The following is a 254,800-nucleotide window of genomic DNA, read 5'->3' on the forward strand; positions in this document are numbered from 1 at the left end:
ACAGCAATTGTAATGCGGGTCAAATTCAATATCACCAATGGCTATCACAGAGATGTTTTCAGTTCCATCAGAAAATATTGCTAGAGTAACTAAATTACATTAGCAATGGTCATACAGGTCAACTTGCAGCATGTGTAACTTAGTCCATGATATACGTGAAGAAGAAATGACGAATCATTTTTACTAAGGTAACATTAGGCTACTGTCTCAATTACGTTTGAAATTGCCATAATGGGCGTGCCAATGTTGTTTTCCTCAGCTTCTCAGCATAATGACAGAAAAACGGGCTCCTGTAATGCATTGCTTAGCATACGTCCATGTGAGCTAACGTTATTTTACTTTGCACAAACATGCCTAACTTTGTTTTCAGCCGTCTCCATCGTTCAAAAGCATCTCCAATACAAATTCTGGTTTTATTTCGGACTTTGTCACGACGAATTTTGGAATTATAACGAGGTCTTTTTGATTTAGTAACAGACATTTTTATCCGACTGGAGTTAGAGTAAGTTACAGCAAAGCTGGCAACACGGATCCCGAAACACTACTGACTTCGTGATTGGTAGATAGGAGGAGGGAGGCGCGTCAGGCCAAAACACAAAATGACAACAACAACATCAGTTGAGGGCTGCAAGTCCACTTTTTAAATGACAATATCCTGGCCGGACTACTGTTGTCAGTGATATACGTATTTGAAATGAACATGATTTCTTAATGTCTAGTGACACATCAGGGCCATTTTATGATTAATTAAAATAGATTTCTTACATACAGCTCCTTTAACTGGATCCAGCTGACAATCTCCACACCATGAAGTGAAAAGCTTTCACTTCAGGGAGTATAGTTTCCCTGTGGAGGGAGCTCTGGAGTGGAAAATGGTCTCAAAAACCTTTGTTGAGAGACCAGAAGCTCTGAGTTGTGCCCCCTCAGAGGCCATACCCACAGTTTCCACAACTCCAGGCGAGGATGAACAATCATGTCGCTTACCTCTCAGAAGGTACCTCTTGATTGGAATCTGGGATTCATGGAGACCCATTAAGGAAGGACACAAGGTCTGAGAACCAAACTAGGGCTGGCCAGAATGGGGTTACTAGCAGTATACTGTTCCCATCCTGGCAGACTATTTTCAGAACCCCTGGGAGCAGAGCAATAGGGGGTAATGCATACAGACACTGCCTCAGCGACATCTGTACAATGGCATCCAGTCCCAAATTAGCTGGATGTGTGATGGAGTACCAGAGAGGACAGTGGGTGGTCTCCTGAGTCAGTTCTACTTGAACCTGACCAAAAATGCTCCAAATCTGCCCCACAACTCCAGGAATCAGCCTCTGCCTTGACAGGATGTCTGCTCCCAATTGAGGTACCTAAACATATTAACTGCCCTTACAGAGAGGAGATTCCCCTGGGTACACAGGAGGATCTGGTGTGACAGTTTGCAAAGTGGGCACGACCACAGATCCCCCTTTTAGTTGATGTATGAAACCACCGATGTGTTGTCTGATCGGACAAGCACATGATGGCCTGTGAAGCCTGGGAGGAAATGTTTCAAAGCTAGATATACTGCCAACATCTCCAAACAGTTTATGTGCGAATAGATATCATGGTCTCTACACAGACTTCAGGCTGAGTGAACACTCATGATCCCTACCCAGCCCATGAAGGATACATTCTTCATTATGCCTAGTTCACACTGCATGGTTTTAAAAGTCTTCGGATCACCGTTTTCACACTGCCAACTATCTGGGGTAGCATTCAGTTGCTGCTGTGTTCAAAATTTACGATGGATTTGTGATGATCGGTGACGACAGGAGGTTACACACTGCATGACTTTACAATAAGAAGAATCGCCAATAGCTCTGTCTGGTCCACAAACTACGTTTCATATAACTCCTCCCCGAGCTTCCCGCTGCCCTGAATCTTGCACTCTCATTGTAGAGAGGTCATCGCCAATGTACTTTTCAGTCAGATCCCATTTCACACAGCAGGATTTTGAATTGCAGACAAGTCCAGATATTTAGCATGGCAAATATATCAGGGGGCGTCGGTGAAACATCTGCGATTCTCTCAGATCAAGTCTTTGATAATTCTCACTCCTTGTCACTCGGGTGAATAAGCACCAATTTGTCTTTGATTTTGGCCATTTGTCTGTGATTTCACCAAACCCGTTGGTGAGTGAAAATCAGGGTAAATTGTGCAGTGAAGTGTTAATTTTGAGAGACATTTTGTCTTAGTCTATATCTTAGTCTTTCAAAGTTTTAGTCTAGTTTTATTTGATGAAAAGTCATTGCATTTTGGTCAACTTTGTCATTACTTTTAATGACAAACTGCACTAAAAAGTAAGTAGGGTCATTTTTGACTTCATGATGACTAATTTTCAATGCCATTGGCAAAACTAACAAATACAGTATACTGCCATTTACAGTAGATATTTTAATATTTTAAAAAATTATTTGTCCATCCATTGTTTCAAGGCAATCATTGTTTCAAGCTTATTACATCAAGCTTTAAAATTGATTTAATCCAAGTCTTCTAAAAAGACACATTTGTTTATATAATGAATAGATTTTAATATAGGCTTTTAATTACATAAATATAAATATTGATCAATTACCATTACAGTTATCTCAATCTTAAACATTTGCTCATTCTGTGTATATGTGTCTTTAAAAAAGGGTAACATAGTTGCAGTGGTGTAATTTAACAAAGTAAAAATACTTTGTTACAGTACTTAAGTATTTTTTGGGAGTTTCTGTACTTTACTTTTCTATATTTCAGCCAAGTTTTACTTCTACTCTGATACATTTGCCCTAAGTATATTTGTTACTTACTACAAAATAGTCAAAAGATCACAGGAAATCAGGTTTGACGAATCAGTGGTCTGGCGTTTGCAAGCCAGTCTGCTAAAAAACACCTTTGCTCATGTGCAAACAAGTGTGCGCTGTGCACAAACCGCGGATGATTTCAGTTCCCACTCAGTTCGACAGCATCGTCTGCGATAATATGATAGGTGTAGCTGTGTCTGATGTTATTAAGTGTGCTACAAATTAACAAACAAATTAATTTATTAGTCTATTAAAACTCAATATTCCAGGCACTCTAAATTGTAGACAGCAAAAATGCTTCTGTATGCTTTTAATATTTATATAATTTAATGTAGGCCTAGTTAACTTAATTTACATCACACAAAGATTACCGTTTTTCTGCAGGTGCATGAACATTTTAAATAATACTTTTATACAAGTTCAGTAAAGCAATAAATTACTTACATTTTAGAAATAATATTGCTTGTTTTTGCTCAATTTAGCTAGAAATAGTTCAACACAGATCACAGCACTGTTTTGCATCTCTGAGCAATGGACAGTGTTTACTTACTGAATAAATCAGCATTTGAACAAATCGGTTGAATAAATGGTTCAGTGATTCACTCATTAACACAGTCAAATGCTTTGTTTCTGAATGAATCAGTCATTTTTATGAATCGGTTGAATCTCAATGACTCACTCATTAACATTCACTTGCTGTCACCAACTGCCGATTTTAAAGGGCTCACGTGATGGGATTTCAGTTTTTCCTTTCTCTTTGGAGTGTTACAAGCTCTTGGTGCATGAAGAAGATCTGTAAAGTTGCGGAGACTAAAATCTCAATCCAAAAGAGATCATCTTTATTAAAGTTAAGACTCTGCCATACCCCCCTAAAATGGCTAATTCAAACAAGCCCCCACATCTCTATGTCACTATGTGGACATATTTTTGTAATGTCTCCCAAATGTTCACACAAAGAAAGAAGGCCTGTTTCAGTTACCACAGTTAGTGTTGAAGCAGCCATGTCAGGGAGATGCTGTGTGTATCTAGGAGAAAGCAAAAGCACTTTATTTGGCCTTCCGAAAGTAAATGCATTTAGGATTGTTTAAGATTACTTACAAATTACAACAGAACAGCAACACATTTTGTGGATGAGCGTTTCGTGAACCTAGGAGAGGAGGTAATTCTGATTTTGCTACAGCAATCTGGTGCTTCTGAATCAGATGCACCTACAGAATATTGAAAGCAAGCCATTTAGATAATCTGTTTCATTATTATTTGATTTAAAACACAAAACAGTGTAACTGTAATTACATTTAAAGTGTTTTTCAGTTAATTAACAATTTTAGATGAGGAATATAATAAAGACAACATGACATTATTGTTTATTAATTTATTTTTTATTTACATTAAACTTTTCATCAATAAATGTAACTTTATAGTATCACATTTTTTTATATCTCATTTCCCGGTGAGTTATAAAATGTGAAATAAGCATAAATGTTACACATTGACATAACTTTTTTGTCTCAGTTGTTGAACTTTTTATGGTTACAGAAATATTAAAACCTATTAAGAAATCATTTTTTTTCTGAGTTTATTAGGACTTCATGTGTCACATTCATGAACAATATATGAACAATATAGAATAGTTCTTGCTTATTTGGCTCAAGAGCATAATCTATTTATCTTATTTATCTATCATATTATCATACTACAAGTCTACATGTCATGAAACTGTGCTTCAAACCACAGGATGAGAGCTAGAGCTAATCACACCTTTGCAAGTTTGACCACTATGGTTTTAGAAAACGTCAAATAGAAACCCAGTGCTTTTTTTTTTTTTATTATTATTTTTTTTTTTTGAGGGAGCGTTGGAGGAGGGTGTTACATTCATGGGCTTTCTGTTTTCCTATTTTGGTCATGTCCCGTTTCTTGTTTGGTTAATTGGTTAATCCCCACCTGTTCTCCATTCCCCAGATTACCTCCCTTGTGTTTAAAACCCTGTCTGTTTAGTTCCTCCTTGTCCGCGATTGTCAATGTTACCTCTGTTGATGTTATTGATGTTTTGCGTCTCTCAACAATGGACAGTGTTTTAAATTAATTTTGATTCAATTTTGATTCATGATTCATTGGTTGAATAAATGATTCAGTGATTCACTCATTAACAAAGTCAAATGCTTTGTTTCTAAATTAATCATCCATTTTTATGAATCAGTTGAATCTCAATGACTCACTCATTAACATTCACTTGCTGTCACCTACTGGCAGTTTTAAAGGGATCATATGATGCGATTAAATTTTTTCCTTTCTCTTTGGGATGCAGAAGACTCTAAGTCTAAAATCCAAAGAGATATTCTTTATCAAACTTAAGACTCTGCCATGCCCCCCTAAAATGGCCCCACATGTCTACGTCGCTATGTGGAAATATTAGCATAATGCCGCCCAAATGTTCACACAAAGAAAGAAGGCCTGTTTTCAGTAACCGCAGTTAGTGTTGAAGCAGCCAGGTCAAGGAGATGCTGTGTGTTTAAGTAATTCTGACTTTGCTACGACAATCTGGTGCTTCTGAATCAGCTACTGTGTAAGTATGTTTTGTTATTAGTTTAAGTATTTGCTATTGACTGTATGTAGATTTTTGCGTGTCAATCACAAAGCACTGGGTCAGTTGGCCAATCAGAGTATACTGCGCTTGTCGGAAGGAGGGACTTTGTAGAAAACTATGCGTTTGAGAGAAGTGGCGCATAGAGGACCTACAATAATGTACAGTATTTGAAAAATAGTGTGTTTTTTCAACATTGAAGCATGTCAACATATTCTGTTACACCAAATACACAAAATAATGATCTTTAAAAGAAAAGCATCATATGACCCCTTTAATTTCACATTTTTACAATTTTTTTTTATGTTTTTAATTATTTCAAACATCAGAATTCAACGTTTTATGTTAAATACAAAACATTAGGCCTATTTATACATCTGTATCTGCAGTTCAGATGAATCATGTCCCCTCTGAGATACATAAACTGTGTAAATACATGCTATTTCAGATGCAGATTCCAGAAATCTTCTCTTAAGTTTGAATGAAAGACACTAAGAACCGGAAAAAGTGCTTCTTATTATTATTACCCAAAAATACAAAAATGGAAGAAATTGTTCAAAAGCTGAAAACAAACTAGCTACTCAAGCTGTGTATGATCATTTATTTATTTATTCATTTATTTGCTTGCTTCTCTTCCGTTTTGCATTTACTTGTACTTTTACTTTAAATACTTAAGTACATTTAAGATTTAAAAAATACTTTTTGTACTTAAGTACAGTAAACATCACATACTTTAAGACTTTTACTCAAATAATATTCTAAATTGTGACTTCAACTTCTACCAAAATCATTTTCTGGTAAGATATCTGTACTTTTGCTTGAGTATGGCTTCCAAGTACTTTATACACAAAATCTGCAGTGCTGGGGGAGGTTTAAAAAAAACTGAACTAGCCATTGCCACTTTAGTTTCATGGTTGATGGGGTGCATTTCCCGAAAGCATTAGCTCACTATGGTCACTAGTTTCATTTTTACTCAAATACCATAGCTTTGGTGAGAACTTACACCTTTGCAAAGTTGTGATTACAGCTCTCATCCTGTGTTTAGAAGAATAGTTTTTTGTTAACATGACACGTGGACTTATGATAGATGAACAGGTTATGTTCTTGAGCAAAGTATTCATCTATACTTAAGCAGTTATTAATCTGTATTGTTCATTTTGAATTCGCCAGACATGCCGTAGTATCAAGCTCTTTGCTATATACCATACCTGTACGTCTTCTCCTTGATCGAGCTGCGTCAAGTGTTTGATTAGTAGCAGTGGCTTTGTATAGACATGTTTTGCAATAATACCGTATGACTAATATGAATTGCCATTTCCTGTAATTAAGGTGTTTTAATGCATTTCTGACAGTGAATTTGTATCAGAAGTAAATTCAATCTGATTGCTTTCTTTGTGTGCGTGCTGATTTTTCTTTATTTCCCATGGTTGTAGTTCAGTAACAATTGTGTGTGTCATTAGAAAAAGTGTGATGTGTCGAATGCAGTAGCATAGGGTAAAATCCTCTTTCATAGAAGGTAAGGGATTTTATAATGATTGATTTTCCCGGGTGGTTACGGATTTTGTTTATTAATATGTAATATGTTGTACTCCAGGTGTGGCCTGACAGAGCTAGATGTTCTTTCCTGTTGTTTTATATTGTCGCCCCACACGGTTTTCTAAGACCATCTTGCTTGACTGTCTTTACTGGCCCAGATCCTGAGAGTGTTGTTATGTATTGTGAAATAACAGACTTTATTGTTTAGTAGACTATCTGCTGAGGCTGCAGTCTATGTCTCAGAATGTTGATCAGAGTGGGCTTCTTTAGTTTCTGTTCAGCATGATTTCTGGGGTATGGACTTTGTGCACATGCATAGCAACAAACTTCCACTGTTGCCAAAAGTCAGGATGATAGATGGACGTGGAGGTGATGGGACTTTAGGCTGATGAGCAGCTGGCAAATAGAGAGCAGGGGAAGTGATAGGCAATAGAAGGCATAGGCTAAAAGGACTAGAAGGTGGTGGTGGGATAGGGAGGATGGGTCGGAGTCTCAGGGATTTAGGAGGTTCAGAGCTGGAGAGAAACATAGAGGGTAAAGAAGGTTTAGGGCCATATCAAACCAGCAGAGACACAGATGCTTCAGGGCTGGACAGAACCAGAAAAGAGACCAGAGATTCAGTGCTGGACAGAACCAGCTAGGAAACAGATGATTCGGGGGTTGGAGGGAAACAGTGTAGACAGAAGGCAAGGGCTGGACAAAGTCAGAAAAGAGGACAGACAGACAGGACTAGAAGGAAGAGAACATAGAGGAAAGAGGGGATCAAATGGTTCCAGCAAATCTCCAGATGACAGCAGCAGCTCACCCTCAGATGTGGGAATTTGGGCAGTGCTCTCCTCCATGCCCTCGTACTCCACTAATATTCCCACAGGCACAATCAATGTTGCTGGTTTGCACACCTTGTCAGACTTTGTGTCGGGCATAGGCTCTGTTGCGTTGAATAGCTCAGTCTCCTTATCTGGCTCTTTAAACACAATCATCTCCAGCTCCGAGTCTGCGGTGAGCTCAGGCTTTCGATCTTTGTTGCGTGAGGATGATGACTGGCTGGGCTCTGGGTCAAGCTGCGAGAAGTTTGCATGGTGGGACTTGATGTTGATGTTGTCCTCGTTGTCATTGTTGACCAACAGTGTTGGGGGTAATGCAATACAAGTAATGAGAGTTGTGTAATCAGATTACTTTTTTTCAAGTTACTAGTAAAGTAAGGCATTACAAGACTATTGGGAGAAATCGGAAGTACTGAGGCATTGTGTGCTCTGTGTGAACATGATGTAGTTCTAGACTAAATGTGAATGTGCTTAAATGACTTAAAACAGTGAAATGCAAACTCATAATATGGCACAAACCTTCAATAATAAATGTTAAATAACAAAATGTATCTAATCCCATTTTATTAACTACTGTCTTTGTTGCTGACCTTTTATGATCCAGTTCAACCATACTAAAAATGACTTAAGATAAACTAACAATTGTGCTTCATTGTTTTTTTGTTGTTTGTTTGTTTTTGTTTTTTGTTTTTTTATTGCTGAAGAGTGTTGAACCACCTTCTCCTGTGTTCTACAGACGTGAATTTACTTGTCCTTCAGCCTGAGGTTTATTCATTACTAGTGGTGGGCATAGATAGATTTTTTTAATCTAGATTAATCTCACTGTAATCTTGGAATAATCTAGATTAATCTAGATTAAAAATGGCTCATTTGAATTCTGCCGAAGGCATTCAGAATATGTGTGTTACCCAAATAAAATAATGACTAAAAGTAACGTTAAGTGTTTGAGAATGGGTTTCTCAAGCCAGGTGGTGCATTAGACCAGGGGCTCATCTCCTGTTTTCAAAATGCATCACAAACTGCTTGAGAAAGCTGTAAACGAATTCCACATTGCACAAGGTGCAAACAACCTTATGCCTGTTTCACACATAATCCGTCTGTAGTGCGTATGCGTTTCTTACCCACCCATGTTAATATTCCAGCGTTCAGTGCGTTCCAGGAGCGTCTGCAGCAGTACGGCGATCATTTACGTACTGAGTACGTAAGTTTTAAGTGCAGGCATACTCTCTGAGCGAGCCCAGAGAAAATTCTTACAAGAGCAACGTGTATCTGAGAGCGAGCGGCCAGTTCCCGTGCGCGAGCAGAGAGATTCGCACTCGCGCATTATATTAATGTACTTTCGCGCTACAATAATGCGCTCTCAAAATTTGACAGGGAAATAATGCCATACATCCGCGCTAAAATATCAAGGTGAAAGTCATCATAGCTTGTGTAGTATACCCAGCTCCAAACCCAACTTTGAGAATAGATTATAACTGCGATATTTTTTTTTATCACCCGATAAGAGTCTCACGTTAACGCCGATAACGGCCAACCACTATTCATTACACTTTCTGGTGTTCTACATTTGCTATAAATAGAACTTACTATTTTAAAAACAATCAAGCCTGGATTAAATTTAAAAAGTAATGCTTTTTTCCATAAAAAATAACTAGGTAATGTAATTAGTTACTTTTTTAGGGAGTAACGCAATATTGTAATTCATTACTTTTAAAAGTAACTTTCCCCAACACTGTTGATCATGAACGTGGATACTTTCATCCATAGGGCAAAGCTGATGTAGCTTTTTAAAATCCATCAAAGATCTCAACACAAATGTCATTGACCAGCCCATAACGAAATCCTTCCATTAAGCAGACCTCATCGTAGCTGGCAAGATGATAGGTGTCCAAGAACTCATCAACATAGTCTTCCAAACATCAGCCACCCTGAAAGATGAATGTGGATGCCCTAGCATCTTCTGTCTTTCATTTTTGTTGAGTTTCAGTCTTCTGTGAGTGTGTGTGGGGAAAGAGGACACAACAAGGAGTGATAACAACCTCAAAACACTTTCATGAAGTGTAGACCAAAGACCAAATGCAAACTAGAGACAAAGAGAGCTTGAAATTCAACTATGATCATTCATGTTTAATGTAATTCTCAAATCTAATGAAAACAGTTATAATAATTACAGCAAATTAAGTGTTTTTAGCACATAAAAATCTGTCCCATTCCACACCCTGTTGCGTTGGGTCCCACAGTACTCCCACGGGAGTGCAGGTCTCTTGTCTGTGGTGATAATGTTAAATCCATTAATTGTTGGATCCCAAACAAAAAGTTTTACGAAAAATACTCAAAGTTTTTAATTTATTTATCATCATTATTGTGTATGTAACATCCAATATTGAATATTTAATTATGATTTCCCTTATTTTTACATTTACATTAACTTCACCATCATCTAAACATTTAATGTAAACCGGAAACTGATATCCTGACTTTTGGTGATGGCGGAAGTTTGTTGCTACGCTTGTGCTCTGAATTCATTGAAGTGTTTTTATTTACTAAAATGAAAAGAAATGTTGTTGTGTAGTGTAAGCACGAAAGCAATTCAGGAAGACTTCCAGTCCTATGGTCTAAGCTTGCCCTTAATTTCAGCCAAAGTACATGCTCCCTTTTTTGCTGTTGTTGCTAACAGTGCTATAATTGTTACAAAAAATGTGGATATTTAATTGACACCAAAACCTTTTCCTTTCCTTTTTCCTTCCTCTATAGCTTTCTTTTGTCCATGTAAATCACATACAATACTCTGACATTAATCTGATATCAAACTGATTTTTAGCAGAGGTTATTACCCCACTACCTGCACAATGACACTAATGACAATTCTATTTTTCAGGCGATTGGTACATTCTCAAGCAAGGCAGAGGTCAGACAGATTTGGCCACAATATCAAAAAGATACTATGTCTACTTTTGAAACAATTGATAGCAAAATTTTGGAAGAAATAGCGCAGCATCTAAAATCGTCAACCTGCTATCTTGACACACTTCCCACATCTTCTTTCAAAAGTGTGCTTAACTGTTTAGAAGCAGATCTCTTAGAAGTGGCGAACGCCTCACTTCTTTCTGGGACATTTCCAAACTCCCTGAAAACTGCAGTTGTTAAGCCCCTCCTGAAAAAGAGCAATCTTGATAACACCATTTTGAGCAATTATATACCAATATCTAATCTTCCTTTTATAGGAAAAATGATAGAAAAAGTAGTTTTGAATCATCTGAACAAATACTTAAACTCAAATGGATAATTTTCAATCTGGTTTCCGATCACATCACAGCACAGAGACAGCACTCATTGAGATAATAAATGATATTAGCTTAAATTCTGACTCTGGCAAAATATCATTGCTGGTATTGCTAGATCTTAGTGCTGCGTTTGACACTGTCGATCAGAACATACTACTAGAGAGACTGGAAAACTGGGTCTGGCTTTCTGGGATGCTACTCAAATGGTTCAGGTCCTACTTAGAAGGGAGAGGCTATTATGTGAGTCTAGGAGAGCATAAGTCTAAGTGGACGTACATGACATGCAGAGTCCCACAAGGGTCAATTCTTGCACCGCTCTTGTTCAGCCTGTATATGCTTCCACTAAGTCAAATAATGAGCAAGAACCAAATTGCCTATCAAAGCTATGCTGATGATAACCAGATTTACCTAGCCTTATCACCAAATAATTACAGCCCCATTGACTCCCTCTGCCAATGTATTGGTGAAATTAATAGTTGGATGTGCCAGAACTTTCTTCAGTTAAACAAGGAAAAAACTGAATTTATTGCATTTGGAAACAAACCTTGACTCTAGGGGTCAAACAACTAAAAATCAAGTCAGGAATCTTGGTGTGATTCTGGAGACAGACCTTAGTTTCAGTAGTCATGTCAAAGCAGTAACTAAATCAGCATACTATCAACAGCTGCAGCTCATCCAGAACGCTGCTGCCAGGATTCTGAATTGAACCAGAAAATCTGAGCATATCACACCAGTACTCAGGTCCTTACACCGGCTTCCAGTTACATTTAGGATTGATTTTAAAGTACTTTTACTCATTTATAAATCACTCAATGACCTAGGACCAAAATATTTTGCAGATATGTTCACTGAATATAAACCTAACAGACCACTCAGATCATTAGGATTGAGTCAGTTAGAAATACCAAGGGTTCACACAAAACAAGGGGAGTCCGCCTTTAGTTACTATGCCGCCTGCAGTTGGAATCAGCTTCCAGAAGAGATCAGATGTGCTAAAACACTAGTCACATTTAAATCTAGACTCAAAACTCATTGTTTAGCTGAATGAGCACTGTGCAATGTCCGAACCGATTGCACTGTATTTTACGTATTCACTGTATTTTATGTAAAATCATTTTCTATTTTTAACTGTTTTAAATTCATTTTAAATAAATCCATTTTTAAATAATTTCCAAAGTTTTAAAATTGCTTGTTTTTATTTTTATTATTATTTTTCTTCATGATTATTTTACTTTCTTTTATGTTAAGCACTTTGAATTACCATTGTTTACGAAATGTGCTATATAAATAAACTTGCCTTGCCTTGCCTTTCCTATATTGTTGATCAGACATAATCCAAACAACAGATGTGTGATGAAGTAACTACAGTTTTTGGAAAAGAAAATATTTTGTATTAATTGTATTTTGACAACTGTTGAGATAGTCCCAGACTAAAATGCATATTTGAGCTGTCTCAACTGAAAATATCTGGCTCTGACATATCTTGCCAGTTTCATATGCCAGTTTCATTGTTCTGTGTCAAGATGCACACTTGTAATTTTTTCTTAAGCATTTTTGTAAAAGTTGCTTTAATATCTTAATTAAATTGTTTAATAGTCCTGGCTTAAGCTAAGCCCCATTTTTGAAACCGGGCCTAGGCCAAATATAATGTTGCCCATATAAGTCTAGAAGCAAAAGAGTTTTGCTAGGTTCATGAAATTTCTGAACCCAGTCTGTCCCCAGAAAGTCTGTCCCCATGTGGCCATGGGAGACAATGCTGTCAATTTGGGTGTCTAAGAGCAGGGGAGTGGCTACACAACAGTGGTTGTGGGTGGGATCTTTTGTTGAACTACAAGGCACAATAACGGATGCATTCATTCATTTCACCATTCAACATTAGATCTTTTGACTTGACGAAATTGATCTCATTTTTGAACAGGGTAAGGCAATTGCATTTAGGATCGTTTGATCAATAGGAATTAAAATATTCTATGGATGGTAGTCATACATATTCTGCTATATACTTACTTTACAGACATTTTGAAGTATCACGTTAATTGCACAAGTGACTCTATGATATATGTTAACAATATATTTACAATAATTCACTTAATTATAACAACAACAACAACAAAAGTGTAGATTAATATATGCTTCAAATAGTAAATTAATCTAAATTAATTGATTATATACAGTAACAGCACAATACATTTCAACACAATTTAAAAACTTTTTGAAATTAAAATAAAAACAGTGCTAATTTGAACTATTTTTAAACTGTGGTGATAGGTTTATTGTACTCTTTAGGAGTCTACGTGTGGTCATTAGGAGTCAAAATGAGGTGAGCAATTAAATTGCAGTGTTTATATTATCAGGTTTGTGGAAATACTGAAAGTAGTTATAGCTAAATCCTTCCAATACTGATGCTTTTGAAAGGATTACAATTGACTGAAACATTAGGAGTTAAAATAAATAGCTGAATACATTTAAAATATGTGCTGGTTGTGTGAATGCTGAGTATGTTTCAACATGTTTAAAAACTATAAATTCTCTGGTAATAGATCACCAACAGTATATAAGATATTCACTGAATTTATGTGATTATGATTTTCTGTACTAGTCCTCTGGTGCTCTTTGTTTATGGGTCATAGTCAAAATCCAGCCTGATCTCATGACAATTCATACATATTTTACGAGGTGGTTAATTTGTATGAATTTGTATGACCTCATTCTTACACATTCATATGATTTGTGCTAAATCGTACTTATTTTTTTATGATGCACAATTCATATGAATTTGTATGAATGACCTACACCTAACCCTAATACTACCCGTCACTTGGATCTAGACAAATAGTACAAAATCGTATGCGTGAATGGATGAAGTAAATATGCATGCAAATTAAATATAGCTCTAATCTTTGGTTCTGTATAACAAAAAAATAAAATAATACTGCTTATCTTGTTTATATTGTATTTTATATTATTTAAATATATATTTACATTTAAATTTTTTTACTGAAGGTCAGTCCTAAAGCAAAAATTTTCTATAAATAACAATTTATTTAATGACATTGAATGCTGCACTTAAATTAGGTTAAATTATGATTAGAAAATAAAATCTATGACAACAAAAGTTAAATTATTATTACTTTTATTGTTGTGTCATAACTCATTGTCAAAAAAAGCTTACTGATAGTCCATTTTGTGTTTGTGTGTAACAGGAAAAATGACCCAATTCCACAGGAATGAGTAAGTTTTCCATGAGTATTTCTATGTGTGGTATATACCATGTAAATGTGGATTAATGCCTTTAAAGGAACAGTTCACCCCAAAATTGACATTTCCTAATTTATTCACTAGCCCCCAGTGTATATATATATGTCATTTTCTTTCTTCAGCTGAAGAGAAATTAGGGTTTCCATCCAATGCAAGTGAACAGGGCTCAACACAGATATTTGATGGTCCTAAATACATATTTTGGCAGTCTTAGGCAGTTAGGAAATAAATCACAAGGTCCCACTTAGGTGACCTTAACTATTATGCGCTTACATAAAAAAAAAAAAAAAATGAATACAATTTACTTATTGAGTACATATTGCAAAACACTTCTATTGAGGTGGGATACAGGTAAGGTTAGGGACAGGTTTGGTGGTATGGGTAGGTATAAGGGTGGGTTAACCCCCAAAGACAGAGACAGCCGCCCGCGACTAAAAAATAAGTGTTGTTCTTAAATGTTTAATAACCGCTAATCTTATCTGAATGCTTTAATAAAGTGCTGTAAAGCTGAGATTCTCTGCGTTTCGGCAATATCCTATTTCTCTTATTTGGATATTCAGAGACTCTGTAGTGTATGTGATTTCATCATCACATTTTGACAACATTGATTCGTCCGGTTAAAGGGCTGTGTCAATGTAATTACAGCTGTAATAACATGCAGGTATTTGTTTAAATCTAAGTATAATGTAAAAAAACATGTACAGTGTGTACACAATAAGGGCATTATATCAAATGTTTAATTGAAATAGAAGTACATAGTAGTTAAGGCCACCTAATATAAAGTGAGACCATTCACATATTATTAGTATTTTCTAGCAAATCAGTCATTTTTATAAAAATAAAAATAAATAAATAAAATAATTTATATAAAAGTTATATACATCTTGGATGGCGTTGGGCTTAGAAAATAAACAGGATTTATTTTTTTTATTTTTTTTTATTTTTGACTCATATCACTTATTGAGCATTGTATGATTTCATGAATAATTGTTACCAAATTTATAATACTTTATAATGCTTATCTATTCATTGTTGCACCTTTAGAAAGTATTATGCGTTAAAGCTCAAGACAAACAAACCTTCACATATTCTAATGTGTTTTAACTTTGGTTAAGTATTTATAAAAATATATAATGCATTATGTCATACATTATGATTACCTTTATAATGCATTATAAAGGCTTTGAAGCTATTTTTACATGTTGGGTAAACTATTCCTTTAATATCTTTGCCTCCCCTTACCTTAGTACCTGTGGTGTGAAGGATATGCAGTCTATGGAGGCAGTTTTTAGGCCTTTAAATGAAGGAATTGTCTCTATCTGTAACATCTGTGAGTCCCTCAAGAAAGCACATATTAGTCCCAACACTGACACATGCTCCAACCAAATTAGGAAGCATATTGAGGATGCTGAGCAGTGCCTGAAAACATCAGAGACAATGATTAAAGAAAAACTGGGATATTTAGATGAAAGCATGGAGCAGCTTATTAGAGAGAAACTAAATGTTGAGCAGCAGAAAAAAGAGAAAAGTCTGGCCATGGATAAGTTGCGCATAAAGATGAAGTCCACTGAGGAATCATTAGAGCATTCCAAAGCAGCTTTTGAGCAGGCTAAAAGAAGTGTGGAATCAGCAAATTATGCCATAAGCGCATATCAAGACAGAATGAACACATCTAATGATCTAGCAACTGCTGGTACAGTACTGCTTGCAATACCAATTTTTGGATGGATTGCTGGTGAGTATTACACCACTTTTACCATCATTCTGAATTAAACATTTTTTGAAGTTATGCATTTTTTTTTCTTTGGCTGATGTGTATTCAATAAATTTCTGTTCTCTAGGTCCTATAATGATGAGTGAGGGACAGCGAGGATTTGAAGAAGCTTCAAATGCCTTGAGAGAAGCTGAATGGGAGAAACAAAACTGTGAGTCTCAAGTGAGGAACTGGACTGCAAAAGTGTTTCATTATGAGGGAGTAATCTCTAAGACACAGACTGAACTTGAGCAAACCAATGAAGCACTGAAGAGGACTGAGAGGAAGATTGAAGAGGTTCAAAAGCATCTGACGAGCACAGCTGAAATTCAGGAAGTGGTCAGGAGAACTGTGAACCTTCTGAGTGTTCTTAGTGGAAGAGTCACTGTACTGGAGAGACAAACACAGCGTTTCATCCTCTGGCAGCCTGTAGTAAAGGTCATGGAAGAAGTGATGAAGGCAGTAGTAAATATCGCTGAGAATCGGTTTCTCTATAGTGATGGTGCACCAGGCCTTATAAATACTTTGAGGGAGAATGTTGGAGGATTACTGGCTTTATGCAACACACCCAGTAATTCTGAAAATGACAGCTATTACTGATCATTTCAATGCAACTCACATAGCCAAGGCTTATAGAGAAAAGGGGTTAGTGGTGTTTTTAGAAACCACTCTGGAAATTGTTTATGAAGTTATCTGTAAAATGATGTAGTGTTTAATGGCTGTTTAACCATGTCTGACAAAAAATCGAACATGATTTCTGTTTTACAAAACCATAAATTTACAAATTCTGATTTTAATCACAATGCAAATGAGTTCATATCTTATCCACTGCACAGCTTTTGTTACGAAATAGCTCATCAATTAATGAATTAACAGCCTGTTTGCCAATCTTCAGCATGTTTTATACCCATACAATATTTTCATTGTATAGTATAAAACATAAAATATGTAGATTTTACCTTGAAAAAAAAAATATTAAGGCAGAGTAGAGAATGTCAGGACTGGAAGGACTGTAGCCTTACTATTTAATAATAGATGTTAATATATCAGTTACTTTCTTTTTTCTCTTTGGTTTTTAGGTTTTTGCTGAAATTAGACTTAAATTGTAATAACTGCCATGTTTCTTATGTACAATGTATTTTTTATGAATAAAGGACATGAGTCATTTAAAATAGTGTATTATATTTCATGATGTTAACTGAAGATAAATAAACATGAAAAAAAAATGTTTTTTCTATGGCTTCCAAGTTTAAATAAATGGACTTGTGACTTATGGTGATGATATAACACTTTTTAGTGAATAAAGGGGAATCATATTAAATAAATAAATAAACAAATATAAAGGAATTATTTTTATGGCTTCCTGTTTACAACAAATAAATTAACCATTTTAGTGGTGTACATTTTTAGGAGTGTATGCCCAATTATTATTAAAAATATATTTTAATTATGCTAAATTAACCTCAACATATTATGACTCTATTATCATTTTATTATGTAATATCATAATATTATGATTTTTTAATCTTGTAATCTTAGATTTCTTTTCTTACTTTACATGGCACTAATACACTAGAAATGAGCTTTCATACTATTCACTTATATGAAATAAAAAATTAAATTTTCCCAGATATTTTGAAATTTGCGGAGTCATTATACTATATGAACATTCTGTACGTTTCAAAATTCAAAATTTCCTTGTAAGTATTGACAAAAATATTTATATTTTTCATAAATATCCTTTAACCTTAAGTTTCTAGCATCTTTGGAGAGCTACAGTGCATGATGGTTCATATAAAATGTCATCTATGCAATTACAGAATGGATAAACATGCTCATTACAAGATACCTATGAACTGAAAAAAAAATTATGATGTAAAGGATACATAATAATAATAATACTACATAATAGGATGTAAATATTACATAATTAAATCTGTGATATTAACAATAACATTTTCTGTCCTTACATCTAGTTTAGAATTAATCTGCATTAAACTAAGACAATGTGCTTTTTTCTTTACAAAATGTATCTAAGTAACCCCAATCAATCTTCTTAGGTTAACACACACAAAAAAACAATAACCTTGTTTCATTTATTCAATATAAAATAATTACCCTACTGTCCTTCATGTTTCGTTGTTCTGGTCTGGAAACCCTGCTCAAAAGAAGAGGAACACACTGACTGAACTAGGTAAGAATAAAGTTAACTTAAAAATAAACTAATTTGGGAAAACAAAGTAGATCTCACTTGAAATTTGGAACATGGAAATAAAAAATTCAATTAAAAATACACATTTAGAACTCTTAAAGTTATGTAAATCACACACACACACACACAAATTACAAAAGAAATACTAAAATGAAGTTTACTTTGTGTAAACATTCTTTCAACAGACAGAAAAATTAAGTAGTTTTTAAAAAGACTAGTCTTATTTGATCTACATAATAAATGTATGCAAAAAAAATGTATCATATGTTTTAATTAAATCAAGCAGAAAATATTTATCAGTGTAGTGGCTAGAGCTTTCAAATTGGGGATTGTGATAAACTTGATCAAAAAAGATGTCAAAATCTTACATATTTTCACTTAAGAAATGTTATTTAAGGTCATATTTTATTATTATATTTTTATATTTTATAATATTTGTATAAGATTATAATCATATGAGGATCATCACATTGGGTTCTTTGCATAAAAAACTTTGAAACATCTTGACTAGAGTATGACATTCCACAATAATCAAAAATGCAATATTATGAATGATGTTTATAATAATAATAATAATAATTATTATTATTATTATTATTTATGTATGTATTTTTTTATTTGGCATTTCTAGCATCTCTACAATCCACTGCACCAGTTGCTTTTAAAACCCTCAGTAAAAACTGAGTTAGGATTGTGTATTGACACTTTCATAGAAATCTGATTATTACTCTTAGACAATGCAGGTTCTCATGGAGGACATATGGGAATGTAAATCAGCAGCCAAATGGACCACCTCGCTATTCATTTGCATATTGCCATTGCCCCCTTAGTTGTTCTTTTGGCTGATTCCCCTTGACCCCCAAGGACAAACCCCACAAATATGTCAGACCTGACCTTAGCACGGCTGACCTCACCTTCACTCCTCCCTGAAAGAACGCAACCTGGGCCTGCATTTGTACTTCAGACCACAGTTATATCAGCCTGGAACTGCACAATCAATCCTGCCTAAATTATAATTAAATTATAATAGCTGTGCATTTTGCACAGTAAAAAATAGGCTATCATTTCTGTTTTAAATATTTTTTATAAGTTTTGTTTTTACACATTTTAAACCCTAAAATCCAAATCGGTTTTCAGGTAATATAATTGATTCCTTTTTTAATTTAAGTTTTTTCTGTAACAAGCCTGTTTTGTTAAATATTATATATTGAATTGTTATGTATATAGATAGATAGATAGATAGATAGATAGATAGATAGATAGATAGATAGATAGATAGTCTGTTCAAATGACTACTTGTAACAACGACATATGAGAGTCCACTATAAAGAAAAATATTAAAAAAATCGAATTATGTCTAATCAATCTAAACAGATATCAAGTCCTCAGAAATGTATTTGTATTCATGTTCATTTATAATTTCATGAGCTGCCATCAAGCATGAATTAATAACATTTTCGTTGACAAAGATATAAACTTAAAACAAAATCTTTACTGTATTTGGTAAGGCGCTATTATAGTGGCCAAGGCAGTTGGATCAGTGACGTGATGCTATTTTTATATATAATATACCATGTTTTATATTTAAGTAGAAGTACAATAAAAGTGAAATTCACACAGATTGTCTTAAATACACCTATATAGATAGATATAAGATTTTTGTCACTGCTTTCAAGAAGCAATCCTGGGACATTCTGCATGCCCTGGATCTCACATAATCTTGGTACATAATATCAATAAGAGTTGGAAACAGATGTCACAAAATCACTCATGTTAATAGGCATGGACCGTTACACATTAGCGGGTTTTCTGCAGATCTGGGCATGTCAGCTAAAGACCACTCCATGGATTTCGCACAAACCCTCATCAATATCCTTTATTATTGCGCAGTTCAATGTTAATGTCTTGTTGAAGCCCCTGTGTCAGCAGCTGCAGACCCAACGCCCCCTGCTCCTTTCTCACCCTCCTCTCCTCTTGTGTGTTGTCCAGCTGCTGGTGATCCCTGACCTCCTGACCCTCACTCCTGACCTCAGAGAGTCTTTCCCACGCCACACCCTTTTGTGTGAAGTTTGCCATGGCAACACAGTGGTCAGTGGTAATATATGTGCTATCCTGCTAAAGGATTTCATAAAGGAAGTGATTTGACTTAGAGTCACTAACCCCAAAGAGTCAACACACTAGAGGTGCTTGGGAATATAGTTAAGAAATCAACAATTCAAGTGAAGAAAATAACATTTAAAGTAGATTTTCACATAACATTCTTCCAGTGTTTGATAAGGTATAACTGTGGTGTTCAGATAAGGCATCACTAGGTGATTGTTTAGCAGCCCAAATGTCTCCATATCTCTGATATTATGGACACTAGATATGGCTTGTGTCCTTTCTTCAATGTATGTCAATGTGTTTTTCTGCTCGTTCTATTATATGCCAGACTCAAATTTTATTCCTAAAAGTTTAGAGAACTGAAATGACGTTTTCTTAAAAAGCTACATGATATAAGGCATCACTTAAAAGTCACTGTGCACCAAAGTTTAATACTTAAAATTTAAGGTCTACTTGTGACAACGACATATAAGAGTGTCCACTATAAAGAAAAATATAAAAAATCTAATTAATCAATCTAAACTGCTACCGAGTTCTCAGAAATGTATTTGTATTAATGTTTATTAAAAATGTCATGTTCTGCCATCAAGCATGAATTAATAAAATTTTCCTTGACAAGGAAATAACCAAATTTTTACTGTATTTGGTAAGGTGCTAATATAGTAGCCAAGGCAGTTGGATCAGTGATGTGATGCTAATTGTTATACATATTTTATATATACTATAACATGTTTTATATTTAAGTAGATTTACATTAAAAGTGAAATTCACACAGATTGTCTTAAATACACCTACATACTACATATTTTTGTAGTATACAAACATTTTACAAAACTTAAATTTTTCTCATTTGCTTGATTCTTGAAATCTGAGGTGTTCTTTTGAGTTTCTGTAATATGCCAGAGATCAACTCTGATTTGATTTTAAAAGCAAATTTTATTAACAACTTCAATATAATGTCTTGGAAAAAGTTTCTCATCATTAAGCCATATTTTATAAGTCTGACTCAAGGACTTGAGACACTCTCTCCAACCGATTGACTATTTGCAGCATAGCCACACAAACCAATGTAGTTATTCTTGCATCCATCCACCTATCACTACTTCTCCCTCTCTCTTTCTCCCTCTCTCTCGACCCCCCACCCCCCAATCCTGTGTCACTTACTCCATGTATTGTAGTACAAGAGATGTTCTCTTTTCAGGCCTGGTCTCTTAGGCAACCCCACTGCTGCATGTAATGAGATGCATAGAAGGATAGGGAGAGAAAGATGTGGACACACACAGATACCAACAGAGACAGAACAGGACGCTGACCAAGACGGTCACTGACCACAGAACTCCTGTATGGATTAATCAACAACATTTGAAGTTCATGAGTGATGAAAATGGACAATAGAACTAAAGGTAAGGTGGGAAAGAATCACAGTATCATGGGATTTCCAGTAAATTAAACAATATAGTAATTTAACTGGATTTACTTCATTTGATTGGTTTAGCATCACTGCATCACTGGTTAAAACCGAGTCATGATTACAATGACTGGGAATTTTGCATAGAAACTCTTCATTCTTTTTTAAGAATTAATGTATTCTTATATGATATTATTTTTATAATATCATATGTATGATTTACTTTGTGTTTCAGAAAGCTTTTGGTGTCATCCTGTTATCTTTGTAGCAGCTGGACTGTGTTGGATTTCTGAGGCCTTCTCCAGGTTTTTCCTGTCCTCTACAACCTGGCAGTCAGAGACTGATTGTCCAAACGCAATTCTTGTGTCTTCTTGATCATTGTGCAGGAGTTGTGGATGGACATCATGCCTCTGGCTAGCCGCTCTCATCGGTCTGGAATACGGCTCTTAAGGGATAGTTCACCCAAAAATGAAAACATTCATCATTTAGTCCACTTAATGTCATTTCAAACCTGTATGAGCTTCTTTCTTCTGTTGAGTACAAAAGTTATTTTGAAGGTTATGGGTAATCAAACAGTTGACAGTAACCATTGACTTCCATAGTATGGGGAAAAATACTATGTTAGTCAATGGCTATCCACATTCTTCAAAGAAAAAGAAAGAAACTCATACAGGTTTGGAATTGACTTGAGGGTGACTAAATGATGATTTTTTACTATCCCTTTAAAAGGAAAAAAATACAAGATATGATGTAGGGTATTGTTGTAACATCCCATAGGAATGTGTAAAAGTGCATATTTGGGAACCAATCCTAAAATATTCTATTGGGATCAAATTATATCCTTCTGGAAACACAGAAGTGTTCTTGACTTTTAGCATTCGATTGGATATTGTGTCAATTTTAATAGAACCCTCCTTCTATTAGAGTCGTGTTTCTCCATAAGGAATCCCAATGATAGATTATGAGAGAAATTTCAATAAGAATCACATTCCTTTTTGGAATTGTTTTTCATTTTTACTGCAAACAGAAATTGTATGAAAGATCTGTTATTTAACAATGAGAAACAGTTCGGTTAATTACGTGGGGTGAGTTTCTCTAGAAAGGGGTAAGGACAGCTTGTGTAGAAGATTTAAAATAGAAGATCAAGAGAATAGTATTATTGAAAAAATGCAAATGACCAGGTCAAAGCACAACAGACCCACTGACCAGGCTAATCTCTGTTAGGCACACACACACACACACAAGGGAGGGGGGACTAGGATCCAAATTTTGCATAGAAACTGAAGACTAAAATAGTGTATAATAATACATTATTTTTACAGTGTGCTTAGTTATATTTCTGTATGTTTCTAGTAAACTGAAATTTTGTAACAAAAGTGTAGAACATAATTTTTTCCACGTTTTATGTCCTCTTTACAGGAAATCAGGACTCAGATATTAAAAAAATGAAGGACAGACTAATTAATGCCAAGTTCTTATAATAAAACAGAAAACAATGTCTTTTGTAATAATACTGAAAAATGTTAGATGATATAATAAGACAAAAGATATAGCCTAAGATATTTAAGAAACAATATTTATGTTTTTTGTTTGTACACTTTGTGACTTCGTCAACTTTTTTGTGCCACATATTTGTACAAGACCTGATGATGATGTTATCCAGCATGAATTGAAATAATGCCAAAGAGCATCCTGTGTTTCAAAAGAGCAAGAACATCTGACCTTTTGTTCAAAGAAGTTGTGAAATGAACGTGATGCTTAGGTCAACATTTCTCAGTTTTAAGTTTTTATTTTGTTTCCTAAAAATAAAAACAAAAACCTTTTTATTTGAAAACAAACCATATTTAATTTCTTGTAAATCACATGTTCTATTAAAGAATGTTTCAACTACATCCAAGGAAAGACCATGGTCCTAGATAATACTGGCTGACTTTGTACTAAATTTTCAAAATGTACCACTAATCCAAACAGAATTGAGCCAAAGCACACCAAAGCATTGATTTATGTCATATTTGTTTACATTTCTTTTAAATCACATGACTTTGGAGAAGGCATTTTACATCTGTAGCCAATGAGAGCGCATAGACCCTGGTTGTGCAATGACAGAACTCTGATAGCCTCCATTAATCTTAATAATAACATTCACTCAGTTGCTCTTGTGCAACATTAGCAGAGTTAAGATACCAAAATCTTCTTGGAATCCTCACACTGCTCACACAGGAATAACACACTCACAATGGAGGTGCACATGCGTCCTCTTCTCTATCTGCTGCTGTGTATGTGTTCTGCTGTTCAGGGAGAGAACAGAAAGAGGCAAGTATTATATATTATTATTATTAACTAGCATTGATAGTTATAGTTTATTTTAGGTTGTCCTTGTTACTGTCTAATTATACATTTAAGTACTGAGAAATATTTATCAACTACATGCACTCACTATATGGTTAGGGTTAGGATTAGGGTTTTGGTCAGGGTTACTTGCATGTAATTACGCAAAATTCATTGTTATTACAATAGTAAGTACATGTAACATGTAAAAAGGAAAATTTAAAAATACCATATTAACTTGTAGTGGTTACAGTAGTTATGACACCTACAGTAGGGTATGCACCTTAATAATAATAATAACAATAATGTTAACCAATACCAATGCAGGTATTTAGATATTGTTTTAGGCTACTGATGTACATAATTTTTGCTTTATAATACATTGCTGATAATTAATGCAATTTAATGGTGGTTAACTTTAATGTAATATAAGTTGCAGCCATAATAACAGTTTTTGAAGAGGCTTTACCACACTGTACATCAAGTTACATGTATTTACATACTATAGTATAACAATAAATTATGCACGATTACAAGCCACTAAGCTTAAACAACTTGTAGTTAGCCCTAACCTTAGCCCTATAGTAAGCACTTAATTCATTATTTTTACTTAGTACAAATCTTGTGTAATTGTTAACACTTTACAATTAGGTCTAATTAGTTAATATTAGTAAATTCATTATCTAACAAAGAGCAATACATTTGTTACACTAAAAGTATTTGTTAATGTTAATTAAAGAAATTAATTGTAGTTTAGGTCCATTAAATAATATTAACAGATACAACCTTTGAGTTCAATAATGTACTGTATTAGTAAGGTACATGTTGAAATAAACATACATTTATCTCCCAGATACCCACATGTCAAGGCTTCGAGTGTCCCGTTCTGTAGAAACTAATATAGTCTTGTGTCTTGTGTCATTTACATTTCACCAGGTTAAAATAATATCAAAGTTTTATGCTTGATTTATTAGTAACTCATTAAAATCAAAATCTTTTTAGCTTTCTCTTTCTGCAAATTTTATGGTGTAGCAATTTAACAGCACCCAAAATACTATCAAACACTTCAATGCAGCTCTATTCTTCATGAAAAATGGATCAAAAGGCACTCAGGAAACACAAACCTCAAAACAATCTGCTAAATGCTGGCCAAATAACCGAGATGTTGATTCGCACAGGACTAATATTATCATTTGCGGGGGGATTTTTACTTCACAAATTACAGACATGGATGATTCACATGGGATTTAGATCACAGACAACCTCCACAATTATTACAAATGACTGGATATCACCAGGTAATACTAACCCAGTGTGAATAGGGCTTAAGATTTAATAATTGCATTTTTCATTGTTAGTTCATGTTAATGTAGTTACCTTATATTAATAAACCATATTTTAAAGGGTTAGTTCACCAGAAAATGAAAATTAAGATGTGTTTACTTGCCTCAGAGGCATCCTAGGTGTATATGACTTCCTTCTTTCAGATGAATCCAGTCGGAGTTATATTAAAAATGGTCTTTGATCTTTCATTCATTGATGTTTCATGATCAGCGGGTGTTGCATGCATCATTCCAAATCAAATTAAATAAAAAGCGCCCATCAATAAAAATAAAGTGTCTTTCACAGCTCCGGGGGTTAAACAAAGGCCTTTTGTGGAGAATCAATGCGTTTTTGTAAGAGAAATATCCTTATTCAAAACGTAATAATCACTTTAATATAATTTGCGCACAGAACGCAGCTCCAGGCTGATGACATATGGGTCAGCATTGCGCATGCGCTGATGAGTCTCGTGAAAACCAAGGTTTGTTTTTTGTTTTTTTACAGAATCAAAGGAAGCAAAGTTTCCTTAATTTAGGAAACTCTTACTTTAGAGTCTCTTCTTGGCTTATACATTCTTCTTTACAAATCCTCGTTTTTTTACTTGTAATTAGTGACCGTTGTTTTGCTCTGATCTCTCCACTGCATTTCCACATTCGTCACTTCTGAGCGGCGCATGCGTAAAGCCAATCTCATATGTCGTCCGCCCGGAACTGCTTTTCCATTTACAACAGTGAGTGCATACTAGATTAAAGTGATTATTACGTTTTGAACATGGATATTTTTCTTACAAAAATGCATTGATTGACCACAGGAGGCCTTTGTTCACCTCTCAGAGCTGTGTGGGACACTTTTTTTATGGATGGGCGCTTTTTATTTAACTTCTTTTGGACTGATGGATGCAACGCCTGCTGAGTGGCATTAAACAGCATGAAAGACCAAAGACCATTTTTTTATATAACTCCGACTGGATTCATCTGAAAAAAAGAAAGTCATATACACCTTGGCTGACATGGGGGTGAGTAAATCACAGCCTTATTTTCATTTTTGGGTAAACTAACCCTTTAAGTGTTCCTGTGTAATTACACTGTAACAATGTCACCTTAAAGAAAAACCAAACCTGCATTCAGGCTTCATTTACACCATGAAAAGAAAACTGTTCATGATTTACATATTTTCTCTTTCATTCATATTTTCATTCATATTTCATATTTTCTCTGTCGTTCCCATGTTTATGAATCATTTGTTTAAAGAAACTGAACTGAGTTTAATGAAATGGTCTTGGTTTCTCTCTCTCTCTGTGTGTGTGTGTGTGTGTGTGTGTGTGTGTGCGTGTGTGAGTGTGTGTGTGTGTGTGTGTGTGTGTGTGTGTGTGTGTGTGTGTGTGTGTGTTTGTGTGTGTTTTAGATTCTTAATCACTGCTCCGAGTGTTTTTCATGTTGGTGTGAAAGAACCTGTATGGATTCAGGTAGGCGAGGCACTGCTTGGCAAACCCGTGTCCTGTCAGTTAGAAACAGAGATGCGTATTCCCATGTCTACACGGGAGACCAAAACAATCACCAAAAAGGGGCAGTTTGAAGCAGTGAATCTTGAGGTAAAGAACATAAATGTCTAAATTAATAAAAACATTTTTATGAGGTTTATTTTCTGTGTATTTCTTCTTCAAGATATCTGAAAGTAAAAGTTCAGAACTGAAATCAATCAATGGAGAGCCTCCCTATCTCAACCTGGCATGTGAAGTTGATGGTCAGAAACGGCAGACCCGTGTCCTGGTCTCCAAACACAGTGGCTACATCTTTATTCAGACAAACCAACCTATATACAACCCCAAACAGAAAGGTATTTAACATGTGAAAAAAATATATCAGTGGCAATTAGTATCCACCTTATAATAGCACAAGATCAGTTTATTTTTTGTTTTTTGCATTAATGTTTAAGTGAGTACCTCAAGTCATTTAACTGCTCTCTAAGACTGTCTCTAAACAACTGATCCAAAAATCTTATCTTATCTCCTTTTCTAATTCAAATAGCCCTATGGTGTGAACATTTCTATTTAGCCTCTCAAATAAAATTAGTTTAACGTGTCATTGTTCCATTGTGTGCATTTTACTGTGGTATATTTAATATAGTTTCTGTGTGTGTGTTTCCCAGTTTCATTTAGGATCTTCACTTTCGACCACTCCATGCGACCAAAATCGGAGATTATTTATGTATATATATACGTAAGTAAGAAAGTATGAATACACTTTATGTTACACTGTGATTATTACAGTCTAATTTTATATTTAAGGTCTAAATAAAATTAATTAACAACATGTAGTTACTAAGATTAGGGTTATGCTTTGGTTTAGGAATAGTTGCCCGTAATTATGCCTCATTTACTGCTATTAAATGCATGTGTAACAAGAACAGTGTAAAGTGTTTTCAGCTTAAATTCTTGCCATCATTTATTGAGCAAATCAAGAAACTGGAGTGTCTTCTCTAACCAGCCTGACCTTTATCTGTATCCCCAGAATGCTGAGGGGAACAAGATCAAGAAATCAGCATACAAAGTTTTCAGTGGCGTTCTGTCCAAGGACTACCACATCCCTGATATCTCTAAGTACAGTCAATCTCAATCTCAATATCAAGTTAATATCAAAACCCTGTAGCATAACCCAGTGATGTTCATGGAAATAAATATTAACATGCTCTTCACTCTATAATGACACCATTGTGAATCTGCAGTATTTATTTCAGTCCATATCAGACTTTTAAATCAATCTTTCTAGACCTGGTGTATGGAAGATTACAGCACACTACAAAGGTGATGAGATAAATGCTGCAGTACGTGAATTCAAGGTCCAGAAGTTTGGTAAGTCAAATGAAACAATTAAATATGAACTCTCAGATAATACTATAAATATCTATAAAAATAATTATTCTCTACAGATTTTGTACTGCATCTAACTAAAATACTTTTTTGTCAGTTCTTCCTAGCTTTGAGGTTTCTATTCATTCAGAGAAAACCTTTCTGCTTGTGAATGCTGAGACATATACATTCACCATTAGAGCCTCGTAAGTTCATATTCAGATCAAATAATGGTCTTAAAGGGATAGTTCACCCCAAAAGATGAATTTTGACATTATTTACCCATCCTTATGCTATTCCAAACCTGTATTACAACCCCAATTCCAGAGAAGTTGGGACATTTTGTTAAACGCAATATAATCAAGAATCTGTGATTTAAAGAGAATTAATAAATCACAGATTCTTGATTATATTGCATTTAACAAAATGTCCCAACTTCTCTGGAATTGGGGTTGTAATACAGGTTTGGAATAGCATAAGGATGGGTAAATAATGTCACAATTCATCTTTTGGGGTGAACTATCCCTTTAAGACCATTATTTACCATTATTACAAAGAAAATTTCCAAAGGTTTTACTGACCTGAAAGTTTCACTGATTTAAATTTATTTTGTAAATATGAATGGTTTTTGATGGCTTTTATTTTATTTTATTTTATTTTATTTTGAAAGATACACATATGGCAAGACCATTGATGGTGGTTTCCATTGTCGGTTTGGGATAAAAAAGGATGTGTCAGAGAGTAATGCTGGAGAAATCGAATTCATCAGGGGACTGGAAAAAACTGGATCTGTGAGTAGAAATCATAATTTCTTGAGTCTCCAAGAAATCTCCTAAGTATTGATCACACTTTATGTTGTGTCTTTCCCTTCTTTAGGTGAAAGAAGGCCATGCCAATATGACAGTTAAAATCTCAGACCTCAGTCAAAAACTGAATTCAGCATTAGAAGAATTAGCAGCAACTCAGGCCCAATTCTACATTGCTGTCACAGTCACAGATATTTTAAGTAATCATATTTTAAGATTACGTTTTATTGAGGTCAAAAATGCAACCAAGATTACCTAGTTAAAATGCAAACATTTCTTAGTTGACAAGATAGTTCTTAAACTAAAATGACTGTGCACCTTTCATAAGGTGGTGAGGTACAGGAATCAGAAGCTTTCCTTCCCATTGTTTTGAGCCCGTACAATGTGGATCTGTCTCGGACAACATCGTTCTACACACCTACATTCCCCCTTCAAGCAGTGGTAAAGAAAACACCATTTGATAAAGTCAAATCTTTATTCTTAGGACAATGCATCATAATGATACCATTCAGTCATAAAGAATTATGCTTGCAGTAATTCATAATGGTAGCTTTAATTAACATATTTTTGATTAATTTTTTTTTGCTATGATAACAGTGGTTTCTGTTTTTGGCTAGGTTACAGTCCGTCAGCCAAATGGTTCCCCAGCTGAAGGTGTTCAAGTGAACTTGCATGTCTCAAGCACCAAAGAAACGTTTGTTGTTAAAACTAATAAAGAGGGAGTTGCATTTCAGAATTTCAACTTGGAAGGAACACCGCCTTCAGTTTTAGTACAGGTTAATACATCCCAAAAATAAACTTTTTTCAATACCTACCAGGCCTACAGGCCTACCTAATACCATATTTTTAAGTCCCAATAAGTCCCATATTGTGTAAGCTGTATATTTCTGACATATTAATTTCAACAGGCAACAGTGGATGGTTTCAAGTCAACAAAAGAAGTGCGCCCAATGAAATCCTCAACAAACAGCTTCTTGCATATTAGTGTGACTGATAAAGTAATGTCAGCAGAAGAGGATTTGGATGTTACATTTTATGTCAATGGTAAACCAGAAGATGGGCATATATATTATATGGTAAGTAATGTATTGCAATTATGAAGTGAATTTCCATTACATCTTATAAAACATTTTTGCTTTGTATTCCAGTATTTCTATTTAATGTATTTATTTATTTTGCATAGACTTCACAATTTGTTAAAGTTATGCTTAAAAATAACAAAGTATATTCTCTGAAAACAGTAATGTTACACACACCTGCTTCACTAGCACGTTTATATGATTTAAGCATGTTAAAATACACAATGAACAAAATTATAAACGCAACACTTCTGTTTTTGCACCCATTTTTCATGAGCTGAACTCAAAGGTGTCACGTGGGGGGTTGGGATGAACTCAAGAGCAGGCAGGATACACAACACACAGGGTTTATTGAAGACAAAAAGGGAAAACAAAACCCACGAGGGGGAAAACAGCGACTAGGGCAAAGACAAAATGATTTAACAGGACTAGGAACTAACAGTTAACAAAAGACTCTTCACACAAGAACACTAACTACAGAGAGACTATAACAAGACTCACAACGTATCTTCAATGTGTAACAATAAGTAGCAATGTAACAATGAACCGCACAAGACAGTGAACACAAGGGGATATAAATAGGAAGACTAATGAAGACACAACAGGTGGCACAGGTAAGGCAATAATGACAAAACTAGGATAACAAGGGGGCGGGGCAAGGGAAACGAGACAACACAAACACATGGCCCAAAGAAAAGGCCATGTGCTTGTACACAAAACACGGGCCTGTCATGATCCTGCCTCAAGACTAGAGGAAAATCAGGACACGAAGGCAGAATCATGACAGAACCCCTCCCTTAAGGAGCGGCTTCCAGACGCTCCTCAAGGGGACATCAAACACGGGACATGACTGACATAACTGACTGAGACACAGACACAAACCAACAAAACATTACAAATAACAATAAAGGCAAACATGAAAACACTTTGACAGGGTTAGGGTGGCAAATCAGAAAAAACAAACAAGGAAGGGGAGGAGGCGGGACAACAAAGTTCATGGGGGGAAGTCCAGGGTGGTTGGGTGGGGCAGGAGTCTTAGGTGGACGGGACGAAGGCTGACGACGAGGGGTCCGGGCAGGTCTGGGTGGTGTAGGGTGGGGTGTGGTCTCTGGACACTTGACAACATCTGTGGACATGATAGGAGGGGTCTCTGGACACTTGACAACATCTGTAGACATGACAGGCGTGACCTCTGGACAAACAACAACATCTTCAGGACACATGACAACATCTGTGGACACTGCATCGGCGTGGACAGAAACTGGCTCTAGAACCGCGCTCACTGCGGCTGGCTCGGGATCAGCGCTCACTGCGGCTGGCTCGGGATCAGCGCTCACTGCGGCTGGCTCGGGATCAGCGCTCACTGCGCCTGGCTCGGGATCAGCGCTCACTGCGCCTGGCTCGGGATCAGCGCTCACTGCGGCTGGCTCGGGATCAGTGCTCACTGCGCCTGGCTCGGGATCAGCGCTCACTGCGGCTGGCTCGGGATCAGCGCTCACTGTGGCTGGCTCGGGATCAGCGCTCACTGCGGCTGGCTCGGGATCTCTAGGAACGGGGTCTGGGGACAAGACAGGACTGGCAGGGACTTCTAGGATCTGGACTAGACGTGACAAATATTCTGACAGGGTCTTGGCAGCAATGACAACTGGCATCTCTTGACGAGCCGAAACAGACTGCAATACCGCTTCAGCAGCAGAGTCGGCCGCGGCTCTCTCCTCAGCGCTCACGACTGCTGACTCAGACACCATTCTCTCTGTTGCTGGTACAGAAACCTCTTTTGCTGAGGTAATCTCAGGAACAGTCTTCTCCAATGCAGTCTTCTGAACAGCCTCCTCTGCAGCAACCTCTGGAGCCGCGCTTAAAGCATTCAAAATGCTATCATTAAAATGCATCTTTGTTCGTTGTCCATAACATACACCTGCCATACCATAACCCCACCGCCACCATGGACCACTCAATCCACAACGTTGACATCAGCAAACCACACACCCATAAACACTGTCTGCCATCTGCCATGTACAGTGAAAACTGGGATTCGCCCAGGAAGAGAACACCTGTCCAAAGTGCCAGACTCCATCGAATGTGATCATTTGCCCACTCAAGTTGGTTATGACAACGATGAGACCCTGATGAGGACGACAAGCATGCACATGAGCTTCCCTTAGATGGTTTCTGACAGTTTTTGCAGAAATTCTTTGGTTATGCAAACCGACTGTAGCAGCAGCTGTCCGGGTGGCTGGTCTCAGACGATCTTGGAGGTGAAGATCCTGGATGTGGAGGTCCTTGGCTGGTGTGGTTACACGTAGTCTGGGGTTGTGAGGCCTGTTGGATGTTCTGCCAAATTCTCGGAAACACCTTTGGAGATGGCTTATGGTAGAGAAATGAACATCAAATTCACGGGCAAAAGCAGTCAGCAGACATTCCTGCAGTCAGCATGCCAATTGCATGCTCCCTCAAAATTTGTGACATTTGTGATATTGTGCTGTGTGATAAAACTGCACATTTTAAAGTGGCCTTTTATTGTGGCCAGCCTAAGGCACACCTGTGCAATAATAATGCTGTCTAATCATCATCTTGATATGTCACACCTGTGAGGTGGATGGATTATCTCAGCAAAGAAGAAGTGCTTACTAACACAGATTTAGACAGATTTGTGAACAATATTTGAGAGAAATAGGCCTTTTGTGTACACAGAAAAAGTCGTAGATCTTTGAGTTCAGCTAATGAAAAATAGGAGCAAAAACAAAAGTGTTGCGTTTATAATTTTGTTCAGTGTATTTTTACCGGACAAAAATATCATTAAGTAACTGATTAAATTTTTGTAGTAATGTTTTATAAACATGACAACTATTTTGAAATGTGGTTGTCTCTTCAGATTCTCAGTAGAGGCATGCTGAGATCAGCAAGCTCTGTTGCATCAGGTTCTGTAGTAAAAATACCCATCCGTATCAGTCCAGAGATGATCCCATCCTTCAGAGTGATCGCCTATTACTATGACACAAATGGTGACGCCATTGCAAACTCAGTATGGGTAGATGTACAAGACAAGTGTGAGGGAAAGGTACATATTTCAAATTTTTAACAGTTTTTGTAAGTTTATAATATTCAGTATAGTAAAAAAAGACTGATGAAAAAAAGAATGTTTACAGTTCTGCTGTCCCCTCTCCTATTTAGCTTGAGGTAAAACTGCATGACAATCATAATTATCAACCAGATGATATCGCTGAGCTTGACATTGACGTAGGAACGCAGAAGAATGCAAAAGTGGCCTTACTAGTTGTGGACAAAGCCATTTATGCCCTGGGTGCTCAAAACAAACTCACTCCAAAACAGGTGTGTTTTTCAGTCAAAAGCTTAGACCAAATACACATGTATTAAAAAAATGGATATTGAATCTTTTGATCTGCTCTTGAGTTCTTTTACTGTATCCCATTTTCCTGTGTGAAGGTGTTCACCTCCATGCAGTCTTATGATCTGGGGTGCTCATATGGTGGTGGAGAGAACGCAGCTGCTGTTTTTAATGATGCTGGTCTGGCCTTCATCTCCCACTCAACCTCATTTCGTTCAATGATGAGAAAAGGTACCAAATAATGCTCAAGAAACAACCAGACTCGTTTTACTGGGCTCAGCATCTGTACATGAAAGAGCTGTTAAAATATCCATTTATAATTTTCAAATTCATTGTGCATCTAGGGTTCAGCTGCAAGGCTGGTTTTAGACGCAACAAACGTTCTATAGATGTTCAAGCAGAAATGGCTAAAAAAGGTATAGTATTGTCAGTATTAATATTTTTTTACCTTTTGCATTAATTCTCGTAGCTTGTGTTTTGGTAATTTAAAGGTGCACTCAGTATTTATATATTTCATTTGTCAATATGGAGGCATTTTGGATCTTTTTTAGCCATGTATTATAATCAGATTGAGAACTTACACCAGCTTTGACCTGGTTTTGCTCTCGAAGATGTCCAGTTACTGTCAGTTTCTCCTGCTCATCACTTTTGTTGTGTAGAAGCTGCATTTAAGAAAGCAGAACTGCAGAAATGCTGTCGCCATGGCTTCACCCTGATTCCTATGAAGTTTACTTGTGAGGAACGAGCGAAAAGAGTGGGCAAGACGGAAAGCAAAGAATGTGTGAAAGTCTTCCAAGAGTGCTGTGAGTTTGCAACCAAGTTAAGAGACAAAAAGAGGAGAGAGGACCAAAGAACAGGGCATGGCAGAAGTAAGTATAACATCTTAATAAAAAGCTATCATGCACGAGTCAGTAATCAGTGCATTGAATCCATCTGATTTTTCTTCCCACTAATGATTCTCCATTATTACATCCCCACAGCTGTTAATTCTAATGAAGTCGAGGATTTCACCGACTTTGGGATAGAAACAATTCGGCGATATTTCCCTCCAAGCTTTGAGTTTAAGCAGATTGATGTGAAAGAAAAAGTTAGGTGAGTAGGTTCTCTGCCTGTAATTATAAAGTAGGCATATATAATTGTTTATCTGCATAAAATATTAAAGTCTAAAGACTAATAATTGTGTTAATACAATTGGAAAAAAAAAAAAATATATATATATATATAGGACCCACTTTATATTAAGTGGCCTTAACTACTACTGTATGTACTTACATTTTAATTAATAATTTAGTACAATGTACTTATTGTGTACATACATGTTTTTACAGTGTACTTATATATTTTTTAAAAACTACATGTAATTACATCTGTATTTAATTTCTATAGTTACATGTATAATTACACTGTTGACCTATACTTTACACCTTAACCCACCCTTAAACTTACCCATACCTTCAACCCTCTCCCTAACCTTACCCCTATCCCACCTCAATAGCAGCAAAAGTGTTTTACAATACAATATGAACACATTAAGTACATTGTACTTATTTTTTATGTAAGTACATAGAAGTTAAGGTTTTTTTTTTTTTTTTTTTTTTTTTTACAGTGAAATACACATAAAATTATAAAAAATGTTAAATTATCCGTTGGATTTCCATTAAAAGATTTTCAAAGTTCTTGAATAAGGGTTTTAATTGCACAAAGTCTTTCTTCCAGGCACAAAATCCATTTACCACACTCTCTTACAACATGGGAGATCCAGTCTCTCAGTTTTTCTCCATCCCATGGTAATTTTCCTTCTCGCTGCTATCACATTTAATTTAAATCCACCAAATTACTAAACTTTTTCTTTTATTGTTTGCAGGTTTTTGTGTGGCGGAGCCAATTGATCTTACTGTATTTAAGTCATTGTTTATTTCCCTGAGGCTTCCCTATTCGGTTAAACGCTTTGAGCAACTGTCTATAGTTGCAGTGATCTTTAATTATGGCAATATGGAAAGGGAGGTTTGTTCAAATTAAATTATTTCAGTATTTTTTTTTTTTTTTTTTTAAATACCACTTTAGTAATAATTACTGCTGTATGCATTTACAGTAATGCATTAAAAAATGTACTTATTATAAATTTATATTTATAATAATTTAAATGTAGCTTTCAACCTGTAAAAGGTTGTTACCTGAAGTAATATATTTCTGCCTGTCCATTAAATATTACTTCATTGGTGTAGTCAGGTTGGTTCAGTCATATTATGTCGTATTGTTAATTAAATGACCAGTTAATTTAAAGTAATCATAACATTATTTGTTATATTATACACTGTTATACAGTAGATTCATGATTACTGAGATTAATATATGTTCTTCATCACTTTCCTGGTCAGCTCGTTGTGCAAATGCAACAAGTGGAAGGTCTTTGTTCCCCGGGATCAGCATCCTCCTCTTCTGCTGTCCGAATCAGTCTGCAGCCACAGTCCTCTCAAACTGTGACTTTCCCTGCTGTTCCCATGAAAATAGGTGAAATCCCTATCATTATTGAACTTTATGAAGATGAAGAAGAAGAAAAATTTAGAGTGGATGCCATTCAAAAGACGCTCCTGGTCATGGTAAGGGATCTCGGAAATCTATCTCATATATTTTAAGTGATTATTATATCTATCTTTTGTCTTTTTTTCTCATGTCTCAGAATGAAGGAGTGGAAATGAGAGAAGAGCTGACGTATTTTATTAATCTGGATGGTGAGATTGTTTGCTGTCATTCAATTGCCCATTTAATTTACTAAATATTCATATCTGACAAAGTCTGCGACATAGTAACCTCACAATGTATAAAAACCTGAATTCTGCTCATCAGGTAGAAGTGACCGGCGCTTCTTTATCAATGGATTTTTCCCGAATAACACAGTCCCTGAAACAGATGTCAACCTGTTTGTCAAACTAGAAGGTCAGAAAGCAACATGTTTAAAAAAGGTTTTGTGAATGCTTTCAAATTCTCCATTACTGATAATCCTTATGTAACTTAATTTATTGGTCATGGTCATGGTCATGCCTAATAATATTTATTATGATGTTCTCTTAGAATTAACAGAATTTTTTTATTTATTTTGTATTTTTTTTCGAATGCAGACGAGGCATTTGCCAAGTCCACTGCTGTCCCATTACTCTCATCGTCCAAAGTGGAAAAACTGATCCGGGCTCCTAAAGGCTGTGGAGAGCAGACGATGATCTTTATGTCTCCTACTGCCTTATCAATCCGCTACCTGGACAAAAGCCAACGTTGGATGGAAATGGAAGCAGGATCCAGAGACAAAGCACTGGATTTCATTGAGCAAGGTTTATTAAATCTGCATGCCACATAAGAAATTAAAATGTAAAAAAAGTATAAAATAATACTTGTAATACAATAGACCATGATCAGAGTAGATGTCATTTTAATTCAAATCAAAGTGAGCCTGTGAGTTGGCATTAATATTAATTCATATTTTGTCTTTCCTGACCAAGGCCTATGATTTAACACAATTTTAATGTGTCAGGTGATACCCTGCTCTGACTCACATTTTATTCTGGCAGCATATGAACGGATTTTAACATTCAAAAAGCCTGATGGATCCTATGGAGCTTGGCTAAACTATCCAACAAGTACCTGGTAAAAATGCAAACAAAATGCAGTCATACAATGGGACTTGTTTTGTGCTGCACTTGCCTCATCCAATAACTATTTTATCCAATACAATGTTTAGATTTAGAATCCCAAATTTTTTAAAGTATTAGATGGCTTCTCATTTCCCTTAGGTTGACTGCACTGGTGGTGAAAGTGTTGTCCCTTGTGGCTGAGCGACAGATAGAAACTCTTGAACAGCAAGGGACAACAGAGAAGATGATTTCTCAGATGGACATCCGTGACGCAGTCACATATCTGATTAAAACACAGAGCTCTGATGGGTCCTTCACTGATACAAATCCAGTCTATCACAGGGAAATGCAGGTCTAAATGCTTTCCATTATTTGTCAGTGCCAAATGGTTTTGCAAAAAGCTTTATCTTGTCAAACACTTGATATCAAACATTGCAAAATAGTATAAACAGGAATTGCATTCCTAAAATAAATGTGCTGATATTAAGTGTTTCTGTTGTAGGGAGGTATTGGAGGAGTTGATCAAGATGCCTCTTTAACAGCTTTTATCACGATAGCTCTTTATCGTTCCCTCCCTTACTTGGAAGAAGAAGTAACTGATGTGGTAAGAACCAGAAGCATCATTTACACTGGCATCAAAAATATTTGGCCACTTAAGCCACAATTTACAGAGCAACTAAAGGGACATGGTGATAGAAAAAATGTCTTCACTTGTAAAACTTATATCTGCATTCACTCACAAAAGCATTAAAAATGCATTATTTCCATCATTCTCTCATAAAATGCTAAGCTGGCAGAAAAGGAAGATTTGAATGCAGGAGTATTCGTAAATGAAACAAACAGAAAACAAGAACCAGGGAACACAAGTATCTACATCAAAAAATGACAAAGGAATAAAAGAAACATGTCCAATTAGGGGCTCTGTAAACTTCTGTGAAGATTCTGTTAGATTTCAAAATATGAAAAAAGATTGTCAAAGTGTAGACAAAGTCATGGACACTTTATAGTTGTCAAACTGTAGATGTAATGAGCTACACTGCTGGTAGGGCACCTGTGTGAACTTGAAATTACATCACGGTTAAAAAATCACCTAATTATAATAAGCATAATTTATTTGCAGATGCCACATGGTTTGCTATTTTGTATGTAGTGCACTTAAAATGTGACTTAAGTGTCCAAAGTGTCCACTTTGCGGGTCCACTGTACTGTATGTCTAATATTCATAGAAAGCCTGTTATAGGCACTACTCAAAGAATGTTTTTTGACCTCCATAATGCATCCAGCCTTTTTTGACACAGAAGAAATATGTGTGTTTCGAAATGTTTTGTGTTATGTATAAAGTACCATAAGGTGCCAAAAATACTTTATTCTAAATGTATCTGTGACGTTATATTAGTGTCAAACAATTCAGATTTTTTTAATGCATTATGAGGGTTAATAAAAAAAAAAAAAAAACTAACATGTTTTTTTTTATGCTCACTAGAATAAAAGCATCTCTCTTGCCACCAACTTCCTCCTTAAACGGGTGGGTGATCTTAAAAGACCTTATGCATTGGCCATTACGGCGTACTGTTTGTCTGTCTGCCTCACTGATCGAACTCAGTCACTGTCAGCCTGGAGGAAACTCAGAAGTCTTGCAAAACCAGGTATCTTACCACATATTGACAACTTTATGGAAGTGTTGGAAACTTTAAATATATTAGTCATATAATAAATATATTGTTTTTTTCTGTAAATTCTTTACTCTCTCCTGCTCAATTGAACTGAATAGTGGAAGAGTGTCTTGTTTGGGAAGATGATGAAAGTATGCGGCTGGTAAATGAGGCAAAAAATAACCGTGTGCCTCCTGTAGTGGCATTAACAGTAGAGACCACCGCATACGCTCTCCTGACTGCACTTGCACAGAATGACTTATTAACAGCAAATGCTGCCGCATGCTTCTTGTCTTCACAAGAAAACTATGAAGGAGGTTTTAAATCAACACAGGTGGGTACTGAATGGTACCTACTATAAGTCTTTTACTCTAATTCCAAACAATATTATACAAATGGTAACACTACACTATTCAAACACACTTTAGGACACTATCATGGCTCTGGAAGCTCTATCAGAGTACGCACTGAGTATCCCTGAAGCCCCCTTCGGTACAATCAATGCATTGTTCACCATTCAAGGGAGGTCTGAGATGGAAAAGCTGACTTTGGACAAAAATGAAAAAGTGGAAACGGAATTAAAGGTAAACAGAATGTACTGCAATTATAGGCTATATTTTATTAGCTATATAACTCCTTTATATTTTGGGGAAATCATGTGTGGAAAAACGATGAGGTTTTTAATTATTATTCTATTTAAATTCAAATAAATGTAAGTTCAAAAAGGTGGTTTAATGACTGGGACAGTGACACAAAACACTGACAGAAATCTAACAAAATTGCTTAAGAGAACGAGGATTGATGTGGAAGTCCTGTCCTAAATATAAACTACTGTGACACACACACACACACACACACACACACACACACACACACACAAATAGAGTGGTCCATGTACATTGAGATGAGGACACTGAGCAGCTACTGTAATATGGCATGTTGTCCTCCAGGTGACACTGTAAGTTCACAGTTCTTATCAACAGTGTTTCATTATGACTTAGATATTTAGTTTATCTGTTTATCATGGTATGACTTTTGTCTTTTCAGAGACTAGTGGGAATGGGAATAGATGTAAACCTTTCCGGTAAAGGAAAAATTAAAATGAAAGTAAGCAGTTTAACAAATATTTCCACAGTGTGCATACATGAGGTCAAAAATTTCCACAGCATTATTATTATTATTATTCTATTCTTATTCTGCTTTGTTACTGTAGGTGGCAAAGGCTTATTATGCTCATAAGGAAGACTCCAACTGCGCTGACTTGTCTATAAGTGTGACTGTAGAGGGAAAAGTGGAATACACAAGTGAGTTGAGTTCTAATTTAACACATTTAATCGTATCCATATAATTCATACCTTATTTCTATAAATATGCAGAATTACATGCAATTCTTCTTACAAATATATTTTTGAGGTTATGTACAACAAACTTACAATTACTATGAGGACTATGAACAAGATGAAGAGAGGAATGAGGAGGAAGATCTCCCCCGGTCAGCAATCGAGTGGTTTGATGCTCGCAGCAGACAAAAAAGAGACACTACGCAAAACACGCAAGATGAAGTGGTCTATACAGTGTGTGTCAGGTGAGAGAATGTACTTCTAACAAACATTTGTCATCTTAATTGTAATCTGCTGCTTTGGAGGTGATCAGGATCATGTCTTCTCTCACAGTCACACACAGGGAAGGAACCTCTCTGGAATGGCCATTGCTGACATCACTCTACTTAGCGGCTTTGATGCAATCAGTACTGATCTAGAAAAGGTCTGCCATAAACTTTATAAGTATATATATATATATATGAATTAGGAATTATATTTACAATATTTATTATTATTATTATATAAAATGTGTAATCCATGTCTTTATCCTCTGTTTTAAAGGGATAGTTCACCCAAAAATGAACCAAAAACCAAAAATAAACCAAAAATTCTGTCATTGATTATTCACCGTCATGTCGTTCCAAACACGTAAAACCTTTATTCATCTTCTGAAAACAAATTCAGTTATTTTTGATGAAATCCAAGAGCTTTCTGACCATACACAGACAGCAACACAACTATCCAGAAAAGCAGTAGGGACATCATTAAAAGAGTCCGTGTTGTTCAAATGTAATTTTACAAAGCTACAAGAATACTTTTTGTTCACAAATAATAAAAAAAAGTAAAAACAAAATCAAACTATTCTTCTTTTCCATGTCATTCCCTGCAGAAACTGGCATTCTGACATAGAACCTGGATGTGCTGTGCCTTGTTTTCAAGTAATGCACATGCATGTGTCATGATACTTTAGTGAATGGTAGTGAAGAATGACATGGAAGAGAAGAAATTGTTGCATAAACTTGTTATTTTTACTTTCATGGTTGGCACACAAAAAGTATTCTCATAGCTTAATAATATTAGGATTGAACCACTGATGTCACAATTTGTCCTTACTATATTTCCGTGCCTTGACCGTGGTAATACCCTTGCTGTCTTTTGAGGGTCAGAAAGCTCTCAAATTTCATCAAAAATATCTTAATTAGTGTTCCGAAGATGAACGAAGGTCTTATGGGTGTGAAATTACATGAGGATGAACTCTCCATTTAATAGTTATCTATCTGTATCTTATGATGGGTCTTTCATCATTTTGCTTTTCTCCATTGTTTCTGTTGTTTCTCTAATATTCTCTCCAACAGCTAAAAGATCTGATGGACAGGTATATTTCTCACTATGAGCTCACACGAGGAAGAGTGCTATTGTACTTCAATGAGGTGAAATGAGTACAAACACACAGTCATAATTAACCAAAACTCCCTTACATACAAAGTAGTTGAAGTTGTCTCTCTGTCACCCCTCAGATAGAAGAAGGTGAGGCATGTATAGCATTCGGAGCCAAGCAAAGTGTGGCTATTGGTTTAGTTCAACCAGCTCCTGCTACCTTTTATGATTACTATGAGCCAGGCAAGTTATTCTTTAATTTCTTTTTGTATGAGAAAATGTATTTCACAGGACCATAACAACTGAACTTGTTAATTACATATCACGTTTGATATATATGTACAGTATATATATATATATATATATATATATACAGTAAATAAAGGGACTTAATATAAAAAAGCCAAGATGATAAAACTGTCCTGATATAATAATGAAGAAAAACATGTATTTTTCTTTCACATATGATGGTGTGTGTGTGGACGTGTGTTTAAAAAGTTATTTCTTTATCATGAACGACAATGACAACAATGAGTTGTCATTGATACCCAATACCCATCATTTCCACAGACAGGAGATGTTCAGTGCTGTACAGCGCTCCCAAAAGGAGCAAGGCGGTTTCTGTCCTGTGCTCAGATGATGTGTGTCAATGTGCAGAAAGTAGGTTCTCAGTAAATCATTTCTCATTCAAACAAACCCATATAAAAACCAGTGACCATATCTACACTAACCAATGATAATTTATTGTAGAATTGTAGAATGAGTTTTACACATCATGAAATATAATAATGTCTGTTTCATCAGGAGGCTGTTTCACAGAGAAGAAAACAATTGAGATGGAAATCACCAAAAAGAAGAGATTTGAATATGCTTGTTATCACACCAACATTGAATATGGTTTGTGATTCCATATTTATACAAACACTAACAAAACCTAAGAGGCAGATCTTACCTTTTATTAATCTTTTCTTTTTTTCTGACAGCATTTGAAGTCATTGTGGATTCAGTTACTGAAGAAAGCAATTTTATGTTATATTCAGCAACTGTGACCGTGGTCCTCCGATTCTGTAAGTGATACTTTTTTTTTGGAGCTTTATCTATAGTGTCACATGCACTGTAGTGACGATCAGTGAACATGAGCATTTTAGATAAAGAGGACACTGCTGAGTTTATTAATCTAAAAGATATTCTCATATAAATTAAGAGTTTAACCTCTGACCCTCAGCGGGAGATTTGAGCGTAAGCGCAGGCAGTACACGAGTGTTTGCCAAGAGAAAGCACTGCAAGGGTGAGCTAAAAGAGGGCAAGACGTACCTCATCATGGGCAATGATGGCCCCACCAAAGACTTAAATGGAAAGTAAGTACATTTACATGTATTCGTTTAACAGTCAATTAATGTCCAAATGAAATGGGGTGTTTGAATGATTTTTTTGTTTTGTTTTTAATATAGGCTGAATTCCTGTCAGAAATTATGATTTATAGAATAATATTTGATAGTATCATTGTTTTACTGAGCCTTCTATAAAGAAGAAAATCATGATTAATCAATTATTTTATTGCATTGACAGTCCTACATTTTACAAAAAGTCAACATACAAAGAATAACAATAACTACGACAATAATAATAATAATAATAATGTCACATTTTTTGTAGAAAAAAAAAATTATCCTTGCCAATGTATTTCTTTTATGCTATTGGGGATTTGTGGGCTCTATTTTCTGTGTAAAAGTGTGTAAAAGATCAGAAAAGATGCATCCAATTGATCAAAAATTGCAGTAAAGACATTTATAGTGTTAAAAAAGATAAATATAAGATAAATAAATGTGACCTTCGCTGGGAAAATTAGTTAGTTTGCACGGCCTAATTTTGAGCTACAGACAAACAAAAATATCAGGTTTTGAGAAAAAATGTGTTCCTTGAGCCTTCGTCTAGCACCACCATTAATTAAACATCTAAAATTATGTTTATTTGCATGTATTCTAAGAGGAGTACCTTTTTCTCTGCTTCCTTCTTGTGCTGCCGCTAACTGACATGAATCGCACACATAAAGGCGCTCACGATCCCAATACATACTGTATACACTGAATTGCTGTTATGTCTAAAGTGAATGTCTGAACTGTTTCTCTCTCAGCATGCAGTACCTGTTGGATTCAAAAACATGGGTTGAGGAGAAGCTGTCGACCTCGACATGCAGAGCATCAGTCAACAAGGGTTTCTGCAAGGAACTGAAAGATTTTGTGAAAGAGTACCAAGTTAATGGATGCACCATGTAGTCTGAACTGAAATTTGGGGGAATTTAATTACGCAACGTCTCACTGCAGCAGAAAATGAATCTACATTTATCCTGAATTGTAAACTTGATTTTCTTTTTATGCTTATGATTATATGCTTGAGTCCGTCTTAAAATATATGTGCTCATAAAACATTATAAGACAATAACAACCATCATTTTCAAAGCTAAATCTTTTTCGTCTTTTTTGTATTGATACTCTGTGTGTTCAAGAGACCGCTCAGCAGATCAGCAGTGACCACACAGATAAATCAACACACATCGATTAAAAAAATACTTTTGAGGCCTCTTTCAAATCCTCTCGCTGAGTTTCATGTGACTCCAGTCTTTAAGACTTGGTTCCTTATAGTGGAGTGATTCAGCTTCCCAGCATAGGTGTATTTATTTTTTATTTTACTTGGCAGTTGAGAGTGTGAGAGGGGCTTCTGTGCTCACAGTAAACTCGGCAACATCTGCAGGCGAGTGGCAGGCGGGGGTGAATACGTGTACAACAGCCACACTCCTCTGAAGATGAGGCTGAAAGGGCAGCGCGTCACAGAATCCATATAGAGTTAAGCGTGGGTAGTATCGCCCACTCAGTGCAAAAAAAATCAGACACTTCACTCAGAAGGCACCAAAATAAGCAGATAACACTGTGCCAAGTTAGCTAGGGATGAAGAAATGAGGAATGTGATAGACTGACTGAGATAAGATGAAAATTTAACCCAAAAGGGTAGCACAACCAGTACTTTTTCACGTACTGCCAGACAGGTTTGGACAGCTTTTTTCCCATAATAAATTACATAACATCAAAACTGCATTTTGTATTTAATCAGGTTATCTTTGTGTAATATAAAAATTGTTTTGATCTGATTCTTTTAGGTGTGACAAATATGCAAAGAGAGAAAAAAAACAGGAAGGGGGCAAAACCTTTTTCACACCACTGTATGTTTATTAATGCTTGTCATGCTAAAACTTAGTTTATTATGCTTCTTCGAATCTTTTGGAAGAGGGAGGACATAAAGTGGTGCGAGGGTTGAAAGTAGAGGTGGAGAGGAACAGACCCAGGCTTTATGCTCTCATATTATTCTAATCTTGGCGAGTTGGTCCAACATAAGCAACATGGTGGGATTGGCCATCACTTCAATCGGGCTCAGGTCAATGCTCACCTTGTTTGTGCTGTCACCATTAAACTTCTCGTTACGTCTGAATCAGTAAAGCCTGAACAAATATGCAGACTCAGAAATGCACATATTTTCATTTGGAAAAAGGTCAAATGCTGTATTTAAGTAAATGCTTCTGCATCACTTAACATCACTTTTATATGCATATCTTACATTTTTTTAATGTTTCCAGCAGGACCTTGCCAGCTTTCATATTGATGCAGCCCAAAATATATTAAAGAACTCAAATCAAGTCAGTCAACGAGGTCTTGATTTTCAAGTCCATGCTGGAAATCCAACTTAAGATGGTGGGTTTCTAGCTGTAATTTAGCTTTTGCACGACCATTTTTGACTAGTAACAAACCAGCAACAACCTGATCATGCCATATTAAAGGCTAATTCACACTGCAGTGACAAATGCCGACCAGTGCTATCCACATTTATGTACATAGAATGGCACTTTTCAAACATTCCATGACATAACTACTCACAGGAAAAGTAGGTAAAGCTGGTTTTTAGAACATGTTAACTAGCTAGATTCTAGTTGGTCTAAGAGGCCAACACATGTAGAACAGAGGCAAACCAGCTACCAGCTGGTCATGACATTTTTAGGTGATCAAGCTGTTTTTTTTTTTTTTTTTTTTTTGGAACAGAGTGCTAGTTTCTAGCTGGTTTAAGCTGGTAGATCATCATAGACCAAATAAACAACAACAAAAAAGGTGATCAACCTGATTGTTGGGACATTGCAGCTGGTTTCTAGCTGTTCATTAGCAGGGACACCAACATTGGTTCAAAATAATAAAAAATAAAGGTAAAGGTGGTCATGCTGGTATTTGGAACATAATACCTGGTTTCTAGCCGATCATTAGCAGGTGGACCATCATTGGGTCAAAAAACAAACAAAAAAAGTAGGTGGTCACGTTGGTTTTTGGGACATGGTAGCTGGTTTCTATTTGGTGAAAGCTGGTCATCAGCTGGTAGACCATCTTGGACAAGTAACAAATCAACAACAACCTGGTAAACCAGATCAAGATGCTCAAACTGTTTTGGGAACAATGTAGATGGACAAACAGCCATGGAACTGCTTGAACCGTGGAGCATGTTCCAAAATGACTAATTACTCACTTAAGAGTAAATATTTACACTGTTAATGGCATCAAACCATCTGTGTTATTTGTGTACAATACTGAGATTTTCTTAAATAATGTGTGTGCGTTTAAATGGATTAATCAACACAGGTATTTAGTTCTGTTAAGAAGCCTTTTCTCATAAACAGCAAACATAGTCTATAAATTACAAGCAAATGCAAATATAACTCTATTAAAGTGTTTTGTTTAGATACTGGTAGTGGTAGTGATAGAAAGTTTTCCACAGAAAAAAAGATGAACAATACTCTATACTGTATAATGTGATTTTTGGCTCATGAATTCCCAGAAATGCTTGTCAGTAGATGGTTGTTTTCGTTAGGCATGTACACAGCTCAAGGCTTGGCACTGCTTTGACTAAGAGGGTAAGGTCAGGTCAGTAACAGAACGGTGGTCTTTGATGTGGGCCTGCTTTAGCGTGATTTAAATATCAAACAAGCGGGGGCACTAGTGAGCAGTGGCCACCCATCATTTCCCATCAGCTGACAAGACAAACAATCTCTGTGCTCCACTAGAGGATTTAAACACTCAAACTCTCATCAGGTGCTAGAAAGGAAAAGTACAAGCCAGATTTTTGTGGAAAGGTCAAAGGAATTGTGTATGGAGTTATTTTAGATAAATCTGTCCAACATGTTTTATAAATACAAGAAATTTACAAAAACAAGTGACACAAAATTATTATAAAATGTTAGTAATGGTTCTTAAAGATATGTTTATATTTCTGATTTTCTTACATTGCATATATTTTTCATCTATATGAAGTAGTAAATTATGGTGTGAGGGCAGGTGAAGTATAATCTAATGTCATAATTTTGATCAAATAAAGAAAAAATCTGATTAAATGGTACATTTGTGTTAAAAGTGAAAATCCTGTTATTTAAAACATTATAGTTTGATGCTACAGTTATTACAAACCTGAAACCTGATTACAGCAGGATGTTTGGTTAAACTGTGCCTTTAATCAGCATGGTGGTTGTAACATAAAAAACAGATGCCATATTATAAAAAAATTTATGTTTGACATTTGCCATTATATTGGTAAAAGCAGGTATAATTCAGCTAAACAGAAAGTTGGGAGACTGCTAATCGCAGATAGATTAATAAACTCTGTAAGTCTGTTAAATAATTAAGGAATTTCTTACCAGGAGAAAACACCCATAAAGCCATCGAGGAGCAGGAAATATGCTCAATGTAAATTGGCAAGGAGGCGGAGTATGGAAAAACTTTAAGTAGGAGATTTGATTGCCCCAGGTCCTTTGGCTAGAGGAGCTCCTGTTCACTGTGTCTCTTTCTCCATAAACCTCAATCAGTCACAGGAGGTTCTCAAAGCTGATGGAAGGAGCTTCATACAACACTGAGCAGGACAGAAGCAGCTCCGAACACAGGTAAGACACATTCTATTACATATCATTAGAATCATTGTGTTCATTGGCACAATCAATAATTGGCAGCAAGAAATGCATTTATTTTAAGTGGCCTGTGATTTGTATTGAATAATAATGGTAATTTTTAAGATTTGTGGATATTAAGAACTGTAGATGTCAGATAAGAATAAAATAATAAAAATATATATTTTAAGGATCAATGTGTATATTTATTCATATTTATGCATGCTATTAATAATTTATATATGTGTGTGTGTGTGTGTGTGTGTATAGTTTATCAGTTTTCAATCAAAAAATAAATAAAGAAATAAACTATGATTTTTAGGCCAGTCTAAACAGAAGCTTTGTGTAAGTTTTACTTCATCTCTAATTAATGAAGAATTTTTTGGATGCTTCTGTGGTGAGCGCTTGAATATACTGGGGTACTTTTTAAACTGGAAACTGGCCCTGGCCCTGGCAGTTTTCAGTTGGCCTAAGTAAAGATTATATAAGAGCTGAGTCAAAGACATACAGTCCCAGTGAGAGGAGGACAGTATGGCTCTGTTGCTGCGGGACAGTCCCTCCGCTGATAGAAGTTTAAGAGCTTTTTCCAAAAATGCAGTCTTGAGCTCAGCCAGCCCAGCTCATTTTAGCCTGACATACATTTGAGAGGCTTGTATTTTATTTACACAAATTTGAGCAATGAATGAATGAAGGTGTGAATAAAACTGCATGCAAAGGCAAACTAACTCCGCTATTCTCTTTTTCAGGAAACACATCCATTATATCACAAATACCTGTAAGATAGTTGAGGGAGAAAAAAATTGCATTTTAGGATTTATATTATAAATTCAAACCATTTATTTGTATAAAAATTTTGACACCTTAATCCAGCATAAAAATGTTAATCTCAATAGTTTTTCTCCTCATTCTAAATCCTGTGCTTTCTCTTCAAGGCACACTTAGCGAGAATAAAAATGTCACTACCAAATCTAAGGAACACACTATTAGCCAAAATATTCCCAAACTAGTAACCACAACAATTACCACCGAAGTGAAAATCCAGACCCATGCTGCTTCTTCAAAAAGCACCAATCAGACTCTTCCTTCCATACCGAAGCCCGTTGTGGATAGTGTCCAGAAACCTGTGCCTACTCTTCAAGACACACTTAGTAAGAAGAAAAATTCTACTACTAAATTAAAAGGAGATGCTATTAATCTAAATGTTCAGAAACCAGTAACCACATCATCAAACGGCAAAATGAAAAACTCAAGTCAATCTACTTCCTCAAAAATTACCAGCACTAGTCAGACTCTTTCATCTACTGCAAAGCCTACTGTAGATGCTGTCCAGAATCCTGGGCCTGCTCTTTCAGGCAATCTTAATGAAAAGAAAAATTCTACTGCCAAAACAACTGCCAATACCGGTAGTCTTAATCTTCCAAAGTTAGGAACTACAGCATTAAATACCAAGCTAAAAGACCAGACTCATCCCACTTCCTCAAAAATGAGCAGCGTCAATCAGACTCTTCCATCCACTACAAAGTTGGTTGCTGATGAAATCATACTTAGCGAGAAAAAAAATTCTACTGTTAAGTTAATGGTTCAATCTATTAATGTTAATGTGTCAAAGAAAGTTTCTACATTATTAAACACCAAAACGAAAAACCAGACTCAATCTACTTCCTCAAAAATTAGCAATGTCAATCAGCGTCAAGACATCGTCCAAAAACTTGTGCCTTCTCTTCAGGACCCACTTAGTGAGAAGAAAAATTCCACTGTTAAGTCAACATCCCAAACTACTAAAGTTGTGACTACATTATTAAAGACCAAAATGAAAGACCAAATTTCCTCAAAAACCAGTAGAGTGAATCAGACTCTCTCATCATCTACAAAGCCTGATGTGGACACCATCCAGAAACCCATGCAAAGTGTACAAAACAAAGTTAGTGAGAAGAAAAATTCTACTACTAAGTCAACAGTCAATAGTGTTAATGTTAAAGCTGAGAAACCAGTAAATACATTATTAAAGACCAAAATGAAAGACCAAATTCAATCTACTTCCTCAACAACTAGTAGAGTGAATCAGACTCTTCCATCATCTACAAAGCCTAATGTGGACACCATCCAGAAACCTGTGCAAAGTGAACAAATCACAGTTAGTGATAAGAAAAATTCTACTACTAAGTCAACAGTAAATAGTGTTAATGTTAATACTGAGAAACCAGTAACTACTTTATTAAAGACCAAAATGAAGGACCAAATTTCCTCAAAAACTAGTAGAGTGAATCAGACTCTCTCATCATCTACAAGGCCTGATGTGGACACCATCCAGAAACCTGTGCAAAGTGAACAAATCACAGTTAGTGATAAGAAAAATTCTACTACTAAGTCAACAGTAAATAGTGTTAATGTTAATACTGAGAAACCAGTAACTACATTATTAAAGACCAAAATGAAGGACCAAATTTCCTCAAAAACTAGTAGAGTGAATCAGACTCTTTCATCATCTACAAAGCCTGACGTGGACACCATCCAGAAGCCTGTGCAAAGTGAACAAATCACAGTTAGTGAGAAGACAAATTCTACTACTAAGTCAACAGTCAGTAGTGTTAATGTTAATGCTAAGAAACCAGTAACTACTTTATTAAAGACCAAAATAAAAGACAAAATTTTCTCAAAAACTAGTAGAGTGAATCAGACTCTTTCATCATCTACAAAGCCTGATGTGGACACCATCCAGAAACCTGTGCAAAGTGTACAAAACACAGTTAGTGATAAGAAAAATTCTACTACTAAGTCAACAGTAAATAGTGTTAATGTTAATAATGAGAAACCAGTAACTACATTATTAAAGACCAAAATGAAAGACCAAATTTCCTCAAAAACCAGTAGAGTGAATCAGACTCTCTCGTCATCTACAAAGCCTGACGTGGACACCATCCAGAAACCTGTGCAAAGTGTACAAAACACAGTTAGTGAGAAGAAAAATTCTACTACTAAGTCAACAGTCAATAGTGTTAATGTTAATACTGAGAAACCATTAACTACATTATTAAAGACCAAAATGAAAGACCAAACTCAACTTACTTCCTCAACAACTAGTAGAGTGAATCAGACTCTTCTATCCTCCTTGAAGCCTACTGTAGATGTTGTCCAGAAACCTGTGTCTTCTCTTCCAGCAACAACTGGCGCAAAGAAAAAAACTAGTACAGAGTCAGTAGGTCAATTTATTCATGTTAATGCTTCAAAGTCAGTAAACACCAAAATGATAAACCAAACTGTTTCGTCAAAACCTAGTAATGTTGGTCAGACTCTCTTATCTACACCAAAGCCTGTTGTAGATGTCCAGAAACCTGGCCCTACTCTTCAAGGCACAATTAGCAAGAAGAAAAACTCTACTTCCAAGTTAACGACTCAAACTATTAGTCATAATATTCCCAAGCTAACTACATTAGTGAATACCAAAATGAAAAACCAGACTCATCTGACTTCCTCAGAAGCTAGTAGTATCAATCAGACTCTCCCATCTACCTTAAAGCTTGATGTGGATGAAAGCACACTAAGCAAGAAGAAAAATTCTACTGTAAAATCAATATCCAAAAATATTAATGTTAATCCGCTGAAGACATTAACTACATCATTAAACACCAAAACAATAAACCAAACTCAGTCTACTTTTTCAAAAATTATCAGTGTCAATCACACTCTAACATCCACCACAAAGCCAGATGTTGAAATCACACTTAGCGGGATGAAAAATTCTACTGTCAAGTCAACACCCCAAACTATTAATGTTAATGGATCAAAACCAGTAAATACATCATTAAACACCAAACCTAAAACTAAAACTCAATCTACTTCCTCAGAAATTAGCAATGTCAATCAGACTGTTGCATCTACCACAAAGCCTTTGGTCAACAGAGTCCAGAATCCATCTAAAGACAAACCTGCAGAGAGTTTACCAGTTAAGGTAGTCATCACTGAGGGTTGTGTTCCTCAGGAATCTCAGACAGACTTAGGTAACGGAACCAAAATACGAGAAACAGAGCTCAGTTTGAATCCCGGATCTCCTCTGGTAATGACTCATCACATCAACCTGGTTCAAGGAGCCTGCACAGGAAGCTGTGACACTGAGATGGTCAAACTGAGAGACAGAGTTGAGTTTCTTGAGAAGGAGATGGCAGCGATTAAAAAAATGTGTAAGTAAAGTTATACTGTACACTAATAAAGATCTTATTCATTTTTAGTTAACCATAATAATGGCATTGATAAATGGTAAAACAAACATTAGCAATCTGAAATGTGTGTAAAATTGTTTAACAGAATATAATTCACACACTATATCATCTATCTTCAGGTGTTCAGTGTTCAGGAGAGCAATGCCCTAAAAACTGTAGTAGCCAGGGCAAGTGTGAAGATGGGAAGTGTGTATGTTTCCAGGGCTTTAGTGGCCCAGACTGCAGTGGCAAAACTTGCCCCTCTAACTGCAACAAAAAAGGGAAGTGTGTGAAGGGAAAATGTGTGTGTCAGACTGGTTATACGGGCCTAGACTGTAGTAACGGTAAGTAAGGCATTTGAGAGTACAACATTGTTAAACTTTAATGTCAATTGGAATGGTTCACTACAAAATGAAAATCTGATAATAATAATGTACTCATGGAAATGTTGTTCCAATAGGATTGTCTTTCATAGAGCATAAGAGAATTTTATCAGAATGTCCATGCTGCTGTTTTCCATACAATCAAAGTGAATTGTGAAGAGGGGCTGTCAAATTCCAAAGATTAAAAAAGCATGATGAAAGTATCATAAAAGTAGTTCATAAAGACCTGTACACTATTAATAGTCTTTTTAAGCCTTATTTTGAGAAACAGATGGAATTTGAATGTAAGATGATCTACTTGAATGGTGCTTTTTATAATTTTAGAGCTAAAAAGTAAATGGTGAGCAGCAGACTGCGTGAGCAGGGTGGCAATTTCCCCTCCATGCTCCAAGCATTCAATAATCACTCCGCTCCAGGTTCACAATTTCCCGCTCCTCACTCCACTAATCAGAAACACCACTCCGCCTTAGCTCTGTAACTTAATTATTTCACTATGCTTTGGCTTACTTGACTGTGCAATGTTTCTCTCTACTATGCTGAAGCTGAGGGTAGTTACTTCAGACAAAGAAAAAATATGCTGTAGCATTTCTGTTTTTCTTCATTCCTGAGTACATGCACGTGATCTGTACATTATGTGCGAGCTTGTGTGCTCTGTCCGTTTGCAGCAATGTAGCAGCACATTAGTTTGGAGAAGAGATTAACAAACTGTACAATTTACAACATGCTTTAACCTGCCGCACTCGTCCATCGCCATTTTAACATAGCTAACTAATTATGTTAAATGCACGAGTTGGCATAATTTGTTCTGGTGACGGAGTTGTTGTGGAGCATTCTCGGAGCAAGTGAAAACCTCAACGCTCCTCGCTCCAGGCAAAAATCATGCCTCTCCACTTCTCGCTCCGCTCCCACTAAAATTCAAATAAACAATTTTGTGAATATTTGCTAGCAGTCTGTTCTGTGTATGTGCTGAAAAATAAATTGTGTCCTGGCTGTAAATAGGGGGAAAACTAAGTTGATTTTACTGATCAGACTGAGCACCACAGAACTCTGCTCAGAGAAATAGACCTGAAAAAAGGGGGGTTATAATAATTAATATTGGGAAATATTTCCAGCACTGAAGAAACCTGAGCGTGAAGTTAGTCAAACACCTGAGTAACTTTGGTTTTGTGATGTTTCACAGAACCAAGAAAAGCATTTGTAATATTAGTTATAGTAATAAGACTGATTAATCCATACTTGTGCAAGCTTTCTGTTAACAGCTGTTAGTTGTTGCCTGTGTTGGACAGAATGTTTGTGAATTTGGGGACAGAGCAATAAAGGCAAGGGTGTGTTGGATGTGTCAGTTTCAAATATCAACATTTTTTTCTCAGAAATCACTTTATCAGAACATGGTCCCAAACCATTTTCATTGTGAGAAAAAAAGAGCAGCAGGAACATTTTGCTAAAAAGTTTGTGCTGCATTTCATTTTGGGCTGAACTATTCAATTAGGAATGTATTTAAGTCTCTCTCTCTCAATTATTTCCCCAGCTGTTGACAAGAAGATCACAGTTACTGTTGAAACAGTGGCTATGAAGATCCCCACTGCCAAACCCAATACAAAACATGCGAAGACAAAGCCAGACAAGACCATATTCGTGAAAAAGACAGAAACCACAGCCAAGCCAACAGTGAAGCCAAGTCCAACCGTGTCTCCAGGTAAAGCCCAGTCCAATACCACAAAGGGAGACAAGGTTGTTAAGACTTCTGGACAAGATCTGCTAAACCATCAAGGTAGAACACGTCAAGAGGAAGCAAAAGAAGGCAAAACAACAACCATAAAACTAGAATTCGACAAACAATCACAAACTGATCTCACTGACACATCCAAGAAAAATAATCTTAAAGATGAGCCTGTCTATCAAGATGAGACTCAGAGATCTGGAAAGAAAGTTAATGGAACCTCTAAAGTTTCAGAGAATGTGTTTAAAGGCACCAAAGAATTATCTAATCCAACTGTGCCCAAGACAAAGGTCACTATTAGAACTGTAGGTGATCAAGCAAAAGAAAGCAAGACTATTAATGTTACATCTATTGGAAAAGAAAAGAATCTATTGCACAGTAATGTAACAATTCTCCAAGCAGAGAAGTCATCTGATAAGCATGTAAATGGGACAAGTTTTGAATCCAAAATTTATAGAAAGCATTTTAACAAAACTATCAGCAGATTATCAGTCATTGGATCAGTTGAGGTTCATAATATCACTTCTACTGGTTTCATCGTGTCTTGGGAAGCTCATCGAGACATGTTTAAGAACTTCACTATATCAAGAAGGCAAATCAGAGGAGGAAATGATGATTCTGAGAAAATTCTGGATGGAGCAGAGGCTGTAAATGTAACAGATGTCCAAAGGCCCAGTTTAAACAGAACATCAACTAAAGTCCAAAGTAGCAAACCTGAAGATAAAACTGTGAAAAAGTTCTCCCAAGTTCTTGCTGGTATAGCACGGTCGTATCATTTCAAAGGCCTTCAACCTCAAACACGGTACTCGGTTTCCTTGTTTGGCTCTGGTCTTGGTGTACGATCCAAAATTCACCACCTTACATTATCCACAGGTAGGTTTCCCATATTTCCTGCTTTGGTTCACTGCAATAAACACCAACGAAGAGCATTTACCCTCCTGCGGTGTGCTGGCAGCACTTAAGTATGCTTAAATCTCTAATGAATGCATGTAATACAGTACCTTGTGCATTTTAAATATTAATGTTGGCAAGACCCACTTACCCTATTTTAGTCATAAATACAAGGCATGAGTTCAGTGACATCAGGAGCACAAACCAGCCTTAGATTTTCGTTGGCTGTCAACTTAACATAGAATTTCCACTGTTAAAATTAATGATGTGTACTGTATTGGTGGTGAATGGGGATATTCAAAATTCACCATTAAATCATTTTAAGAGTGAATGCACCAATTGATTACTTGAATGATATGGCATATTTACGCAGGAATATAAATGTCTCAGAACTCTTAAACCTACATTTGTGGTGATATTTTTTAATGTCACTGACTTCAGTTTAAACTGCACCAAATTTGAGATTTTCTTTGACTGTGCTTTATGAATTTTTGACATTTTTTCCCCAGGCCCTGAACCACCCACTGACTTGATGTTCAGCAATATAACAGAGACTTCCTTCTCAGTATCATGGACAAAACCTAAAAGCATAGTAGCGGAATTTAAAGTCACTTACACCAACATTGTAACTGGTACTGTACATGTATTTTGAGTTATCCTACTTTTCTGCTATGACTATTAAATGCAACTGTGTGCACCCTCACATGATGATTTTGATGATTTTACTACCTTTTTGTACTGCAGGTGAAAGTGGCTCCATGTCTGTTGACTCCCAGCTGTCCCATGTTCTCCTATCTAAGCTCTCTGCTGGCTCCACCTATGATATTACTGTGAGCTCAGTTCAGGAGACACTCGAAAGTGAGCCAGTCACAGCCTCTGTCACAACAGGTGTGAAGAATGCTTATTGTTTTTTCTTTCTTTTTACTTGATGTTATGGTTGATGCAGATGTTTTGGGGTCACTGATGTCTCTTTCACATTTCTATAAATCCTAGTGCCAGATTCTCCTACTGAACTAAAGGTGGTGAACATCACAGACACTAAAGCTCTGCTGGTATGGAAACCTTCACAAGCTAAAGTGGACAGCTACATACTCACTTATGGAACTACAAAATGTAAGTGCAGTCAGGCTTATAGATTGCTGGTTTTACACTAAACTATCATTGCTTATTCATGTTTTTTATTATTATTAATGTTTTTGTTTTTTTTTGCTTTCTAGCTCCTAATGTGACTATCACAGTGACATTATCTGGCAGTACTGTGGAGCATCAACTCAGAGGACTCCACAGATCTTCTTTATACATGGTGAAAATCAAAAGTCAAGTAAACCGGCTCCAGAGTAGCCCAGTCTCCACAACCTTCACAACAGGAAGTGGTGTGTGAATGGTCACAATTCTGTTTATTTACCTCAAGTTGACTAAATGACACAAAACCACTATAGAAGTAACATAAAAGTCATTTTAAAAGATTATAATGTTGAGACTGATAATAACTAAAAGGTCAATATTAAAAGTCGGTATCAGCCAATATAGGCCTAATAACATACAAAAATATGTAGAATCGGCCATATCTTGTTTTTATCCTCTTTTTCATGCCTGTATGTTTTCCAGGAGTGAAACTTCAGGTTGTGACTCCCGATGAGGTGACATTTCACTCAGCTGTGATTTCATGGAGGGCACCCCGTGTGGCTTTCAAAAGTTATAGGCTCACATACCAACTGAGCGAGGAAGTCAAGGTGATTATATCCATAACTCAATAGCACCCGAGACAAATTTAACAACCTTCCCACAATTTCCACTGACCCTCTGCTTTGAATTAACAGGAGGTGATTCTAAATCCATCTGTGACACGTTATGAGCTGAGTGGACTGGCAGCCTTTTCAAACTATACTGTGAAAATAGATGGAGAAAGAGATGGACAGTACATCAGTTTTGTCTTTGCTGAATTTACCACTGGTGCGTAATGTTCGGTTTCATAACTAACTCAGTTTCACCCCTGGTTGTGTTCTATCTTTCATAGATTTGATTTTCTTTATTCTTGCTCTGTAGCCCAGCTCCCACACCCATACCCCACAGACTGCTCAGAGGTACAGCTCAACGGGATGAAGGAGTCAGGGGAGGCTGAGATTTACCCTGAAGGGAAGGATGAAGAGCCAGTCTGGGTCTACTGTGACATGGAGACTGATGGAGGAGGCTGGACAGTAAGAAACAAAAGCCTGGTTTGATACCTATAGTACACCCACAGCTTTCCCCATGAAACTGTTGTTGAAGCATGACATATTTAATGTTTGGATCATAATTTTTTATTTTGTGTCAGGATAGTATGTCACAAAACACTGTAATTAAAAAGAATATATTTTAAAAAGTATATGGTTTTTGAATTTGAGTAAGATTTTGCTATTTTACAATTGCAGGTATTCCAGAGGAGAATGGATGGATCTACTGATTTCTTCAGGACCTGGAGAGACTACAGTAAAGGCTTTGGTTCCCTAAGTGGAGAATTCTGGCTGGGTGAGATTTTTCAAAGTCATTGTATTATTTTTTTTTTAGCAACCCAAACATATATACATTGAATATATTTTCAATTTCCCAGGTTCCCACCTAGGGAATATCAGTTTAACGGTTTCAGGGACTTTGAATTACATTTTTGCACCCTCTCTCAACAGGAAATGACATCCTTCACACTCTCACCAGTCGTACACCAATGAGCCTGAGGATTGACCTGCGTTCAGGAAATGACACAGCCTTTGCTCATTATGCCAACTTCAGCATTAGCTCAGAGACTAACCACTATGAAATTGAGCTGTCTGGATACTTTGGCACCGCTGGTAAGAGAAAATATAATACTTTGTAAGAAAAAAAAGCTGTTTTTGTATTAAGAAAGACAACCTGACACTAGCTATATTTTGTCTGTTTGCAGGTGATTCCATGAAATATCACAACCGCCGTCCATTTTCCACCAAAGACAGAGATCCAAACACTCTTAGCATCCACTGTGCTAAGGCCTACTTGGGAGGCTGGTGGTATAAAAATTGCTACAAGGCTAACCTCAATGGCCTCTATGCCTCCTACTCAGACAATAAGGTATTGCATCAGTAAACATCAGCGTTTCTGTAGCTCAAATAAAATACAATGTTAAGAGCATCAAACTATAGCCATTATAGAAGCACCAGTAGGGCTTAAACCATCACCCGATTTCTGAGTATTTTGTTCTTGTCTCTTAGGGTGTGGTGTGGATAGACTGGAAGGGCAAAGACGCATCCCTCCCATTTACTGAGATGAAGCTTCGACCCTCCTATAGCAGTCAATTGATCCCGACAACCCCAACAACCCAAGGTTAAATCTACAGAGTGAATAGTGCACAATGGTGCAAATACACTGTACAAACTTCTACACACTGCTACTTCAATATTGTATATAGGTTAACATAAAATACAAAACAAGCTTTACAAAGTAAATATGCAAACAACCTCCAACCAATCACAACAACTTTTGTACGCAAGTTTTTTTATATATATTTTTGTTATGTTCTGTAGACTTTACGCATGTTTCGATGTACTTGTGTTAATGGAGGTCCATCATAGATATTAACATTTCCTCTACTGGAATAATATGCACTGTCTTGATCTATTGTTACTATTTTTTTTTTTTTTATCTTTTAACAAATTTGGTTTCCTCTCTATGAAATTGATTTATTTTGATGTTGTAACCATGTAGACAAAACCAATAAAACAAAGTACTAACCAGTCCTTGACTCAGAAGTGAGATTTTATGTATTATTTTTAATACTTCTTTACATATTTATAACATTTTCATTATATTTACTAAATTTGTTTGCTGTTATGTGTCAATAGGCTACATGTAAATAATATAATATTATTTATAAATCTTTAAACGTAGAATTAAAACCAAATAACTTTAAGAATGTATTTGCTTGTGACAGTAGACAAATTTATGTTAACATAATGAATCGAATGATTCTATTGGTGAATTATTACAGCGTGACTTTGTTTTACAGGCAAATCCTTTTACAAATATCTAGGTTCGGCTAAAACAGCAGTTGAAGACTGGTTTAACAGTTGCTCCATTCCTGTGCAGAGCTGTAGGCTTAGATTGTGGTTTGGCTACAGACAGGATTCCGCCATACCTGACACTACACTTCTTTGATTGGTTTTTCAGGGTGGCAACTGTATTTCACTATATTCCTGAGCTTATGCTGAATCACTGCTTTATTTACAATGAATGGGGCCTTTCCATCCAACACTTGTGGCATTATATCATCATGGAGCTCGGCAGTAAAGGTTGTACAATAGCATGCACAGTAACTTAGTGTTAGAGTCCACTTCCTTTTTTCGACTAAATACAAACCTTGTTGGTTATAAAACCAATGGGGATTTGGTATCCTGTTATATCATTTATTAAATCATAATGTTAGTGGTTCATTCTTCTTGCTGTGAGAGCAGGGCGGACTGGCCATCTGGATGTTCTGGAGAAGTCCATCCAACGGCCACCGGCCTGCGGACTCATAAAGTTACGTTGACAGCTGACAAAAGGGGGCGCTAATCCAATCTATTTTCCTTATAAGAAACCGAAACTGCTGTATATGGCTTAACTCTCTCTGCTCTGTTCAGTGAGCGATATATGATGTTGCTTCTCTAATTTTACATGCAAATATAGCCAAAAACATGTCACATGAATTGTTTTTGCTTAAGTCATGTGTTATTTGATATCATCAGATGACAGCTCGATTTAAAATCAGGGTTTCTGTGCAGATTAACATCTTGGGAGAGCTGGTTGAGGTCTCAAAGGGACACATTTCGGTCACTATTTCATATTTATCTCATTGACTGACAACAGAAACAGTAAATTACATAAATGAAACAGTTTTATTGAATATTTGGCTAAATTAAAATCCAGTATGTGAGCACAGAGAGGCAAACAAATGTTTGACGACAAGGCATGTATATGCTTATTAGTGCATGACTTCATCTACCGACGTTTAGTGACTTTTCAGACTGGTTTTAGCTACTTTCCATTGAAAGAAGTTAGCAACACTTACACCAGAGTTGCACAAATTTGTCAACAAAAGCTTTTTGCCAAATGCATGAAAGAAACGTTTGCACTGAGCTGTGTTCTTAGGGTTTCCATGGGTCTTTAAAATGTCTTCAGTTCAATCTTTTAAATTTAAGGCCATGTAAACTCTTAAATGATACAGAAAATCTTAATTATAAGAGTTCTTAAATTTGGGGATGTTTTGAGAATGTTCTGTAGGTCACTAATAAAACAAAATTGGACCTCAGTACATTTGTTTGTTGCAGATTTACAGACAATGCAATTGAGATGTTTATTTGTTGGGGCGATATAGCTGTGAACTGACAAAAAAGTTTCCCTTCTGAAATACTATATCAAAATCCCTGGACACCCCCCAAGTCCAAACGTTCACTGCTATTTATTACTCCACATTGTCTGACACAAATATTCCATTCATTTATAAAGAGAGAGACAGCAGTGATTCTACAATGGGTTACATTTGAGAGATAGGCCTATTGAGTTAGAAAACAGGGTAAATGAAATCACCTATAAGGTGATAAGTCTGATTAAATGACACACAGATGTGAATACTCAAATTCTGAATTCTGAATACTCAAATTCTGTTGTTTCAGGTTTCTAGATTTTAGGTTTATGTTTATCACTGTCAAATTATACATTTTGCATTCTGCTCTCTTTATATAGATTTAAAGTATTTTAGTTAATACAGTAATACATTTATTTCAATCCCTAACTTAAAAAAAAAAAAAAAAAACATCACATAATTTGTTATGGTTTTATTGGTATTAATGAAAATTGTATTGGTTTTAATGGAAACTGGACGCCTTCTGTTGGTGGCTTTTGTTAAAACCAAAAAATCATAATGTAATGTGTCCCAAAATACACTACAGGATACCATTATTTAATGGATAAAAGTTAATGGTATTTGTAGTGGAAATCTTTAGAATGTCTGTGTTGGTTTCTATTGTTTTTGTCAGCAGGGTCACCATGCATTTTGTGATGTTATTTGCCATAAATGTGACAAGATTGCTGTAAAATTGTGAGATAGACGTGACTGTTTTAGTTGTGGTGGGCCTATTTGGGAGAAAATCCAAGGCCATTTTTCACTCCCATTCTGTCCCTGTTTGAGAGTAACATTGAGATCAAGGCCAGGATAATATTTCCCTATCCTTGATGAGAGGATAAATCAAGAAACAGCACTCAATCATGTGGACTGGAGCAGGGTTGGAGAAGGAAGATAATAAAAGGGGGGCAGAGTAAAGGAAAAGCATTCAGAAATTTTTCAGTAAAGAATCAACAGCATGTGTATCTCAGCGGTGAGTGTGGTGCTGTTACTTTTCATTTTGTGGATGCTTGTGGTCAAGCTCTGCAGACAGGCTGACAGCCAAAGTGATGGAGATGCCAAAGAAAGCAAGCAACCAGAAGGTAGGAGGTTTGAGCAATTTAAAAATATGTCCAGTGATAACCTGAATACTAGAAAAGTGAAGAAAGTGATTGTGATCTTCGAGAGCTCTGGTCTGGTTTAACATGCATGTTTCTTTTGACTAACTTAGCGGCTGTACCCAAACTCCTGCATTCCCTCTCTAAGCGCTTTTTTGGCAGTCTTTCTCCCTCTCTTTCTGGTCCTCCCTCTCTCCCTTTGCTGGGCAACATGCTGGATCTTGCCCAAGAACATCTACCCATCCACCTGACTTCACTGGCACTTCGATATGGAAATATCTATCGGCTCAACTGTGGCAGCACAAGTAATTATTATTTTGATTCCATTTCCATGATAGCAAAACTCATTGCAACTGGTGATATGAGGTCATATTATGTAAAATTAAGCAGAATTACATAAACTTCACTAAATAGAGGAGATCAGGACAAGCTGTCACAAGGCTTATATGTTAATAATAACTATATGGTTTTGAATCAATATTTTTTCTATAGCTGCTGGGTTTAAAAAAAATCAACACAAAACCGCACAGGAAGAATTTTGTGGTTCATAAATGTCTTGCTCTTTAAATTGACCTAAATTTAGCATATATCAGGCCGATTAAAGACAAGGAACAGTGCATAAAGCAGCAATAAAATACATTTATATTTTTTTAGATGATACAAATATGACTTTACTTTCAGATATTTTTGTAGTCTGAGTCTCCATTAGATCATTAAAATCTGTTCATGTCTTTTATTGTTTTCTGCAGCCATGGTGATTTTAAATAATAGTGAGATCATCCGCGAGGCTCTGATTAAAAAATGGTCAGACTTTGCTGGGAGGCCTCATTCTTATACCGGTAATTTAGTTCTATCACCTAGCTCATCATGTTTATCTTTTCATAAGACAGTCTGTATATGATATCTTATATGTGTTCCTACTTGAACCTCAATCTTAGGTGATATAGTATCAAGCGGAGGGCGATCCATTTCTCTGGGTGATTTCAGTGAGGGATGGAAGGCTCACAGGCGTGTGGCCCATAGTGCTCTGCACCGCTGCACAATGGATTCCCTTCACTCTGTCATAGAAAAGCAAGCACACCATCTCTGCCAGGTATAGGACAGACACATACACTGATACATCCAATGATATCATGATGGACACTGATTGTCACAGGCTCAAGGTCAGAGGAGCGAGAAAATGTGAATGCACAGTTTAGGAAATGACAAGCACCCTCTGACACACACACACACACACACAAACACACCAATATTTACTTAGCTATCTAAATCAGTAAAAATAATGATTATGTTTTAGAAAATAATGAAGGGGTTGTGGGGGGCCAAAGGCTTTTTTGTGTGTGTGTGTGCGTGCGTGTGTGTGTGTGTGGGGGTGAAGAATGTATGGTTTCGTTGGGATGAACTTTGATCCCTTGTGCTTTGGAAACAGGTGTTGCGGGACTACAATGGAAAAGCAGTGGATTTATCCGAAGATTTCACTGTGGCTGCGAGTAATGTCATCACAACACTAACCCTTGGCAAAAGTGTAAATTATGTTTAAACATTATTCTCCACAATATACTTGCATGTATTCTTAATCTTACAGACTCACTTGTTAAACTATGTAAAATGTACCTTGTGACAGTATGATAAGAGTTCAGAAGATCTGCAGAAGCTGCAGGACTGTCTGAATGAGATTGTGTCTCTCTGGGGTTCACCCTGGATCTCAGCGCTGGACTCCTTCCCTCTGCTCAGGGTAACACATTTGATTTAAGCCCCAAAGTAGCTGGGTTTTAGAATTCATTTGACCCAGCAACCCTTTCATTTGCAGCCTTTTTAAAGATTTTTTTCCTCATAGAAATTACCCAACCCTCCATTCTCTCGCCTCATGAAGGAGGTAGCCAGACGCGATGAGCTGATAGGGAAACACATTGAGGATTTCAAGGTAAGAATGAATGGTCAAATGATGCAAGTAATGAACAAACATAGATAACTAAATTTGCAGAAATACATCTAATCAAGTATCTTTGTGATGCAGAAAAATGACCATAAAAAAGGTGGCACAGTGACTTCCTCACTTCTGCAGAGCTTGGAGCAACCACAAGGGGGAGCCAGTCAGATGGTGAGGAGCAATGAAACATATCTATTTGAACAACGCAAGGGTTGCCAATCCTGCCACTAAAGAGCCTTGCATGGACATTTCAGACTAGGGTTACTCTAACTAAAAAAAAAATTAAATAATAAAATTAATTGTCCCTTCATAATGTTTTTCTAGAAACTCAGTACGTATCATCATAAATGATACAATGTCATTAACCTATAAATAAAAGCAAATATTTTTGTCTCCTCTACATAGACTCTGACAGAAACTCATGTGCACATGACCACAGTGGATCTGCTGATTGGAGGGACAGAAACTACTGCTGCCTTGCTCAACTGGACTGTGGCCTTCCTTTTACACAGACCTGAGGTACATTTTTCTGTAATAAGTGTCTTCCTTCAAGTAGGGGTGCTCAATCCTAGTCATGAGAGGCTTCCGCACAGGAAGTACCTTTTCATAATTACTTCATAATTACTAGAACTATTGGCAGAAGTACCTGCTTTTTAGCATCTTCACACTGGAGGAACTAGGAATCATTTTAGTTCTAGGTACTCCATTTTGGGGTAGGCAGCTAATCCAGCTTCATTGTACAGGCCCAAGGTTCAGGGGTTTCACAACACTGACTATAAACCAGTGTTCCTCAACTACAGTCCTTGAGGCCACTGCACAGCAGGAATTTAGCTCAAACCCTGATCAAACTCCCTTACCTGTGGTTTTCTAGGGATCTTGAAGACCTTGATGAGCTTGCACGGGTATGTTTGATTAGGGATGGAGCTAAACTCTTCAGGGAATTTGCCCTCTAGTGCAACAGTTTGTAAGTGTTTTGTAAGCACGTGCTCAAGTTGCGTTTGTTCTCGTGTATTGCATACCTTTGCAGTTTTGGTTTAAAAAGTAGTAAGGCGCTGCCAAAGCCATGTATAATACTTATTTACCTTGTGTCCAAGTACTTGTTAGAAGAAGCAGTCAAGCAGCAGAAGTGGACAGCAGTTTGTAAGTATTTTGTATCTTTTCTCATTAGATTTTAGTGCAGTTGTCATTGCTAGGACGTTTTGCTTACTGTGTTTACTGTGGTAAATGTGTGCTCAAGTCGCATTTGTTCTCGTGCCTTTCGCATGTCTTTGCGGTTTCCGTTTAGTAAATAGTAAGGTGGGGCCTGATGAATTCAATTACATGGAATCTGGGGAGTATATATTTGCTCAGTACACCGTTGCAGCTCTCATGTGAAGACCGACGAGTGTAAAGACCATCGACTCTACCTTGAACGACTCTACTGAGCAAGGACACCAACAAGGCACTTGAGTATTGCCTTTTTCCCTTTCTTTACCTTCTGTATAACTCATAACTTGTTCTCATCTACTTGTTCTAGTCAGTGGTACTCAATATGCTTTTAAATCTCTACTATTGCTACCATCACTCGTAAATCACACACTGTACGTTGGAGGCAACATATTCCTAATAATCTTCATACTGTCCCTATGTCATCTACTACTTCCTCTACTAACTCTTTATTCCAATTGGGTCTCTGGAACTGCCAGGCTGCTGTAAATAAAGCAGACTTTCTTTCATCTATTGGTACTCATTCAAGTCTCATTCATGCCCCTAACTGAGACTTGAATCAAACCTTAGGCCCTTTCCACTATTTCACTTTTTTTCACACCTCCCGCCCGGTTGGGACGGGAGGTGTGCTACAGGTTGTTGACAAACGCATGTCTACTACAGCTACTCACAAATCAGGTAACCATTTGGACCTTCTCTACACACGATATTGCTCAACAGACAACTCCTTTGTTACACCGTTGCACACCTCAGACCACTTCCTCACCACTTCTAACCTCACACTAACTCCGGACACAACACACACACTCCTTCTTTCGGCAATTGCTACACTCTTCAACTCATACTGCTGATTACTTTACAGTATTCTTCATAAATAAAACAAGAACCATCAGCGACCAATTCTCCACACCACAAAACTTCATAAACACAAATACTCACTCTCCCTCCTCTTTATCTCCATTCTCTGATGCAGATGTTTCCAAACTTATACTTTCCAATCATCCAACTACCTGTCCACTTGATCCTATCCCCACTCACCTCCTTCAGGCAATTTCTTCTTCAGTTATACCTACGCACACTCACATTATCAATACCTCTCTTCACTCTGATACATTTCCCACAATGTCGGGTAACCCCTCTGCTTAAGAAACCCTCTCTAAATCCAGCGCTTTTATAAAACTACAGACCGGTCAGTATCCCTTCTTCCATTCATTGCAACTTGAGCAAGTTGTTCAACCAACTATGTTTCTTGCTCAGAACAACCTCCTGGACAGCAACCAGTCTGGCTACAAAAGCAGCCACTCAACTGAGATTCTACTGCTCTCGGTTACTGAAGCACTGAGACAAGCAAGAGCAGCTTCCGAATGATAGTATACATCTTGCTGGATCTGTCTGCTGCTTTTGACACGGTTAACCACCAGATCCTCCTGTCCACCCTCATGAAGATGGGCATCTCAGGAACTGCACTCCAGTGGTTCAAGTTAGAGGTCTCAAGCCAGTCGGGTCCCAACGAGTCCATTCGGGCCCGACTCAGGCCATTTTACATACAGCACACACAGGCTACTGTATGAAGTACAGTTATAATGATTATATTATAAATATTATACATCGCATACGCAACGTATATATGCACACATTTGCATACAGGTGACAGTTGACAATGCAGAGCATCAAGGAGAAGTTGAAGCATGGGTAGTTATCAAAAGTTCCCAATGGTTTGTGAAAAGCTACAGTTTGGAAGAGCTTTGAATTGATTACCACTACAAACAACAGGCCAGTTGGTCATGTGGATGCTATGGATTATTTTTCTTCACAATGTGCACAAATAAACAGTGAATGATGACCACCGTACATGCCTACAGTTCAACAGATTTATAATTTTATAATATATTTTTATTTAATGTTAGCCAGCTGGTGAAAAGTTCTTTGAAACATTGTTCTTCAGTTACTTAACATCAAAGAAAGGTAGGCCATAAATCTTTATTTACTTATTTGCTGCTGGATTACTTAGCTTGGCTATATTATCTACTGCATGGATATGCTTCTCTGTAATGGACAGTCTGTATTGATATTTGTGTGCATGATTGTCGGTGGTGGTAGTTATGTTTGAGGCCTATAATAAAAATTTACCTCTTAGCAGCCATGTGTGTTTGCGTATAGCATAGATGGCGCGCATCAGAGCGCACGTCAGAGAGATATTGATGTTTGTCTCAGGTCGGCATGAATGTGTCAGGGAGAAATAGTAAGGGGATATTTGACATGTGTCACAAGGATAAAGTTGCCAATCCCTACTTGCCATCTCCTCATTAGACGCGCCTTTAAGAAGTACATCTTTACGGATTATAATTATAATGAAAGCATTTTTGTTTTCTATACATTTTATTTCGTTAAGTACTAATTTTAAGCTTTCTATAGATATATTTTTCATGTCTGTGAGGCATGTATTCAAAGCGCATCATGTTTGTTGTCTTTATTATATAAAAGCACAATGTTTTGTTGATATTGCGAGTGAACAAAAATAAAAGTTGACCCTTTTACAGTTACAAATAAATTACTCTTACTCTTAAATTACGGCATATTCCCGGAAAAGATGCAAGTGATCACACCGGTGCCTTCTCCATGTCCTGCAAAGTGCGCTTTAGCTTCTACCTACACAAACTATTGGATATAGCGCACATTTATCTATGTTTAACGTTTAAACATTGTTATATGCTTGAACTGTTTTAGTATATCTAAAACAGTTACATAAATTGATCAAACATATATGATCAGCTACTGTCTGCTGCTGGCCGCTTGGTGATTACTTTAAAAAACAAAAACATATTTAACAAACAAAAAATGCTTCAAACGTTTTTTGAAGTTAACTTAATTAAAAAAATATATTTTTAATAGCTGAAACAGTAGTATAAGCTGTGTAAGAAGACTGGGAAAAAGGGCGGGCTCGGGCGGGGCTCTGGCTGGTAATCCTGATAAACTGTCGTGCTCAGGCCGTGCTCTGGCCTGAGCATCTCGGGCCAGGGCCGGGGTCGGGCCTAGATTTGAGGTCCGTGCAGGGCTCTAGTTCAAGTCTTACCTCTCAGGTAGGTCCTTCAGGGTGGCTTGGAGGGGTGAGTTTTCTAAATCACAATTTCTTGCTACTGGGGTTCCTCAAGGCACAGTGCTTAGGCCACTTCTCTTCTTGTGCAGTGAAGTGAAATAAGTGCAGTCAAGACGTACAGTTCTGACCTCTCAAATTGGAACAGAAACCTTCTGTTGCTTTATATGAAAATAGATATGAAAATAAAAACTCTTGCCGTTGCAAGAGTTTTTTGGCACACGTCTGCATGACATCAGAGCAAGTCAGATGTAACTCGGACCTTTTTCTAACCGGCATGCATCTCACTGTGATCACCAGTGATCCCGCAAAAAACTGTTTGCTCAAACTAAACTTATGTTTACTTGGGTAGCCACTGAAACTGGCTTCTTGAAGTAGGCCACAGATCAACAAGTGTATAAAGAAACATTCAGTAAAAGCAAACCATGTTTCCATTCTCGTTCCAGGTTCAGAATAAAGTGTATGAGGAGCTGTGTGGTGTGCTGGATGTGCGATACCCTCAGTACAGTGACCGACACAGATTGCCGTATCTGTGCGCTCTAATCAACGAGATGTTAAGACTTCGACCTGTAGCTCCTCTCGCCGTACCTCACAGAGCCATTCGAAACAGCAGGTGAGCATCAGTGAAATCACAGTGCTGTGATTCTTCATGATTAATTTCAACTGCATGCATTACAGAAGATTTTTCTGAGATCTGACTGAACTGTTCTTGACAGATCACTGTGTGGTTGACTAAAGAAATTGACTGAGGCTTTGTTTGGTAAAAATTCATGCATTTTAGACCTATCAAACTGCACACTCAAAATCAAATCCTATGAAACAAATTCTTTCATTTATTTTGCATTGTCACGTTTTTTTTTTTTTTGGTGTAAAATTGAGCATTGTGGCATAAGAGACCCAAATGTGTGAAAGTTTAAGTTTTCTTACATTTGAGCTGAACTTTGTGCATTCTGAGATTGCTTTTGGTACAAACATGCAATGATACCTTAAAATTTTGCCAAAAAAAAGTCATTTATGACGGCATAATCAAGACGCCTACTTTTTGGAAGAGCCTCTTCTTTGAAGGCATCATATCCTAATGCTGGAAATATGTCCCTACACTGAAATGAAGTTGCCAGCAACTTCTGGACCACGCAGACTTTAACAAAGATTTAAACAACTGTCCTGCATTAATTTGTAAATTAGATTCCTGTAAGAAATTCATACAGTCCTCTGTTTAGCATTGCAGGCCATTTCATCCCCAAGAATACAATAATCATTCCTAATCTGTATGGTGCCCACCATGATCCAGAGGTCTGGGATGATCCATACAGCTTCAAACCAGGTACAAAACCACACATTTTCCATCTTTTTATAATTAGCATATTTGCATAGTACATAATGTAGTGCTCTTTAACTGTGACAGTGAATCTTATTTATTGCAGAACGCTTTTTGGAAGGTGGGGGTGGTTCCCTTCGTGCCCTGATTCCTTTTGGAGGAGGGGCCCGACTGTGTCTGGGGGAGGCAATAGCCAGAATGGAGATGTTTCTTTTCACAGCCTATCTGCTGCGAGACTTTAAGTTCCTACCTGCCAGTAAAGAGGAGCCTCTGCCTGACCTGCGAGGTGTTGCCAGTGTGGTTCTTAAAGTCAAACCGTACACTGTTATAACACACCCAAGAGAAAAGTAATTGAGTCCTAAAACTCCTAAAATAATTTTTAATTATCCCCAAGGTAATTTTTTTATTTTAATAGGTTTTTGGTTAAATTCCTGAAATAAGGTCTGTGGTTAACACAAGCTCAAGATATTTTCACATTTTATTCTACAACACAAAGTGCATTAGTAATACCCTACTCATGATTTTTTCTTTTTTAGCTTTTATGTGTCTTGCAAAAAGTAGTTGCTAACAAATGGCGAAATGGGACTACAGAGGTTGTCAGGGACATTAAATAGCATCACGCCGAACTAGAAATCTCATCAAATATCCAGTCCCCTTTTATACTCCAACTTTTCAGCTTGAAGATATTAAATAAAGACTGCAAGAGCTGTCGGAAACTTAAAGGGATACTCCACCCCAAAATGAAAATTTTGTAATTAATCACTTACCCCCATGTCGTTCCAAATCCATAAAAGCTTTGTTCATCTTCGGAACACAATTGAATATATTTTGGATGAAAAATCGGGAGGCTTGTGACTGTCCCGTTCACTGCCAAGTAAAATGCCAAACACTGACAAAGTCCCGAAAAGTATGAAAGATGTCTTCAGAATAGTCCATCTGCCATCAGTGGTTCAAACGTAATGTTATGAAGTGACAAGAATACTTTTTGTAAACAAATAAAATAAAAATAATGACTTTATTAATTTAAATGTAACATTTACTCATTTAGCAGACGCTTTTATCCAAAGCGACCTACAAATGAGAACAAGAGAAGCAATCAGACCAACGAGAGAACAACAACAGTATACAAGTGCCATGACAAGTCTCAGTTAGTCTAGCGCAGTACACATAGCTATGTGTTGTGTTTGTTTGTTTGTTTGTTTTTTCAAGAATAGAATAGAAAAGAAGAGTTGTTGTTCAACAATTCACCTCCTCTGTGTCTCTCCGTATCACCATAATGCCATTTTGGAGAATGAGCTGAATGGAAGTGTTCTGTACTGTATTATGCTGTTTTCATTTAAATCAAAGCATAAATACACATAGAAAACATATCATATGGCTGGCACGGTATAGCGTACGCAGTTTGAGTTCAGCTCATATTCTCCGAAATGCCGCTGCGATGATACGGAGAGACACAGAGGAGAAAAATGTTTGAATAAAGTTAGTATTTTTGTTTTCTTCATGTACAAAAAGTATTCTCGTGGCTTCATAATGTTACAGTTGAACCACTGATGCATAACAAACTAACTGAGACATGGACACATCTATACATAAAAATTATATGTAAATAAAAACAAAACAGACATCTAAGACTAGCGAAGCATGCAGGTAGTGGCCGGGGACGGCTGGTATTTTGAGGGATGGTGGGGAGTACTACAGCATCTCTCCCAGGCAATCCCACTATGGCATGAGATGGGCATGGGATTAAGCTATGGTATGTTGTAGCCACTAAGGAATCAGGGACAACCTTAATTATCTATTTAATATTTATTCATTTATAATTGATTACCATAATTATTCATATCAATATTATTACTTGCGTCCTTCACTTTCCTCCACCCTTTCCCAATTACAGTAAAATCCTTATTATTATTATTATTATTATTATTATTATTATTGTTATATCAGTTATGAATCTATTAGATAGTCGATTATTTGTATGCTACCTCCCACACACCTATACAATGACGGACATACACACACACACACATACTAACAAGAATACATATACAGGAGTTATCAGAATTATCTTTAAATGTTAGCTATCAGTTTATATTTTAATTTTTCCAAGTGTTTTTGTACATGGCACTTGTAATCATTGTCACATTCTTTACTTGCATAATAAAAAAAATAAAAATTAAAAAAGGAAAATTCCTGCTGGCTTGTTGTCGTGGGAAGCAACGTGATGCTATTTTCCAGGTTATTGGTCTGTAAAAAAATGTCATCCCTCCATTACTCTTTATAAATTGTTTTATAATTTAAGTTATAAAAACCTTTTATTTTTCGTATGTATTTTAGGTCAAACATCAAACATTTTTACAATATTGTTTAACATAGGAAGTCCTATTGTTGACTACACTACAGTTCATTGTTTTTTTTAAGATCTTGTTATTATTATTATTGTTGACCGTAAACATGATGATGAGTTAGGCCTACATAGTTTTTACACTAATAAAATGCATATACTTTCAAGAATTTAAAACATAAATGAGAAAAAATTTGGAGTGATTAATAAAGATGATACCTTGGGATGTTTGTGTTGATCGGTGCCGAGAGCCTGGTGGGCAGCACACCAACATGTAATGCCATTGTACACGAGTCCTGTTCCTCCTCTCTCTCCCGGTTCACTTTCTTTCCACTTACTGTCCCTTCCAAAATAAAGGCATAAAAATGCAAATAAATAAATAAAATTTTACATTATTGGTATTCTTGATTCCCAAAGATCCACTCAGTATTTCCCACATGATAAATAATATATAGGGTACAATGGAGCTAAAGGCACACCATAAGAATTTGTTTTGCTTTTAACTACAAAGTTTATGATTGCAGAAAAAATATACATTTCCATTAAACATTTATGGAGCAACAGATTTTGTGTGAATATATATATATATATATATATATATATATATATATATATATATATATATATATATATATATATATATATATATAATGTCTAAGATAATACTTGTTCAAAAGAGTCACTTCAGCAAAGTTTTTACTATGTTCTGCATATTTTTATAAAATCAAATAATTTTTGTTTAATAAATATGCTGTGATTAAAATGTTCATACAAATTTGAATATAAAACTATTTTAAAATACGGAAACAAAATCATTTTAAAAAGTAAAGATTCTGAAAAGATTGAAAGAGATCCTTTACCCTAATAATTGAATAAAGAGGCTAGTAAAAACAATTGATATTTTATTATATGATATGACTTATGTTATTCTAAACATGATGATTATGGACACCCAACATATATGATATTTAATCTACCATCTGAATCTAAGCACACTGTAAAACACAGCAGCCCAATTAAGTTATATAAATGTACTTTTTCTCTTTAACCCCATTTGTCATTTTAAGTTTTGAATATAGAACTAAAGTTTATTCGTTCCTGAAGATTAAACGTAAAGTAATTGTCTTGACTAATTCTGAGTTGATTGCATGAACATTTTAATGGTCCTGAGTCTTCCACATAAAACATATGTTTGTATTTGTACATTTTGATTGACCACCTTAAATGTTAACTGAAAATAAGAGACACTCTAATGAGGAAAATGACAGCGTGCTGCACCACAGGAGACAGTTACAGGACTGATGCTGTTCCTCTCTCTTCCGCTAGAGGGTACAACACACTCTCTGCCCGCTAAACGCAGAACAGCACACACTTCCTGTGCTCGCTCGAGTCGTTGATAAACAGCGAGCACATGCTGAGCACAATTTTTGTCGTTTTGTCTCATAACAAAATGACAATAACTTTGATTTAAATACTAATTTAGTAGCTTGATATTTTGCAGTTGTCATGCCTCTGCTATTATTACACGCTGCACAATGAAAGACTTCACTACTCCGGTATGTACTGTATGGTGAGGCAATCCTATTCGCCACAGTTAGAGTAGAGCTCAGAATGCAGACATTAGTAACTATTAGTTAGTAGCTTAATTTGTAGTCGCATTACTGGGTTTATATACGTGGTGCTTTTTCGTTTTCATTATAGCTGTTTTACCTGCAAGTTTGTTGCATTATCCAGTGAGAGTTTGTATCTGCCAGTGCAAAACTGTTTCATGTTTTCATTGCGATTTCAATCATTTGTTTTGCAATAATGTTATACTTAAAGGTCATGTTTGTAGTGCAGTGCACACTTCTAAGAGCACTGATTTACGCGGCTGTTTTATTTGTTCATAGGGCATTGATGGATTTTGTAACAGAGTTTGCCACAGCCATGTCATGTGTGATTTTGTCTGTGTCATCATTGCATGCTGCTTATCGGCTATTCAAGGTAAACATCCATTCAGTGTCTTGAATGCAGCAACTGTTAGTAAGATGCATATTATGCACTGTTATGACTTTTCTTTCTCTGTTTGCAGGACCACAGAGCCTCATCAGTGGGCTTCCTCCTGATTGGCCTTTCCTCTGTCCTTTCAGTCTTTTCTCCCAGTAACCAAACTATCAAATCACTCACGAACGATCTAGAATGGGCAGGTGAATCACTTGGTCCTGTTCTTGTTACTTTTGACTTCTTGTGGCTAAGTGAGGACCACATCACTGCTAGTATCCTCCTGATTGGCTCTACTTTTTTCATAATGCTCTCTGATTGGTTATCATCAGATGGGTTGGTCGTTATGTCACGCTGCCTGGCATTTTCCACCCTCTCCTGTTCGCTGACAGTGTGTGCGTTTGCTGAAAATGCAGCAGGGGCAGTAGGGAGTGTTGCTCTCAGTCTGCCTTTATTAGTTTCCCCAAGGACCAGATCTGGGTCTTTGGGTTCCCTAGTGATGCCTACAGAAGGACTTCTCAGCTGGATCCTTAAAGTCATCATGGCAGTAGGATGCTGGACCACTGGGAAGGCCCTTAATAAATACCTGTTTGATTTAAAAGGCTGGGACTGACTAAAGCAATGGTTTCTAAAGACAACGGAGAACCACAAAATGCTACTTTCGTACTCTAATTATTATCAGTATAGTGTTACTGTTGCATATAAAGGCCTTTTCTGTCTTGATAAGCTAACAGCATATTATAATGTACTACAGAAACAGTTTATATATATATATATATATATATATATATATATATATATATATATATATATATATATATATATATATATTTGTAATAAAATAAGGGAGTTTGCTTATACCATTAAATCCATTACACTGACTTTGAGGTCTAGTAAAACCCGTGAGCAATGAATAAATTGTTTTAGCATCTGCAACAATGAAGTCTTTGTAAGGAAAGAATGGGACTCTGTTTAAACCAGTGTTGCCATGTCCTGTCATTATGAGCAACTTTGGTAAATGTGCATGATAAATTAACTCATTAATTGACATGTCCAGTTATATATATATGTGAATTTTTCTAAAATAAAGTAAATATTAAGTTTTTTTAAGTAAAAATGCAACTTAAAGAGATAATTAGCCTAAAAATGACAATTCATTTACTCACCCACACCTCTATGAATTTACATTACATTTAAATTTATTCCTTTAGCAGATGCTTTTATCCAAAGTGACTTACAAATGAGGAGTAGAACAAGCAATTCATCATAATCTCTTTCTCCTGCTGAACACAAAAGGAGTGATTTTGTTTAGTCACTGCAGGTTCATGTATGGTAGTTTGTTTTACTTGCGAGATCTCATCTCTGACAACACTGGTTTAAAGATGCTTAGTGTTATATGTTTGAGCAGAGGACAGGTTGATTCAAACAATGATGCACAGAAAAGAAACATCAGTGTATGCTGTTGCAATAAATCTTTATTTATTTTTTTAACCTGAATTGGCAGGTTTGTTGAACAAGTCACAAACTTGTATTATTCAAAATTAGGATTTGGCATGGACTTGATTATATGAAACGTTGAATAAAATATTAAAACCAAACATTATTTCTTGCTCACTGGATGTGATGTTATTTTAAATATCATGCTGATGCATCTTGTAAATGAGGTGTTCGATAATCACGAAGGACACGTGGGAATCGCAAGCCTAGATTTAGTGCTTGTAGTGCACTAATGTAAAATCCTTTTAGGAAGTCTCCATTGAGATATGATTTTAAATTAGCCATTAGACTTTTATTTCTTCAATATTATGACACTTGTAATAGGGAAGGGGTACGTGATGAGGATGGTCCATTACAGTCAGCATTTAGTATCCTGGAGGCCTGAGCATAAAGCAAGGCATTTTAATCATTCTGATTGATGATTATCCCTGGCACTTTGCGAACGATTGTATCATTAGAGAGAGCATGGTATCAATAAAGTGTTCCATCAGTTTTAAATTTATTATAGTAGCTGTAACCCTCTAACATCTGCCTCAGTTTAGTGGTGCTAGCTAAGGGAGGCACCTTTTGGTTTTGCTTATGCAATTGACTGTGGAATTGCTTTTGCTTGTACTTTTTTGAAAACTCCTGAACCTCAGTATTAAACTTAGAAGCAAATCATACCCTCTATGCCTTATTTTTTGCTTAGTAGAGAATTAAACGGACAAAAAATGTCCTAGTATCTAAGAACTGGAATGGATCACTGAACCTTGCAAGTGGGCTTATTTGTTACTTGTAAACAGCTAGCAACCACCTAGACCCAAACAGTCATCCAGATCACCCTACCAAACAAGCAGCAACCACTCTAACAACAACCTAGCAAATGCCTATAATCAACCAGAACACCGTAGCAAACACCCAGCAACCATGTAGGATACTATAGCAAACACCTAGACCCAAACAACCATCCAGAACATTATAGGAAAAAAATGATTACTAGACTATAGCAAACACTTAGCAACCATTAAAAACACCCTAGCAACAACATAGCATACTCTAGCAAACAACTAACCCTAGCGACCATACAGATCAATCTAACGAGTATTTAGTAACCATCTACAACACCTTATCACACACTTAACAACTAACTATTTTAACTATATCTATATTTGAACTATTTATTGGTTCATTTTGCATACACAGCCAATAAGCTTGCTGCTTTGCATTTAAATGGCTGGTTTGCATCCACTATAGCATTTTGCAGTGCTTTTAAAGTAACTCTGAAACCCTCCACCTTCCCCTTCCCCAGCTCCATGTGTATAAATCTGCTACAAGTTATTTTCTATGATATTAGTGCAGCAGAAGTATGTCTTATATACTCACCCTCACGGCATATTTATTGGCAGTAGAAAGTTCCTGTACTTGCTTTTCAGCAGCAGCAGTAATCTACAAAAACAACAGCAGATCTATTCCGCCAAGACCAAATACATTTACATTGTAATTAGGGCTGCACGATTTATGAGAGAAATATAAACATGGTTTCCCCCTCTCCCTCTCTATTGAAATTGTGTTCCAGGGAGATCGCTTAAACCCACGAACTAAGAAATATTCTGCAACAAAGTGTATAAGTAGTTCAATTTCACATTCATTAAGATTCGCTCCAGTGTCCTCACTCCTCTACCCACCCTGCATCATGCCACAATATTATATGTATTTTTATCATGACAACTCTCTGAGGATTTAGCATGGTAATGTATATGACAGTGTTAATGTTTTTGTTCTTGGTGGAATAGACCTGCTACACTGCTACTGCTGTGACAGAGACTTGCTTCTTCCAATACATCCACGAGATGCTGCTGTGAGCATGTAAGAAATACTGCTGCTATATACATATAACATAAATAACACCTATATAGAATACTTGAATCCAATGGTTCTATAGCAGATCTATGTTGCACCTGCTACAGCAAGCATTAGCCAAGTATATGAATTTTGAGGCGCGAGCTCATTGGCTGCTGATACAAAAAAAAAAAAAAAAAACCTTGATAATGATGTCATTATGTGAGATTGAGTTTGAACTATCATACTGCGCCATGTTCTGCTGTGTTGTGACCGAACTTTGGATATATGAATCATGTCAATATAAAAGAAACTTTTTGAGAAACAAAAAAGGGTCACTCCTAAAAAAGTTTAAAACCACTGCCCTAGCAACAATCTATGTTACCCTACCAAACACCAAGCAACCACACAGAACACCCCAGCAACCACTTGGCACATAGCGATCATGAATACACCAGAAATTATACAAACCCGATTCCAAAAGAGTTGGGACACTGTACAAATTGTGAATAAAAACAGAATTCAATGATGTGGAAGATTCATATTTCAATATTTTATTCAGAATACAACATAGATGACAAATCAAATGTTTAAACTGAGAAAATATATAATTTTAAGGGAAAAATAAATTGATTTTAAATTTCATGACATCAACACATCTCAAAAAAAGTTGGGACAAGGCCATGTTTACCACTGTGTGTCATCCCCTCTTCTTTTTATAACAGTCTGCAAACATCTGGTGACTGAGGAGACAAGTTGCTCAAGTTTAGGAATAGGAATGTTGTCCCATTCTTGTCTAATACAGGCTTCTAGGCTTCTTTGTCGCATCTTCCTCTTTATGATGCACCAAATGTTTTCTATGGCTGAAAGATCTGGACTGCAGGCTGACCATTTCCGTACCCGGATCCTTCTTCTACACAGCCATGATGTTGTAATTGATGCAGTATGTGGTCTGGCATTGTCATGTTGGAAAATGCAAGGTCTTCCCTGAAAGAGATGATGTCTGGATGAGAGCATATGTTGTTCTAGAACTTGGATATACCTTTCAGCATTGATGGTGCCTTTCCAGATGTGTAAGCTGCCCATGCCACATGCACTCATGCAACCCCATACCATTAGAGATGCAGGCTTCTGAACTGAGCCCTGATAACAACTTGGGTTGTCCTTGTCCTCTTTAGTCCGGATGACATGGTGTCCCAATTTTCCAAAAATAACTTAAAATTTTGATTCGCCTGACCTCAGAACAGTTTTCCACTTTGCCACAGTCCATTTTTATGAGCCTTGGCCCAGAGAAAACGCCTGCGCTTCTGGATCATGTTTAGATATGGCTTTTTTGACCTATAGAGTTTTAGCCGGCAACGATGAATGGCTCAGTGGATTGTGTTCACTAACAATGTTTTCTGGAAGTACTCCTGAGGCCATGTTGTGTTTTCCATTACAGTATCATTCCTGTATGTAATGCAGTGTCGTCTAAGGGCCCGAAGATCACAGGCATCCACTATGGTTTTCCGCCCTTAACCCTTACGCACAGAGATTGTTCCAGATTCTCTGAATCTTTGGATGATATTATGCACTGTAGATGATGATAACTTCAAACTCTTTGCAATTTTTCTCGGAGAAACTCCTTTCTGATATTGCTCCACTATTTTTCGCCACAGCATTGAGGAAAATGGTGATCCTCTACCCATTTTGACTTCTGAGAGACACTGCCACTCTGAGAGGCTCTTTTTTTATACCCAATCATGTTGCCAATTGACCTAATAAGTTGCAAATTGGTCCTCCAGCTGTTCCTTATATGTACATTTTTACTTTTCCGGCCTCTTATTTCTACCTGTTCCAACTTTTTGGGAATGTGTAGCTCTCAGCAAATCCAAAATGATCCAATATTTGGCATGACATTTCAAAATGTCTCACTTTCAACATTTGATATGTTATCTATATTCTATTGTGTATAAAATATAAGTTTATGAGATTTGTAAATTATTCCATTCCTTTTTTACTCACAATTTGAACAGTGTTCCAACTTTTTTGGAATTGGGTTTGTATAACAACATGCTAAAACCACTCAGAACACTTTAGCAACCATGTAATAACACTCTGGCAACCATCCAGGATACCCTACCAAATACCAAGCAACCACACAGAACACCCTAACAACGACTTGGCACATAGCAGCCATCTTGAATACAGCAGAAATCATATAACATGCTAAAACCACTCAGAACACTTTAGCAACCATGTAATAACAATCTGGCAACCTACCACAACTAGTTGCCAAGTTTTGCACAGCAAAACACCACTCACATTTTCTTTGGAAAAAGTAAAAATCTTGTCTACAGGCAAAAAATATCATCATCAGACTTTAAGCTCTATGTGTCTGTGTTAATTCACAATCTTGTTGCGTTAGAAACTAAGGAAAGAAACACTTTTGGTTCTCATAATTCACCACCATAGAATCCTTTTCTATGGTTGTCACTCGCTCTCATCAATCTCCATTAGTTTCGCCCCACCACTGCAGTGCACAGCACCTCTGCGCTGATTGTACTCAAACACTGGTGAGGAGAGAGAGGAAGGGGGAGGAGAGATATGGATACTGAGAGAGGAGGAGAAGAAGGAGGGGGAAAAGGAAGCCAGGAATAGCAGGTTGGACAGATGTGCCGAGTCAAGAGCTGGTGTTGCCATCCAAATCCCGGAGAACAGGCACAGAATCATCATGTAGAGCTTCAAAACTGAAGAACTAGAATGATTGCAGTTGTTAAGGATCAACCTCAAACAGATAGTAAGTCTCTGTGAAACATTGGGAATAGCATCCAGCATTCTCTGGAGCTTGACGACAATGGAAATGTCATCCAGACTGGATTTGCTGTGGTGGATTTGCTTCTGGTGCAGCGGTTTAGTAACACTTTTCTGATTGCATTGCAGTGTGAGAAGAGCAGAGGGATGCTGTGAAGACAAAGCATCTATTTCCAGCCGCTGTCATTGTAACATCCACATCGCAGGAAACATGTATGCCTTCTATTCTCTGCTGGTGTACATCTTCTACACCGTTTTCAAAAAGGAGGAGGAGGCAGAGCTCGAGGGGGCGTGCGGAGAATCCCCAGAGGTATGTGTGGCCACAGTGGACAGACGCCGATAGACATGCTATTATAATTATGCATTCTCTATTGTCTGCATAAAATATGTGCAAACAAGTCTAGGAAGAAAAATCTAAAGATTCGATTTTTTAAATTATATTTAAGTAAAAAATAATAAAATATAAATATATTTATAAAATAAATTGAAACATACAATAAAATAAAAGGATTTTATTAAATATTTTACAGTCAATATAAAATATAATATTATAGCCAATAATAGAAACTAGAGGCAATTTCACAGAGGTGATAATTCGATAATGCATGCATGCAGTCACGTATCCTATGTTCTCAGCGGTGGCTTTAACACCTTCCAATAATCACATTAATCTTCCTCTGTAACTGACAGGAGCCTGGCCATGTTTCCATGGAAACAGAGAGCAAGGGGAAGGGTAGCCACACCCCCAGGTTGGGCAAAAGAGGGTGTGCAAGTCTGAGCGATTCAAGTAAGAATGTTTCTATAATGTTTCGTTAAATGATGTTCTTGATACAATGAAGTGCTGCTCCATGCATGCAGCATACCACCAAAATTGCCTTTTGATTTGCAGGCAGCAGTAGTGATAGCGATGGGATGTCCCTTAGTGATGAAGATGATGAGTTTGATGAAGGTCATGGATTACCTGCCAAAACACCATTAACAGCTTTCCTGTCTTTCAAGCAAGAGGCAGAAAGGCGAAGAGCCACTAATTCTCCAGCAGAACCAAATGAAAAGGTGAAACCTACATTGACATGTGCCACGTTTCATAGTGGTGGTGCTTTGGTGAAGTTGTAGTTTGCAAGTTTTTAATAGGCTACCAATTGTATGTATTTAATTTTGACACATCTTAAAATGCAAAGTTCTGTGATTATGAATAATTCCTCATTCCTCATGCTATTGTGTTTCAAAATAACTACATGTGATAAAATGACAGAAAAGACTTGCAAGCACTGGTCACATTTTCTGAAAGAATGTGTTGAAATCTAGTTAAAGCAGTTAGCAGCTTTGTTAAACAGTTTTTATTGAATTATTCAGTAAAATACTGAATGTGCATTTTCCAGGTGACAGAGTCTCCATTGCTGTCTGTGATGTCACACCTCCTAAGTTTTCTGGAGCAGTATTCCCATCTGCAACAGCTGCAGCAGCAGGCGGATCAGTACCGTCTGCAGCTGCGCAGACACCGCGTCCAGCACCGGCGGAAAATGAAGGCCCTGCGTGCCTCCTACCGCCAGCGCCTCAAAGACAAGAACAGTGTGATTAACAGCCTGGAGGAAGTGATTGCTCAGCAGCAGAGCCCATCATATGAAAATGAGGGTAAGACCTTTTGAACCTAAAGAAATAACAGAATGTGTTAATAACAATTAGTTTTATATTAGATGCCGTTTGATATTACCTCAATAATGATTGGTTGGGAGATGCTGAATATGTTACTAGCCCTGTTGTTTGGTCTGTCTGAAGGTATCAGACTATGTCTAGTTCACTATTATGTTCTTTAACCAAGACCCAAAACATTTTGGACCAGATTCATGAATTTTTCAGGATTCTTATAGTTTAATGTCAGTCGCGAACAAGATGGGGACACATTCACATCATGTGGACTGTTTAAGAATTGTATTTTAATTAAATTAGAACAATGACGATAAAAATGCCAAAAATAGCAGACTGATGGGTTTAGAAATCACGTCTGGCAGTGACCTCAGAGCTACAGAGGGCATCTGGACAGTCCCTGGTGGTCTGTTTGTCCTCAGACGTCACCAGATGTTCCTCTGTCAGCTGTTACAACAGTTTTCCTATCAGCCAGACTCACTATTAAACATTGCATGTGTTTAAAGTGCACGTCTCTTGCGCAAACGTCAGATGTACTTGTCTTTGTAGTTCAGTGGATGCACGTGATCCTTAATGCCATCAGGATTTACTGAGCTATATTAAGCCCAGAGGTGTTTTAAAGGAGGTTCAAGATACTGGCAAAATCAGCCAACAAACAAACTCTTGGAAATGCACAAGTATTTTATGTTTTGGTGAACTGGTGGCTAACGACCGGTTTACACCAAGAACGATAATTATAAAGATGAATATAACACCCACACCAACACACAATAACAATGTTTGCATCAAATGCTTTTAATTCAGTTGCTGATTCTGATTGGCTGTCAATGTTTTGTCAAATCAGCAGGGCTAACTGGGCTAAGCTAAAAACCAGACAACCTTGCCAATTTTTTTATGATACCTACATGTCTGCAGACATTTAAATGTATTTATTAGTCACCTGACAGACAGATATGATTCATGTTAATCAGATGGCTAAATGTCATATGGAAATGCATGTGTTTGTTGCTCCTAAGACCTCAATATTTTTTATTAGCCATGTAGTAAAAATACCCATCTGCTATGCTGGCACATGTCTACAGCACTTGGCTTTTTTCTCTGAAGCTCACAGAGATGAATAAAACATTGTGAGGCTGCTTCTCTTACAAATGTAAGTGCACTTACAAACACTAGCAGAGCTGAACTTCACGTGCACCACTGCTAGATACTATATATATATATAAAAATCTGCTGTACAGTGGAAAGGAAATTCACCTTTAAACAATAAAGGTACACTTTTAAAAATGAAGGTACTTTATCGGAATCCATGAAGAACCTTTAAAGGGAAAGTTCACCCAAAACTGAAAATTCTGTCACCAGTCTCTCCAGTTGTTCCAGACCTTTATGAGTTTCTTGCTTCTTTTTAGCACAAAGAAGATATTTTGAAGAATACTGGTAACCAGACAGTTGATGGTAGCCATTGACTTCCACAATATGGAAAAAAGTAAATGGCCAACACCAACTATTTTTGGTTACCAACATTCTTCAAAAATATCTTTTTTGTGTTCAACAGAAGAAACTGTTGAGTAAATAAGTAGATGATGACAGAATAATGTTCATTGCACAAAAATATTTGACAATACAAATCAGTCAGAATCAAAGAGAAAGTTGTGTAATACTCAATGTGCTTTTTGTCTAAGCCTGTTCCTCCATCACGTTTGTCCCACATCACGTTTGCAGTGGTGTCCTTCCCACCAATCCACTCGCTCCCCCCGAGACACTGACAGCACAGATCTGACACCGCCTGCTTCAGTAATTAGTATACCGCTCAGGAAGAGACAGAATCTCTGACTCGGCATATCAATAATTAACAGCAGGAATCTAAATAAAATGTTGCAGAGCAGTTAGGCCGCCAGGCACGATGCACGGGACTTTGAGTTCAAAACACGGGTTGTTGAGGTTCTCTTGAGTCATTAATAGAGCTCTAACATTTCCTATATAAAATAACAACTAGATAGAATACATTTGGAAATCGAATGAAAATGAATGTGATTAACAAAGGAGTCAGATGAGAAAATTTTGAATTTAGATAAAATACTTGGGCTTTGATTTGATATCTTGGCAAACCTGAGAACAGCTTGGACCTCTCTGGAGGAGAAACATGATGTTCTTGGGCAGTTTTTCACAAAGGTTTACAAATGTCCGATCTCAAAAGGTTTTGAGGTGTCCTCCATTTACTGCAGGAAAAACAGTTGTCTTTTGATGTTGTTATAAATAAGGACATTGGTGATATACATAAAACACATTTATCAAAAATAAAACATGGATATTTGTTCTTGTCTTTAAGCCCTTTTGGTTGTGGAGGCCTGTTTGAGTAAATAAAACTTGGAAAATCTATCAACTCAGAAATCAATATCACTTAAGCAGTCGTTGTTCATGTAAATAAAAAGATTATAAAAAATAATCAGTACAAAACGTTATAATAACTAGAAAAACAATATTTATTTTATAAGTGTTAAAGAAAAAATATTTATCTATGCAATTATGAATATGCTTCATAATTGCATTTTTAATGTGTCTTTTTTTATTGCCAATTTAATGATTGAATCACTTGGTTGATTTTAAGTCAATAGAAATTAAATATGTTATGATTTCTTTCTTTTGAGGTTTTGATTAATTTCTTATTTATCCTTGTTTTATTTAATATCAAATACCATTATATTGAATATCTTATTATTATTTAATTTCAAAATTATTTAGATTGTAACTATACTTGTCATTGTTCATTTCTTTTATCTATGTTTGTCATTGTTCATTTTTTTTACAAATTCTGTCAATTTGTTTATTATATCTCATTGATTACTGAGAAGCACAATATTTATGCACTTTCATTTTACATTTAGCAGACTCTTTTATCCAGAGCAACTTACAAAGAAGGACCATTTTTATACATTTTAGGGCAGGATACGGTAATACTGTAATTTCTTACCTTTTTTATTTATTTTTAAATGAAACAAATAATCCCTTGTTGCAATTGAGTGACTTATAAAGCCTTTTTAATATTCTTTTGGAATGCTTTTGAAGTCAGATGAATGATTTGACTTCAGTGATGATGTGGAGTACATTCAACAAGAAAATATGATTTTAGTCTACTTCAAAATTGTATGTTTAATTCAGTGTTATTTGCAGATTCTTTGTCACTTTGTCAATTTACTAGCAATTTTGAAGTGAAAATTGTTTTATATTTGTTCAGTGTACTTTTGAAATTCCACTCTAAACATCTATTACGTGTGTATTTGTGTAGGTGACTGCATGCTTCCTGCAGCGTCTCCGGTTGGGCTGCATAATTTGGTTCAGTCTCTTTGCGGTCTGCAAGTAGAAAAGAGTCAGCTAAGAGGAGAGCTGCGATTGCTTCATTCCCAGCTTGAGCAGAGAGAACGAGATCGCCATACTAACGTACAGGTCTTCCAACAGCAGGTGCTCAGCATTATACTTCCCATCTATTCATTCAGTCACCAATTCTATTCTTTCATCCACTCATTCAACCCAGCAAATGTAGTCATACAATTAGCCATCCTTTGACAATCAGTGTTTTTAAAGGCACGTCTCTACATATTCCTCTCTGTCTACCACACCAATGATTGTTAAAGTAAATTGGGTTTCCAAAATCAAGTATTAAACTAGAATATGGCGAATGCGATTTTCATGCACATCTCGTCAGTAAAGGCGCTCCTGTAATTACGTGCATTCAGATCAGGGTTGCCAGGTTTTCACAACAAAGCCTGCCCAGTTGCTTCTCAAAACTAGCACAATCGCGTTTCCAGAGGGTTCCCCGATAAAATTTCGTCCCGGCGTTAAAATATATGTTTTTTGGCGGGGTTGCCTTGGTAAAATTAGCATTTTAGGGGCTAAATATCACCTTATTGGGATTGGGGTTTCTTCGACCAGCGGACATGAAAAACAACCACGGACATGGCAAAAATGTATTTTATCGCCTGGAACAAAACGCGATTGGTCTAGTTATGATAAGCAATTGGGCAGGTTTTATTTTGAAAACCTGGCAATCCTGACCTGAACTCACGTGCTGGAGATATACCAATAATTACAGGAGCACCTTTACTGACTAGATGCGCATGAAAATCGCCTTCGGTTTTTTTGCACAGCCCTATATTAAACTCTGTTGGCTACATTTTATCCATTTATCTGTTAATTCAGTTTTGCCCCCTTCACCCATTTTTCTTTCCAGACTTGCTAAGCTGACAGCATTGATTTTCTCCCTGTAGATAGAGGAGCTGAAGAGCTGTATTGAAGAAAGAGAAGAGGAGCTGTCCAAACTCAGAGTTGCATCGGTAAGAGCTTTTGGAAGAGTCTGTTCCAGTCCTCTGTGTTTGAAACTGAGCACATTAAGAACCAGGCCAGACAGTCTCAAAACGATTCATGGCCAACAGTTTATCTGGGTTGTCTCATCAGCTACTTTTTCCAGGCCAGCTGTAACTTTTTTGGTGTGTTTTTCTTTCTTTCTTTTTTCGTCAGGGAGTAACAGACTCAGAAAAACGAGTGCTTTGCTTATCAGCAGAGAACGAGAGTTTGAAACATAGCCTCACAGTGACACAGGGTCTTCTGCAGCAGCTGTCGGTCATCCCATCCCAGTCCAGCTCTGTGCTCATCAAGGTAAGACTGGCTTGAAATCTATCTATCTATCTATCTATCTATCTATCTATCTGTTTGTCTATTTTTATCTATCTATCTGCATTTATGTGACAATCAACAATCAAGTAGAAAAAAACAGCAGCAATAATGACAAAACAACACATATTAAAAAAAAAAGTCAGCAAACAGCAAACCAATAATCTTATTGTAGTATAATCCAATAGTAACCTCATAAATTATTCATGCCACAATGCATGACAAGAACTCCCAAATCCTTAACATTTTTCAGTATTGAAACTGAGTAGTTGGGACTCCATATTTGGGGGTATTCTATTATTAATTCTGTTTAATTATATCTTAATAGGATTTTATGTAGTTTCAAGTAATATTTTTTTTTTTGACAAACCTGTAAACTTGAAAATATGTAGTTGCTTTTTTCAGTGTAATGAATGGAATAACAAAGTGGCTCTACAGAAGTACACTTCTTTTTTTTCTATTTTAAATAAAACACAAAATGCAGCCTGTGATGTGACATTGTACTGCAAGCCCATATATGGACATGGGACATGTTTTATACAAACTACAAGGTGCCCACACTCCCTCATTTAGAATAAACAGAATTTTAAACCTTCTAATCCTCTGCACACATAAATGAGGAAATGATTAGTATACTCTCTGACCCTGTAGGAAAACGAGAACCTGCGCAGTCGCGTTCTGCAGCTGGAGAGTTCACTGCAGCAGCGAGCTGAGCAGCTGTCACATCTGGAGCACCAGAGGGAGCAAAGCGACTGGAGAAAAGCAGAAGAGCTCAGGAGACGAGAGGAGAGCGTGAGAGAGCTGCGGCTCGAATTGGACAAAGAACGTAACAAGGAGCCTGTAGTTAAAGTAAGAAAAAAATCCAAGAATTTTAACTTAAAAGCCTAAAACAACACCCAAAAACTTAACAAAAAAAATTTACTTTTATTCCCATAGTATGTTACCCAAACTGTGGAGGTAGAGTCACCTTCAACTCTTCGCCAACTGTCCGAAGCCAGAAAACAGAATGAACAGCTTTCTGAGAAGCTAAGCAATCAGAGAGAACGATGCCGACAATTGGAGGAGAACATCCGGCATTCAGATGAAGTCAGCTGCAATTTGCAACACAAGGTTTTTCAGCTTTATCCATTTGTGTTTACGATTGTCCATACAGTATAACTGCAGCTAAAGAACTCGACAACCTCTGTTGCTGGTTTCTCAAATACAAAACTCATGAATTATACAGTGCTTGTCAGAACACTGTAGAAAACCTCAGCTCTTCTAAAAAAGTAGTGTTTCCACAGATTGCTGCATATGAGAGGGAGATTGGGACATTAAGAGAGGAGCTGCTAAAGGAGATCGGGCATCTTGAGGAAAAGAAAGAAGCGGCTGTCAAAGCAGCAGCTAACTGCTCTCAGGAGCATCTCCAGAGCCTGCAGGATCAGTTCACAAGTGAGTTTACTGTATTTATAGTACAAATCTTATAATTCATGCCTGTTTCTTAAAGGAACACACAATACAAAAATAAAATCATCTTAAATGCAGGAGATTTATGTGAAATGTGTGTAATTTCCAGCCCTCCAGAAGCGCCTGAGTGCTCTGCCTCCCACATTACGCACCATGAAGACCGATTATGCCAGCCTTCGCACCCAGGTCCGCAACTTTTCTGACTTCTATGGATCGGCTATCAAAGAAGCCAAGAAACAGGTATTGCAAGCTCCACGAACTTGTACTAAATGTAGAACTGAGTTGATATAGTCACATTTTAATTGTTCTTTTCATTTACAAATCATATTTTAATATTGCAACAGATAACGGCAGCTATAAATGAGATGTCAGAGGCCAACAAAGACCTTTTGGAAAAATATAGAAAGGAGGTAGCTCTCCGCAGGAAGTACCACGAGCAGCTGGTTGAGCTTAAAGGCAGGCAGTATTCACCATTCTTTCACCATATTTTTGTCTAAAATGCAAAATCAAAAACAAGTTTGTTTTTTTTCTCACCAGGTAATATCCGTGTGCTGTGCCGTGTAAAGCCAGTACTGAAGGAGGATCAACATGAAGAAGGCCAAGCAGTAGTTGTGACAACAGACCCCAATAATGAATCTGCACTCACAGTTTTAAGCAAAGGAAAGGCTAAAAACTTCGAGCTGGATAAAGTTTTCCACCCTCAGGCCACTCAAGAAGAGGTAAGCATGGTAAAAGTCATATTCACATTCCTCACTTTCCCTAAACTGGTCATTTTTAATGGCCAACATTAAAATTCTATACCATCTAAAGAACTCTTTTTGATGTGTATTTTTGACTATTCTTGGTTTTTATCTCTCAGGTGTTCCAGGAAATTGAGCCACTCATCACATCCTGTATAGATGGATATCACGTTTGCATCTTTGCTTATGGCCAGACAGGATCTGGCAAGACCTATACTATGGAGGTAACGTATAGGGTTCTGTAACGATATACCTGTCATAACACACCGTTCCAATTTCATACTTTTGACCCAGATGATCTGTTTCCATTAATTATTCAATAAGACTGTCAGGTCTCATTAACCATCCGTGTCTGCTCAGGGAACTGTCGAGAGCCCGGGCATCAACCAACGAGCCCTGAAACACCTCTTCAATGAGATTGAGGAAAGGAAAGACATGTGGACATACACCGTTAGTGTCAGCTCGGTGGAAATTTACAACGAGGTCCTGAGGTATTGCATTTTACCTCTTCATCATGCCAAAGTCTATGGTGGTTGCCATTTGAATGTAAAATAAATTGTTGCCAATAATGTTAGAAGCATCTTAGTAAAGTGAGCTTTTAGATCATTAAATAACCTGACGTTCAATTGATGTTTATGAGGAATATTAAGGATTAGCTCACCTGAAAATGAAAATTCTATCATTAACTTCTCACATTCATGTTGTCCCAAACTCATAAGATTTCCTTTCAACTTTATAACTCTAATAAAGATATTTTTATGGCATGTAAAATATTTCTGTTTCTATTTCAAAACTTTGATTCTTAAATATGAATCGAGTGGTTAAATTGAAGTCATTTATTCACATTTAAACATTGATCAACACATACATAGAGCACATCAAACATGGTAAGTGAAAGCCCAAGTGTACTTGCTTGACATGCAAGAAAAAAACCTCATTGGAAAAACCCTGGAGCTTTCTTTTACAGTCTCTTTGTGTACTTTTTGATGCATCAAACTTTTGGTTTAATGGACTTTCAATGGAGGAACAGAAACATCTAGTTTCATTTTTGGGTGCACTAACCCTGTATTACAATTAAACCATTAACATTTTTTTGCACTGTTAACGTCAGAGATCTGCTCACTAAGGATGGAGAGAAACTTGACATCAAGATCAACCCTGATGGGACGGGTCAGCTTCATGTGCCAGGACTCAGGGTCATGGAGGTCAAAAGCTTCCAGCATATCAAGAAAGTGAGTTCATATGTCAAGATAATGTTGACTATACAAAGACCACTCTCTCGAATGACCTGTTGTTACTTTTTGCAGATTTTGGCCATAGCTCGGAAGAACAGGATTACATTTGGAACACAGATGAACCAGCATAGCTCTCGATCTCATGCCTTGCTTACTGTGACTGTGCTGGGCACAGACCTTGCCAGTGGAGCCAAAACCACAGGTCAGTCCCAACGATTATGGAACAATTTAGATCACTTGATTTGTGCGAGAATTCTCAAAGTCACGAGTTCCCCCTCTAAAAGCAGTCGCAATGCCTGAATCACCATAATCTGTGACCTCTCCTTTACAGGCAAGCTGAATCTCGTGGATTTGGCTGGTTCTGAGAGGGTGTGGAAGTCTGGGGCAGAGGGGGAGAGACTGAAGGAAGCCCAGAATATCAACCGCTCACTGCTGGCTCTAGGAGATGTGATCCAGGCCTTGAAGGCCCACCAGACTCACATACCCTTCAGGAACTCACGACTCACCTACCTGCTGCAGGACTCACTGGGAAAAGGCAACAAAACCGCCATGGTTGTTCAGGTACAATGATTTACCACGACTCACTAGCTAACCCTGTTAGCTTAGCTGTGCCAAGCCCCTTTCAAAACGGGTTAAAAGTGGGGTTTAAAAAGGCAATAACCAAGAATTGGTAGGATCAGTGTTAAAGCACTTCCTATATTGTAATGTAAATTTTTAAATAAAGCCAATGAATAACAAAGCACATGTAAAAATATTTTGTTTTCTTTAGGTTTCTTCTCTTGAGAGCAATGTAGGAGAGACCTTGTGCTCGCTAAAATTCGCCCAGCGAGTGTGTAAGGTGGAACTAGGCCCTGCTGCAAGAAAAATTGAGACGGGGGGACATAACGAAAGCAAAAATTAATGCATACCATCAGCCCTCACAAGTTAACACCAGAAATGGTATCAACTCGAGCCATGCACTTTTCCAATACTCAAGGGCTACAGTTCTGGAACCATCTCTAATGCCGCATAAGTTCCAGTTTCTTCCTGCTACCTAACAATGGCTTTTCTGCACCAGCTGATCTGCATGTCAAAGTCTCACCAACACCGCCAATATCTAGACAAGCTCTCTGTCCACCATAAGTTCAAAATATCACAGAAAATTCTCCACAGGGAAGACTGGTGATGATATTTCAGTAAATCTTGCATATATATAAAACCTTTGTGGATACACTACACAAGAGGCCACAGTATCTTAAGTGTGTAATGCTTTAAGTTTCTACTGATATTTACTCAAAAACCTTTAAAATGTTTGGTATAATATAGTCTAGGAAATAATGGCCAAATTATGTTTTTGTGTGTGTATGGTTGGTGTGATCTTCTATGATTGTTATGTGTTGAACCAGCCAATCTGTCTTTTATTAGGTTCAGAGGATGTGAGTTCAGCCAAATTGTACAAGATCAGCATTTGCTGATTTTATTTCTGACAGAGGTGGTAGCTTAGCATTTCAAGATCCAAGCTAATAAGGTCTCATTTTCAACCACTAGGGCCTCATTTATAAAGTGTTCGCATGCACAGATTTGATCTTAGTGTGTGTGTGTGGACTGAATCCACGCCAAGATTAGTTGCGATTTATAGCCAATGCTGCATTTACACTTGGCATTAACAAGGGATCACTGTGATCCGATCAAAAACTTCCGATCATCAATAAATCAGAACATGGGGCGTTTAAAATGGAACACATCATCTGACTTTTCTGGATAACTGATTGGATCAGTTTTTCCCACGCAATATTTAAATAAGTCTGTAGAGAATGGACCGGTACAACATCAACCTGAAGTGGTGGTAGGTTTTCTTTTGAAAAGCGTTTTCAGTCGCGGACACACAATGCGTCCTCAACTAGCTATGTCGCAGGACACGCTGATCAGATAACATTCCGATCCAAGGTGTATGTGGACAACATCCGGATACAGGTCGCATGTCAACGCCAAGTGTAAACGCAGTCATATATTTCACATCTGAAAGAGAGGCGTACGTTCATTTTACGAATCACATGCACGCGTATTAGAGAGATGATCGTAGATCAATTTTAGGATGGTTTCTACGCAACATTGTAAGGCCCCTAAAACGGTGATTCATGAAATGGCTGATTTTTTAGTTATTTGATAACACCACTCTGTCACTGAAGGAAGTAATAAAGTCAGGATTTGGAAAAGGAAACCATTTACGAAAGACGAGAACGAATGTATCTAAACTTCACATGATATTGTGTGCAATAGCACCTCTTAGTGGTGAGCATCTCATTTTTTGGTTTTGGCCCAATTGAGAGTGACCACACAGAACAAAATGTTACTCTTAAACATTAATATATTTTCATTATTAATTCGTAATAAACCTACCATTATACAACATATCAATATATTTAAATGATATATGATTATTATCCTTCTACAATGTTTAGGACAATTTTACGTTTAATGTGAATATTTGTCTTGTAGTTTTAGTCATGTTACAGAGGGAGGTGAGGAATGCACTTTATTGTCAAAGACTTGTGCTGTCCATACAACTTGTCTTTTAAACAAAAATATACAGTAGGTCAATCAGTTTGTTTATTTTAAATCATGGCAGAATTCTAGAAGAAGAAAAAAAGATCTGACACTGATTTAATTAACTCTTCTTCAAGCAAAAATGTACTTGATTTTATTAAGTACTTGAAGAGACTGGTTTATGTACACACTCTAATTTATTCAAACTTATTCTAAACATCTTGGAGCCAGAATAATGTATTGCAGTTGTATCTGTACTGTTCTCCTCTATGATATTGTATTCTTCTCTGTAATGTGTCTGATTTTAGAACTCTCTCATATTAATGACAAAGGAGACAAATACAACATGGAAATATGAATTTAGCCCTTCTTTATCAGCATTTAGGTTCTGTTTTAAAAGAAGTGTACTGGCATTGGATAATGTTTTTATCTTAAGACCCAGAAAGGAAAAAGACAGAGTCCATTTAGAAAAGAAAGAACTGTTTACTTATACAAAACAACAAAATAAAAAAAGTAGAAAGTCGTCTTTGTGTACTCCACACAAAAACACAAAAACACCTGTATTCCACTCATTCTTCCTTTCTGTATCTCACTCTCTCTCACACAGACACTCACACTTCTAAACACCTGATTTGGATGTGTGTGAACTCAAAAAAAATGTAATGAGGATTTGTGCCGGAAACCTCTAGAAAATCTGTTGTGCATGAACGTTGTTCTCAACAGATTTAATCCGAGTCTCCCTCTTGCACGCCGACCGCTCCGACCGCTCCAGCCAGCTCTTCCTCACTTCCCTTGAGCCGGTCACCTGTGGAATGGCACAAAAATGCCCAAAGACACAAACAAGCTATGAGCATCAAATATGTGCTTCACCAAAAAACTATTTTGTGCTCCCATGTCTGATTTGGTGATCCATAAAATGAATAGAATAGCATTTTCATTTAAATTGTGTATTTAAAAGACAAAACTAGTAATGTTAGGTCTAGTCTGTGCCAGAAGAGCGTACACAGACAGGAAGTCCATAAATGATGTCATTAAGGGATCTTTAGTGATTTAGATTTTTCTCAGCAATTAGCCTCACATCAAGCCCTGGCAGAGCTCAAAAAGGCTCTACAACTAGAGTTTCAATATATTACTGATAAAAGAAATCATGCATAGATGGATTAATGCTTAAGTTATAGATTGTACATTATATTAGTGTCCACGCCAAAGGGACATTCTAACATTCTTCTTGTCATCGGTCACTTGAAATGCTCAAGCTCTTTCAAGTTAATGTTTTTATCATTCATCATCAGCTTTGAAAAAAATGGCATCATTGTGTAGATTTGCAATTAGAAGTGTCATTACGGTTATCATTATAGATATCATCCTTGGTGCAGTCATGTCATACTCACGTATAAGTTCAGCAATGGCTTTCTGTGTTCGCCTCTCTAATTTCTCAAGCTTCTTGGCAACGTCCCTCTTTAGATCCCTATTACAAACACAACAGTGGAGGGATGAAAATGTCAACTAAAATGGATCTCAGTGAATATGATGCATGATTGCATTTTAAGAGTAAAAAATAAAGCTTTGTACCAGTCTGGTTTTCTGGGGGCAAGATTGGCCAGATCCTGAGAACACAAGTCAAGTGTAAAAAAAAAAAAAGAGAATACGATTAGATTAAATTCAGGCAAGAGCTGCCCAGTGATTCTTGCACTGTTTGAGATGACACTTTTCCACTACAAAAGAAAATTAAACATAATAAGAAATAATGACATGTAAATAAGTCTACAAAGACAGAGCACACATACAGTGTAATTTGATTAATGAGCAACAACTGTTTTGAGCTGGTTCTTTTAATTAATTATTTAAAACAAGATTCACAAATTATAGGTTTGCAGTTCCTACTTCAAAATGTATTTATTTTTTTGGAAAATTAATAATTTTATTTAGAAATAAACAAATCAGAAGTGAAAGCAAAAAATATTTATATTTTACAAAAATTATTATTTTTTTAAATAAAGGCTGTTTTTTTTACTTGTCAGTAATCAAAGAATCCAGAATTAAGGTTTCCAACCTTGATAAAAAGAACTATTTTTAATAATTGAGCACCAAATGCAAATATGAAAATAACTTCTGAAGGATCACGTGACACTGAGGACTGGAGTAATGGTTACTGAAAATGTAACTTGCACCACAGAAATAAATTACATTTTAAAATATATTAATTATGAAAAGGCATTTTACATTGTAATACATTTTCACAATATTACTGTATTTTTTTATCTAATAAATGCGGCACTGGTGACTTTTCAAAGAGACTTCTTACAAAAACAATAAAAATCTGAATTATTCCAAAATGTGGACAAAATATCTCACTGGTGCTCTCCATATGGCATCATGTTTGAAAACTGAGACTTTGTATCAAGGGACAAATCCACTCACCACTTCCTCAATCACAGGCTCTGGGTTTGCAGCTTCCAGCTGGTCCTTGACCTTGTCCTCCACTGCAGTAACATGAAACAAGACCAGTCAGACAACCTGTAACCCAACACCTGATCACCTGCTCTAACATTATCACCCAGCATCACGATCACTAAACAGTCTGTTTGATTTGCTGGTTTAAGACATTTGAAAATCTAATTTAAAGGTACAGTCAGTAATATGTCTTGCAGGTAAACCAGAAGAGTTCTCACCTGATGCAGGTTTTGCTTTGGGCACCTGTCGCTCCTTCAGCTCCTCGTCCTCCGGCGTGTAATTCCTCAGCTTCAGCTCTCTGCAAACATAATTCTAGGATTATGCAATGTACTCGGTTATAAACAAGGGTTTTGTCACTGCCCCATTATAACCTATTCAAGGAGATATTTCAAAGGCGATCACACAAGCAATCACAGGAAACCCCAGAAACCAGCAGGTGGCAGTGCAGATTAAAAAAAAATGTTTGGACCGTCAGCAGCTGGTGCTGTTAGATCACTGAACTCTGAAGCCTGTGACAGCATCCAGAGTATATTTGCTCACCATGTGTACAAAGCATCCCTTCATCTTTGTAGCACGAGCTAATTAGCATGTAGCACCTGACAGTGTCTAGGGACTGCAGTCTCACAGCTGAGACAGGCCCAATTATGCCATTGCTCAACCAGCAGGTCTGTTAAAATCTTTGGAAGTTACAACAAAATTGGCTGCTGTACCTCCAGGGAAGCATACAGGGTTCTTCACAGCTTGATCAACAGAAGATGCATGTGAAGGTTCGTACAGGAGACTGAGAATTCGTTTTCATCGAATTGCTCACCGATTTGTCTCCAGAGATGTGTACCCATTTTGTCTTCAATGACATAGCAGAAGCTTTTCTTTAAAATGGTATAACATTTTCTAAACCAAAGTCATGTTGGTGCGACCAGCATTGATTAAATGATATCAAGGACAATAAATCAATTTTGCGACTTCTGTGACTTTTTCGTGACAAAGCAAGGTTAGTGCAACTTCTAAAATGTCATGTGGTGCGACTCTCCAAAAACTAAAGGTTAAATCAAAATGATCTTTTCCTTGAAGAATATTCTTACATGTTTTGAAACAATTATTAAGATCAGGAAAGCATATAATAACCTTATGCTTTATGGTTACACCACCTGACATTTTTGAAACCAATAACAAGTTCTAGTGTAGAACTTAAATATTAGCATCATTTTATCTTATTGTAAGTGTATAAGCATTAAATTTATGCTTAAAATTAGAAACCAACAGGAAAAGATCAAATACACCTCCTTTTAAACTAGTCTTCTAAGAGATTATTTATTTTCCTTATCATGGACACCCTTAAATGTCACTGACCCGACTATAACAAGCCCACATTTATCACAGACAGATCTATATGAGTGCAAGTACAGTCAAGCCATGTAATTAAATGGGCTGGGACCAAAGAGATTGTTATTGTCAGCTGTGTCATCATTCCTTTTCAATGCTCTTGGGTGTATGTATGGTTATCAAGCTAAAGCATAATGAAATGGAAAAACATGTCATCAAAAGCAAAGCATTGTGACCACTACCTTAATAATACTCAATTTCACAGCCAAACCCTATCAAGGCCTGGAAAAGCTGCATTAAATATTATGACCCCCAAACGAGAGCATTGAAGGGTTTTGGCAAAACACTCAAAAAAACAGACTGAAACAAAGAGCTGGGAACTCCTCCCTGTCCTCAGCTTTCCTGAAAAGACTTCCTGACCACCTGCTGGAACAATACAGGACCACTGGCGTTCCTCATCTACAGTAGAGCGGCCAAACAATCCAGCACTTTCAGAATGTCAACAGCTGTTTGTCAAACTCTAAGTGAGCATTTCGAACATCCTGGAGTCTTGAATAATTTGTGGCCAAGGCACCGAGCGAATTGGCTCGAACAGTATCCTGTTTTCTAATTTAATTACATACAGAAAGACGGATTAATGCTCAAGGGGAAAAGTGCTTGTGTTCAGAGGGACGGAGCTGAATTGAGGGCCTTGACAGTTTGGAGGAAGGTCTCTCGTTTCTCAGAGCTTGTAAAACAACCGAGGGGACCATCATCAGGCTTCCTCCAACCTAAAATAAGCAGCAGTGGTACAGTAAATCCTGACCGCTGACTAAACTCATTTAGAGTGAACAGAAATAACAAATATGATGTGGTAGGATGGGTTGCTTTGCTTGGGAAAATTCCAAGTCGAGTTGGACGTTTGACATTTGTCCTTCCACTTAAGCTGCGACTAAATCCTATCTGGTAAAGGAGAAAGGCTGAGCTGCATTCAAAAGTATATTCATTAAAAGAAATATTCATTATCTGCCTCATCTCACTTCAGAATTTTGACAGCTTAAACAAACACACATCACGCTGTTGCCCAACAAAAGTGGTTGTTTCCACTTATTGAGTATGGAACTCAAGAAGCAGAAAACATTTCTGCACAATAAAGTACACTACTATTCAAAAGTCTGGCGTATGTTCATTTTTTCATGTTTTTAAAGTCGTCCTTTAAGTTCAAGAAGGCTGCATTTATTTGATCAAAAATACAGAAGAGGTAATATTGTGAAATATTATTACAATTCAAAACAACATATATTTTTAAATGTAATTTATTGCTACTATGGCCTACTACTCCAGTCTTCGGTGTCACATGATCCTTCAGAAATCATTTTAATGTGCTGGTTTGCTGACAAGAAACATTATCATCATCAATGTTGAAAATTGTCAGATTTGCTGTGCTGCTATTTTTGTGGAAATTGCAAGACACTTTTTCAGGATTTGACGAATCATCAAAACCTGATTTAATAATTTTATTTTCTGTCACTTTTGAATCAAAGTAAAATTTTTAAGGTATTAATTTAAATTAATATTAATTTAATTTTGATACCTTTGTGATTCTTCATAGACATAAACAGAGAGAAGTAGTTCCGGCTACGATGTTCTTCCGCAAGACGCAAGCAGTTCTGTTTATTAACCGCTAGAGCGTCAAAAGTTACCGACTGCAGCTTTAAATCACCTCTACGACTAGTTTATTCAAGTTTTATTATTATTATTATTACAATAAACTAAATTACAATAGAGACTGTTGCTTTGCTTTACTAAAGACAAGTAGATTATCTGTCAGTTTTAGCAGCAAAGGAAATGTTAAAACAACAAGTGTCCTGGGTGGAGAATCACCTCTCATTGTTTCCAAACTGTGTTGCAATTTTAATAATGCATGTTTAAGGAGACACACCTTGAAAGATTCTCTGTCTGACAACCTTCAATATCCCCGTCATCTCAAAAACCCTCATAGTCACATAATTATAGATCTGTTAAGTGTTAAATAAATTCATTCTGTCATTTACCCAGCCTCATGTTGTTCCAAAATCCTTTTCTTCTAAGGAACATCGAAACTATAGAGGTTTGAAAAGATGAATGAGCTCAAGTGAATGACACACTTTTTATTATGTGGACTATTACTTTAACTGTACTAAGGGAGATGTAGTCCAGATATTGGGTGATGATTGTTTAGGAACCTTTGTAAACTGTCAATGCCAAACGCCTCTTGAGCTCAGGGAGGGAAGCACAAGGGTTCTGTGAATCTGAACATTAACAATGGAAAAAAAAGCAAAGAGCTTGAGGCCTTGGCTTGAGCCTGAAATAGAACTGAGAGCGAGAGAGACCTTTACCTCCCAGCCCTTCTTAATATCATGTAAACAGAGTACAGTTGTGTTATTTATGGTCCATTTAGAGCAGGCAGTCTATCCAACAAGGACTTATTTGGTTCTAAATGATAGAGCTGAGAATTTAGTTTAGTATCCTCAGGTAAAAATGACACTGGATTTTATATGTTTGTGGGTTTGTTTGTTTTTTTGTTTTTTACCTGTGTCTGTCCTCCGCCTCAGAGCCTTCCAGAGCTCTTTTTCTCTCAGGCTCTCCATCCTCAGATGCCTGTCCCTTTAGTTTAATGTATTAAAAACCATCTGGTTAATATAAGCAAAGAGACCAAATAGACATAATGTTCCAAGAAACAATGAAGCACAGAAAAGTTCTGATACACAAAGAAAGAGCCAAAGCTCTAATGTGCACATTTAAGGAAACGAACAAAAAAAAATCCTATTCAAACAGGTTTAAACGGAACTCCCCAAGTTTTAAGTTAAACTCTTAAGATGCCAGGCATGCCGGTTACCACTGATAATAACTGACTTGTTCCTCATTATTCAAGGGAAACTTGCAGTTACAGTAATGTTATTGTTGCCTATATATAGAGAGGACAAATTCTCATTCCATAAACTGTTCTTTTTTTTTTTTTTTATTCTGTAAATTACCATAACTAAGCTTAAACTAGATTAAACTGGTTTGCTGTTCAAATTTTGATCAGCGTTACTGAATGTAAAGGAGTCACTGAACTACATTTAACAGGAAATCATTGTTACACATTAGTATAATACACATTAGTGAAGAGCAGTATTCAAACACAAAATCAATTCAGGCGTAAGTTCTAATATTTTTTTTAAGCTAGACTTCCTTCTTTAGATAATAGTACATTTATTTTTAAGACATGATGGAAAGGTCAGAAGCTAAAATGATCAGAATGCATCTTCTTGACGTCAATTGATGCTAAATTGCTGATAAAACAGCAATAATAATAGTATAATAATATGCAATGCTTTACTGTTATGCTAACTCGCTAACTAAAGCATGTTAGCCCGTGAACGCGCATTTGCCCTATGTCTTAAAGAAATAACAATTATTATCACACTCACTTGAAGTTGCCGGTCTCGTAGAGCTTTTAATCTTTCTTTTCTTTTTAAAGCTTGCTCTTGTAAAGAACCCACAGGCTTCTCCATTATGAAAATAAAGCATGGGTAGCCGGATCGATGGATTTGTTATCGATTATGCAGTCTGTTCAGCGCTTGGCAGAAGAACACCGAGCACATCGATTCCTCAACTTGTCAGACTTCAACGTAATTAAAGTAACGGTCAAATATGCAAATAATATTTTTATATATACCATAATACACTGACTATAATACAATGACAACGTAATTATAATATTACATGCCTTACATTTCAATAAAAAAAGTTAAATATAAATAATACATTCATCTGTGCAATGGCAGGCCTATTTAGATCATTTGATTATAGTGACATATGCAGGACTTTTCTTTTAATGTACACATGAGCTCAGGATAATCATTTACATTTACATTTCTTTTTTCCATGAAACACAAAAGATGATTCTGGAGCTTCTTTTTTCACATAAAGAACGTGTATGGTGATTTACAGGCTACATTAATATTTTAGCTAATGGCTAATAAGATAATAGTTTCATGTTTGTATTGGAAATCACTAAAGGGCTGATTTACAACACACACACACACACACAAAGAAAAACTACATTTCTAAAAAAGTACAATACAATAAAATCAACAGTTTACAACTTCATATAGACTTTAAAACACTGTAAGAGTAAAAAATGTAAGATAGATAACCAATATGCTACTATGCTCTGGTCTTAAGAATGAACAAGATTATTCAGAGATCACAACTCATCTGAATAGAAAAAAAAATGACCCACACAAGTTCCCCAAACAGGAAAACAAACACCCCGATGACATGACATGGTGTGGAATGTAGGGCATTGCCATGGCAATACAGCTGCCTCTAGGTCCATCCTCTTCCCAGTGACCAGTCACAAAGATGCACTTAGCAATTATATTAGGACTAATACAAATGCTGCATTATGACTCACTCTCTTTTGTTTGATTACTAAAATTAGTAAAAAAAAAAAAAAAAATGCCTTTTTAATATTTTATTGTTTAAAGGCATCATATTGTAGTTAATAGTGTGGGAAACGGGGGAAAATATGTGCTTTGATTTAGAAAGTATGTATTGTTTAAGTTGTGGTTTCTTTTCATCTACCTTCATCAAAAGCATACTGTTGTTCCAGGCACCAAACACAATAGACCCTTCAGAATGATGTTAAATATGGTGTTGTCATAGCACATGCAGTTATAGACAAAAACAAATGTGCCAAATGAAAATGAAAAGACACGAAATTAGATCGTTCTAACTCTTTGCCAACACAAGTTTATTTGCATAGAGTTTGCATGCTGTCAAGAGATCCAATGGCCATATGAATCTCAAATAATTTAGAATGTAAAATTGTGATGTTTTACTCTAAAATGCTTCAGTTGTGAAAAAACTCATCAAGTCACACTGTATTTGTGATTAAAACAACGAAGATAAAATATTAATGGCAGGCCAAAGGCATGTATTAGGGAAAGAAAATATAAAATATGTTTAATTTATATGTGTGTATGCTAATTCATCTAGATCCTGTTTGCTGAAGTGGTGAAGTGAGAGTGTGTTTTGTGGAGAATAATAAATACTGCAGTGTGTTGTGTACAAAGTGAAAAAGAAACAGAAAGTGACGTGACATTCAGCCAAGTATGGTGACCCATACTCAGAATTCGTGCTATGCATTTAACCCATCCAAACTGCACGCGCACACACACACAGTGAACACAAACCCAGAGCAGTGGACAGCCATTTATACTGCGGCACCCGGGGAGCAGTTGAGGGTTCAGTGCCTTGCTCAAGGGCACCTAAGTCATAGTATTGCTGGCCCGAGATTTGAACCCACAACTCTAGGGTTAGGAGTCAAACTCTCTAACCACTAGGTCACGACTTCCCCCAAATGGTAGAATAATGGTGACACACCATGCCTGTGTGTGTTTTGGTGTTACCTTTGCTTTCAAATCTTTTTCAGACTCTCCAGCCTCAGGTGTCCACCCCTGTAGTTAAAATAAATTACAAATAACATGAGCAATGTGACAAATCCCAATCACGATCCAAAATCACAGCTAAACCCTGAGATATAATGAATCAGAGCCAGTGTCCTTATATGTGCAAATTTCAATCAAGACTGAATCATCAAATATTCATGCAGAGTTAACTGTTCATAAACAACTTTCTTATGCACTGCACAGCCAGGACAAATGAACACGTGTCACCAGACAAGGCACAATTTACATTTAAATAAAATTATTTAAAAAGCCTGAGAACTCAGAAGTTTTGATTGAAACAAAATGTTGTCTTTCGTATTATCTTTATTGAATTTCAGTGTAATTTATGTCTGCATTTATATAAAAAAATGTCAAAGAGCATGTCCGAATCCAGCATCATTACACTTTAATTTTTAATAAACTTGTTAATGGGGCTTCATTTGATATATGATTTTTTTTTCTTTTTTTTTTTTGTGAACTATCCCTTTAAATAGAATGTCAGCTATCTATTTATCTATCTATCTATAGTGTGTGTGTGTGTGTGTCTGCGTGTGTGTAGCCTGTGTGTACTTCTTCCTGTGTACTGGAAGCTTCACAAATTAATAATGTAAATGTTAATTTGCTTTCTACAAACTAAGTCACCAGGAGGAGTTCCTGCTCTCCAGTGCCATTCCATCCCTGTTAATTTTCCCAATCAGCTGTGACATGATGCTCAATGGTTTTCCTTCATCTTGTGCAGCTCTGAGGCTGAACTCCTCCCGGCTGTTTCTTGCTCTGCTCTCTACTGTCGCTGTAACGCTCGAGAGGAGGAGAGTGAGTGCGATCAGGGGAATGAAAGCAAGCGTGCACAGACAAGTGCGTTCAACTCCTCTAGAATTCCTCCAGCAGAGATGTGCGTTTAGCGAGATTTTCAAATGTTGCTCTATACATTCTCTAGTTTCTTTCTTCGGAATTGTCATTTTGACCCACCCTCCATCTAAAAAAACATGCAACTTTGGGAGAGCTTGGCAACCAGGTAGTGGACAGCTGTGCAGCAGCATGCCGTTCTAGCAAACAGTATTTCCACGGATCTTCGCCGAGTCAATCCGTGATCATGTCGTTTGTGGATGTATATTCAGATGGTTTGATTGACGGCTAAGTGGAGGGAACACGCAGAAGAGCAAAGGAGAATGGCTTCGAAAGAGCGACTGTACGAGCTGTGGATGTTATATTACACTAAGGTGAGTCACGAGCGGGCGATTGCGCGAGCCACTCGACACCTGTTGGCTTCGGAGTTATGTTGTTGCAAACTTGCCACTGTCGTTTCATATCATGTCACATCATGTATATAGTTAAAAGGCAAGAATACTCGCCATAATTCATTACCCTTTTGTGTAGAAACAGTTTCAGGAAGTGCGTCCGTGGTTATTTTTTTTTTTTGGGAAGGTTGCGCGTGCACGTACACAGTGAAAATATTTGACTCCCGCTTAATATTTAATTTTGTTATTAAGTGACTGACAATTGTGATGACACAAGGACTAATGATATTTTCTCTAAGCGTAACGCTATGGTCCATCACAAACAGGTCGATTTGATGTTTCAGTTATTCTGTTTGGTTCTGGTGTTTATCTGAGTCAGGTAATGCCTCTTCCTGCTCACTTCTCTTTTTCTTTAGAATTTGCATTTAGTCTCTAATAGACAATGTGGTTTGCAAGTTCCTTTTATTTGAAATAAATCGACAGCATTACAGTGAATACATTTATATTTTTTAATGTTTAATTTTAAATCTTCAATTCCAATTCCGGCGAGCTTTAACTATGCTTGAATTGCATATAGTTTATTTAAAATAAGCATTTCATGTATTATTGCTGAAATGGTTTATATTTACACATAAATTCACCGATTCGCGAACGAATTGTTCTTATGAGTCGAATCTTTTTAGTGAATCAGCTGAACCGGCTCCTAACGATTTGTTCGCGAAAGAACGATAGTTCACGAATCGATCCGACCAGTTCTCGTTACTTACTAGTTGCATAGAGAATTGTATGCTTACAGTTTGAGAGCTGACAGTTTTATCAGTGGTTGTATGACTTTGTTTTTATGGGCTGAATCGTGGTTGTAACAAAGTGAACTGTGGGACCTATGAAATTAAGCTTAATCAAAAAAGAAAGAAAGAAAGAAAATATATTTATAATTTATATATCCAAACTAATTTTCCGTTTTGATTTTCACTGCTGTCTTACCAGTATTTTGATTTGTGTTTCAGGGTTAAAATGTAAAGGTAATGAATAATGTTTTTTTTAAGTATGTAATATGCCATTAAAGGATATCAGGGGCCATGTGATTATGTCATGACACAAAAAATGATAGTCAAATTTTTTTTTTTTTTCTTTGCCTGTTAGAAACTATTCTGGAATAACCTGATTCACAGAAGTGAGTCGGGCTTCCCTTCACTACATTAAGAATGGTTATGTTGACAACACCCTCTGGTGGAGTAGAGCATACAAAAACCACACTGCAGTCTTGAACATTTTTGAGAGCAATTATACAATTAAAACAATATGTAGAAGTTGGGCGTCCATGTATTCCTTCTGAAACTCGTGATGGCTTATTTACTGGATGAAGTCAGCTGTAATGGTCACTATAGTGTTCTTTATGAATGGCTACCATGGTAACCAAAACAGCAGGTGCAGGATTTAAGAAGCACCAAGGGTCACCAAAGAGAAATGTCTACTTGCAGATCGCTGTTTTAATTTGACACTCTGTAAAAACGTTGTATAGTTAGCAGATTGCATGGAAAAGAAGCTTTATAAATTATGCAGTAGTGCTCCAGTCTGGTCTTGGTGCAAAGTTCTCCAGATAGCTGGGAGTGTTTCTCTAGATCTCATTCATTTCATAATCTAAAAAGCAACCCTTTGTCATTTTATTCCCGTTTATTAATAACTTCACACAAAAAGCTAACAGGGATCCATACCAGACATGCAAAGTAGTCAGACGGATTCCTCTGATTGTTGCAGCAGGCAAATGGGTCTGCCTTTTTCCGCAGGTACATTGATATAGATGTGATTCTTTTCTTTTCTTTTTTTAAACAAAGATAAAAGGCGTATGTGATTTTTGCACACCCATGTCTGAGTTAGTTTCCCCTGCATGGTTGACAGCACAATGCTTTCCAATGTTTTGAAACTGGTTTAAAACACCCATTTAAAATGCCTCTGCTGACTACTGTCTGCTGCGATTTAAACAAGATAAGGCTGAAAATTAGCTTGTTTTCCTTTGGGATCATGAGGGCTTGCTCTATTTTAAACCCATTTAAAGCTCTCCTCACCTATTATGCAAGTCATTTGACCGTAGAATGAGTCCTATGTCCTCTCAGTGTAACGAGGTCTCATGGGAAGCTTGTAAATTTGGACTGACACAATGTGTGTCCTTCTTTAAGCTTAATTTTGTTTGATTTTAGTTTATTTCAGTTTATTATTGCAGTTTCATGTTACTTGAGAATCTGGTTGCAGGCATAAAATGTTTGTTCAAGCATAAAGTCAGCATAAAATTCAAATTTGCCCAATTTATCTTTAAAATGTGTCTTATTGATCTTATTGTGAATGATTCATTCATTCTATATGTCATTTTTATTATTTTTATTTTTTGTATCTTCATGACTTCTGTTTGGTAGGACATTTTGTCATTTAGTCCACTTTCTCTTCAAAGTGTCAAATATAATAACATATTATTATCCAAATGGATCTTATTTCCTATCAAATGGTTCAAATTTACAACACTGACTGCAACAAATACAGCAGACAGGCTAAATGACAATGCAGATTCACTGTCTGTCAGTAGGTGGCACTTTTGGACAAGCAGAAATACAGTGGTTACCATAATTGCCTCTGTAAACAAAGCAGTGCTACGCTTATAAACACTATTTTAACTTGAAAAACTTGAAATAACTTGAACAAATGTCAAATAACCTTTTCTGAAGAAAACCATTTTACTTTCATTCATTATGTTAATACCGGCAAATATGCTCCCACACCTTGCTCGTCTTCCTAGTGAGCATTTAGTGAGTGGCACTATGAAAAAACATGCGTGTAAGGTCCGAGGTGAAATTAAATTATTTCGTTTTTTGCTCTAGATATTAACTTTTCAAAGTGAATTTATTCAAAAAAATTGGTTACATTAATGACTATATTTTGACTAGTATTTAAAGTGTCAACTTGAAGTAGTAGTCAATTAGTCTTTCACATCCTAACTGTACAGAAGAAGAAAAAATCTGCCGTTACTTTTTCATTGTCCATTTAAAGATGTATTCAGTAAAAAAAAAAATTCTGGCACTGGCCAGTATGGTAGTCATCTTGGACTTACTGACACCTAGTGGTGTGGATGTAGCATTGAACAAAAGCAAATGTTTGCGTTCTGCATCATCTGCTGTCAGACATGTATTCTGTGAGAAAATGTGCTCAGTTAGGGGAAGGCTACCAAGACAGAGTGAATAGTATTTGGTTGGTTGCCCAATAAGTAGGGCTGTGCAAAAAATCGAATGCGATTTTCATGCGCATCTCGTCAGTAAAGCACTCTTGTAATTATTGGTATATCTACAGCATGTGCGCTCAGATCAGGATTGCCAGGTTTTCAAAACAAAACCTGCCCAATTCTCAAAACCAGCCCAATCGCATTTCGTTCTGAGCGGTAAAATACACCTTTTCGACGGGGTTCCCTTGGTAAAACTAGCATTTTAGGGGCTAAACATCACGTTATTGGTATTGGGGTCGCTTCGACCCATGGACATGAAAAACAACCGCAGACTTGGCAACACTGGTTGTCCTTTACTACACAGAGCCTTAGTTCACTGAAAATCCACACAAAATTGATTTCAAAATCGCAAGCAATTCTTTGTCGATTTTGAAAGCGATTTTGTGTAGCTTGTCTGTGTACTATGGCTCTGTGTAGTAAATGCCGCTCCACCTGAACCAGTTTTGCCAAGTCTGCGGTTGTTTTTCATGACCGCGGGTTGAAGCGATAATAATGTGATGTTTAGCCCCTAAAATGCTAATTTTATCGGGGAACCTCCTGGAAACGCGATTGGCTAGTTTTGGACTAGTTTTGAGAAGCAACTGGGCAGGATTTGTTTTGAAAACCTGGCAACCCTGATCTGAACGCACATGCTGGAGATATACTTCTAATCACAGGAGCGCCTTTACTGAGGAGATGTGCATGAAAATCGCATAACATTTTTTGCACAGCCCTACCCATAAGGTGACCTGCTCCATGTTAAGTTATGGCAGGAGTCTTCATCACATGTGAGTCTACATGACTTCGAAACATATTTTCCATTCATTTCTTAAAGTTTAAAACTTTTGAACAGTAGAGCTCAATGTTAAGCGTGTATTAGACTGTATCTGGCTGAATATCTTCCCCATGAGAGGCAGCTGTACACAATCGGAGAAGAACAGCAAAGTTTAACGTCATGTCATTCCGGTGATTTTGCTGTATTTGTAATGATGTGCCAGCTATTTTTTCGTTTGGCTGCGAGTGCAACACTGCCTCTGTCAGACCACTTCCTCTTGAGTGTGCTGTTCAGAGGACAACATTGATGTGATAAAACCAACTTCCTGTCATGGTTGCTACCATTTGTAACCTCTCTGAACAACCTGTTTGTGAGTTGACAAACACATGGTACACATCATCACCCCAGTTCAGCCGAAGACCAAATGAGGAAGGGGTTTTGGGAAATAACAAGCTTGTGTTTGTGTGTCGTGATTTTTGTGAGTTTGAGGGTTGACGCTCTATGTTCTGTGGAGGACCTTCATGCAGGATGATCTACAAATAAACTTGAGCTAGTTATAGATGTGTATTTGAAATAGCTTTCAAAAATGGATGAAACCGTCCACCCAACATTTATTTAGCTCAGTGTCATCATTTTTTTCATGAAAAACAAAATGAGGCTCTGGGGCTTCTAGTTGATGAGGAAAGTTAATGGTGATTCATACTGCAAAACTCCTATAAAAAAGACAATTAAAGCACCACTTGAGTTGAGATGAGCATGAGAAAATGATGACAACATTAACAGAACATCATAAATCTTTCCCAATTCTAAGAAATGCATCTTAAATTTACCTGCTGGATGGCCTCATGGTTGCGCAATCATGCTGATTACGTTATACTACAACTATTTTTCGGTCGTTTGTTGCTCCTCGCACGTGCTCCTCGTAGGAGGAGACTGACTTGGCAGGTGTGTATGCTTTTACAGACGATAAACCAGCTTGTACATCTGAATAGATTTTAGTATACTCTCACAATAGACTGAGAGTCCTGGCAGCACCCACCTCAGTTCTGCCATTCTCTGAACTGCCATTGTGTACCTTTGTCATGTACCTGTAAGTCAAGTTTTTGAGATTTAAATCACGTTTAAGACAAATGTTTGCATAAAGGTGCATAATCTGATGTGAATACCAGTGTTTCGCATGCGAGGATCTTAAAAGCATTTTCAGCTCTTGTTTTATCTTCCCCTCACAATTCTGCAAGCAGGGTAACTTAGGGGGTTCAAATCTTTGTGCTGGATAGTTCAACACTTTAATAGATACTTTGAAGTATTCAACAGGTCTTTGCCTTTCCAGAGCACTTGTTCATTGTCAGAGAAGTTGGAAAAACTAATTTAACATTCACATTTAAATATGAAAGTTCTTTGGCATTGATGGTTCCATGAAAATCCTTTAACGTCCATGGAATCTTACTATTGCACAAAAGGTTCTTTATTGTGGAGAAAGGTTCTTTAGATTATTAAAACGGTCTTCACACTAGACAGAATGGTTCTTTTTAAGAAGGTTCTTTCTTTGGCATCACTGTCAAAATCCACCTTTGGGAGAGAAGGTGCTTGTTGTATTTCGATGTAATGGGTAAAGCTTGGAGATCCAACCACACCCTTACTCTTAACAATAGCCCTATCGCTAAAAATACTAAACACTAGATCAAGCTCCACCCATTAGGTCCACAGGGGTGGGGCTAGACTAGATCAAGCCCCACCCATTTTACCCATGTGGCTCTGCAGTAGTCTCACGTAGCCAGACCTTCAGACTGACATGTAAAACAACTATTCACATTCCTTTTCATTCAGCAAAACGTTTTGGGGCGTGGAAATGTTGCAACAGTAACAGACCAGTGTCTCTTGGACGTATTTTAAAGATTCTGTGCTGCAAACTTTAAATAGTTCACATGCTTTTGAAACTCCAGCGTTTAGTTGATCCTGAAAAGCGCTCGTCATCACAGTTGTAAGCTCTACAGCTTTCTTCTTTCAAAAGGGGGTTTGGCGTCACGTCATCTTTGTTTCCAGGTGGAACGGTAAAGAACGCGACAAACACACATCTCCCAGAAATCCTGTAGAATTCAACCAATCTGATGACGACTTTGACACTCCTGAAGTGTTTCCACTTTTGCGTACCATATGCATCAGACGTTTAGCCAATGGTCCGTGGGCGTGAGGTCTGAGGCTCAGACTAGATCTGCAGTGAGTACAACTTTTGCTGCTTTTGGAACTTTTTTTTTTTTTTTTTTTTTTTTTTTTAAGAGTAATGTGTTATCCAGGCAGTCTAATGAAATGTTTGCAGTCATTTCTCCAGAGACAAACTGATTGATTATTCTAACAGTTCAATGTCTAAACTCTGTAGAGTTCAGCTGATGTATTGGATTGCCAGTGTTTTTCTTTTATAGGAATCTCTGATATTTGCCCACTTTGATATATGCTACACCATGTTTTAGCACTGGATGACTATTATCTAAACAATATATATTTATTTGATTAAATGTACATTACCTCATTGTCTTTTAAATGAAATTTCGTCTTCACTTGATTAAGCTTGCAAACAGTTGACTAAACCTTTGGGTGTTTACTGAGTACTGCCTACTTCTCACTTTACTGAAGCCTAAGATCACTTACTGCCCGGTTTTGAAGAATGAGACATCTTCAGAAGTAGAGTGTATACATGGTAGTTACCAATGCTTATCTGCCAAAATCCGCGCTCGCTACATAATAGTGATGTTTTATCATCAGAGACAAGAACCCATTACAGTCCATGATAGACCACCTAAATGATCTGAGTATTAGGTAGACATGAGCATGAATCTGCACTCTCAAACCTAAAGAGCTACAACATGTACTTTGAACAGCAGATTAATCAAAAAGATAGAAAAAAGTTGTCTACTTCCTGATTTTGTAATGCATTTTATGACTGTCACATATTTAGTTTGAGTCATTGACGCAGCTGCTGACTTGTAGAGGCAGATGATCTGTGCACACAAACAGACTGTCTGGATAAACCAGAAGGCTGTGATCTAAGCTTTGACTTCAGGCTTTTACATTGATGTACCGATGCTATTGTTTTTATACTTGTTGCAAGATGTCGTGTTACTCAACTGCTCGTTTTACTGTAAGCCGCATAGAACTCATTCTGAATGAATCTAGATTTTACCTAATTGTCCTCAGCAAAATATCAAACAGGAGAGTTTACATTCATAGTTCTGTTCCAGTACGTATAAAGCTGTCTACCTAGACACCATTCTAGTTAATAGGCCGCTTTTGACTAAAATCTAAGGTAACTTCAGAATACATTACGTAGGGCTACATATATTTGGGAATGAAAATTGTGGCTGCAATTTAAATGTGATTAAAAATGTTAGGTTTGCTGTGCTTGGTTTGTAGGGCTGCACACTTGGTCAGAATTTTGTGATTTGAATTTTTTTTTTTTTTTTTTTTTTTTTTTAATTTAAATTTTTTGTAACTTATTTTGAAAAAATTAAACTTTCATTACATGTGTGTGTGTGTATATATATATATATATATATATATATATATATATATATATATATATATATATATATATATATATTTCAAAAATATTTTATATTGATTGTTAGAGCTTACAGCTTAAAATAAATAAAATCCAAATAAATAAATACATAAATCCAAATAATAATAATAATAATAATAATAGCAATAATAATATATATTAATTTTCAAACATAACTTAAAATCGAACAAAAAATAAATAAAAATAATAATAATAATTATGGCTCGCCACTCTAATAAATCAATTTGAGAAAGAAATCAAATGAAGAATGACATTATCGTACACACATTATGCCTTAGATATTTGCACTCCAATATGTCTCAGATATTTAAACCCTTGTTTAACAAACCCTCTAATAAGAATAGAGGATATATCTAAGCCCATATATATATATATATATAAAAAAAAATGGGTCCCACTTTACCATATGAGCATCCTTACTATAAGAAGCACAGGTTAAGTAATCTAATGATACATATCCTAGTATAACCCTGTGCCATAGTGCCCTAGAAGGGGCTTTATCCATTAATAATAATAATAATAATAATTAATATATACATCACAAACTTTTGGCCAAATTCAAATAAAATATTATTAATACTACATAAACAAAATAAGAAATACTCCTATTTTAATATATCATTGTAATGTAATAATAACATATTTAAGAAGACAATATAATGGATAATAATAAAAATTGATATATACATGACTCATTTTTGGCCAAATTAAAATCAAATATTAGTACTACTACATAAAAAAAAATATAAAAATGACAAAAAAAATGTGAAAATGAAATACTGCTATTTTAATGTTTCATTGTAATGTAAAAAAAAAAATGACATTACCTCTGTAAAATTAATCTGTATCTGTAAAACTATATTAATATTTATGGCTGTCTTAATTTGTTTGTTTACAAACATTAAATCATTAGTTTGATTGGTCAGCTCTGGCAAGGAAATATGATTTTGGTTTTGGAAGTGATACTACACCTATTCTCTTACCAAACTGAAACCAGGATTCCTTCGTGGTTAACAAGATGTAACAACTGTTGTTGTTTTTTCTGCCATTGATTGTATTCATGTATATTGCATTTGTATTTAACTTAAAAGTTTTGAATATGGGCAATGCAGCATTAAGCTGAACATTTGTTTCTTATTTTTGTCTGTCATCTTCAGTTTTTCTGAAAAATGAATTAAGTAGATTATTAATATTAAGTAATTGGCAGACCTGTTAAAAACCAGGTAAAAAGAGGTGCTTTAACTGTTTCAATGCTGCAGGGAAATTCACAAAGATTTTAAGAGAAAAACAATCAAAAAAATTTTTTATTCCCCGGCTGGAGGGATAAGTCCAGGCTGCTGCTGTCAAGGAGCTCCAGTACTTTCCGAGATTTACCCTTGGGACTGCTTAACTATATTAAGCCCTCTTTGACTCATTTAGCAGCTTCAATCATCTGGAAGAAGGCTAATCAGGAACAGTAATTCAGCCATACTACTACTTTGCTCAATGGTATGTCATTACAATTTTTTTACTATTATATATTTGATCCCCCAGTCTGTCTGTGGCCTAATTAAGAGGAAGTTATCATTTCCTTCTTTAACACTGATGCTTCAAGGACATTATTCTGTTTGCTTGTGTAGTGGGTGAGGATAGTAGCCGTTGGTGGAGATGTGGGATGTTTGTATGGCAGCTGGGTGGGCCTTTTTGATTTGGCTAGGTGTGTATAAAGTTAATTTGTCTTAAATAATCGAGAAAATCTAAAAGCATTTTGAATGTGTGTCGCCTCCTGAAGAATATTTGAGGATTTTCACATGCATCCCGAGGCCTGTGTTTACTGGCTTCGAGAATGATTGGTAGAAACCCAGAGAAAAACCCTCTTTGTGTCCGCTGAGCAGCTGCGAGCTCTCTGAGCTGCCAGGAATCTCAGACAGAATGGCTCATCTGTGATTTGCCATCTTCACAGAACACCACTGGAGTCAAATAGCATTCAAGAACTGACCTGAATTTAACTAACTCTACTTTATCATCACAAGACAATTATTAATTGAATTGAATTGATTAATGAATATCATTTAGTTTCCATGATTAGGGTACAAATTGGTGTCTCATTAGAGAAATTAATTTGATCAAATATTGTCTAGCATGAAATTAATCTATCATGAAAAGTAGTTCATCTTAATGGGGATTTTGGCCCGTTCCACATCAGAGGTTTGGACTTTCTTGACTATATATATATATATATATATATATATATATATATATATATATATATATATATATAGTCAAGTCGCTTCAGATAAAAGTGTCTGCTAAATGCATAACTATATATATATTTATATATATATATATATATATATATATATATATATATATATATATATATATATATATATATATATATATATATATATATATATATATATATAGTTATGCATTTAGCAGACACTTTTATCTGAAGCGACTTATAATGCAGTCAGTATATCCCTTTTTTACCAGTATGTGTGTTTCCTGGGAATCGAACCCATAACCTTTTGCGCTGCAAACGCAATGCTCTACCACTTGAACCATTTCATTCTGTGATCAAAAGTATTGTATGAAAAATATATTTGAATATAATTTAAATATAGGCTAAGTTATATAACTTAACTATAACTTCAAAACTAAATAAAAAAATTATGTTTTTTATATATTGTTAATTACCAAAAATATTCATGCTTTATCTATTATTTTTTAATATGTATTTATTTCCCATATTTTAAAGCCCATCTATTGACTGATTTATTCAAGGTTCAAGCCCGGTTTTGGACCTTATTCATGGTAAGAATCAGAAACGATTTACTCTTGCGCATGTATGTTTGTCACATCTGGATGTGAATACAAAAATAACGACAGTTTGGTTTCACAATAACTGTTTCAGTTCTTAGATCTGCCTAACACATTTTCATTTCCCATTATCAATTAAAGAAATTTAGCATGTTGGCTGTTGCTGTTATTTTGGACTGTTTGTTTGAGGAAGTGCAGTTTATAATTCTGTTGAAATGAAGCAACCCTGAACGATCATCTAGTGGCGTAACAGAAGTTACAAGACTGCCCACCCTCTGTGTAGTACATACAAAGTACGATTATTTTGTTATCACTTAGTTCATATGTAAATATATGTTTTTGTTTCTTTAGAAAAGCATCCAAGATAGAACATGATTGCCGTAGCTGTCTCATAAATCTGGTAGTCTCAATTAATGAAATCTGTGTCAAGTTCAAAATCTAATTTACTGGATTCAGCTGTGCCAGAGCTTAAAATGGAAAACTCATTAAGGGTGATGTTATAAACAGTAGGCAACACTGGGCCTACAGAGACACACTGTTGGCATTTCCCCTGTAAAGCTCAGCACTTAGTTAGGATCAAGTGATCAATTGGCAAAGTGACTCAATACCAACTCAACTTCAGTTCCGTGTCATTGCTTTATGAGTTTCAATTTAGGGTTCATTCTCCATGTGGTTGTAAAAGTGTTTTTTCATGCATCGAGTCAGGGCATGTCACTTCCATCTGACTGCTGATTCATACTGAATCAGTGATCTTTTCTCAGTCTTTAGGTTTCCCTCCAGCTATTATTTGAAAGCCACACCAAATCTTTTTGTGGGATAAAAGCATGCTTTTACAGTGCTCTCAACTATGGTATGTGTACCAAGATGAGAGGGTAATCTGTTGCACAACTGGGCTTTCAACTCTGTCAAGGTCCTTAGAAAGAGTTCAGTTAAATTTCAGCATCATCACATTTTTGTCAGTCAGCCTTAGGTACCATGATGGTTTACAAAGCAGATTGTTGAAAGTGAATGAGAACTGGGTTTGTCCGGTTTCAAAATGACTTGATGGGCTATATACCAAATCTTTGTAAGTCATTTGACTCCTGCGAGAAACAGGTTGAAATCTGAAGGAATTGTTCATGCAAATATCAAAAACCAAACCAAACCAGTAAGATGTTAGTTCATCTTCAAAACACGAATGAAGAGTCCATCCATTGAAAGTCTATTCTATTAAAAAGTCTATTCTATTCTATGAGATTTGTTTTAAGGGTTTATAATAACATGAGTGTGAGTAAATGATGTCAGAATTGTAATTTTTTTTCATGTACAAATAATTTTTAAAGTCAGATTTCTTTCAACAATTCAGAATGATCCTGTTCTTAAATTTCACTTAATGATTTAGTCAGGGAGGTTAAAAGCTCTCTGGACAGGAAGATAAGCAGTGTGTAACGACTTAAATTCTGACATGTTTGTGACTCAAAGACTCAGACTATAATACACACTTTGTATTCATCACTCTTATGAGATTTTATATAGTGCTTTTTGTCATTTTCAACACTGTGGTAAAGAGCAGCTGGTACATTATTCTAAATTTCTCTTTTTGTGTTACTTGAATGTAAGAAAGCCATGGTTTAAAACAACGTGAAAGTGAATAAATACAGGTGCATCTCAATAAATTAGAATGTGGTTGAAAATTTCATTTATTACAGTAATTCAACTCAAATTGTGAAACTCGTGTATTAAATAAATTCAATGCACACAGACTGAAGTAGTTTAAGTCTTTAGTTCTTTTAATTGTGATGATTTTGGCTGACATTTAACAAGACCCACCAACACTCCAACATGCAGTCCAACCAGCTGAGCTATCGAAGGGGCAAAGGGCTAGAGAGAACCTCGACATATCAGGGTTCTGTAGCTCTACTGCTGGCCAAAAAGTCACTTCTGGTGCAAGAAGGTGTGCTGGATTTTTGAGGAGGGAAGCGAAAAGGAGCATGTGTTCCAATACATATCTCAACAAATTATAATACTTCATAAGACCAATGAAAAAAAAAAAAAAATTTGGTGAATTGTTGGCCTTCTGGAAAGTATGTTCATTTACTGCACATGTACTCAATACTTGGTAGAGGCTCCTTTTGCTTTAATTAGAGCCTCTACCAAGTATTGAGTACATGTACAGTAAATGAACATACTATCCAGAAGACCAAAAATTCACTAAACATTTTTTTTTAAAGATAGAGGTGATCAGTTTGTGGCACTGCTGAGGTGGTGTGGAAGCCCAGGTTTCTTTGACAGTGGCCTTCAGCTCATCTGCATTTTTTGGTCTCTTGTTTCTCATTTTCCTCTTGACAATAGTCCATAGATTCTCGGTGGGGTTCAGGTCTGGTGAGTTTGTTGCCCAGTCAAGCACACCAACACCATGGTCATTTAACCTACTTTTGGTGCTTTTGGCAGTGTGGGCAGGTGCCAAATCCTGATGGAAAAAGAAATCATCATCTTCAAAAAAATGGTCAGGGGAAGGAAGTTCTTTTCCTCTGAAATTTCTTGGTAAACCGGTTCAGTGACTTTGGTTTTAAAAAACACAATGGACCAACACCAGCAGATGACTTTGCACCATAAATCATCACAGACTGTTGAAACTTAACACTGGACTTCAAGCAACTTGGACTATGAGCTTCCGCACCCTTCCTCCAGACTCTAGGACCTTGGTTTCTAAATGAAATACAAAACTTGCTCTCATCTGAAAAGAGGACTTTGGACCACTGGGGAACAGTCCAGTTCTTCTTCTCTTCAGCCAAGGCAAGACACCTCTGACTATGTCCGTGATTCAGCAGTAGCTTAAAAAGAGGAATACAACAACTGTAGCCAAATTCTTTGACACGTCTATATGCCTTGACCCCAGCCTCAGTCTATTCCTTGTGAAGTTCACTCAAATTCTTGAATCGATTTTGCTTGACAATCCACATAACGCTGCGGTTCTCTCGGTTCGTCTTTTTCTTCCACTATTTTTCCTTCCACTCAACTTTCTGTTAACATGCTTAGATACAGCACTCTGTGAACAGCCAGCTTCTTTGGGAATGAATGTTTGTGGCTTACGCTCCTTGTGAAAGGTGTCAATGATTGTCTTCTGGACAACTGTCAGATCAGCAGTCTTTCCCATGATTGTTAAGCCTAGTGAACCAAACTGAGAGACCATTTTTAAAGGCTCAGGAAACCTTTGCAGGTGTTTTGAGTTGATTAGCTGATTGGCATGTCACCATATTCTAATTTGTTGAGATAGTGAATTGGTTGGTTTTTGTTGAATGTGAGCCAAAATCATCACAATTAAAATAACCAAAGGCTTAAACTACTTCAGTCTGTGTGCATTGAATTTATTTAATACACAAGTTTCATAATTTGAGTTGAATTACTGAAATAAATGAACTTTTCCACGACATTCTACTTTATTGCGATCCACCTGTAAAGACAATTTTTATCTGAAATGTTCTGAAAGGTTGCATCAGATGGCTTACTGGTTTTAGTTCATAGCGAGATGAGACATACTCTACCAGTAAAGCTGTGGTAGTGGCAAAGGAGGAAGAGAACATGGTGACGATGAGCCTAGCTCAGAGAAGACAGGAAATATGGCTCAGTTAAAGTGACTTGCCATTTCCTGGTTGCTCGACAGAAGTACAGACAGCAAGAGAGCAGAGAAGAGCAGAGAAGTAAACCAGCGGAGGCGTCATGATGGATTCTGAATGATTCTGAGGCTTCCAGGCGACACATTCTGGAATTAATAGAAGCAACTTGGTGGGGGCTCAGCAGAGACCGGGGTAACAAGAGCCCCTCCACCACACATCACCTGCCATGAGACATGGACTGGCCCCTAAATGAACAACAATTGGTAAAGTTTGATTCTTTCCACCTTAAGCAGGTTTATTGTTATTTTACAGTTGCTTTCAGCTGCAGTGCTCATTGTTTTGGTATGCCAGAAGCCCTCTGTATTTTGCTATCAGAGTGTGTACATATCAGAGAGTGTATTTATGAAGCTGCTGACAGTCCAACTTCCCCTATATGAGTAGGTGGATCAAGTCGCATCATTTAAGCTAAGCATAGCTCCTCGCTCTTTGAAATGTTTTCCACCAGCCGCTTTCCAATGACATGCAAGGGTTTATTCGTGTTGGAACACATGTGACTCATTTTTGACAGAACTTTACAGTAAATGTTATTGTGATCTCTCCATCAAAGATTAATTAAATCAGTATTTCCTTTTATTGATCGATGATGATGACCAAAAAAATAAAAGTCAAGAGTTACGATTCTACTGCATTCTGCTTACATTGCATTCAAGGTCTACATTTGATCAGTTTCAGTTTTCTTTCTTCTGTGACTATATGCATTGCTATATGAACCTTCTACTGAGACTTTATCTTATTAAATTACCCATGTGATCTGTTTAACTAGGCCTTCTGTTTCAGTTATTAATGGATTCATGAGATCATGATGGTTGACTGATGGTTTATGCACATTTGCTGGCATTAGATCCAGGTGTGCATCCATTACAAGCTTTCTTTTCTCCAGTACATTTTCGAAAAAGTGGAAAGATGACAGAATTTCATGCTTCACAGCTCAGAAAAAGGGACTTCTATCAACAATATGATTTGAAGAGCGATAATTGGAATTTCTTGTAGATTAGATTGCAATAGTGGCGATTTTAAGATCTGTTTATCAAAGAAACTAATACAGCTACTGATAATTGTTGGCATATGGCAAACATTATGATGTACACTGTCAGAATTGTTTTTTACATTAGGTGTACAACGGGTTGTTACTGGGGCAGCACATTATGTACCTCATATATGCCTATAAGGTGCATATTGGTATTGCACAAACAGTTTAATGCAAGACATTATGGATTGTGCAAGTGCAACTTGTTTTTTGTCTCATAGACAAAGCCATTGTCACTGCTTTTATTGCATTATGAATTCACAGTATCCACTGTTACACTGCACAAGTTTGCATACCCTTTAGTTTCCTGTTGTGTTAACACAAGGGTGTGCATGCTCTGATTTTGAAGATATCACCCAGTCATGCTCATGGTGTAAAAGTTTTCTATGCATGTGCAAAATTAAATCATTTCCAAGTTTGCCTGAGAGACTGTTGACTGGGATAGTTAATTAACTGGTATTAAGGAAGTTCAGAATAATCTGGCTTCAAGTTCATTTGACCCCGATGAGATGCGTTTTTCACAAATTATGTGTTCAAAAACAACCGGACTGGGCACAATGGATGTGTTTTAAAAGTAGAACTTTAGAACTTTTTAATTTAGATCTAAAAGGAGTAAACCATAGACACACAAAGATCAGCAGTTTGGATTATCTTATGTGTGAGTTTGTTTGTAACTAGACCTCTCTGACCTTGGGGTTGTCCTGTCAAACATGTTTTACAGCCTCTTACTTTTTCCTTTGATCTCTCTCTGTCTTTCAGAAAGATGTCATTTACCTGCAGCAATGGTTGGAGGCATTCGTGGCATCTTTTGAGAAGGTCATTGATGTGCAGTCGACGGAGCCTCGTCGGTGAGTCGTTTATATGCTGACCTATAAAAATATCACAGGCACAGTAGATGGAACTCTAACTATGATGGTATTTTAACGCCTATATTTGTTTAATTGCTCATTTAATTGCTCGTTGGTGAGTTTGAGTTTTATCTCATCCTGCAGATCTGGTATAGTGAGTCTTGATATTGGCTAATTCAGTGCACACCAGATCTGTGATCTAAAGATTATGTTGGAGATGAAGGATCAATTCCAGCCCAATGTTGTGGTTCAGCTAGGGTTGCCTTTTTAAAATTTAGAAAAAGATCAGTTACCGTATTTTTTGGACTATAAGTCGCACCTGAGTATAAGTCGCATCAGTCCAAAACTACGTCATGATGAGGAAAAAAACATATATAAGTCGCACTGGACTATAAGTCGCATTTATTTAGAACCAAGAGAAAACATTACTGTCTACAGCCGCGAGAGGGCGCTCTTTGCTGCTCATTGGTAGACTACAGGAGCACTGAGCAGCATAGAGCGCCCTCTCGGGGCTGTAGACGGTAATGTTTTCTCTTGGTTCATTTCTCTCGGTTCATGTCAAATTAATTTTAATAAATAAATCGCACCTGACTATAAGTCGCAGGACCAGCCAAACTATGAAAAAAAGTGCGGCTTATAGTCCAGAAAATACGGTATATAAAAATAACTTGAGGCTGTCTGAAAAAGATTTTAAGTAACACCAAAACTGCAAAATTTGATGCAAATCCTAAGACGTGCACAATTTAAAGCAAACTGAGCAGACGTAACATTAATCTGTGCTCTGTGTGTAAATTGCCAGGGTGTAAGTCCAAGACATATGTTCAGTGACTGAAAATAGTGCTTTGATTTTTTTTTTATTAGTGCCTTATGAAAACAAAGGTAATTTAAACAAAACAAAAAGCAAAACCTACAAAAGTAAAACAAACAAAAAAACAAGCAAAAACTAAAAAAAAAAAAAAACTAAGAACAAGCAAAACTAAAACAAAACAAACAAAAAGAAAAACAAAACACAAGCAAAAATGAAAGCAAAACAAACAAAAAAGCAAAACAAAAAATTTAAACAAAACAAACAAAAAAAGCAAAATGAAAAACAAGTAAAAATGTAAACAAAACAAACAAACAAAGAAAGCAAAATGAAACCAAAACAAACAAAAAGCAAACAAAACATCCTTCTTTTTGCCTGCAGGCTGGAGGAATGGAGCGCCGATGTCCCCCTCCTCCCCAAGGAGGTGTTGGTGTTCCTCAGCACTCAGCTGTGGCACAGTGCCCTCCACATGTCAGGGCAGGATCAGAGCAGCACTACTCCACACCCACTGCTCCTCATCAAGTTCTTCATCATCATCTGCAGGTCAGTGCCCACTGAGCACAGAGTGAGCACCATCATTCTCTTTGCGATGTTGCCCCAGTGACTCAAACCCCTGTTGATAAGCTTCTATCTTCAAACAGCAGGGATAATGCAAGCCAGCAGTTTATGCCAAATTGCATAGCTGATGTGGATCTTCCCTGAGTGTACAATAATACCATTTCGTGAATCTCTGCTTGTAGGAATATGGAGAATATAGACTCTGAAAAGACCCCAGGGTTTGTTTTTGAGACAATCAAGCTCCTAAACTTCTGTTTGACTCAGGTAAGAAGTCGATAAGTCTGTGAAACAGTTTCATAGCAGTCTGCACCCCTGCTGATATACTGAGCCATGGTGCTTATGTGGGAAATGCAAGTTTGAGTCTAGGTTTGCGTCATTTCATAATCCAGATCCCCTTTTGTCATCTTTTTTTTTTGTCACCTTTCCATTATTCTATCAATATCAGGAAGCCACTGTTATATTCATGATTTCTTTTCTAGTTTTACTCTGTTTTTTTGTTTTTAAAGCTACTTCAAATTTTTTAATGTTTGTTTATTCCAAACATGCCAATGAAACTTTGATTCACTTGATGCTTTTATATTACTGTGCAGCTATTGTTATTACTATGCATGTGCTTGTAGTGTTATTGTAGGTTTCTGAACTAAAAGAACAGGTTGAGTCAGAAAGCTTTGGGTGGAAGACCTCTGCTTTATTCAAAGGAATGTTTGTGCGTTAACAAGCCAGAAACAGATAGGTCTGTGTATTGTGTAAGATTCATTTGAGTGTGTTTATGTATGCCTGTTAAAGCTGAAGAAGAAGCCAGATGATCAGAGCACTTTACAGTCGGTGGTACAACATGGCCTGTTGCTGTGCGAAAACCTCTTTGACCCTTATCAGACGTGGAGGAGACGGCAGGCAGGGTGAGTGTGTGTCTATTAGTTGGGCAGGGTGTTAAACCACAACAAGAATGCGTAGGAGCCATTAAGAGCAGCTAGCTCTGTTTCAGCTCCACTCTAACAGTTAATAAGACAGTCCTCACCTCTCAGCTCCCAAGCCTTCTTGTGCTCCGCTGTCTGAACTACAAACAGCGCAAACTTTCCACAGTATGTGTGCAAGTCTTTGAGGAGCACTGTTCTGCCCATCCACTAACGTGCAGGTTATGAACTGAGGTGTATTATGCAACAGTCCCCCTTTCTTGGCCCCTGTAAACAGCCTATAAATAGACTAATGAACTATTTATTAAATTTGTATTATTTTTTTATTTATGCTTCTAACAAGAAACAAGTTGCAAGTGGGTAAAAAAAAAAAGAAGAGTCGATTAATCAACTTGTACCATGATACATCCATATATATATATATATATATATATAAGTCAAAAGTAATCAAAAAGTTGTCAGATTATATTACCTAAAATGTTATGTATTATAATACTAATTCCAATTTCTTTCATGTAATTTGGATCCAGTAACAGCTTACGATTTGCAAGTAATCTACCCAGCTTGCTGTCGTTCGATTTATGCTTAAAACATGAAAATTCAAGATGTATTCTTGATTATAGATTAAGAAGATTTACTGTGGTGTCCTGTAGCTTATTGCTTTATTAGTAAATAGGAACTAAGTAGATATTACCAAAAAGAGCTTTGATTTGTGTGTTTTTCAGGGAGGAGGTCAGTATGCTGGAGAGAAGCAAGTATAAATTCTCACCTCTTGTTCTGCCAGAGGAGCTTCCTTTGCTCTTCCACGGTATGTCACCCATTCCTGCCTTCTGACACAATCTTTAATTTTCTCCATTTACTCCCATCTTCACATCCTGGGAGATATCGCACCCCCAGCCTCCCAGGAGATAATCTTGTTTGTAAAGAAGTGCCGATTTCATCCCTACAGTATTAATCCATAGTGATTAAGGGCTCTGTTTTGTCATGTTATTTGCCTTTAAATGTGCTTTATGTAAATCATCTTGAATCAGTGGAGTTGTCCTTTTTTAAGTGATAGATGATTATGACTTCTGTTGGTTTGTGTCAAGCTCTGTCTGGACATTCTGTAGAAGCAACCTTCCATATATGGATATATTGGGAGAGATCTGCATTTTATTAATAGATTATTGAGATAATGTGATCTATAGGACGGTTGAGGCAGTAAAGAGTGAGGAATGGGATTTGTAACTCTTTATAAGCACACAACTTAACAAATCTGAGAAGCAGGAACTGTTGCAGCCTGCAGGCAATGACTAAATCAAATAACATAATCCTGATAATGATGCAAGCTTTGTTCAAGTGATTATAAGCTCTATGGAGCAACTTCCACATCTATATGTAGTTCTCCCTTTATTGTCACTAGTCACAAGTACCAGCGAAATTAGCCATCAACCTGTCCATACATACACAACATACATACAATGGGGTAGACAGAACAGGAAGACAGGGAATAAACTAGATTATTGTGCTAAAAAGTTGTTTTTTTACCAAAAGGTTTCTCCACATCGTGTTTATGACGTAATGGTTAACTTGTTTGTATGAGGTTTGTTTGATTTTCTCATCTACATGTCCTAAATTCAAAGGTAGGGTGGCCATATGAACACACACACACTTCAGGGTTTTGCAACAGAATTTTGTGTTTATTTGAGGGATATGGCAAATCACCCCCAAAATGAAATCTAAGGGTCCTCACAGTGGTGCAATTTAAAACTCATAAACACTCCTGGTCCATATTCTGTGTTTTGTTTCATTTTTTTTTTTTTTTGATCGATTTGTTTAGTTTTGTTTTGTTTTGTTTCGTTTCTTTAGGGTCTTTTGTTTGTTCGTTTGTTTGTTTAGCTTTGTTTTGTTTTTCGTTTCGGGTTTATTATTTCTTTCTTGTAGTTTCAGTTAACAGAACAACAAAAGCCTTTTAAGTCCTAAATTGGTTAATTCTGGCAAGTCTTCGTGTTTTAAGTTTATTTTTGGTCCTTTGAAGCCTCATTTGAAGTGTTTTTGTATGATATATGGTTTATTATTTAATTCTGTCAAACAAAACTGGACCACACCGACTTTATTTGTATGAAAAAATTCAGAATGTTGTCTTCAGTGTTCTAGAAAATGATTAAATGGGCATTTTGGGAAAGCTGTGAACGTGAGTTAATGATGACGCGGTCTTAATTTTTTAATGAACTTTCTCTCCAATAAAAATACTTTTTTTGTGCCTTAAAATGTTACAGTAATAACAATTGCACAAACAATGCCCTGCTTTAATATTCTTGTGACTAAATGACTGGCTACACCCACAGACTACCTACAAGAGAGCGACCTAATCCCAGACCCGCTCGTGGTAAGACTGGTGCATCTACAGGGAGCTGTAATCAGTGGATGCAAGGTAAATGAGACTCTCTGGTCATGTATTAACGCATGAGGGATTTCAGAGGGATCTCTGATTTTGCAACCACATACCTTAATATATCAGTGTGTAATGTGCTGTTGTTGTTGTTGTTGTTTTTAGAGGAACGGCCTTCTCTCCATCACCCCCCAGGCTGTGAAGGACCTCATGTCTGTGCTGCGTTCCTGGTGCCTCACTCCTGCCTCACCCCCACAAGAGACCAAGGATCCTTGGCTGCTCAAAATGACCCTGCGGTGCCTGACTGCAATGATCCACCTTCTGCACTCCAGCAGCCCAAACGAGAGGCAGGTGGAGATCCGGACAGTACTGGATAGTTACTTCCAGCTGCTCAACTGGAACCGACCACCAGACAGCCAGCAGGGAGATATGCAGGCCTGGGACGATAACCTCGTTACCCTTCTCGAACATATGCTGAGTAAGAGAATATTTGCCATCACATTTGTTTTTTAAAAATGATTTCCTTCTGTGGAACTCAATTGAAGATATTTTCAAAAATGTCTCATCTTTGCACCCCATTGACTTTGCCTAAAAGACTCTCTATATACATTCTACAAAAATCTTCTTCTGTGTTTTCCCAAACTGGTATTACTTGTTTCTCTGGAACACAAAGGAGAGTACTGAGGTTCCACGACTGTTAGGATGCTGCTTGTTTGGTTTGTTGAGGATTTGCGTTGTATTTGCACTGTCTTTTTGTGTTTATTGGGTTCCCAAAGTCTGTTTTTGTGTTTCGTGGCTTTCATGATCCCTCTACAATTTTGTTTGTAAACAGCTATTTAATTGCTTTTCATTTCTTCTCCATGAGTAATGCAGCTGTCCCAGCACTGTTCATTAAAGTGCTTCAAACTGGCACGGTTCTATCTCTCCAGAGGGCACAAGTCAAAAAGACTGAATGTTCTTGTGTTTTTGCCTTGCAGATGCTATCCCAGAGATCCTGCAGTGTTCAGACCGGCCGGCGTTGCAGGCTATCTTTCTCAATAGCAACTGTTTCGAGCACATCCTCCGCCTCATCCAGAACAGCAAGGTCAGAATGCTACCTTCTTAAACCCTCTGAGATATCTGCAGCAGCGCTTCACATTTCCAACCCTGAGGATTGATGAGTCTCATGGCAGAAAGTGGAAATGTGGCGGTCTGCTGATGTTTGTTCTGACAGAGTTATCTCATGCACAGATTTGCCAGGGTTCGAACCGGAGGTTGCTTTAAACTAAAATGTCTTTGTCATTCATCAAATTTAAAAGATATTTTACAGTGATATAAGATCTATTGATTTTTCCCTACTCAGGAAACATTCCCACTGAAGGATGTCTGTAGTGATTTGGAGCATTTCGTTTAAATGCATTTCATCAGCCGAATAAGAAGAAAAAATTAAATATAAAAGCTGTCAGGGTAGTCCCAACTGTCATTTTTTTTTTTTTTTTTATGTATCTACATTTATATTTATATCAGTCATGCATTTTAGTACTTCACCTTAACATATTTCAAATACCAAAACAACATTTCAAATTTTCTTTTTATTATTTAGCTAATATTTATATTTTATTTCAGATTTATTTCAATCAGCATATAAAGCAGTTCTTTCACATGCATTTGGTGGATTGAACAAAAAGGAAATGCTTAAATTGTTAAAAAACATCAAAAGTAACTAACATCAAAAGTAATTTGGCAACGAAAATCATTTGTCTGCCATGTATAAAATAAAAAACAAAACAGGAAATGATATCATAAAGAGGTATCCTGCAGATAGAAATATGTTAGTTTGACCTTTGACAGGACAAGGATAGTTCATTTCAGGTATTAAATATCATGTTTTGCTTCTCACTAAAATGTATGATGTTGAATTATAATTGTATTAAAAGTAGTCATTTAAATTAATAATAATTAACTACTTGACGAGTTCAATTGAATCTTTCTTTAAAGATGATATAAAACATGTTTTGAATCCACATAAATCCAACATTAATACAAATGTTGCATTTCTAAGAACCTGTGAATATCTATTTTAGATGAGACACTTTTATTTGTCATTGACCCATTAAGGCCAATATATTTACTGATAGATAAAAATGAACCATGAGAGACGATTTACAGCCCAGTGCATCAAAGTGACGAACAGTAATTATTTGTAGCACAGCCTGTGTTTCTGTCCTGTGATGAAATCTAGGTTCTGCGTCATATGTTTGTATGTGATCACAGTGGATCTGGGTAAGCTGGGTGGTTTTCGAGTGTGTTGTAACTAGCCATTATGTTGTGTAATGAGGATTTCACATAGCTTCTCTTTTTCGTCTATTACCTTTTCATTACTTTTTGCTCGGTCTGTCAGTAAGTTCAATTTCTGCTTGCTTGTTTTATCTCTGACTCACTTGTGTTCATGCGTTTGTGACGCTGTGTGTGTGAATGTGTGTCTGTCCTGCAGCTTTATCAGAGTAACAGGTTTAAGGTGGAGTGTGAGGGCCAATGTGACCTCACTACACGTTTGCTCACAGAGGCTGAAGTGGAGCAGGTACTTTCCCTTCACCGCTGATCCGTGTGGCGTTCGTCAGCAGGAAACCCATCCTTCACTTGACTGACACAAACACAGACACGCAGGCGAATACACAGATGCACAACTGCTGACTGAGCAACATTAGATTCAGCATGAACAGCGTGCAATGTTGTCTAGGTGAATATACAGTAGCAAAACATCTGCATGTTGTCGGTGCGTGTGCCAGTTAGTGTGACACAGATGACTTAAATGCAATGAAAACATGAAACCTTATTAAATTAAAACATTAGTAAATCCATGGTAGTTGGATATGACATGATGGTACTATTGTATTCTAATTTAGTTGATAGATATCATCAATATTTTAGGAAAATATGACTGGCGTCAGACTGCTACAATGTCATGTAAAAGGATATAGAATAAATTTGTACGCTTTTATTTTATTTTTTTTACACCAATTTATTTATTTAAAATGTGTTTGCATGCATATATAAATGTCAAAAATAATGTGTTTATTTTCAAATTCATTTATGCATGCATAAATTGATTTTCATTCTAAAAAATGTCAAATGTTTTTGTATTTTTTATATTATTATTATCGTAAAAAACTATTATAATAACAATAAATGACATGCATAATTACATGAAAGTAACACTAAGCTAAATACTAATCCTAACTATGTCATTGTTAATTAATATTAGTACGTACTTAAATGTATATTTACATTGTAACAACGACACCTTCAAATAAAGTGTAACCTATTATTAATATCATAATTATTATTAAACCTACAAGTATTACATGATTTTATAAAAGCAAAATGCATAACATTTTTAAATAATTATCAAAATGCTTTTTAGAAAAGTTTTAGTTGGAGTAAAACCTTAATATTTCCAAAAGTATTCAATATCAACTACCTAAAACCATTTATTCTCAGTGTTGTTGTAGTATGTTATATACTATTATTATAGTTTTTATTAATATTTTGAATTAGATTTTATATTTATATGTACATTTGTCATTTTGAGTTTTGTTTATATGCTTTTGTCATTTAATTGGTTTTTGCTTATTTAGTCATTTATATTTAAATGTGTTATATGTATATTTATTAATATATTTATTATAATTATTTATATTTCTAAATAATTTCGATATTATTCGTTCACTTTGACTTTGTTCAGTCAGTCGGCATTTCTAATTTTCAATAGTTTACGTTTTTCATCTAATAATTATATTTTATTTTACAACATAACATATTTTGTTATTGATTTTAGTTAATGATAACAATATTGAGATCACGTAGCACCATGAAACTACTGTTTGATACCATAGTACCACATAAGTACATTTCTAAAAGTTATTGCAGTGTCAGTACACAGAGTTGGAGGGTGAGGATCCTGCTGGTTGTGGTTTTGTGTGTGTGTGTGTGTGTGTGTGTAGTTTGTTGGATGTACTTGCAAGGCTGTGTCGTCTTGCATGTTGTCTTGCAGTGTGCAAAGTGTTTCTAGATTTTCTCGCATGTCTAGTGTAGCTGTGGGTGTAACATTTGGTGTGTGTTTGATTTGGTGGTCTTTGGTGGGATATTTGTGGTGGAGTGGTGGTAAATATTTTAAGGTTAAAAGTGAGAAATCTGCTCTACTGTTGCATGCTTTAATCTCTGTAATTTAATTCATAACATGAATTTGTATTCAGTTTGTTTTGAACAGAATCTTGCACTTCAAGGAGATTCATATCTGCATGCTTCTCCTGAAACTGTTCAATTTAAAAGAATATTTTGCTCAAAAATGTTTATGCTACTGATCAAACGTTTGGGGGTGGGTTAGGGTTTTATCCTCATCAAGGCTGCATTTATTTGAAAATCAATTATCAAAAATACAGTTCTATTTTAATATATAGTGTGTGTGTGTGTGTGTGTGTCTATATATATATATATATATATATATATATATATATATATATATATATATATATATATATATATATATATATATATATATATATATATATATATATATATATATATATGTATGTATATATATATGTATGTATATGTATATCTGCTAAATTGGAGTTTAAGAACCCTGTTGTCAGAAAAGGCTTATGTTGCTTTTTTTTTTTTTTTTTTGATCAATTAAATGCACCCCTGCTGAATAAAAGTGTTGATTTCTTACAAACCTTACTGGCAACAAAACGTTGAATGGTAGTGTCATGACTTACTCACCTCGATGTCATTCCAAACCCATATTTTGCAGTTATTGTCTGTGGAAAGCAAAAAGCTCTTCAGCTCTCACAACAGTATCTATAGAGTGTCAAACACTAAAATGGTCTTAAAACACCATAATTACAGAATAAAAGTAGCCTGTATGCACTATATTCCAAGTTTTCTGAAACGGTATGATAACAAAAAAAGCATTTGTCATTGTTTATTTTCATATTAAAATCCAAAATGTCCCACAAAGCATTATTGTTTCTTCAAAACAATTCTCCTATGGGCTTGGAAATACATATTCTTGGGTAAACTAATCATCTGCTACATCCGAATGTGAATATGAACTAAATGATGTGTGTGTTTTGCATATGTGAGTGTAGGTCTGGGAAAAGGGCTCTGACTGCATCACAGTACACGCCATTCGAGTTCTCACCGCCATAATGAGCAACTCGCCCTCTGCCAAGGTATGACACGTCATCGACTCATGTCTTACACCTCCTCTCTTCTCGTTCCTTATGTATGTTTCAGCTCGCAGACTTCTCTCGTCTTATCAGCGTGATAAGTCAAAGTGCTTGTGTATGATAAATGTGCCCCTTATGCGTGTGCGGTTAATCTTATCAGCACATTTGATGTGGTTCTGCAGAACCAGGTCACTCATGGCGACATTACGACATGGCGCTTCCTTTTTTATTTTACTTATTTGTCAGGCAGTTATTTGTATTATTTGTCAGGCAGTTGCAAAAGTATCATAATCCCATATCATGTTTATTGCTTATTATTAGTGTATTTAGGTTTCTTAGTACCTAAATGCAATGGCATGATATAGATTTCATCACATTGTTGATTTTTTTTTTCTTCTCTTTTTTACTGCTACTTCTTTATGTAAACGTCCTTGTTTTTATTGGCTAACGTCTTTGCTGGTGGGTTGAATATAGATTATGCCGCCCCGTTCTTCAGAAACACCCTCTTTGCAAAGTAAACATTATACTGTGGCACAACTGTGAAGGTTTACAGTTTAGTTTTCTCTGTTTTTGGCAGTTAAAAAAAAATAATCTGGGTGGCCTTGCATTGTGAAAGCTATTTACACAGTAGACTTTCTAATTGGTCTTAAATTTGACGTTTTTCACAATATCCTGATTTCATTCAAAAAGGTTTTTGCTTTATATAATGCCTTTTTGTTTTTCAGTTTATTTTGGGGAGCAGCATGGTTGTATTATGTGCTTGTTCAGTTGTAATGCAACTGGTTTTGTGTGGTCTTTACAGGAGGTCTTCAAGGAGCGGATTGGCTACTCTCAGTTGTTTGATGTGTTAAAAAGTCAAGGACAGCCCACCAAAAGACTCCTGCAGGAGCTGATGAACATGGTGAGGGAGTGTAACTACTATCACAGACGGTGTGACCTACATTTCCTTTCTTTTTTTTACCATGAAGTAATAAATAGTACTTTGTAAAAATAAGAATAACTAAAATGACACACTTTCATGTGAGTCTCATGTGGGCTCATTTTACGTAGAGAGGGATGTTTCTAAACTAAAGTTCAAGTACCAGAATTACTCAAATTGAAGATAACAAAAACAAAACTGAAAGTATAATTTTTTTCCCCCGTAAATTTAAATGGAAATAAATGGCGCTCTTTGATGTGGTGTGAAGATCGCTGTATAAATGCCTCAGTTCAGTTTATTATGATATTTAAAAATAAATAATAATTCAGTTTAAGTTTGGGCTCTGTTGTTTATTATAACCTGATAGTTGTGTAAAGGGTTTAGAGCATAAGCCGAGGTAGATTTTTATCCCTAAGAAAAATGTAATTATAATTAAATGTATTTAAAAAGAATTTTTTTCTTTTGAAATCACTGTTTAATGAAAATAAAAATGATGTTTAGTATTTCCCCCTGCTGTACTAAAACTATACAAACAGTGACATCAGAACCAAGGTATGAACCGAACCGTTATGTTTGTGTACCATTACACCCCTAATAATAATAATAAAACTGACAAATAAACAACAAGATTTATTACTTAACTATTACTTAAAATTTTAAATCTAAAAATAAAATATTTTATGAAACAATATAAAATATAAGAGAAAATGTAGTTCCAACTAACATTTGTCCAACAAAATAACTAAAAGCTAAAATAATAAAGAAAATAAAAACTTACAACTATATAAATAGAAAAATACATAACAAATTACTAAAATAACTAATTAAGATTAAAATGAAAATGTTAAATATAATAAAAAACTAATTAATAAATACTTTAATACTTTATTAATAGTACTGAAATAACACTGAATTTCCTACTACACACTTGCATGCTTCTAAAACATACTTATTAGTGGTCAACAAGTATGTTTTTCATCAATTGCAGTAAGTTTTTTAGGATAACGATTGAGAATTGCCGTGCTTAAAAAATGTATATTCTCATAGCACCATTTTCTGCTTTGTCCACCCCCTGGTTCCTTGTTGTTTCTCTCAGGCTGTTGAAGGAGAGCATTCCCAGGCCATGCAGTTGGGCATCAGTAACGAACAGACTTTGCTCCTGCTGCTGCAGTGGTTGCCTGACCTGGGCTCTCGTTCTCTGCAGCTGCTGGTGTCCCAGTGGCTGGCGGCCGTGTGTCGAGGAACTCTTTCCTGCCGCACTGTAGCCGTTGAGGCGGGCTTAGTAGGCGCTTTGCTGGAGGTGCTGTCTGAATCCCCGGAGCGGCTCGACCGGCAGTGCGCCGATGCCCTCTTGGGCTTGCTTCAAGACTTAGGATCTCTTTCTCTACGGCCCTGTGAACTGAAGAGTCTGCTGAAGCTCTTGCGGACCGAGCCTGGTGCACCCCCTCACCCATACTGTGGGCACGTGGTAAGGGTGCTTTCTGCCATGGCCGCTCGCGGAGAGGGTGGATGCAGCGCCTTGCAGTATTTTGACCTTACGCCCCCTATGGCGGGTATTATGGTGCCAGCTATACAACGCTGGCCAGGAAGCGCGTTTGCTTTCCACGCTTGGCTGTGCCTCAACACAGACTTTCCTCCTCCCCAGCACCACTACTCAGAATCTCACCTGACAAACCCAGATAATATGGTTCGAATGGCTAAAGGACCACGTAGGAAACAGCTTTACAGGTATTCTCTTGATAGATGGGTGTAAGAATAAAAATGTCATCAGAAAACAATGTAATATTCTCAGCAAACATTTTGTTTTTTATAATCGTGGTTAAACTATTTAAGTGTTAATTGTATTAAATTTTATCTTTAAATCAATAGTTTTAAATGTGATAGGTGATTTGAGGCATAACATCATTAATATGTATTATATAAATGTTTGTGTTAATATACATATTGTGCATCTGCAGTATTTGATCATTTCCATTTATCTGTAATCAGGAATTACAATTGTTTACCCCAAAATGAAAATTTTGTCATCATTACTCACACTCATGCCATTCCAAGCCTGTATAAGTTTGTTTTTGGATCACAAAAGAAGATATTTTGAAAAACATGTTGGTCCCTTTTGTCTTGGGAAAGAAATACTATGGAAGTCAATGGGGACCATCAACTGTTTAATTGCCAATATTCCTCAAAATATCTTATTTTATGTTCATTGTAAGAACAAAACTCATACAGGTTTGGAACAGCATGTAAATGATGACAACATTTTTGGGTTTTCAGGTCTGCTTGTTGCAAAATGCTTATACATATTGTATACCTGCATAAGTCTAGTACACCTAGTGCCAGATTTACTAAGCGCAAACTTTCTTTTGCCGTTAAAATAGTTCTTTGTCAGCATTTGCTAAAGATGTTCGGTGAAGAATTAACACCGAAAAAGCTTGGACAAAGTTATTTTTGTGCCTGACCTTATTAAACAGACTCAGAATTTATTTGAGGAAAGTATTAAAAACAATCACGCAATGTGATGTACTAACATTTGCGCTCGTCAAATGACTGGTATTTGCGCCATTATTTAACACCCATTTGTTTTGTGCGTACTTATATCTTTAAAAGCTGTATTGTGTCCTGTGTGTAGTTTCTTCACAGCAAGCGGAACTGGCTTTGAAGCTTTTTTCACCACAGAAGAAGTTCTGGTGGTGGCAGTATGTACTAAGAAGGAATACATGGCCGTTTCCCTGCCAGAACACCCATTCAATGATTGCGCCTGGGTTAGTGACCTTACACACAACTCACACACACATTCACATAGACAATTTAAGCAAGAAAAGACAACACTTGTATGAAAATAAATATAAGACATTGCTTAAAATGGCAAGTGGCTGGGAAAAAACCCTTTCTGTTTACAAAAAGTCAGTCAGCTTTTTAATAGAAGCATCACTTGTATTTTTGCAGAATTAGCTTTAGCTTGACTAGCCTCTTTAGCTTGATTTCAGCTAAAGAGTCTTACTTTAAGATATCCAATTAAAAGTAATTAAATTAAATTAAGTTTATGCAATTAGCAGACACTTTTATCCAAAGCGACTTACAGTGCATTCAGGCTATCAATTTTTAGCAATCATGTGTTCCCGGGGAATCGAACCCCCAACCTTGCGCTAGCTTGCTTGCTAACGCAACGCTCTAATGCAGTACGTTACTTTTGCGTTACCCTGTCTTACCTTGGCTGGGCTTTTTTAATAAGAAAAAAGTTATATTTTATATTTATACTTATTTTATACATATTTGAAGAAGTAACTCAGATATTTTGTTGTAAATTTAAAAGCAATGCTTTACTTTAATAGAAAAAAAGTAATCGATTACATTCCTGATATCATTGTAAGATTTTTTATTCTGTATTCAAAGTCTTTATCTTGCCCTTCTTTTCTTCGCTCTAGCACTCAGTAGCCATTGTTCACGTTCCTGGCCGTCGGCCCTTTGGACAGAATGTGGTCACTGTTTATGTGGATGGAGAGCAGTGTAAAACAGCGCACCTGCGCTTTCCTTCTCTGAACGAGGTAAGGAAATGTTACTGTCTGCAGGAGTTTGATTTATTATGCTATTAAGTTTTGTTTCATTGGTCTGTTTAACTCTCAACATTTCAGCCTTTCACTTCCTGCTGCATTGGATCAGCTGGTCACCGGACCACTACCACCATGACTACCTCTCCGACCCTGACCAACCCGTCCCACTCGCCGTCCGAGATGGCATTTGCAGCACACGCTGGGCCACCCACCCTTGCACGTTCCCAGTCCTTCCCTGCATCCTTTGCTGCAGCCACAGGGGGGCGGCCAGGTCTGAGTCGGGACAGTCCGGTTCACACCATCCCAGCAGGGCTGCAGGACACTGCCTGGGGCTCTCCTTCATCACTGGGCGGCCTTTTAGCCACGGTGTTCATCTGCCATGAAGCCCTGCAGCCTGCTCAGGCAAGAGCCCTGTTCACTGCAGGTAGAAATGAGACACCCACCGCATTCATGATGCAGAACTTCACATTTCCATCCAAAACGAAACAAGCGTTTCTTTGTGACTATCTCTGTTTGTGAACAGAATGTCTGTCTCTGTTTCACTTGGCAGGTCCCAATAATGTTTCTCTATTCAAAGCTGATGGTGAACCTTCAGAAGTCAACAGTAAACTATTGTTATACTATACCCCACAGGTAATTATCTTCTCACTGATCCATCTGATACATCCAGTACACACACGCGCATTACAGAGGGAGTCTGCATCTCTTTTGCTTCCCCTGAGTCCATTTACTTTTAACAGACCCCCTAAATTATGCTGTGGGTTTGGTGGGGGGTAAGTGAGAATGAATGGGGGAAATTAACATGCATGGTTCCTATGGGGTTTGGAGAAGTATGGAATTTGATTTAAGTATTTTCCAGGTCTGGAAATGTATTTGTTTTTTCAGACTTTTGCTCCAATTTAGTATCATATATATATTAATATATTTCGCTGTGTAGTTTCTAAGACCTTGAAATTCACAAAGGTCCAATTCTAAACACTTTATTTTATAGTACCAGTCTTTCTTATAAACCCTTGAACTTGCCAATTTTTTGCCATCAGCACATTTTGTGTCATGGTTTCTGTGCCACCACTTTGGATGTGTTAAACTGGACAATAGGCCTTGATATTACAGGTGCTACCCTTAGAAAAGACCAATTTTGAGCAAGTAGATTTCTATATATTCATGTGCATCCATGCTCTTGTTTTATTCATAGTAAGATGGCAGTGATGCACAGAGGAAATAGGTTATATAAAACTAGAAATTTTAATGTGTAAACATGCAGAACATTCCCATGCAAAAAAGAAAAGAAAAAAAAGATATATACTGTATGTAATATATATGATAATATAATGATAAAATAAAATTATTACAGACGAATGTACTATATACCACATATAATGCTGAAAATAATGCTCTGTAAACCATTTATGTTAAATATGGTCTGAAAATCTACTGAGGGCTTTGAAAATTTGAGACTGGAAAAGTATGGAATTTTGAAATGGAAAATATGTAGGAACCCTGCACATGAGAGGAGGCGATACCTTCATCGTGATATGATTGGGTGTGACTGGTTTTGATTGGCTGTGATTGGTTCATGTAATAAATCCCTCCTCTTGTGCATTCTGCATTCAGTCTGAATAAACATTATAATGGCATTAATGCAAAGACTAACAAACAAACAAAGAAAGTAAATTAACATTTCACAAACTTAGATATAACTATATTGTGACGTCAAAACATGATTATTATTATTATTTTCTAATAAATGTCAAATTAATGTAAAACACTAACTTGATAAGATTCATACTTGGCTTTAATAAACCGAATATTGAAGTGGGACATGAATTTACTTTTGATAACTTTACCAAAGGTGTCTTTAATATATTTTCATCAAAAACTTTTACAATATTTTTTTTAGTTTTTCTTTACCTGCTATTGGGATACGGTTAAAGATAAGGACAGGTTTAAAGGTGGGTTAATGGGACAGAATAGGGACGAAAGTCTAATTATAGATGACTACAGAAATTAAAGTCAGAATTACAGGAAAGTATTTTTAAATGTACAAACAATTACAATGTAAAAACATGTATGCACACAGTAAATGCATTGTATTAAATGAGTGAAATTGTCCACATTATTTTGTCTTGTAGGCCTTTAAGATCCAGATCTGTTTGGATTTGTCCCCAAACCATCTTTACGATGGCAGGCTGACTGGTCACAGAGTGGTGAACTGGGACGTCAAGGTGTGTATCTGTCACTCAGCTTCGTTCTCTTTTAAGATCAGAATGGTGCATCTTGTTCTGACATCACTACAGCATTTTGTGTTTGCCGGTGTTGGGGAATGTGTTTATTCAACACATACTTCTAGAACAAAACTCATAATCTCATACATCCCTGCAGGAGCGGTAACTGTTAATTATGTTTTATTATCTTGTCTTGTCACTTGCGTGTAGGATGTTCTGAGCTCAGTCGGTGGCATGGGAGCTCTCCTGCCCCTGCTGGAGCAGGTGTGTTTACTGGACCAGGGCGAGACTGTAGGTCAGGAGACTTCAGATCTACTCGGGCCAGAGCTCACGTCCTCCAGGGGCCCTGCCGGCATGCTGTTGCCTCTGGGGAAGTCATCTGGTCAGTAGACTCTCAGCTATGACACACTGGTAGCAACATGTCTGATTCCAATCCCTCTCTGGCAAATAAAAAAGCATTAGCTTAAAAGTTTAAACAGATTCTACTGTAGTTTCTGTGAATTTAATGTAAAAGTAAGTATCACAGATCTGTCAAGATTGAGTCATATTTCACTCCAAATATTAAAGTCATGATAAAAAAGGAGTGGCAACAGATCTTTTCTTCTGTATTGTGAAAAAACATAAGATAGGCTGGGGACTTGGTTGTAGTGGTCAGTTGGTGCCTGGATTTTAGATTTACACTAGAAAATCTATGTCAGCTTGCAGCTGATTGTGGAGGGGCAGGTTTAATGGGCCGAATGATTGCCGTCCTGCATACATCCCCAAAAGCAAGTCTGAAGCTTTTTGATAGTTTTGTGAAGATCGAGTTGTGATATTTTGATTAAACATGATAAAAAACTTCAAAATGAAAAGCATGCATAACTTTACATAGCAGTTGTCAAATATTAAATGTTCTGCTACTTCCTTTTTCTGTGAAGTGAACCATAAACCCTGCCTAATTTGACTGGGCATATACTGTGTGTGGGTGTGTGTGTGTGTGTTTGTGTGTGTGTGTGTGTGTGTGTGTAATTACAGAAATAAATTTTTGAGTGACATTTAGTACAATAGGTGCTTTGTATCAATATGTGTTGCTACAATAAGTTACATTTTTAACGGAAAATGAAGGTTATTATCGTAATAAACTAAGACTAAAAACAAAAATTAACAATTAAAATGACTAAAAATAGTTGTATTCCAACTAGTTGCCAAGACGCTTCTCATTTTCATTTAGTTTAAGCCGAAGCACTAAAATAACAAGTAAATAAACTAGAACTAAAAACTAAGACAATGTGGACGCATTTTTAAACCGTAAAAGTATATAGACGTTTGAAAAAAAAAAAATGACCCTCATAAAACACACAAAACTGTTTCAAAATACTAGCAAAAGCTATAATAGATTATCAGTCATACTAAAACACCACTAGGCAAAATATGGTTTTAATATTTTTCCTTTTTTGTAGGATTTTTTTATTTGTTTTTTTGACAGTCACGTTAACGGTAACAGCTTGTTATTTGGCTTTTTAGAGCTGCTTTGCACATTTATGGTGTAAATTCGTCTGTAATTGCTGTATGAGTCACCATTGATGTTTTCGGAGCATGCTGTTTGTGATTCATTAAGTTGTGTTTGAGTGATTCTAAATGTGTTTGTATGTGCCTGTGTGAGTTTGTGCTTATCGTGTTCTGCGGTTGAACTTTATATTACATTTGGCTGATGGTTTCCATTGCAGGAATTTGTCAATGTTACACTTTGCTAATGTGAAACCGATTGCTGCTTTGTGTGTGTGTATGTGTGTTAGAGGGCCGTTTAGAGAAGAACAGTGTAGCAGCGTTTTTGCTGATGATTAAGAACATGCTGCGCAACCATCCAGCCAATCAGGAGAGTCTGCTTCAGTGCCACGGGCCGCCCATCATCGGAGCCATGCTCGGCAAGGTACGCACACACACACACACACTGGTGAATAGAGAGGGCGTCTGGACGTCTAACAGGACATATTGGTGTATGTGTCTTCAAGGCGTAGCATCCTGTTAGGAAACACTTGTGTTAACAGTCCCATGATATTGCACAATGTACACACAACCACAGTTTCTCATGCTTTAAGGTTTTATCTGACGCCAGGAAACTTTAAAGAAATGAGTAAGCGAGGTTCGAGTGTCTGACGTAAACTCATTCAAATCAAGATTTCACACGTTTATCACAACAGCATGTTTTAACATCTGTGACATTTAACACGTAATCAATATGAACATTTCTGACAGAGGCTGTTAGATTAGATTAGATCAGATACTAGGCATGTGCTATTGAGCAGATCATTTGATGAGACTTTGATAAGTAAAGATTATATCTATGGCTGTCTCTGTCGCAGCAGCTGAAGTTCATAGAAACAGATGCTGATATATTTCTGAGCTGTCATAAGATCATTATGCTCAGCAGTGGCTTTTATTGTTCCACAAAATTAAAAGTCATATCTGATTTGCTTTTGGTGTGCTGTGACCTGAAAGCTTGTAAAGTCCTTTGAAGAGAGTTTCTCGGGTTTGAGAGTTGAAAAGTACACACACACTCGTAGTTACATAAGTATAGCATCCTCAGGCTTAAAACATGGGCTGTCAATTAAACGCATTCATGTAGGACAAGTATAACATTTTATTACATTAAAATGCATACTAGTTTACACTTATATTTATAATAATAGTTTTTATTTCTAAATGTTTATTTATATGTACACTGTTGTTTAAAAGTTTGGGGTCTGCTCATAAAGGCTGCATTTATTTGATAAAAAAGTCATAATGTGAAATATTATTACAATTTAAAGTCACTTTTTTATTTTTCAATATTTAAAAGTTTTATTTATTCCTGTGATGGTAAAGCTGAATGTTCAGTATCATAACTCCAGTCTTTAGTGTGACATTATTTGTGAATCATTATTATTATTTAAAAAAAAATCTAAATCTAATCTAAATTAGGTAAAAGATCATTTTTTATGTATTGTTTGTTTAAACTTCTGCAAGGAATATGTGTCAGCTCAGCACATATCAATTTGATCATCATATAATTGAAATAATTTGATTATGTGTTTTAATTGATTGATGGCAAAACACTTCTTTTTCTGCCTTAGGTTCCCAGCAGTATGATGGACATGAGTGTACTGATGGCCTGTCAGTTCCTGCTCAAGCAGGTGTCCAACGAGGGCAACAACGCCCTTCTGTCACAGCTGTATCAGTACCTGCTCTTTGACTTCAGAATCTGGAGCCACAGCCACTTTGCAGTCTGCCTGGGTAAATAACCAAAACACATCCCAATAGAATTAGCCATTGCTTTTTTTGTTATTCAGCTCGCATATATTAAATGCAAATAATAACCAGGTCCTAAGGGAATAGTTTAACATAAAAGGGCAAATCCATTCACACCTGATTATTTCATTCCAGATCCTTGTATCTGTATGCCTGTGTTTGTGTTGGTTTGTAGGTCATGTGCAGTACCTTGCCACCATCATCAATGAAGGCAAGCTGAAGACTCGTAAGAGGTATGGCGTTCAGTACATCCTGGACTCGATTCGGACACACTACAGGTACGTTCAGAACTGAGAAGGACTATTATGATTTTGCTTGGAGATCTAAGAAAATGAAATATTTCGTGTGGATGAAAGATTTTTGTAACGGTTCTTATTGTGTCCACAGTGTGGAGAAGGATGGCAGTCCTCTGTCCGATGAGAGGCAGACGGTGCAGATCTCTCTTTTTGCTCTGCTGAAGGACCTTCTGAAATCCCCCACTGCTGAGGAGCTGCACAGTGTACTAGCCTATGCTGCTATAGTGCAGGACGAGCAACAGGTGACCCACACAAACACAGATTTGCTCTGTTCCGAAACCTAATGTGTTCCTTCTGAGGCAGAAAATACATGCAGATAGCTAATCGTGATAATGCATTGGTAGGTTGAACTCCTGAATAGAGTAAACCTTGTGTCTTTCTGAGTCAGATCAGTGTTTCTTTGAGGATCCCAACCAGCCAGGCACATTGATTCAACTACTGTTGAGAACCGTTTGCATTTAATTGTTTTTCAATGCATTGCTCATATTGAATGTTGTAATGCCAATCTCATAGTTGTATGGGTTCATAAAACAAAACTGACCCGTATGCATTTTTTAAAGACCACGTCCTCACTGAATACTGTCCTAATTCTTAAACATTATGGGATGTGTTGTTGAAGAGTGCCAACTAGATGGGATTTGAATTTGCTGTTTGAAATTGTAAGGTGAACAATTTCAGCCTGTTTTCTTACCATTCCAGACTCTAACACAACCCCACAATGTCCGGCGTAGTTTTACAGCTATTAGAACGAAAATGAAAATGAAACCCACCCAGCCATAGACTCTCCCCTCAAAGAAATCAGGAAAGTGGGCAAAAGAGAGATTAAAACAGCAGGTGTAAATGGGAATGTGTCTCCTTGTCTACTTGTGATCTGATCAGCAAAATTGCATCAGCTGTATTATCTGTGTTTTTTTACTGAACCTTTTAAAAATTTGTATATATAATCAAAATGTCATTACATTTATAATTAATTAATTGATACTTTTTCCTTGAAGGAACCTTTTTCGGTCCATGTGTTGTTTATTATTATGGTGATGTTCTGGTAGGGCTAGAGCACGCTAACTGCTGACCGAATGTTCTCCTTCTCTGTAGGTGATCAGTATTCTGGATGTGTTACACACTGTATTGAGAAGTTCTCCATCTCCACGTGAGCAGGCTGTGACGGTTCTTCTGGAGCAAAGGGTGGAGCAGCTCTACTGTCTGCTGCTTAAAACCAACTATGGAGACGAGGCTCGTGAGAGAGTTTTCAGGGTGAGAATAAGCTTGTACTTTAAGGGTTGCCATTGCTGTAAGGCATGTATTGAAGTGAACTTTTAAAACCAAAAAAATTATTAGATCAGTATCTTTCAGAGTGATATGAACACATGTTCTGCTGCAGGTCTTGTATAAAGTCCTGAAGAGTGAACGTATACCTGAGCGCAGTAAAATGCGCATCAAGCTCAAGGACTCTGGCTACCTTGGGCTGGTCTGCTCCCTTGGTGATGTCCCCATCACAATGACTACTGTACGCTGTCTGTATGAGCAGGTGCTCGCCACAGGTAAACTGAAGAAAAGGTGGATGGCGGTTTTCAACTTTACACTTCAGGTATTGATTGGTCTGTTTTGTTGCTTATTTGGTGCAGATCCCACTCCTAATTTTAGAGACCTGATGGCAGTGGCATACCTGTCCCATCGTGCTGACCTCAGCGTCCGACTAGATATCTGTCGTAAGGTGAGTGACTGATGATGGTTGGCTGACCTTACCTGATCTTCCAGCCTGGTCATAGCTGGTTTAGCATACTTGTTTTAGGGGCTGTTCACATATTACGTCTTTTGCGCACGCAAGTTCGTTATTTCCAATGTAGGTGCGCGGCATGCATGCTCGTAATGGAAGCGACGCGGTTGCGACGCGCCCGTGTTTTCCAGGCACGTCCACAAGGAATCGAGTTAAAAACATTTAAACTTTTCAGAATGCCGCAAGCGCACCGCGGGTCATGTGACAAGAACTAACCAATCAGCTTCATCCTTCCCCGTAACAACATTGAAAGCTCAGCCAAGATGAAGGAACAGCTGATCATAGTTGTATATGGATTGCCATTTTGAAATAAATTCAGTAGCAGAGCTACTGCAAGCGATTTTTACAGTTGCAAATCAATTTATCCTTTGCTGAAATTTCCGCGTCTTCATGGAGAGAGCATGTCATGGTTGCTTAGCAAAGGCAAACGCCTCAGGGGCGCAACTGCCCCAGTGCTTTGGAAAGAAGGAGAAAACGGCGCGCCTAGCGTTTTCCACGCGTTTTTAGGCGCGATATGTGAACAGCCCCTTAGAGGGGTTTTGACCGCTTCTTTATATGGTAAGTCTGGTCTGGAGGATATGAGACCAGCTAAAACCAGATGAAAACCGGGAGGCTTGTGACTGGCCCATTGACTGCCAAGTAAATTACACTGTCAAGAAAAGTATGACATAGGTCAGAATAGTCCATCTGCCATCACTGGTTCAATTTGAATTTTATGAAGTGAAGAAAACAAATCAATACAAAAATGTGGATGTGTCAATTTAGCAGAAATACTGATCTATGTTATAGATGAATAACTCACTAAACAAACAATTCACTCAAAGGTTACAGATTTGAATTAGTCATATGAACCCCTCACTAATGAATCATATATCTGCATCTGTCATTTTTAATGATTCTTTACTGATTCAGCAACTGACTCACTCAAGTTCAGATCATATCGGGTTTACATGTCCAAACAAAAGCCGATCTTCCATTTCACCCATTTCACTCAATAAAAAAAATAATAAGTTTCACTTGCTTTACCTCAAAATACATTCCATCTGACATTCAAATGCAACAATAATAGAGCATTTTAAAACACTTTGAAGCAAAACAAAATTTCTGAATGTACATTTTGTGAACGGAATGTTCTTGACTAAATAATTGTTAAATTAGTAAATTAACATTTCTCTCTCTCCCTCTTTCATCCCTGTAGCTCTTCCACTTGATCTACTCCAATCAAGAGTATGTGAAGCAGCTCGCTCGTCAGTCAGGCTGGCAGGATGTCCTCACCAAACTCTACATCAAAGAATCCTACGAGTCTCGCGTTCTCTGCCAATCCAATTCTTTTTCCAGCCCCACCAACTCGCTGGACCCCATTCTTTCCAGACCCGTCTTCCAACGCGAGGACAGTGTAGTGGAGGACACTCAGCAGAACGTCTTCATTTCCCTCTCTGCCCGCCACGAAGAGGAGTATGAGGAGGAAGAAGCTCAGGAGGCATCTGAGGGCTACTCTGACCTCTCCCAGTCTCCCCCGTCAACTGGACAACTCAAGAATGATTCCTTGCACTTCAAGCCATATGACTCTGGAGAACAAAGCAGTCATTCGTCCACCCTGTCCAACACTGTGGACATTCAAACGTCGTCCCGTCTTCTGGAAGAAGAGGAAAACGTGTACCAGCCGCTCTCACCCTTCAGCTCACCTTTTGAACTAGAACTAAGCCTTCAAAAAGGACCCCAGACAACTGTGGGTAGCCAGCCAGAGACCCCCTCTCCTCTGGAGCACAGTAAGAGCTTCCCAGGCATGAGGCCGCGCAAGAGCTCCAGTCTGTCCAACGTTCTGGATGACACTAGCTACAGCACCGAACCTCCTACAGACACCATCTCCAACAATTCCAACCCACAGGTAGATGTTGAACTGGGGGTGGGCGATGTTACCAAAATTGTATATCAGTATGTGAGCAATTTTATTTCACTATAAGTCGCACCTAAGTATAAGTCGCATCAGTCCAAAAATACGTCATGACGAGGAAAAAAACATATATAACTTGCACTGGGCTATAAGTTGCATTTATTTAGAACCAAGAACAAACATTACTGTCTACAGCCGCAAGAGGGTGCTCTGGGTAGACTACAGGAGCACTGTGCAGCATAGAGCGCCCTCTCGCGGCTGTAGACGGTAATGTTTTCTCTTGGTTCATTTCTCTCGGTTAATGTCAAATTAATTTTGATAAATAAGTCGCACCTGACTATAAGTCGCAGGACCAGCCAAACTATGAAAAAAGTGCGGCCTTTAGTCCAGAAAATACGGTATATATATATATATATATATATTTCGCAATAAAGTAATTTTTGCTTTAAATAAGGTCTGTATGAAATCAAAATTTTTGATATCATAGAAATTTTCGAATTCTTGTCGCTAATGTCAATTTCACAATAGACTATTAAACAGCCTAAATAATAATAAAAAAAACTCAAGCTCACTGAAGACAAGTAAACAGTCAGCGATTAAGAATAAGAAACGAATTACAGAAATGCTACCCACATTGTACAGGGTAATCAAATGTATAAAATACTACATATTCTTTGCTGTGTAAATTAAATATATATTTCTTCTTATTAAAGCTACAAAAGTGATTTAGTCAAGAGCAGTGAGAGATTTTCTGTCTCTAACATGAATGACAGCTTTAACATGAATCACTTTAAGAGCTGCCCAGGTCCAATTCACAAGTGTTTTCTTCCTCAGCTGTTTGCTTCAAAATTACGGTTTACACGAGGATACTTGCAAAGATGGCATTTTGACCCCTAGAAGTGTGTATATTTAACCATATAAGTCACAGCAGAAATAAAAATAAATAACGTTCAATACCCCCTCGCACTTTGAGCACTATCTTCACATGAGTTTTCTTTTGCTGCTGATTATGTTTCAAGGCATAACATCTTGTTTTTAAACTGCAATGCTTAAAAACTTGTGCAAATGATGTTTTCATGACCACGTAGCACAGCAGTGTCACATGAGCATGTTACTGCTATAGAGACGATAGAGTCCTAATTCTTCACTAGTTGACACACTAGTTGTCTACAGTGTTGAACAATGCTTACTTGTTGTCACTCATTCATTCAGTGGATTGTATTAGTACTGTAGGGAACACTAAATATAAAAGTTGAGGGGGTGATTGCAGAATGCAGCTCCTGAGACAAGATAACTACAGACGCTGCAGACTGAGGGTGTAATTAAAGACAAAATGGGAAGTCAATGGTAACACTTTATTCTAGGGTCTCTTTACTAGTTCCTTATTAGCATGAATATTACTAGAATATTAGCTATGTATTAGTACTAATTAAGCACATATTAATGCCTTATTCTACATGACCTCATTCTTTAAACTTGCCTCTCTATTTCCCCCATTAGGCTCCTGAGGAGGAGTTGTGTAATTTGCTGACGAACATCGTATTCTCCGTGCTGTGGAGCGGCACTGAGGGGTCTGAGGATGTGATATGGAGAGAAAGAGGTCAGGTGTTCTCTGTCCTCACAAAGCTTGGCTCATCTTGTCAGCTGGTGCGGCCACCTGATGACATTAAACGCAGGTCAGAAGCTTAAAACTTTAATGCTTTCAAACTTCAGAGACAATGACAGCTCATAAAAAATTGAGAAAGAAGGCACTGCATTAACAATTCCTCTGTCCCAGAGAGATAAAAATGAAGACTGACATCTTTTCAGACAGACTGAACTTTGAAAATTAACTTTTTGGAATTGGATGATCCTTGAACAATCTCCTAACCCTCTGAAGTATTTAAATGCATAGGAGAAGTGACAGTGACTTTAATGTTTCAGTGAAATTTTCTATTTTGTGCCCTGTAAAGTTTATTTTTTTTCTCCATTATGAGAAAACCTACTGCATTTGAAATCCAGTCGAGATCAGTGTACAGTACATGCAAGTGTTCCTTTGGTTCAGATGAGGGCAGGGTGGTGATCTCTGGAGGGCAGACGTTCTTTGCACTACAGGGCTGTTGCTTTTCTTTGGTGTGGCTCCAGCATTGCATCACCATAGAGCTTGTTTTTCTTTAAGTCTTAGGGTGTGTCTGTCTAAGGACATTTTATTCTGTTTGTTTTGCTGCTGGGAAACAAATATTATAAGCTGGTGGGAGTTTTACAGAGGCATTATGTGTATGTTGTAGTTTGTTGGAGATGATGCTGGAGTCGTCTCTGTCGGATCTGAGGGACTCTCAGGGCGTGTCTCTGCCCCATGTGCCTTCTTTGCTCCGCCTCCTCAGACTGCTCCAGGACTTCCTGTTCGCCGAGGGCACTGACAATCAAACACTATGGAGTGAGAAGGTGGGGAATGGATGGATGTGTTCTCACTTTGATAGTATAACTCGCACAACACTTATTTCAAAGCCAGGAGAGTTTGAAACAGGAAGTTGAAAGAAATCCACATTTAGGATATTAGGCGGTGCATGCAAATCTAATCTGTTGTTCAGGCGAAACTAAAGATAAAATTGTGAATCATGTGAATTAGTAGCATGATCCTTCCTGAAAAAATGCTCAAGAAACATTCTTATTATTATCATTGATGAACATAGTTGTGATGTTTAGTTTTTTATGTTTTTTGTTCAGAAACCATGGTCTTTTTAAACCTTTTGTAACATTCTAAATGTATTAACCATCATATTTGATCGATTTAATGAACCCTTGCTGAATGGAAATATTAAGTTATAAACTACCACATTGTACCCTAGTAAATAACATATAAATTCATAACTAGTCTCTCAAACATATAAACTGATATGTACTGTTTATACATATATGTAATATTGGTTTTAAGAAGTGTGCAAATTCTTATTTAGGGTTACTTTATTCTGATGTTTTATTGAATACAATATGTTTATTTGTGAATGAGGATAAGAGAGTGTCTATATTTTTTTGTCAGATTTTCGAGGGGGTGGTGAATCTGTTGGACAGGCTGCAGGCATGGCACGTGATCCCGGGGTCGGCGGGGGCCGCTGAGCTCAAAGAGATGTCTCTGATCGGCCTGCGGATCATCACTGGATACATTCAGCAGCAGCAGAACCCACAGGTACACACATATACACACGGCTTAATAGGAATTTCAAGGGTTGTGTTTTCAAATTCTTGCTCTTTGACGTATACAGATGTGTTTTTATTCACCGATTATGTTAGATGAGCTGAACAATTATAATGACAGTTTCAAACAAAAATAAATATAACTCATGGTGTTGAAACTGGATGTTAGGTATACTCCCTTCTACAGGTGGAGCATTGAACACACACACACACACACAGTTATGTTCAGGATTATTAGATATGCCTCTGAGCCATAAAGAGTTCTTTTTATAAACCGCTTCAGTTCATTCCATTGGAGAGCAGATGTCCATATATGGGTATATCATGGGTTTTATCGTTCTCCTCCAGACTCACTCAAACCCATCCCACACTCAAATTAGATCATATCAACTGACCGAAAAACTGACTTCTTACTAGCCACTGACCTTTACTATGCATGTTAATAAAAAAATTAATTGTTATGCTACTACATACATATTAGGTAAGTGTTCATTTTGACCTTAAGGCTTGACATGACTTTAATATTCATAGAAATTCTGAGTTGGATCAAATAATTCACCTAAATGCATCGTTAAAACCATAAATGAAAGTGAGCTCGTAAAAACGAGCTGCTGTACTCACAGGAACTCTATTATAAGCAGGAATAAACAAGCGCCACTCAGAGTGAAAACCGTGTTTCAGAAATAGCCCTAGATAAAGACAAGAGGCTGACAGAAGGAGATGAACGAGACTAACAAGGGGACATGACACAGGTGTGCTGTTTCACATGATTTTGAACACTGTGAATTCAAAGGAATAATAGCTTACTGCTTCCTGTGCACTATATAAAAAAATTACAATAATATTAGTAAAAAAAAAAAAAAAAAACATTTATAGTCCAGTCCAGTAGTTAGGCAATTATTCTATTAATGAGGTATATTTTTATAGTATATCATATACTGCATTGGGTAAAACTATTAAAATAGCATTTGTTTATTTAAATACAGCTGAAAAAAAATCTAATGTTAAAATTTAAAAAACAAACTTAAATGGAAATTAGAAATGTTGCCTTGACAACTATCTGAAGTGAAATCATTTTGAAATACTAAAATGAATAAATGTAATAAAAATATAATAAAAAAGTTCTACAAAAAGAAAAATAAAATTGACAAAAGCACATCATTAATAAGTACTATGATAGTAGTATTATTTATATAATGTATAATACTAATATTACACGGATTTATCACACTAAAATTGTATACTATAAACTGTAACTATAGTATATAGTACATATACTGTATCCATTCAATTTTATTATTTACTGTGCAGTATGTAGTCAACAATTTTTATACTTACAGTATATATATATATATATATGTGTGTGTGTGTGTATATATATATATATATAGTATAACACTATAATTTCTGAACTATGTCTGTACATCTTCACATTAAAAACATTGTATGAACACTTTTTAAAGTTATAATCAAGTGCTATCGCAGTATGTTTTATAAGAAAATACAATTGTAATTTTACTGATTTGAAATTTACTTACAGTTTCTGAGTGAAAATTGTTCTTGGTGTAGTACATAGTGCTAAAGTATTTTGTGTGCGTGTGTGTGTATATATATATATATATATATATATATATATATATATATATATATATATATATATATATATATATATATATAAAAATTATGGTATAGTTTTCTATATACAGCATGAATACAGTAATACATAATATACATTTAAAAAACATATTCAAATATCAATACACATATCGACATAAAAGTCTAATATGAACAAAAAACAAGACAAACACAAAAACCATGAAAGCAACATGTAATATGTGCTGTTTTTTTTTTTTTTGTTATTTTGTTTTTCTCAGGTGTGTGAGATGGCGTGTTTAAAGCTTCATAGCCTGCTGCAAACGGTCTTATGTCTGTCCTGGGAGGAGGTGTGTTTTCTTCTGGGTCGTCTTGGTCCACCACTTTGGCCTGCAAACAGTGACTCAGTCAAGGGTGCCGAGGCTTTGCTGAGCCCTCTGGTGCCCATCGTCCGAGCGCTTCTGGACCAGCATGCGGATCGAAGCACCCTTCAGGAGATGCTCCCCAACCTGCCCGCCACCAACGGCAGTGCCTCCTTCGCCCAGGATCTCCAGAACTACTGCAGCACCACGGAGTGGCAGCAGTTCCACCAGAACCACGTCAGTACAGCACCATCCCCTCACACACACACACACACACGCTTCACTTAGCAGACACACGGTTAGACTGTTTACTTACGATAAGCTGGCAGCTTCTCTGCCGCAGTCTTGTCAGTATATGTTACCACAAACCGCTTTTGTTTGACCTTTTTTGGATGCAGGATGTCAGAAATAAGTCTCTCAGCACTCATTCTCAGTCAAACAGGAGATAAACTCATCATTTCACACAACGCTCAAACCTGAAGGATTATACACACATTTTTCTTTAAAACAGCCCATTCTCTTATTTACAATCTGTAGCATACTATATATAATCATCTTGGATTCCTTTAGGTTTAGCTAAAGCTGATTTCAGCAGCGGTCCAGCAGCTTCAGAGCTGTAGTCTTCCTCTCTCTGAAACTCTGCAGACATAATCCGCTTCCATTGTAGTGATGAACTCTTTATTTAGACGCTTTTGTTCATCCAGTGCCACAACAAAATGCTGATTTATACCCCTCATCTCACAAATCCAAACCAGGCCATGCATTTAAATAAAACGGGCATCATGCCAGAGTGACCTGGAGATGGTTTATGAAGGCTGGCGTGTAACAGCGTGTGCTTATAAATCTAACCTGTTTGGACTGTTCATATATACAAATCTCTCTGTATATTACCATGCCTTGAATCGGGAAGTAAACCAGGTTTTACACTATGCTAACAATTGTGTGTTTCATGTGTTCAGCATTACAATATAACATGTCTACTAACTTTGTAAAAGCTAAGATAATGCTAGAGTAAATATAAATTGGCTATATATTTAGTGTAAATGAATGCAGCAAAATTTCAACAACAGCAATATGATCAGACACATCTGTAGTCCTATTTTAATATTATCATAAATGTATTTTTAAGCGTTAATTATTTAAATAGTTGAAAATTGTATACATTTATAATATGCAAATTATTGTATGCATTAATTTATGCAATTATATTATTTCTACTTTTTATAAATTAACAAAAATACATATACACTTATAAAATTATATATTTTATAGGTCTTATTTTTCAATTTAACCATTTTAATAATTGTAAATAGTTTGTTTACATTCATAATATAATTCGAATAAGTATTTTACACTTTAATTTATGCAATTTATTAAATTATATTATGTAAAAAAAAAAAAAAAAAAAAAAAAAAAGTTGATTATCCTAACTCTTAACTATTTACATTTGACATATTGGCTGCTTTACAGAAACTCCAAACATGTCTCATTCAATCAAATATTATAAAAATAAATATCTATTTAAAAAAAAAAGAAATGAAAAGGTTTTTACAACTTCTGTCTGTAGGTGGAGCCCACAATGCAGCAGTATGAGCTGGACACTTTTGGGAAGAGTCATGACCTGATGTCTAATTTCTGGAATTCCTGCTTTGATGACCTCATGAGCACTGCACAGAGGAGAGACAAGGACCGCTCCGACTGCAAAGCCAAGTTTCAGGTGTCTGTTAACCCTATTTATTCAGACACAGAGGGAATATGTTGGGCTAGTAAGCAAAAGACTGGTGTTCAATCCCCACACTGAGCAGCCCATGAGTGTCTACTGTTGGGGATACTGGGATTATTCATCGCACATCACAAACCCCAACCAAACCATACATCTTTTTATGACTGATGAGTTAATAACATGGACTGTTTGTGTTCCTCTCTTTACAGGAGCTCATCATTGACCCGTACCTGAAACGAATGCGCACAGAGAACAGCCGCTACCACAGTGTGCAGAAGATGATTAACAGCCAGCAGGGGGTGGTGTGGAGGCACTGGAAATCACTGCGCAGGTTACTGAGCAGCGAGAGAAGAGCCTGGGCACTCAGGTCTGCACACGTATCAAATGGTTTCATTCTTACTGAATATTATGCATTGATGTATTTCTTGTCATTTATGTCCCATTTATTTTGCTCTATTATCGCTATCAGAATAAATAAATAATATATAGAGAGAGAGAAATTTAAAGGGGTAGTTCACCATGAAATGCGAGTTAATGGCTACCGGCATTTTGAGAGTCAAAAAACAACATAAGCAACACAAAAATGAATGCTTTGGCTCCTGAATATATAATAACGTCTTATGAAAATAAGTTATTTGTCTTTGCACGACAGTGAACATTATGTACATTATATCATCAGGAGCTATGAGTATTAATTTCGGGTTGCTTGTGTTGCTTTTTTAATCTCTGAAAGTGATTGACCAAAGACCATGGTTTATAAATCTCTAAAAATCTTCTTTACTGTTCTGCTGAGTAAAAGTCACCCATAACTTGGATGGCCTGATGATGAGCAAATTAACAGCACATTTTCATTTTTGCGATGAAGTATCCCTTTAAGATAAATCAGATTTAAGTGATGTCCAAAAATCTGAGACTACACTGGAAATCTGGGATTTCGAATTTCGTTTAAACCTGGAAATATAGACATGGGGATTTTGGGGGATTTCAAAAATATATAAAACTTTACTTCATATTTATTTCGGATTTTTCACTCATTTTGGTTCACTAAAATGTATTAAATTAAATCTATAAAATCCCAAACAGGAGCAGTCAGACTGTTTTGTCTGACTGTTGTAGCTCACTGTGTGGCGTTGAGTTGTATACACTGATGCTGTATATTAAGGGATTATATTGCGGTGTGTGTGAAAGTGGACTGAGTGGAAGTGTTTGTGTTTCAGGGTTCAGCCAGAGGTGAAATGGAAACTGTCAAGCGCAGAGACGTACTCTAAGATGCGTCTGAAGCTGGTGCCAAATTACAGCTTTGACTCGCACAGTGATGCCAGCGCACTGAGAGATAACATGGGTCAGTATCCCTCGGAAAAATGCCTGTGTGATCTGTAAAATGAATAGGAATGAATTAATGATATTGAAGAAAATCAATAGTGAGAAAAAGATCACAGAATGACTGTAGGTAAAATAATTTAGCTTTGACCAGATGTTTTGTCTGTTTGATCTCCTTGTTATTTCACTGTTGATATGGATATATTTGTGTTTTTGTGTGTGTTTTTTCTTCTCAGGAGCCGACAGCCCTCGCAGCTCAACCGAACCCATCCCTCTTGCTGTTGCAAAGGAAGCCAAAGTTAGTGACATGGAGGACGACAAACTAGAGGATTTTGAAGATTTTGTCTTCATTGATGAGTAAGTGTGTTCATGTAACTCTGAGACACATTTGATTTGTAAAGTAAGTTATCTAAACCAGTTGATATAAATTGTATAATAATAAGAAGAAGAAGAAACAAGTATTATAACAAATAATAAGAACATATCACATTCATATTTGTATGTAGTCATTTAGCAGACCATTTTATCCAAAGCGACTTAAAAATGAGGACAATAGAAGCAATCATAATCAACAAAAGAGCAATGATATGCAAGTTTATATATATATACATACATACATACATACATATATATATATATATGTATGTATATATATATGTATGTATATATATATATATATATATATATATATATATATATATATAAAGAAAATGGAAAGAATAGGAAAACAATACAGCAAGCTAGTGGTAAAGGCTGCTTTTTTGCATTTTGTTAATTTTATAATAAACAAATAGAAAACACATAGTAAACAAAAAGAATAGCGAAGCTTGTTTTATTGTTTTAGTTTTGTCTTTTAAGAATAGAGTGAAAGTCTAAAAAGGGCAAGTTTTTTTTTTATTATTTTTTTTTTTTTATGATGGCTTCAAATGTAGCTCCTCTTTTTTTTCATAATCTAAACTAGGTTGTTCTTAATATCAGGACTGCCCCATAAGTTTAATAAACAAGAAGTTATATTAATATTTAGTAATTTATCAGTGTTATTTTAGATTTATTTATGTAAAGTTACAGTACTTAATATTATATTGAATAGGTTAATTTTTATATGTTCAGTTTTCGTTTTAATTATATTTACACATGCTTTTGTAATGTTTATTCTTTTTTTGTTGTTGTTGTTGTTGTTGTTTTTTTCAGTTTTAGTCGTTTTTGTACATCAACTTATATCAGTTAGTTGCCAAAACGACATTTTAATTTTTGGTTTTTTTTTCTAATTTAAGTTTTTCATGTGATATTTATAGATTATTGAATTTTAGCTTTATTTCAGTTACCAAACACAGTTTGTTTTATAGTTGTGGTTTTAGATTATTATAGACTATGGTTTTATAGACTATTTATACTGAAAATAATTCCTCACTGAAATCAAAGCAGAATGAACTGTCACACGTTCCAGTAAACGCACAGTAGTGGTGTTTTGTTCCTGAATGAATCTGTGTTTTTGAATGAATCATTTGATGCCTGCAAAGGCTTTGTGTGTACAGCTTTTGAGATGTGTTTAGTGTGATGGAGTGTTTGTTCAGCAGGGTGTGTTTGTGTGTGTCATTCCTCAGGGCGGAGGAGGGCGAGGAGGAGAGCCAGAAGGAAAAGCTGGTGCTCTCGGAGGAGTGTGAGCTCATCACTATTGTTGCTGTGGTACCAGGTCGCCTGGAGGTCACAACACACCACCTGTACTTCTACGATGGCAGCAGTGAGAAAGAGGAGACTGAGGAAGGTGAGTAACAGCTGGTATTGTGTAGTTCATCTCGTTTTGTTTTTCTCACGGATAATCCATTTCATGAATGTCTGTACAGTACCAATCAGAAGTTTAAAATAAGGAATCTTTTTAATGTTTTATTAAAGAAGTCTCTTAAGCTCGCCCAAATCCTAATTTATTCAATCACAAATACATAGAAAAACTGTAATATTGTAAAATTTAATAAAAAATTTTTAAATATATTTTAAACTATAACTTGTTACTGTGATTTTTTTTTTTTTTTTTTTTTTGCAGCCATCTTCAGTCACATGATCCATCAGAAATCATTCTAATATGCTAATTTGGTGATCATTAACAATAATTATTGATGATCAATTATTGGTCATTTTTATTATTATCAATGTTGAAGAACGTTTTTGCCGATTCATATTTTTGATGATTAGAAAGCTCAAAAGAACAGTTTTCAGTATAATAATAAGAAATGTTTGAGTGGCAAATCGGCATATTAGAGTGATTTCTGAGGGATCATGTGACACTGAAGACTGGAGTAGTCAGTGATAAAAATACATAATTCTAAATTAAATTTTAAAGTATATAATAAAATAGAAAACTTTATTTTGAATCATAATAATATTTCACAACATTAGAAATATTTAATTGAATTAATGCAGCCTTGGTGAGCATAGGAAACTTCTTTCAAAATCATTTTTAAACATAATTAATTAATAACTTAATTATTCCAGACTTTTGACTGGTAGTGTATGGGATAAGATATGATTAATGATAATGATGTGACTGCCCATCTTTGCAGGCATTGGGTTTGATTTCAAGAGGCCGTTGTCACAGCTAAGGGAAGTCCACCTGAGGCGCTACAACCTGCGGAGATCTGCATTAGAGCTGTTCTTCATCGACCAGGCACACTACTTCATCAACTTCAGGAAGGGGGTGAGCTAGACACACACTAACTGCTATACTGCAGGAGAAACTACAGTGGAACAGGATGGCCACAAGCATTTTGTGTTTTTATATTTGTTTTGGTTCTCCGACAGGTCCGGAACAAAGTCTACTCCAGGATCCTAGGTCTCAGGCCACCTAATCTCTTCTACTTTGGTTCTCGCTCTCCTCAGGAGCTCCTGAAAGCCTCCAACCTGACTCACGTACGTCTGATGTGATGCTAGTATTTTCCATTTTTCCATTTTTCCATTTTTGCTGGTTGCTCGACTATTGTTTATTTTCATTTTTGTTTCTATTGCAGAGATGGGTTTGCAGAGAGATCTCCAATTTTGAATATCTGATGCAGCTCAACACCATTGCTGGTCGCACATACAATGATTTATCCCAGTATCCAGTGGTGAGTTGTTACAGAGCTAGCATTGTTTTGGTTTTGTTTTGTAATTTTTGTTTGCCTTTTTATTCTGTTATTTGTTTTGTTTTCTTTTGTTTGTTTTTTTTTTTCCTTTTGTTTTGCTCTATTGTGTTCTGTTTGTTTTGTTTTTTTCTTTTGTTTTGTTTTCGGTTTGTTTTTTGTTTTGGTTCTGTTTTTTTTTTTTTTTTACATTTGTTTTTTTTTTTTTTTGGTTCTATTTTTTTCTGTTCTGTTCTGTTTGTTTTTGGATAGTTTTTTTTGCTTTTGTTTTCCACAACGCTTGTTCTATGCAGTCTCAGGCTGAATCTATGTACTTTATTTTACTTAGTTTTTGAATTTCATTTGAAAAAATAATTAATTATTTATGTTATTAAACCACGATTTTTATATAATTTTTTTAACTGGGTGATTAATATGTATTATTAAACAATGTGCTTCACATGTCTTCTTTTTTCTTCATGTGCATGTCCATATTCTCAGTTCCCCTGGGTGCTGTGTGACTACACATCTACTGAATTGGATCTGGAGGACCCAGCTGTTTTCAGAGATTTGTCCAAACCCATTGGTGTCGTCAACCCAAGACATGCACAGAACGTCAGGGAAAAGTGAGACAGTGTTACAGTTCTTTTTGCAGAATTCTCATAATCAAAGAATGTGTTGTTAAACTAGAAAATTTCACAAGCTGCTATCTATATGATTTATAAATACATTTAAATTAGTAAATAATAGCAGTATGTTCTATAATAAGATAATGCAGTGTAGAATCTTTGGAGGATTTCATCTGATTTTCTTAATGTCTTGTTGTTGTTGTTATTTGGTTAGGTATGAGAGTTTTGAGGATCCAACAGGCACTATTGATAAGTTCCACTATGGCACACACTACTCTAATGCTGCCGGCGTCATGCACTACATGATCCGCACAGAGCCTTTCACCTCATTGCATATCCAGCTCCAGAGCGGCAAGTAAGACACACACACACACACACACACAGAGACACACACTCACACACCACTGTGGTCATACTGCAAGCTAAAGCCAGGGCTGTCCAATCTTGCTCCTGGAGGGCCACCTCTAGTTCAAACACACCTGAACCAGCTATTCAAGGTCTTCAGGATTTCTAGAAACAGGAAGGTGTGTTGGGGCAGGCCAGAACTTAACTCTGCATGATATTAACCCTTCAGGAGCAGGATTGGACACCCCTGCTCAAGTTTTAGTTTTTTAGTTTTTTTTTTTTTTTTTACTGGAGACATTTTTTACTGGAGACATTTTGAAAACAAATGTTTTATGTGTTTATTCATTCCAACGATACCTGAAGTACAACTGGAAATTTGACTCTAAGTTAGTTTAATGGTTTTAAAACATGAAGTGTCCGTAGTGGAATGTAGATCACCAACACAACAAATTGTGAATATTCTGAATCTTAATAATATTTTAAATATTGTAGATAAAATGTTATGTTTGTTGGCACTCCATCGTATTGACCACTAGGTTGCAGTGTTGTTTACTTGATGGTTTTCAAGTAATCATGCACATTGTCCAATGTTTGGGCTGCACTTTACAAGAGTGATTGTGTGTGTGCTTAGGTTTGATTGTGCCGATAGGCAGTTTCATTCAGTAGCAGCAGCATGGCAGGCACGAATGGAGAGTCCAGTTGATGTGAAGGAGCTCATCCCAGAGTTCTTCTACTTCCCAGAGTTCCTGCAGAACATGAACGGTCAGTGTGCCTCTCTGAAGCTTCTCAGTGATGAAAACTACCCTGGCATCAATTATGTTGGATTGCTGGATTTGGAACTGTAATATGTTATGTGTGCAGGTTTTGATCTGGGCTGCTTGCAAATCAATCAGGAGAAGGTCAATGATGTGTTGATTCCCCCCTGGGCATCTTCGCCCGAAGACTTCATCAGGAAACACCGCAAAGCTTTGGTGTGGAAACAGACATACATACATACACACTAAACAAAACCATCAATTATTTTTTTTTACCTTTATTTTGTAAATATGTTTGTAGAATACAAAATACTATTGAAATACAATTAACTACAGTCTTATAAGTCCAGTGAGTGTGTCAGATGTTTCAATTAACTGCTCCAACAAATTCAAGTAATTTGTAAGACTGATTCAAACTTTAAGAATGATTTGTGGAAGGGATAATTCACTTAAAAATTTTAATTTGCTGAAAATTAACTCATCCTCAGGCCACACAGATGAGTTTGTTTCTGCAGCTGAAAGATTTTTTTGGGAAATCTAGCATCACATCACTTGCTCACCATTAAATCTCCTACAATTGAATGGGTTGAAAGTAAACTATTCCATCATTAAGGTGTTTTAACTTTAAATTCTGGCCAAAATACCAATAAGGCTTCCCGTTTTGGGCTCTTTATGTTTGTAAACGGTGCTTGATCTGTGCATATTTCTCGCCTGATTCAGAAGAGATGACTTTTTGACTGGGTAAGCAATACTATGGATAGAGGACTTCTATTTTAGCCAAAAGCAACACTTTAAAGTTAAAAACACTGTATTGATTAATTAATTACAAACATGCAGTTTTAAACAAGATTTTAATAGATGGACTGGAGTTGTGTGGGTTGTTTGATGGTTTTTTTTATATCAGCTGTTTGGAGATCATATTTGGGTAAACTACTCCTTTAAATAGAATCATCTCAAAAAATAATTTGTTTGTGAATCGGCAACATTAGTGCAATGATTTCTGGATGCATCCAGCAAAGAAAACTGACACAATCTCTTTGTGTATCTCTGTGTTTAAAGGAGAGTGAGCATGTGTCTGCTCACCTGCACGAGTGGATCGATCTCATATTCGGATATAAGCAGCGAGGACCTGAGGCAGTGGAAGCTCTCAATGTCTTCTACTACTGCACTTATGAAGGTAAGAGAGCTCTTATGAGTTCATATTAGTTTAAAGATCTACCTTCATGGATAATATGACTGATCATGGTCTGTTTTGGCTGTCAGGTGCAGTGGATCTGGACGCCATAGCTAATGAGACCGAGCGCAAGGCCCTTGAAGGCATCATCAGCAATTTTGGCCAGACGCCCTGTCAGCTTCTCAAGGTGGGACATCAGACAGATGTTTCCATCTCTAGTCAGCATAAACTTCATTTTATATGAGCTTCCAGGTCTGAAGAGTGTTATTTATATAGTACGATAGTAATGAGTAATATTTAGAATTTGCTTTTATTTTTGTTTTCAGCTTTCATTTTAGTAATCTAATGTGCTTTTGTAATTTATATTCGTTTTTTTATTTACTGTTGGTGTTTATTTCAGTTTTAGTTTGTGTCTAGTCATTTTAGTGCTTCAACTTCAGCTTATTTCAGGTAGTTGCCAAGGCAAGTTTTTCCATTTCAGCTTTATTTCAGTTATCAAAAATGCATTTAATATTTTTTAGAAACTTTGTTCTGAAAGCATTTGTGTAATGTATTGTGGGTAATATGGCACAAGTGAAACCTCTCTGTGTAATTCAGGAGCCCCATCCTCCCCGTATGTCAGCTGAGAACGCTTTCAGGCGACAGGCCCGTCTGGACATTCTGCCTCCCAATCTTTTTGATCAGCTCACTAAACTCCGATCTTTTAAAGAGGTTAGTCCCAATTTATCAGTATTCAATTTGAACTGAATAGTATGCTGAAATGCAACTCTAAGTTGTTTTTGATGTTGCTTTATGTAGGTGGTGAGTGATGGCCTGCCTTTAGTCCAAGCCGTGGTGCCCAGAAATCAAACCCGCTCCTTTATCATCCCTGGCTCTGACATACTGGTGAGATTAATTCATGATCATGTTGAATTATCATGGGGCCACTAGGGGGCCTCAGCAAACTTTCAAGAGAGCCTTAAGATTACTTAAAATTATATAAAGACAAACAAGCATTTTTCCTAATACTGTTGAGCTAACTCTAAAAAAAATGCAGCCTATCACACTGAACTTAAGTTAACACAGCTAGCAACCAGCAACTTCAGAGAATTCAGTTTATTCGCTTCATTCGCGTGTAAAATTTGCTTCAATCGCGCATGAAATTCACTTCACAACAGACTCGAATTCACGTCATGGGAGGGGCTTCTGCCAGTTGACTTCACGCAGCATTGTGATTTCAACCACCATTTATTCGGATAATTTTTAAAATATTACTGTTATCGTGTCATGAATGTAGTTTTAAAAATAAAAAATATTACATAAAATATAATTAATTAAGTCTTTATTCAATTAATCTATTTCTTCCAAGCAAGATCCTTTTTATTCCGGTTTCTGTAAAAGAATAAAGAAGTATCATACAGCTCCAGGTATCCACATACAGCTACGATGACTTTGTCCTCCATTGTTGTTCCAGATTTTCCCTCCACTCGCTACGTCATAACCATGTCACTACTAGAGCAAGCTCCTGATTGGTTAATGTGACACAAAATTTCGCCAAAGTTCAGATTTTACCAACTTGCGCCTCATTTACCTCATTTGCGTGAATCGCGCCGCAGGATGTCTATTCGCGTTTTTGCATTGACTTAACATGTACATCAATCGCGCTAAATCCTTCTTTCGCATCTGGTCTGAACCCACTATAAGACCTTCATTCATCTTCAAAGCGCAAATTAAGATATTTGTGATGAATTCCGAGAGCTCTTTGACCCTGCATAGATAGCAAGGATCCAAACACAATCTAGGCTCATAAACGTAGCAAGGAGATCATTAAAATAATCCATGTGACAACAGTAGTTGAAACATAATTTTACAAAGCTACGAGTACTTTTTGTGTGTAAAGAAAACTAAAATAACTATCCTCCTCAATAATATCGTCAAAATATCATCTTTTGTGTTCAGCAGAAGAAAATATTCTTAATTCTTCATATTTAATTTTTTTTTGGATGAACTATCCCTTAACACACACAAAAAACAGACAAAGTTATTATAATTTCCTTTGTTTTAGTACAGTGATGGTATAAAAACTAATTCAGTTAAATTGAATTTTTTTTTTTTTTTTTTGGAAACAACATCTAGTCTGTCTCGCTCTTAATAGTTTTCTCTCAGCATATATTTCAGGAAGTGGGTCCTTCACAGATTTGAGGGTTCCTGATCATTTGCTGAATGGCATTTGTCCTGTTTCAGGTGACAGTGAGTGACAATGGAATGATAGGCACTCATAGCTGGCTGCCCTACGACAAGAACATAGCTAATTATTTCACCTTCACCAGAGACCCCACTGTGAGCAACCCAAAGTAAGTTTGAACATGTACACATGTCTAAACACATTATATAATCATGTTCAGAGACTTAGTGAATTCACATGGTTTTAAAGACAAGAGGTTTTGATTAGGTACAAAGTTACTTTAATAGTGACAATATTGGGCTTTGGACAAATAATCAAAAACTTTATAGCAGCTTGTAAATAGCAGCTTTTTGACATTAAGCTCTGGTGGTTTGGCTGCTTTGGTCTCTATGAATGTTCTTCAGTCAAATTGGGTACTTTGTAGTTAAAGCTAATTTGTTTTGCCAAGCCTTTTTTGATGTTTTGGAGTGGTCTGCTAACATGTGTCGAATCTGATGCTTAAACACAACATTGATCTATTTCAAATGTTCTCCTGCTGACAAGTTTAGTCCCATTTGTTGGTACTAACCTTTTGTTTGATCTGTTTTTAGGACCCAGCGGTTCCTCAGCGGGCCGTTCTCCCCAGGGGTGGAAATGGGGTCCCAGGTGCTGGTGGTGTCCACTGACGGGCGTCTGCTGTTCAGCGGGGGGCACTGGGACTGCAGTATTAGGGTCACTATGTTAGGCAAGGCCAAGCTGGTGGGCAGGATCTGCCGTCACATAGGTGAGAGCCGTCTGTCTGACACAGACATACCCAAATAGTACAAAGCCAAGGCGCAGCTGTAGGCATTGGAATGAGCTTGATGGAGCTGTTGAGCTGATTCCTAAATAAAATTAGCAGCTGTCAGATTTGGCAGAGATGTTTGATGAATCATTTGTTGCTGAAACAGAACCATTAACCCTGTAAATCCTAAAGTATGATAAAAATGAGTATAATATTTGATACAAGAGGTGTTTATGACTCATTGGTTCAGTTGCTGGTATTTATATTATATATTACATACATAAATACATATCTCCCAACAATATGTCATAGTAAGATGATATTTAAATGTTTATGATCAAATTTCTCTAGTTTTTATTGTGAGGGCAAAACTTAATGCGTTTCAGTGTAAAACTGTGTAAAGTTTACTAAATAATAATCTGTAAATATTAGACCAATTTAGAGCTATACTAAAAAAGGTATTTTACTTTTTTTTTTTGAAGTATTAAGGGCAGAACGCATGTAGTAGACTGTGTGCGACAGGTTTTCAGCAGAGTTTGGACCATGTTGATAATTTAAAGGCTTTAGAAATTTGACAGCTCTCTCTTGATTTCAACTTCTTAGAAGATTTGTGGTGCAAATTGCTGATTATATAATGCATTTGATTATGAACGAATGTCCCGATGGCTGAATTATGTGCTTTTTTGTGGGGTATAGATGTGGTCACATGCCTGGCTTTGGATCTCTGTGGTATCTACCTCATCTCTGGCTCACGGGACACCACCTGCATGGTGTGGCAGGTCCTACAGCAGGTTTGTTCACACAAAATACTTGTGCTTAGATTACAAGTTAATACAAACATAAAAGGGCGTGAAGGGTACATCTGTACCCATGAGCAGTCATTTAAATTTGAACACAATGTACACTGTCATACAATAAATATATATTTTTTATGATGTTTTTACTTTTATTATGCAAGGGCACAAAAACATTGATCAGGAAAGTAACAGTAAAGCAGCGAATCAGCATATTGGAATCACTTCTGAAGGATCACGTGACACTGAAGACTGGAGTAATGATGCTGGAAATTCAGCTGTGCAAGCATAAGGATAAATGACATTTAAAAACATTTTCAGAAAAGAAAGTTTTAGAAATAGAAAAGTTATTTTAAATTGTACTAATATTTCACAATGCAGTTTTTTCTTGAACTTTTGATCAAATCAGTGCAGTCTTTCAAAAAATATATATATAAAAAAAAATTGTACAGACCCCAATAGTTTTGAATGGTTGTGTAAATAGCCAGGAATAGAAATCAGATGCGTCAAAATCATAGACTGTATCAAAACATGGCTGAAGTGTCCATGACGTCACCCTTAGGTTTCCGAAAAGCGTTTTTAAAGCCAAAAGTTGGTGAAGGTGGATAATCACCCTTGGATAATTGAAAATTGGCAAAAAGGCAGGAGCTGGTTGCAGAAGCCACGCCCACCTAGCACGACAGCAGTGGCAAACCACCTGTCACTCAAGTGACCACGCCCTTAATTATGCAGAACATTTAAGGCTTAATATAATTTAAACGGATGAGTTATAAAAAAAATTCACACCCCTTACAGTTGTCATGAAGGGGAAAATTAGCTATATAGACCAAAATAATTTTTTGAACCAGGATGTAAACATGTTTTTTTCTGCTGTAAATGTGACTGAATCAGAGTGTATCTTTTATGTATAGGGTGGTTTCTCTAGCGGTCTGTCTCCACGGCCCGTTCAGGTGCTCTGTGGACATGATCAAGAGGTCACGTGTGTCGCCATCAGCACTGAGTTGGATATGGCGATTTCAGGGTCAAAGGTCAGTTTAGATCAGACTTAATCGTCCCTTCAGGAGTTACTGCATTGCCATTAGAAATCATGAATCTCTCCGTTGCTCTCTTTTTCTCTCATTCAGGATGGCACAGTAATCATGCACAGTGTGCGTCGTGGACAGTACCTGCGGACCCTGAGACCACCGTGTGAGAGCTGCCTTCCTGCCCCTGTGGTACACCTGGAGGTCGGCATGGAAGGGCACATTGTGGCACAGACTGTTACCGAGGGCCGCACTGCCGGAAAGGTGCTGACTGACAATGTTTGTCAAAAGAGAAAAGAGTGTTTTTTTTAGTTATTGTGAGGATGGAAATTAACTTAAAAACCAATATTAAATAAATAAAAAATTGTCAACCCAAAAAAGCTTTATGTAAAACCACTAGTGCAATGCTTCTAAAATCTGGCCTGCACACCTGTTTTTTGGGGGGTATTTGATTTATTTATTTATTTTTTGTGCCTGTAGGAGAAGTATGCACTGCATGTGTACTCTGTGAATGGCACTCGCTTGGCATCTGAGACCTTGGACGAGAAGATTTCAGCTTTGCATCTGGTGCCTGACTACCTCATCGTAGGCACACAACAGGGGAACCTTCACATTCGAGACTTGTACAGGTAAACACACCTCTAATGCTCTTTTTAAATATACACCTTGTTTAAAAATTTGTAGACAAGTTTTATTTATTTTTTTACATTATGTATTTTTTAAAAGAAATTTATATTTTATTATAATTATACATTTATTTAGCGTGGACATTTTGATTTGTATTAAATTCCATTTATTCCACTGAATAAGAAATAAAAAGGTAATTGTGACTTTTTATTTCACAATTCTGACTTTTTTTTCACAGTTGCGAGTTTTCATCTACCAATTAAATGTTTTTTTTTTTTTTTGAATTGCATGATAAAAACTCACAATTCTGAGTAATAGTCAGAATTGGGTCATGTAAATTCACAATTGCGGGTTATAAAGTTAGAACTGCAGTATATAAACTCAGTTGCGATATATAAACTCTGTTTTTATTTTTTATTTCTTTGCAATTTACTTTTTTTTTTCTCACAATTGCGAGTTTATGTCTCGCAATTCTGACTTTTTTGTCAGAATTATGAAATATAAACTTGCAACTCTTAAGTCAATTGTTTCTTGCTCAATACTGATTTTATAACACGCCATTGTGAATTTATACCTCACAGTTCTGAGAAAAAAGTCAGAATTGCGAGAACTTGCAATTGCCAGAAATGGGCTTTCCTAAGATTTGACTTAAATTACAGTTAAGCCTTTTAAAAATAAATGCTGTTGTTGTGAATTTTATATTTCTCCAATAAATCAACCGTTTTGAACATTCATAATAAGAAGAAATGTTTCTTTAGCAGCATTTTAGAATGCTTTCTGAAGGATCATGTCACACTGAAGACTGAAGTAATGGCTGCTGAAAATTCAGTTTTGCCATTAAAGGAATAAATTAAACTTGAATGTAAAAAAGAAAAGTGTTTTTTGAAAATTACAATAATATTCAAAAAATGTTTTTGATCTGCAGCCTTGGTGAACACAAGAGACTTCAGTAGTTCTGGCGTACAGCTGCTCAGCTTAGCACGACCTGTTTGATCATTTTCTTTGATATTTTTTCCCATTGTAGTAGATGCATTCTTAATAAATCCTTTGTGTCATCACAGTAAATCTTCAGCAGCTGGGTCCGTATTTGCTTCTCATTCCCAAGCCTCTTTTTCTCTGTCTTTGCGTGTGTTTAGTTTGAATCGGGCTGTTGCGCCCTTGGCCCTGAAGGTCCCTGTGCGCTGTGTGTCTGTCACGAAAGAGAGCAGTCATATTCTGGTGGGCCTGGAGGATGGCAAACTCATCGTGGTGGGAGCAGGAAAACCAGAAGAGGTGAGCTGGAGAGGTTGCCAGCAGGTCTTTACTGCCTGAATAAATTCCATGCTGCTATACTGTTATTAGTACATCATAATGATAATAGGCACAATTTACTCCTTGAAAAAGTTTTGATTTTTAAAACCTATTACTTTTACACTATAAATGTAAGAATTAAATGTATGTACTAAACGCTGAGGAAACAGTAAAAAAATTACTTTAAAATAAATTACTTTTTAATTTATATATATATATATATATATATATATATATATATATATATATCTCCATGCAGTCAACAACTGATGAATCAAGTTCCCTTCCTGCGATTTTTGATTTTTTAATAATTTGTTACACTCAGAAGTACACAGAAGTGCTGAAAAATGCTTTTGTGAGGTTATAGTGTTATTAGTTTATTATAATATTGATAGGCACATTTATATGCTATTACGTGTTATAAAGTCAGAAATGTGAAGTTATCTCGCAATTCTGACTTTATGTCTGACGATTGTGATCTTTTATCTCACTGTTCTGACTTTGTAACAAACAACTGTGTTTCTATCACGCACTTCTGAGAAGGAAAAAAAAGTCGGAATCATGAGATAAAATGTTGCAGTTACTTTTTTAGTTTTTATTCAATGAAGGAAACGAGCTTCCATCATGAATAAGAATAGAAACAGTAAAAAAATAAATAATAAAAAACTATTATTATTCAAAATATACAATTATTTCTATTATTAAGTGTTAGTTGGATTAATGCATTGTTAAAAAGTGTTTTTAAAATGTGCATGAGGAAATTAATATTAACCAAGATTAATAAATGCAAAAAAATATTAAAAACATTATTGTCTGTTGTTAACTGTTAAGCTAAAGTGGAAGCCTGTTTCTGCCACTGAATAAAAAAATAAAAAAGGTAACTGTGAATTTTTATCTCATATGTGACACAAACGTTGTTACGTCAGAATTGTGAGACATAAATTGGACTTTATAACTTGTAATTGCGATTTTATATCTCACAGTTTTGAGAGAATATCAGAATTGTGAGGTAGAAAGTCTTTTTTTATTCAGTGGCAGAAACGGGCTTCTATAAACTACTGTATCATGTTACCAAAAAAAAGATGTCACCTTCTCTTTGTCAAAGATGTTAACTTATATGTAACTTATGCATTTAATTTTTAACTTGAGTCAGCTATTTTAAAATAATTCAATATTTAAACCTTTCTCCTAATTCAGGTGCGGTCAGGGCAGTTTTCCCGCCGACTGTGGGGCTCCACACGCAGAATCTCCCAGGTGTCCGCAGGAGAGACCGAATACAACCCCGATGAGCCTCCTGCTAAATGAGCCCCGTGTGCCTTCAGCAAACACTGTGCATCCACAAGAGACCAGAGCATCAGCGCTCCTGCACCACTCGTCTGCTTTCCTGCCCTCCTGAAACAGAGAGCTCGGGAACAAGAGTTAAGGGAACACAAGTGGTGAACATCCAAACGTGCACTTTCATACAAAAAGGGAAAAGAACATTCTTCTGGAAAATGCAATGATTTACACTGCTTTTGACAGACAAACATTCCAAAGATTTTTGATCAGGCGAATCAGGCAGTCGTGTTGACGGCTAAGACTGAACTTTTTGAAAGCAGTATGTTCTGTGCTGTGAATCACAGACTGTCTTCTCACTGGCTGGAGCTCAAGGCACTGTGGCTCAGTGTGATGGACTTCGTCTCTGTCACTGAGTGACAAACCGTCATCACCTGAGCCGTTTTATAATATAGTAGATCTTCTTCTGCTGATTTTCGCTTTTGTACACTGGTACCCCATCCGACACTTGAAAACCTTCTTATATTAAACAATGTCATCTATGACGCCGGATTTTCCGTGGGACAGGCACCGACAGAGGCATTTTAGCTCTGTGCATGTACAGTATGTGGGTGTGGGTGTTTGCATTGCTTTGCACGGTTACTTGCAGACGCTTTGTATAATGCAGCAATTAATGTGACGCCTAAATTAGAACAAGATCCTTTCGCTCTTTTTTTTTTTTTTAATGATGTGAAGCGCTTTGAGCCCTTCTAAGTCTTGAGACTTGATTCAGTACCTCTGGTGCCTTAAAATAGGTCAACAATAGAAATGTCCATAATTATGATTGATTATGACATGAAATATATTAAAGGGGTAGTTCACCTGAAAATGAAAGTTTTGTCATCATTGACTCTACCTTATGGTTCCAACCCTGCATGATGGACTTTCTCCTGAAAAAAGAAAATTATAATGTGTATATTATATTTTCTTATTTTATATTTTAGTTTTAGTTTTTTTTTTTTGTGATTAAAAAGAAAAATTAGGAACAACATGAGTGAATGATCACAATCTTAATTTTGGGGTGAACCATCCATTTACTTAATTAGGTTCTGCTCATAAAAACAGCTTTTTTTTCAATATTGGCACACATTTATCTCTTTCGCACTGTGTAAATCTTTCATATTCTGTTATATATTATACATTATGAAAGGAAGTGCCTTTCCTGTTATGGATTTGCATAGCCATCACAAAAATCCTCTTATACGTGAATACGAGCGCACTGATGTGTTTGTTCTTCCACTGTAGGGCATTTCTAGCATATAGCGCCTTCTAAAATCGGCATTAAAAGCGCTTTTAGCTTCTTTTCACATAATAGTTGCGAAACGGTTCCAGCTCATCCTCACATGCCACTTATTAACATGCTGTGCTTATAAACTCATTTACAGAAAATCTAAATCTTAACAGGAATTTTATCCATTTTGAACTTCGCAGAGTGCCTCAACTATGTTCTTCGCTGTAATTACGAAACTATTTGTAATATGTGAACCATACACCAACTAGTCTTAATTGTCCTGTGAATGTGTTCATTGGCTCGGGTCATAATTCTGTCTGTGTTACCATTGGAATTTTTTGTCTAGATGTTTTTTGTTTTTGTTTTTTGCTCTTGACGCACTGAATGCTTTGAAAGCTGTACTGTGAGAGTGGTGTCTGTTTGACACATGGGTATTGGGGGGGGGCGGAGGGACAGAGGACACATCTGGCTGGCTTCTCTGGGATGGTTGCGTTACTTCTGCTGCTCTGCGCTGGATAGCAAAGCCAGCAGAGAAACTGAAGCACCAAGCACAATGGCCAGCAGTTATACACTGTTTAAAGGGATAGTTCACCTGGAAATTATATATTTTTAGTGCTGGGCAAAGATTAATCACGATTAATAGCATCTAAAATAGTATAAAATTTGTGTGTACTGTGTATTATTTATTATGTGTATATAAAGACACGCAGTATACATTTTCAAACTACATGTATTTACATGTATTTATATTCATATAGTTTATATTATATATGAATATATTTAATATATAAACAACATATTTTTCTTAAATATATACATGAATGTGTGTGTATATATATATATATATATATATATATATATATATATATATATATATATATATATACATGGTACACGCATATATATACATGAACATTTTTATTTTGGATGCGATTAATTGTTGCTCAGCACTAACATTTTCCCCAGTATTTACTTAACCTTTGTGTTGTTTTGTTCATGTTCATGAATAATGATTTAAAATTCCACACTCGAAGCTACCGTATGAGTTCAAAAGTGAAGTATAGAGAAGTATAGATCACTTTTATAGCTTTAGTCAACACTGAATTCAATTGCATGAATAAGAGCAACCAGACCAAATCTTCGAAATCCTCTTTTTTTTGTTCCATAAAAGAAAAAAGAAAAAGTCATACTGGTTTGGGGCGACATGACGGGGAGTAAATGATGTCTGTTCTAATTTTCTTCAGTGAATTATTTCTTAAAAATAACATTTTCCTCTGTATCACGTTCCTTCATAGTTCAAACACTGTCTCTGAAATTATTACTGTAAGATATCTTAAGGGATTTAAAAAAAAAAATGTGTTACTTTTCACTGTTTCATCGCTACACACACACACACACACACACACACACACAAACCCTTGCACACACACACTCTTGTTTGAGTTTTGTCTTGAAGTTCCAACAATAGAATTTCATTTGTCTTAGGAAACTGAAACCAGAAGAGCTTAAATCCTGTTTTTATGAAATGCTTACGACTAAACCTCTCCACGATTCTCATTATGCAGTACTGATGTTTTCGAACGGGATGAATTATGTTAAGCCTCATGTCTGTTTAAACAAATAATGGCTTCAAAAGAGATGTAAACAGCCATTCTCTGTTGAACGCATTCTGCCCATTTCTGTTTCACAGCCTTCCTGTCTGAGTGAGTGATGGGATTGTGTAAATGTATATGGTTTCTTTTAATTAAATATATTAGTCCATATCGGTTGACTTGAGTTGTGACTTTTCATCAGTGTTATTTTAGGCTCATTTAGATACTATTATAGATATTTATTGTAGTCATTTTTATTATTTTATATATGTCTATTTTTAAATATGTGGGTCTTAAATTCTTAATTCACACTTCCACAAATTAAGGCCTAAATATTGTTATTATATGTACTGAAAAATATATCTTCCTGTCAGTATTTTTGTTTTCCAAAGAAAAAAAAAATCCTTAAATCAAGGTACGTCACCCAAGTTTTAAATGTAACGAAGCTTCGATTTCTGAGATGTTGAGAAAAATTTAATTAGTTTATGCTTAACACAAGAACATTAGGGAATGAAAACTGGTTTTCCCTTTCAATTAATTGTCTGAGAACTTTGAAGACATTTATGTTTAGTGACCATACTGACATATTGTGTTCAATTCAATTGATCTTTTAAATATTATTTACTGGGTCCTAAGTCTTAAAAGTACCTTCATAAATCCTGCAAAACCCTGTATATAGTTATTATTCGTTTTAATCTCAGTCATGGATATTTTAACACATCAAGTTAAATTAAATGATAAAATTTCATGTTTTATTTGAGTTTTTGATTTTACTTCTAGTTAAAAACATATTTTTATGATTTTCAGTTACCTTGCTTTTCATCCAATAATTTAAATATTATCATAATCTAAATGCCTTTTTTATTTTCACTTGCACTTTTTCATAAAAAAGTAAGCCTAAACATTTGTCATAAACTTTCATTATATTATTCCCTCTTCGTTTGGGCTCCAAGATGCTTAAAAGCAGGTTGTATATGTCTTTTCCTTTCTCAAATCAAGTCTGTTTCTCTCTCCCTCCTCCTGTCCTGACGTGTTAAAACCTATTAGAGTTGAAGAGGTCACAGTTACACCACATTTATCTGAGCAGGGAATCCTTTGATCTCCCGATGGGCCGAACATCCTGTTGGCTGACCCATAAACACCCCAAGGGGTACGTTTGAGTAGACGACCGTGGAAGGGGGGTCGGCTCTGGCATGGAGGGATGGAATGCGCCTCTTCCAGTCGCTACATGCAGCGGGGAAGAGAGGAGATGGGACGAGCGGGTTATGGTGGCAATTCGGCTCTGATCTGTTTGGCTAACAATGGGAGGAGGGCTTGACACCTAGCCCTTAGAAGAACCAGGCATCCCCCACCTTGAAAAAGAAGAGACCTGGGGAAGGATGGGGGTTAAAACGTCCTGACAATCACTTGCTGTCTGGGTAGTTCCTGAACCACAACAACCTGCAAACAACCACGAAGCCCCCAGTCTCCTCCAACCCCCTTATCCCATCTCTGCGTTGTCAGGCCATGGAATCATTTTCCATCAAAGTTTTATTATTTCTTTGTTGTGATCTTCAAATTCACACTTTGGTAACAGCTTGCCAAAGTCTTTGCATCTCTGGAGGCTTTGTCCCTGCAGTTTTCTGTTGACTAAGAAACAGAGATTGCAAAATGTAAAAACTTGTTAACAAGACATGGGTGTTGGTATGTGTTTAATTTATTTAAAAAAAAAACAGTTCACACTAAGAGCCATAATTATACAATATCTTTTAGACTTCTCTATAGTGCCCACACCAATAAACCTTCTGTTTATTAATGAACAGTAACGTTATGTTTATTATAATTAAGCACTTTGTGGTTTTGTCAGGTCGTCTGTTATTTTAAGTGCTCAGACTCTTCTGGATTCTAACTGGCTTCCAACGTTTTTTAAGTTCATTAGCTGGAAAAAAAAAAAAAAAAAAAAAAAATATATATATATATATATATATATATATATATATATATATATATATATATTAAATTGTTTGTCTGTAGCCGTGGGGTGGATACTATTTTCATAAAATTCAAATGAAAGTTAAAACTTTATAGTTATCAGCCTCAGTGTGAATCGGCATTAAGTGTGGCCCTATTTTTGGTTCGTTCAAGCCTGTTCACACCACAAACGATAACTAAGAAGGTAACTGTATGATAACGATATTATCATGCACTTAGTAATAACAGTTAATTCCTTACATTTATATATTATATTTTCTAGGTACTTTACTTTGGGTGGGTGGGGGGTGGGGGGGGGGGTTGATGCACCACCTGGATGATGCGAGGGCAGCCATATTGCACCAGGATGCCCACCACACACCGGCTTACTGGTGGAGAGGAGAGAATGAATATGGAGATGATTAAGAGGCAATGATGGTCAGGACAATGGGCAAATCTGGGTTACACCCCTACTCTTGTCTTCATTGTACAATAACATTCCATTCATTTATTATGTGTGTCTGTCAATTTAATTGCTAGAGTTGGAGAGATTCTGATAGGCTGGCATGTTTTATCATTCATCAGCTGGAAAAATTGTTCTGAAGGGATTCCAACAACATCACTGCTTTGTATCGTTACCATTGTAGTTGTGGTTAAGACTATCTCGTAGAATTCAAACCGTTATTTAAACAGTTAAAAAAAAATCATGTCAGAATTGTTTTATGACTGCTCTGTTCTACCAATTTTTTTTTATTAATTTGTTTATTTATTTATTTATTTATTTATATTTTCCCCCAGAAAGCCATTTTGTCACCTGAATAATTTGTTATACAATGTACAATCCATTAAACACACAATGCACTTCTATCCACGCAGCCTAATTTTCATTCCTGTCAAAAATTAAATATGGTACTTTTTATTAGCTTTTAGCTTACTAGACCTGACTAAGGTCTGTATGGGGAAATAGTATGACAAAGGTAAAATCTGTTTTTTATTTTTATTTTTTTTTATAAATGATTATAGATAGCTATTTAGTTATCTTTTTCATTTAGTTACCATTTGTTTGCTCCTAGTTCTATTAAATACAATATATAATTGAAATACACAAAAAAAAACTAAAAGTTGTAAGTTGTACAGCTTACTACAGTTAATAAAAAAAAGTTACAAGTGAAACAAAACACTTGTGTAGTGTAAAAAAAAAAAAAAAAAAAAACACTTGCGTAGGCATAGCCTAAATCTACTTAAATTGTATGTTAGATAATTTTATCATGTTTATAAAACATATAAAATAACCTAGATCAAACAAAAACAAAACTGGATTTGTTCCACAAAGATTTAAAGTCATAGCTTTATTCTAGTTATTTTAGTGGAAACTGGTTTCCATGTAAATCTGCAAAAAGTTATATCTGAGGTTTACCTACTGGACTGTATAATTCTTAAAATCAACATAAAGATTTGAACAAACGTAGAAAGATAAGTCATAACTCTGTAAACTGGCTGGGCATCTTCAGTAAAGAAGCGCTCTTTACTAAGGCGCGCTATTTACTTTAGCAGCTCTCTACTCAGATTCAGTCATTAAGGGTTTTTGACACCATGAACGAAAGGAAAGAGCGAATCGAATCGGCGCCGAATTAATTGAACACTATCTCTTCTTGACTTAATCCCGTTTCTTCGCGGTCATTCTTTGAAGCGCTATGATCATTGTATGCGAGGGAAGTCTCCATTTGTTTCTCTCTGAAGTCTGGAGACGCCATGCTGAGTTTTACGACGTTACTCAAAACCCCCTCAGATCTGAAAACTTAAGCCACCAACTTGTGTCTCTTTCTCTCCTTTTTTTTTTTATTATCTCAAAACCCCAACTGAAACTTTGACCGGGCAAAATGGGCTTTTAATCTGTTCTATTAAATATAACCACAGTAGGCCCATCCGTCCAAAATGTCAGTGTTACTGCAGTTATTGTAATAACCTACATATTCTAGCAGAACATAGCAAAAAGAAAACAAGATGACTTTTTTATGTCAATACCATATTTTTAAATACTTGTGTATGCTGATATGGTCATGTAATAAATGAGCACTAGAACTATTTTCCCACAAGAATGGAAGCTCTATCTATCAGCTTTTCTGCCTCGCGCTCCAGTCTGTCCAATCACAGAGCTCCTACGAGGCGCTACGCTCCAGTCTGTCCAATCACAGAGCTCCTGCGAAGCGCTACTGTCCAGTCTGTCCAATCACAGAGCTCCTGTGAGGCGCTGCATTTATCTGGGGCTGCTTTATGTCCACCCTCTTCAGCAAAAGCTATTTAGTCAACAGCTGACCGTGACCAAAGCAGCAGTTGAGTGAAGGATCAGCACTAACTAGCAGATTTCATTGTTGACAGACAAAGAGATGATGAATTGATGTTTTGAATCTTCATAGGAGGATTATCCGTAGTTTATTTACTGTTACAGCATACAGTTTGACACTGGAAATCTCGGAGAAAAATCTTGTGTGTGAAGAAGACTGTTTAAATCTGTGGAAGAGAGTACCAAACACTTTGAACGTGGACTGTAGATGTCTTATGTTTATGCTTTGTGGTTATGAACATTAGTGGGTTTTGAGCACAAGAGACTCGTTGTTTTATACCATCCCAAACACGGAGGAAAACTGCTTAAGATGAAGGGAGCAATGGCAGCACTTCAACTCGGTTTGTGGATCTTGGCAGTAAAGGTGAGTTAGACTATTCTTTATTCTATTTTACAGTATTTTATATATGACATTTAAACTCGTAAAAGTTTGTTTAATTATTCTTATTTTTATTTGAGTTCGTGTGGCTGTAAACAGCTTTCACTGTTCATATTTTCCACCTTTACTTAGTCTTTCCAGTTGCTTTTTAATTAGCCTACAGGAGGGCGTTGTAACACTGTGTTTTACGTCTGTAAAGTGTATTTCTTTCGCTATGTATTTCACATTTTGGTATAGTTTTTCCATGTCTGCTTCAAACTGAAATACTTTAGAAATCCACAACTTACGAATTTAATGTCAATTAATGTTTAGTTCAGAAAAGTGTGCTGTTGTTACCACCTATACTATTTGTAAAACTAATAGTTTATTGTGGTAATTAAGTTTACTGGTTCATAATAATTAAACTACACCCACTCTTATTTCATTTAAAAAAAATTTATTGAAACGTAGGACATCTTAATTCAAAACAAATGAAAAATGCAAATAAATTCTCACACCAAAAAAAAAAAAAAAAGCTAATGTCTCTAAAACCAACAGACCGAGATTTATTTTGGCAAGTGTGGAATTTAGAAATGCATTAAAAAGTGTTACAAGTGTTACAAGTGTTACAATTAATGTTAAAGTATCACGTTAATCCGGAGAATCTGATTCAGATGACACCTCTTTCATTTAGCATTCTTTAACATATAATTTTTTAATATATAAATCTGACACTGATGTTTATTTTTCCTTACCTCAAAATAGCTTGTTTCAAACTTTGTTACAACATTCTGCATTCTCCGCTAGAATGTGTTTAGAAGTAGCATATAAGTCTGGAAGGAATGTGTTGTATTATGCAGAGTGTTATTTTTTGATACTTGTGTGTATATTATGTTCCTTTTATAATTAGGTTTTACACAGCTTATTGCCTGGCACAAAAGTAAAGTGGTCAAGGACAGGAAAGTAACAACCTTTGTCTCTTAGGACGTGCATAGCACAACTTCTGTGTTTTTTTGTTTTTTTTTAAATCACATTGATTCAGTGTAATATCCTGATTTTGTTCACAGTGAGTTTAAAATGCTCTATATTTACTATCCAAAATGGAAAGATATCTCATCATATTTTCCAAATGACAAATTATGCTCCAAGAAACACGCCCTGCAGATGTCATCGCAGAAACAAATGGCCTTGTCATTTATTCTTGTTAAACCGAACACCCCAAAAAAAAAAAGAGGCTGCTTTGTCACTCCAAATTAAAACTGTAAATCGCAAAGCCACTGGTTTGTCTGTTCTGCCAATTGTTACACAAAACGCAAACGACGAACATTTTTCCTTGATGATTCTGCACTCTTTTCAGGTCAGTGGTAGTTAATGCATTAAACGGTACTGGCCTGATCCAGATCCATGTCTCCTGGTGTGTTCAAACAGTCTGTGGGGGAGACCAACCCCCCCACGTCTGTTGGTTGATAGGCAACCACAGCTTAAGAACTGCTGGGGCCCGGGATATCCGGAGCATTGTAATTATCATCATTTTCTCTTGGTCTGTGGAGAGGGAGGGGGTAGAATTTGCAGCTCAGTAATTTGACTTTCCATTTAGCCACATCACTTTACTTCTTTCGGTGGGGGCCGAATCGCGGTTTCCTCTTGAACTCACAACCTCTGTTTTTTTTCTTCCTTCTCTCTTGTTCCCGGCTTATTTTGATAGAGAAGCCCACTGTCTCTGGCGGCAGACTGACACTTTTGTAAATAGTCTTGAAGTTCTACAGGCCCGAGGCCATGTTTAGCCTGCCGTTTAAAGTGTTCTGACTCCTTTGTGAAACGTATCTTCTGCTACTGTTAGCTGCAGTGAGATAAGATAGCGGTCAGCCTCTAGTTCAGTCCCAGTTGGATGTCTATGGTTGTATGTTTAGATGGTGGGGGGCGAGGGGTCAATCACTGTTGCCTCCCGGGGCTCTTGGATCCTTTCATGTTCTTATCATTCTCTTTCCAAACTCACTCATGTGCAGCACTCATGCTCATATATTATACTGTACAGCAGTGGACTTATGGCAAGACAACCCAGGTGGAAAAAAACAAAACAAATAGATTTCACCCAGATGATTGATAACCTTATTTATAGCAAATGTAGTTTGAAGTTTACGTATGGCACTGTATAATTAAATATGGACTGATATTCATACATTTTTCAGAACAAAAACCAGAAGATTGCATAAAGCCAGGTTCAAAATTCTTGTTTCGCTTAGTTGACATGTTAGAGTTTTTACAGTTGGGATTTTGGATATATTATTAGAAAAATTATATATATATATATATATATATATATATATATATATATATATATATATATATATATATATATATTATATTGCCTTTAAAATATGTTTTTTAATTGAAAACTATAGATGCAATAAGTGCTTCTCTGAATGAAGACATGTTATTAAAGCAAAATATGCTGAAATGAATGAAAAACTTTTTTTCCCTTGTTTGTCAGGGATGGTTCCGGACACTTTTGACTTGAATAAAAACATCCCAAACATCATCTTTTGTGTTCTACAAAAGAAAGTTATACGTAAGGATGTACTTTGTCATTTTTTGACGAACTGTCTTTACAAAAGATTGCATCATTCAGCAAGTGTGTGTGTGTGGGGGGGTGTTTGACCTCAATTTCGGGAACCAGTCAACAGTAACTGTGGCATCCAGACTGACATTGTCCCTCAGAGGAGGGAACGAAATGTTTGGGTAGATCAAAGATGTTTTGTGTGAAGTGGTGTCATTCAGATGCATTGTGTGAAATCAGCACTTAGGCTGGAAGTGTCTGTAGTGTTTATGCCCCCCGCCCCCCCGCCCTCCCCTCCTCTGAGCTCTACATTCCTGCCTCTGCCCAAATGTTTATAGGTGATATATCATTTGTTTGCACTTTGTACATTCCATTTAGCTAGACTTCAGTACAAATTATATAGTGATATATTGTTATTGAGGATGTTAAGATCCCCCTCAGCTTTCTATGTTTGGTGAGTATTTGGTGAGTACTACCATATTAGGAAACTGACAAAGAAAATTCCAAAGATACTGCTCAGAAATTGCTCTCTGTCTGTCTGTGCCTTTAATTATGCCACAGTCGACCGCTTCCACTTCTCCCAGTCGTGCGCATGTGGGGTAAAGCATCGCTGTTTTATCATACTAGATACATTTGAAAGTTCTGTTATGATGCTACTCTGTGGTTGTCACCTGTCTAATAAGACGCATGACATATTAAAGCTTCTTTGGTGTTTCCATATTTTCTACAAAACAAAACAGGAAATCGAGGGGTTATGACATCATTGGCAGGCGACACAATGACGCTATGGGCACGGCCCGTGTCACTAGTTAAATTTGCTTATTTCTCTGGAATTAAACATTCTGCAAAACATTTGGGATAATGCAAGTACACACGGCAGCAAAATATATAACACTGTTCTAGTGGTTATTCGATATTTGAATAAAACAAGTATTAAATCAGATAATTAAAGCAACAGTTTTTAAATAATGCAAGAATATATAAAAGTATGGTATTTGGGGTAAAAAGTGCCCCTGTCGCTGGGACTAAAGGCACACAGTAATTAACATGAAAAGTAATAGAAAGCTGACTTTTCCATTTGTTGAAGGCATGGTTAGATTCAGTTGGTAAATATCATATGTTATGTTGAGTGTCCATATTTGAGATAATCGCCATGTTTAGAATTAAACAATCATATTTAAAACATGATATTTATGATTATAATATAATAAAATATCACTTGTAGTTACTACTGTAAATGTATATTCAATTATTGTTGGATCTCCTTCAAAACTTTCAGAATCTTTACTTATTAAAATGATTTTGTGTCTGTATTTTAAAATATATTTTTATATTAACATGTTTTAATGACATTATATTTATTGAACAAACATGTCTTCTATTTTTTCAAAATAAGCAGTACAAACTTTGCTAAAGTGAATGTTTTTCACAAATAATAACTTTAACATTAATAATAACATTATTAAAAACATTATTTTAGTTGAAGTATTTGTATCAGTGCAGTGTGTCTTTTACACTGTGTAAAAGGCTCTTCTTGCCACCACATACATTTATTAGATTTTTAAACAAAATAAACTTGATTTATTTTCACACAAAATCTGTCACTCCATTAATATTCAATACAACATATATATTTTTTCTGCAATTATACATTTTAGGCACAGTGAATAGCACATTTTATCTTAAGGTGAGCCTTTAGCCCTGTTGTACCCTATAATTAAATGAATATTTGATGGTAAATTACATACAATTATTTGTCAAATATCAAAAATTCTTAAGATACATACAATTTAAATATGTTTTTATTTTTTTGTGCTGGACAACAATCGCATCAAAATTAAACGTTTTTGTGTACGTGTGTGTGTACTGTGTATATTTATTATGTATGAATACAAACTCATGCATGTACGGTATATATTTAAGAACAAATCTGTTGTTAAAATAAATATATTTATATATATAATATAAATTATATGAATATAAACATGGATATATATATATGTATGTGTGTGTGTGTGTGTGTGTTATATATTATATATTTAAAAAAAACTTTGTAACATTCTGAATGTCTTTACTGTCACTTTTGGTTAATTTAATACATCCTTGCTGAATAAAAATTTCTTTCTTTCAAAATAAGTCTTACTGAAAACTGACTTTTGATTTGTAATATGTATAATTTATTAACTTATTTATTACTTTAACTACCACGTATTTCCATAATTCATGTTTGTGATCGATCAGTTTTGGATTTTTACATGGCAGATTCTTAAATGTTTAAATTTGGTCTCTTTCAATCTCGATTATTTAGTTACTCAACTCTTTATAAACCGTGGAAAGGTGTATCAAAGCAAACTGTAGTGGCTTAAACGCAGAAAGAAGCTGCTCTTTTTACCTCCAAAGTGAAGGTTGTTGCCCTGTGGCCAGCTGTGTACAAATGTGAATGAGTGTTTCTATGAGATTATGAGTGTGTGTGCTCGTTCAACAGGTTTACACACGCTCTCGTCCCAACAGAGATCAGAGAGAGACATCAGAGAGGCTGTGTGGGTTTTGCTTTCCCTCTTTGGAGGAGCTTTACATGTTCGGCATCTGTTGGCTCTTGTCAGAGCCCCAGGGGGCAGTTGTGAAGGGGAGGGGGTGTGTGGGGGTAATTTTCCTAAACATATGCATGCTTCAGAACTGACCATCTCTATCACACCTGCAGAGCTGAGGGGGACATCAAAGTCTTCTGTTGCCCAAACACACACACACACACACCTTTCCCTGAGGTCCCGAGCTGCACCGGTGTCCCCACTGCTAATGCGTCTGTTTGAAGTGGGTGCGAATACACATAATGTTACATTTCTATGAGCAAGAAAATCTCTCTTTTTTTTTTTTTTTTATGGTTTTGTTATAATTATTATTTACACCCAGATTGGAGTGTTAAAGTCACAAGGACTTTTGAAACCCACTTCAGGCTCTCACAGGAAACCCTGTGCAATTAAAATGCCTAAACCCCACTTAATGTGAACTCACGGGGAAATGTGTGTGTGAGTGTGTTAAAGAGAACAACGTGCCTCACATATGTCAGTGCTTGGACTGCATGATATGGCAAGTTCTCCTACAAATTAAAGCTTGTGGATTTACGAAGTTGCTTGAATGTGCATCAGACTTATAAAGTTTAGAACTTTATCATTTTTTCCCTATAACGCCGCCCTCCATAATGAAATCTGATAATTGTTTTTTTTTATATATATACAAAATTCTTCATTCTTTGTGATTCTAAGATCATATTTATGCTACAAATTGCGTGCAGTTATTAAGACCAATTAGAATTTGGCTTGTGTGTTTTGCAGGTGGCGTTTGGCAAGGTCTGTATCAGCGAGCAGTTTACAAAAACAGGCGCATGTTGCAGCATGTGTGCTGCGGGCACTGGTTTGGTGAGCAGCTGTGGTCAGGAAGACACCAAGTGTCAGGCGTGCCAAGATGGTGAGTGTTTTCGAAGCATACGCTTTCATGTGAATATTGTTGTTTGCCATGTTCATTTATGTTATACTGATTATAATGACTTTAAATCTCTTCTAGGTGTGTCGTTCTCAGACTCAGAGACTCTTTCAGCTTGTCGTCCTTGCGCGCGCTGCCCCGCCGGCGTTCGTGAACTGGCACGCTGCACGCCCACTCAGGACACCCAGTGTGAGTGCGGTGAGCATTCCTTCCTGTGGCGGGATGTTAACAGCACAAGTGGGGTGTGCGTGCCCTGCTCCATGTGTGTGCATGGAAGCGGAGTGGTTCGGGCCTGTGGGCCGCTGGGAAATACTATCTGTGAGCGGTGTAAACCAGGGACTTACTCAAAGGAGCGGAGTGACAGGAAACCCTGCGTGCCCTGCTCACGCTGTACTGATGACGAGGTGGAGATCAGACCCTGCCAGCTGGACTCTGACACCATCTGTATGGGTGAGTGAGTGCGGTGCTCATTAGATTCTAGTGTGCGTTTATGTCAGTTCTCTTGGGAGCAGAGCACGATTAATCAAGATAAAACCCAATTTGCAATAAGCCTGCGATTTCATTGAATAAATGTGTTTGCTGCACGTTTCCTAAATGCTTTATTAATCATTTTACCGTGAAATATTACAATAGTAATATTTATTTTGTTTAACAGTTGTATAAAAAAAAATGTCTTTCGTATTTTTAATCTGTTAATGATTTAAGTGAAATATATTTACACGTTTTTGTGCCCTGGTTACGCTGCTGCGCTTCACTGAAGGCAAACACAATGGCAAACACTTCAGCGGTTCACTGACGAAATGTCCCCAGATTTTGTCATGCAATTAATCGCTCGTTTTTGAAATTGAAAGTGATAATTTCTCTGGTGCACAATGTTACAAGAAAGAAGACTGTAAGTAATGTTGCGCTCGCAACATTGACAATAATCTGCAGTTAAAGACACCAAAATGCTCAGAGAGCGCAAAGTATTCAGTTTCTTCTTGTTTGTGGTTGTCAGTTAATAAAAAGAACAAGTTAATTGCAAAAGTTGGTAAATGTATAGAATTAATAATTCTCAAAATTTAGCATATGTAGTTATTCTTTATATTTGTTTTTCTCCTAGAATTTTTTAACTGTTCATATACTTTTTTTGTTTGTTTTTTTAGACAGTTAGTGATTCTTATGTAGGACAGTGTTTGAACTTAAACATGTTGGCCGTTAGCCTGCCGTACATGAAATGCATCAATGCAATGATAATTCACCACATTCATGACTGATAAATCAGTTATGTAAATGGGAGAGACAGACTCAGTAGTAAACTTGCAGCAGGTGCACAATAACTTTTCGTACATGACATCACTGCTGGTGGGAGGGGCCCCATCTCGATCTTGTTTTATTTTAAAACATTTGTTCAAAGTGTAAATTGGAATTGTCATTTTCATTAGTTAAATATAAGCGTGTGAAAAATGGTATATAAATGTTTTAAAACCCATTTGTAAACAACATGATTAAAAAGCATGAATTTATTTCTAAGAACGTGGCTACGGCTTGTTGAACTAGAATGTAAAATTAATTTCCTTTTCCGTATCATGGACCCTTTCGCTTGTCATTGATTTGACACACCTGTTCGTAAACATGGTTGTCAATTACAAACACTGACTGTGTGTGAACGTAACCAGAGATGCATGTGTGTCTTGGATGAAGATTGTGCCAAGCTATATATAATAACATTTATGCATGTGTGTGTGTGAGAGAGTGTGTGTATGGTTAGATTTGTAACATGTGGCAGACACCTGTGTTCAGTCAGAGAGAAGCTTTTGAGAAAAACTCTCACTTTGACTTCAAATGTTCTTCTCATTCTTCAGCGAGCTTTGCCCAATCAGATTAAGAAGATAAACACTTTACATTGAATTTATTTTTTTTTATTTGATCAGGGACAATGCACAGAAAAAACATTAGTCTAAAAAAGAAAAGATGTCATGTGCCAGGTTATAGCAAAAAATGCTAATTTCCACCCGCAGTCCCTGGACAGGTAGATGTTATAGGCCCTACGTACAAAAGTTCATAAAACATATACAGAACAATACATAAAATCATTACTTTACTCATATCATAAAAATACACTCCACTTCAGGAATCTATCACTCACTCACTCACTCACTCACTCACTCACTCACTCAGAATTTACATCGTTCATATCACAGTCAATTCAGTGCGTACAGGTTTGCTTTAATAATAACCACTGTTTGGACAGGCGTGTAAATGTACTATACTTTGTGCATGAGATAATTTCATTTGGAAGAATATTCCAAAGGTTCGCTGCTTTATAAAAGAATGATTGTTGACCATATGTGGTTCTACGTTTTGGAACACTGCACTCTCCTCTGACTGTCGACCGTGTGGCTCTAGAAATTCTCTCCGAATTTAATGTGACAAATTTTCTCAAGGGCGGAGCAGCGATGTTGTGGATAATTTTAAATAAAGCAGAAATTTGATTATATTTAATGAGGTTTTCAAAACTCAAAATGTTATATTTACTTTGTACTTTACAGTGATGGTACTGGCGAGGCTTTTTATCATGGATTTTTATGGCCCTTTTATATAATGATTCAAGTAATTTTAACGATGTTTTACATGCCTGAGACCAACTAGACATGCAATACAGAAGATGTGGGACAATCATGGTGTTGAGGTATATATTTGAGGCTTCCGTAGTTAATGAATTTCTAATATGTTTATAGTTCATCAAATTAAATTTCAATTTATTACTAAGATTTTTTATGTGACTTTTAAAACCAAGGTTCGAATCGAGTATTAGACCTAAATATTTTGTTTCATTTACATTTTTAATTGTTTGTCCATTTACTTGAATTTCTTGAGTTACTTGTAATTTACGTTTATTTGAAAAAAACATTGAGACCGTTTTATCAACGTTTAAGGTCAGACAAGACGTATGTAACCATTGTGCAACTTTTTGCATCTCTTTTGATAATTTGTCAGCAACCTCCAGCTCATTTTCCCCAGAAGTGAAGATAACCGTATCATCAGCGTACATGATTATATCAACGTCCGAACACACTGTAGGGAGGTCATTTATATAGATGCTAAAAAGCAAGGGTCCCAAAATAGACCCTTGCGGCACTCCCATCGAAGTGGCTCTGAACACAGATTGGATGTTATTCACTTGCACACACTGATGTCGATCGCTCAAATAAGATCTTATCCAATTTTGGGTGTGCTCAGAGAGACTGTATTGATTTAATTTACTGTAAAGTATCTGGTGATACATAGATTTTGTCTGATCTCTAAACAATTAAATGTTTCATTTTAAAAACAGTTTTAGTGTAAACATACATTTAAAATGCACCACATCTTCAATTGATTGCCCTGAGATGTGTTCAATGGGTTTGGAGGTGAACCAGCTGGCCAGTGGGTGGCATCCCCCGTTGCCCTCTGTTCTTTGTAGGGTGGCGTCACCCGTTAGAGCACTCGACCTGCCGAGGTCAGGGCAGCCACACAGAGGGTTTGATCCACACAGGCAGCCTGTGGGGTGTGTGAGAGAGTGAGGGGACAAAAGAATGCACGCATCTGTGTGATCGTGTGTGTGTGGGGTGGCCTGCATGATCTATTTCAGGATGATGGGTGGCTGGGGGGGGGGGGGGGGTGAATCCTCTTGACCATTCCACACTGTTCAAAATTTCGATCTGGCATTTATCCTGTCAGCTGTGCTCCGTCCACTGATGATGTGTTAATCAGACTCACAGCAGATGTGTGTCAAATGTGGATTTCAAGTGAAGGCTAAAAAGAGCATTTCCTTTTTTGAGTCTTGGTGATTAAGTGCTTCAGGGTGTACTTCAGTGTGTTTCATATGTCTAGACAGAACTAATGTGAGTCTAATGACTTTTAATTTATAAAGATACTAGTATTCATTTTTCAGATTCATATTATATATTACGACTGTCAGTCGATTAAAATGACAAGTAATTACAGGGTGCTGTGATTAATCGTAACTAAATTTGGCTGTGAAAATACCTTCAAAAGATCATTTTAAGCTATTATTGTGTCAAATGTGCAAGCTACAACTGCCTAACATAAACTATGGAACATAAAATAATATAATATGTGAAACATCACAAGTTTTTGTTCATTCAATGAAAGTCACTGGAAAGCAAAACGGCTTTTTTTTACCGACAGTCTTCAAAATACCTTCTCTATGTTGTGTAAAAGAAAAAAGTATTTAAAGTTTGAAACAACATTATGGGGAGTTAGTGATGACAATTTATTTATTAAATTCTTTTTTTTCTTTTTTGTGGACTATCCCTTTAATGATTTTTGCAATGGATTGCGATACTATAAACAAGTCGATATATTGGGATATTTCCTATATTAGGAATAGGATAATTTTAGGAAAACTGTCATTAAGAACACTTCAACATAAGCACAAAAGGTATTTAACCAGAACACTGGGATCTGTATTTGCATTAATTAGTCCCTGTAACATTAACTGCATTGAACCACTTTTTGGGCAGTACGAGTAAAGGAGGGAAAGTAAAGTGCTTGCAGGATTCTTTAGTTCAATTAAATGTAGAAAATGTAAGCTGTTATAAACCGAGCATATATATATAGGTTAAGTTGGAGCACGTGTCTGAAAAGTCTTCTGTTTGATGTGCTCATAAAGATGTTCTGCATCTAAATAAACACAATTCTTGACAACAAAAAAAACAAAAAGGAGTCAGAAGCAGCAGTTGTGAGGGGGATGGCCAACCCTAGCTTCGCCCCCGAGTTAACGGTGTTACATTTTTTTTAAAGCCGTTAAACTGGAAAAATTAAATCACCTGTGTTAACACGTTAATTTTGACAGCACTTATATACATATATAATGTTTATAAAGGCAGTTCAAGAATACTAAATGTGTGTGTGTTTTTTTCCAGTAAAAGACCTTAACATCCTGTCCCGTCCATCTGGTTCTGATGGTCCGCTTGAATACCCCCGAAAGCCGATTCTGAATGAGGAAATGGAGAACAGGAGCAGCCCAGCACCAGGGTCTGAATCCCCTCGACTCACTCCACAGGACCAAGCAGGAAACAACAACAACAACATCTTGGTCTATGTGTCTGTCCTGGCTGCGGTGGTGCTCGGCCTCCTGTTCTACGTCGCCTACAAATGGTGAGGTCATGCAGCCGTTGAAAGGAGAAAAATACACTTTGCGAAATTCATTCTACTTGTATATGTAAGATTTAGAATACCATAACGTGTCTGTGAAGTCAGATATTAATCTTGTTTTTACTTGATGATAAACGTGTGATTTGGTGTGTGTGCAGCTGGAAGTCATGCCAGCAGAAGCAGGCTCTGGTAAAGGCCAGGGCTGACGAGATGAATACTGTCAGGGAAGGAGAGAAATTACACAGCGACAGTGGCGTGTTTCTGGACTCTCACAGCCTTCAGGAAAGCCAGCCTTGCAAAGGTATGAGCGCTTGAGCGGAGATGGGGTTGGCAATCCATACAGATTTCCTGATCATAATTTCTACTACTTATTCGTCATTTTTAACAGTTCATTTAAAGAACTAGCTCATAAGGGGCATGTGTACGGTTTCATTCATCTTTTGGAACTGTTCATTGAAAGAACTGGTTTATAAGAGTCATTTGTTCTATTCATTTTCTTTTTAAACCGCTCATTGGAAGAACTAATTCATAAGCATAATCTGTACTATTTATTCATCTTATTTAGCTGTTCATTACAAAAACAGCTCCATAAGAGTGATTTGTTCTAATTATTTGTCTTTTGAAACTATTAAAAGAACAGGCTCATAAGAGTAATTTGTATTATTCATTCACCTTCTTAAACTGTTCGTTAAAAGAATGGGCTCATAAATGTAAATTTAATTTAATTTATGCATTTAGCAGACGCTTTTATCCAAAGCGACTTACAGTGCATTCAGGCTTTCAATTTTTACCTATCATGTGCTCCCAGGGAATCGAACCCACAACCTTGCGCTTGATAACACAATGCTCTACCAATTTAGCTACTGGAACACTATGAGTAATTTGTATTGTTTATTGAAAAATAAGTTGTTCAGAAGTCATTCAATTCAGGACGGGCTGCACTGGTTGAACTGAATGAATTGGTTCATAAGAGTCATTGGTTTATGAATTGGACTACGCTGGTTGTGTTGGAAATATTATCACTTGTAGTGTACTGTAGGCTGCTTACTAATAGTGTAAATGGTTGATTAGTAATTATTTGTTCCCTTTCTCACGCTTTCCACAGGCAGTAAACGAGACAGCAAACAGGACACGCGACTTTACGTGAACCTGCCTCCTCACAGGCAGGAGGAGGTGGAGGGGCTTCTCGCCGAGGGGGACGGTCGGAGCTGGAGACAGCTGGCGGCCACACTCGGTTACGAACAGGACCGCGTGGACGTCTTCGGACGGGGACAAGACCCCATCCACACTCTCTTAACAGATTGGGCTCAACAGGAAGGCTCCACGTTGGGCCTGCTCTGCTCCGCTCTCGCACGCATCGAACGGCCAGACATCATCAGCGCCCTCACCGCCCCGTCTCAAGGAGTGTCAGTGGTCTAAATACTTGAATATGTTCCTCACGCCTTCATGAAAGTGAAAGAGACAATCACACAGGAATCATAGAGGAATTGCGTCATCGGACTCCTTTTTCGAATGCCTTGCTTGCACTAAGACTTTGAAGAGCAGGATTGGAAATAATAAGGTTTTTATTCAACATAACGTTTCCCATATGAATTTCGTTTGAACAGCTTGAGAGGTTCCAGCACCTCAGAACATTTTCTGCTCAAGACAGATGTTTCCTCCAGTGTTCATGGGATGTTTATGCTTTATACGCTCGTCTTTGTAGTGTTTTCTCCGAGACACATTCATGCTCAGTTTTTTGGCTGGTTGTGGTTTCATCGAAGAAACGGACAAGTCGTTCAATTTCTGCGGCCTTGTGAACGACAGTTTTCCATTTGGGCGGAACGTATCGTAGCGCCAAAGAAAGCATCACGCATGCAGTTCAGTCGGGTTTTTTTATATTTATATTCCAGCGCTTCTGCCGTTTGAATAATACTCAACGCCGAAGCTGGACGGAGTGTTCAGCGTTTATCTCGTGGCTTGTCAAGGCCAACGTAACACTGTAAGGTGTTTTATGGTTTCCAGAGAGGAAAACCACTAAGTGGGCTGCACGAGGGAGTTGTATATTTGGAAATATACAGATGCACAGTCAAGTTGCCTGAGAAAATGATTCTCCGTGTTTCATTTACACTAGTGCTTGGTTTGCACTTTAACCAACAATGCAACCTAAAAGCAATGTTATGTTTTTTGTGAGTTATGTGAGAGGAAAACTCTCTGGTGCCTTTACTTTGAACGCTCAGGTTTGTGCTTTGCTGGTTTACTCTACCCATGTATGTATTTTAAGGTCATTCTGTATGTTAGTGCCGAGTTCTGGGTGAGACTTTTCATATAAACATTCATGTTATGTATCTTTCGCGTATGTTTGTCCTTTTTAATAAAGAAATATTGTAAGAAATATTTGTATGAAAAAAATAAAAAATAATACATTGTGTGAGCAAAGTAGTAGTATTTTATGACCCTAAGTGAGGATGTATAATGGTGCAGTGCTACAATGAAAACAAGATCTGAACTTGGAGTTACAGAAAATATCTTGCATTTCAAAGGCCTTTTCTGCACTCTAAACCCTAACAGGCAAATCTGGAGCCGCTGGGTCTGATTATGCTCTTGCTGTTGATTCCTTCTTTTGATTTAAAAATAGCGAGCGTTTCACTTTAAAACCATGGCAAAAGGTGAAGTTGTTGTGGGGTTTTGGGGCTCAAAAACTGCTCAAGAGGGCAAAAAGAAAAAAGAAGAGAGCTGTGTGAAATGTTAATCAGTTTGAGAGCGAAAAAATTGTTGTGGTAATGCCAACTCAACACCAAACCAAAAACAGCAGTTTCTTGGCAGTCCAAATTTTCTGATGTAATGACAAGCAAATCACAATAGTGTTCTTTGTTTACACAATAAACATTCTCGCCTGTACTTCTTCCTGTGGTTATGACATCATTCAGAAGTGAAGGAATGATTTACAAAGAATGCATATATAAAATCCTATGTTTTTTGCACTTATTCAATTGACCTAAATCACACACTGAAAAAAAGTGGTAAGGAAAATGGTAACATTTAAACTGGTTTCACATCAAAAATATTGAATATTGTTGATCAAATCTAAATCCATTAATTTATACTAAGACAATATTTATTAAATAAATCGGATGGAAATAGCTCTTTTAAGACATTAACAGCTGCTGGTTACCATATTTCACCAAAGTTAAATATGCATATTATTTTATTTAATAGATAAATTTTTAGAGAGATTATTTTCAACCCTATGACTTTAAAAAGAAAAACTAAGAATTGTGCTCATTTAATTGAGAATGTACCATTCAGGCCAGAAGCTTTACGCAAACAGACGCACGCACTATTAGCATCATTTAGTAAGAGAGACGTTATCGCTTTAAAGGTGTTCACTCAGTTACACTACAATAATACTGTTTGTATGTGATATATAGCACAATTGTTTTGCTCACAGTTTTAAACGCAAGAACACCCTAATTAAAATAAATGATCTGGGGTGCATTTCCCAGAAGAATCGTATAGCTAACTATGGTCGTTAATTCGATTAAACTCTATTGGTAACAACGAAATTGCGACCGTAGTTGCTTTTAGGAAACACACCCCTGAAACAATCAGCCTACAATTCTAAAAGTAACATTTGCAGAAAACACACACTTTGTGTTCAAAATTAGCCTAAAATGCAAAATCTAGTCTAGTTAGGAACAACAAGACGGTTTTTCAAAAAGCACAAACACAAAATAACATTTGAAAATATAAAAAAGGTTATAATTGCAGTATATTCATTATTTTGTTGTAATACAGTTCTGCAATAGTTAGGCCTTCTATTTAATATTTTTCATAGTTTGGGTTTGGTTTATTGTATTAAACAAGGGTTATTTTGATCTAATGGAACCCCAAATAATTGAAAAACAAACATACAAAAATGTGTTGTCTCATGTTTTTTTTTTTTTCTTCAATAAATGATAAGTGAGATTTGAGTAATATTTTTTGACCAATCAACTGAGACATGTTCCAGGTTTCCATTTCAGAAATCTGGTCACCTTAGTTAACACAGAATACAAATAGCAATATTTATAGCATATATATAGCAATCAGGAATAAAACTCAAGAGCCATGCTTCTGAAAGACATTTCTGGATGTGGGCAGAAAGGACAATTGGCCCTGCTGCAGCTCAGGTGTGAGGATTTCCTAGCGCTCTCTCTGAAATATGTTAATGATTTCTGACTGCTCTGGTAAGTGAGAGCAGAGGGTTTGCAGGGACTTGGGCGGCTCTGCATGCCGTCACGTACTCCAGACGGAGCTGCTTAACTGCGGTCTGGAGCAGCCCAGTGGAATGCCCTGGCCCTGGGAGAAGGGCTCTGTGGAGGGGAGGGGAAAACCACCTCTGCTCAGATGGTTTCGGAACCATGCGAGCAGAGTCTGAGCCCTGGAAGAGCCTCGAATGAAAGCACGGCACCACTTTAAATATATGATTTAATACAGTCTGATCTGTGCTGTGGTGGCAGTCACCCAAAGGCTTTAAAGTCAACATGTAGTTGCTTTAATATACTTTCTTAGTTATATTGTACATAACACATTACTTCAAAGGAAAAGAAATTATGTTACATAATCGACATTTGTTGAAATGCTAATTACTTGCCAAGCCTCTGAAATTACATTCGTTTTTGGCTGACTTCACCTAGGACCACCAAATATGAGGGAACCACTCTTTAAGGGCAACTATTGTTCATGAATTACTATAACTTAGCTACTGTATATTTAAAAAAAAAAAAGCATGATATAAAAATGTTTTTCAAGGTTAAATGGACTTTTATATTGTCATTGTACTAAAGCCCCTTCCAAAAATATAAAGGTGTATTAGCATGAATGCATATTAAAATAGGTAAGTGTAATATAAAACAACTGTTTCCAAATTGTGGCTTTTTTATTACATTATACAGCCAAAAGAAGTGATTGGTGTATTAAAGGTGCAGTAGGAGATTTTGGAAAATACTAACATGAGCCTGCTAACAATGAAAACAAATGTCCCATCCTCCCTGCAATCGCTGTCCAAAGCCACGCCCCCTGAACGCATAGACGCTCACGGACCAGAATACCAGAGACAACATCACTACAGCGGTTCCCAAATCCAGCCCATTTTTCGTGAAGTGAAGTAAACCCTTGCTCAGGGAGTAGGGTACAATGAGTTCATGCACGTAGCTCACTTCTGACGAGCTGGTTATCATAATCAGGTGTGTTAACTAAGCGAGACATGCAAAATATGTGCGCGTGGACTAGAATTGGGAATCCCTGGGCAACATCATATCATTCACCAGCGAGAAAACTTTAAAAGTACTACAATACCAGGAAGGGACATCAGCATGTTGAGGTTCCTTTGCCATTCAGTCAGCTCTGCACACTAGCGTGTGTACGTGAACGCGCTGATGACGTATCGGGTCTGCGCGAACAGGGTGCGCAGAGGTATGCAGATATACACTTTGACAGGCAGGTAGGAAAGTCATTTAAAACGCTTGGACCGTGCGTTTTAAATGGCTTTCCTACCTGCCTGTCAATATATATATATATAAGTGGATCAAAAAAGACATTGTTATAAAAGATTACCATTTTAAATATTCTGTACTTTTTAACGTTTTATTCATCAATATCACAGGTTCCAAAAAATAAAAAATATTAAGCAGGACAACTGTTTCCAATAGATAATAAATCACAATGCTAATTAACCAGCATTTTGATAATAAATCAGGTTGATTTCTGAAGGATCACTGAAGTGAAGTAATGGCTGATGAAAAATCAGCTTTGCATCTATGGAATAAATTGTATTTAAAAGCAAAAAAATAAAAAATAAAAAAAAAATAGTAAACTGTTCTTTTAAATTGTAATACCATTTCACAATATTATTATTTTTTTTTAAATGCAGCCCTGAGCAAAAGATACTTCTTCATAAAAATTTTTGCTGATCCCAAATGTGTATCCAATAGTATAGCAAATAAAAGACTTTGCCCTACATTTTTTTATTATTATTATTATTATAAAGATGTGCGTCACAATATGGAGGATCCGTTGCTACTAAATATTTTTCACAACGTATCATTTTATTTTAATCAGCTTACTCATTTTACTGTTTTTACTTCCACAGACCCCCTTCAGTTTAGAAATACCCAGTTTTAGGGCTACAGTAGCAGTTAATGCATCCTTTCTCAAACCAAAGATGAACCCTTACGACCTTCATTCTCCACTTCAGAGGATGAAAAAGCACCTTGAAGCAGTAGGTGCCATTTTTGTGTGTTCAGCACCAGCACATTTAATCTCAGTCATCCAGGATTAAACACAGTAGATTACACCACACAAGAAAACCAAGACTTCATTTTAGAAAACGGTTTATTTTATCTTAAAATGTTTTTACACTCAGTATGACAATGTGCTTGCACAGTACTTACAGTGGAGTGGGGCAAGACTCCTATTTGTAAAAAAAAAAAAAAAAAAAAAAAAAAAAAAAAAAACTTTCCACAGAGAAAGCAAGGGAAAAAGAAACAACACCCCACCTTTAAAACCCAACCCAACATAATGAGCCGTGGGAGAGTGTGGAATTCTGCTTGATGTAGGAACACCAAAATCACGCCGATGGGACGGAGGACTCGGATCTAGTCGTATCCTCCCAATCCCGTTTTACCAGTGGCATAATTGGGACATATGTACACAAGACATCGTGGACCCCCACAGTCATTTTACAAAGTCTCTGCTACTGGTCTCAAAAACTAACTTTCAATATATTCACATATAAAGCAATATAATACATGTTTTGAATGAGATTTAATGCAGGTTAATAAGGTGGTGTGAGTTGATTAATGGCCAGAGCTTATGGGATAGTAAACCTGATCAATCCTTACACGATGGCCAAAAAAAAAAGGCTACAAACTGCCGGGAGGGCTTCACATTTGCCTTTGTGACATGAATAAAATTTTTAATGTAAAAACAGTGTGAAAGACCTTGATAAAATATCATTGCTACATAACCTTCCACCCAGTCGAGAGGAGAAACCAGACCAGGGCAAATGGGGTTAGATCACAGACCTGCACACTTCTATTTGAAACTCTAAAATCAATAAAAACCCATGTTCTGTGGGTATTTTATCTGAGATATAATCCTTAGCATCTGTCTTTCTCCTTCCTTCTTTCTTTTCTCGACTACCATCAGTGAGGGATTGGACCTTTAACAGAGCAGGCAAGCTAACAAAAGCCCTTGGTAACAATTAACAGTAATGGAGTGGGGTGGCAAGGGAAAATTATTTTTATGGTCCACTTATTTACCCCCCCCCCCATATCTAGAACAGAGTTTAAGATGATCCTCTTTTTCCAAGTAATGAGACTTGGCTTAGAGATAATTTTGAGAAGACTAAAAAGATCTTGGAAAGAGTCTGAGTAGCACCCTTGGTTTACGTCCTCCACGCTTCATACCGCAGCAGTTTATCTCATCATAAAACTGTCCCCTGTGCGGGACAGCTCAGGCAACGCCCCCTCCCAGAGCAGCATTTAGGACATGGTTAGAAGGTCAGAGAATCAAAACAACAGGACTCGAGCTTGAGCTGCCCTGTTCTGACACACACCAAAACTGTTCAGGCCAGAGGTGTTCGGTTGGAAAGAGCTGCCAGGAGGCTCCTCGGTTTGCTTCAGGCTAGTTAGTCCAGCTCGGTGTCTTCCTTGGGCCGGTACACAGTGCCAAACTTCTGCATGTACTTCTTGATGTACTCCTTGGTCTTGTGTTTGACGTTCTCGTTGCATTCAAGGTCTTCGGGGTTCTTGCAAGACTTCAGTTCCTTGTTCATCACCCCATGAGTCAGCTGTGAACAGACAGACATAACTGAATGAAAGACTTCCGTGACCGCACTGTATTTCAAAAACAAGTATTTCTCCATTTTAAAGGGATACAGATTAATTTGATTTTCCTTAATGAAAACTATAACAAAAAACTTTTGTTGACCAGCTTTGTCAACATTTGCTTTATATGCAAATAAAACAAAAATAATGACTTTATTCAACAATTTGTCTCCTCTGTGTCACCATTTTAGGAATTACGAGCTGAACGCAAGCAGCTATTCTGTGTCAGCCGCGCCACAAGGATGCTGTAACAAGAGGGGCGGATCCAAGAGCCATGGAGGCGGAAGGATAAAAAGAGGAGTCTGAACAGTGTTGGACGAGAGAGGACCAGGCCTATTTTGTGTTTTGGTTCTGTTTGTGCGCAACAGTCGTCCGTGATGGGCTGTCGCACTGTATTGGGTTTATTTTGTTGTTAAAGTTTTATTTGAATGTTCGCCGGTTCCTGCCGCCTCCTTCCTGTGACTGTGAACGGTGTTACCGATGCGCTGTTTTCTTTCAAATCAAAGCGTCAATACACATAGAAAACGTATCCTTGTGGCGCGGCTGACACAGAAGAGTGTACGTTGCCTGCATTCAGCTCATATTCTCTAAAATGGTGCTACCGTGATGCCGAGAGACACAGATGAGACAAATTGTTGTATAAAATCATTATTTTTATTTTATTCGCATACAAAAAGTATTCTCGTCGCTTCATACCGTTACAGTACCGTATTTTTCGGACTATAAGTCGCATTTATTTAGACCCAAGAACCAAGAGAATACATTACCGTTTACAGCCGCGAGAGGGCGCTCTATGATATCAAGTGTAGACTAACAGGAGCACTGAGCAGCATCTCTGACAGCATAGAGCGCCCTCTCGCGGCTGTAGACGGTAATGTTTTCTCTTGGTTCATTTCTCTTGGTTCATGTCAAATTAATTTTGATAAATAAGTCGCACCTGACTATAAGTCGCAGGACCAGCCAAACTATGAAAAAAAGTGCGACTTATAGTCCGGAAAATACGGTAATTTACTTGCCAGTCTATGGGACAGTCACAAGCCTCCCGGTTTTCATCCAAAATATCTTAAAATGAGTTCCGAAGACGAACAAAGTTTTACAGGTTTGGAATTCCATCAGGTGCGTGATTTCACAAAGAGCAGCTGTTACTACATGAAGCCGTTGTTAACTGACAAGCTGCGCAAATCCAAGCTGATAATGAACGTGGATTTGCGCAGCTTGTCAGTTAACAACGACTCCGTGTAGTAACACTTCTCTATGTGATTAGATAATCGGCTTTACTGACGAGATGTGCATTAATCAGCGATGGAATGACACTTTTTTTTTTTTTTTTTCATTAATCCATTTTATTTGGATGTACATCACAATATGGAGGAAAAGATCTGTCTCTGCTCCTGTTATATAGTTTTAAAAGACAAGGAGGAAAAAGAAAAAGCGCATGACCCAAAGATGTCTGTCTAGGTGCATATGGTTATAGGCACTTTAATGGTCTTATCTATATATGAGCATTCAACAAGATTACATAAAACAATAACACAAGAATGTGCATTTTTGAAAAGCATACAGAGACACGCGTTACCTTTCTAGCGAGATGTTTGAAGTCTTCTGTGTTACTGATACGGCCCAGCTTGCAGTCTGGCTTGCGGTACGGATTAAGGCATTGCACAATAAACTGCGACATCTGAAATGATAAGCAGGAGAAATTGAAAAGTTAGACGAGTTGGACACACCGGAGCTATAATTATTAGGTAAAAAACCCCAAGAGAATCTAAAGCTCACCTCCTTGCGGAAGACTTCTTTGCTTTTTTTGGCCAGCTCACTGGACGTGTCTGCCTCGGCGGTCTTTGTAGAGAACTGTGCAAAGAGGTCAAACAAAAAACTAACACGTGAATGTATATACAGAGAATACTGACAGTTTATTTGATGTATTACTCATGTGAGAGTATCTAATCTAGACACTGTTTAAACATTGTCTTCCAAAACATACTTGGGAGTCTAAATTCTACAACGAATAACATTAAACACCGCAACTCCCAGAGTCCCCTTAGGCAGCCGATATGACATGAATGAGACTTTATGTTGAATCAATGCCAAGAGTGTCAATACTCATTGTCACAAGGTCCCAGAAAGAAACCCAAAGGCCAAACCAGTGCACATCAGAGCAAATGCTTACATACTGACAACAGACAATAAAACCCTTTGGTAACAAAATCTGTTAAAAGTTTAATAGTTAAGATATTTTGAAGTCTAAATTGAGAGGGTGATTGTTGAAAAGACAAAAGAGATTCTGCACAGTTCAACATCCAAAAGAGAAACCACGTATAAATGAATACGGTTTCAACAGCTGGGTTCGATTAGCATCAAAGAGAGCCACAGAAAACGCCAGCAAAACCCTGAGAGAGAGAGAATGAGGAAAGAAAGGCGGAGTGGGGTGATGGGGGAGGGAGGACAGCGGAGAACACAGATCAAGATGGTTATGACCTGTGAAATGACATGACTTTAAAACAATGTTTATTGTGACTTGCTCTTGACTTCATGTTTCAGTTTGGATTGGCCCGGTCAGACCTCTTATGTATTTGAATCATATGATGCATCTTAAAAGCTGATGCCTTTAAACACTGAGGCAAAGTGTTTTCCTCCGAACTCCAAATTGCTTTTCTCTGTGGATGAGCACCAGCTGTGAACCATTCCATCGTAGATGGCTGGAACAACATCTTCAATTATCCTGAGAGGCTGGGACAGTCTCAGGTCCTACACGTGTACTAAAGTGAACTAAAATGACCAGTGTTTGATACTTATTCAATATTAAATCAATCAAAAACATACAAATACCAGGTTTTTTTTTTTTTTTACATTATTTGGTACTTAATATGGTACCAGCACTGTCTGAAAGGCTGATTCATACGCTCAGACACATGTATGTTCATATGCAGCCTCATGGTAATTTTGCTGCATGCAAGAATGGTTAAATGCATGTCCTGGTCAAAATATCCATCTTGGTAAGGTATTAATGTAAATACAGATGGGTTTTGTAATAGGAAAGTAAACAGGAATGTGTATATAACAGCAATATTGTCACAAAAACAAAAAAAACCCTATCCCACCTATTCACCTAAAAAAAAAAATTGCTTTAAAAAAAATATTTAAAAAAAATCTAATTTATTTCTTTGTTTCTTACTACTGACAGATTGTTTTCTTTATTTGTTATTTTTATATGAATAGAATAAATATTATTTAAAATTAAGAAGAGCATTCATTCCACACATTTGAATTATTTAACATTGTGAACTTCAAGGGGAAAAGGGATTGATATTTCATATCTTAAAACATTCAGTAATCCTTTAGCGTGACGTTTTGTTACCGTACCTTTAACATATTTATATTCAAATTATCTCTGTTCTTAAAGGGATAGTTCACCCAAAAATAAAATTCTGTCATTCCAAACCCTTAAGTTCTCATCATTCATCTTCGGAAACACAAATTAAGATTTCTTTGATGAAATCCAAGAGCTCTCTGACCCTGCACAGACAGCAAGCAACTACCATGTTAAAGGACCAGAAAGGTACTAAGGACACTGTTAAAATATACACAGTACAATGTGACATCAGTGGTCCAATCTTTATTTCATGAAACTACGAAACATTTTTTTTGGGTGCGATCAAAAATAACGACTATATTCAACAATTTCTGAGCAATACACACGCATGCGTTGTGGTACTCTTGTGAATGTGCGGCGGAGACCGACATGGAAGAGAAGAAATTTTTGAATAAAGTAATTATTTTTGTTTTCTATGTGGACAAAAAGTATTCTCATAGCTTCATAAAATTAAGGTTGAACCTATTATTATGTCCTTACTACCTTTCTGGGCTTTGAACATGATCTTTCCCCTAGCTGCTTATGGAGGGGCAGAAATCTCTCGGATTTCATAAAAAATTATCTTAATTTGTGTCCCAAAGATGAACGAAGGTCTTACGGGTGTGGAACGACATGAGGTTGAGTAATTAATGACAGAATTTTCATTTCTGGGTAACTATCCCTTTAACTTCTTTGCATGTAAAGTGAGTAACAAATGTCCCGATATGTAATTATGGGCATGCATATGTTAATATGATTAAGGTGGTTCCATCAACATGGCGACAATTTCTGAATTACCTATATTTTCTTTGATTTTCATAAACGGGCTGGGTGGCCCAGGGTTCAAAGTTACGGTTGATGAAAATCCTATGATATTACCCTAAGCATAAGGAATTGTTAATACCTTTGAAGGATTTTCATCATATGTGGGCGTCCCGAGGTCCATCTCAGCCTCGTGTTCGACACTGGCTTCATCTGTAGTCCCATCCCAGCTGGGAGGATCCCACTGTGTTTGCCTGAAAGAGAAATTGTATTTCATCACGTACTAATAGTGAAGCCATTACAATAGGACAAAGGCAGACGTGGTCTTAACTCATTAGATCAATCCATGCTGATGACATCAAAGTTTAATTGATTCAAATAAGGTTTAATTCTGTTCTAATTATATACAGATTGCTTGTATAATAAGGACCATTCATACCTGGTGATGATGTGGTAGTAATAGATTCTGCCCTCTGGGTCTCGCGCCACTTTCCAACCGGGAGGCAGGATAATTGTTTTAGGTTTGGGAGGGGAAGGGGGCGGTAGATCAATGATGCTGTTGGGTACGAGCATTTCCTGTGGTGAATCACAGTTCAGGAGAGGTTAGTCAGCATGTTTAGGGTTACTGGAACCCTGTAAAATACTAATTACAAGCAGTCTAGCAAGAACTTGATACTACAGTATAGACCATGTGACCATATTAACTATGCCAATTAATAACATCGTTCCTGCATCAGATTTATGTGCAACACCTGAAACAGTTTACTACCTTATAAAATTTTGTTTCTGTCTTTCTACTAGGTTTGTGCATGAGTAATGGCCGAATCACAGCAATACACAAAAAGTGTGGTTGTGTGTGCAGTTATATCATCTGCAACTTTAAATACCTGCAATCTTTAAAACAGGATGAATTCTGTTTTTATTACTCATAAGCTGGGGGAAAAAAATAAATAAACCACCTGATAGTGATTCCAAAGCTATCGTGTCATTATCATTATAGATGTGGTGTGGACTCTGCTATTCTTTAAAATTTAGAATGATTTTTAAAACGAAATCTTTATCATTATAATTACCATGTAATTACCATTTTTATATCTTTTCATTGATTGATTCATCCTTCAATATTACAGCTTGTTAAAGCCAGCTTATTTAATTTTTGGTAATAAAACATGGGGGGGGGGGCATCTTGTATACATTTAATTAATTGATTATGTGTATGTATAAACTATTCAACTCTAAAATTACTTCAAAATTCCAATTCTAAGTCCCTGCATTTCTGCATGAACAATTAAGGAGACAAAGGAATGCTTTAAACAAAGATGGCGTGAGAGAGTAACAGCACCCTCATCTGGTGAAAGGAGGAGTTACATACCTGTTGAACAGTCTGAGATGTGACAATGGTGGTGACCGTGCCTCCCTGCTGCACAACCACACCCTGCTGATGACCGGTGTACACCTGCTGCCCATGAAGGTAACCGGCAGCCGGCTCAGTGTATGTCTGCACACGAATACAAGTGTCATTATACTACTTTAGAAAGAAGTGTTCACTCAAAACACACACCAAAAAAACACACTGAATACATTAAGAGGTTATGCACGGAGTGATCATTGGGTGAAGATGCTGCCTGAGAGTCAGACTCAGATACACTAGTGTGTGACAGCGATTACATTCATATTTCACAGCACTAGTCCCATTTGTGATCTTTGTGAAAACTGTTCTCATCAAAAAAAAAAAAAAAATGTTTTGAGAACTTTTAGGATATATGTAAACCAGCATGTTTAAAGTCACAATGAAGCATATGCAGCAACAGATATTTTTTGGTGTTTTCAGATGCAAAAGGTCAGGAAGTTTTTTTTTTTTTTTTTTTTTTTAAGAAACATGCTTGAAAGGGTTATTAACATTAAGATTAATAACACAGATTTAGAAAACAGATGGACTTTTGCAGAACTATTTTTTTCCAACTGCCTTTTCTTTGTTGGAAACAAAGTGTAATTGCAGATTGCACTGCGGTAGAAAATTTTTAAATGACAAATGCAAACTCAGACTAGTTAATTTCATTTCATATTATGGCTATTAACTGTTGAATGGCTTATATAAACATTCTATGCGGTTTTTATCAGTTGACTACTATGTGAGAATGAGGATTGGAAGGAAAGTATTGGTGTCTAACCTGTATGACAGGAGTGTTGGTTTGTGGGTAGCCTGCAGGAATGCTATAGATGGCCTGGCAGGGCTGGCCCTGATAGTAGATGGCCGTCTGAGGCTGTGCCGTGGTGGAGTACTGCTGAGTTGGCTGCGTTTGCACCGTGACCGCTTGCTGTGTGTTGGGGTCCCAGAGCGTGGTGTAACCCTGCTGACCCTGGATCTGTGGGCTGGCTGTTTGCGCAGGAACAGACAGGACGGCCACATTCGGGTCCTGTGCAGACACAGCAGGCTGGACATACTGCTGAGTCTGCGTGCCAGAGGAAAGCTCCAGAGAGGCAGGGATATGTGCCAAGCTGGAGGCAGGTCCGGCCTGCGTGGTGGTGGAAGAGGGTGAAGCTAGATCTGATATGATAGGCTGAGTAGGTGTTTGTTCGAATGTACCAGGAGCTGGGGTGACACAAAGAGGCTCTACAGCAGGCGTGGGCAAAAGCACTTTTCCTGCATTGGGATTGGTGGGATCCACGTAGGTCTGGATAGGGTATCCAGGCGGGTAGGCCATGAAGTTTGGACTGGAGGCGTAGGCCAGTGGGTTAAAAGCAAGAGTTTGTAATTGCTGTTGTTGTTGTAGTTGTTGTTGTTGCTGCTGCTGCTGCTGCTGTTGTTGTTGTTGTTGTTTCTGTGCCTCCCGCTGGGCCACTTCCTGCTCAAAGAGCTTTCGTCGTTCCTCAGTAGACAGCTTGTTACGAGACTCTTTGGTGTGGAGTTTCTTCTTGCTGCTGGACTGCTCATAACTACAGAAATAATGGAGGAAGATCTAGGTTTCAGTAACCACACTTTGAACATGGAAATCTGTGACCCATGTTGGCGAAACAAGTTGGAATGCGCACAGGCAAATTTTGAGCTGGTTTTTGACAAAATAAGTCAATTACAGTCCTTGTCTCGCGATCCCAATACTCCAAATAGTGATTAAACACCTAAAATGATTATTGTATGTTTTCTAAGAGGAGTACCAGATTTTCAGGACTACAAGTCACACTTTTTTCATAGTTTGGATGGTCCTGCGACTTATAGTCAGGTGCAACATATTTATCAAAATTAATTTGACATGAACCGACAGAAATGAACCAAGAGATAACATTACCGTCTACAGCCACAAGAGGGTGCTCTATGCTGCTCACTGCTCCTGTAGTCTACACTGAAAACATAGAGTGCCCTCTTGCAGCTGTAGACAGTAATGTTTTCTCTTGGTTCTAAATAAATGCCACTTATAGTCCAGTGCGACTTATATATGTTTTTTTCCTTGTCATGACGTATTTTTGGACTGATGCGACTTATACTTAGGTGCGACTTATAGTCCGAGAAATACGGTACCATTTTCTCTGTTCCCTTCTTGTGCTGCCGCTGACTGACATATGAATCGCAGACATAAAGGTGCCTCCGCTAGCGAGCCATCCCGATAAATATACACAGTGTATACACAGAATTACATTATTTAAGTAGGCTATTCACGCAAACATAATTGGTTATGTCTTTAGTAAATGTTTGGGGAAAAACAACTGATGTGTCACATTACATTAGATCTGTGCAGGGGCTGTTTCATAAAACAGGTTTACCAAACAAGTCAGGCTTATTTCAGTTAGTCTGACTTATTTTGAACTAAATCAACTGACAAGAAGTCAGACTAACTGAAATAAACCTTGCCTATTTGGTAAACTCATTTTATGAAACAGGCCCCAGGATTTACTATACGGTCCGTATGTCTCAATGCTAAACAATAAAAGAAAAGATCACTGCTCTTGATTCCTTTTGTAGTTTTAATAATCAATTTATTTGTAATAAACACACTGAAGTGATTTTTACATTTGATTATTTGTTTTTCTTATTTGAATGTTTTATGATGTAAAATGAAAAAAAAGCAGTGCAATAGGCCAATTTGTTTCTTTCTTATATTTGTTGTACTGTTTTTTTTCATCTGTCCTTATTTTTAATAAAGAAAATAAAACAAAATGGCTATATTGTGATTATTAATATAGTAATTAATATTAAGAAAGGAAGAGTAGGAAAAAATGCAACCGTTTTCTGTGATTTTGCTTTGGAACCTTCAGAAAACTTCAACTTGTTTTTTCTAATAAGTGTCATTTTTTTGTCAAGATTCCAACAAATCATTTAGAAAGTTTTTTAATGTGAAAATAAAAAGAGCTTGAAATTTTGCTCAGTGAGACTCATTTTGCCAGCACCGGTCACCTATGAATGAAAACTGATTAATGCTATTCCAAACACTTTCTCTATTTTTCCCATTTTTCCTATTTTTAAGCTTGTATGATTTCGGAACAACAAGAGTGATTAAATAATTACAGAATTTTATGTATTCGAATGATTGTCTTGTTGACACCAACATAAAGTGCTACTGTGCTACAGGCGTCCCGACTAATCCCGCCCCCTCTCTCTCTCTCCCACTTCCAGTCTCCTCAATACTATCCTATCACAATGAAGGCATATAAAAAACTGCATCTAAAATCTTACCGGTCATCATTTCTGCGGCCCCTCTCATAGGCTGAAGGCGGTAGAGGGGAGGTGGAGCCTCTTCGTCTTTTTCTATCTGCACTGCGAAGAGACGATCTCTCACCATCCCTCTCTCGGTCTCGCTCACGTTCCCAGTCCCGTTCACGCTCCCAGTCTCTGTCCCGGTCTCGATCCCGATCGCGCTCCTTCTCTCTTTCTCGCTCTCTCTCTCGACTGCTCGAAGGTGTGCGAGGGGTCATCAGGGCTTCTCGGTCTCGACTGCGATCTATTTGAGGAAAACAAAGGATGAATCAGAGGTTATTACAAAAAACTTATAAAGTGGTTCAAAATAAACTAGGCTGAAGTATGATGTGTTCTTGACATACCACTTGACTCTTTTTCAACCTGGCTCTTCTTTGGTATCCTGTAAACTTCCTGAGAGAGAAAAAAAATAAATAAATCACGTTTATTTGTGTTCCAACATGATCAAATACACAATTATATTTAAGAAGTGATACACAGAGTTAAAGCATACTCTGTTTTTATGCGTATTGCTTAGCATATGCATAAGGCTGAAAACATAGACTTTCAAGTATACTCCATCTGATAAATTGTGCGAAAACAGGTGGTCGACACATGCATTATAAGTTTCAGTGTATGAGGCTTTTCACTTCTTGAAACTCTGTATGCATACCCTAACATACACAAAAACGAAGTATGTTTTTTGGACTTAGTATCAACTCTTTATCAAACACTCTACCTCAAATGATCAGTCCCACTGTAATGTACTTGCAAATTGGGAGAGAACCATAAAGTATCAATACTTGGTCTTTACAAAAGATATCGGTGCATCCCTACTTTTAACAAATCTTATTCTTGCCTTTAAGTCTTTCCAACTGTCCAGCAGCCGGGCGGCCATGTCACTGATATCAGAAGCTCGAACTTGTGGCTCCTGACTGCGCTCGCTCTCCACATCAGAAACACCTTCCTCCTCATCTTGAGAGGGCGTCCCCACTGCAGCGCCCTCTGCTGGAACAGCCACATTAGCCAGGGCCGGCGCATCTGCAGAACTGGCAGCTACGGCAGCCTCTGATGATACGTTTTCAGTAGAAACGGCAGCAGATTCGGGTGGAGTGGTCTCCACAGAGGCAGACGGAGATTCTGTGGGTGCGCTCTCTACCGAAACAGCTGTAGGTTCGGAGGATATGATCTCCATTATAGTTTCTGATGGTTGCGTGGGTGTGATTTCTGCAGTGCTGCAACTTTCATTCCCTTCGGAGCTGCATTGTTCAGAAGATATGTTTTCCACCTGTGTCTCAGCTATGGGGGTTTCCACTTCAGCAACTACATCAATACTAATGTCCGCTGCAGATGTGGTGTCCGTGACTGAAGGGGCATCTTCAACTGTTGCTGACTCCACCTGGGACTCTGATGGCTCCTCGCTCTTGGTCTCCTCCACGATCTTTTCATCCTCCAGTTGTTCTTCATGCTTAAGGGTGGGTTTTTCTTCAGGTTCTTGTGTTTCAAGTGTCTCTCCCTCACTGCCAGTGGCCTCTGGCGTTGAATGTGGGACTTCTTCTGTTTCAGGGAGCTCCTGTTTCAATTCGGGCTCAGGCTGACTCTCAGAAGGCGCCTCACTGTTTTCCACTTTAACCTCCCTTTCTATTGTGGCTTCCAATTGTGAAGTCTCATCCTCCATCTCTTCCTCTTCCTCATCCTCCTCTTCTTTCCCATCCGAAGCTTTACTAGCATCGGACATGGCGCTATCCAGACTGTTTTCACTGATGATCTTCAACCTACGGTAGACTGCTCGCTTTGGAGTGTCCCCATCCAACTCAGAAGCCAGCTTGGTTGGCGGACCATCAGGGGTGTTGAGGGGCGTTTGGGCACGTGAAGTGCTCTCACTGGAGTAGCCATCCTGTTCTGCCGGTTGGCTGAGTGGCCGGCTTTGAGCCCAGCGCTGGATAAACTGTAGCACTCGACTCTCCTCAAGCATATTCTTCGTTGAGATGGGAAGCACTGCCAGAGCCTTCATTATCTAAGAATTTTACAAAACAAAACAAAAAAAGTTTAGCTTTAGGAGACAGCACCCTAATTTTTAGTTCAAAACTACATACAGCCATACCCTAATTAAGCTACATTTGCTAAAGTATCAGACCACTATGAATTTCTGGATTTTGCTTGAGGAAAATCTTTATTAAAATCACTCATTTGCTTGGGAATCTGCTCTTAAATTCCCCTAAATGTGTGTGTGTTTTGAACTCTTACCTCCAGCTGTAGTTTAATGTTGTTTACAGAGTTGCTCTTAGCTTCAGAAAGTTCAACCATAAATATCCACAGCAGCGAGAGGCCGTGGTGATCCAAAAACTGCTTCAGGCACAAGGGATTCTGGGTATTCTGCAAAGACATGCAAAAAAACGTATAAGACCAGTTGTCAGTAATTTTTAAATGCTCGACGCAAAACTATGCTGTGCAATAAATCAAACACATATTAACGTGACCGTTTTGCTGTATACCTGGATGAGTTTAAGGCAGGTGAGTCGCTGCTCCATTGTCTCCACTCGCACCATGAGCCTGCAGAGTGAGATCACATCTTTCTCTCCGCACAAGCCTTCTCCATTCTCCTGCAGAGCCTCCAGCTCTTCATCCAACTGCAGAACAATTTCAACCAATTAGACAGCAGCAGCAACACAGGAGAAATCTTTCTTTGATCTTGATCAAACTGTGACCATGGCAAGAGCTCACTTCTAATTTCAAGTCACTTAATTTGATCAGGAGGATGTTTCTAAATGTCGTTTGCTTTCTTAGTGCAGGTCTGTGCCAGAGATGAAGAGTGCTAGTTCAAACAAGCCATAAAATCCTCAAAATGCAATTAGCTTGAATGCATGCAGAATATATTAGCAGTGTTATTTGTAGACTGGAACAAGCCCTGAAAGTCTCAGAGCAATTAACATGCAAGCAAGAACAAAGCTGACCCAGATTATTGCTTTGGTACTGCTGGTTTAAGATAACACTTTGCTACAACAATTTGAAAATCTGGCAGGCCATGTGTTATTTATGTCTAGTGTTAACACAACTGTTCAAGCGCAAATGCTGACTAAATTTAATCACTGAAACATGATATCAGAGTCATGGACTTGACATGTAAAACACTTCCCGGGTTTATTCTGCCTTTCTCTTGTCATTTCCAGTAGCTGGATGCAACACAATAATTGATTCCTCTTGCTCACCGTGGTAAGTGCACTGTCAGTTTCTTTCTTCCGTGAGCGCTCCCTCTGTTTCTTCCCACCTGCTGCTCGGACACTAACCCGAGTCTCTCCACCAATTAAACCTCGACAGCTAGGAGCTCCACAGAAACACTTCTGGGCCTCTTTACTGGTGGAGAAAATTAGCAAGATATGATATTATCAACATGTTGAGTTTCATTTTAAGAAAAACAAAACTATACATGAAAGGAAACGACTGGATCTTTTACCCGTATCTTTGGAACTGATAATCAAAAGTGAGTTCTGACCCAGCCGTCACAGCTTTGGTGGTGAAGAAGCCAACTCGGAGCTGGCCATTTACAGTCCACTGCAAAGGGTGTGATGGATTAGAAATGCAAAACAGATTTTACATTGAAATCAAAAGCTCCATAAGTTCCAGAAGCACCTATTCCTACATAGGCAACAAATGTATAGAGATACATACAGAGGCTAAATAACCTTTTACCGGATAAGTAATTGACCTCGGTAATTGACTGATTGGTTGGTAGATGGAAGAGTTTGCCATTTTGACCCACTCCCTTCGATAGTATCACACGAACAATCACATTTAATAGGGATGTAATGATTAACCGTGAAGTTGAAAATCGATTAAAATATGTGACTATTCAAATCGGTTGAGATGCTAAACAAATCACGATTCATTTAGGGTAGGAGTTTATATGAATGTATGTCTGAGGGGAACTTAATGTCTTTAGAAAAGTGTAGTTGGTATTTTTTCTTTTCATCTTGCCCGTATAATGCATATTAAAATTCATGAGTACAGCACTGCTTTGTTTACAGCAGAAACGAAGAAAACGCTTTAAGTGGTTCCCTCTAATTTGAAATGGAAAGTCAAGTTTGGCAAGGCAAGGCAAGTTTATTTATATAGCACATTTCGTACAAAATGGTTATTCAAAGTGCTTAACATAAAAGAAAGTAAAATAGTAATGAAGAAATAATAAAACAAAAATAAAAACAAGCAATTTTAAAACTTTGGAAATTATTTTTAAAATGAACAATTATTCAACTGAATTTAAAACGGTTAAAAATAGAAAATGATTTTACATAAAATACAGTGCAATCGGTTCGGACATAGCACAGTGCTCATTCAATAAATGCACAGCTAAACAATGAGGTTTGAGTCTAGATTTAAATGTGACTAGTGTTTTAGCACATCTGATCTCTTCTGGAAGCTGATTCCAACTACATTCATAGTAACTAAAGGCGGACTCCCATTGTTTTGTGTGAACCCTTGGTATCTCTAACTGACTCAATCCTAATGATCTGAGTGGTCTGTTAGGTCAGTGAACATATCTGCAATATATTTCGGTCCTAGGTCATTGAGTGATTTATAAATGAGTAAAAGTACTTTAAAATCAATCCTAAATGTAACTGGAAACCAGTGTAAAGACCTGAGGACTGGTGTGATATGCTCAGATATTCTGGTTATAGTCAGAATCCAGGCAGCAGCGTTCTGGATGAGCTGCAGCTGTCTAATGGTCTTTTTGGGAAGGCCAGTGAGGAGTCCATTACAATAGTCCACCCTGCTGGTAATAAAGGCATGATCAAGTCTCTCCAAGTCTTGACTGAAACAAAACATCTAATTCTTGCAATGTTTTTTAGATGATAGTATGCTGATTTAGTTACTGCTTTGACATGACTACTGAAACTGAGGTCTGTCTCCAGAATCACACCAAGATTCCTGACTTGATTTTTAGTTGTTTGACCCCTAGAGTCAAGGTATGCATTCACCTTGAAAACTTATTCTTTGTTTCCAAATGCAATGACTTTAGTTTTTTCCTTGTTTAACTGAAGAAGTTCCGGCACATCCAACTTTTAATTTCACCAATACATTGGCAGAGGGAGTCAATGGGGCTGTAGCCATTTGGAGATAAGGCTAGGTAAATCTGGGTATCATCAGCATAGCTCTGATAGGCAAGTTGGTTCTTTCTCATTATTTGACTTAGTGGGAGCATATACAGGCTAAACAAGAGCGGTGCAAGAACTGACCCTTGTGGGACTCCGCATGTCATGGACATCCACTTAGAAGGGAGAGGCTATCATGTGAGTCTAGGAGAGCATAATTCTAAGTATGACCTGAACCATTTGAGTACAATCCCAGAAAGCCAGACCCAGTTTTCCAGTCTCTCTAGTAGTATGTTATGATCGACAGTGTCAAACGCAGCACTGATTTTAGCAATACCAGCACTGATGTTTTGCCAGAGTCAGAATTTAAGCAAATATCATTTATTATTTTAATGTGTGCTGTCTCTGTGCTGTGATGCGGTCGGAAAACAGATTGAAAATTGTCTGAGTATCCATTTGAGTTTAAGTATTTGTTCAGGTGACTAAAAACAACCTTTTCTATAATTTTGCCTATAAAAAGGAAGATTAGATATTGGTCTATAATTGCTCAAAATGCTGTTATCAAGATTGCTATTATCAGTAATTGCAGGTTGACGATTTTAGGTGATGCACTATTTCTTCCAAAATTTTGCTATCAATTGCTTCAAAAGTAGACATAGAATCTTTTTGATGTTGTGGCCAATCTGTCTGACCTCTGCATTTCTTGAGGATGTGCCAATCGCCTTCCTGATATTGATGATCTTCTCAGAAATGAAGGGAGCAAACTCATTGCATTTGCTGTCTGAGGTCATTTCACTGGGAATCTGACTTGGGGGGTTTGTCAGTCTTTCAACAGTGGCAAAAAGCGTACGAGTGTTGTTTAAGGCGCTCATTCGTGACGTGACGTGCTCTGCTTTTAACCCATCCAAAGTGCGCACACACAGCAGTGAACACACACACACCGTGAAAACACACCCGGAGCAGTGGGCAGCCATTTATGCTGCGGCGCCCAGGGAGCAGTTGGGGGTTCAGTGCCTTGCTCAAGGGCACCTAAGTCATGGTATTGAAGGTGGAGAGAGCACTGTACATGCACTCCCCCCACCTACAATCCCTGCCTCACAACCCTTTGATTGCAAGTCTGACTCTCTAACCATTAGTCCACGACTTCCCTTAAGTTACTGTTTATAAGGTCTGAGAAGAAATTCTGTCTAGCTGTGGCTAGTTTCACATTAAAAGCATGAAGGCTGTCTTCATAGATGCTATAGTGAATTTCAAGTTTCGTCTTCCGCCACATCCGCTCGGCTTTTCTGCATTGTCTTTTCATAGTCTAAACTGCTGTTGATATTCCCCAAGCTGATTTTTTGTCTGTTTGTTTTCTTACTGACTATTATTGGAGCAATATCATAGTTAAAGGAGTCAAGGAGAATATCAACAGAGTCTGCAGAAATGCTTGGTGTTAAAGATATAGTCTCCATAAATAGTATACTTGTATTTTCGTTTATCCATCTCCTTCTGACAGGGCCAGATCTAGATTCAGTGGTACCAGAGATCAATATATCAAAGAAAATACAGAAGTGATCAGATAGTGCTATGTCCTTAATAACAGTGGATGAAATGTTTAGACCCCTACTGATGATTATATCTAGAGTGTGTCCACCTTTGTGTGGGTCCATGCACATGCTGAATCGGGTCAAAGGTATTTAGAACCGTTATCATTTCTTTTGTAGTTTCGTTTTTTGCATTATCTATGTGAATATTGAAATCCCCTGCAATAGCAAAAAAGTTAAACTATGAGGAAATCATTGATAACATTTCTGTGACCTCTTCAACAAAGGTATTGCAGAGCATTTCGGAGGCTGGTAAATAATAATAAACAGAATGCGTGGAGCACCTTTCAGCACAATCCCTAGATATTCAAAAGACAAGTACTGACCAAATAACGTTTGCATTGATAGACATCTTTAAATAGAGCAGCTACACCTCCACCTCTCCTAACAGTCCTGCAAACACTCATGTAAGTGAAGTTAGGAGGGGCTGCTTCATTAAGGACTGTTGCACTGCAGCTGTCTTCTAGCCATGTTTCATTTAGAAACATAAAATCCATATTATTTGGGGTTATAAAGTCATTGATTAGAAATTATTAATTTTTTAGTGAGCGAATGTTTAAAAATGCTAACTTGACGACAGTGCTTTGTGTCTTTACATCGATCTTACTTTGATGCAAAATAGGCCGCAGATTAGATGAGTTTGCCCTTCGGCTTGAAAAGGCCTTAGACTTTCTATCACGTGATAAAACTGAAATAAAGAAAGCTACAGGCACACTGGGTTCCCGCTTGTTCTGTAAACATTTGTGAATGTTGCTGCTATTATAGCGGGGACCCGACACATATAACTGAGAGCTGCAAAGAGCACAGACCAAAAAGCCTTGTTTTGTTTATATGAAGAGATATTTTTATTTGTGTTACTTATTTGATTTAGGCTATGTTTTAAAATTTAAATTTAGTTTTGTTATTTACATTTACATTATATTTTAATTTAGCTATTTATCCAAAGCAACTTACAAATGAGGACAATAGAAGCAATCAAAACAAACAAAAGAGCAATAATATGCAAGTGCTATATTAACATATTATCATAGTGTTATATTTCAATTTCACAAAGAAACGTGCAGCATTTTGTCCAAGCAATAATAAAAAGACATAAAATTTACACACATATATATTAGGGGTGTAACGATACGCGTATTCGTATTGAACCGTTCGGTACGACGCTTTCGGTTCGGTACGCGGTACGCATTATGTATACCGAACGGTTCGTTGGAGTAATTAATTATATTTGAAAAAAAAAAAAAAAGAGAGAGAGAGAGAAATATAATGATATGCGTTCAACAAGGTAGCCCAATAACCCAAACAACGTAACAGGCAACGCCCCTGACACTCCCGAAGAAGAAAAAAACACCATCTTATATGTTTATGTTAGGCTACTCAGCAGGCGCTCGCTCACTCAGTACGCGCTGAAGGCTCGTTGCAAAATAGCCAATGCGTTTAACAGACTAGAAATGAGAAGATCCTCCAATAACCAACAGGTCTGGTGTTTGGGTGCACTTTGGATTCCCTTTAAGCTATAATGGTGATGGCAAGAGAGTGGTCGATAAAAAAACAACGCTATGTCGCATCTGCAACATGACAGGGTACACCAGCGGGAATACAAAAAAAAAAAAAAACACCAGCGGGAATATCTGGGATATATGTGTCAGTATCTGGGAAAAGACGAAAAAAAGGAGAAACATGCACGCAGCAAACTATCCCTGCAGCATTTAGACACTATAGCTTACAGGGAATCCAACCCAAACACCAGACCTGTTGGTTATTTTAGGATCTTATATTTCTGGTCTGTTAAATGCATTCGACATTTTGCAACGAGCCTTCAGCGCGTGCTGAGTGAGCGAGCGCCTTAGGGGCCGTTCACATATCGTGCCTAAAAACGCATGGAAAACGCTAAGCGCGTCTTTCTCCTCCTTTCCAAAGCGCTCGGGCAGAAGCGCTCATGAGGCGTCTGTCTTTGCTAAGCAACAATGACGTGCTCTCTCCATGAGACGCGGAAATTTCAGCGAAGGATAAATGGATTTGCAGCTCTAAAAATCGCTTGCAGTAGCTCTGCTACTAAATTTATTTCAAAATTGCAATCCATATACAACTATGATCAGCTGTTCCTTCATCTTGGCTGAGCTCTCAACGTTGTTACGGGAAAGGATGAAGCTGATTGGTTGGTTCTTGTCACATGACCCGCGGTGCGCTTGTGGCATTCTGAAAAGTTGAGATGTTTTTACATTTTGCTGTATCTAAAACGTATCGAACCGAACCGAACCGAGACATCAGTGTATCGTATCGGACCGAACCGTGAATTTTGTGAACCGTTACACCCCTAATATATACATACATATATATATATATATATATTTTTTTTTTTTTTTTTTTTTGAAATAAAATCGTGAAATCAAAATCTTGAATAGAATCGAATCAAAATCTTCAGATTAGTAAATCGTTACATCCCTAACATTTACATTTTCTGTTGACATCCTGCTTCTCATCCTTTCTGTACAATATACTGGAACTGCAAGAATTATGCAGATATACTTTACAACAATCCAGATCTAACTCTTATACTAATGAGGAGGAGTAGGATTTGTGTGGGGGTACAAAAATCAGAGACCACAATGGAAATCGTTTGCACTCACTTTCTGAGTTTCACAATTGGGTTCACAGCTGTGATTCATGAAGCGGGAACAGTTTCCTTTCAAAGTCGCATCAATAATCTGCAGACAAAATAGAGACATAGGCTCATGTGTCTTTATTCATGAAAGTCATAAACACTTCAAATTCTTATTTTTGCACTAATTTCACAGCTCACCTCATTATTTTTCAATGCCATGAAATAATAGTGAATGTTCTTGTTTCGTGCATACTCCTTCACCCGTGCCTTAAATTCCCGATGATCCAAAACTTCTCCACAGTACTCTAAAACAAAGGTGTTCCTGCAAAAAAAAGGTAACTTAAAATGCTAATTAGATACGTTCTTTATGTCTTTTATTTGTTAGCTGAAGCAAATAGTACTTACGGCTGTAGATCTTTGGCTGCTCGTAAGCCCCAGCCTTTGCTCTCAGTCAAAATTACCTCAAAGTCTGCATGCTGCTTCATTTGAAAGCGCCTGTTGGAGCAGTATGCCCCATTTAAACACCGAGAAGAGCTTGAAAGAGCAGAAAAAGAGAAAAAAAAATGTAAACATTTTTCTGTCAATACTTACTGCAATGTGCCAGTAATATAAAATCAGCAAGTAACATAAACATAGGGTTGCATGATTAATCGAATGCGAATGTCATGCGTATCTTATCAGTAAAGCCAGTTCTGTGATCCGTAGTAAATCTCCATCAGAAGGGCAGAGGGCGCTCTCGCGTGGATTGACATAATGAAGTGAGTTTGGAGTAAAAACATTTTATCAAATGTGGTATTATCACATGATTTCAGATGGCGCAGCATTTACTACACAGAGGTCTATTGACAAGCTAAAAACAAAATATACGATATAATCTCGCGATTATGAAATTAAAGAAATCATTCGCGATAATGACAGCTGTTTTTGTAGCTTCTCAGTGAACTACGGCTCTGTGTAGTAAATGCTGCTCCATCTGTAAGCACATGAAAATACCACATTTAATAATGTTTTTCATTGCAATTTATCATGCAGCTCAACATAAACATGATATATTAATAACAGTGTCTCACTAAAGAACACTCTATACTATAAAGCAAACATTATGATGTAGTAGCAAGACATTTACCACTCAATCATCAGCAAGCGATTGAGGCAATCCTCCCCACAAGCCATCATTCCTTGGGCACGCTCTTCTCTTGAGAGGATAGCACACTCACACTGCATATGCTTGATGTCTCGATGAGACTTATTCTTCTTGCTGTAAGGACAGAGAACAGATTTTATGAGCTTTAGGAAAGACCAAATTAAATGAACAAACAAATATTTAATGCAAACAGTGGAGCATGGCGCTGTCAACACCGGGAACATGAGTTTAATTGCCAGGGATAAAAAGGGAAAAATATATACTTACCGTTCAGTCAGATATAAATTTTCTTCGATGAGGTCAAAGTAGGGTGGCATTTTTTTCTGCTTTGCCTTTTCCCTCCAAACAGCTGGATCCACAAATTCTTTCAGACTGAGCAGTGGGCGCGCCACCTCTTGAATTTGGTTTAAAGATTCCTTACCATCTTTCACAACCCTTGAGCTCTCATCCAAACACTCCCTTTTACTGCTCAGACCAGCCTCTGCCTCATTATCTGATTCAGATTCAAACTCTTGACGTCTCTTCTTAGGTGGACCCCTTCCTCGATGTGGCTTTTGGTTGTCTTCTCTAGGGGCTTCCGAGATGTTCTGGCTATCTGTGGTGAAGCTGCAATTGCTGCTTATCTCATGGGCTTGAACAAATGGGGATGATCCAGGAAGATCAGCAGACAGGACAGATCCTTGTTTGATCCCTACTACCCTGTCGTCATCGTGATCATTGGTTAAAGAGTCTGGATGGATCTGGTTAACTGAATTATGATACTGAAGAGGCACATGCGCGTTGACTGGTCTGTTGGTTTTAGAGATGGCAGGCTGAGTCCATGGACCGTGTCTGTGACCGCTATCAAACAGAGCAATTCCTGGCTGAGGTGGGTGTTCGGTGCTATGACTGCTATCCGGTTGCTGAAATGTGCTGCTGGGCTGTTCTGACTGGTTAAAGTCCCAGGCTAAGCCATAACCCTTCCCACTGTTGAAGTCAGTGGATTCCCCATAGTGCTGCTTTCCTCCTTTCCTTCCATTCCAGCTTTCTGGTCTATCATGGTTTTGATGGTGATCCGATTCAGGTTGCAAAGTCTTTTCAAAACTCTGAAGTGATGCTTGGTTTATCTGGACACTATTTGGTCTTTCTTGGGCACTCCAGTTCTTGTCCACATGAGCACTGGTAGCCTCCAAGTGGCTGGTGCTGTCAACCATGTTGCTCTGCGATTGGTAAGAGACACGTTTAATATCTGGATTTAGCATTGCAACTTGTGCACTGGCCTTAAAAAGTGCAGCTGAGGATTCCTCAAGGTTTGCCTGATTGTTAAAGCCATAAGCAAATTCCCTATTAATGCTTTCACGTGTATCAGTCTGTTGCTGCCCAGAAAACACTGAGGACCCAGGAGACGGTTCTGTCAAGTCATTTGTCTCAAGAGCAATGGTTGAATTTTTTGGCACAACCACCACAGAGTGCAACCGCTTTAAGGAAACATGCCCATCATCTGAATCTGAATCAGACTCTTCACTCTCGCTGTCCTCACTGTGGCATTTACCATCATGGTTTAAGGAATCAGGGTCTTGAGTGTCAGGCTTAGGTTTGTCTACACTGATTTTCTCTTTATTGCCAGAACTGCAATTAAGGGGAAGATCACTAGCAACAGGGGCACTTGTTGATTGAGGATCTTCAACAATCTGTTTTATAAGTTCACCATGAGTATTTTGGGTTTCGAGGTCAGATGCACGAGAACTTACTTTTTGATGAGATTCAGCTGAGGTTGTGTCTCGTATTTGTTCTTCTACTGGTAGTTCAGAGTCCTGTGTCTGAGAACAAGAATCTTCAGGGGTAGTATCATTGTTCCACTCTATTCTTTTTACCAAAATGTCATTTTTCATATCTGGACTCGCTATTTTTGAAGGGCTTTGATTTTCTGAAGTGGCTTGACCAACAATGTCCCATCTGGATTTTTTAGCACTGCCATCCTTTTTCAAAATCCCACTACTGGGTTGTTCAGGATTCACATAATGCTGCTCAGAATCTTTTTCACAGAGTTGAGCACTCTCTGTGATGTGCGATGGACCATCTAATTTAGTGTTAAATTTCAAGCATCCTCCAGGTGGGAATTCTTTCACAGAAAGAGGGTCTGCCATCAATCCTTCTGAATCCTGATCGGGAGTGTGGCCTACACAAAATGAGTCAGTCGGTTCTTCTGCCAGATCTTTACTTTGGATTGGAATCTCGTTGTTCATTCCAGATTCATCAGTGGAACTTCTAACTTCAAGACTTCCACTTGTCATGGAAGTGGATTCCAAACTTTCAGTTGTCTTTTGACTCTCAGGAACATTTGGGCATATTCTCAAACTACTAAGTTCTTGATTTGGAGCTTGATGCTCAGTTTGTTGATTTGTTTTGAACAAATTAACTTTATGCGTAGCTTCATGCATCTGTTGAGAAATGCATTTAGATTTAGGCAAAATAGATTTGTCATCAATTTTGCTGAATTCCTTCTGAGGAGTTACTGGGCTGGGGGCTAACCGTGACTGCTTTGTGTTATTACTTGATCTGTCTTTTGATTGTCTCTCTGTTCCAGTAGCATTATTTAAAGTCTTGTGATCCGTTGAGTCTGTTTTTTTGGAAGATGAAGTCCCAGAAACAGATGACCTGTCTGATCCTTGTGACAGACGTCTTTTGCTGTGCTCCTCATCAGAGTCAGAGCTGTTTTTATGGACCTTTGTCTCAGATGTTCGGGATGAGGTAGCTTGGTTAGAATTTGAGGTTTTAACATTAATCTCAGATTTTGAGTGGGCACTGGATTTCCTATGAACTGCTTCTGCGTAAGGAGAGCTCTTTCTATTGGATTCAGAGTCACTAGCTTTTAAATGAGATTGTTCGGACTTTGAATGCTGAGTCTTTTTGTCTGACTCGGATCGAGAACGATCTGTGGTTTTTGAGTCCCTGTGCAATCTGGAGTGAGTTGATGATTTTGAGTCTTTTTGCGAGCCAGAGTAAGTGGAGGATCGACTTGAGTCACTACCTCGAGTCCTTAGGCGCCGGTGGTCATCCTCTGAGTCAGAGCTGTCACGAGACCTGCCATCAGCTCGTGAACGTGAGCCTCTCCTTTCACGATGAGGAGAACTTCTATGAAACCTCCGCTCAGAATCATGGTAATGTGACCTATCTGACCTTAACTGTCTCTCACTCCTGGATCTTTCAGATCTTGAATAGGAACTAGTTCGACAGCCTCGAGATCTAGACCGTGACCGACTTTTGGTCCTTCTTCTGTCTCTATCAGAACGAGAAGATCTTGACAAGGTGTGCCTCGAGTCGCGCTCAGATTTTGAACGACTTGACCCCTTTTCATCATCTTTCCTATCATGCCTGGATTTTTCTGCCTCCTCAGTTTTGGAATTAGAGGATCTTTTTGCTTCGTTACTCGGACATTCAGATTTTATCTTATTTCTGTGGTCACTAGACTTATGGCTAGATGATGTTCGGATTGAATCCCCATCAGATTCTGAACCTGGAAGTGTGCTATCTGATCGAGGTTGTGATTTGATGTTTTCCTCATGCTCAGAAATAACGGAAGTATCCTTATCTCCCTTCCCAATATGGGAAGAAACAGGACCTTTATGACATGAGTCAACTTTCTCCTGAGGGTTTTCCTCTTTGAGAACTTTTTCAGAGGAACTATCAATGACTGAGTTCTTGTGAGGCTGTTGCAATGAGGTTTCAATTTCAACCTTGGTTGAAGATCTAATTTTGTCTAACTCAGATGGGACTACTGGCTCTGAAATCTCTGCTGACGCTGTGCTGACAATGGGGTTATCCTCAGCAACAGTAACGCTGAGAATCTGTTTCTTAAAATGCATCTTTCCAAGAACAGGTATTGATTTGAGAGGGAAGGATACTGGGGCGGGTGCTGTGTGGGTCTCCCCAACTGCTGGAGTATTTGTATCCACATTCTTGGTTTCATCACTCTGTCCTCCTAGATCTGGAGTAGGTACAGGTCCAGCTTGCAGTGCAGAAGAATGTTCACTTGCAGATTTCTCCGGACTTGGTGGGGCTAGAAATACATTTTGACGTGTTTTTTTTGTCTGTGCGAAGCTGAAGGAGACCTTTTGTCGACCCTGTTCCTCAAGGTTTACATTTGCCTTGGTTCCTTTAGTCAGGAGATGGTTTGTCAATATGACCCTAGGTGCAAGGCCTTTGAATATGACTTGCTTCGGAAGATTTTCCACCTTGATCTAGTGATATATAAAAAAAATCTAGAATTAGTATTTTATGCACATGTACATAACACGTTTCATGTTGTTTATGTACATTTAATGGAAACAAAAATAGCAAAATATCTGAATTATACACCTACCGAACAATCTTTCACATCTTTCCTGTTGTCATAAAAGAAAGGAAAGAAAAAAGGAGAACATTAGTCCAGTCAATTTAAAATCTCATTACAAGGAAAATTAAAAACCTGCTGTGAAAATAACACCACTCTTTCATCCAAAAGTCAAGGACTAATAGTTAAAAAAAAGTCTATGAAACACAATGTAGCCCTAGTTCACTAACATCACTTCCTATTTTTGAAGTTACTTCATGTAATAAACAACTGACACACTTTCAACAACAAGCAAGCAGACTGTTTTCCCCTAAATGAAGCTACAAAGCAACAACTAGGTCACATATTCCTCTGAGACTCCATTTCTCTATTTGACCTTCATAATGGAGTCACCCTACAGTGATAGTAGTAGTAATGGGAGGGGATTCTCATGCCATTCATATCTGTCAGATAGGCAATATTTTAATCTACCATGACCCTATTTAATATTTTTGAATCATGGCACCATCAAGATTCAAGTATATAATAAAATTGATGTGTGACCCACTTTAGTCATTCTAATGCAACAGTGATATCCCTAAAATGATATCCCTAATGCAGGGTTCCTAAAATCTTGCCCTGGAGGGCCAATGCACTGCAGAGTTTAGCTCTAACCCTGATCAAACTCACCTACCCGTGATTTTGTAATTATCCTGAAGACATTGATTGGCATGCTCAGGTGTGTTTGATTAGGGTTAAAGCTAAACTCTGCAGGAAAGTGGATCTCGTAGGCCAGATTTGAGGATCCCTGCCCTAATGATACTCACTAGTTGCATAAAATAAAAATAAAAAATCAAGCATGTGAAATAACATTTCGTGCAAGGCTCAAATACTGAACACTGCATAAAAGGCAAGTTCATTAAAAATGCATTTGTCCAAGTTCAAGCAAGTCCAGCACATAAACGTGAATAACAAAAGAACTGTCTATTCTGACCACAGATTCTCGGTCCACCACAATATTCAGGTCTGAATAGATTTTCCTTGAATAACAAAGGATATTATGACAAAATGCTGTGGTATCTCACAGTTTTATTTTAAAATAACTTTAAACTGCAGAGTGCAAGGTGAAATGCAAAAAGGTTTTAAAATCTTTTAAGCCTACATATTATATATATAGTCGCTTGGTTATCTAAAATCCCTCAATGCCAAAATTAGCAAAACCAAATTTAGCATGGGACTGGAGAAGCAGTATTAGAATTGCAGGGAAGCATGGCTTAACATTCTTGCATACTGTCCATTGACATAAAGAGCCAAAGATATACACATTTATATACAGAACATTTAATTCTACAATTAAAATTATGAAGAACACTACTGCAAATAATAATGTGTTCCAACAAAAGCCAAAAGTGAAAGTTGTTTAAATTAACATTCTGCTGGCAGTTTAAGCAAATACTTTTGCACCATATTCCACTCTATAGCCACACCTGAGAGAGTACCTGTGCTCTTGATTCAACAGAGTCTCCATTTTGAGGCAGAGCTGATGTTGAGCAGCTTGAAGGAAACTGCAACACTGGGGCAAACCAACTCAGAGTAGTATGCTCACTGAAACGGTGTCACACCTATGGAGAAGATACAGCATAACTGCATTCAGGCAATGTAGATTCCATGACGCAAATATATTTTGTCGTCCACTGTTTTTGTAATTATTTGTCTAGATGAAGACTTCAGGTTTCTCATTACTTAAAGGTTACAATTTTGTAGAACCTCACAAATACACCACTGGAAGTGTTGCATCTATTTTTATAAGAAGGTAACAGTGTTTATGCTGTCTAGGCCAATGGCACTCAACTTGTGGGTCACAAAAACAGGCCACAAATTTGTTTTGATCTGGGGTCTGTTTCCCAAAAACAACTATGGCCAAAAGTTTCATCATTACCAATAGACTTCAATGGAACTAATGACCATAGTTAACTAACAATGATTTTGGGAAAGGCACCCCAGGTAAAGGACAATATTAAAGTTGAAGTGAAAAAGTGGTAGTGATGAAGTCTGTAATTTTCACCAGAAGATACAGTTACAACATTTTGATTAAAATTGTGAAGTCTAACAAAAATTATGGATGAAATGTTTACAATAAGGTCTTTAATATGCATTTAGAAAATAAAAAATTTTCATGCTGACTTTCAGATGCAACAAAATATATAATTTTGCATGATTGGGTCTATAAAAGAAATAAGCTTATAAACATTTTGAAAGGGAAAAATCTTCAATTCCTTGGTGATATCAAAGCAAACTTTACAGCATTCTGCTGTACATTGGTATGTTGGTTGAATATTAATGACTATAAATACTAAATTTGGCATAGTATTTCCCCCATGTTTCAGGCTGGTAAATTGTATATTGTCTGCATTAACAAAATTATATTCTGCTCATATTGCAGTTAAAGGCAATATTCATTGATTTCAATGTTTGTTTTTTGGAAACATTTTTATTATTATTATTAAAAAGATCTTCTTAATACTACTTCTACTACTAATAATAAGTCGTACATTTGCTGTGCTTTTCAAAACGACAGTTTTGTTGAAATGGTTATCTGTAACATTTACGCTTACAGTGACATACAGAAGTAAAGTGGAGGGAAGAGCACTTATCTGCCTCAGCAGGACAAACTGCCTTTTGTCTCAAATGCGAAAGATAAACTGCCCTGGACGCACAATATCAAGAAACACGCTTGGTTTTCAGACATAAATGGGTAACACTGGATAATCACATCTATTGTGTTCAATAGTACAAGCTTGATCGATGATCCTGTAATAAAACAAATATTAAGAACCGTCGATATGGTTTGTCAAAGTGGACGAATAAAACGCTTGAGAGCTGCAGAGGATCATTCACGCGCATGTGGGTGACATTTGTTTGCACCACATAGCAATATTTTGTCTACAGTGTTCAATATTTTGTCTGACGTGGATGACAATAACAACACAACGTCAAAAACTCGGGTTCTCTAAGAGTATGGCCTTAGGTTAGTCTCTAGTTGCTCCAACACTGAATGCTTGGTTTATAATGGCAACGTGTAGATCCTCTGACCCTGAACCGCGGGCAGCTAAAACAAATTTACCTCGTGGATTTGAGGCCTGCACGAAGGCCTCGCTGCATCGGTTATCATTTGTGTTTCCTGAACATACAGCACGATATACATTGACATTACAGTATTATCTAATACTATCTTAGACATGCTGTAATTTTCTATCCACAAAGAATTTCAAATTTTATTCAAATTAACCTTATTTCCATGTATTGATGGCTCCCTGCTCAGCTCGTTTGCTAACTGCAAAGTGAACTGCCGCTCTGGTCACCTTTTGAAACATATATGATTTTTTTTTTCTTCATATGCTAACTTATTTATTGAGCTCAACTGTTTATCTCCCATATCGTTTTTTCTAAAATATAATTTCACGGTCTGACTAATGATTTATGCTCTAAAACCGTGAAAACGGGTCACTGTGAACGGTGGGTTAGCAAGTTAGCAGCCAAAGGACTAATGTTAACTAAGTAGCTCAATGGCTAACGGGTTAAAATCTGTTGTGCTTGTAGGTTCTCATGAGGTTTGTCCAGTGTGCCAAAACAAACGCATAACAACTATAAAGTACGTTACTCACTTCTTATACTTCTCCAGTTCGGTTAAGCACTCCATCTTGCTGGACAATGATGGCAACCGCTTTCACTTGATTTTTCCCAAACATCCAGCAGAACTCAGACGTCAAATCCACACAAGGGGCAACAAACCGCTGAAAGCACAATTCGCCTGATGCTAGAGAGCGTACAGCTAGATCCAAATGCTTGCATTTAATGCTCGGTCCACGGCGATCAAATAAAAAGTCATTAGACGACTCTTCTGTACTGTTTTATCAGTACGAAGCAGGCTGTGGACAGCACCATCCTTTTTGTTCCATGGTGTAGTAGGGCAGCCTCAGAGGAACTAGTGGAGTCGATACGCGACGCACCGGTGGCGGCTCCTCCTCTCTCTGCGAGACACAGCTCATGCCGTGAAGAAGGAGGTCGGCATGCGCTGCTGTCCAGAGGGACTGATGACGATCCGACCGGTTTAGGGTCTTTGTTATGCTACGAAATCTTCCATAGCAAGAAAACGCGGCATAAAACGGTTTAATGCCAACGGTAACGCACGACGGAGGCAGCTAAAGGCTATTTTGTAACACATTTAGTCAGACAACATGGAAACCGGATGGCCTTCAGTGCTGTGGGATCCCCAACAAGAAATGTTATCTGGTTAAACTGGAAATGTGAAAGTCGGAAGAATTCGGAAAATGGGTACTTTGTGTACGGCAAGCCGTTTTAACATGTATTCCTATGAAACAACTTGTATCTATTTTAATGTGATGTCTTAGTAGTAGGCTAAGTAATCTAGTAGTGGCTTGTTTGTTAATGCCACTTGAAACTATTCATGAGACATTTATTGCTTTAGCTACTAGTCACTTTCCCAATAGTGAGTGACAGATGACTATTCAGGTTTGATCATAAACAATTGCATATTTTTGCCATTGAATTAAAATGTTGCTTATACTTGCTCCACTTTAATAGCAACTATTATTGTTTTAGGTACTATTAGTAGGCGTACTTATCTTTTTGTAACTATTCCAGTAGTTTTGAAGATCTGTTTCATACTAATAAGTAGCAAAGGAGTATTAGTTTCTAATAAATACAGTGAAAAATGTACCAGTTGCTATTGTATAACTTATTATTTCTTGTAATTTAAATAAGCGCTAGTAACAAAATATTAACAGCAATAAATTAAAAATACATCAAATTAAAATACTAGATAGTTTTAAGATATAATTTTAAACAGCTTGTGGTTTATGTGGAGACTAAAATGCATATCATGACCTGTTATAAACTTTGTATGACTTTTCTCTGAATAATAATAACAATTATTATTATTATTAACAGACATTTATCAATCTGTTGTATTAAGCAACATCTTAATAAAAACTAGATTTAATTTGTATACTGATGTGTGTGTAGTTTTATGAAAAGCCCTTTGAATGAATCCGGTTTTAACCATTAAACCTGCATTGTTTTTCATTGTCCAAATAAAGTGTTTTAAAAGACATTTCATGTCAATAAATTGTTAAATGCTTTGCTTAATGATCCCACAGATACCACTAGGTACATTTTAACTTTTAATGTCTGAGTTGTGTTTGATGTTTTCTGTGGTAGACAATGGAGTCAGTTTGTTTAGTTGCTAATTATATACTTGATGGCAGATATTCTAACTAGAACAACTAACAGACATCTCAAGCCACAGGTATGGTCATTAGCACTGCACTCTGTCTCATCTGTGGTCTTTTCATTTCACAACATGGATAACTTGCAACAGTGTGTTGAGAGTAAACCTATAGAAAAACAAAACAAATAAAACCAATAGATTACTTAGAAACTTTATTGGCAGTTTCAGCTGAATTAAGGCTGTTAAAAATAGTAGTTTTACTTTATAATCACGTTTGTTGTTTGGTGTTTATGCACAAGTACTTGAGCCTTGTTAATCAGGGTATGATATGTCAGTAGTTATTGCTCATCTTTATCTCACTGTTCAGTCGACAGGTCCTCTCAGCTTCATGAGGAAATGTGTGATGAGTTTCCAGTAGGACACATCCTGACAGTTCCAGGTGGTGCCCTGTAGTGGACAGACTGAGCCCTCCTCAAAACTATTAACACCCGCTGAGCACAACTGCATCTCTTCCTCTCCTCAAAAGACCCACATTTGTTGAACTATTTGTAAATCTTTATATTTTCTTGCTTCTACAGGTCTGATGTCATGTTGGTATCTTCAAAGGGGCCTTTTCTGTCTAAACATGGTTCATTTCAAATTCACAGCGAGAACACTTCCAAAAACACCACAGGTCCCACCTAATGACAGGCCTGTATGTTTGGATACAATTAAGGCATTTACTGAATTCTTCTTCTTCTTGAGTATTTTATTTATGCTTACTTTTTTGCGATTTTCGGAACTTTTATTTGTGAATATAGTACCTCAGTGCTCTGCTCAGTATAATTATTAGGCAAGGTTGGCAGCTAGCCATGGTAACCAGGACAACCCCTTTATCATGTCTAAAGCCCCACAGAGGTTACAATGAGGGCATCATTGTGTTCAGTGAATCAGTAACCCTTTGTTGTATCTCAGTTTACAGGGATCTGCTCAGAGGACCGTTCTGAAATCAGGTTGTTTGTAAATGGCCAGATAACAAGTGGCATTTGGTTGTTATTGCCCTAAGCGTGAAACAAATGTCTAACCAGGGCCATAACTACTGAGGGGGATGAGTCCCCTTCAATAATTTGATATAGTCAAACTATAAGAAATACAGGACTGTGATTACTGTATTGTAAATGATTTCACAGTTAGCCTTAGATCAAGTATTAAATTAACACTAGCAACATACCATTTGGGTTTTTCTTGTTGTGTGGCCATCTTACGCCAATGTGACCTAATTGAATCTCTAATTATACCAAGTGTATACACACACACACACACCACAAATCTAAAAACAAATCTCATGAGTGTTGAAATTCTGATTAAAACAAGCATAATCATTCTTTAAATGTCTTGAGATTTTTTTTTATGCCGTCGTGGTTAAGATAAGAAATTATAGCTGTATAATATTTGCAAACAGTTTGAATCGTTTACTTAACAATAATAATTTTAAAAAGTTTTTACTGTTCTTTCTTTTTCCCTCAAATTCTTTAAAATTCCTCATAAATATGTAAATAAATAAATACTAGTTGATAGGTAGTAATTGTCTACTAAGCAGGACCTGCATGAACATACCTGATAGTAAAAAGAGAATTTCTTCTGATGTCAAATTAGATTTTTAAAAGCTGTAATATTTAAAATTTTGTAGTAATATAGAAAAATGATAGTCAAAAATGGCTAGCTTGTGTAAATGTCCAGAGATTTGAAAGAATCTCAAAAAGGCTAAAATTCTTGGGGTGGGGGGAAAAAAGAAAGAGATATTGGCCAGTTTGGCATAATGTTTCATTATTATTTCTTAAAAAGAAATGTGAAGCACATTTGTTTCAAAAGGATATGTAGGCCTACATTGGTGTAGCTAGTGTAACCATGATGAATGAAACTATTTTGTTATGCAACAAGAAAACCAAATTAGAGATGTGTCAAGGTTCTCAGCAGCACATACTTTGACCTTTATTGTTTAGGTCACATTAAGCGTTTTAACTTGGTTACACCACGTGACGTATTTAACGCTATTTAGTCAAGATCTTTGAAGTGTGTAGTGTATTTTGTAAACGTATCTATTTTTAATCGTATACTTTATTCATGGGAAACGGCACGAAACTGGCCAGATACAGGCGTCCATTGTGTGTTTCGAGTGTCATTTGAGTTTGAGTGTTCAGCACCTCCGGGTTTCCGTAGTTCTGCAGATGGCGGCGGAGGAGATGCGGACGCTCTAGTTTCTTGCTTCCCTATGCTTGCTTCAGATATCACAACAGCGAAGTCGTTGCGTAGTCACTTTGGGAACCGGACGGACGACACATCACAGAGCGCGATTTAATTTATCATTCTTTTATTCTTGTAAAGGATTTATATCTCCTTTGTTTTGTGTAAGTTTGATCAATACAGCGCGCGTCACATTCTGGGCCCCTTCAGGTTTAGCATTACTGTTAACGTTACTACAGAAGACCGCAGCAGTCTTTGTTTCCAATGTTTTAAGCTATCGCGGAGTTGATCGTGGTTTTTCATCGTGTGTCAGTGTATAGTGTGCTGGTTTAAAACTGCTGAGTTGTTGGTTTGGCTAAAATCGATGATGATCGTGAAGGCTAGCTTAGCTTTGGCGTAGTTGTGCCTCAGAAAGCAGATTGTTCGCGGCTCACCGCAAAGTACGCGAGGTGTACAGAGGTGTAACGTATATGTCGATTTTTTTTTTAATATTCGCAAGTGTTATGATTAAACCGCTTGAGATAAAAGTGACACGTGTTTTGATAGATTTTTTTTGACTGGATGAGGAAGCGGAAGACGTAGTTTGTGCTGTGGAAATGAGAACTCAGTCGTGCATTGGTAAAATAGAAAATGCAGCAAAATTGTATATTTTGTTGTAAAGTAGGTTGAAGACGCCTTCCTTTTACTTCCTAAGTGTTTTTCAACTGAAAATACGCCTCATTTGATGTTCCTACTGGATGGTCAGTGGGAGAAGTTTATAGAAAATGGTTGTAATTAATTTACTTCATGAAAGTTCAGATGTACGTTACATTTGGTGTGAGTCTGTGTGTTAATTTGTATTAAAATGGAAGGGTTGCTCGAAGGTAAACTGCGTCTCATTGTTTTAATTTAAAGCAGTGGTTCCCACCCTTTTTACTCCAAGGCCTCACATTGTACAAAATAATGTGTTTCTTTTAGCACTTATGCTGTAACGACTTAAAGGGTTAGTTCACCCAAAAATTAAAATTAGCACATAAATTGCTCGCCTTCAAGTCTTCCTACCTGTATATTACTTTCTTCTTTCAGATGAATCCAGTGGGAGTAATATTACAAATTGTCTTTGATCTTTCAAGTTGTTTAATTGCAATCAGCGGGTGTTGCATGCATCAGTTCAAAATAAGATAAATAAAAAGCACCCATCCATTTAAAAAAAATAAATAAATGTCTCACACAGCTCCGGAGAATAAACAAAGGACTCCTGTAGCAAATTGATGCATTTTTTTTAAATATATATAATTTGTATTTTTTTTTGAATGTGGACAATAGTCATTTATATTATCACAGAAATATTGGGGTAAAGTTTATAGTTCAAATATAAACATTGATGTCTATGTCGGCAATCAAAATAGAGCAAATCCCCTTTTCAAAGTAACTGTGCTTCAAATAACATATATGTTGATTGCATTGTGAAAAGTGACTTAATGTATTTGTCAATGAATGGATTATTCATTCAAGAGTATCGTCCAAAACGCTGATTCATCCAGTAGTGAAACAAGTGAAGCAGGTTTATGAGTGAGTCGTTGAATCACTGATTCAAACAACTTTTTCTTAATTTTAATATTAAGAATTGGCATATTAAATATATTATATATACACTACAAGTCAAAAGTTTGTATTTAGAAGAAGTCTCTTCAGCTAACCAAGCCTGCATTTATTTGATCCAAAGTACTGCAAAAACAGTAAAATTTTGAAATATTTTCACAATTTAAAATAACTGCTTTCTATATGAATGTATTTTAAAATGTAATTCACTCATGTGATTTCAAAGCCAATTTATTAACATCATTACTCGAGTCTTCAGTGTCACATGAGCCTTCAAAAATCATTCTAATATTCTGATTTGCTGTTTAAAAACTATTATTATTATTATGTTGAAAACAGTTTAGTTTTTTTTTTTCAGTTTTCTTTGAAAGTTCAGAACAACAGTATTTATGTGAAACTCTATTTAGAACTGTTTTTTAATGTCTTTATCATCACTTTTGAGCAATTTAAACAGCTTGAAAGATCAAAGACAATTTTTTATATTACTCCCACTGGATTCGTCTGAATGAAGAAAAACATATACACTAGAGCCCGACCGATATATTGTTTGGCCGATATGAGCCTGTCACGATACATCAGTATTGGCGAATATTTACATAAAAATGTAAATAACATATAATGCAGATAAACTTGGCTTGTCCAGCAGAGCTCACTCCATTGTTTGCTACTGGTGACCTGGATGATACACTTTAAAGCTTAAGTCTATGGAAATCCATTGAAATTTTAAATGGCCATATTTCCATAATTGCGCGGTGAATTCGCACCTAATTCGGGGGATCCCTCCAGCTCGAGGAACCCTCTCAAATGTGAATTGAGTGTACATCTAAAAGCCCTCTTTCGAATGAGATCACCCCCATGTCGATAGATCCCAGGGGGCTACCAACGCACGGAGGGTGGTGTTAGAGAGGACCCCTCGAGCTGAAGGGAAACCATAAATTTGGTGGAGTTTCGGCAACGCGTTTGCAAGATAGTGACACCAGTCAACAATTTTCCTTCAGTAAGGAGATTTCTTGTTCAGGCAGCATTCAAGCATTGTCTTAATCAACCATAAGTGCCCTGCGAAGTGGACTTTCCGCTATGATTCCAGTTCCAATGGAACATACACATTACATTCAAAGGGCATTAAAGTGCGCAAGATGCGAATTTATATTGTATTTATTTGCAGAGATACATTGTCACTCTTCTCTAATCTGTGTGTGAAGACAAAAAATGTGTTTGTGTGTGTGTATATATATATATATATATATATATATATATATTCTGTTTATACATATACTGTATTCTATATATAGTATCAGACAAATGTTTGGACACATGAATGGGAAAGTGTCAAAACTACTGTCCTATAATATACACAAAGAATATTGGCCGATATATCAATAATTTTTTTATTCCGTAATATTGGTATCGGCCCCAAAAAACCCATATCAGTCAGGCTCTAATATACACCTAGGATGACTTGAATGTGAGTAATTTATGGCCTAATTTTCTTTTTTGGGTGAACTAACTAACTAAATTTTGAATATACTGCCATACCGATGTATTTAAATACTCAACGTTCAGAACGAACGTCATGCTGCGCCGCGGCCGCGCGACACTGTTTCAGGCAGAGCCTTTACAATGTTGCACTTCTAAGCAGCGACTGCGAGGCATGGTAAGGGTAAACACAGTAGTGCTCTGGTGTTACGTTTTAACGCCTGTTTCACACATACTCTGTCTGCAGTGCGTATGCGTTGCATTTTTTTTTTTTACGCACCAATGTTAACGGATTCCAGCGTTCATACTGCATGAGGCGTTCCAGGTGCATCTGCAGCAGTGCAGCGATTGTTTACGTACCGAGTCTATTTTTGCTGTGCTGCAGGCGCTGAATTAAAATGAAAGCGCATTGTTCACTGGAAAAATTCACATGGACTGACACGGAAATGCAGTAATTTCACAATAAATGTATACTAATTAAAGCTGTTTCACACGCAACACATGGGTTTTTGGCTAGGTTTAAAACAAGAAAAAGTGCACTTTTAGATAAACAAGGAAAACAATATAAATATTCACTTTTATGGAGGCAGAAAAACTAAGTTCATTAGGACCCGTGGGATTGCTTGGGAAAAGATTTAAATGCAAAAGGCACGAGACTGTTTCTGTCTGTGGTGTTTTAATTTTAAATATTTTAACAAGAAAAGTAGGCTAATTATTGTGTATAAATGTTTTGCCACTTGCTTGAGCAGCTTATTATACAAACCTAGAAGTAAAATACATGAATAATGTGTTGTTTATATTTATTGAGTTTAAACTAATGTTTATAACTATAAAAGATTGTTACTGTTCTGTGATAAAAGTCTCAATGCTGAAAAAAAAAATTTATATATATATATATAATATATATATATATATATATATTTTTTTTTACATGATATGAAATCAAAACGATGAACAAATGTTATGTTTGTGGACTGAACAGACCCGGATCAGTAGCAGGCCGCAAACGCGTCCTGTGTGAAACCACAATGAGTCCGTGCTGCGGACTGCATACGCACTGCAGACGGAGTATGTGTGAAACAGGCGTTACAGGGAAGATGGATGCTGCAGAACTAGTAGAACATGACACAGAACTTGTGCCAAAAAGAAGAGCCTGTTCTGTTGTTTGGAGGGTTTTTGGTTTGCAAAAATCCGATGTCGACCGAACAACCATTTTATGCAGGTGCTGTCGGGCTAAAAGCACGTCTTGGAATATCAACCAGCAGAAAATGCATTGTACACCTGATTATGCATGAAAAAAAAAAAACGTCATAAACCAGGAAACCTGCATAATTTAGAAAAAAAACGTGACATAATTTTTTTTCAAACCGCACTGCACTAGAACTAACCCTTTAACCATGATTAAACATGATTCATTAAAATGTTAAGTATGATTAATTTTATTTTAGAAATAAAGCTCATGTTCCTTTGCCAGTCTTATTCCCTGCTCACCTTCCTCATGCTTTCCTGTCTCTATCCTTCTCTGTGCTGTCTAAAAAAAATGTAACATTTAAATAATAACATCATTTTCCAAAACTGAGTTTGCTAAGGCCCCCTTCTTGAGAACCACTGATTTAAAAGCATTTACAGTTCAGATGTTGCACTGAAGTCAGGTGGAATTGTGTTCAGTGTATTGAATTATTTGAATTGAATTGTATTGTTTGATGGCTATACAGTATGTAAGTGGCTGTTGAGCTTCATGTTAAGAACCTTGTTATTTGAAATACTGAGTTGATATACTCCATTGTCTGCTGTTTATAAGTTTCTATTGGAAACGGAATATCATAAAATTATAACGAACAGAGTTTAATCATATTTGCTATATGTGACTTAGCTGTACGGATGTTAGTAGCAATATCTGTAAATTCTTGAAACTGATACAGAGTTTTTCTCTGATAGTGTAGTCAGTTGATAAGTTTTAATTGTGAATGGAGTTCATCACATTTGGATGTGGAAACTGAAAGAAGGATGTTGAATGTTGTAAAACTAGCCTTTCTTGTTTTTCCGAATCTTGTGAAACAAAGTTGTTTTTCTGGATCCGGAGACGATGTTATTTGCTGGAGACTGGCTGTTATTGCTGTTTTATTTTTATTTAGTTATTTATTTTTTTGGCTGTGAGAAGTCAGTTTCACATAACTTTGCAGTTTAACCTTGGTTTGAAAATGAAAGTTGGGATCTCTTTTGAATATTGTTATACGGAGCCAGTAGTTGAGTCAGCGATAACGCTATTATATGTGCCCCTTTTGTCTGCAGGTCCTGTTGTGTGTGCTCCATCATGGCTGTGGTCATCCGATTACAGGGACTCAGAATCACGGCTGGTTCTGAGGACATTCGCAATTTCTTCACTGGGCTCAGAATCCCTGATGGTGGGGTTCATATAGTTGGTGGGGAGCTTGAGGAAGCTTTCATAATATTTGCATCTGATGAAGATGCGAGACGAGCGATGACCCGCTCGGGGGGCTGCATTAAGGGCTCTCCTGTCAACTTGCTCCTGAGTAGCAAGTCAGAAATGCAGAGTGTTCTCGAGGAAAGCACTAAAAGGCCTGAGTTAAAAAGCAGGGGCATGTACAAGGAGGTTGTCAAAAGTCCTTCTGCGGAACGAGGTCCTATACCATTCAATAAGGACCCAAGAGTAGACATACGGAGGCCGGATCATCAAGAGATGAGGAACAGGCCTTCTCTATCTTCATTCAGTGAGACACGGCACCAGAGAGAAGGGAGCGTGTCAGAGAGAGATGAGGTTTATCTGAAATTGACAGGGATGCCGTTCTCTGCGACAAAGGACAACGTCTATACCTTTTTCAGTGGGTTACAGATTGATGACATTATGTTTTTGAGAAACCCCAGAGGACAGTTCAACGGCCATAGTATTGTGCGCTTCGCTACCAAACAGGATACAGTTGAAGGTCTAAAGAGGGATCGACAATACATGGGACCACGGTATATCCAACTAACAAGATGCTCCGAGGAGCAGTGGCTGGCAGAAGGAGGACTCGTTAAATCAGACAGTCGGAAAAGAGCATCCTTAGAGCGAGCGAGGTCTCGATCTCCCATTTCCTACAAATCAAGATCACGATCGCCCTCTCATGAAGAATACTGCGTCATGTTTGAGAACTTGCCTTGCCTGGTTGAAAAGAGAGATTTGAGGGTGTTACTTCACCCGGTTTCTTTGAAAGATGATCAGATTATTATCTTTGCCCAAAAAAAGGATGATAGGTCAAGATCGGCTGTTGTGGTGTTTAGAAGTCTCACAGACTATTGTGCTGGTTTGGCTCATAATAAGGAAATGTTGATGAACAAGGTAGTGTACGTGTCACCCATCTCCAAGGAGAAAATGGTCACCTTGTTGGAATCATCTGTTGACTCAAGAGATGAGGGAAAAGAGTCGAGACGTTCCACAGAAAGGCCCCAGTCTCAACGAAACAATCCTGACTCGCAGTTGAGGTGTCTCTACGTGCGCAATCTCCCATTTGACGTCCGTAAGGTGGAGATCATGGACTTCTTTCATGGATATCCACTCTCAGAGGATAGGGTTGTCTTATTGCGAGACGAAAGAGGAGCTGGGCTCGGTGAGGCTTTGGTGATTTTTCAATCTGAGAAGGAGGCCATGACGGCACAGTCCCTAAACGGACAGAGGTTTCTTGGATCGGAAGTCATGCTTAAGTGCATAACAATTGGCCAGATGCAGAAGTTTGGCGTCAATGACCAGTTGATGGATAGCCCACAAGAAAGGAACTTCCAGAGAACCGAAGTTTTCAATGATGGTCCTCATTTCTCGAACACTCCGATGCCCCGAGATGATTTTGTGATGCCGCCTAATTTGCACCAGGGTTATGGAGGTCATGATCGCTTTGAGCCTAATTTTGGGCGCAATGACGCATTTGGGCCGGGACCGGATGGTAATGGACATCAGTGTTACGGATCACCTGACCAACAACTTGACGGTCCGATTTGTCTGAAATTGGTCAATCTACCCTCTCAGATAAGAGCCGATGAGATTTATGACTTCTTCTATGGATACAGAGTGATTCCAGGTTCTGCCTCGTTGCTTTATGATAGAAATGGAGCTCCTAAACGGGCCGCAACGGTAGCTTTCGAAACCCACAGAGAAGCGCTCACTGCTCTTCAAGAATTAAATGGACGACCAATTGGCACCAGAAAGATTCAGATTTTGTTTATGTAGCTATGCTTTTAGACTACAGTCTTCTTAATTTCCTTTTTTTTTTTAAGTTGTATGTGCTTTTTCACTGATTAACAAGTGAAGAATTAATTTTTTTTTCTTGCTTTTCATAAATCTGCAGATGAAACACTGTTTTAATTTAGATTCATATTTGATATCTTGACTGTTTGAAAATAGTGCATTTGTATGCATGTCAGTGACAGTATCTAGACTCAGTATTATTCGTGCTGTTGATTGTTCCCCCAGAGTAATGACTACAATTTGAGATTTTACTAAATATGTCACCAATATATTTAGTTTTTAGATAAAATCAGATCTAAACAAATCTTCTTAATATTGTGAAATTGTAAATTTCTACAACCAGTTGAATTGTCAGTTCATGTTTAATGCTATTAAAGGCATCAGCTTGTTGTTCTGATTTCTTTCTGACAGTGTGATGTTTTTACTTGCAGTGGTTCAAAAATGGTTTCTTGCTCAGTTAAGGCCGTTTCATTTGCAGTGTAACGATATTGTGATGTCTGTCTTGATATATAGCTAGCATACTATTATTTTGCATATTTTTAAGTAGATTTTATAAATTATGTAGTTGATCCTTATTCCATGCTGTCAACCACAGTATGCTGTACAATGTAGATAGTTTATCAACATTCAGGTCTTTTTTCTTTTTGTTTAACAGACTGTTCTGTAATGTGCTAAGTTTATTGTCATGGGATCATTTTCCAAGTGATTCAAACCACAGTATTTAACAGTAGTCAGTCAAATGCTTTGGTAATCACAACAACGCTTTCAACAATCACGTGCTCGACTGAGAAAGAAGAAACCAATAGAGGTCACTGCAGTACAATGGCTCAAGTAAAAAAAGTGTGGGCCAGACACTTAAAAAAATACAGGTAGAAGGTAATACGAATTTTGGAGATGATTAGTAATGTAGATATGTAGAAGTAACTGAGACAAAAAAAAATCATCAGAAAAAATGGGGCAAAAATAAGCCTTTGTTAATCAAAAATAGTTTTTTTCAGGTTGGTACTCAAAGCCTTGGACTTTTAAGTAAATACACTAGCACCCAATAAATGTAGTGCCTTTATTATGAACGACACACTAACTCTGGTAATTTCTGTAAAGCACCCAACTTAACCCCTTAATATAAAACAGTGGTCAAATATAAAATATACAACCTCTAAGGTCTCCAATGATATATAGTTTGTCAAGATTAGTTTAGGTTTAGTATAGAATATTACGGTTTTAAATATGTAATGGCTTTGGGCCCACCGGTGTGCCAGTGACACTTAAGGAGTTAAGAAGAGTTTAACTATAGTCTACCTATAAACAGTTCAATGTTTAGTGAATCCTTACATTTATCTCATGACTAAATCATAACTGAAAACCTTTTCTTTACGAACTATTAATATATGGAAGACGAGGAAACATCAGTGACTCATCAGTGGATACAGAGCATTTTACGGATTTATCATAATGTTAATGTTGGTTCTAGGAGATCTGACCTGTTAATTTAGCTGAATGACAAATGAATAAAAAAAATCCCTCAAAAACTTGCTAACAATGAAAAATGGGGATAATTATATATTAAATATCTTTGTATGTGTGTGTATATGTGAGACTGAGTTCATCCACGGTGAAAACGAAGGCACAGAAGAGAGTCACGAGCTCAGGCGGAATGAGTGTTTGGAAACGACGGAGACAGACAGCGCGGTGAGGTGACTGAGGTCGACGCTTGGTCAGTGAGAACTTGTAAGTTGCCGCTGTATTATAATTTGGCTTTTATTTTGGACTAATTGTGTTGTGAAATTCTTAATTAACGGAGTTTTTTTTTTGTCTGTCTTGAAGATTATATTATGTGGTAAGAACTATATTTTACCGAGAGAAAAGTTCGCAGTCATCGTGGCTAGCAGCTAGCACCGTGGATGCAGATTGAGTCAGTCAGATAATAAAGTTCACGTCTCCTTTATTTCGAGTATTTTTTGCACGTATTTAACACTGGTATGTGCCGTTCTTTGTTTTCGCAGTTCAGCAGGGCGTGATGGTTTTCACAAAGTACCTGATTCATTCCACTCGTCGTGTGAAATATTAAAACTGAACTGGGTTTGATGATGTGGTGTTAGGGAAGCTGCCATTATCCCTCATCCATCAGCATACATTTTCCCTTGTAATATTTCTTAATATAAAAACAGTGTTCTGTGTGCATCCCCTGCCTTAGATTGGTGACCATTTGCCTCAGTTATAGTGCACAGTACAGTTTATTTGTTTGATGTTAGTGTAAAACAGGATCATATTGTACACAGTTCAACTGTGATAAGAGGTCCAGAAACACCTGTTGCTGAGCTATAAACGATCAATATTTACTTAAACTTTAATATGATCTCTTTAAAATTTGATGTTAATGCATGTTATGAAAATGACTAATGTTAACAGATATACCTGGCTTCATAATCGCATGGATAGGATATCATGAGCAACCTAGTTTATGTGCTTATTTATTTCCATTTTTGTTAAGAATTGAGCTGTAAATGTTGGGGGAAGGAACTCTGACTTCTGAATGCTCAAGATTATTTTATTAATAATTTTATAGCTTTTGGACATGGAATGATTTAATAATAAAAAAAGTGTCTGATTCTAGTGCACCACATCCATATAAAGCCAGATATTGTCCTGTTGCTTGCGGTGAAAATGTACAAAAGAAAATAAAAAATACATGCATTTATTACTTTATGAATGCTGGTCACACAATAATATACAAAAATATTTGTCCTTGAGCAGAAAAATGGATGTGTCTAAAAGGATCATCAGAAATCTGGAACCAGCGAGACCTCTGCGCCGTCTGAACATAAATCAAGGTACAAGATCATGGGAATGTTCCCACTGGTTTTGTTCTTAAAAAATACTGGTTAATATACTTCAGTTGATGCCAGTTTGATTATATTTTTCTGTGTGTGCTGGTGTGTTTCTTTGGACTTCTCAATTATAGTGCCCCAAAGTTATGCTGAAGTTAAGCCGGTAGAAAAGCCAGTAAGACTAATTTTAATATTTGCATGCTTTGGAATTGAATGGCAATTAATTTTTTTCCCTCTGTAACTTTTTTTTTTTTACTGTGAACAGGATAACATTATTAAAGTGGAGCATTTCTATGAAATCCTGCATCTTCAAAGCACCAGCCCCCAACCGAAAAAGAAAGGCAAGTGTCTGCTTCAGTATAAAAACCTTAAAAGCATCAAGGAGATAATTTATACCTGGATTTAGAAGAAAAAAACAATGCACACTGATAATGTAGAGTTAAAATAATAATCTTTGTTGTTGTTGTTGTCATTTTAATCTATAGCCCAAAGAATTTGCTACACTCGGGACTTCCTCATCAAGTTGGCAAGTTGTCCAATGGCTAAGAGGAAACCGGAGTTTTTACCAGAACATCCGATCGTTTTGGAGAATGGAGTGAGTCATCCACAGATTTGATTGGATTTTTAAAGCCCTTTTTTTGAAGACGGTTTCTATAGGTGTGTGATAATGAACATGCATTGCAGACGTTTTCCAATTATCATCTTTTCACCCAATCTAGAGAACAAATGATGTGCCTGAGTACTTCAACAACATCATCAACAACAACAACAACGAGGAATTGTAAGTGTATTCATTAAACTACCATCACACCAGTGCAAGAGCCTGAGTCGACATTATTATTTATGTTACATATTAATGTATTTACTCATGGATGATTAACAGTTTATCCTATTATCCTTTTTTTCATAGGGCTGCTTAACGTGGGGAATGTCTTACAGTCTTTTTTTTTATTATTGAACTAAAACTGCACTGCATGGGGATCAAGTGAAAAGGATCACAAGTTAAATTGATAACTTTTATGGGTATGAAGGGTACAAAAACATTTCATCTCAAACTTTTCACTGAACACAGAAGTTATGTAAAGACAAACATTAATAGAGCTAAGAAATGTTAAAAACCTCTAACAGGTGTTGCAATGCTTGTTCCTAACCAGTCCACAGTACAGAGAGTCGAATGATACTGACAGCACTGTTGCCTTGATCCTTGCAAAAAAAAATTCCACATCCCAATTTGTCGTGTTAAACTCGTTCTTCCTTTCTTGACCACGACTACACTCAAGTTTATAAGTTACTTTCTCAAACATTTGTAATGTCCAACTCAGGCTTTTGATCCCTGCCTAATGTAGGTTGTGTTAATACACCGCTCTAAAACTGTTCTAGATTCATGGTCTGTGGTGTTAACATTAGTTTTTTTGTGGATATTTGGTTTTGAAGTGTTTAAGATTGAAGTGCGCCTTAAATAATAGACTGATTCTGGCAAGTTCATATGCCTGAGTTACACTTAAGAGAGGCAGGTTGGAAAGGTTTTCACTTTTTCTGTATTGAGACTGGACATTATAGAGAGATGAGACCGGCAAGCAAAACTCTCATTATCATATGACAATTATTGAGCCTGTGGATGGGTAGTAATAAGCTTTTTTTAAAGCTATTTTCATTTTTTTGCAAGCATCACACTTGAAAATAGGTCTCTTTATTTATATGCATATGCTTTAAATTTATTTCATTCATTGCTGTGAAGTGGATTGGAGCACCGAAAAAGTGTTTGTTACAGTACTGTAGCCTTTTCAGTATTATAATATTATCTTATTAGAAATTATTAGAAAGAAATGTAAAAATAGACCAATCTGGATCTTATGCAAGGTTTTTTTTTTTTTTTTTTTTTTCTTCCCCTGATTTGCACATCTGGGCAGAGGCAATATTTGCTTTTTGTATCACACTGTAATTTGTCAACTCATTGTCTCAACTTGAAATTGGATTTATTCCACTAAATATACTCAGTAAAGAAAAATTTATTTTACATTCTGCTCAATTGTTTTATTTACTTTTGTTTTTACATGCGTACATCAGAGCTAAATGCATAAAGTTTATTTGATATTGAAGAGAACATAATCCAACAACTGTCCATGTGTTGCTGAACTGCTTTAGTTCAACTACGCTGGTGGGTTTTTGAGCATGAGCTGCCAGTTTAAGACACTGCTTCTCAGCTGGGTTCAAGTCAGAATTTTGACAAGGCCACTGCAACACATGAGTTTTTTTTTTTTTTTTTTTTTTGAGCTATTCAGATGTGGACTGGATCATCTTTTTGCTGTGTAATCCTGTTGGGCATGAGCTTCAATTTACAGACTAAAGACCGATTTCTCTCAATTATTTTCAATTATTATAATAGTGTTCCAGGCCCTGAAGCATCCCCACACCAGTACATTGCCAAAATGTTTTTATCTAATAAATTCAGAACAGTTTCCATGAAATTCAAATCAGTCCTACTGGGTTGGCAGTGCTTTATCCTTGCCGCTCTTCCATGGATGCCATTCTTGGGCCAGTGTCTTTCTGATAATGAAGTCATGAACAGTGACCTTTATCCATGCAAGAGAGGCCTGCAGTTCCTTCGGTTTTTTGTGACGTCCTGTATAAGTCATTGCTGTGGACTTGGAGGAATTTTGGAAGGTCGGACACTTCTGGGACGGTTTGCTAATGTGCCAAGTTCTTCAGTTTGGATATAAAGGCTCTTGGACTACAAAGAGCCTTTATTTCCAAACTGAAAAACTTTGTAATCCTTACAGGTAGATGCATTTCAGTCACCCCTTTGCTCATCATTTTCAGTATCTCTTTCGCCTTTGGCATAGTGCGTTACTGGGTAAGACCTTTTGATAAACTAACTTAATGTTGAAAAAATGTTTTTTTTAACCTTTAGTTTAACTGGGCTGGTAGTATTTAAGCTTGGTTATGTCTAGTCAAGCTGAATCATACTATGCATTCAAATGTGGGCTTTAGTAACTACATGGGCAAATACATGTTCACACAGGACCAGTTGGTAGTATTAGTTAATATTTGTGCTTATATATATATATGTGTATATATATATATATATATATATATATGTATATATATGTATATATATATATAAATAAATAATTTAAAAAATTTTTTGTTTGTTTATTCAGATGTCTTTACTTGTTTTAAATTGTGTATATTCAACAGTTTAGTACGAGATATATAAACGTAACAAATTAGGGTGGCAAACATCTTCACAACATCACTGTTATCATAGATTTATATTACATGAGACATATATCAAATAAAATGAGTTCTAAATTAATAAAATTATATTACTTAAAATAACGCAAATCACCAAACGTTGGTGGAACATATCTATAGTTAATTGTGATACAGTCATCTCAATGTCGAGAAGTAGTCAATTTTTCTGTGGAATGTCCGTGACGTCAGTGGTAGACAGGAGGCCCCGCCTCTAACTCAACCGTCCAATCCGTTGCTCCAACAAGCCCATCCTGCCGCAGGAGGCAGGACTTGCGGGAAAAAAAACCACACGATGCTCGTGAGAAAATCACGTACACCAGCGGCAAAGCCGGATGTTTGACAGCAGCAGCAACTGACCGAGACCCACGGTATTTTATCAGAGTGACCTTACCGGCGGACAGTGCATCACGAGGCGTTATAAACATCCACCTCACGGTAACGAACATCGAGCTTTTTCAAGAGCCTCTGTTCTTTAACGAATACTGTTATTGTTAGGCAGAGTTGTTCATTCTGCATTGGTTTAGTTAAACAAGACTATGTATGTGTCCTTCTCAGGAAAAAAAACTGAAAATGCCGCTGGGTGAAGAGAAGAACGGGGCTTGCGATAGGTACGTTACGTTACGAATGTCATTATTTCCTTATTCTTTATGTGCGTGGACTTTCAGCACTTCCGTTTCATATGTCATTCAGTAATCTATGTAAGGATTTTATGTTTGTTACTCGAACACTGGAGAAATGACATTTATTCGCTGGACACCAATGTTGTTCCATAAGGAAAAGTTTCATTAGTTCTATAATAAGCGCCTCAAAACGGAAATCATGTTCCTGTCAGTGCCCTTCTCACGACCCCTGAGTCACAGAGTCCTGACTGTTATTACGATATATTGTGTCTGTGTGTGTGTGGTTAAAGTGTTACTTTAAACTGTCCTCCAAACAGTTGGGACAGTAACCAGCAGCGGTCTCGTTTGATATGTTATATTTTCCCTGCATAGGTCCATATATGTGAACAATCCTCATTTAGAGTCCATGACAGAAGACATCCTTTACCATTTCAACCTGGGAACATCCACTCACGACTTACCTGCCATGTTTGGAGATGTCAAAGTAAACTTCAGTTCTTTTCCATGCTTAAATCGTACTCCTTTAGAATGATCCAGGTCTGTCTAACTAGCTTGGTTGTACGTTTTGTGTCAGTTTGTGTGTGTAGGAGGAAGTCCATGGAGGATGAAGTCTTTCACTGAATACATAGCCAAAGAACTGGGGCTATCAGAGCCTAATGCTGATTACCCAAATATATGTGCAGGAACCGATCGCTATGCCATGTACAAAGTTGGACCTGTGCTGTCTGTCAGTGTGAGTGAACTCAAACTCATTTACATTTAGGCTACGTTACATTTTTTCCCATAATAAATTAACATTTTTATTCAGCAAGGATATTGATTAAAGGTGACAATAAAGGCACTTCTAATGTTACAAAAGATGTCTAATTCAAACAAATGCTTTTCTTTTGAACTTTTTTTTATTAATCAAACAATCCTAAGAAATCTATCTTGTTTTTTTTTATATTTGTTTACATGTGCATTACATGTTATGAATGGTATGTTAGAATTGCTTTTTAAGCAAAAATGTAGTAATAAATTCATATATATATATATATACACAAACATGCACATTTGGGTCAACATCACCCCTAAAGCATTAAGATTTTTAGTCCAATAGAGCCGTCAATCGATTTTAAACATTAAATAATTAAAGAAGTATTAATAGTATATATCCAAGTAGTGTTTTGATCTTACTGACCTCAAACTTTTGAATAGAGTTGTGAAGTTTTTGTGTATCAGTGGCCATCAGACACCTTTAATTACAGTGCCTTTGTATGTTTGAATGCATCATTGCAGGTAAAGTTTGTCTGAATGTTAACATTGAATTTTCCTTGTGTTCTAGCATGGCATGGGCATCCCATCTATCTCTATAATGTTGCATGAGCTTATCAAGCTCCTGTATCACGCCCGCTGCACTGATGTCACTGTAGTGCGCATCGGGACGTCAGGTGGAATAGGTACACTGCTTTCACCATTAAACTGCTTAATCAAAAGGGTGTTTCCATGCTTTCAAAATCAGCCCCAACCTCACCCTGATTTGTATCATTTCCTGACTCATTGTTTTCAGCCTGAGCTGTTTTTTTTTATTACTCTTTGGTCAGGATTAAAGCCAGGGACTGTGGTGGTTACCAAACAGTCAGTGGATTCTGCGTTCCAGCCTCGTCTTGAGCAGATCATCCTGGGGAAACCAGTGGTCAGGAGCACAGAACTCGATGGGGAACTTGCAGAGGAGCTGCTTCAGTGTGGCAAAGACCTCGCCGAGTTTGAGACTGTCATTGGTAACACAATGTGCACCCTTGACTTCTATGAAGGTATAAATATTTTAAAATTTCATAACCGCAAAGTCCGTTTTTGTTGTTGTTGCATGGCTGTGGTTTGCTGCTTCAAACGCTCTGTCTTGGTACAGGTCAAGCTCGGCTGGATGGGGCCTTCTGCTCATACAGCGAAGAAGATAAACAGAACTATCTTGCCGAAGCCTATGCTGCTGGAGTTCGTAACATTGAAATGGAGTCATCTGTGTTTGCGGCCATGTGCAAACTGAGCAATCTACGAGGCATGTCATTTAAATACACCAGTTAATGAGTAATTCTTGCACAAGATTGTGATATTTCATGTGAAATTTGTTTGGTTAATACTGAAAAGCCTTTATGCACGGGTGCTATTTATGGGTTTATGATCTTTTATTGCAGTTTGTTGGGTTCATTTTCCCTCTTGTCACACATTAAGCCTGCTGATATGGGTTAAGGTTATGTGATAATATTGAAGAATTTCTTCCTGTTTCTTCAGCTGCGGTTGTGTGTGTAGCACTGCTTGACAGACTGAAAGGAGACCAGCTGACCAGCTCTCACGACGTCCTGAATAACTACCAGCAGCGACCTCAGGTCTTGGTGGGACATTACATCAAAAAGAAGCTGAATGCCTCTAAGAAAAGCTAGTTAGTTTGAAAGCTCTTCAATAAAACTTTGAGAACAGTCCCAGGTGAAGGTAGGAAAAAATATAGTGAAGTTTTGATCAGAACAATTTTTTAAAAATATATATGGCAACGCAGCTCTTATAAGTTTATCAAATATGATCAAGATTAACCTTTTTTACTGTTTAATACTGCACTTACTAACATGCTCATGCAAACTCATTCCTTGAATGTAATTCCTTAATTTCCTTGTTTTAAATTGGTAACAAGCACATTATGTTCTAGACAATTTGATTTGTCTTAAATACCAGATATTTATTATTGTTTTAAAAGGCACTGTATTAAAAATACTCTTGATGATGTTGTTGTGTAAAAGGGAAAGATGTTATAAAAGAGAGAGGACTAAGCGGTTTTAGCACTAGTTATATTAAAAGGGTCCAGAGAGCATTTTCGGTAAACCTCTGTTTGTTGGTCTATGTTACAAACAATTTGTTTGTAAAGTTGTACTGTAATGTTCACCGATGTCTTAAATGAAATGTTCGCAAAATAATTACTACATGATATTTCTCCTTAACATGGATTGAGGATTATTATTTTATTCCTGTAACTGAATGTTTTGTAATACAACATTCTTAAAAATAAAACACAAAGATAAAATTATTTAATGAATTGAAGTTTATGTGATCTCTAATTTCAGTCTTATATTAAATAAATGTAAATACTGTTTAAAAAGTGTTTACAATGTTTCAACATTACTATAACAAAAGTCAGTATCAAAGTCATTTGTGACCCTGGGGCACAAAACCATTGATAAGTAGCATTGGTGTATTTGTAGCAATAGCCAACAATACATTGCATGGGTTAAAGTTATCATAAGGATATTGAGTAAAGATTAAGTTCCATGAAGATATTTTGTAAATTTCCTACAGTAAATATATCAAAACATAAATTTTGATTAGTAATATGCACTGCTAAGAACTTCATTTGGACAACTTTGTTTATGGCCTTATTCAAGTGATTTAACATTTTTAGTTTTTCACTAACCATGCATCACTTTTTTATTTTTTCTCAAAAACAATCATGTACATACAAGGCAAGCTGCTCACATATTATCATAGCTTAGTTTCTGCTGATTACAGTGAGATTAGAGTTTAAATTATTTAGATGTTTATAAGAAACTGAAAAAAGCACAAATGTCAGGGTATGACAAAACTTCTCTAGGCCCCATAAATACCCTTAGATTCCAGAGCGTTAAAGGTGCTTTTCTCAGTATTTAAATTTGTTTATTTTAATTTTTTTGCACCCTCAGATTCCAGATTTTCAAATAGTTGCATCTCAGTCCTATATTGTTCTATCCTAACAAACCATATATATATATATATATATATATATATATATATATAATATGTATGTATAGCTAATTTGCCCTTCATGACAACTGTGAGTGGAGTGGATTTTTTATAAATCATCCGTTTAAATTATATTAAGCCTTAAAGTTCTGCATAATTAAAGGCGTGGCCACTTGAGTGATAGATGGATTGCCGCTGCTTTCACTGCTGTTGAGATAGGTGGGCGTGGTTTCAACAACCAGCTCCCACCTTTTTGCCAATTTCGATTATCTGGGAGTGACGCTCGGTGATTTGCTGCCTAGATGGCGACCGCCACCTCCGCCCACTTCTGGCTTCAAAACCGCTTTTCAGAAACCTATGGGTGACGTCACGGACACTACGTCCATGTTTTTATACAGTCTATGGTTACATCACTTACTCACCAACAGATCTGCTGCAATGAACTGGTGTAATTAGACTGACTAACGATGGAGTTGTTTCTTACAAACACACAGCTTTTCACTTCACAGGGTGTTTTGTGATTGATTGGAGCCATGTGGATTACTTTGTGATTACGTGTGGATTATTGTGATGTTTTTATCAACTTTTTGGATTCTGACATCACCCATTCACAGAATTTATGATAGTATTCATGTGACTTTCTTTTTTAAATGTGGTTTTGATATTTATGATTGTATTATCCGTTATCATCAAATTATATAGTGTCATAATCGTAATATTACATGTTTTTGAATGATTTCCCACTTATAAAAATGTAACATTCCTTAAAATTGTGACACTCAAATAAATAACATAATTTGCACACAAGTAAATAATCTCATTCCTTTATTTCAGTGTTTACACAAATTGCAATGTTGATTTAGCCTGGTAAAACCAAACTCTGTTACTTCACTTTGCTTCGTAGACAGAGTCTGGAAGGGCATAATTGACAAGTGTTTTCTTTCTCTTTGGGGGGGCACTTGTCTGAAGTTTAAAATCATTGGTTACCCGTAAACCAATCCCATAACGCTTGGTTATGACGCGTGTTATGTGCGGCTCAGCCTTCTCGAACTTCCACTGTTAACACAGGAATGCTGCGAAAACAAAACCATTGAGCGAAATGCATGGCAGTACACAATCACAATTATCGCCTTGCTGGACTTTGGCCTCCCCAGTTTCTTGCTAACGATCGGTAACAGTTGATAAATTTAACTTTTCTCAAAACCTGTCGGGACTCGGGAGTAGGGCCACAACTTCACCATTCAGAATGTGAAACAACACTCTTTTTGTTCGGGCTTCAGTTGGCAAATGCTGGGAATATTCACCACAACAGAGAGAATAGCATCCTGTGTCTCCGTGTCAGTTTTCAATTTCCCTAACATAAACTACAATCCTAAATTCGGCACTTAGCGTCTACGTCATGGCTCTCAGCCCGCCCTCTGTTCGTTGATTGGCCGGCTGTTTTGGAGCTGGAGGAAAACTGAAAACTGAACTGAAATTGTGCTGAAGTACGAAGTCTGACGTAGTCAGGCTAATGTTGATTGCTTTCACCAATCTAAACTATTCAAGTCTGTAACTAAAACAAATATGAGAAAATTTGCTCAAGTACATCTCTCTTAAACCAACATTTGGCTTGTCCTTACAGTGAGTGACAGCCTAATAAAGAAATAAGTTAATGGTACCCCCCCCCCCCCCCCCAGTCAAAAGATACATTAACTGTCTGGCTGCCAACATTCTTCAAAATATCTTCTTTTGTACTCAACAGAAGAACGAAACTAATACAACTTGAGGGTGAGTAAATGGTGATAGAATTTACATTTTTGGGTGAACTATCCCTTTAAATCTGCATCCATGTTACCTGTTCTAGCATATTTTGTTTATAAATGACAAATTGTCTATTCAATGTTTATTTAAAATTACAAAATGACATCAATCATAATTGCAAACATTTGGGTTGAAAAACTGGAACTAGTTAGCATTTTAAACAGGCTATATGCATGTAGTTTAACCTCTCTAGATTGGTTTTCAGCATTTTTATAGAAGATCAAGCACACAATTTATCTGCCCATTCGTTGAAATAGAAAAAAAGAAAAAGTGAATTCAAGGCTCTATTTAGTTCCCTATTCATAGAAGTGTCCAGGTATTGTTAACAAACCAATGCAATCATATATATGCCTTAAATATTTAAACCCACATACGACGCTCGATTAGATTAGCTCCTTCCTTCTTTTCTCCACACGTCAGTGAGGTGAAGTGCAGCCGGTGGCCAATCTGCTGTTGCGCGGACTGGATCAGAACCAGTCAGCCGCTCCCATTCCTCACATCCCTCCGCGCTCCTCATTGTGCTCTGCTGACTCAGTGCCTTAAGCATCATCCGCTCTCAACGCCACTGGCACAAACCTCGACCAGTGTGGAAAATAACACGGATTCAAGAAGGGACACCATGGCCAAAACAGCAATCGGTAGGTGCTGCGCATTTTTCCACTTGTCGCCTTAATCCATCGTTGCATTTGTAAACGTGTAAACGTCTGTGCAAAGCGTTATAGCCTACCATGTCATTTTCAAGATATACGATGCTTCAAAATATATGCAATGCTATATTAATATCTTTCTTATATTATGAATAGCCTGTTTGTGCGTAGTATATCAGGATATATATATATATATATATATATATATATATATATATATATATATATACACACACACACACACACAAGTAAATGCGAATGGAATCTGCGTTATTGGAGGCACTCTACGATGGTAGATTTCGCGTTTTTTCTCATTAATGTAGTATAAATCCAAAACAAAATGGATGACATTACTATTATGAATTATAATAAATATTATAGGTAAAATTGTCAGTAGTGCCATGTGAGTGTGATGATTGGCGATGGCGCACCTGCTCCTGCCGCCGCGCATCATAATGCAGAAAGACCGCACCCAAGAAAACAGCCCAGACAATCTAGCCATAAAATCCCCACGAATACCTCCTCAAGGAGCATTTCCCTCTAAAACTCATATTTAACCAGCGATTCTTGCTTTATATGTACTAATTAGACGATTGGAAGCGCTTTTTGCTGTGGATGTCATCGTCCTTGGTTTATAGACACGAAGTCTGAATGCTGGCATCACTGATACCAAGCTGACAGATTATTATTCACACTCCATTTTATTTTTGATTAACCTTTTTATGCATTAAGAAACCAGCTAATAAGGCTCATGTGAGATACAACACACAGGCCTAACTCATTCATCACATGCACTGTTTTAATTAAACAACATTAATGCTTTGAGTCATTTAAAATCGATTAAGAATACAATTTCTAATCTATTCTGGTTTTTCCCCAATAGTGAAACCCACCGTTATTTTATCGTGGAGTCATTTCAGGACTAGATGGCATGGGCGGATTTCACTGTTATTTTTTATTTATTTATTTTCGGACTTTGTGTAGCCTGCAAAATTGCTGAAGCTGTAAAGTCACCTTTCCGAATCTAGCGTGGGCTTGTTCTGTCAGGGTTTATTAATCAGTGTAAGGTATGGGCTCCTGACCTGTGGGCCTGGTTGTTGATATTGATGAGAATAGCAGAGGAGTTGCAGGAGGCCAAACGGACGCAGACTGGGAGAGCGGCCAGCCCTGCAGCAGTGGGACGCTGCTGGCCTTTGCAGCACCGGACACACAAGTATTGACACTGTGTGGACACCAGTAGGTGACCCTGGCAAGAAAAAGCTTCCTTGTGTGATTTGAACATTGGAAGCATGGGATTTCTGTCTCCTCTTAGCATATAACAAACTGATGACTATCAAGCTTGCATAATTGTTTTTATTTTATTTAGTCACATGGGTTTAGTGTGTCCTAGTCTGCATGGTGTCTGACAGTAATTCTTTAGCTAATGGGCTGTTAGATGTTCTTGTAATCTGTAAAACGCTACAGAGGGCAGGAAATGGGAAGTGTCATTAGCGTGCCTCCTGCATTTTTCATGAGTCTGCAAGCTGTAGAAAAGTCTCTCCGTAGACTCCATTTGTGCCAGTTTTTATGTTAATATGAGTTTTCCAGGGATTTGCCTAGCTGTGTTCCAGCTGGCTTATTATGTTATGTGTTTCATTTGTCATGCACTGAGGAAAACAATACACTAATTTTTCAAAGTTGTAAGTAAAAGATTTGAAATTAATAAAGTCTTTCAGCTTTAATATTCCACAGTGTGAAATTTTGTGGTTCTGAGTAATAATTGGTTCAAACTAAATCATACAACATTTTTTTTTTCAGTGTATAGTGGTCGTGCTGGGAAATTCCCTACATTTTAATCATGTGCACTTAATTTCTGCAGATATTTAACTATTTAAATATTTTTTTTTCCCATTGTTCACTGCTGTAATGAAAATCATAGTCTTTTAAAATGAGCTAATGTTTCTAAAGTAGCAGAGCTGGTCAGTCACTCAGTTGAAGCATCATAGAGACAGACGATGAGAGATGAGGAGTATAAACTGAAGTGGAGGGTATGTTATAGGCCCCCGTTGAATCCTCTGAAGAGCTGTAGAGACCGGGCAATAAGCTCCGGCCTGTAAACGTATGTGTAGTGGGTGTGTGTACGACTAACAAGGGGCCAATTATGTGTTGTTCCAGCATACAAGGAGAAGATGAAGGAGCTGTCCATGCTCTCGCTCATCTGCTCCTGCTTCAGCCCACAGACACGCAACAACCTTGTCTGTGAGTTTGAAGGTAAGTGAGAGAAGCTGCAGAAAAAACTATATTCAAAATCAGAGGTGCTGTAAATGATATTTTATCTAATTAATATGTTGTTACGTAATAAATTAAATAAATATAATTTTTTTATATAATAAATATAAATACATAGGGCTTAAACAAAAGAACATCTTTTAAATGTTGATCATCTTATCTTTTTTCTTTTATTGATTATAATTTTAAAAATATAAAAACTTTGATTGAAAAAAAAAAAAAATATATATATGGAAGCCAATATCTGCTACAGTCAAAACTGAGATGAAAAACAAATTCTGATATACAAAGCTGTAATTATGACATTAAATGTCAAATAGTGAAATAATAATTCAAAATTTTAATTACAATTTTTCTTTGAGAAAGTGAAAATAATTACATACTAAGTCATAATTATGAGATAAAATTGCTATTATGAGTCTAAATTATTAAATGAAAAGTTATAATAATGACATAAAAATAGACTTTTCTGATTTTAAATCATGTCATAATTATAACTTAGTATGCCATCATTTTGACATTTTATGTGAATTTCAACTTTTTATTACAATAATTGCAAAAACATTTTTAAAATGTTGATCATGTAGAATATTGATTAATTATGCTGTTAAATTTTATGAAAACATGTAAATGATATATGGAAGCCCAATTTTTGCCATACACAAGAAAAAGAAATCATGATTTGGTAAACTATAATCATGACATAAAGAGTCAAAATTAAACCAAAATGTAAAATTGATATTAATTTTTTTTAATAAAAATCTATAACCAAATAAAAGTATATTATAACACAAGTGATATTATGACATATGGGTCATAATTAAGATAAATATCAAATTAAGTCAGTAAGATTGTGCGAGCAAGTTCATAAGAAGTCATAATTATGACATGTCATCAGTATGACATTATTTAGATCTTTTTCTTAGTATCTAACTTTTTTTTATCTAACAACTATGACTTTTTATGCCATAATTATGATGTACTAATGCATTTGATTCAGCAAGGTTATTTGACATTGGTCGTTATCTTGTAGATATGGAAGTAAAGCCAATAAACAAAAGGGCCTCAGGCCAGGCCTTCGAGGTGATTCTGAAACCTCCCTCACCCGTGTCAGACGTGGCCCACAGCATCACCTCTCCTCCAAAGAAGAGGGATATGTCACTGGAAGACATCCAGAAGAAGCTGGAGGCTGCTGAGAACCGCAGGAGGGTCAGTGGGACTGAATGAATCAAAGCTGTAACTTTACAGCTTACAATTTTATTACCACAGACAAATGTACATGAATCAATCAATACTGGTCAACCACATTAGAATCCATTTAACCTTGAGGAATTGTATTCCCTTCCACGCCTTTATGTTCGGATGCTAATGCATATAATGACTTTCCTCAACAGTCCCAGGAAGCTCATGTGCTCAAAGTTCTGGCTGAGAAACGTGAGCACGAGAGGGATGTGCTGCTCAAAGCCATGGAGGAAAACAGCAACTTCAGCAAGATGGCAGAGGAAAAGCTCATTCTGAAGATGGAGCAGAACAAGGAAAACCGTGAGGCCCAACTGGCAGCTATGATAGAACGCCTGCATGAGAAGGTGAGCTAAACACTTTTCATAATATTTATATTTATTAAAAGACAATTGAAATAAACATTGAGTAAAAATTGTTTAAATATAATATAATTCATTTATTTATTTCAATTAGTCAATGATATATATATATATATATATATATATATATATATATATATATATATATATATATATATATATATATATATATATATATATATTTAAAAATAAACTAAAGTTTAAAACATTATAAATTAAAAATTGAGTAATTGAGTAAATATTTTATAATTCAATTATTTAATTATTTAATTTATAAGTAAATTTATATATGTGTATATATATATATATATATTCAAAATATAGTTTAGTTTTTCATTATTTATAAAATGTAATTATTATTTAATATTTATTTTTACATTTACATTTTTAGAAATATTAATACATATATTAGCTTTTTTTAATCAAATTATATGATGTGACAATTAGATATTGTGAAAAACATTACATAGACATGACAAAAATAAATATTTTGATTTGGCATTGAATAAATAATATATAGTTTTATTTTTTTATTGTGAAACGAATATGAAATGATACTCTAAATATGAAATTAAAACCACCAGTAGATGGCGTCAAGTCTTAATGTATGAGTCATTCAGTCAACTGATTCATTCAAACAGCTGATTCATTCAGGAACGTCTTTATGAATAGGTGAATCATTGGTTCTCTCAATTCGTTCAAAAACATGAACACCATTAGTTCGGTACTTGGGTAGGGAGTAATTATTTTCAAATATCAGTCTCAAATGAATAATCAGAATTGTGATGTATGTGATCCTATGTTTGTTTTGATCCCGTCAGGAGCGACATGCTGCAATTGTTCGCAGGAACAAGGAGCTGAGGGAAGAACTAATAGCGTGAAGTTATTCTCCTCCTCCTCCTCATACCCTTCATCAGCAAACCCGTCATCCTATCCTGCTCACACACACACACATAACCACTGGTAAACACCAGTCAGAACAACTAGTGTCACACTCGTATACAGTTTGAACGGTCTTGCTTGATTTCATTATGGAAGCCCGTTTCTGCCACGAAATAAAAAATAAAACAAGGTAACTGCGACTTTTTATCTCGCAATTCTGACTTTAGAACTCAAAATTCTGAGAAAATTGCGAGATATGAATTGAAGAAAAAAAGTCAGAAATGCAGTTATATATCTCGTAATTTTACCTTTATAACTCGCTGTTTTTACTTTATAAAACTTGTTAGAATTACGAGATATGAACTCGAAATTCGGAGAAAAAATGTCAGAATTGTGAAATATAAAAGTCGCAATTACCTAGTTTTATTTTTTATTCATTGGTGGAACGGTCTTCCATATTACATAGAGTAATAGAAGACACAAGTATTATTTTGTAAATACATCTTTTTTTTATCTCTCACTCTATCTCTTTCTCTCTATCTATCTTTCTGTCTATCAGATTGAATGATTACAAATGTTATGTTGATTCTCCTTTTATTATCATCTGTCGATTTCTCAGTTGTTTTGGTTGAGGCACGTCAGGTTTGATCATGTGAAAGGTTTTTGATGTCGTGAGTAAGCTGCCCGCTTACGTTTATAGTGTTAAATGATGTGAAGTTTGGTGTAATTGTGAAGAATGCAAAAAGCTTCAGTGCTCAGGCCCCAGATTTCCATTTTAAAAACGCAAACCTACCCAGACTCATGAATATATAGTGCACTTACGTTTATATACAGCATGATCAAGACATTTTCCTGAACAAATAGCTTGAAATATGAGTACTGAAACAAATAAAAACATGTTAATAGTGTTTCATTTGTAAGCAAAATGTATTTTTAGTTTCTTTGCATATTATCCTTCCATAAAATGAAATATAACTCTCTTGAAATGTTACGCACATCTGCATGTCGATCTCTTTTGTTGGCTGATGTTTGGAAAACACTGCACCCTTTCTGGACCCTTTGGACAAGAGTCTAGACAGCTTGACATAGCCTGCGTTATATTACAAAGGAAAAGGAAAAAAATAAGCAGCCGATTCTTACCCTGTTGCTCCCTATGAGCGAGGTTTTCTTTTCGTTGACCTGCCCCGTTCCTCTTCATTGATTCAGGCCTTCGGCACTCAAGGCTGATGTAGTAGACATCTTCATTAGTGCAGCGGTGTAATAAAGGGAGTCGTATATCTCTGAATGTTCTGGCATCTGCCTGGCTTGATAAAATAGGTAACATCTTTACCAGCTGAATGTATCCTCATATAATACTCCCCACTACAGCTTTTGACGTGTGACTTTTCTATTTGTTTGATTTCGTGCGACTGGAGTAAGTGTGTGTATGTGTGTGTGTGTGTGTGTCCACATTAGGTTGACCGAGAATTTGTGTCCTATCTCTCTGGAAGTGAAGTAATGCGGAATATGCACTGAATGATAATGATTTTACTTGGATTTGTTTTTCATATCACTGTCTCCTCTATAAATATGCTTGAAGTGTCTTCGGCTGCCGAAATTGTCTTTTCCCCCTCTCATTTCTGTGTGTGCAAAATTTGGTGAAAATAAAGGTTTGGGGTTCTGTGAACATGGTGTACTTTGTTTTTATATGAAGCTCCTGTCAATGCAGATGATAGTAAACTTATTATAACACATGGGCTAAGTTTATTAACATAATTTCTTCTTCTTAATTATTTGTTTCATTTAATTATTTGGGTGCTATGGCGATGTAACATTGGGTTTCTTTTCTCTTCAAACATCTTGATTTTACACACAAGAATATTTGTTTGTGTGTGTGTTTGTGTATTCTTTTCCCAAGATTACACCAGTTGCAGTGAAGAATAATGTCTATTTAAAAAACAGTTTCAACAAAATATGCTTGCTATTAACAGTTAAGACTATTCCTTTGTATTACTTCAAGATGGTGTAAAGCAAATAAATTAATTCCAAGTCACCCACTCAAATCTCCTCTTGCCAATTCACTTCTCAGCAAACAGAGAAAAGAATAAATTAATACCATAAAACAAAGTTCTCAGTATAAAATAGTGTCATATATATATATATATATATATATATATATGTATGTATGTGTGTGTGTGTATATATATATATATATATATATATATATATGTATATATATATATATATATATATATATATATATATTCATTAATTTATTCATTAATAAAAATTCTAATATATAACATTTTCATAGCTTTAAATGACACATTTGATTTAAAATAATGATACACTACATTTTGATGACTATTTTTCTTACTTTAAATATAATACAAAGATAGATCAATGTATATCTGTTTTGTCATTTGTCATATTGTCATTCTATTATAAATACTCTTTATATATTTATAGATGTATTTTTATTTAATTAGTAATTTTAAAATTATACATAATTTTAGTAGGATAAAAAAAGTAAGTAAATAAACAAATAAATAACCTTTTGATAGGAATGTTCTCTTTATTTTCTGTCAGACTGTCCGCACGGACTCTGTCTGCTCCAGCTGTCTCAGCAGCTTCCAGCCCGTGGGAAAATATGTGCGAGGCAGTAATTGATTCAGCGCTGCTAGTGCAGCAGAACAAGCAGTAAAATAATCAGCCTCTGCAAGAAGCCTCTTACTGCTCTTTTTTCTTCTATTTCCTCTCTCTCTACAAATTCTTTAAACTAATTATGGTTCCATTGAGTCCAAATATTTGCATCTAAAGACCTTTGTGCAATATTGTAGGCCTACTCCATTATGGTTTCATTTTGTATTTCCTGTCGCAGCTTACCACACACACACACACAAACACACACAAATGTTTATATATATATATATATATATATATATAAAATGATGATGCGACCACGATGAGCTGGGGCTTTGTTATCCATGAAGATCAGGCTTGTGTTGCTCATGCAGAGGGATTATAACTGGACTCATGATGTTATTCAGGTAGTATCGGCTTTCACAAAAGCCATTCACAAGGTGTAGGGTAGTTCTAGTTTTCATCTTAGCTAATGATAACTGGCTAGCTAACTAGCTACCTGATGGTAACTTGAGGTCATTTTTAAATATAAAATCAAAATATTTAATTTGATTATAAAATTTATAATAAAATATTCTCAGACTGACTATAGGATTGTGAGTTATGACTCTGTTTTTATACAGTCTTTGGTTTATGACTGAAGATATTTGGATTGTTGTTGCTTGTGATGGCAGGGACAGCTAAATACCAAATATTAAGTTATTATTTATGTCAGTGAAATCACATCCAGTTCTGATCCTAAGTGATTTAAAACAGAAACGAATGACCCTCATGTCTGATTATGCTCTTTAATGTCGGGACTGTAAAACTGCTGTAGATTTGCTTTACTATTAATCATCAGCAGATGGCGCCGTTTCTGTTTTGCACTAAACTTGGACAGCGAAAAAAAAAGCGTAATACATACATTCAACCACCGTGGGTTTGCTGTGCTTAGAAAAATTCTACCAGTTTATGGGCTGATTAAGTGCAGATTCAAACAGAAAATAAATTATTAATACCCATTAAGAACAAAGATTCAATTTAGCATCTGAAGTATTTCATCTCAAAACTAGATGGACGTTCTTACGTCAACAAAACTCCACTCAAGATGTCAAGTTAAACGTATTGTTATTATTATTTGCACAATCAACATTTTACTATATGGTTTGTGTTTTTATCTAATCTAATATTCAAAAATTGATCTATCAAGCCCTTGCCTTTTAAAATCTTTTAACCAATCAAATTCTCAAGTATCACAGCGATTCTTCTGATTGGCCAGTGAGCGGAGATTCTTATCCTTGCACTCTTTAAATCTGCCTCTGTTCTGCACTGAGCCTTTGTAATACTTTTTATACACATTAAACAAAAAATATTCTGTTTGTTTATTATTAAATACCGAATATAGCAATAACAATGGTCGAGCAGTTTGTTGGTAAATGGAAAATGACTTCAAGTGACAATTTTGATGAATACATGAAGGCTGTAGGTAAGATATATAAATTTGTTTTATTATTATGTTTACTACTAACGTCAGGAGGAAGCTTTATGTCCAGCTGTAGGCCTATTAGTTCACCTGTTGTAATAGCAGTAATGCCTGTTAATTATCTGTATTACAAGCAAATCTGTATTTGTACACAGGTGCTGGTTTTGCTTCTAGGCAAATGGCTAACCTAGCAAAACCCAGTCTGTCGATTGCTGTGAATGAGCAGGGCTTCATCTCTATGAAAGCTGTCACTACCTTCAAGACCCTGGAAATCAAATTCAAATTAGATGAAGAATTTGACGAGACAACAGCAGATGACAGGAAAGTCAGGGTAAGGATTATATACTTTTCTATTTTACAAAGTGTATGTGCATGTGTGGAAAGTAGTTTATTATTTTTGAGCATAATTGTGTCTGTTTATTTTCATTCTCTTTAGACTACTTTGAGCCTTGAAGATGGCAAACTTATTCAAAAGCAGACCTGGGAGGGGAAGACCACAATAATCGAAAGAGAGATTCAAGACTCCAAAATGATAGCGGTATGTGTACAGGCCATCTGCACAATATTAAAACAAATGCTTCATTTACCTACATGTTTCAAAATAAATGAATTTTACGTTTATTTTATTAAAGAAACATCAGCTTTGATTAGGCTTTTCAGTGTTGCATCCGTTGTTTAGCATGCTGCTGATCTTTCTCTTTCTCTCTCTTCAGAAATGTGTCATGGATGATGTGGTCGCTATCAGGACATATGAGAAAGATGCATGATGAAAGATGCACAAACTCTGGGCTTTAAGACCAATTAAAGACCTCATTAGATTTTAATTTGGTTGAATTTGACTGATTTAATGTGGAATGTGAATTGTTTTGTTGCAATATATATATATATATATATATATATATATATATATATATATAGTTTTGCTTTGTAAACATAATAAAAAAAAATACAAAAGATAAAATGTGTCTTTACTCAATTGACTGATGATTTATTGGATGTAAAAAATTTAGTTCCTATATGTGACCCTGGACCACAAAAAAGGGTTAATTTTTAGTTTTGTTTGTTTAATTAAGATTTATATGTATGGTTTGTTAGGATATAACTATTTGAAAATCTGAAATGTGAGGGGTGCAAAAAAAAACTATCTTTCACCTTTGTCCAAATTAAGTTCTTTGCTTGCAATGCACATTACTAATCAAAATTAAGTTTTGATATATTTACGGTAGGAAATGTACAAAATATTTTCACGCAACATGATATTTCCTTAATACCCTAATGATTTTGGTCATAAAAGAAAAATCAGTAATTTTGACGCATACAATGTATTATTGGTTTATGCTACATATATACCCCAGTAAATTAAGAAATATGTGACCAAAGAGCTGAGGAACTGGAAAATAATGACATGAAATTACTAGCTGAGTATTGTTACATAACATAGCATAACATAAATAATACTATAGCAAACACTTTCATTTGTATTTGGACCCAATAAAATGCCATTCACTAATCTTACAAGAAAGAACAAGAGTTTTTTCCAGTGCAAGCTTAGAGGTCAATGCAGATTTCTCATTCTCTCCTTAGTTAGCTCAACTACTAAGTTTGATTTAGACTTAGTTTGTTCATAAACTATATTATAAATACCATATACAATTTCAATTAAACTGCGAATGCCATGCAGGTATGTGCTTCCTGGGCCTGCAGAACACCCCACACCATTTTCCATGAAAAATGAAAAAAAAATCATATATCATATAAAATTGAAAGAGCCTAAATTTCACCTCAAATGACTGCCATGGCAAGATGCTTGGCATCCAATCTCAAACTTAAAAAGATATGATCCGAGCAGCATTCATCGGCAGCTCCTGGTGCCCGGTGAACATGTGATGTGTTAATCCTCAGAGTCTTATAACCTCAATACCCCCAGGATTAGCACTTTAGCAGCTCCTTGCAAACTTCTGCTTCTAAAATATACATTCTTCCTAATCATACCGAGTCTTATAATGCAATTTATAGTAAAGCATGTGGTATGAAAGAGGATTTCGATTTATTTTTAAGAATCAATATGCATTCAGCAGGATCGAAAGTATAATTTAACAAAAAAATGTTTTCGAAGAAGCAGCAAAAACTATGCATTGATATGCTTTTAATTAGCTGTCTGGTAACCAGTGTTATATTATTATTATTATTACATTGCACAAAAACCTAAGAAATAGCAGTTTTTCTGTTTACTGTTGTTACATCAAACAATGCAAGCTTTATAGGGCCATGAAATAGTTTTTTTTATTGTTTATATATATATATATATAAACAATACAAATTATAATTTTTATTGTTATAATTCCTTTGTATAAATTCCAAAAATGTTGTATTTCTGTACGGCTTCAGTCAGTGTTATATCAAATGATGCAAGCTTTATTGGGTCATGAGACAGATTTAAGTCTGAGAAAGTGAAGCCTTGAATTTTCTCTTTGGCATTTCCTCTCAATGGTCCATTGTTAGACTTTACTTGTAAGGGACACCATTTAAAGAATGTCCTTACATTTTTTTCCATGACCTTAAGATTCTGGGACTTTGATAATAGTAGACTGCAGCAGAAAGTTGGGAGCACACTGTTTGATTTAAATGAGTCTATAGGTTTCAAGTAACTAAAAGTTAGTTGGAATAGATGTAAACAGTTTCCCAGTAAAACAATAATTCAAACTTCTTAAAAGTGAAACAGGGCTCATGGAGAAGTGCTCAATTGATATAAAACCAAGCAGAAGCAAATGTTTGCTATTTTACTGCACTGAGCGTGTAAATCTGTGAAACTAGGTAATGTGTATCTGATGTGTACACTGAATTTCACAGTGAAAAGAAAAGTTCAAAATTTCTTCATTCACCTTAATTAAATAGGACAAATTGTTGTTTTGTTCCTTCAACGTGATATATGGAGTCTCTTAAGGTAATAATAAAGAAAACATACAGTTGACTTTTAGTCCAAAAATAAAAGTCTACAGAAAATGCAACTTATCAAATAAATAAAAATATAGGTTACAACCAACTGTATTTAATGTATTGTGCCCACAATGCAATAAAAAAAAAAAAAAGTGACCCTGGACCACAAGACCGCTGGGGCATATTTTTAGCAATAGCCAAAAAACATTGTATGGGTCAAAATTATAGATTTTTCTTTTATGCTAAAAACTATTAGTATATTGAATAAAAATTATGCTCCATGAAGACATTTTGTAAATTTCCTACCGTAAATATATCAAAACGTAATTTTGGATTAGTATTATTCATTGCTAAGAACTTCATTTAGACAACTTTAAAGGCGATTTTATCAGTATTTTACCCTCAGATTCCAGATTTTCAAATAGATGTATCTCGGCCAAATATTGTTCTATCCTAAAAACCATTCATGTGCAAGCTTTTATTACACAGAGACGTGATCGTAACAGGCATGGGTCAAACACTGGCAAACGGGTATATAGAGGACAAGACGAAGAATATTCCTAGGGCAAGCGTGGGTCTTCGATGAAAGGACAATATCCAGAGGGCTAAGCAAGAGGGGTAATCCAGTATTCAGAGCAAAAGGGTCAAACACGGCAAGGCATGAAAAAGACATTGATGTATGTCCAGGGTTGAGCAGACGGAACTGGAGCCCACCAGGGCGGAGCAGAGGACAATCACAGCCGAGCAGATGGAACTAGAACCCACCAGGGCAGAGCAGATGGGGCCGGGACCCATGGCAGAGATTGGGCCCTAAAGAAAGCAGAGACAGACAACACAGGCAATGCATTCCTAGTCTCAGTGACCGAGGCATGGAACATAGAGAGTTCATAAACGGCCTCCATAGCCGTGACTTGACAGGATGAGGATTTATGAGTGGATACTACTGACACCTCCGAAGGTTCTGCAGCAGTTGCCGCCACCTCTGGAGGTTCCACAGCAGTAACAGTCACTTTGACAGCAACACAACAGGCTGAGAGAACATTGCTGGGTGCCACCACCATATAAGGACCTGAAGCAAGCACTGCCGCTTTGGAAAGTTCGGCAGCATGTGCCACCACTTCTGGAGAAACCGCAGCAGACGCCATCGCCTCTGGGGACACAGCAGCAAGTGCCACTACCTTGGAAGGTTCTGCAGCATTAGCTGCCACCTCTGCAGAAATCATAGTGGACTCCACCACCTCTAGAGTGTCAGTAGTGGTGTATGCAGCCCAAACACAATATAAAGCAATCCCCATCATGGGAAGCACTTCAGACTGCGGGCCTAACAAAATTCTTGCCATAACCATATCTGGCTAATGTTCATCAGAAATGCTGCTGTATCTTCGTGGCCGAGTATTCTTTAACGGGGCTCACAAGTTGTGACACGTGCAGATCCATGTGCAAGCTTTTATTATACAGAGATGTGGTCATAACAGGCATGGGTCAAACACTGGCAAACAAAAATATTCCTAGGGCAAGCATGGGTCTTCGATGAACGAACAATATCCAGAGGGCTAAGCAAGAGGGGTAATCCAGTATCCAGAGCAAAAGGGTCAAAACATGGTAAAGCAAGAAAAAGACTAAACTATGAAAACTAGAAACAGACAAGACTACGAAAA

At 36.8% G+C, this 254,800-nt stretch overlaps 15 protein-coding genes and 1 long non-coding RNA gene across 27 annotated transcripts; 14 read left to right on the forward strand and 2 right to left on the reverse strand.

Annotated features, from left to right (window-relative positions):
- Positions 1 to 12,852: 12,852 nt before the first annotated feature.
- LOC113116297 (uncharacterized) lies at positions 12,853 to 17,248 on the forward strand. Of its 3 annotated transcripts, none has more exons than XM_026284376.1 (5): positions 12,853 to 12,963; positions 13,313 to 13,364; positions 14,248 to 14,275; positions 15,550 to 16,037; positions 16,144 to 17,248. In XM_026284376.1, the coding sequence occupies exons 3-5, from the start codon at positions 14,253 to 14,255 to the stop codon at positions 16,653 to 16,655; spliced, it is 1,023 nt and encodes a 340-aa protein (XP_026140161.1). In that variant the 5' UTR covers positions 12,853 to 12,963; positions 13,313 to 13,364; positions 14,248 to 14,252; the 3' UTR covers positions 16,656 to 17,248. The 3 variants fall into 3 exon arrangements, with proteins under 3 accessions (XP_026140161.1, XP_026140162.1, XP_026140163.1); XM_026284377.1 differs by having other exon boundaries at positions 13,331 to 13,364; XM_026284378.1 differs by lacking the exons at positions 12,853 to 12,963; positions 13,313 to 13,364 and having other exon boundaries at positions 14,111 to 14,275.
- Positions 17,249 to 23,937: 6,689 nt separating this feature from the next.
- c4b (complement C4B (Chido/Rodgers blood group)) lies at positions 23,938 to 44,571 on the forward strand. Of its 2 annotated transcripts, none has more exons than XM_026284379.1 (41): positions 23,938 to 24,091; positions 26,834 to 27,020; positions 27,094 to 27,265; positions 27,578 to 27,648; positions 27,940 to 28,028; positions 28,198 to 28,280; positions 28,396 to 28,483; positions 28,948 to 29,068; positions 29,154 to 29,283; positions 29,412 to 29,524; positions 29,701 to 29,859; positions 29,992 to 30,159; positions 33,038 to 33,223; positions 33,337 to 33,495; positions 33,610 to 33,742; positions 33,856 to 33,927; positions 34,171 to 34,380; positions 34,492 to 34,603; positions 35,228 to 35,298; positions 35,376 to 35,515; positions 35,890 to 36,111; positions 36,192 to 36,243; positions 36,359 to 36,448; positions 36,631 to 36,837; positions 37,075 to 37,150; positions 37,297 to 37,489; positions 37,640 to 37,741; positions 38,621 to 38,783; positions 38,909 to 39,123; positions 39,218 to 39,373; positions 39,837 to 39,896; positions 40,003 to 40,093; positions 40,203 to 40,374; positions 40,463 to 40,553; positions 41,467 to 41,541; positions 41,629 to 41,731; positions 42,059 to 42,148; positions 42,293 to 42,385; positions 42,472 to 42,555; positions 42,714 to 42,846; positions 43,623 to 44,571. In XM_026284379.1, the coding sequence occupies exons 1-41, from the start codon at positions 24,015 to 24,017 to the stop codon at positions 43,762 to 43,764; spliced, it is 5,151 nt and encodes a 1,716-aa protein (XP_026140164.1). In that variant the 5' UTR covers positions 23,938 to 24,014; the 3' UTR covers positions 43,765 to 44,571. The 2 variants fall into 2 exon arrangements, with proteins under 2 accessions (XP_026140164.1, XP_026140165.1); XM_026284380.1 differs by lacking the exon at positions 23,938 to 24,091 and adding an exon at positions 26,411 to 26,444.
- A 5,588-nt stretch (positions 44,572 to 50,159) lies between these two features.
- Positions 50,160 to 58,257, forward strand: tnxba (tenascin XBa). The gene is made up of 14 exons (XM_026284381.1): positions 50,160 to 51,634; positions 51,793 to 51,996; positions 53,564 to 54,628; positions 55,156 to 55,278; positions 55,391 to 55,534; positions 55,640 to 55,759; positions 55,864 to 56,019; positions 56,255 to 56,379; positions 56,467 to 56,599; positions 56,693 to 56,844; positions 57,058 to 57,154; positions 57,310 to 57,471; positions 57,564 to 57,727; positions 57,868 to 58,257. The coding sequence occupies exons 1-14, from the start codon at positions 50,296 to 50,298 to the stop codon at positions 57,982 to 57,984; spliced, it is 4,101 nt and encodes a 1,366-aa protein (XP_026140166.1). The 5' UTR covers positions 50,160 to 50,295; the 3' UTR covers positions 57,985 to 58,257.
- Positions 58,258 to 60,946: 2,689 nt separating this feature from the next.
- On the forward strand, positions 60,947 to 69,031 carry cyp21a2 (cytochrome P450, family 21, subfamily A, polypeptide 2). Its single transcript, XM_026284382.1, has 12 exons — positions 60,947 to 61,117; positions 61,246 to 61,437; positions 61,882 to 61,971; positions 62,071 to 62,225; positions 62,562 to 62,657; positions 62,757 to 62,867; positions 62,970 to 63,056; positions 63,150 to 63,233; positions 63,468 to 63,581; positions 67,809 to 67,975; positions 68,583 to 68,686; positions 68,787 to 69,031. The coding sequence occupies exons 1-12, from the start codon at positions 60,994 to 60,996 to the stop codon at positions 69,029 to 69,031; spliced, it is 1,569 nt and encodes a 522-aa protein (XP_026140167.1). The 5' UTR covers positions 60,947 to 60,993.
- A 3,347-nt stretch (positions 69,032 to 72,378) lies between these two features.
- Positions 72,379 to 73,775, forward strand: LOC113116837 (uncharacterized). Its single transcript, XM_026285160.1, has 3 exons — positions 72,379 to 72,580; positions 72,914 to 73,007; positions 73,096 to 73,775. The coding sequence occupies exons 2-3, from the start codon at positions 72,921 to 72,923 to the stop codon at positions 73,615 to 73,617; spliced, it is 609 nt and encodes a 202-aa protein (XP_026140945.1). The 5' UTR covers positions 72,379 to 72,580; positions 72,914 to 72,920; the 3' UTR covers positions 73,618 to 73,775.
- A 4,612-nt stretch (positions 73,776 to 78,387) lies between these two features.
- Positions 78,388 to 91,891, forward strand: si:ch211-257p13.3 (kinesin-like protein KIFC3). The gene is made up of 20 exons (XM_026284385.1): positions 78,388 to 79,098; positions 79,242 to 79,422; positions 79,803 to 79,899; positions 80,002 to 80,165; positions 80,492 to 80,744; positions 84,040 to 84,212; positions 85,019 to 85,084; positions 85,269 to 85,406; positions 86,073 to 86,270; positions 86,358 to 86,531; positions 86,705 to 86,852; positions 86,977 to 87,107; positions 87,212 to 87,323; positions 87,405 to 87,586; positions 87,727 to 87,831; positions 87,968 to 88,098; positions 88,719 to 88,839; positions 88,915 to 89,044; positions 89,174 to 89,403; positions 89,612 to 91,891. The coding sequence occupies exons 2-20, from the start codon at positions 79,324 to 79,326 to the stop codon at positions 89,741 to 89,743; spliced, it is 2,784 nt and encodes a 927-aa protein (XP_026140170.1). The 5' UTR covers positions 78,388 to 79,098; positions 79,242 to 79,323; the 3' UTR covers positions 89,744 to 91,891.
- On the reverse strand, positions 91,828 to 98,733 carry ccdc12 (coiled-coil domain containing 12). The gene is made up of 7 exons (XM_026284384.1): positions 98,580 to 98,733; positions 97,697 to 97,770; positions 94,041 to 94,120; positions 93,790 to 93,851; positions 92,941 to 92,975; positions 92,760 to 92,836; positions 91,828 to 92,173 (listed from the first exon to the last, which is right to left on the reverse strand). The coding sequence occupies exons 1-7, from the start codon at positions 98,661 to 98,663 to the stop codon at positions 92,094 to 92,096; spliced, it is 492 nt and encodes a 163-aa protein (XP_026140169.1). The 5' UTR covers positions 98,664 to 98,733; the 3' UTR covers positions 91,828 to 92,093.
- A 2,640-nt stretch (positions 98,734 to 101,373) lies between these two features.
- Positions 101,374 to 165,204, forward strand: nbeal2 (neurobeachin-like 2). Of its 3 annotated transcripts, XM_026284386.1 has the most exons (55): positions 101,379 to 101,824; positions 117,686 to 117,774; positions 118,961 to 119,122; positions 119,320 to 119,401; positions 119,924 to 120,036; positions 120,777 to 120,859; positions 122,379 to 122,464; positions 122,588 to 122,900; positions 123,400 to 123,506; positions 124,896 to 124,982; positions 127,555 to 127,638; positions 128,438 to 128,536; positions 129,651 to 130,282; positions 131,184 to 131,316; positions 131,980 to 132,099; positions 132,187 to 132,529; positions 132,656 to 132,738; positions 134,238 to 134,330; positions 134,541 to 134,712; positions 136,106 to 136,239; positions 137,423 to 137,582; positions 137,773 to 137,875; positions 137,985 to 138,135; positions 138,986 to 139,144; positions 139,272 to 139,431; positions 139,516 to 139,604; positions 140,866 to 141,555; positions 143,062 to 143,237; positions 143,829 to 143,985; positions 144,581 to 144,727; positions 146,610 to 146,927; positions 148,258 to 148,407; positions 148,623 to 148,780; positions 149,631 to 149,755; positions 149,970 to 150,090; positions 151,338 to 151,498; positions 152,292 to 152,425; positions 152,530 to 152,637; positions 152,736 to 152,831; positions 153,327 to 153,451; positions 153,669 to 153,809; positions 154,431 to 154,561; positions 154,661 to 154,770; positions 155,614 to 155,731; positions 155,818 to 155,915; positions 156,326 to 156,439; positions 156,527 to 156,613; positions 157,952 to 158,061; positions 158,483 to 158,655; positions 159,352 to 159,446; positions 160,361 to 160,477; positions 160,574 to 160,735; positions 160,952 to 161,100; positions 162,235 to 162,370; positions 163,586 to 165,204. In XM_026284386.1, exons 1-55 carry the CDS (start codon positions 101,774 to 101,776, stop codon positions 163,691 to 163,693), a joined length of 8,403 nt encoding a protein of 2,800 aa, XP_026140171.1. In that variant the 5' UTR covers positions 101,379 to 101,773; the 3' UTR covers positions 163,694 to 165,204. The 3 variants fall into 3 exon arrangements, 2 of the variants coding, with proteins under 2 accessions (XP_026140171.1, XP_026140172.1); XM_026284387.1 differs by lacking the exon at positions 124,896 to 124,982; XR_003294001.1 differs by lacking the exons at positions 155,614 to 155,731; positions 155,818 to 155,915; positions 156,326 to 156,439; ... (7 more) ...; positions 162,235 to 162,370; positions 163,586 to 165,204 and having other exon boundaries at positions 101,374 to 101,824; positions 153,669 to 153,805.
- A 5,566-nt stretch (positions 165,205 to 170,770) lies between these two features.
- Positions 170,771 to 184,774, forward strand: nradd (neurotrophin receptor associated death domain). Its single transcript, XM_026284388.1, has 6 exons — positions 170,771 to 171,183; positions 177,067 to 177,199; positions 177,296 to 177,664; positions 182,125 to 182,359; positions 182,515 to 182,657; positions 183,462 to 184,774. Exons 1-6 carry the CDS (start codon positions 171,130 to 171,132, stop codon positions 183,773 to 183,775), a joined length of 1,248 nt encoding a protein of 415 aa, XP_026140173.1. The 5' UTR covers positions 170,771 to 171,129; the 3' UTR covers positions 183,776 to 184,774.
- Positions 184,775 to 189,670: 4,896 nt separating this feature from the next.
- setd2 (SET domain containing 2, histone lysine methyltransferase) lies at positions 189,671 to 217,956 on the reverse strand. Of its 3 annotated transcripts, none has more exons than XM_026284391.1 (22): positions 217,371 to 217,956; positions 215,205 to 215,327; positions 213,757 to 213,778; positions 209,682 to 213,634; positions 209,397 to 209,528; positions 208,676 to 208,804; positions 208,469 to 208,592; positions 208,296 to 208,373; positions 202,444 to 202,541; positions 202,199 to 202,343; positions 201,485 to 201,619; positions 201,237 to 201,365; positions 199,849 to 201,006; positions 199,355 to 199,403; positions 198,990 to 199,254; positions 196,492 to 197,257; positions 195,693 to 195,818; positions 194,760 to 194,896; positions 194,463 to 194,574; positions 191,983 to 192,057; positions 191,783 to 191,884; positions 189,671 to 190,169 (listed from the first exon to the last, which is right to left on the reverse strand). In XM_026284391.1, exons 2-22 carry the CDS (start codon positions 215,231 to 215,233, stop codon positions 190,008 to 190,010), a joined length of 7,926 nt encoding a protein of 2,641 aa, XP_026140176.1. In that variant the 5' UTR covers positions 215,234 to 215,327; positions 217,371 to 217,956; the 3' UTR covers positions 189,671 to 190,007. The 3 variants fall into 3 exon arrangements, with proteins under 3 accessions (XP_026140176.1, XP_026140174.1, XP_026140175.1); XM_026284389.1 differs by having other exon boundaries at positions 215,193 to 215,327; XM_026284390.1 differs by lacking the exon at positions 215,205 to 215,327.
- Positions 217,914 to 220,276, forward strand: LOC113116308 (uncharacterized). Its single transcript, XR_003294002.1, has 3 exons — positions 217,914 to 218,049; positions 219,324 to 219,395; positions 219,535 to 220,276. It is a non-coding gene; the product is annotated as an uncharacterized LOC113116308 (long non-coding RNA).
- A 761-nt stretch (positions 220,277 to 221,037) lies between these two features.
- On the forward strand, positions 221,038 to 228,873 carry rbm12bb (RNA binding motif protein 12Bb). The gene is made up of 2 exons (XM_026284392.1): positions 221,038 to 221,343; positions 226,529 to 228,873. Exon 2 carries the CDS (start codon positions 226,551 to 226,553, stop codon positions 228,456 to 228,458), a length of 1,908 nt encoding a protein of 635 aa, XP_026140177.1. The 5' UTR covers positions 221,038 to 221,343; positions 226,529 to 226,550; the 3' UTR covers positions 228,459 to 228,873.
- Positions 228,874 to 229,796: 923 nt separating this feature from the next.
- gra (granulito) lies at positions 229,797 to 233,321 on the forward strand. The gene is made up of 7 exons (XM_026284399.1): positions 229,797 to 230,204; positions 231,231 to 231,307; positions 231,439 to 231,479; positions 231,570 to 231,645; positions 231,790 to 231,899; positions 232,024 to 232,085; positions 232,215 to 233,321. Exons 2-7 carry the CDS (start codon positions 231,235 to 231,237, stop codon positions 232,222 to 232,224), a joined length of 372 nt encoding a protein of 123 aa, XP_026140184.1. The 5' UTR covers positions 229,797 to 230,204; positions 231,231 to 231,234; the 3' UTR covers positions 232,225 to 233,321.
- Positions 233,322 to 234,846: 1,525 nt separating this feature from the next.
- On the forward strand, positions 234,847 to 237,744 carry LOC113116310 (uridine phosphorylase 1-like). 5 transcript variants are annotated; one of them, XM_026284395.1, is made up of 8 exons: positions 234,847 to 234,994; positions 235,115 to 235,167; positions 235,552 to 235,663; positions 235,754 to 235,912; positions 236,504 to 236,618; positions 236,763 to 236,972; positions 237,068 to 237,214; positions 237,448 to 237,596. In XM_026284395.1, exons 2-8 carry the CDS (start codon positions 235,130 to 235,132, stop codon positions 237,594 to 237,596), a joined length of 930 nt encoding a protein of 309 aa, XP_026140180.1. In that variant the 5' UTR covers positions 234,847 to 234,994; positions 235,115 to 235,129. The 5 variants fall into 5 exon arrangements, with proteins under 5 accessions (XP_026140180.1, XP_026140181.1, XP_026140179.1 ...); XM_026284396.1 differs by having other exon boundaries at positions 234,848 to 235,013; XM_026284394.1 differs by having other exon boundaries at positions 234,848 to 234,995; positions 235,118 to 235,167.
- A 3,392-nt stretch (positions 237,745 to 241,136) lies between these two features.
- stmn2a (stathmin 2a) lies at positions 241,137 to 246,304 on the forward strand. Its single transcript, XM_026284398.1, has 5 exons — positions 241,137 to 241,361; positions 243,525 to 243,620; positions 244,672 to 244,847; positions 245,033 to 245,224; positions 246,061 to 246,304. The coding sequence occupies exons 1-5, from the start codon at positions 241,343 to 241,345 to the stop codon at positions 246,118 to 246,120; spliced, it is 543 nt and encodes a 180-aa protein (XP_026140183.1). The 5' UTR covers positions 241,137 to 241,342; the 3' UTR covers positions 246,121 to 246,304.
- Positions 246,305 to 249,631: 3,327 nt separating this feature from the next.
- On the forward strand, positions 249,632 to 251,054 carry LOC113116838 (fatty acid-binding protein, adipocyte-like). Its single transcript, XM_026285161.1, has 4 exons — positions 249,632 to 250,208; positions 250,361 to 250,536; positions 250,642 to 250,743; positions 250,919 to 251,054. Exons 1-4 carry the CDS (start codon positions 250,136 to 250,138, stop codon positions 250,970 to 250,972), a joined length of 405 nt encoding a protein of 134 aa, XP_026140946.1. The 5' UTR covers positions 249,632 to 250,135; the 3' UTR covers positions 250,973 to 251,054.
- The last annotated feature ends 3,746 nt before the right edge of the window (positions 251,055 to 254,800 follow it).

Source organism: Carassius auratus, chromosome 16 (assembly GCF_003368295.1).
Source record: "Carassius auratus strain Wakin chromosome 16, ASM336829v1, whole genome shotgun sequence".
Taxonomy (NCBI): Eukaryota; Metazoa; Chordata; class Actinopteri; order Cypriniformes; family Cyprinidae; genus Carassius; species Carassius auratus.

Excerpts from the sequence above, each read along its gene's own strand:
- gra (XM_026284399.1), top strand. The coding sequence starts at position 231,235 with ATGGATGTGTCTAAAAGGATCATCAGAAATCTGGAACCAGCGAGACCT. Across the intron at positions 231,308-231,438 it reads CCGTCTGAACATAAATCAAG|TGCCCCAAAGTTATGCTGAA; the intron begins GTACAAGATCAT and ends TCTCAATTATAG. Across the intron at positions 231,900-232,023 it reads CGATCGTTTTGGAGAATGGA|AGAACAAATGATGTGCCTGA; the intron begins GTGAGTCATCCA and ends CACCCAATCTAG.
- LOC113116297 (XM_026284376.1), top strand. The coding sequence starts at position 14,253 with ATGACCCAATTCCACAGGAATGA. Across the intron at positions 14,276-15,549 it reads ACCCAATTCCACAGGAATGA|TACCTGTGGTGTGAAGGATA; the intron begins GTAAGTTTTCCA and ends CCCTTACCTTAG. Across the intron at positions 16,038-16,143 it reads AATTTTTGGATGGATTGCTG|GTCCTATAATGATGAGTGAG; the intron begins GTGAGTATTACA and ends TCTGTTCTCTAG.
- stmn2a (XM_026284398.1), top strand. Across the intron at positions 243,621-244,671 it reads CCTTGTCTGTGAGTTTGAAG|ATATGGAAGTAAAGCCAATA; the intron begins GTAAGTGAGAGA and ends GTTATCTTGTAG. Across the intron at positions 245,225-246,060 it reads TAGAACGCCTGCATGAGAAG|GAGCGACATGCTGCAATTGT; the intron begins GTGAGCTAAACA and ends TGATCCCGTCAG.
- rbm12bb (XM_026284392.1), top strand. The coding sequence starts at position 226,551 with ATGGCTGTGGTCATCCGATTACAGGGACTCAGAATCACGGCTGGTTCT.
- ccdc12 (XM_026284384.1), bottom strand. The coding sequence starts at position 98,663 with ATGGAGAAGCCTGTGGGTTCTTTACAAGAGCAAGCTTTAAAAAGAAAA. Across the intron at positions 97,771-98,579 it reads TACGAGACCGGCAACTTCAA|GGACAGGCATCTGAGGATGG; the intron begins GTGAGTGTGATA and ends ATTAAACTAAAG. Across the intron at positions 92,837-92,940 it reads GCCCCCAGAAAACCAGACTG|GGATCTAAAGAGGGACGTTG; the intron begins GTACAAAGCTTT and ends TGTTTGTAATAG.
- nbeal2 (XM_026284386.1), top strand. The coding sequence starts at position 101,774 with ATGGCTTCGAAAGAGCGACTGTACGAGCTGTGGATGTTATATTACACT. Across the intron at positions 137,583-137,772 it reads CCACTTTGCAGTCTGCCTGG|GTCATGTGCAGTACCTTGCC; the intron begins GTAAATAACCAA and ends GTTGGTTTGTAG. Across the intron at positions 137,876-137,984 it reads TCGATTCGGACACACTACAG|TGTGGAGAAGGATGGCAGTC; the intron begins GTACGTTCAGAA and ends TTGTGTCCACAG.
- cyp21a2 (XM_026284382.1), top strand. The coding sequence starts at position 60,994 with ATGTGTATCTCAGCGGTGAGTGTGGTGCTGTTACTTTTCATTTTGTGG. Across the intron at positions 61,438-61,881 it reads GCTCAACTGTGGCAGCACAA|CCATGGTGATTTTAAATAAT; the intron begins GTAATTATTATT and ends TGTTTTCTGCAG. Across the intron at positions 62,658-62,756 it reads CACTAACCCTTGGCAAAAGT|TATGATAAGAGTTCAGAAGA; the intron begins GTAAATTATGTT and ends ACCTTGTGACAG.
- LOC113116838 (XM_026285161.1), top strand. The coding sequence starts at position 250,136 with ATGGTCGAGCAGTTTGTTGGTAAATGGAAAATGACTTCAAGTGACAAT. Across the intron at positions 250,209-250,360 it reads TGAATACATGAAGGCTGTAG|GTGCTGGTTTTGCTTCTAGG; the intron begins GTAAGATATATA and ends ATTTGTACACAG. Across the intron at positions 250,744-250,918 it reads AAGACTCCAAAATGATAGCG|AAATGTGTCATGGATGATGT; the intron begins GTATGTGTACAG and ends CTCTCTCTTCAG.
- c4b (XM_026284379.1), top strand. The coding sequence starts at position 24,015 with ATGGAGGTGCACATGCGTCCTCTTCTCTATCTGCTGCTGTGTATGTGT. Across the intron at positions 33,224-33,336 it reads AAGACAAGTGTGAGGGAAAG|CTTGAGGTAAAACTGCATGA; the intron begins GTACATATTTCA and ends TCTCCTATTTAG. Across the intron at positions 39,374-39,836 it reads AAGTGGAAACGGAATTAAAG|AGACTAGTGGGAATGGGAAT; the intron begins GTAAACAGAATG and ends TTGTCTTTTCAG.
- LOC113116310 (XM_026284393.1), top strand. The coding sequence starts at position 235,100 with ATGTGTCCTTCTCAGGAAAAAAAACTGAAAATGCCGCTGGGTGAAGAG. Across the intron at positions 236,619-236,762 it reads CGGGACGTCAGGTGGAATAG|GATTAAAGCCAGGGACTGTG; the intron begins GTACACTGCTTT and ends CTCTTTGGTCAG. Across the intron at positions 236,973-237,067 it reads CACCCTTGACTTCTATGAAG|GTCAAGCTCGGCTGGATGGG; the intron begins GTATAAATATTT and ends GTCTTGGTACAG.
- tnxba (XM_026284381.1), top strand. The coding sequence starts at position 50,296 with ATGAAAGACCAAATTTCCTCAAAAACCAGTAGAGTGAATCAGACTCTC. Across the intron at positions 55,279-55,390 it reads TTACACCAACATTGTAACTG|GTGAAAGTGGCTCCATGTCT; the intron begins GTACTGTACATG and ends TTTGTACTGCAG. Across the intron at positions 56,600-56,692 it reads CTTTGCTGAATTTACCACTG|CCCAGCTCCCACACCCATAC; the intron begins GTGCGTAATGTT and ends CTTGCTCTGTAG.
- setd2 (XM_026284389.1), bottom strand. The coding sequence starts at position 215,233 with ATGGAGACTCTGTTGAATCAAGAGCACAGGTACTCTCTCAG. Across the intron at positions 213,779-215,192 it reads GAGCACAGGTACTCTCTCAG|GAAAGATGTGAAAGATTGTT; the intron begins GTGTGGCTATAG and ends TTATGACAACAG. Across the intron at positions 213,635-213,756 it reads AAGATGTGAAAGATTGTTCG|ATCAAGGTGGAAAATCTTCC; the intron begins GTAGGTGTATAA and ends ATATATCACTAG.
- LOC113116837 (XM_026285160.1), top strand. The coding sequence starts at position 72,921 with ATGGATTTTGTAACAGAGTTTGCCACAGCCATGTCATGTGTGATTTTG. Across the intron at positions 73,008-73,095 it reads CTGCTTATCGGCTATTCAAG|GACCACAGAGCCTCATCAGT; the intron begins GTAAACATCCAT and ends CTCTGTTTGCAG.
- nradd (XM_026284388.1), top strand. The coding sequence starts at position 171,130 with ATGAAGGGAGCAATGGCAGCACTTCAACTCGGTTTGTGGATCTTGGCA. Across the intron at positions 177,200-177,295 it reads GTGTCAGGCGTGCCAAGATG|GTGTGTCGTTCTCAGACTCA; the intron begins GTGAGTGTTTTC and ends AATCTCTTCTAG. Across the intron at positions 182,658-183,461 it reads GGAAAGCCAGCCTTGCAAAG|GCAGTAAACGAGACAGCAAA; the intron begins GTATGAGCGCTT and ends CGCTTTCCACAG.
- si:ch211-257p13.3 (XM_026284385.1), top strand. The coding sequence starts at position 79,324 with ATGTATGCCTTCTATTCTCTGCTGGTGTACATCTTCTACACCGTTTTC. Across the intron at positions 85,085-85,268 it reads CCAAACTCAGAGTTGCATCG|GGAGTAACAGACTCAGAAAA; the intron begins GTAAGAGCTTTT and ends TTTTTTCGTCAG. Across the intron at positions 89,404-89,611 it reads AAACCGCCATGGTTGTTCAG|GTTTCTTCTCTTGAGAGCAA; the intron begins GTACAATGATTT and ends TGTTTTCTTTAG.